Source organism: Bombina bombina, chromosome 10 (genome assembly GCF_027579735.1).
Source record: "Bombina bombina isolate aBomBom1 chromosome 10, aBomBom1.pri, whole genome shotgun sequence".
In the NCBI taxonomy this organism is placed as follows: domain Eukaryota; kingdom Metazoa; phylum Chordata; class Amphibia; order Anura; family Bombinatoridae; genus Bombina; species Bombina bombina.
In genome coordinates, this window is record NC_069508.1 from 147,798,020 (window position 1) to 148,086,377 (window position 288,358).

Consider the following 288,358-nt stretch of genomic DNA (forward strand, 5'->3'; position numbering starts at 1 on the left):
GCACACTATGCAGGGTTTCCAAGCCTCTCAATTAAATGTATTACAATGTGTGGAGCTCAGACTTAGAGCTCAATGATACATTCTTTGCCAGCTCAAACCTTCTTTTTCTCGCTGACACTCACAGGGCTGCCCCAGTGCAATGATCGTAAAAAAGGGGAGGTCCCTGCGAGTGGCGAGATGGCTCCTATTAAAAGTAATGAAGCTTGCTGGATCAGGAAACTTCACTCCTTAGTGCGAAGTGAGAAGGGAGAACAATTTAAAATTAAAATCCTGCAGCCAATATAACTCACATTATGCTGTTTTCTGCATAGAGCATCTTACATTCGCCTATATTTTAGTATGCATTTGTTTTTCTCTTGGGGTTATAAGTGTTCGTATTGTTTTGAGAAAAGCTCGCCACCTTTTAGTTGGCGAGAAAAACTGTGAGATCTGCAGTGCGAAAATCTTTTTTAGAATTACGCTGGGATTAGAGAGACATTGTCATATACGCCCATGTTTAGCCCATTTTATGAAAACATTATGCTTTGCATTTTGTATTTATAAGTTTAAATTTCTGTGTGATTTTTGCACATCCAGTGTACTACAATTACGATTTACGCTGTTCATATTTAATTTGATTTATTCCTGTGTAAGTTACATACTAATTTTACTTTAACATATGATTTTTGGTGAAGATTTTTTTTACGATTTTTGATGTACCTTAACAATACAATTTTTCCCAGCTTATTTTTGTGTGAATGGTTCAAATATTTGTTTTGTATAATGTTTAAAATACGAATTTTGTTGTGCACATTTCATATGAAAAAGCAGTATACGCCCCTTAGCGAGACACCCTGTTTTCAGGGTAAAAAATGGCTTTAGATCATTCCACCAGGGAAATAGAAGGACTGGTGAGCATTCATTAATAATCTCGCCAGCCCAGAGAGCTTTTAATCATCGAGCCCTTAGACTCAGAGTGCTACTGTTTCAGTTTAAGGGGCTAACTTGTAAAAAGCTTTTCGCCACTAGCATTCCAGTTATTGACCTCAGGCTAAACCAAATCTGCCCTTGCTAGATAAATTTAATGGGGATTGCAATGTATCAAATAGAAAAAAAGTTGCTGACTGATCCTTAGTTGCAAATAAATGTCTATTTTATTATATACAAAGTATAAACTCTACATAGTGCCAAAAAAGTAGGTCATAACAATAAGATCTGACATGTTTCCTGTGCCACCAGGCATACTTCCTCAGAGATGGGGATTGTAGGCAGTTCCATTCTTTCATCACCTCCTCATAAATTCTATTTTGCTTTAAACAGGGAACTTATTTTTCTGACTTTGGGCCCATAATTTAATTCAAAGGAACAGCAAGTTTCCTCATACCTGGGACTCTTGTTTATGTATGATGATCCGTAAGAGCTCCTCATCAGGACAAAAAAACAGTGGAGGACTATGAATATGACTTTTGCCCTCCTCCAGTGGTACGGAATGGAATGCACCTGCTCTTCTTGACCAATTCTGTTTACCCCTTTCAGAACAGCTAAAAGATTGACTAGCTCAGATTGGTCCTCCTAATGATCTAGAGAATAGATTGCTCTCATTATCCAGATTGATAGATGACTCAGCAAAAGACATCAGGAGAGGCTTGTTTCTCAGACCTCAGGGTTTCCTCATGTATTCCATGCCAAAACCCTTTTCAAGTACTACTGCTGTGGCTGCTGAATCTAGTCCTCTGGAAGAACCTATGCAGATTAGATCTATTAATAGGACCTACCTCAGCTATAGAATGTTCCAGATGAAGAGACCCTAATTATTGGTTCTACTATGGGAAGAGTGGTCATCTCCTTTGTCACTGCCCTGTGAGAACCAAGAAAGCTTTCAAAGAAGGTAACCCCATTTCTGCAGCTATCTTCTTGAATACTTATCAGACTCTCTTTTGTTGCTGTGGTCAATGAAAAGAATTAAAGCAGAATCTATAAATGATTCAGATGCAAGTGGTTGTTTTATCAATTGCACTCTAGCAAAGAACATTGCCGTTACAGTCTAGAGACACTCGTGTCCAGTTGTTTTTTGCTGATGGTAGTCTGTAAGTGGAGAGTCTGTTATATTGCTTATTTCTGTTTTTGTAAGAACTCTTGTTTTTGTAAACCTGTTGCAGTACTAAATATTTGCCCAAAAGAAAATCAGGCTGTTCCTGAACCCTGTGCCAACTTACTTCTGCCAATTCGACCATATGACTTTCCAGTTAATCTGATTCCTGGTGCTCCTAATCCTTATGGAAGAATCTTTCCTTTATCTGGTCATTTAAAGGACTATATTGAATATAATTTGGCTAACGGATCTATTAGACCTCAACTTCTCCTGCTGGTGCTGGCATTTTCTTTGTTAAAAAGAAGGATGGGGTCTAAGGCCATGAGGCCAATTTATCAAAGGTCTTGCGAACCTGATCCGACAGTGCGGATCAGGTCCGCAAGACCTCGCTGAATGCGGAGAGCAATACACTCTCCGTATTCATCATTGCACCAGCAGCTCACAAGAGCTGCTGGTGCAACGCCGCCCCCTGCAGACTCGCGGCCAATGGGCCACCAGCAGGGAGGTGTCAATCAACCCGATCGTACTCGATCGGGTTGAATTGTGGCGATTCCTGTCCGCCTCATCAGAGCAGGTGGACAGGGTTATGGAGCAGCAGTCTTTAGACCGCTGCTTCATAACTGGTGTTTCTGCCGAGTCTGAAGACTCGCCAGAAACACGGCCCTTCAAGCTTCATACGGAGCTTGATAAATAAGCCTCCATGTGTGGATTACAGAGCTGTAAATAGTATAACTATTCAACATCATTGTTGCTATCATTGTAACATCTTCAAAATTAAAGGAAAACAGAATTAAAGGAGCACAAGTGTTTACCAAGATTGATTTAAGAGGTGTCTACAATCTGGTATGAAGTGAAATACCACTTTTCCCACTCACTATCACTCTGAATATCTAATGATGCCTTTTGGACTTTGTAATGCACCTGCTACATTCCAGCACTTTCTAAATGACATTTTCAGGAACCTACTGGATATAGTTACATTGTGATAATTTTGATCTTCTCTCCTTCTTTGGAGATAGAGGACATTTTTTTATTTTTTTTGTCAAGTTGGAGAAGTGCCAATTTTCTGTCTCTACAGTAAAGTTTTTGAGACATGTACTCTCTCCCAATTATATTGAGATGGATTCCAAGAAAGTGTATGTGATCTTTGAGTTGCTGGTACCTAACAACAAGAAAACTGTTCAGAGGCTTTTTGGCTTAGCACATTTTTATAGACTTTTTATTGGAATTTTTTCTGGGGTCTGTGTCCCCATTACTTGTCTTACTTGAAGCCAGGATTATTATTTTTTTTGACATAACAAAATTATAAAATCCATTTATTTATACAAAGTCATACTAGTATTAAGTTAAGCATATATTACAGTAGACATTTGCAGTGCAAGACATATAATTCAATTGAGGTAAGATGTCAGGTGTCCTTGTCTTGAACTTGCTTTTTATACTGCTCATGTAGGTGCTTCTTATACATTGTCAGATTCTGCCAAAGTTCTGCACCATGTGGATTCAAAAGAATTTCAGTATTGGGCTCTCCTAGCAAAGTCTGTATAGACAAAAGAATTGTCCTGACATCATAAAGAACAGACCATTTGTCCTTCAAGATGTCTAAGCAAATGTTTCCATGACTGTCCACATTAGGATCATAGCAGGGAGTAATAAACTTTACAGTTGGAGCATTGTTGGGGTAAGCACTTGGGAACTCCAGAGATAACATACTGAAGGCTTTCATAAAGTGTCCCAGCAGCTCCATCAATAGTCCTGATCCACTTGGAAAGAGAAGCCAGGATCATTTTGTTTGGACTTCAGAAGCTCAACGGGATTTTAAAATACTCAAGACTTTGTTTACTTTTGCTTCTATCCTCATTCAGCCAGCTGTGCGGAGACCATCCTTCTTGGAAGTTGATGCATCTAATATTGCTATTGGTGTAGTGGTGTCTCAAAGAGAAGTTAAAAGTCAGATGCATCTGGTAGCTCCCCAGTCCCCAGTCCAATACTGATGTTGGAGAAAGGGAGCTACTGGTGATTAAATATGCTTTGGAGGAGTGGATACATTTGTTGGAAGGAGCTGTACAGCCTATCACTATTTTCAATGATCAGCTTAACTTGGAATATCTCAGGGTTGCAAGACATCTTCGTACCAGACAGCCAAGATGGGCTTTGTTTTTCTTCCGATTTCATTTTATCATCACTTATCATCCTGGATCAAAGAATAAAAAGGTTGATGCTTTAACCAGAATTCCTGAGGTGTCTCCAGAGTCTGCATCAGAGGAGGATACCATTCTTTTTTGTTACACCAATCTTTGCTGGACAAGATTCAAACTTATAGCTTTCCTCCTCCTTCCGCTGATGTTTCTCTCTCAGTTATTGATGGCCTCCTGTTTGCTTAGAAAAATATCTTTGTTCCTGATCCAGTTCACCTGGAAGTTCTTCAGACTTATTATGATTTGCCAGCTGTTGGGCATGGATGCATCAAAAAGACTATTGATTTAATATCAAGAAATTTTAGGTTGGCCTGGATAACTGGAAGATAATGTGAATTTGTCTTATCTTGTGACACTTGTGCCAGGTTAAAGCAATCTACCTTGGCTCCAGTAGGTCCACTCAATCTTTTGCCTATCCCCCGATGCTCTTCGGGCCTGTGTTTCCATGGACTTCATTTTTTATTTGCTTTTGTGTTATTATACTATTCTGGTGGTTGTTGATCGATTTATCAAGATGCCCCCCTTTTATTCCTACCTCTGGACTTCCTTCTGCTAGAATGACAGCTACTTTGTTTATTAAAGAAGTCATTAATTTATATGAATTACCTCAAAATCTGACAGAGGTTTTCAGATTTTGAAAACATTTTTATTTCAGTTTGCACATTTCAAGATCCATTTCCTTTGGATTATCATCCTCAGACTATAAAGGTCACCTCAGACTTCCATTCAGTGCTTGGTTATTTGCATGGGTACTGAAGTGCTCCTGTTTCTGGCCTGTCTCCTGAGCCTGTTTTTGGACTATGCTATTTGCTTGATGCTTGATTACTAAGATTTTCTTCCTAAGGACTGATTAATTGTTTTTTGAAATTTGGAACTGTGCCCTGACCTCCACTTCTGTCTTATCCCTTCACTTTGATGCCTGGTTTTGGATTGCTTCTTTGGTTTTGACCTCTGGCCTGGTTAAAGGGCTATTCTTCAAATGTCCAGTCCCCCACTGCTGTCCACTCTCTGCATTACTAGCTCCAGTTTACAAACCAGGTAACTTTTCTATTACCATTATAATTAGAAAAAATGTAATTAAAATTGTCTGTATAGAATTAGCTCTCCCTGTTACATATCCAAATCTGCTGTCTGCATATAAAATGTGTACATTATTTGTAATAATCCTATATTTGTCATTATATTGACTGCTTTTTTTTGGTGATATAAACAAGTACCTGTCTGTGTTATTAATGTTTCTTTTGTCCTTATTCACTTCTTCAGTCTTCCCTCCTCTTATGGGCCGTAGATAGAGTTGCCACCTAACCGGTATTTTACCTACATGGCCAATATTTTTAAGGGTTATGGTCATTGCTCATGATAAAGGATAAGTTTGCTGGAACCTAATTTTTTATTTTTTTTATTTTTATTTTTATTGAGGTCATACATCTTTGAACATAAACAAGCTTACAGGACAATAACAGACATAGGCATATGTCTCGACAATAATATGAGTATTAAACAAAGCTCATAATTCACAACTGACACACAAAGAACATTTTCACAGATAAACTCATGCGGTTTGAAATATATAAACAAGTCCTGTGTATTGGAATACTAACCTCTTTTATAACTATGACATTATTTCCCAAACCAATAGGTTGTAACTCGTGGACAAGTAGAGAGAAATATGGGGAATACAGAAAACATAAAAATAGCATTGTCTAGATCTGTTATGTCATAGAAAGTGGTGAAGGATGGGGGATATCCTTAGCCGCTATATTGCAACAGGTAGATAAAGAATGATAGGGAAAATTACTAGGGAATCTGCGTTCCTTGTTTTACTTGGTAACCTAACCCCGGGAGGGGGGGGGGGGAGGGCAGAGCCAGAGCTTCAATACCTCTGAACCTATGACTATCGGGTAGACAATATGCCTGGGGCAGTGTTTATAGTATGGAGTTAAGAAAGTTCTAGGGTGCAGAGAAGTGAAGTAAAAGCATAGAGCTTATTATGTCTCAGGAGGAGTACATGGCACAAAGAAAGTATAGTATCCCTAAAAATACCTGAGAACTATGTATTAATTCGTAACTCCACAATAAGCAACTATGAGCAAAGGATGTGATCTGTATCTCCCCTCAGGGATTGTTGTCCCCACTGGACACAGACGAAAAAGGGGTATTGGATATGACCCACTCCGATAGGCAGAGTGGGAAAGGGTGAGGGGAGATACGACATTGCATTCAAAATGTCTATATGTAATTATATATATATGGTCAGGTTGATAGGAACCAAATTTCAAACAATCTGAGACCTAACACGTCACATGTTTAAATATAATCTATTAACTAGCTATGTGTGGTATAGATACTAAAAACAAAGCTAAATGCTTCACTGTGATTGTGGCCGCTCACAGGTCGAATATTGCCACCAGTTATATTAACATGGGAGAAGAGAAATGCTTAGGTACTTAGTTGCTGAAGTGGATCATAGTATTAGATGGGGTGTAAGTATCTTCAATATAACAAAGATTATGACAGTGACTAGTTGCAGATATGGGATCTACGGGATTGTATTAATAGTGTGCCAAAGAGAGAAAATCTAGTTTACCATAGTTCTGTTATGTGGGTACGGGCCCTATACCCCCAAACAGAAAAATGAGAATACAGCACTTGGCTTGTTATAATGTGAGGGTGCAACAATAAGTAGTGTATTAACCTCAGCCCGTTTTATATAACCATCACCCACTAATTGCAATACGTATAGATTTCCCAGGGTAAGTAGAGGGAAATCAACAATAGATAGAATATGGAAATATGCTATTATATAAATTATATTGAGATCAAAAAACAATTAAGAGCATGATAAGAAACATGAATCAGCTCCCAATGATCAAGTACAATTGACATTATGCATAATAATAGCAGCAACATCTATTCCCTTCCATGGAATATACTGTAAAAGCAAGACCCTGGGTGAAAATGAAACATAGCCTAGTTTGTTTGTTTTTTTAGATCACAAACGGACACAGTATACGTACAATTAACTTTTTCTCAGAGCAAATTGCATAAACTAATAATATAGACCTGCATGATAGAAAAGCGAGCAGTTTAAACATGAGGAGGTAAATCACATAAACATAGAACTTGGTATCTCATGTTAACTAAATAACGGGCTCTTTAACTGATGTCTCTGATCAGAGCTAAGTAGCTCCCCACCAAGTTTGTATCTTTTAGCCCACTCCACACCTTAACAGATTATGACCCACATTGACAATATGCGTCTCTTCGGGGGCCTGTTAAAGTAGTCACTGGTTGACTCTGGATAATTGGAGAGCAGAACGAACACATAATGTCTACCTTAAAAGGAACAAAGAATGTCCGGTGAAAATCTCCCAAAGAAACTGGAAACCTAGTAGCTGGTTCTATCTGTGGAGGTATCGGGGCCAAATAGTCACCAGGAAAGAGCGATCTCTCAAAGCCGGCGGCAGTGGGTATGCGACCAACCCCAGGAGCCACTCCGATTCTCACCACAGACACAGTTCCCTCCGGTCCGCGTCTAGAAACAGACTGGATGGGCGGCACACAAGCGCCAGGGTCGAGCAGCATCTTCTTCTCTGTGCAGCTGTGTGGGGTAGTGATTGTCATCGCTGCTTCAGCCGTGCTAACGCCTGGGTCTCCATTTTGGATTCCAGTCTGGATGTGTAGATCAGGCTTACCATTCTCCCCACATATGAGGGCAGCTGGATTTAGGGTCTCGGTTATCAGATCGGCTAGTGAAAGCACCTCATCTGTATCCACGCGGCTGCCTTTATGCTTTTCAGGTTTAGATGGGCATCTAGAAGTTGTGTCACATGCGGAGCGGCCTACCAAGCCATCCATGGATTGTGTCAGTTTATGTGGGAATACTTCCCTCATCTGCTGTCTAAAATCGCCCATTTGAGTAGCGATCTGCTGCAGGAGATCACGTTCCCAGCTGTTGAGCAACCGGTCAGAGTGCATGGCTTGTAAACAGCTTGAACTGATCTGAGCCGCCATTATAAGCAATGCGAGTATTAAACATAGAATAGCAGCACACCTCCGGTTGAATTACTTAACTCTCTCCAGTATTCTTGGGTATAAGATAGGTCTCTTAATAAGGCATTACGGCCCATTTTCACAAAATATCAGCCATTATTGCATATTAAAGTCAGGAGCTCCTGTAAGACACGTCTAGTCACATCGGCAGTTAGCTCCGCCCCCCACTGGAACCTAATTTTAAACAAATTATCATCTAAAATTCCGATTATCCTAACTTAGTGAAGGTATAATCTAGATTTTATTAAAGAGACAGAGACGATTATTTTGCATAAGCCTTTTCCTTTACTACTCCACAGCCATTCAAAGTAACATAATACATTAAACATATAACATAGAAAGAATGGAAATAAAAACAATGACCAATGAAAAACCACATTGGAAGTTGATATTCAAAACAGACCAATCAGCACAGTTCCATATGTTATAAATAGTCCACACACAATCCCAACTGCCTCTTTGATCTTTGGTGCTCGAAAAAGGAAGTGCTGAATTTTCAGAAATAAATCCAAAAATAAAAATGAAGAAAATGAACAGGAACCAGAAAAAATTACAAAAAAACTGGAAACATAGTCCACTTGAAGCAACTTGACTCGAAGAAGGTAAACTTGTAGAGGTGGAATGTAGAACAGCTGATAAAATCTGGAGTGGAATAGCCTTTTTTGAAGAGTTCTGAAATTCAAAATCCGGATGAGGAAGGACCTGGAGCTGAAAAATACAATAACAGTAAGTAATAATAATACATAAATAGGGTACGGGTTTAGGGAGGGAAAATAATCGTCTCTGTCTCTTTAATAAAATCTAGATTATACCTTCACTAAGCTAGGATAATCAGAATTTTATTACAAGGACAGAGACTTATATTTTGCAAGTTTAAAGCTAACAAAGTAAATATTAATCTAATAAACATTGAGGTAAAGAATTTATTGGTTTAAAATAAAATTGTCTAAATACGGAATCTGAAGACCAATCTGCAGCATTAAGAATTTCTTGAAGAGATGCTGATTTACAAAAAGCTTTAGAAGCAGCTGCACCTCTTATAGAATGAGAAGTGAAAGATTTATCTATTCCAGCTTCATTCATGACCCATTTAATCCACCTACTAATAGAAGTAGAGGAAACAGGAAGATGAGGAGGAGAAAAAAAAAATCAAAAGTTGATTAGAAGAGGAGATTCGAAAGGAGGAAGTACGTTTCTCATATTCTTTGAGACAAAGTACAACACATAAGGAAGGATGATCAGAAAAATAAGGATAGAATATAGAAGAAGACATAAACTTAGTTCTTCTAGAAATATTAAAAATAACACCTTGAGGTGAAAACATTTCAGAAGAAAAATCTATAGCCTTGACATCGGAAACTCTTCTGCAGGATAAAAGACAAAGAAGAGAAGCAAGCTTACAAGTAAGTTGTTTAAGAGAGAGAGATTCATTTGAAGGCCAAGATTGAAAAAGAGAAAACATTAAATTAACATCCCAAAAAGATGAATATCTAGCTGAAGGAGGTCTCTTAATCTTTATAGATTTCATAAGTCTAGAAACAGAAATATGTTGGCCAATAGGAGAATTATTAATTAGTTCATGACCTGCTGAAATAGCAGATCTATAAACATTAATAGACCTATAAGCTAGACCTTCCTCATAAAGGGAAGAAAGAAAATTCAAAATTTCATTTAAAGTGGCTGAAAAGGGATCCAAATGTTTTTGACTGCACCAGCCAGACCATCTAGTCCAGGAAGACAAGTAAGATTTCTTAGTTCCTGGAGCCCATGAGTCTTATAATAAAGATCTAGCTGATGAAGAAAAACCTTCAGAGGCCCAAGATCCCCTGAAATTGTCCATGCAATAAGATGAAGAGAGCCTTGAAGAACTAGGTCGTGAAAATCTCCGTTTGGATCTGACAGAAGGTAAGGAACCATGGGAAGAAGAATTGGAAATTGGTATGACATCTCCAATAGGGACGGGTACCAGGACTGGGTTGGCCAGAAGGGGGAGAGATCAGGAGTAGCAAAATCTTGCTCCTCCTGACCACATTCAACACTCGAGGAATCATCGAGAAAGGTGGGAATGCATAAGCTCCTTGACGTGGCCAAGATTGGAGAAATGCACCTATCGCTAGAGCTTCCGGATCCGGACGCCAACTGTAAAAGGGGAGAATCTGATAATTGAGACGGGAGGCAAATAAATCTATTGAAAAAGGACCTCTGATAAGAAGTAATTTTTGAAAGAGATCTGGATGTAATTTCCAATTGCTTGAGATAACGAACAGCAGAAATATTGTCCATCCTTAAAAGAATTGAAATAGGAGAGTTCTGTTTGATAAAACTCTTGATTGCAAAGGATCCTGCTATAAGTTCGAGGCAATTGATGTGCAGTTTGCGTTCCAAAATGGACCATTTGCCTCCGGTTATCTGAGATCCACATCTTGCTCCCCAACCTGAATTGCTTGCATCCGACTCTATTATAATATCTGGAGCTTTCCCAAATATAGCTTTGTCGTTCCAAGCTTCTATATTGGAAAGCCACCAGATCAATTCTGTCCTGGCTTCTTCTTATAAAGAGATTCTGTGAGAATAAGAAAAACCCTTTCTCAAATAAAATATTTTTAATCTCTGTAAAGCTCTGTAGTGCAAGGGAGCTGGAAATATTGCCTGAATAGAATAAGACAGAAGACCCACTATTCTTGCAAGAGTCCTGATAGGAAAGAATTTCTTCTTTAGAAGGTGTGAAATTTCTAATTTTATTTTCTTTATTTTCTCTGAAGGTAAGTTTAGGGTAGAAACTGTAGTATCGATTAAGAAACCTAGAAAAAACAACTTCTGGGATGGTGTCAGAACAGATTTCTTGAAATTGACTAGAAAACCTAGGTTCTTTAAAATGTCTAAAGTCATCTCTAGCTGAGTGGAAAGGAGAGAAGGATCCTGATTCATAATGAGAATGTCGTCCAAGTAAATAATTAGACGAATTCCTCTTAATCTCAACCATGCTACAACAGGTTTTAAAATCTTGGTAAAAACCCATGGAGCGGACGATAAACCGAAAGGGAGACAAGTAAACTGCCAAATAGAATCTTTCCAAAGAAATCTGAGAAATGTCCAATGGGAAAAATGTATAGGGACTGTTAAATAAGCATCTGTTAGATCTATTCTTACTAACCAATCCTTGTCCATCAGACAATCTCTCAAAAGATGAATACCTTCAATCTTGAAGTGGTTGTACGATAGGAAAGCATTCAGATTTCTCAGATTTATCACTGGACGAAGAGAACCTTCTTTCTTTTTCACGAAGAACATGTTGCCGAGAAAAGAGTTTAACGTGTCTGGAGCTAATTCTATAGCTTGTTTTAAATGGAGATTGGAGATCTCTAGATCTAGTAAATCTGCATCTGTTTTTGCAAAAACGATGGGATTTGGAAATTGAACTTGAAAGGGAGGGGAAATAAAATCTAGAAGAAGACCTAAAACAGCTTTTATTACCCAAACATCTGAAGTAATTATTTTCAAATTTTCTATAAAAAAGGATAATCTGCCTCCAACTATGTGTGGAGAAAAATTTGTGAGATGTAAAGAAAAAGTTTTTACCTGAGAAGGGTCTGGGACGAGACCTTGACCTTTAGAATCTGGGATTCCATGGACGTTGAGGTGAGGGGAAGAAACTTGAGAGTGAAGGGTTGGGAGGAGGATATTGTTGAAATTGTTGAAATTGAGGTCGGTTATTAAAGTTTGAACGACCGGGAAAGCGACCTCTTCCTTTCCCGGCCCATTCAAGAACACGATTGTGTTGAGGATAAAAGATCTTCTTTGTGGAAGTCTTCACTTTGTTTAGTGAATTGAAGGTATTCACATATGCACTGAGTTCCTTCAAACCAAGATCTCCAAAGAGAAAGCCTTCTGTCTGAGGACCCATCTCTGTGGGAGCAAAGTCTGAAATCTTTCGGTCAATGCGTCTTAAGACCATTCTTCTGCGTTGCGAAGACATAGCCGTATTGGCGTCTCCAAATAAATATACAGATCTTTGAATCCACTAGACATGTGCGGTTCGTTTCGGATTAATTCGGAAATTCGGTAAATTCGGTAAATTCGGAGATTCGGATCGATTCGGATTTCCGAATTAAAATACTTCCGAATCTACCGAATGAATCCGAAATAGCTGCCGTATCTCCGAATAAATCCGAATTAGCTCGTTAAAATTCGGCATTTCCCCATAGGAAACAATGGGAGTTTCGGCTGAAAAAAAACTAACACCGCAGCCCCATTGTTTCCTATGGGGAAACACTAAGTCTGCACCTAACACCCTAACATGTACCCCGAGTCTCTAAACACCCCTAATCTAACACTTATTAACCCCTAATCTGCTGCCTCCGCTATCGCTGACACCTGCATTATTTTATTAACCCCTAATCTGCCGACCGAATATCGCCGCCACCTACATTATAGCTATTAACCCCTAATCTGCTGTCCCTAACACCGCCGACCCCTACATTATAGTTATTAACCCCTAATCTGCTGTCCCTAACACCGCCGACCCCTACATTATAGTTATTAACCCCTAATCTGTCTCCCCCCAACGTCGCCGCAATCTAACTACAACTATTAACCCCTAATCTGCCGACCCGATATCGCCGCCACCTACATTATAGCTATTAACCCCTAATCTGCTGTCCCTAACACCGCCGACCCCTACATTATATTTCTTAACCCCTAATCTGCCCCCCCCAACGTCGCCGCAATCTAACTATAAGTATTAACCCCTAATCTGCCGACCCGATATCGCCGCCGCCTACATTATAGCTATTAACCCCTAATCTGCTGTCCCTAACACCGCCGACCCCTACATTATAGTTATTAACCCCTAATCTGCCCCCCCCAACGTCGCCACAATCTAACTACAAGTATTAACCCCTAATCTGCCGACCGCAAATCGCCGCCACTATAATAAATGTATTAACCCCTAAACCGCCGCACTCCCGCCTAGCAAACACTATAATACATTTTATTAACCCCTAATCTGCCCTCCCTAACATCGCCGCCACCTACCTACAATTATTAACCCCTAATCTCCCGCCCCCATCGTCGCCGCTACTATAATAAGGTTATTAACCCCTAAACCTAAATCTAACCCTAACCCTAACACCCCCTAACTTAAATATAATTTAAATAAAACGAAATAAATTTACTATAGTTAAATAAATGAATCCTATTTAAAACTAAATACTTACCTGTAAAATAAACCCTAAGATAGCCGCAATATAACTAATAGTTACTTTGTAGCTATTTTAGGATTTATATTTATTTTACAGGCAACTTTGTATTTATTTTAACTAGGTACAATAGTTATTAAATAGTTAATAACTATTTAATAACTACCTAGCTAAAATAAATACAAATTTACCTGTAAAATAAATCCTAACCTAAGTTACACTAACACCTAACACTACACTATCATTAAATTAACTAAATAAATGAATCCTATATAAAACTAAATACTTACCTGTAAAATAAACCCTAATATAGCTGCAATATAACTAATAGTTACATTGTAGCTATTTTAGCATTTATATTTATTTTACAGACAACTTTGTATTTATTTTAACTAGGTACAAAAGCTATTAAATAGTTATTGACTAATTAATAGCTACCTAGTTAAAATAATTACAAAATTACCTGTAAAATAAATCCTAACCTAAGTTACAATTAAACCTAACACTACACTGTCATTAAATAAATTAACTACAAGTACCTACAATTATCTACAATTAAATAAACTAAAGTACAAAACCCCCCCACTAAATTACAAAAAACAAACAAACACTAAATTACAAAAAATAAAAAAATATTACAAGAATTTTAAACTAATTACACCTAATCTAAGCCCCCTAATAAAATAACAAAGCCCCCCAAAATAAAAAAAAATGCCCTACCCTATACTAAATTACAAAAGTTAACAGCTCTATTACCTTACCAGCCCTGAACAGGGCCCTTTGCGGGGCATGCCCCAAAGAAAACAGCTCTTTTGCCTGTAAAAAAAAAACACAATCCCCCCCCCACATTACAACCCACCACCCACATACCCCTACTCTAACCCAAACCCCCCTTAAATAAACCTAACACTACCCCCCTGAAGATCTCCCTACCTTGAGTCGTGTTCACCCAGCCGGGCCGAAGTCTTCATCCGATGGGGCAGAAGAGGACATCCAGACCGGCAGAAGTCTTCATCCAAGCGGGGCAAGAAGAGGTCTTCCATCCATCATACAAGTACCAAAATACAAACAAACACTAAATTACCAAAAATAATAAAATATTACAATAATTTTAAACTAATTACACCTAATCTAAGCCCCCTACTAGCTATTAATATAGCTTCAATATAACTAATAGTTACATTGTAGCTATTTTAGGATTTATATGTATTTTACAGGCAACTTTGTATTTATTTTAACTAGGTACAATAGTTATTAAATAGTTAATAACTATTTAATAACTACCTAGCTAAAATAAATACAAATTTACCTGTAAAATAAATCATAACCTAAGTTACAATTACACCTAACACTACACTATCATTAAATTAACTAAATAAATGAATCCTATATAAAACTAAAGACTTACCTGTAAAATAAACCCTAATATAGCTGCAATATAACTAATAGTTACATTGTAGCTATTTTAGCATTTATATTTATTGTACAGGCAACTTTGTATTCATTTTAACTAGGTTCAATAGCTATTAAATAGATATTGACTATTTAATAGCTACCTAGTTAAAATAATTACAAAATTACCTGTAAAATAAATCCTAACCTAAGTTACAATTAAACCTAACACTACACTATCATTAAATAAATTAACTACAAGTACCTACAATTAAATGCAATTAAAAAAACTAAACTAAAGTACAAACCCCCCCCCCCCACTAAATTACAAAAAATAAAAAAATATTACAATAATTTTAAACTAATTACACCTAATCTAAGCCCCCTAATAAAATAACAAAGCCCCCCAAAATAAAAAAAATGCCCTAACCTATACTAAATTACAAAAGTTAACAGCTCTATTACCTTACCAGCCCTGAACAGGGCCCTTTGCGGGGCATGCCCCAAAGAAAACAGCTCTTTTGCCTGTAAAAAAAAAACACAATCCCTCCCCCCACATTACAACCCACCACCCACATACCCCTACTCTAACCCAAACCCCCCTTAAATAAACTTAGCACTACCCCCCTGAAGATCTCCCTACCTTGAGTCGTGTTCACCCAGCCGGGCCGAAGTCTTCATCCGATGGGGCAGAAGAGGACATCCAGACCGGCAGAAGTCTTCATCCAAGCGGGGCAAGAAGAGGTCTTCCATCCATCAGAAAAGTACAAAAAAACAAACAAACACTAAATTAGCAAAAATAATAAAATATTACAATAATTTTAAACTAATTACACCTAATCTAAGCCCCCTACTAGCTATTAATATAGCTACAATATAACTAATAGTTACATTGTAGCTATTTTAGGATTTATATTTATTTTACAGGCAACTTTGTATTTATTTTAACTAGGTACAATAGCTATTAAATAGTTAATAACTACCTAGCTAAAATAAATACAAATTTACCTGTAAAATAAACCCTAACCTAAGTTACAATTACACCTAGCACTACACTGTCATTAAATTAACTAAATAAATTAATCCTATATAAAACTAAATACTTACCTGTAAAATAAACCCTAATATAGCTACAATATAACTAATAGTTACATTGTAGCTATTTTAGCATTTATATTTATTTTACAGGCAACTTTGTATTTATTTTAACTAGGTACAATAGCTATTAAATAGTTATTTACTATTTAATAGCTACCTAGTTAAAATAATTACAAAATTACCTGTAAAATAAATTCTAACCTAAGTTACTATTAAACCTAACACTACACTATCATTAAATAAATTAACTACAAGTACCTACAATTAAATACAATGAAATAAACTAAAGTACAAAAAAAACAAACACTAAATTGCAAAAAATAAAAAAAAATTACAAGAATTTTAAACTAATTACACCTAATCTAAGCCCCCTAATAAAATAACAAAGCCCCCCAAAATAAAAAAATGCCCTACCCTATACTAAATTACAAAAGTAATCAGCTCTATTACCTTACCAGCCCTTAAAAGGGCCTTTTGCGGGGCATGCCCCAAAGAAAACAGCTCTTTTGCCTGTAAAAAAAAACACAATACCCCCCCCCCACATTACAACCCACCACCCACATACCCCTACTCTAACCCAAACCCCCCTTAAATAAACCTAACACTACCCCCCTGAAGATCTCTCTACCGTATCTTCACCCAGCGGGCCGAAGTCTTCATCCGATCGGGCAGAAGAGGACATCCAGACCGGCAGAAGTCTTCATCCAAGCGGGGCAAGAAGAGGTCTTCCATCCATCAGAAGTCTTGATCCAGGCGGCATCTTCTCTGTTCATCCATCCGGAGCGGAGCGGCAGCATCCTGAAGACATCCCACGCAGAGCATCCTCTTCTTTCTTGATCCGACGACTAAGTGACTGTACCTTTAAGTGACGTCATCCAAGATGGCGTCCCTTGAATTCCGATTGGCTGATAGGATTCTATCAGCCAATCGGAATTAAGGTAGGAAAAATCTGATTGGCTGATTCAATCAGCCAATCAGATTCAAGTTCAATCCGATTGGCTGATGGAATCAGCCAATCAGATTGACCTCGCATTCTATTGGCTGTTCCGATCAGCCAATAGAATGCGAGGTCAATCTGATTGGCTGATTGGATCAGCCAATCGGATTGAACTTGAATCTGATTGGCTGATTGAATCAGCCAATCAGATTTTTCCTACCTTAATTCCGATTGGCTGATAGAATCCTATCAGCCAATCGGAATTCAAGGGACGCCATCTTGGATGACGTCACTTAAAGGTACAGTCACTTAGTCGTCGGATCAAGAAAGAAGAGGATGCTCTGCGTGGGATGTCTTCAGGATGCTGCCGCTCCGCTCCAGATGGATGAACAGAGAAGATGCCGCCTGGATCAAGACTTCTGATGGATGGAAGACCTCTTCTTGCCCCGCTTGGATGAAGACTTCTGCCGGTCTGGATGTCCTCTTCTGCCCGATCGGATGAAGACTTCGGCCCGCTGGGTGAAGACACGGTAGAGAGATCTTCAGGGGGGTAGTGTTAGGTTTATTTAAGGGGGGTTTGGGTTAGAGTAGGGGTATGTGGGTGGTGGGTTGTAATGTGGGGGGGGGGGTATTGTGTTTTTTTTTACAGGCAAAAGAGCTGTTTTCTTTGGGGCATGCCCCGCAAAAGGCCCTTTTAAGGGCTGGTAAGGTAATAGAGCTGATTACTTTTGTAATTTAGTATAGGGTAGGGCATTTTTTTATTTTGGGGGGCTTTGTTATTTTATTAGGGGGCTTAGATTAGGTGTAATTAGTTTAAAATTCTTGTAATTTTTTTTATTTTTTGTAATTTAGTGTTTGTTTTTTTTGTACTTTAGTTTAGTTTATTTCATTGTATTTAATTGTAGGTACTTGTAGTTAATTTATTTAATGATAGTGTAGTGTTAGGTTTAATAGTAACTTAGGTTAGGATTTATTTTACAGGTAATTTTGTAATTATTTTAACTAGGTAGCTATTAAATAGTAAATAAATATTTAATAGCTTTTGTACCTAGTTAAAATAAATACAAAGTTGCCTGTAAAATTAATATAAATCCTAAAATAGCTACAATGTAACTATTAGTTATATTGTAGCTATATTAATAGCTAGTAGGGGGCTTAGATTAGGTGTAATTAGTTTAAAATTATTGCAATATTTTATTATTTTTTGTAATTTAGTGTTTGTTTGTTTTTTTGTACTTTTCTGATGGATGGAAGACCTCTTCTTGCCCCGCTTGGATGAAGACTTCTGCCGGTCTGGATGTCCTCTTCTGCCCCATCGGATGAAGACTTCGGCCCGGCTGGGTGAACACGACTCAAGGTAGGGAGATCTTCAGGGGGGTAGTGTTAGGTTTATTTAAGGGGGGTTTGGGTTAGAGTAGGGGTATGTGGGTGGTGGGTTGTAATGTGGGGGGGGGATTGTGTTTTTTTTTTTACAGGCAAAAGAGCTGTTTTCTTTGGGGCATGCCCCGCAAAGGGCCCTGTTCAGGGCTGGTAAGGTAATAGAGCTGTTAACTTTTGTAATTTAGTATAGGGTAGGGCATTTTTTTTATTTTGGGGGGCTTTGTTATTTTATTAGGGGGCTTAGATTAGGTGTAATTAGTTTAAAATTCTTGTAATATTTTTTTATTTTTTGTAATTTAGTGTTTGTTTTTTTTTGTAATTTAGTGGGGGGGGTTTGTACTTTAGTTTATTTAATTGTAGATAATTGTAGGTACTTGTAGTTAATTTATTTAATGATAGTGTAGTGTTAGGTTTAATAGTAACTTAGGTTAGGATTTATTTTACAGGTAATTTTGTAATTATTTTAACTAGGTAGCTATTAATTAGTCAATAAATATTTAATAGCTTTTGTACCTAGTTAAAATAAATACAAAGTTGCCTGTAAAATAAATATAAATGCTAAAATAGCTACAATGTAACTATTAGTTATATTGCAGCTATATTAGAGTTTATTTTACAGGTAAGTATTTAGTTTTATATAGGATTCATTTATTTAGTTAATTTAATGACAGTGTAGTGTTAGGTGTTAGTGTAACTTAGGTTAGGATTTATTTTACAGGTAAATTTGTATTTATTTTAGCTAGGTAGTTATTAAATAGTTATTAACTATTTAATAACTATTGTACCTAGTTAAAATAAATACAAAGTTGCCTGTAAAATAAATATAAATCCTAAAATAGCTACAAAGTAACTATTAGTTATATTGCAGCTATCTTAGGGTTTATTTTACAGGTAAGTCTTTAGTTTTAAATAGGATTCATTTATTTAACTATAGTAAACTTATTTCGTTTTATTTAAATTATATTTAAGTTAGGGGGTGTTAGGGTTAGGGTTAGATTTAGGTTTAGGGGTTAATAACCTTATTATAGTAGCGGCGACGATGGGGGCGGGAGATTAGGGGTTAATAATTGTAGGTAGGTGGCGGCGATGTTAGGGAGGGCAGATTAGGGGTTAATAAAATGTATTATAGTGTTTGCGAGGCGGGAGTGCGGCGGTTTAGGGGTTAATACATTTATTATAGTGGCGGCGATTTGCGGTCGGCAGATTAGGGGTTAATACTTGTAGTTAGATTGCGGCGACGTTGGGGGGAGGCAGATTAGGGGTTAATAACTATAATGTAGGGGTCGGCGGTGTTAGGGACAGCAGATTAGGGGTTAATAGCTATAATGTAGGCGGCGGCGATATCGGGTCGGCAGATTAGGGGTTAATACTTGTAGTTAGATTGCGGCGACGTTGGGGGAGGCAGATTAGGGGTTAATAACTATAATGTAGGGGTCGGCGGTGTTAGGGACAGCAGATTAGGGGTTAATAGCTATAATGTAGGCGGCGGCGATATCGGGTCGGCAGATTAAGGGTTAATACTTATAGTTAGATTGCGGCGACGTTGGGGGAGGCAGATTAGGGGTTAATAACTATAATGTAGGGGTCGGCGGTGTTAGGGACAGCAGATTAGGGGTTAATAGCTATAATGTAGGCGGCGGCGATATCCGATCGGCAGATTAGGGGTTAAATAATGTTATTATAGGGTTTGCAATGTGGGGGGGCCTCGGTTTAGTGGTTCATAGGTAGTTTATGGGTGTTAGTGACTTAGTGTACTAAATGGGTGTTAGTGTAGTAAAAACATACCGAATTTCGGAACGGAATAGAACCGAATTCAGCCGAATCCGAATAAATCCGAAACGAATTTATTCGGATCCGAATAAATCCGAAACGAATTTATTCAAATTTTGCCGAATCAGATTCGATCCGAAACGAAATTCTAAAAGTCCGAATCGATCCGAACCGAAAACGAACCGAATTTTTTAGCGGTGCACATGTCTAGAATCCACTGTCTTACAGTGTAAGGGTCTAACATCACTTTGTTAACAATCGCCTCCTCTGTGAGCTCAAAATTTTTTGTAATTGGACCCAAAGAATCCAAATATCTGTCCTGGCAAGCCTTAAGGTATCTGTCAGGGCCTTTTTTAAGGTTAAAATTTTTATTATTGACAAATTTAATAATGTTTGCATCAATCTCCGGGGTAATTGCAGTTTTGTAAGGTAAATCTGGCAGAGGACATTCGGCTTTCAAGGTTGATCTGGCTTTATTAGAGAGAGATTTTCTAAAATAATGGTCTAAAAATTTAGCGACCCTTTTGGATGGTCTCCAATTAGAAGATCTAGGGTGCTGGAGATCTTCTGGGTCCAAGTATTCTAAGCCTTCATTATCAACCAGTTTTTTTATTTTTTAACTTTTTTGAGTTTTTTGGCTCTTTTGGCCTTTGGATAATAATCTGACGAAGAACTCTCAGTAAATTCTGGTGAATAAATGGACTGCCAAGAATTTATATTTGTGTCTGAATTAACGTCAGTTTTCATATTGGAGTCCGAAGACTCAGTTGTAGAGGCTAAGGCCTAGATTTAGAGTTGTGCGGCCAAAGGGGTGCGTTAGCTACTCGTGCTTTTTTTCCCCCGCACCTTTTAAAAACCGCTGGTATTTAGAGTTCACTGAATGGCAGGGTTTTCAGTGCGTTAGGCTCCAAAAAGGGAGCGTAGAGCATCATTTAACGCCATTGCAACTCTAGATACCAGCGGTGCTTACGGACGCGGCCAGCTTCAAAAACGTGCTCATGCACGATTCCCCCATAGGAAACAATGGGGCTGTTTGAGCTGAAAAAAAAACCTAACACCTGCAAAAAAGCCGCGTTCAGCTCCTAACGCAGCCCATTGTATCCTATGGGGAAACACTTCCTACGTCTGCACCTAACACTCTAACATGTACCCCGAGTCTAAACACCCCTAACCTTACATTTATTAACCCCTAATCTGCCGACCCCGCTATCGCTGACCCCTGCATATTATTATTAACCCCTAATCTGCCGCTCCGTAAACCGCCGCAACTAAATTATCCCTATGTACCCCTAATCTGCTGCCCCTAACACCGCCGACCCCTATATTATATTTATTAACCCCTAATCTGCCCCCCACAACGTCGCCTCCACCTAACTACACTTATTAACCCCTAATCTGCCGACCGGACCTGAGCGCTACTATAATAAAGCTATTAACCCCTAATCCGCCTCACTCCCGCCTCAATAACCCTATAATAAATAGTATTAACCCCTAATCTGCCCTCCCTAACATCGCCGACACCTAACTTCAAGTATTAACCCCTAATCTGCTGATCTGAGCTCACCGCTACTCTAATAAATGGATTAACCCCTAAAGCTAAGTCTAACCCTAACACTAACACCCCCCTAAGTTAAATATATTTTTATTCTAACAAAATAAATTAACTCTTATTATATAAATTATTCCTATTTAAAGCTAAATACTTACCTGTAAAATAAATCCTCATATAGCTACAATATAAATTATAATTACATTGTAGCTATTTTAGGATTAATATTTATTTTACAGGCAACTTTGTATTTATTTTAACCAAGTACAATAGCTATTAAATAGTTAAGAACTATTTAATAGCTAAAATAGTTAAAATAATTACAAAATTACCTGTAAAATAAATCCTAACCTAAGTTACAATTAAACCTAACACTACACTATCAATTAATTAATTAAATAAAATACCTCCAATTACCTACAATTAAACCTAACACTACACTATCAATACATTAATTAAATACAATACCTACAAATAACTACAATTAAATAAACTAACTAAAGTACAAAAAATAAAAAAGAACTAAGTTACAAAAAATAATAAAATATTTACAAACATTAGAAAAATATTACAACAATTTTAAACTAATTACACCTACTCTAAGCCCCCTAATAAAATAACAAAGCCCCCCAAAATAAAAAAAATGCCCTACCCTATTCTAAATTACAAAAGTTCAAAGCTCTTTTACCTTACCAGCCCTGAACAGGGCCCTTTGCGGGGCATGCCCCAAGAAATTCAGCTCTTTTGCCTGTAAAAAAACACATACAATACCCCCCCCAACATTACAACCCACCACCCACATACCCCTAATCTAACCCAAACCCCCCCTTAAATAAACCTAACACTAAGCCCCTGAAGATCTTCCTACCTTATCTTCACCTCACCGGGTATCACCGATCGGTCCTGGCTCCAAAATCTTCATCCAACCCAAGCGGGGGCTGGCGATCCATAATCCTGCGGCTGAAGAGGTCCAGAAGAGGCTCCAAAGTCTTCATCCTATCCAGGAAGAAGAGGCGATCCAGACCGGCAACCATCTTGATCCAAGCGGTATCTTCTATCTTCATTCGATGAGGAACGGCTCCATCGATGAAGATAGAAGATGCCGCTTGGATCAAGATGGTTCTTAACTATTTAATAGCTATTGTACCTGGTTAAAATAAATACAAAGTTGCCTGTAAAATAAATATTAATCCTAAAATAGCTACAATATAATTATAATTTATATTGTAGCTATATGAGGATTTATTTTACAGGTAAGTATTTAGCTTTAAATAGGAATAATTTATATAATAAGAGTTAATTTATTTCGTTAGATTTAAATTATATTTAATTTAGGGGGGTGTTAGGGTTAGACTTAGCTTTAGGGGTTAATCCATTTAATACAGTAGCGGCGAGATTCGGTCGGCAGATTAGGGGTTAATAATTGAAGTTAGGTGTCGGCGATGTTAGGGAGGGCAGATTAGGGGTTAATACTATTTATTATAGGGTTATTGAGGCGGGAGTGAGGCGGATTAGGGGTTAATAACTATTATAGTAGCGGTGCGGTCCGCTCGGCAGATTAGGGGTTAATAAGTGTAGGCAGGTGGAGGCGACGTTGAGGGGGCAGATTAGGGGTTAATAAATATAATATAGGGGTCGGCGGTGTTAGGGGCAGCAGATTAGGGGTACATAAGTATAACGTAGGTAGCGGCGCTTTGCGGTCGGCAGATTAGGGGTTAATAAGTGTAGGCAGGTGGAGGCGACGTTGTGGGGGGCAGGTTAGGGGTTAATAAATATAATATAGGGGTCGGCGGTGTTAGGGGCAGCAGATTAGGGGTACATAAGGATAACGTAGGTGGTGGTCGGCAGATTAGGGGTTAAAAAATTTTTATCGAGTGGCGGCGATGTGGGGGGACCTCGGTTTAGGGGTACATAGGTAGTTTATGGGTGTTAGTGTACTTTAGAGCACAGTAGTTAAGAGCTTTATGAACCGGCGTTAGCCCAGAAAGCTCTTAACTACTGACTTTTTTCTGCGGCTGGAGTTTTGTCGTTAGAGTTCTAAAAATCACTTCAGCCACGACTCTAAATACCAGTGTTAGAAAAATCCCATTGAAAAGATAGGATACGCAATTGACGTAAGGGGATCTGCGGTATGGAAAAGTCGCGGCTGAAAAGTGAGCGTTAGACCCTTTAATGACTGACTCTAAATACCAGCGGTAGCCCAAAACCAGCGTTAGGAGCCTCTAACGCTGGTTTTCACGGCTACCGCCCAACTCTAAATCTAGGCCTAAGTCTACCACTCTCTTGACAGCACGTTTCTTGGGAGCAATTATTTCAGAATCTGAATCTGAAGATACATTTTTTAATTTGCGATCTTTAAATCTAGCGTCTGATTTAGACAGACTGGATGCTCCATCAAAATCATTGTAAATATTTCTTTTTAATTTTTTAGATAAATGCTTACTCTTATGAGTAGCTTTTCTGGGGGTTCCAGAATTTTTATTGACAGTATTAATTGCTGTCTGAAATTGATTCCTTAAGTCTTTTATTGAAGAATCAATCATATTTCTGACAGACTCTGCATTAAGAGCAAAAGAGTCCTCTTGAGACATTTTTTAAAAATGTACAGAAAAATATATATATTTTCTATAATGAAATGAATAAATATTAATTTGCTATATATTAAAGTTAAGGGTTAAAAATATGTGAGGAGATTGAGCAAAACAATTACCAAGTTGGTAAAGAAAAACTAACAGAACAATTAAATGAATATTAAAACAATTATAATTAGTTTAGCTAATATACCTTTAAAATATCTAATTTAGTTCACAGAGAAAACGTGTCAACATTGCTTGCAAAACCTACACTTAAAGATCTGGGCGAGTAGCCAAAAGCTGTGCAGAGAGCAACGTTGTAACGATGTTGCTACTCTGACAGCTGAGGTAAACAGAGGGCGGGAAAGATCTGCGTCACTAGAAGCAGATCGTCACAAGATGGGCGGGGTCACGTGACTCATGTAAGATGTCGGCAAAGGGGAAGTAAGACCAACCAGAGCAGAGAGCAGAACCCAAACAGTAAGCAAATATAAATATATAACAAAGAAAAAACGCCACAAAAACGAAATATAATAGAAAGAAAGAAATAAAATGTAAAAAGAAACGATAATAAGAAAGAAGTAAAAAACAGGGTAAAAGACCTAACAAAACTTAGACAAAGACAGTAAAAAATATAACAAGACAAAACGTAATTGACATAAATTAAATAAATACAATTTTAATACACAATAATTTTCAAATGAGCTAGCAAAGAGAATACTTAACTTTGAGAGCAGCAAAATAAAAGAGGCAGTTGGGATTGTGTGTGGACTATTTATAACATATGGAACTGTGCTGATTGATCTGTTTTGAATAGCAACTTCCAATGTGGTTTTTCATTGGTCATTGTTTTTATTTCCATTCTTTCTATGTTATATGTTTAATGTATTACGTTACTTTGAATGGCTGTGGAGTAGTAAAGGAAAAGGCTTATGCAAAATATAAGTCTCTGTCCTTGTAATAAAATCTAACCTAGCAGCTTTATAGCGAAAGGTAGGCTGTACTCTGGATAGAGATAGAATACTTTCCTGGTACAATAAATCAAAGGTTCAAATCTCACTACATGTATATAAATGTGAAGTAATATAATAGAGCTCATACAGGAATGACCCAAAACCCTGCATAGGGATTTGCCACTCAGGTATCTTATTAGACTAAGAGTTTATAAATATATCAGAGGTTTTCCCAACAAAGAACATTCCAAAACTGTAGCTTAATAAATAGACAACGCATTTAGTAGTACATGTCAAAAAGTGTTTGATCTTAAAGGGACATTAAACACTTTGAGATGGTAATATAAAATGATACATTGTATATAATAAAACAACTCTGCAATATACTTCCATTATTTATTTTGTCCCCTTTTCCTGTAATTCCATTCTGAAATTGTGAGCTTTTCAGTTCCTGTTAGAAATGGAAGTGCAGAACACTGTTAAATCCAGCACAACCATTGGCTGCACACTCTAGTGATCTATGTATAACTGTCCCTAATTGGCCACAGCAGAGAAGGTAACACAAGTTACAACATGGCAGCTCCCAGTGTTTTATAGGCATTAAAACTTTACACTTATTTTTTCTCTTTTTAGACAACTAATGAAACTTTAAAAAATACATCTACATGTTAGTCATGGACTAATCTTTTCTTTGAATGCATCATTATATCTAGCATGTATTTAGTGTTTAATGTCCCTTTAAATTGTTGATTTGTATGTTGATGCCTAAAGGGTTACCATTGCAGCATACTATGGCTGGTGGTACAGCTAGGACAATGAAAACATACTTTAGTATTAGACAGCCATGTCTCAGTTATATAATACTGCATCAGATAAGATAGTTTTTTTTTTTTTTTTAAATACATTTTTTATTGAGGTTATTATATATTGACAAAAATAATGATAGTACACGGTATTAACAGGACAAAACAGAATAGTAATTATACCATAAGATGATGCTTCGTTTCGAGCACAACTGTGTGATAAGCAGAACTTTGAATTCAAGAATATAAGCTGTTACATATCAAATAATGACAAACAAGAAAAAGTCAATAATAAGACAGAATACAAACCATCTGTCTACCCTGTCTAGGAGTGGATATGTGGTATTACCAGAGCTAGAACAACAGTTAGCAAATATGGTTATCTCTAAAGCACATATGTATCATAGAACTGGTATATAGGAAAAGAACAAATGAGTCTATGCGAGAATCTTTGGTTCTGAAATAACATGGCAATAAATATCACGTGACCCAAATAAAATAAGTAGTCTATGGATTTGTTCTTCAGGAACCCTTATGCTGTGATTGTGAGTTAGGGTGTGATATAGTTATCCCCAATGTCTCGGCCGCTGACAGAGGGGACTGTTAAGAGTTATATAGGAATTGATAAGTGTTTAAATATCAAGGGAAATTACTTTAGTGCTACTCCTATGGATATAATGTGACATGGTAGGAGGGTCAGTATAAAATATGTTAATATATATTAATCTCAAGTGAGGTAAACATCAGAAAGGCTATATGTGTTAGGACAAATTGGTTGGGGTAAATGACTTAAGACAGCGAAACAAAACATAGATACAATCAGTATTAGAACGTGATGAGCAGTATACTCCGTTTAGACAATAGTAATAGTGAGTATGCTATCTTATTTCACCCTTCAGAGCATGGGGAGAGCTGAGGGAACAGTGTATATAAAGGCACACGTGACTCTGATGCTCTGGAGGATAACAACTAGGGTTAGGACTCATAGTATAATATGCTAAGCATGGGAGTATGGAATATGATAATAATAAAAAGTAACATATGGGATAGCAGGAAGTAAGACTTCATACCATAGAACAAAGTGATGAGAAAGAATTAAAAGAAAGAGAAAAAAAATAATAATTCAGAAACACATAGTTATGATTCCATAAGCTGTATGCTTCATTAAGCAAAAGTCCCCGTAAATATACTATCCTATTCCGATCCTTAGGGCATGGTAACCACTGTGAGATAAGTATTGAACAATGTTCCGATGACTCCATTGTGCGCAATGAGGGTCTTAGGTACCGGTCTGATTGTGTAGTGTCTTTGAGTGTCTTATAGTGGATCCAGTGAACACGGCAGCCCAGAGTTGTGGCCTCTCAGTGTGGCTTCCCTGAGGAGGTATGTTCTCAGTCATCAGCTGCTGGGTAGAGAGCGTTGCAAGTTGCAAGAGAGAGCCGAGGGATTTTGTAGTGTCTGTGATGGATCTGGGCCATTGGTTTAATTTGCCGTCACTCCTGGCTGCTTCTTGAGCTAAGGAGGCAGTTACCTTACTCTCAGTCAGCTGGGCATTGGTTTCGAGCAGGGCAACATCAACCTCTAACTCCCCTAGCCCGACCTGATCCAAGTGTATGTTTTCTACTAAAGTGCACAGCGGGGAGTCAGCCATAGCCGTCGGAGCATGGGTAAATTTAGCTGCAAGCTCTTGGTCAGGGCGTGGGGGGTAGGGCTCTGAGCGCTCTGTTGAAGTTGCTGGTTTTCTGTGTAGGGAGCCGCAAACCTCTCTCAGGGAACTCCACTCTTCTTTGAAAGTATCATGGAGTTTAGAAGAATATGCGTGGAACTTAGTCTCCAGGTCCTGTAGTAATGAGATAATTACAGCCTCCATTTTGAGCGCTTTGTTATGCCAGAGCGATGTTCCTCTGATCTGGTTCAGTGTCCTAGACAATTAGGTAGTATAAGCCCACACTTTTGATATGTTTAATAGTTATTCTCCCCCACAGCTCCAGCTTTAGTAGGGTAAGTTGAGTAATGAAACGGTGTTAACACCTGTTCACCCGGGAAACCGGGGGAGGAGGAGGGATAGAAGAAAAAAAAAATTATATGGCCACCAATAACTCTCAAACTATCTTATCTAGGGCTCCTTCCAGGGTAAGAGTGACATCTGTCGATTTGTCTTAGGCTTCTGCATTAAAGATTGCGATCTGGAAAGACAGATGAAGTAAGGATCTTCTAAACTTCGATGAACTGTCTTGATGGGAGAACGGAGCTCTACAATTTGCTGCCAGCCATTGCTGCTGCCTGGACACGCCCCCCAGATAAGATAGTATTTAAGCATTAGTATTTGCATTAAAGATCACAACCAACCAACAAACTAAATAACTTGAAAGCTGTCAAATCTACATTCTTAAGAGGTAAAACAGGCACATATAAAAAGGTAAGAACACACAAATGCATACATTCTTATTTATTATGTTATTTATTGATATTCTTATTTATTTACAGGTATTTAAAATATTCATTTAAAAAAAATTACATTCTCAACACAGGAGATGCTTGGGTAGTGGGTGTAATGTACTTTTGTTGACTGATTATTCTCAGGCACCTGCCAATAACCTAAAAAAAAGAAAAAGAAGATGTAAGTCATGTTAAATAGAGAGACCTTTAGCAATTATAGGTCTGTAGGAAACTGCAGTTATTTGTCTTCTTTACTAAAAAGGATCAGAGGGCAGGGAATCCAGATAGTCCTGAATTTAGCAGAACAGTTTCAATTACTGCATTAATGGTTGTTCATCTTTTTTTTAAAAAATAATGGCTCTCCCACCATATTAAATTCCAGATTTTTTTTGGAATATGGGCCACCCCTAAACATCTGCTATTTAGTCCTGTTCATCTGAAGTGGAGTGAGAGAGGTATGCTGATCTCCTGGGAGAAAACAACCCTTTGTTTTAATAATGCTCTTTTTCAGCATTACCTTTATTACGTCTCTTACTATATTTGAATATTTTTATCATATCACCTCTCTCCCTTCTCACCTTTAAGATATACATATTTAGGTCATTGAGTCTTTCTTTTAAATTTCACTTTTTAGACCATGTACCATTTTAGTTGCCTTCCTTTTAATCATTCGATGTGCATGATAAGGCATTCTCGTCATGCACATCACTACCTGTAGGCACATGACCAGCATTTATCGGCATGCAGGTGGATCAAGGATCAAACACTGTTTTTGGCAATGCCCCTCACTACAGGCCGGGATTGTTGGTGTACTAGCCTGAGAGTGCCAGTGACATCACCACGTGCATACAAAGGCGGCAGAACCAGGAAGCTCAGAGTAACTGCAAAGGAGATGGATGGGGTGGGGGGTCTTCAAACCCATCAATCGCAACGCCCATAGCAGCTACAAACTTCCAAGACCGCCCATTTGAAAGAAAAAAAAAATGGTATGTGTAGAGACTCCTAATAAAGTTTATTTTGTAGTAGACAAGTCCCTCTCTCAAAAAAAGATATGAATTTCATCTGTATAGTCAGGTGATCACTGTAGTAACAGTATAGTCAGGTGATCACTATGGTAACAGTATAGTCAGGTGATCACTATGGTAACAGTATAGTCAGGTGATCACTGTAGTAACAGTATAGTCAGGCAATCACTGTGGTAACATTGAACACCTTGCAAGACAAAAGTGTCTTTATTTTTGTTCTGAACAATGGGGCCTCTCTATTCTGATTCATAACCCCTCAAAAGCCTGTATGGGCCCCTATTTCATATGTGATTACCCATGATGACAATATAGTAAGGTGATCACAGTAACAGCAGTGGTCACTGGGCCATTTTCAGTATTATTTACTAAAATCTAAGAAAAAATTATAAATGTTTTACAGTTTTTTCCGCAACTATCTCATATGCCATGAATGTAATAATGATATATTGTGAATCTGCTGGGCTTACTGATTTTTTTTTTAACATAATTTGTGTGGGTCATTCACTGAAACGACCACGTGATTTCAAGGCCAAAATTGGGATTCTATTTTATAACCCAAAATACACATTTAGCTTCTAAAATAAGAAAGGAAATAATCTGAAATGTGCTTTGCTGCACCCGGATTGTTGATTGTTTGAGTCAGCAGAAGACACACAAACTGCATTGGCAATGATGCTATTTGTGACATCAGCTACATTGTATGCAGACTTGCTGGCTTTCTAAGCATACACAAGCTGTCTCATGACTTATGGACAGATGTTCAGTAAATACCACCCAACTGTCCTGCATGTTACGGGACTGCCATAGGTTATGAAGTCTGGCCCACTCACCAGTTTTAATGGGCTACCCGAGCCCCACCTGAAACACCCATGGTCAGCCCTCACATATCCACGTCCTGTCTATGACCCGCAGGAAACTCTGCCCTCCTTACATGGTCCCACCCACAAAATGTAGGCGGGCCAATGTTCACAAGTTCATTGACCTCACACATCTCGGAAAGCCTCTGAGAAATGTTGGAAGGTATGTCAGTATGCCGAGTGCACAGTAAAAGTCAGCAATGAAACTGTGATAGGTTTTAGTAGAAACATCTTTGCTTATACATGAGTATGGCTAAAATGCTTCTAACTAAAACTGAAATTCACTATAATGTCCCTTTAATACAGAACGCTAATCTATCAAAAAGGAATCAATATAAATCAGAAACACGTGCATATTTACTGGACTTATAAATGAAAAAAAAGCATATTAGTAATTAACTTTCTAGACTTTTATATGATTATTTACCTTTCGTGAATCTTGAGGTAATATTATTCCATCATCCCACATCCGGGCTGAGGAGTAGAATGCTGTGCTTTGCTCCTTCAACCTAAGACATAAAGTCATGCATCATGTTAGATAAACGTAGTGATACACCTAAGGAGGGTTATGACAATGTGTAGGCTAAAACATAAATGAAGTTACTGGCCTTATTTATATCCTGTCACAATAAAAACTATTTCATCAGAGTTATAAGTTTTAAAAGTTACATCAATGTTTCATGAAATAATGCTGTCTACATTGTAAACTGAATTTTGTAATATATAATGCAACTTTACTTTGCCAAAGTAGTATTATATTTTGTTTTTCTTTTCATTTTTTTCCCTGTCCCCCAGAACAAAAAGACCTTTGCTAACCAATCACAAACTAAGAATTTTATCATGAATTGTTTTTTGTGCATGTGATGTAAAAGAAAAAGAATGAGGTAGCCCTGCCCTCTTCCCTTCATTTAAGGTGGTTTATCACTGATTCAGCTTAGTTAATTATTAATAATAATAATTTATTAAACATGGATTTAAACAACCACACATATTTATATATAATCTCAATCTAATAACTATATATAAATATGTTTTTCTATTTACACAATATTATTTACACCTACAATGCTCACTGCTATTGAAAATAATGCTTTTCCTAACTGATAATCCACCTTAAAGAGAGCAAATGACTAGAGATAGTAGGTGAGGGAAGAGGACAAGTTCACATGAAACTAGATACTATTAAGGGGATAGTCGAGTCAAAACTAAACTTTCATGATTCAGATAGAGCATACAATTTTAAGCAACTTTCTAATTTAACCATATTATTAAATTTGTTCTCTTGGTATCTTTATTTGAAAAAACAAGAATGTAAGCATAGGAGCCAGCCCATTTTTGGTTCAGCACCTGGGTAGCACTTTCTGATTGGTGTCTAAATGTAGCCACCAATCAGCAAGTGCTACCAAGGTGCTGAACAAAAAATGGGCTGGCTCCTAAGCTTACATTTAAATAAAGATACCAAGGGAACAAAGAAAAATTTATAATAGGAGTAAATTAGCAAGTTGCTTGAAAACAAAATTTATGCTTACCTGATAAATTTCTTTCTCGGTATAGAGAGTCCACAACGTCATTCCAATTACTAGTGGGATATTCAACTTCTGTTCAGCAGGAGGAGGCAAAGAGCACCTCAGCAAATCTGTTAAGTGTAACTTCTCTTACCCATAATCCCCAGTCATTCAGCCAAAGTAAAATGGAAAAAGAAGAAAACACAAGGGTATAAAGGTGCCTCAGGTTTACTCAAAAAAACTGCCAAATTATAATTTAAAAAGATGGCGGGGTGTGGACTCTCCATGCCTGGCAAGAAAGAAATTTATCAGGTAAGCTTAAATTTTGTTTTTTTTCCTATGGCATGGAGAGTCCAGAACGTCATTCCAATTACTAGTGGGAACCAATACCTAAGCTAGAGGACATGGAATGAAAAGGGAGGGAGAACAAGGCAGGAGGACCTAAAAGGAAGGCACCACCGCTTGAAGAACCTTTCTCCCAAAAGAGGCCTCAGCCAAGGAAAAAGTATCAAATTTGTAGAATTTGAAAAAAACATGCAAAGAGGACCATGTTGCCGCCTTGCAAATCTGTTCCCCCGAAGCTTAATTTTTGAAAGCCCAAGATGAGGAGACAGCCCTAGTGAAATGAGCCATAATTCTCTCAGGAGGCTGCTGTCCAGCTGTCTCATAAGCTAAACAAATACCTCTTAACCAGAGGGAAAGGGTAGTAGAAGTGGCCTTCTGACCCTTACGCTTTCCAAAGAAAATCACAAACAAGGCAGAAGATTGCGGAAAATCTTTAGTTGCTTGAAGGTAAAATTTTAAAGCACGCACAACATCAAGGTTATGCAAAATATGTTCCTTATGGGAAGAAGGATTAGGACAAAAAGAAGGAACCAACAATTTCCTTATTAATGCTTCGATCCGACACCACCTTAGGGAGAAAACCCAATTTAGTACGAAAGACCGCCTTATCCGCATGAAAAACAAGGTACGGGGAATCACACTGCAGAGCCGAAAGCTCAGAAACTCTGCTAGTGGAAGAAATAGCAAGAAGAAACAAAACCTTCCAAGATAACAATTTTATATCAACAACATGCATCGGCTCAAACAGAGCCTGCTACAAAACTTTAAGAACAAGATTAAGGCTCCAAGGAGGAGCAACAGGTTTAAACACAGGCCTGATTCTGACCAGGGCCTGAACAAAAGCTTGAACATTGGGGCAAATCTGCCAGATGTTGGTGCAAAAGAATAGACAGTGAAGAAATCTGACCCTTCAAAGTACAGACTGACAAACCTTTCTCCAGGCCATCCTGAAGAAAAGATAAAATGCGGGGAATCTGCACCCGGCTCCAGGAGAAGCCCTTAGCTTTGCACTAAAAAAGGTATTAATGCCATATCTTATGGTAAATTCTGCGAGTAACAGGTTTATGAGCCTGAAGCAAAGTTTCAATGACCGCTTCAGAAAAACCACGTCTAGACAGGACTAGGCGTTTATTCTCCAAGCAGTCAGCTTCCATCTTTGGATGGAGGAATGGACCCTGAATTAGAAGGTCCTTCCTCAGAGGTAACCTCCAATGTGGAAGAGATGACATCTTCACTAGATCCGCGAACCAGATCCTGTGAGGCCAGGCAGGAGCTATTAGAATAACAACGCTCTCTCCTGTTTGATACTAGCAATGACTAGTGGAAGGAGAGCAAACGGAGGAAATAGGTATGCTAGATCGAAATTCCAAGGCACCATCAGAGCATCTATCAGAGCGGCCAGAGGATCTCTTGACCTTGATCCATACTTTGGAAGCTTGGCGTTTTGATGAGACGCCATCAGATCCAACTCTGGAATACCCCACTTGAGGGTTATCCTTGAGCACACTTCCGGATGGAGAGTCCACTGCCCAGGATGAAAATCCATCTGCTCAGAAAACCTGCCTCCCAATTGTCCACTCCTGGAATGTGGATGGCAGATAGGAGACAATCGTGAGCTTCTGCAACTGCAGAATGCAAGTCACCACCTTCATGGCCAAGGAACTCTGAGTTCCTCCCTGGTGGTTGATGTAAGCCACTGAGGTGATGTTGTCTGACTGGAATCTGATAAACCGGACTAAGGATAATTGAGGCCAAGCTGTCAAGGCATTGAAGATTGCTCTCAACTCCAAGATGTTTATGGGAAGAGAAGACTATTCCTAAGACCACAGGCACTGAGCTTTTAGAGAACCCCAAACAGCTCCCCAGCCTAACAGGCTGGAGTCCGTAGTCAAAATCACCCAGTAAGGTCTCAGGAAGCAAGTGCCCTGCGACAGATGTTCCTGTGAAATCCACCACGAGAGATCTAGATTTATCCTCTGGTCTCCATTCCATTGACTGAGCATGCAAAGCTGCAGTCGCAGATGGAACTGAGCAAAAGGAATGATGTCCATGGAAGCCACCATCAGACGAATCACCTCCATGCATTGAGCCACTGATGGACGAATAGCAGACTGGAGAGACAGGCAAGAAGAAGTTTGGATTTTCTGACGTCCATCAGGAAAATCTTCATGGACAGGGAATATATGATTGTACCTAGGAAACACACTCTTGTAGCTGGAACTGAAGAAATCTTTTCCAGATTCACTTTCCACACGTGGGAACGTAGAAAAAAGACAACAACATCTCTGTATGAGGTTTTGCTAGTTGAAAAGATGACGCCTGAACAAAGATGTTGTCTAGAAAAGGCGCCACAGCAATACCCTGGGATCTGATCACTGCCAATAGAGCCACCAGAACTTTTGTGAATATTCTGGGAGCCGTGGCAAGACCAAACGGAAGTGCAACAAACTGGAAATGCTTGTACAGAAAGGCAAACCTTAAAAATGGGTGATAATCCCTGTGAATGGGAACGTGTAAATACACGTCCTTCAGGTCTATAGTCGTCATGAACTGACCTTCCTGAACCAATGGAAGAATGGAACGAATAGTTTCCATCTTGAAGGACGGAATCCTGAGGACTACTTTAAGTCTAGGATTGGACCGAAAGTTCCCTCCTTTTTGGGAACCACAAATAGATTTGAATAGAATTCTTGGCCTTGCTCCTCTAGAAGGACTGGTGTACATTAACTTCAAGGGAGGATAGGTCCTCTATGCAATTTAAGAAGGCCTCCCTTTTTACCTGGTTTGAGGATAGTCTTGACAGGAAAAATCTGCCCCTTGGAGAGCAAGACTTGAATCCTATTTTTTGTTTGTTTTGTTTTTTAGAGGAAAAAGTCTAAGTGTAGCATATTTCTTCATGAAAACAAATTATATATGCACAATAAAACTATTACAATTCGATACAATATTTAATACATAGTTGTATAACTTTTTTTTTTTTTAATATTTTTATTGATCTTCCAGCATATTAACATTAATAACATCCAAAAGCCTTGTACAAAAATAAAGCAAGCATGTTGGTAGTACAAAAATATGGGCTAACAAGTTAATAATTCTGGACTTGTTTTTAAATTTTATTAACTAACATATAAACAAATCATAACCATAACCACAGGCTGGACATACCATTTTCAGAAGAGGATGGGAAGTTCAACACAAATTCTAAGTGTAACCTTAATCAGTAGCTAACACAGTCCTAATACTCCACCGTTTCACCAGATACCCCCCAGACACGTGCTATGTGATTATGTCCCACCTCCTCACCTACGTGTTACTATAGTTAAATTAGTGCTGTTTGGGAAATCTCTGTGCTATATATGTGTCCCATAAAGATTGTACCTGAGAGTACGGATTTAAACAAATTAATTTTAGGTAGTGATACTCTTGTAACCATAATATTTCATTGCAGTTATGAACCCATTGTGCTATATATGGGACATCTGGGGATTTCCATTTCTGAGCCAATAGCAATTTCATACTGTTACTTAAAATGTTAAACATTTCTTTTGCGCCATATTCAATTTTCTAGGTGTTCTGTGAAATAGCCATAGGCATGGGTCCAACGGTAATGGCCTTTGCAACCCTTTAGAAGCTTCTACTGCTACATCCTCCCATAAAGAAGTGATTCTAGTACAGGCCCACCATATATGGGTCATTGTCCCTATCTCAGTGCCACATCTCCAGCATTTGTTACGATGTGTGGAATAGCTTTTGGATTCTTACTGGAGTCATGTACCACCTGTGCAAGATTTTTAGATTGAGTTCTAGCAACTTTGCTGATATGGATGATTTAATAATGTTGTGAAAAATTCCCCTTGCCTCCACCTGAGTGATGTCTGTGTTTAACTCACTGTTCCATCTTTCCAGGTAATATTAAACATATCCCGGAGATGGTTGTTGTAATATTTTATATATGAGGGATAGGGAATGTTGTACTGGGATTTTAGCCAAACACAGGCTCTCGAATGAAGTTAAAGGCCTGGTTAGATTTCTCCTATCTTTGTGTTTAAAGATGAAAGATATACATTGGTGATAGAAAAAACAGTTCCGAAAAAGAGTCAAACCCCTATCAAGGAGTTCCCTAGCCGAGTGAATTTTTTCTTCATTACACAGTTGAGACACTAATAAAGTCCTAGCTATTGGTCCCATATGTTGCTGTAATATACGTGAACCGGGGATAAACTCCCCATTCTCAAATAGCCGTGTTAAAGGGGAATGCTTGGATGATATATGTGGAAATTTTGATATGACATCACACCATACTTTAAATGTTTCTAAGCTAAGTGAGTTTAAGTTGTTATTTTGAGGTGTTATTCCCAGAGAAGTCCAGCATTGGGATCCCAAATTACTAATATTGGACATTTCATGTTCTATTTGTACCCATATCTTATGTTGATAGTTATAGAACCAATCAAGTATACGTTGTAGAAATATGGCTTGTCTGTATTTTAACAAGTCAGGGACCCCCAGACCCCCACTCTGCATAGGGTCGGGATACACATGATATTTTTATTTATTCTAGCATTTTCTTTCTCCCATATAAACTCTAGGATTTTTGATTGTAATGATGGCAAAAAATTATAAGGGAGAGGGATAGGCAGAGCCCAAAGAATGTATAATATGCGTGGTAAGACATTCATTTTAAAGATGTTTATTCTTCCTATCCAAGTTGTGTGCAGAGATCTCGAAGACAACAGATCCGCTATTATTCGCTTTTGTAATGGAATATAATTAACCTGAAATAAGTCTTGTGTTCTGTTTGTTAGGTAGACCCCTAAATATTTTAAAGATTTTTTTTGCCATTTAAAGGGACATACCTTCTTGAATCCTATTTTGTAACCCTGGGATACTATGTCCACAGCCCACAGATCTGGGACATTGTGTTTCCAAGCATGTTGAAAAAAGGGAAGCCTGCCCCCCACCTGATCCAAAATTGGATGGAAAGTTCCCTCCTTTTGAGGAACCACAAATAGACTTGATTAGAATCCTTGACCTTGTTCCTCTAGAGGGACTGGTACATTAACTTCAAGGGAGGATAGGTCCTCTACGCAATTTAAGAAGGACTCCCTTTTTACCTGGCTTGAGGATAGTCTTGACTTCTATTTTGTAACCCTGGGATACTATGTCCACAGCCCATGGATCTGGGACATTGTGTATCCAAGCCTGTTTAAAAAAATGGAAAGCCTTCCCCCCACCTGATCCAAAATCGGATCGGGGCGGATCCTTCATGCTGATTTAGAGTCAGCGGAAGGCTTCTTGTTTTGTTTTCCCTTATTCCAAGGCTGGCTGGACTTCCAAGAGGACTTGGATTGGTCTGGTTTGTAAGAAGAGGAGGAAGACTTCTGTCCCTTAAAGTTGCGAAAGCAACGAAAATTAGAAGTCTGTCGACCCTTAGGTCTATTCTTCTTGTCCTGAGGTAGGAAAGATCCCTTTCCACCCATAATCTCTGAAATGATTTCCGCCAGACCAGGACCGAATAGGGTTTTACCTTTATAAAGTAAAGCCAAAAGCTTGGCCTTTGAAGATACATCAGCCGACCAAGATTTTAAACACAGAGCTCTATGAGCTAGAACAGTGAAGCTAGACATCTTAGCTCCCAGTCTAATTACCTGCATGTTGGTATCGCAGATAAAGGTATTGGCTAATTTAAGAGCCTTGATCCAATCTTGGATCTCCTCAATCATAGCACCTGCAACCGTAGCAATACTTGCCGCTGGTTGCCACTGTAAACCTTGATGGATGTACATCTTTTTTAAGTAAGCCTCTAGGCTTCTTATCCATGGGATCCTTAAAGGAACAACTATCCTCTATGTAAAACATACACAAAAGAGTAATACGTTAAGCTGCAGATAATATGTAAAGCGTATACATAAAAACAATGAGAACAAAGCATATGAATAAAGGCAATGATAACAAAGCAAATGTCGACAAATGAGGGGGAGAACAGTAATATAAACTACTAGAAAATCCCAGAATTAAAAGTCCAGCAAAAAATGGCCAGAAAGAACTTAAAATCCCGCAACCGTGGAGCGTCTTGCGCCAATTATAAAACAAATGAGATCTGTATCTAAAGTATGCTGAGCTATAATTTCAGACATCTTGTCTGGAACAGGAAAAACATTCAGGGATGAGGGAGAATCATAAACTCTATTAAATTTAGTAGACTTTTTAGGGTTGACAGCAACCAAAGGTTCAGAGTCGTCCAAAGTAGCTAGAACCTCCTTCAGTAGCAACCGTAGATGTTCAAGCTTAAATCAACTTCTTCAGATTCAGAAGATTTTTTCCCCCATAGTGTCAGAGTCTGAGATCTCTCCTTCAGAAGCTACTGAAGTATCCTCCTCATCAGACAAGTGGGAAAGGTTGACCAACGCAGATGTAGAGGGGTCAAAAACCTTACTAGCAGAAATATGTCTAGATTTCCTCTTACGCTTACCCGAAGTAGGGAAAGCAGATAAAGCTGCAGACAGCACAGAGGTTATCTGTGCAGCAAAATCTCCTGGCAAATAAACACCTCCAGGGAGTTGAGAGGAACCATAGGGCACTGCATGTGAAACAACCATAGCTTGGGACGTCTGAGGAGAAAGCTATGGCATATTCTGAACAGCATTATCCTGAGAGACATATGGCTCAGAAGGAAGTAATTTTCTTTAAATTTTAAGGTCTTAGATAAGCAAGTGGAGCAGAATTGCACAGGAGGTACAAGCTTTCAGACAAAGCAAATATTTTTCAAAGGAAATAGATGTAATATGGTTTGAATCCATAATAACAGAGCTGATTCCCAAATTAATAAAAATTATTAATATTACTAGAACTTTTAAAGAGAAATCATCCTTTGTCAGCAAAAAGGAAAAAAGTCTTTAAACAACGCTTCCCTAACACCTCTATACCTCAGCTAGCTGAGGAGTCTTACCGCACCTGGACCTTAGCACACTAGAACTTAAAATGACTCTCCATATGCAGGTTCGCTGTCAGGGAACCTCCAATAGTAGATAAAACCAGAAGGAAGAGAGATAAAAAGATTCTGGCTATCCGACAAGAAGCCGTTATGCTTACTAACTCACTCCGCTCTGCATACACTAAAGCGGAAGAGCAGATGAGTCACGTGATTGGAGAAGAAAGAAAACTGCATCACAGAAAAGAGAAGCTTTTTTGACCGATCAAAAGAAACATAAAAGTCTAAGCACACCGCTCTCACAGTAATAACCAATGATATATAAAAAGTCAGTAAGCGTCTTGTACTAACAAGAAGATTCCACCTGTATTGCCCCACAGCCTAATCTGTAGTGATTAATAAAAATGAACATCTAGAAGACCTATTTATCCCCTCAAACCAAGCCAGTCTCATAAATGTTAAGGGTAACGTTAAAAGTTTCACATTCCAGTGCCCTGCCAAAAAATGCTGCCCAAAAAATCTATAAAGGTTAAGGTATGTCCCATATGGTGACCCACAAGAGGAATTAACCTCCCAAGTGCTGTCCTTCAATACCTAGACGGCAAAGGCACTTACCTGTGGATCCAGCTGCAGGGCAGGAACAGCTTCTTAGGTGTGATAGACACTCCACTCTCTATAAGGGACCTAAAAAAAAAGAAAGAGCAGAGTAACCAACCATGGCTTTCTATAAAGGGGTGGCAATAATGTTAGAAATAAAGCAAAGACAACCTTGCCACCATTACTCTTACTAAAGATATTGATATGGACACAGCTTAGCCCCAAATCCTTGCTTGCAGGAAAAAGTACCAATAAAAGGATTAAATATCTTCAGACACCATCTTCGCACATCCTCCATTGACAGAGGCAAAGAGAATGACTGGGGATTATGGGTAAGGGAAGTTACACTTAACAGCTTTGCTGGGGTGCTCTTTGCCTCCTTCTGCTGGCCAGGAGTTGAATATCCCACTAGTAATTGGAATGACATACTGGACTCTCCATGCCATAGGAAAGAAATTCCCTGCTCTATCTGAATCATGAAGGTTTAATTTTGACTAGACTATTCCTTTAATCCAAGCGCCCCTGGGAGAACGAGGAAGAAGCACTATTTTAAAATGTATTTTAAAGCAAATGGCAGCAAAATAAATAATTTACATTGCAATAATGTTATGCTTTCAATAATCAAACATTTTATGAAAGTGATAGAAAGGTCAAAATTAAAATGTGTAGGAATGCATTTTATCTTAAAGGGACACTAAACCCACATTTTTACTTTCATTTACCAAAAATAGGCTGGCTCCTTATCTTATATTCCTGCTTTTTCAAATTAAGATAGCAAGAGAACAAAGAAAAAATGCTAATTGGAGTAAATTAGAAAGTTGCTTAAAATTGCCTGCTCTATCTGAATCATGAAAGTAAACATTTGGGTTTAGTATCCCTTTAAATAAAAGCATGTTTGCAATATACTTCATTAGCAAATATGCTCCTAGTAAAAGCAATTACTATTTCAGCGGCATATGTACATATGCTACGTGTGACTAAAGGATCAGGGTTCAAGCACCATGCCTGCTCCGAGATCTGGTGGTGCTGTGTATTTTAATAGTGAAGACTAAATTTGTGTCATACAAGTCACAGCTGACTCTGAAAAGGTGTGGTGTTTGAAAGCAGGTGCACAGGACACAGCATATGTGCATATGCTGCTTAGAAACAGTAATAACATTTACTAGAATTATTTTTGCTAATGGAAGTATATTGCAAAAATGCTTCTATTTAAAGAGACAGTCTAGTCCAAAATAAACTTGCATGATTCAGATAGAGCATGTAAATTTAAACAATTTTCCAATTTACTTTTATCACCAATTTTTCTTTGTTCACTTGGTATTCTTAGTTGAAAGCTTAACCTAGGAGGTTCATATGCTAATTTCTTAGACCTTGAAGGCCGCCTCTTAAGAATGCATTTTAACAGGTTTTTCACCACTAGAGGGTGTTAGTTCATGTTTTTCATATAGATAACACTGTGCTCGTGCACGGGAAGTTACCTGGGAGCCATCACTGATTGGCTAAACTGCAAGTCTGCCAAAAGAACTGAAATAAAAGGGGCAGTCTGCAGAGGCTTAGATACAAGATAATCACAGAGGTAAAAAATATATAAATATAACTGTATTGGTTATGCAAAACTAGGGAATGGGTAAACAAGGGATTATCTATCTTTTAAAACAATAACAATTCTGGTGTAGACTGTCCCTTTAAATTTTAAATGCACCCAATTTACATTTTAAATTTTGACCTTTCTATCCTTTTAAGTTTACTAGATGACACCTAGGAATGTTTTATGCTTATCTTGTAGTCAAAAACAGTAGCAAGAGTTTATTTGTGTAGGAAATACTAGCAAATAGAATGTCAAAAACTGTGAGTACAGTAATTAAAACACAAGAAGATAACAGAATTGTCATTGCTACTTTTTTTTTCCTATCTTCATGTCCCTGTTTCATCTATTTTTATTTTTACAACAAAACTGGCAATATTACAAATATATAACACCCCTCACATCTGATGAAGAATGTAACAATATTTCTTGTAATATAGAACATTCAGCGGTGTGTGGTCCAGCTACTGTATCCAAACTGAAATTGATTTACTAGTTTTCATCCATACAAAAAAGTCTTAGCTAAAAGGGTTTCCTCTATAAAATAGACAAACTGTAAAGTTGGCTGCGCATCTTCAATCTAAATCACAAATAAGCAGATCACATTGATTGAATTTTTGGATTTCAAATTTAGTTTTGAAAAGAAATACAGGAAATAAAGATCAGTAATATACATACTTCTCCAATCTTGTCTTTAGTTCCGACTCATCTGCGATACAATCCTCTCCTAATTGATTGTACATTGGCAAGTTGAAAGAATCCAGAAGGGCAACTCTTGCATTTGGCCAAAGAAACAAAAAGTTTGGATCAAATGATCTTCCGCACTAAGAGAGATATAAATCAACATTATCTACTTTGCAGCTGTGCTATGAAATCAGAGGCAGCTTTAGGTAATTTTGTATAATACTCTCTGATCATAAAGAGAAAATATGGATCAGGAATAAGCAATGCTTCTATTGGGTTAGGCTTACACCATTATACCATAGGCATCTAGATATCTCTCCAAATTAAAAATGTGCTTATTACTCTGCTTCCCATAATGAATACTTAAAGAGACATCGAATTTACAATTAAAGTTTCATTATTCAGTGAGTGCAAAAAAAAATAAAAAAATCCACCTGACTTCTTTTGTCAAATTTACTTTGTCTTGGTATCCTGTATTGAAATGTATTTCATGTTCATGACAGAATACTTAGGTAGGTTTAGGAGTATGTCCATGTCTTTAGGACATTCTTACAAATATTGCTGCACACACTGCTGTAGACACGTGCACGTCACGCTCCTGAATCTACCTCGGGATATACACTCATGGGGGTAGATTTATCATAGTGCGAGCGGACATAATACGATGTAGCATATTATGTCCGCTGCACATCAATAAATGCCGACAGCATACACTGTCGGCATTTATCATTGCACAAGCAGTTCTTGTGAACTGCTTGTGCAATGCCGCCCCCTACAGATTTGTGGCCAATCAGCCGCTAGCAGGAGGTGTCAATCAGCCCGATCGTATTCGATCGGGTTGATTTCTGTCCGCGGCCTCAGAGCAGGTGGAAAAGTTAAGGAGCAGCGGTCTTTAGACACAGAGCTTGATAAATCGGCCCCATGGAAAAACAAAGGATATCAAAAGAAAAAAGTAAATTTGGCAATAGAAGTAAACTGGAACTTCTTTTTTTACATTTTGTTTATTGCTCTATCTCAATTATGTCACTTTAACTTTGAGTTCCATGTTTATCAAATGAAATGAGTCACAATGTTGCTTCCTCTGCATTTTCTTGTAGCCTGTGAGGCAGAGATGTTGAATGAGACATTAAACATCCGGTTGCATCAGGAAGTGTGAGTGCTGTAAAACTGCAAATTCTTCCCATCGCCTATTTAGCCCAGTAATGCCGCTGTGAATCCCAACTACATCACACAAGCTACAGATAATGGCAAATAGCACAGCAAAACCTAAAAACAATATTAGAAGGGACAAGAAACCCAAAACTTTTGTTTGTGATTTAGACAGAACAAACCATTTAAAAAAAAAGTTTCCAATTTACTTCTATAGTCAAATTTGCTTCATTCCAATGCTATTCTGTTTTGAAGAGATACCTAGGTAGGCATCTGCAGTACTAAATGGGAAGAAATAGTGCTGCCATTTAGTGCTCTTGCAAATGGATAACATTCTTGTAAAACTGCTGCCATAAAGTGCTCCAAAAATGGTCCAGCTCCTAAACATAGGATCCTGCTTTTCAACAAAAGATACCAAAAGAACAAAGAAAATTGATAATAGGAGTAAATTAGAAAGTTGCTTTAAATCATGTGCTCTGTCTGAATCATGAAAGAAACCTTTTGGGTTTAATATCCCTTTAAGGTGTTGAATACTAAATACATCATTTTTAAAAATGATTTCCCAAACATACGGCTAGATCACGAGTTTTGTCGGTAGAGCCATGCGGTGCTAACGAGCCTTTTTGTTTCACCACTCACTTAAAACAACGCTGGTATTACGAGTTTTCAGAATGGCTGCGTTAGCCTCAGAAAAGTGAGCGTTGAGCAAAATTTAGCTCCACATCTCACCTCGATACCAGCGCTGCTTAAGTCAGCGGTAAGCTGGCTAAACGTGCTCGTGCACAATTTCCCCATAGGAAACAATGGGGCTGAGCCGGCTGGAAAAAAACCTAACACCTGCAAAAAAAAAAACCGTTCATCTCCTAATGCAGCCCCATTGTTTCCTATGGGAAAATAAAAAATATGTCTACACCTAACACCCTAACATGAACCCCAAGTCTAAACACCCCTAATATTACACTTATTAACCCCTAATCTGCCACCCCCGACATCGTCGCCACCTGCATTATACTATTAACCCCTAATCTGCCGCTCCAGACACCGCCGCCACCTACATTATACCTATGAACCCCTAATCTGCTGCCCCTAACTTTGCCGACACCTACATTATATTTATTAACCCCTAATCTGCCGCCCCCAATGTCGCCGCTACCTACCTACAATTATTAACCCCTAATCTGCTGCCCCCAACATCGCCGCCACTATACTAAATTTATTAACCCCTAAACCTAAGTCTAACCCAACCCCCCTAACTTAAATATAATTTAAATAAATCTAAAGAAAATTACTATTATTAACTAAATTATTCCTATTTAAAACTAAATACTTACCTATAAAATAAACCCTAATATAGCTACAATATAACTAATAGTTACATTATAGCTATTTTAGGATTTATTTTTATTTTACAGGCAACTTTGTATTTATTTTAACTAGGTAGAATAGTTAGTAAATAGTTATTAACTATTTAATAACTTCCTAGTTAAAATAAAGACAAATTTACCTGTAAAATAAATCCTAACCTAAATTACAATTATACCTAACACTACACTATAATTAAACTAATTACCTAAACTACCTACAATTAAATTAAATAAACTAAATTACGAAAAAAAAACCCACTAAATTACAGAAAATAAAAAAAGAATTACAAGAATTTTAAACAAATTACACCTAATCTAATCCCCCTAATAAAATAAAAAAGCCCCCCAAAATAATAAAATTCCCTACCCTATACTAAATTACAAATAGCCCTTAAAAGGGCCTTTTGTGGGGCATTGCCTCAAAGTAAACAGCTCTTTTACCTGCAAAAAAAAATACAATACCACCCCAACATCCCCCCTTAAAAAAACCTAAACACTAACCCCCTGAAGATCACCCTACCTTGAGCCATCTTTGCCCAGCCCGGCACAAGTGGTCCTCCATATGGCAGAAGTCTTCATCCAATCGGGGCAGAAGAGGTCCTCCAGACGGCAGAACGCTTCATCCAGACGGCATCTTCTATCTTCATCCTTCCGGAGCGGGTCCATCTTCAATCCAGCCGACGCGGAGCATCCTTTTCAAATGAAGTCCTAACGAAGAATGAAGGTTCCTTTAAATGACGTCATCCAAGATGGCGTCATTTGAATTCCGATTGGCTGATAGAATCCTATAAGCCAATCGGAATTAAGGTAGGAAAAATCCTATTGGCTGATGTAATCAGCCAATCGGATTGAAGTTCAATCCGATTGGCTGATCCAATCGGCCAATAGGATTGACCTCGCATTCTATTGGCTGTTCCAATCAGCCAATAGACTGCAAGGTCAATCCTATTGGCTGATTGGATCAGCCAATCGGATTGAACTTCAATCCGATTAGCTGATAGCATCAGCCGATAGGATTTTTCCTACCTTAATTCCGATCAGAATTCAAGGGACGCCATCTTGGATGACGTCATTTAAAGGAACCTTCATTCTTCGTTAGGACTTCGTTTGAAGAGGATGCTCCGCGTCGGCTGGATTGAAGATGGACCCGCTCCGCTCCGGAAGGATGAAGATAGAAGATGCCGTCTGGAGGACCTCTTCTGCCCCGATCGGATGAAGACTTCTGCCATATAGAGGACCACTTGTGCCCGGCTGGGTGAAGACGGCTCAAGGTAGGGTGATCTTCAGGGTGTTAGTGTTAGGTTTTTTTAAGGGGGGATTGGGTGGGTTTAAGAATAGGGGTGTGTGAGTGGTGGTTTGTAATGTTGGGGGGGGTATTGTATTTTTTTTTTTGCAGGTAAAAGAGCTGATTACTTTGGGGCAATGTCCCGCAAAAGGCCCTTTTAAGGGCTATTTGTAATTTAGTATAGGGTAGGGAATTTTATTATTTTGGGGGGCTTTTTTATTTTATTAGGGAGATTAGATTAGGTGCAATTAGTTTAAAATTCTTGTAATTCTTTTTTTATTTTCTGTAATTTAGTGTTTTTTTCTCGTAATTTAGTTTATTTAATTTAATTGTAGGTAGTTTAGGTAATTAGTTTAATTATAGTGTAGTGTTAGGTATAATTGTAATTTAGGTTAGGATTTATTTTACAGGTAAATTTGCCTTTGTTTTAACTAGGAAGTTATTAAATAGTTAATAACTATTTAATAACTATTCTACCTAGTTAAAATAAATACAAAGTTGCCTGTAAAATAAAAATAAATCCTAAAATAGCTATAATGTAACTATTAGTTATATTGTAGCTATATCAGGGTTTATTTTATTGGTAAGTATTTAGTTTTAAATAGGAATAATGTAGTTAATGATAGTAATTTTATTTATATTTATTTAAATTATATTTAAGTTAGGGGGGGTTAGGGTTAGACTTAGGTTTAGGGGTTAATACATTTAATATAGTAGCGGCGACGTTGGGGTCTGCAGATTAGGGGTTAATAAATGTAGATAGGTGTCGGCAATGTTAGGGATGGCAGATTAGGGGTTAATAAAATGTAACTAGTGTTTGCGAGGCGGGAGTGCCGCGGTTTAGAGGTTATTACATTTATTAAAGTGGCGGCGATGTCCGGTCGGCAGATTAGGAGTTAATAATTGTAGGTAGGTGGCGGCGGCGTTGGGGGCGGCAGATTAGGGGTTAATAAATATAAATGTAGGTGTCGGCGATGTTAGGGGCAGCAGATTAGGGGTTAAAAAAATTTAGTTTAGTGTTTGCGATGTGGGGGGGGGGGGCTTGGTTTAGGGGTTAATAGGTAGTTTATGGGTGTTAGTGTACTTTTTAGCACTTTAGTTAAGAGCTTTATGTTCCGGCGTTAGCCCATAAAACTCTTAACTACTGACAGGAGAGGGTCTACCGCTCACTTCTTCCAAGACTTGTAATACCAGCGTAAGGCAAATCCCATTAAAAAGAAAGGATACGCAATTGACGTAAGGGGATTTGCGGTAAGCTCGAGACGCGGAAGAAAAGTGAGCGGTACACCTGTACCTGTCAGACTCGTAATACCAGCGGGCGTTAAAAAGCAGCGTTGGGACCTCTCAACGCTGCTTTTTAAGGCTAACGCAGAACTCGTGATCTAGCCGATCAGTTTGTAGCAATCAGTAGATTTCAAAGTCAGAAGTGTTCTTTGGTTTGGTTATTAGAGGACTGCAAGGTGTTGTAAATGGTTCTAGCAAAAAAAACAGGCAAAATAGCAGTGGAATCCTCCCCTGACTGATTGTATGTTGAATGAATGCAAAAAAAAGCAAAATAACATTTGGAATAATTGATCTTCTACATTAAAAGGAATATACAGATAATATCATCTAGTTTATAAATGTGCTATAAAAATCACAACAGTGTATGAAAGAGCTGGGTTACTAAAACCTGGTGTGTTAGGATACTTCAGGACAGGAACTGAGACAACAAGGACATGAAATAGCAGAGAAGCAAGTTATATGCGAGTACTGTGTGTGTTACAACTGGGCGAGGTAAAGGATAATATGGTAGCACTGCAAAACACATCCTCACAAAAGTGTGCAACCATTTACTTTCAGTTGTCCAATTGTGCAGACTTTTTGTTGTAAAATAGTAAATAGTAATGTAACATGGCAGGGAGTCGCATTGTATACCATGGCAAAACTTTCTCCTCCGTGACAGCCACCAATAACTATTGTGATCTTGGGGACAGTGGCACAAGCAACAGAAGACATCATGGAGGCCTGAGCTTTTAGTCTGTTGGTTTGTTCTTCTGCCTGCAATGATCAAGAATGATAAAAAACATATTGTGAAAAATCAGCTAGTTTGAAAAGAAAGCATGCTAAGGGTTAGATTAGATGTCAGACCTCTGGTTAATTTTTAAAATTTCCCCAAATTGCCCCAAAAATTACAAGAGGTCCTTCTTTTTATCAGAAGCGATAATTTGTGCTCAATTTGTAATCTAGCCCCATATATCTTGTAATAATAATTTGCTGAATACATCAAGAGGGCTTTTTTATATATATATATATATATATATATATATATATATATATACACACACACATACATACATATACACACACATATTATATATATATATATATATATATATATATATTTACACACACACACACACACACACACACACACACACACACATAATATTATACATACATACAAACACAACACATAGAAACACCCAGCACTCACCAGCTAGCTCACAGCTAAGATAAAATCACAATTGGAAAGGTTAGTCACCGCATTTGGCCAAATGGGAAAGCTCAGGCACCACGTCAAGGTCCTTTCCTTAGCCTGAGTCCCTAACACAGGCACACCATCATGCGAGCTCACAAAGCTAAACAAACTGAGAACAAAGAAGGGGTGCACAGGTGGCTGTAATCACCCATAGAAAATACAAAACATGGAAGGGAACTGCACTCCAAGACTGGATCAGGTACACATCCTGTGACTCAGTAACATCCAGCCCTGGGTGCTAAATAGCACTCCAAAAAAGCTGTGATGTCACCAGAGCCACAGGCAGTTAACCCCAGTCCGGAATGGTTGCAAGAACCAAGGGAGATTACAAATAAAAAGTAATACAACACATAGAAACACCCAGCACTCACCAGCTAGCTCACAGCTAAGATAAAATCACAACTGAAAGGTTAGTCACCGCATTTGGCCAAATGGGAAAGCTCAGGCACCACGTCATACAAACACACACACACACAGAAAGAAGCGCTCTCTCAAGGATGAATACCAGCTTGTGCTATGGCGATTTACTACCTGGGAGTAGCTTCTTTTAGCCCAAGAACTTGCTTGAAGTATATCAGTCTGTTACACTTATACTTTGTGCATTGCATTTTATATTACTATACATTTCAGATTGGGTCCTTTCAGTACTATTGCATTTAAGCTTTACACTCTCATTTGTAATTTAATACATTTAAATTTTGATCTAGCAGTGATTTTAAACATTCTGATTATGCTTTGAAAGTTTCTGCGTTACTTTAATAACTTAGGATCATACTTTGTATAAAATGACATTGTATTTTCTCAATTGTGAACGGACAGTTTCAGAAAGTGGGAGGAACAGGGCAGTTTCCTGGGCTGAACAGGGGAGTTCCCAGGATATGTCTGAGGCTCTCTCACAAGTCTGTGAAATTTTCTAAGCATTTTAAACAAGGTGGTCTCATCGATTTGTCTCGCCAGCTGTAGGCAGCTGAAGTTTGCTCAAAATACACAATACACTTATTTTGTCTAACAGAGAAGTAATATATACTAAAATAGCAAGTTAAATTGTAGTGAAAACATTTCAGTTTAATTTGTAATATTGTGATTTTTTCTATCCCAGAGAGATTCATTGCTTCCTGTGGCAGGTATCTCTTCTTATCTGGGATTTCCAGGTTGATCCCCTTTTCTTAGAAAATTCAGTGAGTTCTGCCCCTGTAAAGTCGGCACTATATTCTCTCTCCAAACTAGAGAATAATTGAGTATCTGGCACAGGGAAAGTAATGACACTCTCTGGGAAACTGAAGCTGAGAGTTTTACAGTTTTCATTTAAAAAGACATGCAAAGTACAATCTAATTTATAAAAGATACACATACAGTATATACACAATGTATGAGCCTAATTTGTTAAAGTTACACAACCTGTGAAAGCATAATCAGAATTTGAAAAATCACAATCATAAATACACTGCTGTATACAAAATATAAAGTGCAAAGTTTAAATTGAATAAAATTTGAATCTGAAGTGTAAATTGATATAAAATACAAAGCACACATTGTAAATTCAGCAGAACTCTCATGTCACGCAGTGCTATATTGCACTGGGCTTGTTGTCTCTCCATCACATACTGAAATGCAGGGAACGCCCCTTGGAGAAGTACAGCAAAATCTGCCTTTTGAATATTTCACTAGTGATCCTGCAATGCCAAAGGATCATTTTAGAAAATCTCACCTGAGTGGAGAGATTTTGAAGATCAATGCCAAAAAGAGAAACACTCTCTCAGGAACAAATACCAGCTCAGTAGCTTATTCTATGATGATTTAACACCTGGGAGCAGCCTATTTTAGCCCAAAAATGCTTTTTACAGAAAAACTAAATATCTTGTAATAATAATTTGCTGAACACATCAAGAGGGCTTTTGGATCTATATAGTTAACCACCATCTATAAATGACTCTAGTACCCCACTCTGTTTCGAGGACTTGACAGGTTTAGTATTACACAGTCTGGCCAGAAAATAAATAATTTAATTCTCCAAAACTCACTTGTAAAAATAGAAGACCAGTAGCACTGTGGATTCAATACAAAGATTCACTTTTGTTCCAGCATAGAGGGAACAAGTAATGACCACGTTTCGGGTCTTCTGCCCTTAGTCATGTCATAACAGTTAATATAAATAATGCTCATCTTTATACACTGCACCTGGTGACTCATTAGCACTCATGTTAACCCCTTCATACACGTTTCAGCAAAATTGCCTATGCTACATCCCCACCTAGTGTTGTTTAATGAAATTACAATAAAAACTTTACACATTAGTGGACAGCAAAGAATATCTACACAAATAAATTCCACTCCATATCTCTATTCATTCCTATAGGATACATACTTAGAATCTAGTTTGTAAATCCAGTGCGCTTCACGCCTCTTAAGATTCAATTCTCTATTCCCTTCCCTTTTTAAGGGGGCAACATGTTTAATTATTTGAAACCTGAGTGGGGCGACAGAATGACCAGCTTCAACAAAATGATAAAACCAAAGGAGCTTCCTTATCTTTCCTTCTTATGGCCGATTTGTGCTGTATCATCCTGTCCCTCACCCTCTGGGTCGTCTCACCTAAGTAAATAATCCCACACGGACATTTAATTAAATAAACAACATAAGTAGTATTACACGTGTGGAACCCAGAAATTTTCAATTTCTGACCTGTCAGAGGATGTGCAAATGTGTCCCCTTTAATCATACTGTTGCAGTTCGAACAGGATAAACAAGGAAAACAACCATTTCTTTTAGATGTAATGTATCCTGTATTGTCCCTTTTGCAGGTAGCTACGTCTGCCCTCACTAGTCTATCCTTGATATTACAAGACCTCTTATATGCAGAAAGAGGAAAATTCTTAAAAGTCTCATGTTGTGGATGGCAGTACATAAGTATATGCCAGTGTTTTCTTACGATCCCTGATAGTCCTCTGCTAATGACTATTCTATTCTCCAGCAGGAGTTTATCATAGAATAGTTAGAAGTTATTCTCTACTACAACTACTTTCTATTTCAAGATGATTTTTTTTATGCAGAAACAGGGAACGGCCATGGGATATTTTGAAAACTTGGTGGCGCTATATAGACAATATTTTTGGTGTATGGTGGGGTGACATTGGATCCCTTGAGAAATGTGTATCTACTCTAAATGCAGCTACATCACATATTAAGTTCACTTTGACAAATTTTTGGATACGTCAGTGTATAAAGAAGGGAATTTTTAAAAAACAGATCTATACACTAGAGAGACGGACTGTAATAGTTTGCTCCATTTCACTAGTGCACACCCCGAGGCCCTGCTAAAATCCCTCCCATGCAGCCAATTGTTGAGGTTGAGACAAATTGTCCAAGATGACAGTTTAATAGATGCCAGATTATGTGAGATGGGACAGAAATTTATTGAAAGGAGTTACCTCAAGGCCAATATTCAAGAAACTATTAAAAAAAGTCCATGAAATCCCCAGAACAGAGGTATTAAGCCCCAGAATAAGAGAAGGGAAGGATAAAAAACAAGATAGAATGGCTTTTGTTTCCGTACATAATGTGTTGAGTAAACGGATCTCAGGGATCGTAAGAAAACACTGGCATTCTATGTATCCTAAAGGAATGAATAGAGATATGGAGTGGAATTTATTTACTTTGCTGCCCACTAATGTGTATTGTTTTTATTGTAATTTCATTAAACAACACTAGGTGGGGATGTAACAAGTAATTTTGCTGAAAAGTGTATTAAGGGTTTAACATAAATGTTAATGAGAATGCTAATGAGACACCGGGTGCAGTGTATAAAGGTGAGCATTATTGGTATTAACTGTTATGACATGACTAAGGGCAGAAGGCCCGAAACGTGGTCATTACTTGTTCCCTCTATGCTGGAATAAAATTGAATCTTTGAATTGAATCCAGTGCTGCTGGTCTTCTTTTTTTAATGATTTTTGGTGTTACAGGCCCCTGCAGCGTGCACGTGAGTAAAGAAGGAAAGTGCTGGACGGTGTGATTGTCTGTTTCCAAAACTCACTTGAGACGGGTGCTGGAAAATCAAGCGACACACGTCAATGCTATTTAGTAAATGCTTTTCTTTCACATAACTGTGGTGGTTAACATATATCAAACCTCTCACCAATACAAATTTGGCTTAGATTACAAGTGGAGCACAACATTTTAGCATTTTCTCTGTAGGTCTATACTGGAGTGGATAAGACAGAAAAGTATCGATAACTGGCCGCAGTGATGAAGCAAATCATATAAAACTGCCTTTGTAATGAATAACAGATCACTTTGGTTCTCACAACCATTACTGGCTGAACAGACAGACTGCTTGAATGGACAGCTGCCAAGGCGGCTGCTAGCACTGACTTACCTGAGCAGTCACAGTACTCATATGGCGTTGAGCAGCAGGAGTAAGCAAAGGGGAGTGCGATAGAGCAATTGATTGGTTTGCCTTGTTTATGCGTCAGGGGCGGGAAAAGGACCCAAAATACGGGACATTTAAATGTCCTTTTTGTTTATTTTTCTTTTTTTTACAGTTATCAGATACGTGGCAACCCTACTCTCCTCATGTGCTGCCCCTGCTCGGCTACCAGAATTCTACCAGGACCCACTGTAGATCCAGCCCTGCTTACAACACATTAAAAAGGGTTAGCAAGGCATAAATAACTATACATTATTAATAAGAATAGCAAACCTGATAGGGTTTTATTTTAAATAGAATATGTATCTTACATAAGTCTTACATTGGTCTTCTGGAAAGCACCAAAGGCAGCATTACCTCCGACTACCAGCAATGCCTGCGTTTGGTCTTATAGAATGTGCACAAGCAGACTATATGCTATAAATAAGACATTCCACCGGCATCTTAAACCAGTAATGTCACTTAAAAGGGTGTTCTACTGTAATAATATAATGCACTGCTTCATCAGTACATTATTAAAATTAATTCTCAATGCTTACAAAGTTTGTAACCCCCCAAAAATAGATTAAACACATAGTTAAAGCCTCCCTATCAAAATGTAATGCATTTGCACTCATGGCTGGTGATCTAATCAGGAACAGCATATGCATATAGCCGACAATCCCCTGTCCTGCTCAGGGTAGCTCATGAACACAGGGGTATAAAAAAATACAACAATTTACCACTACAACTGAATGTCACTCAGTGGGATGCAATACAACTTGTCACTTGCGAGGAATAATATTTTGTATGTTTGCTATTTATGCACTAACTGGGTGGTTAAGAAACTCACACTCCTTGTATCTCGACTTGCTAAATAACAGTTATGTTATATTAATTGGGAACGATATTTATTTTACTGATATCGGCTAGACCCTAACTCCCTACAGATCATACAGTTTATGCCAATAAGGGCCTTTACCTTATATACGTTTGTTGGTGCAGATTCCTGAGAAGCAGTATTCTGAAGAAACAGAAGAGGAATACCACGTTGGCTACATAACTGCACAAAATGGCTTCCTTTTAATGAGGCATCGTGGGTAAGGGATCCATTGCTAGCTACAATCCCAACCAAATGTCTGGCAAGAAAAATAAAAATACAAGGATTTATTTTTTAAAACAATAAACAGTAATTAGTCTTTACGGCCTGTAACCGGCCACACTACACACTGACATGTCAAGTTTATAAGGAGAGGTCCGAATTACTTTAATAGAAACAAAATAAATAAAATCCCTTTCATCTGCTTAATAAAACAAACCATAGTGTGGTATTTAAAGGGACATGGAACTCAAAATTAAACTTTCATGATTCAGATAGAGTAAGCAATTTGGGGGGGAAATCTAGATTGCTTCTGTTATTACGATTTACTTAAAGGGACAGTACACTCCAGAACTTTTCTTGTTTAAAAAGATAGATAATCCCTTTATTACTTATTCCCCAGTTTTGCATAACCAACACTGTTATATTAATACACTTTTTCCCTCTGTGATTACCTTGTATCTAAGCCTCTGCAGACTGCCCCCTTATCTCAGTTCTTTTAACAGACTTGCATCTTAGCCAATCAGTGACCTCTCATAATTAACTCCACCGCGTGAGCACAATGTTATCTATATGGCACACATGAACTAACGCCCTGAAGCTGTGAAAAACTGTCAAATGCATTCAGAGAGGTGGAGGCGGTCTTCAAGGGCTTAGAAATTAGAATATGAGCCTACCTAGGTTTAGCTTTCAACAAAGAAAACAAAAAGAACAAAGAACATTTGATGATAAAAGTAAATTTAATTTTGACTAGACTGTCCCTTTAATACTATTGATATCCTTTGTTGAAGGAGCATGCCTAGGTAGGCTTCCATATTAAGCACTAGATGGCAGCAGTGTTCCATCAGTTTGTAACAATATTATACACTTTTGAGCACTAGATGGCAGCAGTGTTGCATCAGTTTGTAACAATGTTATACACTTTTGAGCATTAGATGACAGCAGTGTTGCATCAGTTTGTAACAATGTTATACACTTTTGAGCACTAGATGGCAGCAGTGTTGCAACAGTTTGTAACAATGTTATACACTTTTGAGCACTATATGGCAGCAGTGTTGCATCAGTTTGTAACAATGTTATACACTTTTGAGCACTAGATGGCAGCAGTGTTGCAACAGTTTGTAACAATGTTATACACTTTTGAGCACTAGATGGCAGCAGTGTTGCATCAGTTTGTAACAATGTTATACACTTTTGCGCACTAGATGGCAGCAGTGTTGCATCAGTTTGTAACAATGTTATACACTTTTGAGCATTAGATGACAGCAGTGTTGCATCAGTTTGTAACAATGTTATACACTTTTGAGCACTAGATGGCAGCAGTGTTGCATCAGTTTGTAACAATGTTATACACTTTTGAGCACTAGATGGCAGCAGTGTTGCATCAGTTTGTAACAATGTTATACATTTTTGAGCACTAGATGGCAGCAGTGTTGCATCAGTTTGTAACAATGTTATACACTTTTGCGCACTAGATGGCAGCAGTGTTGCATCAGTTTGTAACAATGTTATACACTTGAGCATTATATGGCAGCAGTGTTGCATCAGTTTGTAACAATGTTATACACTTTTGAGCACTAGATGGCAGCAGCGTTGCATCAGTTTGTAACAATGTTATACACTTTTGAGCACTAGATGGCAGCAGTGTTGCATCAGTTTGTAACAATGTTATACATTTTTTAGCACTAGATGGCAGCAGTATTGCATCAGTTTGTAACAATGTTATACACCTTTGAGCACTAGATGGCAGCAGTGTTGCATCAGTTTGAAAAATTTTATACACTTGAGCACTAGATGGCAGCAGTGTTGCATCAGTTTGTAACAATGTTATACACTTTTGAGCACTATATGGCAGCAGTGTTGCATCAGTTTGTAACAATGTTATACACTTTTGAGCACTAGATGGCAGTAGTGTTGCATCAGTTTGTAACAATGATATACACTTTTAAACACTTGATGGCAGCAGTGTTGCATCAGTTTGTAACAATGTTATACACTTTTGAGCACTAGATGGCAGCAGTGTTGCATCAGTTTGTAACAATGTTATAAACTTTTGAGCACTAGATGGCAGCAGTGTTGCATCAGTTTGTAACAATGTTATACACTTTTGAGCACTAGATGGCAGCAGTGTTGCATCAGTTTGAAACAATGTTATACACTTTTGAGCACTAGATGGCAGCAGTGTTGCATCAGTTTGTAACAATGTTATAAACTTTTGAGCACTAGATGGCAGCAGTGTTGCATCAGTTTGAAACAATGTTATACACTTTTGAGCACTAGATGGCAGCAGTGTTGCATCAGTTTGTAACAATGTTATAAACTTTTGAGCACTAGATGGCAGCAGTGTTGCAACAGTTTGTAACAATGTTATACACTTTTGAGCACTATATGGCAGCAGTGTTGCATCAGTTTGTAACAATGTTATACACTTTTGAGCACTAGATGGCAGTAGTGTTGCATCAGTTTTTAACAATGATATACACTTTTAAACACTTGATGGCAGCAGTGTTGCATCAGTTTGTAACAGTTATACACTTTTGAGCACTAGATGGCAGTAGTGTTGCATCAGTTTGTAAAAATGTTATACACTTTTGAGCACTAGATGGCAGCAGTATTGCATCAGTTTGTAACAATGTTATAAACTTTTGAGCACTAGATGGCAGTAGTGTTCCATCAGTTTGTAACAATGTTATACACTTTTGAGCACTAGATGGCAGCAGTGTTGCATCAGTTTGTAACAATGTTATAAACTTTTAAACACTTGATGGCAGCAGTGTTGCATCAGTTTGTAAAAATTTTATACACTTTTGAGCACTAGATGGCAGCAGTGTTGCATCAGTTTGTAACAATGTTATAAACTTTTGAGCACTAGATGGCAGCAGTGTTGCATCAGTTTGAAACAATGTTATACACTTTTGAGCACTAGATGGCAGCAGTGTTGCATCAGTTTGTAACAATGTTATAAACTTTTGAGCATTAGATGGCAGCAGTGTTGCAACAGTTTGTAACAATGTTATACACTTTTGAGCACTATATGGCAGCAGCGTTGCATCAGTTTGTAACAATGTTATACACTTTTGAGCACTAGATGGCAGTAGTGTTGCATCAGTTTGTAACAATGATATACACTTTTAAACACTTGATGGCAGCAGTGTTGCATCAGTTTGTAACAATGTTATACACTTTTGAGCACTAGATGGCAGCAGTGTTGCATTAGTTTGTAACAATGTTATACACTTTTGAGCACTAGATGGCAGCAATGTTGCATCAGTTTGTAACAATGTTATAAACTTTTGAGCACTAGATGGCAGCAGTGTTGCATCAGTTTGTAACAATGTTATACACTTTTGAGCACTAGATGGCAGCAGTGTTGCATCAGTTTGAAACAATGTTATACACTTTTGAGCACTAGATGGCAGCAGTGTTGCATCAGTTTGTAACAATGTTATAAACTTTTGAGCACTAGATGGCAGCAGTGTTGCATCAGTTTGAAACAATGTTATACACTTTTGAGCACTAGATGGCAGCAGTGTTGCATCAGTTTGTAACAATGTTATAAACTTTTGAGCACTAGATGGCAGCAGTGTTGCAACAGTTTGTAACAATGTTATACACTTTTGAGCACTATATGGCAGCAGTGTTGCATCAGTTTGTAACAATGTTATACACTTTTGAGCACTAGATGGCAGTAGTGTTGCATCAGTTTGTAACAATGATATACACTTTTAAACACTTGATGGCAGCAGTGTTGCATCAGTTTGTAACAATGTTATACACTTTTGAGCACTAGATGGCAGCAGTGTTGCATTAGTTTGTAACAATGTTATACACTTTTGAGCACTAGATGGCAGTAGTGTTGCATCAGTTTGTAAAAATGTTATACACTTTTGAGCACTAGATGGCAGCAGTGTTGCATCAGTTTGTAACAATGTTATAAACTTTTGAGCACTAGATGGCAGCAGTGTTGCATCAGTTTGTAACAATGTTATAAACTTTTAAACACTTGATGGCAGCAGTGTTGCATCAGTTTGTAAAAATTTTATACACTTTTGAGCACTAGATGGCAGCAGTGTTGCATCAGTTTGTAACAATGTTATAAACTTTTGAGCACTAGATGGCAGCAGTGTTGCATCAGTTTGAAACAATGTTATACACTTTTGAGCACTAGATGGCAGCAGTGTTGCATCAGTTTGTAACAATGTTATAAACTTTTGAGCACTAGATGGCAGCAGTGTTGCAACAGTTTGTAACAATATTATACACTTTTGAGCACTATATGGCAGCAGTGTTGCATCAGTTTGTAACAATGTTATACACTTTTGAGCACTAGATGGCAGTAGTGTTGCATCAGTTTGTAACAATGATATACACTTTTAAACACTTGATGGCAGCAGTGTTGCATCAGTTTGTAACAATGTTATACACTTTTGAGCACTAGATGGCAGCAGTGTTGCATTAGTTTGTAACAATGTTATACACTTTTGAGCACTAGATGGCAGCAGTGTTGCATCAGTTTGTAACAATGTTATAAACTTTTGAGCACTAGATGGCAGTAGTGTTGCATCAGTTTGTAAAAATGTTATACACTTTTGAGCACTAGATGGCAGCAGTGTTGCATCAGTTTGTAACAATGTTATAAACTTTTGAGCACTAGATGGCAGTAGTGTTGCATCAGTTTGTAACAATGTTATACACTTTTGAGCACTAGATGGCAGCAGTGTTGCATCAGTTTGTAACAATGTTATAAACTTTTAAACACTTGATGGCAGCAGTGTTGCATCAGTTTGTAAAAATTTTATACACTTTTGAGCACTAGATGGCAGCAGTGTTGCATCAGTTTGTAACAATGTTATAAACTTTTGAGCACTAGATGGCAGTAGTGTTGCATCAGTTTGTAACAATGTTATACACTTTTGAGCACTAGATGGCAGCAGTGTTGCATCAGTTTGTAACAATGTTAAACACTTTTAAACACTTGATGGCAGTAGTGTTGCATCAGTTTGTAACAATGTTATACACTTTTGAGCACTAGATGGCAGCAGTGTTGCATCAGTTTGTAACAATGTTAAACACTTTTAAACACTTGATGGCAGCAGTGTTGCATCAGTTTGTAACAATGTTAAACACTTTTAAACACTTGATGGCAGTAGTGTTGCATCAGTTTGTAACAATGTTAAACACTTTTAAACACTTGATGGCAGCAGTGTTGTGAAACTGTAAGCAATAGACAGCAGCAGACATCAACCTTCCAAGTGGGTGGGGGACAGAGCCAGCCAATTTGAAAGTTTTTTTTTTGCTGAGTTTGTGATAGGTTGGTATGATATAGACAATAAAAAAAACACCCAAGAAGAATATATAACGTCTTTGAATGGCAAATTCAAAAAGATTAGAAAGTGAGCTCATGCTAGAAAATAAATATTTTAAACTAAAAGTTTGAGCAAACATCTGTGCATTTTAACTTCACATCAGCTCAAGAAAGTGCCAGAGGAGCGGATACTGACAACCCCTTACAGATTTTGTACTCACCCTTCAACTGAAGCAAAACCTGTAACTAACGTTGTTCCATATTCAGCTTTGAATTCAAGGAACCTACTGCCATCTATGAGCCGGCTGAGAATCTGCAAATATAATGACAATAAAAAGTGAAAAGATCTATTTCTACAACCAGTATCATGGAATGCTGAGTTTTGTTTGCGTGCATTAGTAAAGTCATACTTAAATTATTATTATTATTATTATTATTATTACTAAGGGACAGTAAACGTTCATACATAATAGCCCCTAGATTAAAGTTTAATATTTTAAATATAGATAAGTTTAAGTTTGCAGAGCAAAAGCGCAGTGGAAGCGTTTAAAATGTTATTTTAGACTTACCCAAAAACGCATATTCTGGCCGCCTACGAATCCAAAGCTTTTTTTCAGCAATTGCCATCATTGCCCCAGCAGCCAATAGTGGAGTGAATGTCCGTCTTCTCTAATTTTGAAAGCGCGCATTCCCTCTCGCCCTGCATATGCGCACTCAAACGATCCAACAGCCATATACACAGAGTCTCAGTGCTTTGTGCATTGAGATTCTGTGTTTGAGATTGAGCCGATTCTGAGTATTGCACATGCGCAGAGGATGTGGGAATGCGCGCTCTGGTTTAGAAAATGGGCAGAAATGTTTTTTTTTGATTGACATGACCTCCCTGGAGCACTCGTGAAAAAAAAAATAATCCCGGGCTGCATGGGCGGATAATGGAGCGAATATTATGTACGTTTTTTGCTTTATTTTAAAACGCTTCCGTAGCACTTGCTCTGCAATTTAAGATAAAAATGTATTTAAGAACATGAAGTGCTTATTATTAATGAATTTAGATAAATGTGTATGGTCCCTTTAAGCAAAGGCAGCAACACTTGGAGCCAAAACCCCATACTAATACTAAACACACTATAAAAAATATAGGTCAAGTTCTAGGGTTACCTAAGATACAGCAAGTACCACACTAGGCACATCATCATTTAACAACCTGTCATCCCTACAAGCCATAGAGTACCATTGGAGGTAATATTGTCTTTATTTGGAAGCCATTCTGGCATACTGCAGATAGCACAGGTGGCATATTAACATCATTACAAATGACACTGCACAAGCAGCATGTAACACTACAGACACCTTAATGGCCCTAATCAATAACCTATATGTGTAGGACCACCCAACTTCAAAGACTGAGTTATCCCACCTACCGTTTAAGTAGGCATATTTTATGTATATATTGATACTGCCGGGTGTCACTCAGGTTTTTGAAAAGCAGTAATGTATTCTGCACGTACATCCCTTTAAAGGGCAGGTTAGCCCATCCTATGCACAGCGCATTGACAAAGCCTTCTTATTAGTGACCAGGAGGCAACACAGCTTTTAATGTTCTTTCAAAGAAAGGCTAATATTGTAACCCACCTGCCAGCGTTTGCCCACCATCACCCACCTGCCAAAACCTGCATTGCCCATATACCACACACAAACTTACTCAGTCGGGTATACAGGGTGACAATCCAGCAAGAAGTGGAGAGTGCCCCCCTCCTCTCCCCAAAGCAGATCACGGACGGATCCCTTGATCCCCCAGGAGTAGTGCAGAGGAGGAGGGAGGGGATCTCTTTGACAGGCCAAGTTTCCCAGTGCTGATCCAGCGGCCCATCTAACCCCTCACGGAGAGCTTGAGATCTTAACCCGACTCGTTTGCATAGCTGTGTCGCAACAGCTGATTGGTTAGTTAGCATAACCGCTTCCCTGCTGATTGGTTGCGACTCACAGCTTCCGGCTGGCGGGTAGCAGTCAATGCACAGCTCAGTGAGTGCGTGGAGTAGGCGGAGAGGGGCTGAGTGAATGTGTTGGGGCTTCGGGTACCTCAGTAGTAAGCTGCTTAGTTCATCATTTTGCCGGGACAGTCGGGGACATTTAAAATGGTCAGGACTGGGTCCCAATTTCCGGGACTGTCCTGACAAAAATGGGATAGTTGGCAACTATGCAAAGCTACCTACCTATCTCGACTAATTTAAAGGGACATAAAACCCAATTTTTTTCTTTCATGATTCAGATAGAAAATACAATTTTAAACAACTTTCCAATTGACTTATTTTATCAAATGTTCTTTGTTTTCTTGTTATCCTTTGTTGAAAAGTAGGGACATAAGCTCTGGAGTGTGCACATATCTGTGGCACTATATTGCAGCAGTTTTGCAACAATGTTATACATTAGCAGGAGCACTAGATGGCAGCACCAATTCCTATCATGTAGTGCTCCAGACATGTGCTCGCTACCTATCTGGATATCTCTTTAACAAAGAATAACAAGAGAACAAAGAACATTTTATAATAGGAGTACATTTGAAACTTCTTTAAAATTGCATTATCTACCTGAATCATGAAAGAAAAATTCTGGGTTTCATGTCCCTTTAAATTTAAAATAAAATATTAACATACAATTTGTGTTATTTGATGGGCACCTCTGAAACCTCTGCCTATGGGCACAATGTCTATAAATTGTTTTTCACCTTTGCAATTAACCAGTTCTGTAAATGGCTTCTAAGAGCATTGAGAGTTCCTAAAGGAAGGGGAATCATGCAAGTGTTACCAATTGGCTGCCATCTTTCCTAGTAGTCAATGTGTACATTAGATAATCACAACACAAACCCTCACCAGTTTAACGTTCAGAGTGCACCTATAGTCGCGCGGTGCAAGTCCCACAAGTTCCTCAGTGTCATATAAAGGGGCCTCATAGTCTGTTATTTCTTCAGGCAGAAATTCAAAATTAAAAGTTGAAATAATTTGCCGAACACAATTATAGGCTTCTTCTTCTGCTGCTGCAAAGTAGTCAACACACCCACTGACTCTAGAGAAGATATAAGTAACCAACAGACAATATAAAGATTAGAGAAATACAACAGTTTAAGTTCTCTATAAGACACCTATTATTTCTATCAGACTATAATGTCAACATAGTATTAAAGGCACCTTAAAGTGAAAGTAAATCCTAGTGTTGTACAAACACTAGGATTGACTATTGAAACAAATAAAGGGCACTTTCATTCATGAAGTATAAGATACTTAATGTAGAAAGCTCATTTATTTGTTTCAACCGATCGCCGTTCTCAGCTTCTACAGCAACTCACGGCTAAAAAATCCCATGGACACCAAGCCGCATTTACTGTACGGCTGTTGGCTAAGAGGTGAAAACGCCACCTCTTAGCAAAAAAATTTTAGCCGTGGGCTGCTGTAGCAGCTAAAAACGGCAATCAATTGAAACAAACTTTAAACTCAAAATGTATTTTCACATAAAATAATTACAAGTAATAAAAATAAGTAGTATGATAAATGGTGGTTTTAATCTGCCTTCTATAAGGCTTGAGTGCATACTAAAGGATTTAGAGCTCTAACCGTGCTTCATGCAACACAGTGATAGTGTAATAATCAGTACAGGAGTTCATTGATATATGCCAGTCAGTTATTGGCCACAAGCTTTTTTTAGGGGTATATCCCTGGACAAAAAACTAATGTAAATGTAAATAAATAACTTTAAAGGGAGAGTAAACTCAAATTTTAAGTTAGCATAATTCAAACAAACTATTGCAATACAATTATTCATTCATATTCTTTCTGATTTATAAATAAAAAATGAATTGAATGTGCCTTTATTGTTCTTGATATGACCTTTATTTCCTGCACAGAAGAAGAGATATACAAGTAATACTCAGCTATATGTGCTAGTTTACATAATCTTACTATAAACACTGCTGTTTTCTTGTGATCTAATTCTTCACAAGTTCCTATTAAATAAATAATAAAACACAAGCCAGTGAATTGCTGCTATTCATACAACCCCTGCAGAATTCTTCCGCTTGTTCACAGGTCAATAGAGAGAATCAAAGCAGCACAGGTACGGACTCTTGTAATAAAGTCTTACCTAAACCACAGGTATGTACTGATACTTATACCTAGAATGTAGCTTGGCTCCTCCCAGGTCTTCAGATGAGACATCCTCTCCTGTGGCAGCTTTAACCAACGGAGGACCTCCCAGATATATAGTACCGATCCTGTCTACTATAATGGTCTCTTCTGCAACAGTTGCAATATAGGCACCTCCAGCTGTGCAAGAGCCACAAACTACAGACACCTGGTTCACAAATAAATAAATATTAAACATTAATTTATATGAGCCGTAAAGCCCAAATATATATGAACAATTAAGATAATGTAAAGCCATGATTGTCCACAAGGGGCAGGAGAGAGCAAATACCCCCACTAGCTTGGGCACATTATTATTATAATATAATATTATAATTATATAATATGATAACAGTGGTCCCAAAGACCTGGAGATTAAAATTATAGAATGGATCCCTCCTAATATATGGGATACTAATAGACTGCTAAAGTTGCGCCAACGAGAGACATTCTGGATTAAAAGATTGGATTGTCTCTACCCTCAAGGATTAAATATTGATTTGGATATTCAGGCTTTTTTAATATAAATGTATTCATGTAGTTTAAATATATTGTCTAAATGTTTTCATTTTTAATCTTTTACTCTATAGATTAATTTTTATAATAAGGATCTGCTGCATATAGTAGTTGTTGTGATGCATCTAGATAAGAGGTAAGCCATTTTCCCTATATTTTTTAATTGTATGTTTTTTTCATTGCACACATAAAGTTTTTTGATATATTTATACATGGTATTATAATATGAAATTTTAGCATAGTATTTATTGTTACTGAGTATGTATATTTTATTGCCAATCAATTTGTGTATAATGTGAAGTTTAAACATTTTGTATTATATGAATATTTTGTATGGAACCTTAAGAGTTAATACGAGATGAGGTCTTTTACCCTGCCTTTAAAAGGCAGGTAGGAGGTGTCAATTATCCCTCTTGAAAAAGTTCCTGTGCGGAATGAAACGTCGAGTGGACATACATAGTGTGCAGTATCAGGCTCCTGTGAGGCCACTATTAGTGTCTGTAATTGAACACGAAAACACTAAGTGGGCTGAGGACCTTCGAACATTTTTACACATTGAACTACTGGTATATAATAGACTCTAAGGGGGACCCGGTATACTACGGTTAAGTAGTGGTCCTAATGTGGAGGTGGAGTTAACATAGACTTGGATGGCTTTACACACAATCTCGCTACACAACCTATAGCGAGTAGGCCTAAAGTCAAAGACGCATCGGATTGGTCCAGCTGTGAACACACCCCTCTCCATCCGGGTCACAGACACTCCATCTTGGAAATAGTGGTATCGGAGCTGCAAACGCCGGAACTGGGGATAGTATCAAGTTTCAACTATATACGGCTTGTATATGCTTTTTGTATTGTGAGTGCGATTTTTTGTTATATGCAAACATTAAAGTTACACATTTAATCTGCTCTTAGATGCGGTGGGTGCTTCTGTCTTTTCTTGTTTTTTCAGCTTTATACATGGAGTTCGTGATGGGACTTTTTTAAGGAGCAGCCATTCAATAATCGTTATACAAAGAACTGTTATTCAGCACTTTTGGAACATTTTTGATTGTTATAGTTCAGCTATGGAACTGTAAGATTTCTTTATATATTTATATTTTTATGGTTGATGTTATATTTTTAGTTGTGTGTTATCCTTGAACGGCGATCAAATATATAGTCACTGGTCTAGTATTCAGGAGGTACATTATGCACGCTTTTATATACTTACTCAGAGATATATGAAATCTTTTTTATTAGTTTTATACAATATTTATTGAACTTTTATTGTGGGCAGCGCCTGTATTAACTTCCTTTTTTTTATACATTATTATTATACTTTATTTATGAAGCCCCAACATATTCCGCAGCGCTGTCCATGGATACAATTCATTTAAATAAAACAATACAAGACTTGTAAGAGACAGGACAAAATTTTACAAACACATACAAGAGGAATTGAGGGCCCTATTCCTGTGGGAACTTACAATCTAGAAGGGTAGAGGGTTGAGAAGGAGAAGGTGAGGATTGCAAGATTGAGAAAGATGTTAATGCAGAGTTAGATGAGGGAAATGTTAGGTAAGTGAAATTAATTTATTATTGAGTTGGGTGGTAGGCTTCTTTGAACAAAAAAGTCTTCAGGGATCATTTAAAGGATGAAATATTAGGGAAAACACTGCTGTTCCCGAGGGTAGGTGCTCCATGACAGAAGTCCTGCAGTCTAGCATGGGAAGAGGTGATAGTCAAAGATGCAAGGAGCAGGTCATTATTGGATCTTAGTGGGCGGGCTGGAGTATACTTGTTTATTAGAGAGGATAGGTAGTGGGGAGCTGCATTAGTGAGAGCTTTGTATGTAAGGGTGAGAATTTAGAATTTAATTCTCCTGTGAATGGGGAGCCAATGAAAGGAGCAGAGAGGTGCAGCAGATACAGAGCAACGGGAAAGGTGGATTAGCCTGGCAGAGGCATTTAGGATGGATTAAAGGGGGGAGAAGGCAGGAAAGAGGAAGGCCAGTAAGTAGGTGATTGCAGTAGTCAAGTCGGGAAATAACCAAGGGAGTGGATTATTTGCTTTGTGGTGCTAGCGCTCAGAAAACTGTGAATCTTGGAAATATTGCGTAGGTGGTTGCAGCAGGATGAAGAAAGTGATTGGATGTGGAGGACGAAGGATAGATTTGTCAAGTATAACTCTGAGGTAGTGGACTTGGGGCGATGGGGAAATGGTGATGAACTTGAAAGGTCAGAAGTCGGTGTAGAACTTGATGGTGGATTAGAAGGAGCTCAGTCTTGGACATGTTAATCTTTAAGTGGTGATAGGCCATCCAGGAAGAAATACCAGATAAGCAGTCGCCGACCTGAGAAAGGACAGAGGGAGAAAGAGCAGGGGTGGAGAGGTAGAGCTGGGTGTCATCAGCATAGAGTTGATATTTGAAGCCATGACTGTTGAAAAGTTTACCCAGTGAAGAAGTATAAATGGACAAGCGTAGAGGACCCAGAACAGATCCTTGAGGTACTCCAACAGACAGAGGCATTGGAGAGGAGGAGTCACAAGCAAATGACACAGAAAAAGACCTGTGAGAAAGATAGGAGTGAACCCAAGAAAGAGCAGTGTCACAGAGGCCAAAAGAGCTAAGGGAGTGGTCAACTGTGTCGAAGGCAGCTGAGAGGTCAAGTAAGATGAGTAGTGGCCATAACTTTTAGCAGAGAGAAGATCGTTAGTAACCTTGGTAAAGGCAGTCTCAGTTGAGTGTTTGGGACGTAATCCAGATTAGAGTCTAATTATGAGGACAGACAGTAAAAGATCTTTATTTATCCACTGTAATTCAAAGGAGCAAGTGATCCATGATTGGAAAAAAGAGAATAACATCTATCAGCTGTAAATCTATTTCTGACAATAACAAACCAATACACCCAAAACACATACAATTAACTCTTTTAAAAGAGGGGGGTCACATGACCTTCTAGATAACACAGTCAATGTAAAAAATGGTTTACTGTAATAAAAGGGGCAAGGTGTACTTCTGTCCCATAAAATTAAAGGACCCATAAAAATCTAAAATTAAAAGGTACCTTATTGGTCAACTCACTAGTCCCTGCCTCCATTTGTGCTCCATTAAAGGAGGACCACTAAATTCAGTAGAGTTGCATAATTAACAAGTGCATAATAAAAACACAATAATCTAACACTGAATAAGCAGTAAAAAAAAATTAACAAATTTATTTTTTCTCCCATTTTCCAGCCCCTTGTATCATGTGACAGACATCAGCCAATCCCAGACTATTATATGTATACCCTGTGAGTTTGTGCACATGCTCAGTAGGATCCAGAAATTATGTATAAAAATGATAATGGAAGTGCTCTATCTGAATCATAAAAGCTTATTTTGACTTGAATGTCCCTTTAAGTGAGCAATGAATATCTCTCCCCTTCCTCAAGAAGTACAGTAAACATTTGTTTGTCTATATATTGCACGTGGTATCTCATTTAAGCAGAAGCACGTTAATGTATTGCAACATTTTTGCTGGCACCAATATAGTTTATTGATTAGGGATCACTAGAGGCAATATGTCAGTACTGTAAATAAAGACTATCCAGTGATAGAATCGGACTTACAAAACAATGCAAGTAGAAGACATTAATGTGAGGTTAACAATTACTAAACCAGGAGAGTGACACTGAGCAATATTTTTTATTCAGCTGTTATTTAAAAAAAAAAAAAAATGAAATTATTACATTTGTTTAAAGTGATAGTAAATCCTAACGCTTGTGAAACTCAGGATTTCCCAGTGGAATAAATAAAGGGGACTTTCAGTCATAAAGTATAAAATACATCATGCTGAAAGTTAGTTTATTTATCTGCCTTGCTGAGCACCTCAGCCCACCCACTGCAGAATGCTATTTTGCAGTAAGGTGATCTTAGCCAATAGCGTGCTAGCTATCCGGCATAATGCCAGCTGACCTGCATGGCTATTGGCTAAGAGGTGGAAATGTCACCTCACTCAAAAATAGTGTTCTGTTGCGGGCGGCCTGAGGATTGAGCTCAGCTTGGAGAACGCTTCACACAAATAAAGGAACTCCTAGCAAGAAGTATTTTATACTTCATGACTGAAAGTACCCTTTATTTGTTCCACTTGTGAACCCTAGCGTTTCACAAACGCTAGGGTTTACTATCACTTTAAAAGGGACATAAAAGTGAAAAAATATTTTTTTTAATGTGGTTCTGCAAAGGGTTGAAACACACATGTAAAGGGACAATGTACTGTAACATTGTTTTTACCTTAAAGGGACAGTCTATACCAGAATTGTTATTGTTTGAAAAGATAGATAATCCCTTTATTACCCATTCCCTAGTTTTGCATAACCAACGTGGTTATATTAATAGACTTTTTACCCCTGTGATTACCTTGTATCTACGCCTCTGCAAACTGCCCTCTTATTTCAGTTCTTTTGACAGACTCCATTTTAGCCAATCAGAGCTGGCTCACTGGAACTCCACGTGAGTTAGCACAGTGTTATCTATATGACAAACGTGAACTAACACCCTCTAGTGGTAAAAAAAACTGTCAAAATGCCCTGAAGAGAAGAGGCGGCCTTCAAGGGCTTAGAAATTAGCATATGAACCTCCTAAGTTTAGCTTTCAACTAAGAATACCAAAAGAACAAAGCAAAATTGGTGATAAAAGTAAATTGGAAAATTGTTTAAAATTACATTCTCTATCTAAATCATGAAAGTTTATTTTGGACTAGACTGTCCCTTTAATATGTATCCATTGACTTGTTATACTAGCTGCAGGGTGTAAAATGTATGAGAAATTGCTCCTTTAGGTTTATTATTGTATTTAAAATAGCTGATTTTGTTCTTTGAAACCACAATCAATCAAATGGGTTGAGCTTGCAGGGAAATCAGATATCCTTATTTTATCCCTTTCTGTACACACACATGCTTTTTTATATTATCTATGTCTGTATACCAAAGACCAATAGAGTCTGATGATCTAAAGCTCTCGGCTGAAGTGAGATGATCTAAAGTGATCCTCCAGCACTGAGATCCCTAGTGAAAATCTTAAAAGGCAGATTGTGCTTTACTTCTCTAAGGGGTGTTCCCTGTATTTCTGTATGTGAAGGAAAGACAAGCCCAGTGCATCTCATGACATGAGAGTTCAGATGCACATTCACTTTGTGCTTTGTATTTTATATTAATTTACACTTCAGATTATGTTTTATTACATTTAAACTTTGCATTTTTTACTTTGCATTTTACTTTGCATGCAGCAGTGTATTTAGGATTGTGATTTTACTAATTCTGATTATGGTTTCAGAGTTTCTGTGTAACTGTAACAAAGTAGGATCATATTTTGTATATTTATGTGTATCTTTTACAAATTACAATGCACATTTTTTATATGTAAAATAAAACTGTAAAACTGACAGATTAAATTTCCCAGAGAGCTTCATTACTTTCTATGGGCCAGATAAATAGATATTCTCTAGTTTGGAGTGAAATTATAGTGAAGTCTTCACAGGGGGTTAACTTACTGAATTTTCTAAGAATAATGTGGAACCTGGAAGTCCCAGACAGATGAGAGATGCCTTCCACAGAAAGTAATGAAGCTCTCTAGGATACAACATTTCACAGGGGAAAGAGAAGGTAACTGGAGAATACCTGGGGCTGATATAAAGGCTCAGTTTGCATCAATTACAAATAAAACTGAAATTGCTTTTGCCTATAGTTTAGCATATATCACTTTTATGTCAGTAAAATAGGTGTATTGTCAATTTTGAGCAAACTTCACCTGCATACAGATCAGTGAGACCAGCTTGTGTAAACTGCTTACAAAATTTCAGAAGACTTGTGAGAGAGCTTCAGACATACCCAGGGAACTCCCCTGTACCTCCCACTTTCTGAAGCTGTGTTTTCTTTTACAATAGAAAAAATATAAAATGCAATGTAAGTTGTAAAAGATACACATACATATACAAAGTATGATCCTAATTAGTTAAAGTAACACAGAAACTTTCAAAACATAATCATAATTTGTAAAATCACTGCTGGATCTAAATCTAAATGTACTAAAATATAAAGTGGAAAGTGCAAAGCTTAAATGTAATAATACTGAAAGGACCCAATGTGGTGTAAAATACAAAGCACACATCTTTTCTTTAGCCTATACTTAAAGGGACCTATAGGGTTACATTCTCGGAGCAGCAAGGGTATGAATATCAGCTGCCAGTGTCTCTGAAGCTCCTGATTTATTATTTTCTCTGCAGCAATTTGAAAGGCTGCAGTGCTAAGGGGGCAGGGGGACAGGCACGTATTCCTACACTTCAATATAATGTGAAGAATGCTATTTCTTCCCTAATGGACTTACTTTCACAAGAATTCAGTGATTTTGGCTGCACTTATATCTAGCTGGGGACTGTAGAAAAGCAGTTAACTGTGTGGAGAGTGTAAATTATGTATGTACTGGAAACCTGCTATGAGGAGTGCAAAAGCAGGGAACTTTCTTTTTATTGTTAAGTACTTTAAATGCAAAATATTTAATACATGTAAAGGGCACCTTTTATGTATATATTATTCTTTAAAAATATTGTATTTTGATTTTGACTACACCTGTCCCTTTAAGTAAATACATTTTCAGTATAGGGAGATATACGATAGGCAAAATCAGCTATTTCAAATGCACAAATAAAGTAAAATTAACTATTTGTAAACAATTTAATACACTCCAGCAGGTAAATTGGATCACTGGAAATAAATAAAGGGGGGGGGGGGAATTAGGGTATACTCTCCCTTTAAAGTCAGCTCCAGAGTAGCAATGCACTACTGGGACTTAGCAGAACACATCTGGTGAGTCAATGACAAGAGGCATATGTGTGTAGCCACCAATCACCAACTTACTCCCAATAGTGTATTGCTGTTCCTGAGCCTTCCTAGGTATGCTTTTCAACAAAGAATGTCAAGAAAATGAAGCAAATTTACAGATTTAAAGTCTTTTAAAATTGCAAGCTCTATCTGAAATATGAGTGTAATGTTGACTTTTACGTCCCTAAAACCAAGATAGAGTATTGTAATATATTGCCAATGACATAACAGAATGTACCGATATATTTATACTTGATCAAGTGGGTGTGTTCCAGTAAGAATACCTTTAACCCCTTAACGACCAACGACGTATGGGGTACGTCCTGCAAAAAAATGCAGTTAATGACCAAGGACGTACCCCGTACGTCGTTGGTCTTTGAAAGCAGTGGAAGCGATCCTGATCACTTCCAACTGCTTTCATGTTATAGCAGTGATGCCTCGATATTGAGGCATCCTGCTATAACATTTTTTAGCCCACCGATGAAGAGAGAGCCACCCTGTGGCCCTCTCTGCATCGGCCATCAATGGCCATGTTCGTTGGTGGGTGGGAGCTGATCCAGGGAGGCGGGTGGGCGGCCATCGGTGGGGAAGGGGGCGAGATCGAGTGCGCGCGCGTGTGCGCGGGTGCGCGCATGCACGTGAGTGGGTGCGCGCGCGTGCACGGGAGCGGGTGCGCGCGCGCGCGGGTGGGAACCCTACACTATGGAACAAAAGTTAAGTGTTACACGGTGGGAGAGAGGGTGGGAACAGAAATTAAGTTGTTATTTAACGATCTGGGAGGGTGGGAGGTTGGGGGTTGAGGGGGGGCAGCTACACTACAGAAAATATATTTTTTAAAATAATAAAATATAATAAAAAATATATTTGATTTCAAACTGGGTACTGGCAGACAGCTGCCAGTACCCAATATGGTGCATAATAAGGCAGAGAGGGGGGTTAGAGAGCTGTTTGGGGGGGATCAGGGAGGTTGGGGGCTAAGGGGGGATCCTACAGAGCAGAATTATCTTTTTTTTTTTTTAAATCCCCCAAAAAATCTTATTTTAGTACTGGCAGACTTACTGCCAGTACTTAAGATGGCGGGGACAATTGTGGGGTGGGGGAGGGAAGAGAGCTGTTTGGGAGGGATCAGGGGGTGTGATGTGTCATGTGGGAGGTTGATACCTACACTAAAGCTAAAATTAACCCTGCAAGCTCCCTACAAGCTCCCTAATTAACCCCTTCAATGCTGGGCATAATACATGTGTGGTGCGCAGTGGCATTTTGCGGCCTTCTAAATACCAAAAAGCTGTTTGTAAATAATTTCAGTGAGAAACCTAAAATATACCAAAATGGGCCTAGATCAATACTTTGGGTTGTCTACTACATTATACTAAAGCTAAAATTAACCCTAAAAGCTCCCTACAAGCTTCCTAATTAACCCCTTCAATGCTGGGCATAATACATGTGTGGTGCGCAGTGGCATTTTGCGGCCTTCTAAATACCAAAAAGCAATGCCAAAGCCATATATGTCTGGAATTTCTGAACAAAGGGGATCCCAGAGAAGCATTTACAACCATTTGTGCCATAATTGCACAAGTTGTTTGTAAATAATTTCAGTGAGAAACCTAAAGTTTGTGAAACAATTTGTGAAAAAGTGAACAATTTTTTTTATTTGATCGCATTTGGTAGTGAAATGGTGGCATGAAATATACCAAAATTGGCCTAGATCAATACTTTGAGATGTCTTCTAAAAAAAAATATATACATGTCAAGGGATATTCAGGGATTCCTGAAAGATATCAGTGTCCCAATGTAACTAGCGCTAATTTTGAAAAAAAGTGGTTTGGAAATAGCAAAGTGCTACTTGTATTTATGGCCCTATAACTTGCAAAAAAAGCAAAGCACATGTAAATATTGGGTATTTCTAAACTCAGGACAAAATTTAGAAACAATTTAGCATAGGTGTTTTTTGGTGGTTGTAGATATGTAACAGATTTTGGGGGTCAAAGTTAGAAAAAGTGTGTTTTTTTCCATTTTTTCCTCATATTTTATAATTTTTTTTATAGTAAATTATAAGATATGATGAAAATAATGGTATCTTTAGAAAGTCCATTTAGTGGCGAGAAAAACGGTATATAATATGTGTGGTTACAGTAAATGAGTAAGAGGAAAATTACAGCTAAACACAAACACTGCAGAAATGCAAAAATAGCCTTGGTCCCAAACGGACAGAAAATGGAAAAGTGCTGTGGTCCTTAAGGGGTTAAACCCTAGCCTGGGTGCAGCTGAGTGCTAATGCCATACCCTGAGGTCTAAAATAAACTATACCTGTGGGATCTGCATTGAGGACATGACGGCTTCATTGTAGAAGGTTCGTCCACCATGCTCCTTATCAGGGAAGATTTCTGCCTGTGCACAAAATAACATCATTATAGCAAAGGGACGTAACACACAAATGTAAAGATAATAGAGTATGTGAATACATTTACCTGCAGTGGTAGGAAAGCTCCTGCACTATCTACTAGGTAAATAGTAGGAAGTCTGTTCTTCATTGCGATCTCTTGCACTCTCAGCTGTTTCTTAACTGAGATTGGATATGAGGTGCCGCCTTTGACAGTAGCATCAGTAGCTGTAAACGCACACCAAACCCCAGAGACTTTTCCAACACCTACAAGAAATGTACAGAAATAAATTCAGTTCAGTTTTCATTCCTCCCCCCAATTATAAAATGCAAAACAAAAAAAACCCAAAAAAAAACATAATCCATTCCTTAAAGGAATATTAAAACCATTTTTTTTTTTCATGATTCAGATAGAGCATGCAATTTTAGGCAACTTTCTAATTTACTTCTGTTATCAATTTTTATTCGTTCTCTTGCTATCTTTATTTGAAAAGCAGCAATTTAAGGTTAGGGGCCAGTCTATTTTTGGTTCAGCACCTAGGTAGCACTTGCTGATTGGTGGAAACATTTAGCCATCAATAAGCAAGCACTACCCAGGTGATGAACCAAAAATGGGCCAGCTCTTAAAGGGATACTAAACCATTCAATTTTAAGCAGCTTTATAATTTACTTCTATTATCAATTTTTCTTCGTTCTCTTGCTATCTTTATTTGAAAAAGGAGGAATAAAAGCTTTGGAGCCAGCCCAATGCGCTTGCGGATTGGATGGCTAAATGCAGGCACCAATCAGCAAGCCCTATCCAGGGTAGTGAACAAAAAAAAAATCGGCCGGCTCCAAAGCTTTCATTCTTGCCTTTTCAAATAAAAATAGCAAGAGAACGAAGATAAATTGATAATAGGAGCAAATTAGAAAGTTGCTTATAATTGCATACTCTAACCTAATCATGAAAGAACAAATTTAGGTTTACTATCCCTTTAAGCTTACATTCCTGCTTTTTCAAATAAAGATAGCAAGAGAATGAATAAACATTTATAATAGGAGTAAATTAGAAAGTTGCTTAAAATTGCATGTTCTATCTGAATCATGAAAGAAAAAAATTGGGTTTAGTGTCCCTTTAAATTCAAAATGTAGTCCACCATAAAATGTTTAATGTATAATTAAAAACATTTGCAATGCACTTTCATTACCTATTTTGCCCCCTTTTACTGTAATTAAACTCATAATATTGTAGTGTTCCCATTCCCCCCCCCCCCCCCACAGAAAATCTGGAGTGCTCTCTGGGAAATGCAGAATTATGACATTCCTAAGTGCTGTAGAGTGATTGGCTGATATGTTTAAGAGCTCATTTATATATGTCCCTTATTGGCTACAGCAAAGGAAGTAAGATAAATAACATTCAAGAGGATTTTCAAGGGGTGTGTCCCAGGTCTACAAAACATGCCTATTTTTCTAACAAAATATGCATTCTAAATGCTTTAAAAAGATTGTTTTTGTGTGCAGATCTTTAGCAATACAGTGAATAATTTCTGATGCATAAATAAAAAATGACTTTAATCCCCTTTAGCTAAATGTTATTAACCCCCTTGAAGTTATATGCAAGCAACAGTGCTGTAATAAAACAAATTATAGCAGTTTCTTTTTAAAATGCTGTTATGTCCCTTTAAAGTCTAGATTACAATGATCCTAAAGACATACTTTTATGCCTTTATGTTTAGATCCTTTAATCGGATACTAAAATCAAAATGTTTCTTTAAAGGGACAGTATAGCCTTTTTTTTCTCCCCTTTAATTTGTTCCCAATTATCCATTTTAACTGCTGGAGTGCATTGAAAATATTTACAAATAGTTATTTTTTACTTTATTTTGACATTTGAAATAGTTGATTTTGCCTGTGGTTTCAGTACCTATACTTAAAGGGACATTGTACAATAGATTTATCTTTCTCATCTGGGAGTGTTTTTGTAACAAAATATATATATATATCTCAAAATAACAAGAGTATTGCATTGAGCAATGATACTTTTTTATATATATGTATAGTTAGTCCAATAAAAAAGTATCATTGCTCAATGCAATACTCTTGTTATTTTGATATCTAAATCTCTGGACTAACACGCCTAATCCAATCAACGTGTATATATATATATATATATATATATATATATATATATATATATATATATATATATATATATATATATATATATATATATATATATATATATATATATATATATATAGTTTTGCTTATTTTTAAATAACATTGTTCTGATTTTTAGACTCCTAACCATGCCCCAAAGTATTAGATGTATACTGATGTCTACAGATTCCAGCATTTTCCTATTTATATAATGGGTCTTTTCCTATGCAGGGGAGGGTGTCTGCTATTCCTGCTTACTCAGCCAATTTCAGTGGGTGCCCCAGCCTAACCACATCAACAGTGATACATTGGGAGCTTCTAAGTAAGTTTTTAAAAGGTTTTATACTGGAGTTTTAGATCATTACCTGTGCATATTCTTCTTTATAGTAGTGTCAATTACATGCAGTTATATGAAAATTGATGTATACTGTTCCTTTAAAGTTTCTATACTTAAAGGGATAGAAAGGTCAAAATTAAAATGTAAATGGGTGCGTTTTAATGTGAAATAGAAGCATTTTCGCAATATACTTCTATTAGCAAAAATGCATCTAGAAAAAGTTACTACGTTTTTTCTGCGGCATACATACATATCCTATGAGAGCTTGTGCACCAGTATTGAAACACCATGCATGCTCAGAGAGTCAGTGGCTTGTATGACACAAATCACTTTTCACAGAAGGAATAGAGGCCATCTTCAGCTCTCTGAGTTTGTATACTGGTGCACAGGCCTTCACAGGATATGTGAGTATGCAAGAAAAAATATAATAACTTTAACTAGAAGCATTTTTGCTTATGGGACTATATAGCAAACATGTTTCTATTTCAAATTGAAGTGCATAGCAAGTGGGTAGCGCTTGCTGATTGGTAGCTTCATTTAGCCACCAATCAGCAAGGGCTACCCAGGCGTTGAACCAAAAATTGGCTGGCTCCTAAGCTTACATTCCTGCTTTTCAAATAAAGATATCAAGAGAACAAAGAAAATGATAATAGGAGTTAATTAGAAAGTTGCTTAAAATGGCATGCTCTATCTGAATCATGAAAGAAAAATTTGGGGGTTTATATACCTTTAAGTATAGGTTAAAGAAAAGCTGTGCAAGCATAGCCAGAAGGAAGTAGAAGAGAGGAGCAATAAAATTGTAATTTTCTATTGTTCTCTCTAAGTATTGGGCTTTGATTTACAGGCAAAGATAATATACAGCAGCATGTGTGTTTGTCTGATTTCCCTGCAAGCCCAACCCATTTTAATGGGCTGTGGTTGAAAAGAATAAAAACAGTAGTTTCAAATACAAAAATAAACCTATGTTACAGGGCCGGATTGGCCTACCAGGATACCAGGAGATTTCCTGGTGGGCTGCAGCAGCTGGGGCTGGAAAGCTACAATTTTAAAAGGTTATTAATAGATTCAGTTTGGTTGTAGGGTTGCTATATAACATCAATCTGACATCTGTATTTAATACAAAGTAATATAATTTAATTTTGTCAAAAATATTGGGGAAGGAGTGTCCCAATAATCCCCTTTGAGAAAAATGGGGCATGTGCATTCTACCGACTCAACAGCAAATAGGGCTGGTCTTCATATTTTTCCAGGGCTGCTTTTTATTCCCAGTCCGGCCCTGCTATGTTACCAATTTTATATATATATATATATATATATATATATATATATATATATATATATATATATATATATATATATATATATATATATATATATATTATATACTCTGCAGCTGTTGTAACAAGTCATTCGAAACACATTAAAGTAAAAACAATTTTACAGCACACAATCCCTTTAAATGATTCAGATGGAGCCCACAATAAAAAAAAACCATTTGATTATATTACTAAATTGTGCTCCTTTTTCTTTGCACACATTTTGAGGCACCAGCCCCTACTGAACATAAAGTGTATACAAACGAGATATGAGTATGTGGTTCACTGAATGCTGTCACAGGTAGGTCCCTCAAATAATTTTATAAATGTACATTTTAGCTTGAGTAATGTTTAGCTCACTATACAGGGGTCTGGATGTGACCCCTACATTGCAATATAAGGTTTAATAAAATCCTCAGAATTTTGTGTGATTTTTCTCCCTGATTATCAGTCCTTTTTGTTATTGCATTGTCTTTGCCATAGAGCTCCTATAACTATTATATTTAATATCTAAAACTATACATTGATCTGCCATTTTTCCTTTAAGGACCATTAAATACAGTACAAAGCATAATTGACAAATAAACAATGCAACAGCATTTACTTTGAATTTCAAACGAGTAGAAGACTTTTTTTCTATCAAATTTCAAAGCTAATTCCATCTTCCCACCCCCAGTATCATGTGACAGCTATCAGACAATAACAAAACATATATACTGTGAGCTCTTGCACACGCTCAGTAGGATGCCTCAGACAGTTTATGGCATATAAAAAGATTGTGCACATTTTGATAATCTAAGTAAATTAGAAAGTTTTTTTCTTAATTGCATGCTCTAACAATCATAAACGTTTCATTTTGCGTTTAGTCTCCCTTTAGGCTGCATTTGTACAATCTCTTTTATTAGGGAAATGACCATGGTTATAAAAAAACTACAATTTGTATAAAATGTATTAAACTCTCACCACTCACACATCCTGCAGTGGGAACATCACCATATGGTAAGCCGAGACCCGCAAAAGGGGACAGCTCCAGAAAGGGTTCCTCATCCAAAAGCATTCGGAGTCTCTCACGGACTAACACTTTCTTATTTCTTTGTGTATGTCGTAGAACAGCATTCTCTCCTCCTCCCAATTTAATCTTTTCTAATAATTCTATATACCTGTAAAAAAAAAAAGGTAGTTTTAAAAATTAGAAAAAAAAAGTTAAATATCACTGCTTTTGTGAGATATTTTTAAAATTAAAAACAAAAATGCATATAATGTGTGTGTGTGTGTGTGTATATATATATATATTATAAGTAATTTTATTATAAAAATTGTGGGTTTTCTAAGTTTCAGAACTGGAAATGCGCCCAGAAGACTTCTCAAGGCTGACCCTGCTACATACCTGTCACTAACTGGCCTCAGTAGGGGGATTACCTAACCAGCTGCAAAACAATGCACAATGACTGTGGCTAGGCTTGACTACTCCAGTAATAAGTCTTGATTGGCTCCTTCAAATAAAGCAAGCTGTGGGTGGAGTTTGGCTATTGAGAAACATTATGAGTAATTAAGGGTTATTTTGTTTTTTTTAAATGTGCAGACTTGGCTGATTTTTTATATATATATATTAGTGTCCCTTTAATGTCAAAATGGATAGGACATTTTGTAGCCTGGGCAAAAGATACCCAAGCTTGGGGGTGCCCCTGTTCTCATGCAAGCAAAGGCGTTAGAGTAGGGCTTGTCGATCACACCTAGTAGATCTGATCTAATACATTGAGCCCTTTATCATTAAACTGCTGCTAATCTTCTCAAATTTGCAGAGCCACCAAATGATTTTCTACCATAAAGTCACTGCTCACATATCCAAAACATTACCTATAAAGCAGTTGCTAATCTGGATATATTGCAATAGGCCGTTGGTTTTACTGAATCTATTATATATGAGTCATTTCCTGCCATTTTCTAGCGTCAAACATGAAATGGGAAAAAAAGAATGTGGAAAAACAACTGATTTTTATTGAAACTTGAAAAAAGATGTGAGTCAGAGCTTGCCTCTGCTTTAGTTTAAACCAGGAGATAATACATTGTTTGCTCTTGACAAATGAAGTCATATTCTACTACAAAGCAATGTCCTTTACCACAAATATGCTTCAGCCTTTAAGTGCTTTACATCTAGTGAAGATTGTTGCAGCGTTATGAGATGTGCCCTGCAGACACAACAGACATTACTAGGCCTCAGCATGTGCAATTTAAAGTGAAATAATAAGTGACTAGTTGCTGAAAGGAATTCATTATTAAAGATGTTGTTACTATAACCTTTTAACACCGTTATGACGTTCTATTCCATCCTAACCGCGCAGGGCTTTAGAGCCATAAGGACGAAATAGAACGTCCTAACCGTTTGGCTGTTCTAAAGCCAACAACGCTTCCAGGATCCCATCATTGAAATCTCGCGATTGCGAGCATGATCGCGGGATTTTAATTTGTTTACTTCAAGGAACGTTGTTCCGATGTAGACAAATTAACCCTGTCATCAAAGGGTTAAAGAGACTTTCTAATGCAAACCATGTGTTTACAAATAGGTTAAACACATAGCAGCTTGACATGGCTGGTGAACCAAATAGACCAGGGGTCAACAACCTTGGGCCCCCAGATGTTTTGGAACTACATTTCCCATGATGCTCAGACAGCCTAAAGAGTGTCTCAGCATCATGGGAAATGTAGTTACAAAACATCTGGGGGCCCATGCAGTGGGACAGTGGCACATGCATGCACCTGCCAATCACCAGCTACGTCCGAGCAGGATGTTAGCTATATTTTTGCAAGGGTTAAACTTCTATCATAAAATTTATCTAACAAGGAACAGAGCCAGGAAACTGTGAAAATCCATTTGGTTTCTACATCGAATTAAAAAAAGACTCCTGTATAAAATAAATGACCATTCACACGCTGAGAATGACAAGCAACCCTCATTAGTCAACATTGTACCAACAGGATCGCTTGTTTTCTGATTTATCTGGTCACACACTCCATAGGAAAATACAGCAGACATTTATGGCTAGAAAACAAGTGGAGCGCTAATTTAATGTGCACCAGTAAACGGGCAAACACATTAGGATATGTAGGACAGTAAACCCAAATTTTATCTTTCATGATGCAGATAGAGCAGGCAATTTTAAGCAACTCTCTAATTTACTCCTATTATCAAATTTTTCTTTGTTCTCTTGGTATCTTTATTTGAAAAAGTAGGAATATAAGCTAAGGAGCCGGCCCATTTTTGGTTTCAGCACCCTGACTAGCGCTTGTGATTGGTGGCTACATTTAGCAAACCAATAAGCAAGTGCAACCCAATTTCTCAACCAAAAATGGGCCGGCTCTTAAGCTTACATTTCTGCTTTTCAAATAAAGATACCAAGAGAACAAAGAAAAATTGATAATAGGAGTAAATTAGAAAGTTGCTAAAAATTTCTGCTCTATCTGAATCATGAAAGAAAAATATTGCATTTACTATCCCTTAAAATAACAAACCATTACAAGTGGCTGGTTAATGAAATCATAAAGTTTGTGGTAGCAATATGCAGTCAGACCTCTGGTTAATTTAAAAAATGTCCCCCAATTGCCCCCAAAATAAAGAGTTTTGTTCCTTTTTATTACTAAAAATAATTTAAAAAAAAATATATATATATATATATATATATATATATGCACAAAGCAGTTTTAAGGGGTTAAAGTGTGCAGATGTGGGGTGTTAGAAAAAGACGATACTGAAAAGTACCTTTACATAGCGGTCTATGGGGACTGTGTTATTACTATAAATATATATGTATATGCTTATATACATATATATATTTGTAATATGTGTATATACACACATAAATATATATGTATATATTATATACATATATATTTAATATTTGCGCCAGACTTACCCCCTTCACTGCGCTAGGTTCTCTGCCGTGACTATTGGCATGAGAATGAGGCTTCCATTGGAGCCTATGGAAGCGTACTCTCTTGATGAGAACATGAGGTTGAGTTTGCATTGCGCTTAACTTGAAATATCAGTGCACATTTGCGTGCACTGGCATCACGAGTGGAGCACAAATAACGTGCTTGCAAAAGCGCAATTTTTTGCTCCACTTGTAATCTGTTTTAATTGGAATTCCACCACCAATTATAAAGAAGAGTATAACACTATAAAAAAAATGAGAGTCACTGTTTGGGGTTCACCATTACTTGTGAGTAATACAATATTTTGTCTTCAAAGGGACATTAAACCCAAACATTTTCTTTCATGATTCAGACAGAGAATACAATTTTAAACAACATTCCAATTTACTTCTATTATCTAATTTGCTTCATTCTTTAGATTTCCTTTGTTAAAGAAATAGCAATACACATGGGTGAGCCAATCACATGAGGAAAATATGTGCAGCCACCAATCAGAAGCTACTGAGCCTATCTAGATATGCTTTTCAGGGAGGAATATCAAGAGAATGAAGCAAATTAGATAACAGAAGTAATTTAGAAAGTTGTTTAAAATGGTATTCTCTATCTGAATCATGAAAGAAAAATATTAGGATTAATGTCCCTTTAAGGGGACAGACATTAAACCCAACATTTTCCATCCACAATTCAGATAGTGAAATACAGTGTAATTTAAATTAAAAATTTTTTTAATCAAAATATTATTTCATTTCATATCCTTTGTTGAAAAGTAGTTAGGCTGAAGAGCGCGCACGTCTTTGGAGCACTATATGACAGCAGTTTTGAAAGCATACTTTTAACAATGTTATATATTGTGACAACATTGCTGTCATCTAGTGTTCAAAAGGGCAGAAAGAAAACTAAAGTATGGAGTGCACGAACATAAAAAGAATATCATTGACTTTTTGGGAAACAAAGCATTTGTGAACATTTTAGAGCAGTTTATGGATGTAACCCAATGGGTATGAAGGTGAAATGATCAATGAATGCAGTAGAATTGCATAATAAAAAGACATGTGACAGCCATCAGCCAATCAATTACATATATACACTGTAAACTCTTGCACATGCTCAGTAGGGGCTGGTGCCTTACAAAGTGTACATATAAAAAAGACTGTATACAATTTGATATTAGAAGTAAATTGGAAAGTCTCTTAAAACTGTATGCTCTTTCTGAATCATAAAAGTCTAATTTTGACTTTAGTGTCCCTTTAATGTTCTAGAGTGGAATAATCCGGACATATTATTAAATGAGAAACATTTGGAATTTGAAGTCTAAACTTCAAGGGTTAGACATTAAGGCATTTTTGTAGAAAGTTTATCTAAAAAAGTTGAATTTTTTATATAACTTGGTTTTTATTGAGATTATTTATAGTTTTCCACATTTTATTTAAGAGAATGAAAGTCAGAATTAAAGGGACACTGAACCCAATTTTTATCTTTCATGATTCAGATAGAGCATGCAATTTTAAGCAACTTTCTAATTTACTCCTATTATAATTTTTTATTTGTTCTCTTGCTATCTTTATTTGAAAAAGAAGGCATTTAAGCTTTTTTTGGTTTAGCACTCTGGACACCACTTTTTTTATTGGTGGATGAACCCATCCACCAATCATCAAGGACAACCCAGATTGTTCACAAAAAATGAACAGGCATATAAACTTACATTCTTGCATTTCAAATAAAGATACCAAGAGAATGAAGAAAATTTGATAATAGGAGTAAATTAGAAAGTTGCTTAAAATTTCATGCTCTGAATCACGAAAGAAAAAATTTGGGTTCAGTGTCCCTTTAAAGGACCACTGTAAGTTCAATATATTGCATCTTTTTTTTTTTTTTTTTTTTTTTAAACCTTTATAAAACATATTTGTCATAGGATGTCTTTATGAATTTCCTACCTGATCGCTGCAATCCTATTTCTAAAAAATTAATGTTTCCGAACCCACTCCGTGGGTAGCCGACGCTCCTAGCCAATCCGGTGTGCAAACCGCAGTTTGAAGATGGCTGCCGAATTTCGAATAGCGCATGTGCGAGATTGCACAACGTCATCCACAACGTCACTCCCTTCCAGACCTGCTCCGACACAGAGCGTTATTCCCTATGATGTGCTGGAAATTGCGGTGTCATTAAGACACAATGCGCAAACGCTATTTGGCCCGTTTTTTACGCATGCGATTGTGTACAAATTAGTATTATAATAAGCGGCGAAAACGATTGGTTGATTGTTATATACACGTGGGGGCTAAAATAGTGGGCTGGATTAGATGACGTTATAGACGAAAAATTAAAAACGGATTTACAAGTTAATGAGGTTTCGTTTTGAAAGAGTTTGAGGTTGGTAATTTTAATTTCATAAATGTAATTTAAAATGTGTTTTAATCAAACAAAAACCGGTAAAGTTTGTAATCCTTTAAACTTTCAACAGATAACATAGAGCAAGCAATTTTTATTGAGACCTTTCAATTTATTTCTGTTATAAAATTTAATTAATTTGAAAATCAGGTAGGTAGGCTCAGGAGCATGTGTGTCTCTAGAGCACTATATGGCAGCAGTTTTAAAAGAGTGCTTTTAGCAATTTTATATATTTTTAACACCCTGCTGCCATCTAGTGCTCAAAAGCATTGTGGCAAAACATCTGCTATATAGGTCTACACACACGTGCACACTACCTACCTAGGTATTCTCTTCAACAAAGAATACAAGAGAACTAAGTAAATTTGATAACAGAAGTAAATTGGAAACTATTTTTAAAATATATGCTCTTTCTGAATCATGAAATTGTCAGTTGAATAGCTGCTTTTGGATGTTGAAACTATCGCTTATATAGTGACAATTTTAATACTAACATTGGCTGTAGAAAAACTAGGTAAACAAGAGGCCACAGCAGGAATCAACCTTTTAGTGGGTATTGGAGAGAGACCAGCCTATCTGATAGTGTGTTCTTGCAGATACTTTGAATACAACAAAAATTTCACAGCTAAATTACATTGTCGCCTTAGCTAAGGTTTTATATGGAATTTCCATGATTTCAAAGATTTTCCGGTGATGGACATTTGCATTCCCATAAGCTGCATACAAGAACAAATATCTGGCCATAACACCTCTTCGGGAAGATATTTCTGTTACCTTAAAGGGACAGTCTAGTCAAAATTAAACTTTCATGATTCATATAGGGCATGCAATTTCAAACAACTTTCCAATTCCCTTGTATCATCAAGTTTGCTTTGTTCTCTTATTCTTAGTATAAAGCTAAACCTAGGTAGACTCGTATGCTAATTTTTAAGCCCTTGAAGGTCACCTCTTATCTGAATGCATTTCACAGTTTTTCACAGCTAGAGAGTGTTAGTTCAAGTGTGCCATATAGATAACATTGTGTTCACGTCTGTGGAGTTACTTATGAGAGGGCACTGATTGGCTAAAATGCAAGTCTGTCAAAAAAACTGAAATAAGGGGGCAGTCTGCAGAGGCGTAGATACAAGGTAATCACAGAGGTAAAAATTATATTAATATAACTGTGTTGGTTATGCAAAACTGGTGAATGGGCAATAAAGGGATTATCTATCTTTTTAAACAAGAACAATTCTGGAGTAGACTGCCCCTTTAAGTAAATGGTAATAATAGAAGCAATCTGGATTTCCCCCCCCAAATTGCTTGCTTTATCTGAATCATCAAAGTTTAATTTTGAGTTTCATGTCCCTTTAAATACCACAATAGGGTTTGTTTTATTAAGCAGATGAGATATTTATAATTACCAGATCATTTCTATACAGTGCTACAGTATGAAGAAACTGCACAGACAGCTTGTAGACGAGAAACTAAACTGCTGTTAGGGCTCTGCCAATTATTAACATACATATTTGATCCCTTTTGCTATTAACCGCTACTGTGCAATATTAGTCTACCTGTAACTATATTAACCTCTCTCCCTCACCCATGGAACAATACTAGTTGATAAAACCGATGGCAGGAAGGGGTTAACTTTACAGGTATTCATGCAGCCTGATTACTTCCAATATTGTATAAACATTGTTTTAAAGGGACACTGAACCCAATTTTTTTTCTTTTGTGATTCAGATACAGCATGCAATTTTAAGCAACTTTCCAATTTACTCCTATTATCATTTTTTCTTTGTTTTCTTGCTATCTTTATTTGAATAAGAAAGTCCAGAACCTTGGACAGCATTTGTTTATTGGTGGATGAATTTATCCACCAATCAGCAAGAACAACCCAGGTTGTTCACCAAAATGGGCCGGCATTTAAACTTACATTCTTGATTTTCAAATAAAGATACCAAGAGAATGAAGATCATTTGCTAATAGGAGTAAATTAGAAAGTTGCTTAAAATTGCATGCTCTATCTGAATCACAAATGAAAAAAAAAATGGGTTCAGTGTCCCTTTAAGTGTCAGCACTGAGAATAAAAACGGCTAAAATACTAAATTGGGCAGATGCTCCCAATAACGTGTTAAATATAATTATTAGGCAATGTATGTGTTTTTCAGTACTTTGCTCTTATATGCAACATTGTGTTTATTTCTGTATACATTCAGACAACATGATTATGTGCTAAGCAAGACCATTTTGTTACATTAATTCATGGTAATGTTTGCTACTGTTTGCTTTTTATTAAGAGAACAATGTATAGCAACAGAAAGAGCCAATGTATTGTCACTAAGTATCCACTTACCTCTGTTTGCAAACCTCACTGTTTCTTGCATTTGCCTCATATACAGGTCTATAAATAGGCAAGATATCCCCATTGATCAGAGGGTAAGGATGTCCTCCCTTTCTGCGCCCAGCTGCCTTGGTACTAAAGCTGGTGTAGTAGATACTGCTGCTGCTGTTGGGTAGTGTTGGCACAGACCTCCCCAGGAGTTGCAGGAAGTGTCTGTGCAGGGCCCATGTTGCCATGAATTAAGTTTCCCTGGAATAGCACCAGCATAAGCACAGCCTCAGGCTGGGGAGACAGGAAATGTCATAAGCTGCAGATCAAAGTCTCAACTCCTGCTTCTAGTTCACTTACACTGTGAACTCAAGGGAACAGCACATTCGCCGACTTCCTGACATCTACAGCTAGGACCTAGTTTTTCTGTAGCAGATTCGACACAAACCAATGTCATGATGTTATTGTACTACACATTACTAACACTAGGTGGCCAAAACACATATTGTATCTCAAATGTCTGAGATAGTTCCTGAAAGGTTACTCAAGCAATGACCACTGTTTGTTTTTTTCCCTTCTTGTTAACCTATGACTTATAGCAGCACAGGCATTAGTTTATATCACTTGCAAATCATTTTATTTTTATAAGGTCGCAAACTTAGTTGCAATATTTTATTAACTGAGGTCTGGTTTTGTGAGCAATGCATTATGTTTAGAAAAGCAACATGAAACTCACAAATTTTCTTTAATTATTTAGAAAGAACAACCATTTTTAAACAGCTTTCCTTTACGTCTATTATCAATTTTGCTTCATTCTTTTGGTATCCTTTGTTGAAGGAGGAGCAATGCATTACTGGGAGCTAGATGAACACATTGGTAAGCCCATGACAAGAGGAATAAATATGCAGCCACCAATAAGCAGCAAGCTCCTGAGCCTAATTGGGTATGTTTTTCAACAAAGGTTACCAAGAAAACTAAGTAAATTAAAAATTAGATGTAAATTGGAAAGTTGTTTAAAAATGTATGCTCTGTCTGAATCATGACATAAAAAAATGGGTTTTCTATCCTGACTTCACAAGCTTGATCCTGCTGCACTCTGCACAGTGAGTGCCTGATTACAAATGGCGCACTATTTTTTTCCCCACTAGAGTACTAACCACGCTAAAAGTACAAACTGAGCGCAGCCGGGTTAGCGAAAGTATTACAAGTTGAAAGTAAAAATTTAGCGTGTTAGAGAAAGACTCACACTAACTTCAGGACTTTAGATATCGCAACAGCTCCACATAGATTTCTTCTATTTAAAAATAAAAAGATTTTTTTTTTCTAAGTCAAGAAAATAGGAATTTCAATTATTTCTATTCTAAACACATTAAAAAGTAAAAAAATGAATAAAAATTATATTGCTTGTTTAAAGGTATTTGACTGGGAAGTGCTTTGCCATATACCATATCCCTTTTTATCCCGTTTGAAACCGTTTCAATCAACGTTAAAATAATTTTTCTTTAAAAGTGTATATATGAGTAGTGTAATAGTTTATTTTAATATGTTTTTGATGTGTTTTGTGTGTTTTTTTTTTAACTCTTACACTTCAGGTCTCAAGACGCGCTAAATATTCTAGTGCAGTTTTGGCTTCTGCTTGAGAGAAACCTATAACTTTCAACTTGTAATATGACCACGATTTAGAGCAGGCGCAATCATTAAAAGTATAAGTTCGCTAGAGCGATGTTGGTTGTGGTAACTCTTCTCTGGTCAATGAGATTTACCATGGACTTGTAATATTAAATTGCGCGCTAATGTTAGCCTGGTCCGGCAATACTGCTTATCGGGACCCACGCTATCATAAGCGCGACACTTGTAATCTGGCCCAGAGAGTTTAATCACAGTAGTAAACACATTTATATTTGTCCTTAAACTTCAGAAGAAGAGCTAAGGTTAGAGTTTTTTTTAAAGACTATAGCAAAAAAATCATAGTTAAATTAATTTAAAACATTTATTAAAGTGATATTAAAGTAAATTTTTTCTTTGTTAATATTTTTATATAAAAATTGCTGTTCATGTACCGCAAAAATACTTTTTTTATATACTGTATACCAATAGCGCAATAGACATCTGTGCACAAATATGAATTTCCATGCATTTTCAATAAACACCTTTAACTTTAACCTTTTCTCATTAAAATATTTTGGCATTTAAATTGTGTTGTTTCATATGCATGACATTTTTTTTAATATCCCTTCAATGGGATAGAGAAGTCAAAATTGTGCATGGGCGCATTTTAGTATTAAAGCGATAGGAAAATCATAAAAAAATATTTTTGTATCATGCTCCACATTTCATTTAAAGATACATTGCCATAGACATAAATGTTATAAACGCTTTTGTTGTTATTTACCTTTTTCTATAAAAATATAGCCTGATGAAACAGCTAGTCAGCTGAGAAACGCGTTGTATGTTTTAAAATAAAACTGTGATTTTATGTAGTCTGCCTTTTAACTACTTTTTCACTTGAAAGAACAATCCAGGGAGACCTGATTCAGACAGCTGGCGTCTATAACATCCAGCCTGCCTTGTTTGCATGATTTCATTCTGCAAACTGGAATGTAATGTCTTTCTATATGTGACCAAAACAGCAGAGGAAAAGAAACATGGAGGCTGAGCGGCTGTGAAAAGTTTGTATCATCCCTGTTCACTTCTAGTCTGGAAGCTAGGTACTGTGCAAGTATGCGCTCTAGGATACCTATCCTGATCTCGAACTATACACTGCTGTGGAAATCCTGCGGTTGTATTTGAGACACATTTGAGACACTGTTGCCAAATTTCTCTTAATGGTAGTTGGCTTATTTTCCATCTGCAGGTGGATAACGTGTCTTTTTTGAGACTTAAGTGGTGGCAATATTCCCTATTTTTAGTTCTCTTTTATGCGGTTTGTTTTAAGGATATAATCCAGATAGAAGATGACAGTGTGGTTGAGGAGGTCACAGAAGACATAGTTGACGAATGCCTGGAAGACTGCAGGGGCGTTACACTGCCCATAGGGGATTACAAGGTATTTGTAATGCTCAGATCTTGTGTTGAAGGCGGTCTTCCATTCGTGGCCTGGAAAGATGCGAATCAGATTGTATGCCCCACATAAGTCCAATTCGGTGAAAAAGCAAGCATCCTGGAGTGAGTCATACAGTTCGGTGATCAATGGTATGGGATAGCGATTCTTGATGGTTATGTTGTTCAAGGCCCTGTAGTCGATGCAGGTTCTTAGCCCACCATCTTTTTTACTAACAAAAAAGAAGCCTTCCCCAGCAGGATAGGAGGAAGGCTGAATGAAACCTTTAGCTAGGTTCTCTTGGATGTACTCCTCCATGGATTTGGTTTCAGCCTTGGAGAGTGGATAAGTCCTCCCTTTAGGAAGTGGGGCTCTGGGACAGAGGTCGATCTTGCAGTCATAAGGATGGCGGGGTGGCAGCACGTCGGCTGCTTTTTTCTCAAAGACATCCGCAAAGTCTGCATATACTTAAGGAAGGTTTGAAGGAGTGGCTATGGGAATGTGGAGCAGAGGAGTAACTTTAGCAAGGCATGAGTGGAAACAGGAGGTACCCCAGGAGGCCAGTTGTCCCTCAGCCCAGTCGAACTGTGGATTGTGTACCCGAAGCCAAGGAAGACCAAGGATGACAGGCTGTGCTGGGGAATGAATGACCTTGAACTGCAGCTGTTCAGTATAAAGGACTCCCACAGTCAGGGTCAGGGGTGCTGACTCAAAATGGATCAAGCCTGAGCCAAGGGAGGTGCCATCCAGAGTAGTTATTTTGAGACAATGTCTTTTCTGCAAAAGAGGCTAACCAGCTTGAATCATGAAACAGGCGATCCAGGAAGTTTCCAGCTGCCCCTGAATCAATGAAGGCTTGTGTGTGGACAGTATTCTGAAGGAAGGTAAGGGTAACAGGTACCTGGATCTGAGAGGAGTGAGGGGATTTAGTAGAGATCATGCTTAGAGGTATCCCTGTGTTATCCCCTAAGCATTGGCTTTTCCTGGCCGAATGTCACAGTCTTTTAGTTGGTGGGACTTAGATCCACAATAAAAGCATAGTCTCAGCCTCCTTCTTCTCTGTCTTTCAGACTCTGAAGGTTTGAAGGAGGATAGATCCATGGGTTCCCCCACTGAGGTAACTGGAGCTGCTGAAGGGGTAGAGGATACTGCCAAAACCGAACGAACAGGAGGACCGGAGGGAAGGACCCCCCTTGTACTGTCTCTCTCGGCTTGTCTCTCCTGAAAGCGAGAGTCCAGACTGATACAAAGCGTTATAAAGTCATCCAAAGAAGAAGGAATGTCACGATAAGTGAGTTAAACTTTGATGCATTCATGCAGACCCCTCCAAAAGCCTGCCTTGAGAGCACTGCCATCCCAAGAGGTTTCAAGTGCCAAGGTGCGGAACTCGATGGCGAATTGTGCCACAGTTCTATTGCCCTGTCGGAGATCCAGGAGAGAATATTCTGCAGCAGAAGTACGGCCAGAAGTCCCAAACACAGAAGATAAAGCAGAAATGAAATCATCAGCATCATGCAGGAGTGGAGCATTCTGTTCCAAAAAGGGAGAGACCCAGGCTAGGGCCTTGTCTTTCAGTAAGGATATGATAAAGGTAACCCTTGACTGGTGAGACTGAAAGGTGTGAGGATCATTGCTGAAGTGCAGCCTGCATTGGTTAAGAAAGCCCTTGCAATCATCAGTAGTACCTTCATACTTTTCAGGCAAAGGTTTTCCGGGGTACATTTCCAGAAGCAGAGGAAGAAGTCACAGTACTAGAAGTAGGGACTGGTGGTGAAACAACAGGAGCGGTATTCCTCGCTGTAACTAGTAAGGAGAGTTGAGTGGTAATAGCCTCTAGCTTGGAATCCATATTCTGCAACTGTGTGGTATGGGTTCCCCACATCTGTCCCTGAAGATAAACAGCTTGTGCCACCTCTTCTGGCTCCATGGCCCAAGTATAATGTAATGCTCGTGGGATACTCCTCTATCAGACCGAACTCGGCCAGTAGTCTTGTTATCCCGGCTTCGAGCCGGAATGATAGGGAATATTCCAGAGCAGAGAAAGTTAGTAAGATGAGGAAGGCGGCACTCACCACAGGCAGGACAGTCCCCAGCAGCAATGGCAGAGCAGTCCAAGGATAAACCACTATAATGGTCAGGCAGGCAGGGTTTGGCAACAGCAAAGCAGTCCAAGGGCACACCACTAGAATGGTCAGGCAGGCAGGATTTAGCAACAGTAAAGCAGTCCAAGGGCACACCACTAGAATGGTCAGGCAGGCAGGGTTCGGCAACAAAGAGGCAATCCAGAACAACAGGGGTTAATAAATAGAGTAGTCAGACAGGTAGGGTTCAGCAGCAGTATATCAATCCAGTAATTAAGGGGTATAGCAGACAGAGTAGTCAGACAGGCAGGGATCATACACAAAATAGGCAAATAAATACACCGATCTGTCACACCCAGGAACACACAAAGTAACACCTATACTTGGGCAGTGACAGAGCGTTGTAGTCAAACTTACATAGGCGCAGGATTCGCGACGCAGAAGTCCGACTGGCATCAGGAGCGTGCGGCGATGACGTCAGCACCGCATGCATCCGGACCCGACACAACCCCTGGCAACGAGCAGGGAAGGAGACGCATCAGGAGCGTGCGGCGATGACGTCAGCACCGCATGCATCCGGACCCGACACAACCCCTGGCAACGAGCAGGGAAGGAGACGCCGCGCCCCTAGCAACGGCTATAGCAGCGCGGCGTGACACAGATTTACCTGTATGCCGGTAACGTCACAGTAATGCCCAAGTAGTTCTAGGCTGAGCGTTACTGTGTATGATCAAGATGCAAGAGGGCGGCGATATTGTGTCAATCAATTAGCAAGCTAATAATAACTATATAGTTATAATAAGTTACGCCCAATAGTTTAAGACTTTGCAGTAATATTTTCAACTATTAACTGTATTTTTTTCATGTACTTAGAATTAGCGAATTTCACTTTTGACCACACCGGGATGTTGTTCAATTAGTAAGGTATAATTAGTTATGGAATATGGGTACATTATTGTCTATACCTTTAAATAGAAGCATTTTTGCAGTATACTTCCATAAGCAAAAATCCTTCAATTAAATAGTTCTACATTTTTTTCCAGTGGCATATGTACATATGCTGTGAGAGCTTGTGCACCAGTATTCAAACACTGCATCTTTTCAGAGAGTCAGCAGTGGCTTGTATGACACAAATTATGTCTTCACAGACACAATACACATCACCGCCCTCTCTCTGAGCTTCAATTAAAGTTATTTCAATGCAGATTATTTTTTATTACTATTATTTTTCATTATGCATTTGTAAACATGAACTGGTGTTGCCCCTCACATGAAAATAAAAATGTATATCATTTGTTTTACGCAATAAAAATATATTTTTTATTAATAAAACATAAAAACATGCTTTGGGCCCAATGATCCAAATCTCTCTGGCCTAGGGTTGCCACCTCAGCCATGTTTTCCTGGGATACCTGAGTTACACATGCTGCAGGGTGTGCAGGGAGGAACATGTATTGTGTTTCTGGACAGCACTATTTATATTCCTCCCTGCACACCCTGCAGCATGTGTAACTTATAAGTGTTCTGTATTTTAAGGGATGGGTGGCAACCCTACTCTGGACTGGCGTGATTATCAAAGGGGTGAAGGGCAAAACCCAGTGAGTATCTCCTGCAAGAATAGCTGAGTTAGTCCTGCACATTGCATAGTTAATGTTGTATACAATTCATCTAAAATAGGAGAATTGCAGGTGAATTGTATGCAGCATTAACTATGCATTGTGCAGGGCTAACTCCGCTCTCCTTACAGGAGAAACCCACTGGGTTTGTCCACTGATACTGCATAGCTAATCAAAGATTTCAAATCGCCTACAATTCACCTGCATTTCATCTCTTTGTGAATAGAGCCCTCTCATCAGCACTGGGAGGTCACTCAAATCATTTTAGAAAAGTCAAATTTTTGTTTCAGAGCTGTTTAGCTAGTTATGCAGCATTGCTACTGAGATGCAGAGACACCTACATTATAATATAATTCTAAAAAAAATGCCTCTCAAAATGCTGTGGGATTTCTCTCTCTGGGGCAAGTTTTTGATTATCTGCCCGTAGTGTTTCATGTTATGGCTTAAGTTTTCTGTGAAATCTCCTAACATTTTGTTGCATGTTCCCTAGTTAGGTAACATCAAGAATGCACAATCTATTTATTCTGTATCTGGGCAATAAATTAATTTGAAATATTTATAGGCTTTAAGCCAGAGTCGTTTTCCTTTCACAAAATAGCAGGTTGGTTAATTAATGTCAACATACAACACATAACTTTCAATAGGCTTTTCAAGGGGTGTATCGCAGGCCTGCAAAACAATGCTTAGTTTACTAACCAAAATGACATTTTTAAATTACTTTTAAATATTTTATTTTATGAGCAGATAATCATTTCTGAAGAAAACTGATGTAAAACTTTGACTTTAATGTTTTTTTTCATTCATGATTCAGGTACAGCATGCCATTTCTAATTTACTCCTGTTATCACATTTTCTTTGTTCTCTTGGTATCTTTATTTGAAAAGCAGAAATGTAAGTTTAGGAGACAGTCTATTATTGGTTCAGCACCTGGGTAGCGCTTGCTGATTGGTGGAAGAATTATGAAAGAAAAAATTTGGCTTTTATACACACACAGTTTTCTGCCACTTCCTGACAAGAAAATAAAGATCTTTCTTCTCTTCATAACTACAGCTATGCATCTTACAGTTCTTGCATCATGTCTCATACAACTTATTTGCAGCGGCAATCCCATGCCCAGCTATGGAGAGCGAAGACCTCTTACATGTCCAGCTATGGAGAGCGAAGACCTCTTACATGTCCAGCTATGGAGAGCGAAGACCTCTTACATGTCCAGCTATGGAGAGCGAAGACCTCTTACATGTCCAGCTATGGAGAACGAAGACCTCTTACTCGCGCCTTGATGCACACTTTCAAAGACTAGAAAAACTTTGGCTATTAATAGTTAAAGCTCCTTCCAGTTATGCACTAGAGCAGGGATATTTACAATTTACATAGCCTACAGAAGAAGAAGCGTCACCTACCGCTATAACTATGGAATTACCTTTAAGTAAAGGAGACCCAAACCGTTTTAATCAACTTGTAAAAGATGCCATGCTGGATTTGGGTGCTGACATTGCATATACCGGAGACCCTTACAGCCTTAGCGTCAGGCAGATGGGGAAAGGTACCCACATCTCTGGCTTAATGAAACCCCTACATACCCTGAAGCCGCCACACTACAAGCTTGGCCCTTGAATCACAACGATACTTGGTTAAATGATAAACCCCCTACCTCCGGGATATCACTCTTTCTTCTGATCTATACACTGTATTATGTGGGACACAGGACTATCATTGGCACAGCATATACAGCCCAGGAAAACCAATCTCCTTCACAGAGACTGTTCCCACATTGCTTAATTAATTGATCTGCGGGCATTTGATGGGGACACCAGAGGGTAATTTATCTTCTGCAGCAGGTCATTTATTTAAAGGGATACTAAACCCAATTTTTTTCTTTTGTGATTCAAATAGAGCATGCAATTTTAAGCAACTTTCTACTGTACTCCTATTATTAATTTTTCTTAGTTCTCATGCTATCTTTATTTGAAAAAGCAGGACTCTAAGTTTTGGAGCTAGTCCATTTTTGGTTCAGCACCCTGGGTAGTGCTTGCTGATTGGTGGGTACATTTAGACACAGCAAGCTCTACCCAGGTGCTGAACTAAAAATGGTCCGGCTCCTAAACGTAGAGTCCTGCTTTTTCAAATAAAGATAGCAAGAGAATAAAGAAAATTTTATAAAAGTAATCAATTAGAAAGTTGCTTAAAATTGCATGCTCTATCCCAATCATGACAGTATCACTCAAAATTCTCATAATAAAGTTTATTTAAAAAAATTCTCATAATAAAGTTAATTTAAAAAAAAATGGGTTATGGGGGTCTCTAGATCTTTTGATGACATGTTATATGTGCCTAGAGACCACCAGCCTGCAAACAGTGTTGGAAAGTATGGGGATTCTAAATTTTATTTATTTATTTTAAATCCAAGATTTATTTTAAGTTCAAGGTCATACAAGATGAATACAACAAATTGATAAAAGCCAAACATCATGAGCCAGTAACTATAGGCAGATTTTTATGGTCTGTTAAACTAGCTTTTAGCTCCCAATACTTTAAGAAAATGTACTTTATCAACTGCTGAGGGGGTCCAATAACCCACCGCCACAGATTAACAATTACAACCTGAGCTTGAGTTCTTCAATTTCTCTATCCACAAAAAATGGTTTCTTTCAAGTTGTATTAACTCAGAAACTGTTGCAACCCATTAATTCGTGGAAGGGGTTGTCTGGGTCTTACAGTGTCGGGGATTATATCTTTTTGCCCCATTCAGCATAATCAGTAATAGGGAGTGGGCAGCCAGGTTGTATCATTTTGGTAACATATGAGATAATTATAGACCCGGGGGAATATCATGTATGGCCTTATCCACCACCTCTCCCATGGTACGTAACACTTCAGTCCAGAAAACTCTCAACTTTGGGCCAGACCACCATATGTACAGCATGGTTCCCTCATTCTGAACCCCCTCTAGCATCTATCACAAGAATTTGGATACATACTTTTTAGCCTAGTTAGTGTCAAATACCACCTTTTGTTTATAATGCATAGCTTGATGTTTTTCTGATGTTGAGGCCTTATGAGGAGCACTAAAGGCTTTTAGCCACAGTTTAGGGCCAATCTCCTCTCCTAATTCTATTTTCCAGGAGTAAATATATGAAGGTAACATCATTTCACCCGAAAGCAGTAAAAGTTAAGGGTCCATTCCACAAGCCTTTAAAATAAAATTGCTCGCCGATATTCAGGTGTGCACGGAAACCCCAGGCCACCCCTATCCCTAGGAAGGTAGGTTGTGTGTTTACCTACTCTAGGTAATTCCATTTCAAATATAATCTTCTAATATTTTCTGCAACTGATCTATGTAGCCTCTGGAAAGTGGCATTAGCTTAGTTTGAATAAGATATTAAAGGACCAGTCAACACAGTAGATTTGCATAATCAACAAATGCAAGATAACAAGACAATGCAATAGCACTTAGTCTGAACTTCAAATGAGTACTAGATTTTTTTTCTGACAATTTTAAAAGTTATGTCTTTTTCCACTCCCCCTGTACCATGTGACAGCCATCAGCCAACCACAAATGCATACACGTACCATGTGACAGCCATCAGCCATTCACAAATGCATACACACTTATTCTTGCACATGCTCAGTAGGAGCTGGTTACTCAAAATTTTAAAATATATCAAGACTGTGCACATTTAGTTAATGGAAGTAAATTGGAAAGTTGTTTAAAATGGCATGCTCTATCTGAATAATTAAAGTTTAATTTTGATTGAGTGTTCCTTTAAATTCTTGGTAAAATATTAATTTTCAAAACCCCTATGCAGCCTAATTACAAGATTGTTTTATATCTCCAAGATGATAGATCACACAATGTCTTATTCTTTATTCAAGTATAATTATAGAGGATGAAATCATGTAGGCTTGGTTTAAGGTAAACCCCAAATATTTCAGTTTCTTCTTGACTATCATTATAGGACTAGTAATCTTAAAGTATTTTTTATTTATTTTTTATGTATATGTGCTTTGACACTCACCCCTCATCTAGTTCTTTAAGTCCTATGGAGCTACCGTTAACATCCTGATTTCAAGGGCCTGGTGACATCCCAACTTATGACCGTGGTGATGTCACTGGCATCTCCAGAAGTGATGATGGTCCTCTGGACCACCAGGGATTTGGGGGGTAAGTGCAGGAGGGCTGGTATGAGCTTTGATGAGCCTTCTCCTGGATGATGACACAGAGTAACATAGTAACATAGTAGATGAGGTTGAAAAAAGACTGCAGTCCATCGAGTTCAACCTATACAAATCTAATATACTTACAAAAAAGCTCCAGTAGAGTTTAAATTAATCCCATGAAAAGGTGACCCATTTAACACAAGCAATCATATACCTAAATTCTGTTTCTAGCCAGAAATGTATCCAAACCATTTTTAAATATATCTAAGGTATTGGCATTCACTACCTCCTTTGGTAATGAGTTCTACAATTTTATTGCTTTTACAGTGAAGAAACATTTCCGTTAAAGGAGATTAAATCTCCTTTCCTTTAGCCTTAAATTTTGACCTCTTGTCACAAACAATTTCAAGGAATAAATAAAGCTTCTGCCATCTCTGTATATGGGCCTTGAATACATTTATATAAAGTAATTATATAAAGTAATTATTTCACCTCTCATGCACCTTTTTTTCTAGAGAAAACAGACCCAGTTTGGCTAACCTCTCCTCATAGTTTAAATTCTGCATTCCCCTTATTAGCTTTGTGGGCCTTCTCTGAATTTTTTCTAGATTTGCAATGTCTTTTTTTGAGATCGGTCCTCAGAACTGCACTCAGGGGGGAAACTGGGGCCCAGCTTCAAAAAAGTTGACCTGCCACTGCCTGCACTGATATCATGTGAGTGTGACATGATGCTTCACTAGTGTCTCTGACTACAGGGGTTAGTGTTTCTGTTTTACCCATTAGTGTTTATGTGTGTGTGTTTATGTGTGTATGTGTGTGTGTGTGTATGTATGTGACTGTGTGTGTATTTATACATGTATGTGTGTGTATGTTTGTGGAACCAGCAAATTACAGACCTTGTTACTACAGCAGGGGGGGTGGGGGGTAAACAGTGTCAGTCTATACAGTACAACTATATACAGTATGGGGAGGGCTGGACCATGTCACAGACTACTGTGGTCACTTTATAAAGTACTGGGGCGGGTAGGGTCAGGCCAGCTATCTCACTGGCAGATTACAGACTGTGTCACTGACTCACTATATAAAGTACTGGTGGGTTAAACAGTGTCACTATATACAATAATAAGGGGTCAGACCATCTCACAGACTGTGGGCACAGGGTACCTTGTTTTGCAGACATGTAATCTGATTCACATTTTTTTTTCTTTGTTAAATGTAAAAAGAAAAAGAAAAAAAAAGATATGTATCAAATTCACTTTTTGTTGTTGTTGGGGGGGCCCTTCTTAGACTCTTGCACCTGGGCCCTGTGGTTTCTAGTTCTCTGACTGCACTCCATACTCAAGGTGAGAGCTTACCAGGGATTTATCTAGTGACAGAATTATACTTTTCTCCCTTGAATCAATGCCACTATTAATATATGCTAGTATCTTATTAGCCTTAAAAGCTGCTGCCCTGCATTGTGCATCCATCTTTAGCTTATTATCTATTACTACTCCCAAATCCCTTTCCTCCTCTGTTTGGCTAAGTCTAGTCCCATTTAAATAATACATTGCCTGCTTATTTTTACTTCTAATATGTAGAACCTTGCATTTTCCCGTATTAAATCTCATTTTCTATTTACCTGCCCATACTTCTAATTTTTGCAGATCCCCTTGTAATGCAAGTTCATCCTGCTCTGACCTAATGACCTTACACAACTTTTTATAATCTGCAAAAATAGAGATGTTGCTATTTAATCCTTGCTGAAAGTCATTAATAAAAATATTAAAAAGAACAGGGCCCAGTACTGGTCCCTAGGGGACTCCACTGATTACCTTTGTCCAATCTGAGTATGATCCATTTGCTACTACTCGTTGCTCCATCTTTTATCCAGTTATTTATCCATGAGCTAACATTTTCAGTTATTCCCAGTTTTTGTTTATTTTTTTCATTTTTTTTCTGCAGTGTAGTGGTCCCCCTCCTGCGATCGTTAGTGTCACTGTCTATAAAGATGAGGTATCTGCCTTCATATGGAATCAAAATTAATTTTGCTTAGTTCTTTTGGTATCCTTTGTTATTATTATTATTATTATTATTATCAGTTATTTGTAGAGCACCAACAGATTCCACAGCGCTATAAACAAAGTGTAGTACAACAAAAGATTTATAGGAATCAGACGGGTAGAGGACCCTGCCAAGAGTCACACTGTTATAGTCAGCTCTTAAGAAGGTGATCTACAAACAGCTGGACTCTTAGGCTTACATGCTGAGGGGGTTCAGGGGATAGCAATGGAGGAGTGGAACTGGTATAAAGTAAGGTTAGCATAGTTTGTATGCATCCCTGATCAGTACAGTCTTTAGAGAGTGCTTGAAGCTTTCAAAACTAGGGGAGAGCCTTGTGGAGCGAGGCAGAGAGTTCCACAAGATGGGAGCCAGTGTTTAGAAGTCCTGTAAACGGGAGTGTGAAGAGGGAACAAAAGAGGAGGAGAGTAGGAGGTCATGAGCAGAGCGAAGGGGACAGGAGGGAGAGTATCTGGAGACAAGGTCTGAGATAAAGGGGGGAGCAGTGCAGTTGAGGGCTTTGTATGTCAGAGTGAGAATTGTGTGTTTAATCCTAGAGGCAAGAGGAAGCCAGTGAAGGTATTGGCAGAGAGGTGCAGCAGATGAAGAGCGACGTGTAAGGAAGATGAGCCTGGCAGAGGCATTCGTTATGGATTGTAAAGGAGCAAGGCAGCAGCTGGGGAGACCAGAGAGGACAGAGTTGCAGTAATCAAGGTGGGAAAGGATGAGAGAGTGGATTCAAATCTTAGTTGTGTCTTGTGTAAGGAAATGTCTAATTTTAGAGATGTTTTTAAGGTGGAAGCGGCACACGAGGGGAGTAGCTGTGAGGGGATAGGGTCAAAGGGACAGGTAGTGAGGTGAGAGCACAGTATAAGTACAGAAACTTAACAGGGAAGAAAGAGATAAGTTTATGGCTATGTGGGTTGTGGTTGATTGCGAGCGTTTGAGGGGGTGAGAGAATGGAAGTATGTAGAAAAGTGATTTCGTTTCTGATGGAGTCAATTTTGTTATTGAAGTGGCTGGCAAAGTCTTGAGCTGACAGAGAAGTTGTATTAGGAGGTGGGGGTGGGTGGAGAAGAGTATTGAAAGTGGAGAACAGACGTTTTGGGTTTGAAGAAAGAGAAGAGATAAGAGTAGAGAAGTAATGTTGCTTATAGAGATTAAGGGCAGAATAGTAGGAGTTCAAGATTAATTTGTAATGAAGAAAATCAGCTGAACTCCAAGATTTTCTCCAGTGCCGCTCAGCAGTATGGGAACATCTGCGTAGGTACCGTGTCAGAGGAATATGCCAGGGTTCAGGATGAGTGTGTGATTTCCGAGCTATGGTAAAAGAGGCCAGATTGTCGAGGATGGATGTAAGGGTGGAATTGTAGTAGCAGATAATGTTAAAGAGTGAGGTGAGCTCAGGAGTGTGCACGTGTCTTAAGTCAGTGTTTATCAGCTTCAGTCCTCAAGTACTCCCAACAGTCCTGGTTTTCATTATAGCTGAACCAGTGCACATGTGAAGTAATCAGCTGATCAGTAACCAACCTGCTCTCATCCATCAGCTGATTATTTAACCTGTGCTCTAGTTCAGCTATAATGAAAACCAGGACTGTTGGGGGTACTTGAGGACCGCAGTTGAGAAACACTCTCTTAAGCCATCTGGCAGCAGTGTTTGCAACATTGTTTATAGTAATCAAGCATGCAAGGTAAAGGGAAATAGCAGATTAAATCAAAAGATATTATGCTCCGTATAAAAAATTTGTACATAAAGAAAACTATTTCTGTAAGTTACATGTAACTTGCCAAAAATATAATAACAATATATTCTTGCTCATCACTGTGTTAAAGTCAGTCTGGGGTGGAAACTCATTAAAGATAGTCACATCACTATTACAGTTGACAGTCACGACCGCAGTTTGACAAGTTCCATATCCCTCTCCAACCTCAATTTACCGGTCTCACTGGCTAAATCCAAGATATTGTAAAAGAATAAACTATCCAACTCCTGATCTGTAAGAATTTTATTTTCTGTAATGGGAGCTTTTGGAAGCACAGTTGAAGGGACAGTATACAATAGAATTTTTGTTGTTTTAAAAGATAGATAATACCTTTATTACCCATTACCCAGTTTTGCATAACTAACACAGTTATATTAAAGGGACACTCAAGTCAAATTAAACTTTCATGATTCAGATAGAGCAAGCAATTTTAAACAACTTTCCAATTTACTTCCATTAACCAAATGTGCACAGCCCTTTTATATTTACACTTTTTGAGTTACCAGCTCCTACTGAGCATGTGCAAGAATTCACAGACTATACGTATATGCATTTGTGATTGGCTGATGGCTGTCACATGATACAGGAGGAGTAGAAAAAGACATAACTTTGAAATTTGTCACAAAAAAATCTACTACTCACTTAAGTTCAGACTAAGTGCTATTGTATTGTATTTTTATTGTGCATTTGTTGATTATGCAAATCTACAGTATTTACTGGTCCTTTAATATACTTTTTACCTTTTTGATTACCTTGTATCTGAGCATCTTCTGACAGCCCCTTGATCACATGACTGTGACTATTTATTATCTATTGACTTGCATTTAGTGCTGTGTTGTGATAAATCTTAAATTACTCCCCGGGCGTGAACACAATGATATGGCCCACATGAACTATCAGTGAGTCTCCTGTTGTGAAAAGCAAATACAAAAGCATGTGATTAAGAGGCTGTCAATAGAGCCTTTAAAACAGGCAGAAATGTAGAGGTTTAAATGTTATAAAGTATATTAATATTTCTATGTTGGTTGTGCAAATCTGGGGAATGAGTAGTAAAGACATTATCTATCTTTTTAAACAATAACAATTTTTATGTAGACTGTCCCTTTAATGAATAAAGCCACCACTTCACTCCATTCACCAGTCCCTTCTGCTGTCTCACTGACTGTGAGCAAAGCTATGGCGGGCTTGAATCGTAGGACCATTCTGTCTGGTTCTGATACAATAAACTGCATAGAAGCAGACGCATCAGCAGCCGTAATATAGAAATTCTCTGCCTCCACATAAACCGCAAAGCTGGCACCATGACGGCTCTAGGAGGCTAGCGGTAAGACATATAGGCTATTGTCTGACAGGGAAACCGTGGGAGATGCCAGATTGATTTCCAGACAGCCATCTTTGTTGAAATCAAAAGCGTCAGTCCACACTTGGTTATTTTGTCAAACTGTCCAAACCTCCTCTTAAAGGGCTAAACAAGAGTTTGGAAACCATCTAGGAGAGGCATAAACAATGTTTCCAGCTCTTTAAAGGGACAGTCTAGTCCAAATTAAACTTTCATGATTCAGATAGGGCATGCTATTTTAAACAACTTTACTTTTATCATCAAATTTGCTTTGCTCTCTTGGGCCTAGATTTGGAGTTTGGTGGTAGCCGTGAAAACCAGCGTTAGAGGCTCCTAACGCTGGTTTTAGGCTACCTCCGGTATTTGGAGTCACTCAAAAAAGGGTCTAACGCTCACTTTTCAGCCGCGACTTTTCCATACCGCAGATCCCCTTACGTAAATTGCGTATCCTATCTTTTCAATGGGATTTTTCTAACTCCGGTATTTAGAGTCGTGTCTGAAGTGAGCGTTAGAATTCTAACGACAAAAGCCGCAGAAAAAGTCAGTAGTTAAGAGCTTTCTGGGCTAACGCCGGTTTATAAAGCTCTTAACTACTGTACTCTAAAGTACACTAACACCCATAAACTACCTATGTACCCCTAAACCGAGGTCCCCCACATCGCTGCAACTCGATTAATTTTTTTTAACCCCTAATCTGCCGACCGCCACCTACGTTATCCTTATGTACACCTAATCTGCTGCCCCTAACACCGCCGACCCCTATATTATATTTATTAACCCCTAATCTGCCCCCCACAACGTCGCCGCCAGCTACCTACACTTATTAACCCCTAATCTGCCGTCCGCACGCCGCCGCCAGCTACATTATCCCTATGTACCCCTAATCTGCTGCCCTAACATCGCCGACCCCTATATTATATTTATTAACCCCTAACCTGCCCCCCACAACGTCGCCGCCACCTACCTACAATAATTAACCCCTAATCTGCCGACCGCAAAGAGCTGCCAGCTACATTATAGCTATGTACCCCTAATCTGCTGCCCCTAACACCGCCGACCCCTATATTATATTTATTAACCCCTAACCTGCCGCCCCCAAAGTCACCGCCACCTACCTACAATTATTAACCTCTAATCTGCCGACCGGACCTCACCGCTACTATAATAAATTTATTAACCCCTAATCCGCCTCGCCGACACCTAACTTCAATTATTAACCCCTAATCTGCCGACCGAATCTCGCCGCTATTCTAATAAATGTATTAACCCCTAAAGCTAAGTCTAACACTAACACCCCCCTAAATTAAATATAATTTTAATCTAACGAAATTAATTAACTCTTATTAAATAAATTATTCCTATTTAAAGCTAAATACTTACCTGTAAAATAAATCCTAATATAGCTACAACATAAATTATAATTATATTATAGCTATTTTAGGATTATTATTTATTTTACAGGTAACTTTGTATTTATTTTAACCAGGTACAATAGCTATTAAATAGTTAAGAACTATTTAATAGCTAAAATAGTTAAAATAATTACAAATTTACCTGTAAAATAAATCCTAACCTAAGTTACAATTAAACCTAACACTACACTATCAATAAATTAATTAAATAAAATACCTACAAATAACTACAATGAAATAAACTAACTAAAGTACAAAAAATAAAAAAGAACTAAGTTATAAAAAATAAAAAAATATTTACAAACATAAGGAAAATCTTACAACAATTTTAAACTAATTACACCTACTCTAAGCCCCCTAATAAAATAACAAAGCCCTCCGAAATAAAAAATGCCCTACCCTATTCTAAATTACTAAAGTTCAAAGCTCTTTTACCTTACCAGCCCTGATCCGTCCTGGCTCCAAAATCTTCATCCAACCCAAGCGGGGGCTGGCGATCCATCTTCCGGCAGCTGAAGAGGTCCAGAAGAGGCTCCAAAGTCTTCATCCTATCCGGGAAGAAGAGTAGATCCGGACCGGCAACCATCATCTTCCAAAAAAAATATTTTTATTTTTTTTATTTTTTGTAACTTAGTTCTTTTTTATTTTTTGTACTTTAGTTAGTTTATTTCATTGTAGTTATTTGTAGATATTGTATTTAATTAATGTATTGATAGTGTAGTGTTAGGTTTAATTGTAGGTAATTGTAGATATTTTATTTAATTAATTTAATGATAGTGTAGTGTTAGGTTTAATTGTAACTTAGGTTAGGATTTATTTTACAGGTAATTTTGTTATTATTTTAACTAGGTAACTATTAAATATTAACTATTTAATAGCTATTGTACCTGGTTAAAATAATTACAAAGTTACCTGTAAAATAAATATTAATCCTAAAATAGCTATAATATAATTAGGGGTTAATACATTTATTAGAATAGCGGTGAGCTCCAGTCGGCAGATTAGGGGTTAATAATTGAAGTTAGGTGTCGGCGATGTTAGGGAGGGCAGATTAGGGGTTAATACTATTTATTATAGGGTTAGTGAGGCGGATTAGGGGTTAATAACTTTATTATAGTAGCGCTCAGGTCCGGTCGGCAGATTAGGGGTTAATAAGTGTAGGCAGGTGGAGGCGACGTTGTGGGGGGCAGATTAGGGGTTAATAAATATAATATAGGGGTCGGCGATGTTAGGGCAGCAGATTAGGGGTACATAGGGATAATGTAAGTAGCGGCGGTTTACGGAGCGGCAGATTAGGGGTTAATAATAATATGCAGGGGTCAGCGATAGCGGGGGCGGCAGATTAGGGGTTAATAAGTGTAAGGTTAGGGGTGTTTAGACTCGGGGTACATGTTAGAGTGTTAGGTGCAGACGTAGGAAGTGTTTCCGCATAGCAAACAATGGGGCTGCGTTAGGAGCTGAACGCGGCTTTTTTGCAGGTGTTAGGTTTTTTTTCAGCTCAAACAGCCCCATTGTTTCCTATGGGGGAATCGTGCACGAGCACGTTTTTGAGGCTGGAGCTGCGTTAAATATGCTCTACGCTCCTTTTTTGGAGCCTAACGCAGCCTTTATGTGGACTCTCAATACCAGAGTTATTTTTATGGTGCGGCCAGAAAAAAGCCGGCGTTAGCTACGCGGGTCCTTACCGACAAAACTCTAAATCTAGCCGTTGGTATTCTTTGTGGTAAGCTAAACCTAGGTTGGATCATATGCTAATATGTAAGCCATTGAACTTCCTCTTATCTCAGTGCATTTTGACAGTTAGACACTGGTAGTTCATGTGTGTCATATAGATAAACATTGTGCTCACTCCTGTGGAGTGATTTAAGAGTCAGCACTGATTGGCTAAACTGCAAGTCTGTCAAAAGAACTGAGATAAGGGGGAAGTCTGCAGAGGCTTAGATACAAGGTGATCACAGAGGTAAAACGTATATTAATATAACCGTGTTGGTTATGCAAAACTGGGGAATGGGAAGTAAAGGGATTATCTATCTTTTTAAACATAAATTCTGGAGTAGACTGTCCCTTTAATGATGTTATCTGTGCCTTCTCCCATATCGCAGTACTAGTTGAGCTATGAACTATACACTCACTTTGCGTCTGTACCTTCCAGGACTCGAATCAGGATAGATGAATACCTAAATCCAACAAAATATCCGGGCGTCCAGGTTGCCAAGGAGAGATGGGATGGCTAAGTTCAATGGGCAAATATTCCACGAGGTGGAAAACATTTTTCAGAGCTTCAAGCAGTTGCTGCCACTCAGTAGTGAACCTAATCAACAAAGGGCCCTGGTGCAAAGTTTTTTCGCCCCCCCCCCCATAGGAAACTCAGTAGTAAGCAATAGTAATAATATACATTCTGTTCTGTATAATGATTTTAAGGATAGATAGATAGTTAGATAGATAGTTAGATAGATAGATATAGATAGATAGATAGGTAGATATAGATAGATAGATATATAGATAGATAGATAGATAGTTATATAGATAGATAGATAGATAGATAGATAGATAGATAGATAGATAGATAGATAGATAGATAGATGTACCTGCAACCTGTGCTAATAAAAGGCTCTCCTGCATCTGGATTGTACACATGCTGCATATTTCTATTGTATAGACAGGCTGTTATGGGCTCCTCCAGCACTTGGGCCCTGGTGCCACTGCACTGGCACCAATGGCAGTTCCGCCCCTGCTGCCACAGAATCTGAAATGTTTTTCATATACAACTTGCATTAAAATAGCTCTTATAAAAACATATAAAATGCTCTATTTACGACACGCTTATCTGCCTATTTGAGCAAAAATACGCCTTACATCAGGTAAAATGAAATAACTAATCTGTATGCCCAATCCCTTTATAATAAGGATATGCACATATTCTAATAACACAAATACAACATGTACACCATAAACTGGTGGTTGTAAACTTCCATAATATTGTGCACTACTCCTATTCATTTTTAAATGCATCTGATCATATAATTCATTTAACAAGGTGTGAATTCATTTCTAAAGTCAGCAATAGTGAGCTTGCAATGCCCAATTAAAATCTCTCTTTTTTCATGTCCCCTATGTTTGCCAGAGCTGAAGGAGTGCTGTTATATGAGAGGTTATCTAATAATAAAAAAGCTATAAATGGTTTTATAGAAATATTCTAGGGAGGTAAAGTTCTGTGAAGGCCTTGTGCCCTGCTTTAGCACATCACTTCAAAACTGTTTGCTGAAATTTGTTATCTCTCTCACTTTCCTTTAGGGAATTCAAAGAAACCAGAAAATATCTCACATTAAAGCTATGAATACCTAGATCAATGTATTCTCTCTCAGCGGGAAGTCTAGGGATTAATCAGGGCGAACGTTGTGAATTCCAGAGAAGGCTCATTCTTTCTGCCTCACAGCTGGTGGCAATGAGGATATTGCTACATGAAAGCAGCCCTGTCGGATACCATCATCTTTACTTGAGCTTCAACATTCCAGAGGAAGAATTGAACTCATTTGCTAACTCCCACCCCTCCCCTCCAAATCAACCTACTCTTGCCTGGCACTAAAGGAAAACACATCTGTAAGTGACTTAGTTTGTATTGGTTCTTGTACACAGAAAACAATGACAAACAAATCTTCCTGTTGCTTTTTGTATTAAGGTACAAACTTCTATAACAGGCGCAGAGGAAAGTCTGTTGGTTATATCTGATGCTTTTTAAAACATGACGCTTGGCCTTAGGCTTGTGGGCTAAAATTCAGCACTCCAGCTCTTTATATCTGTTCTTTTACTGCTATAATGGTGTCTGTATTATTATTATTATTATTGTTATCAGGTGTTTGTAGAGCACAAACATAATTATCAGACAGGACATATATGCAGAAAAAACACCTGAAACATTATTATATATTATTGCTCTGTGGAATTCCGTATAGCTGGGTACATGAGAGACACAGGATAACAGAGTCATGCCACACTATCTATTCACCTACCGTGTTCTCCTCAAAGACTATTTAGGGCCATATTACAAGTGGTGTGCTATTTTGCTCTTTCACTTGAGCGATAAAACCACTAGTAGCAAAGATTTTGCGTGTGTGTGGGCTATCATGCATATTACAAGTTGAAAGTAAAACTAATGCGTGAGAGCACAACCCGAAGTGCGCTAACTTTAGGACTTTGGATACTACGACTTATGCCCCCCATAGACTTCAATGGAAAGAGAGCAGAAAAAAAAGCCTAACACATATCGCTCACGTGCTTACCCAACAGGAGTTATTAATATTTCTCATTCCATTATTTTATTTATCATTATTTTAAATAGATATTTATATATAAATATATATATATATATATATATATACATATACCTATATTTATATAGATATATAGGTATAGACATATATTTGACATTAACCTTATCGTATATATATATATATATAGAAATATATATCTAAAAATAATTTAAAAAAAATTCTATATAAACATTGGAATGTAAAACATACATAACGGGCTTTGGCTTTTGCAATGTAGGTCCAATGCAGTGTTGGGTTAGCGCACATGAAAAATTAGTTATGTTAAGGCGTGTTATGTAACTATTAAATAAAAATATTAAAAAATATTAATAATAATACTGATTACTAATTATAGTTACTGTGATATATATTTTTCAATATTTTATATTTAATAAATACTTAACACACCTTAATATAACTCATGTTGGGTTAACGCATAGGAAGAATGTGTACTTCTATCTGGCTTATGTGCGCAAAACCTGACAGGAATACACTAATTCTTCATGTGTGCTGCGTTATGTATTTGTTAAATATAAAATATTGAAAAATATTAAGGATTAATGTAAATAATTATTAAAACCCTAATAGAATATATATCTACACTATAAACGCATTTGTAACGCAGCGGTCGCCAGTTGCGCACGCAGCAGGGGGCGTGGTTGGTCAGAAGTAGGCATGACGGGGGTGTGGCGGGTCTGTGGTGTGGGCGTGGGCATGACCGGGCGGTCATATGAAGTGGTGGGGCATGGACGGGGGTGTGGACGGTTGGGAGTGCGGGTAGGACCACTGCAATAAAGAAAATGACCCATGTACATGGTTTTCACCACTAGTATATATATATATATATATATATATATATATATATAAATTACAAGAACTATAATAATAATTATTAACATTTTTTCAATATTTTATATTTAATATTTACATAACGCACCTTAAGATAACTAATTTTTCACGTGCACTAACCCAACAATGCGTTAGACCTACATTGCACAACCTGAAACGCGTTAAGCATATTTTACATTTCAATGTTCATCACATTTACTTTTTCTTTTTAAATATATATATATATATATATATATATATATATATATATATATATATATGGATATCTGGTAATGTCAATGTCAATGTAAATTATAAATCTATATCTATATAGCTATATGAATATATACAGGTATGTGTATATATATATATATATATATATATATACAGTCCATGAAGAACTCTGCACACACTCAACAGATCAGCAGCCGCCCGGGGTGCATCCAAAGGTAAACATAAGTCCAGAGTAAAAAAGCACTCACCGGGTCTTTAAAATTGAGAATCAATATTCTTTTATTAAGTCATAAGGTGACGTTTCGGGGGCTTAAACCCCATCTTCAGACCATACAAAATACACATACATACCTCCCATCTTAAGTACCCGACACCAACTATCCTCGCCCCGAAACCGGAAGTCGACCAGCGTCCTGACCACACAAGTGCGCATGCTCAGTCCGTCATCATAGCAACCAGACGCAGCGAGACTAAAACAACCCATAAGTGAATTATAAGTGCAATTACAATATGGACAATAATAGCTAATACACAGAGGATATGACTAGTCTATATACACATTATTACTGGCATTATTGATTCTATCATCGCTAGTACATGGCTAAGTGATTTTCATATACATAATATCCCAAAGCAACACAAATCAACAGTATAACTTTATACAACACCAGGACAATTGATCTAGCTAGCAAATGTAATCACTGAAACGGATGACACAATCATAAATATATGCTATTAAAGAAAACAGTGCCAGTGCAGGTAGGTGTTCAGCCCACCAGGCACAATAATGCCCAGGTTAAAAATCCACCTGGACTCACACTGTAGCAACAATTTGCCCTTGTCACCTCCTCTCACCTTAGGAGGAATGTGATTGATGATCACATAACATAAATCAGCTACAGTATGGCCATAAAGTGCAAAATGCTGAGCCACGGGTTGTTCTGAACCCATTTTATTTATGGCAGCTTTAATGGCAGCCCGATTCTTGGCCATACATGTTCAAAGGTCATCTATAGTCTTGCCGACATAGAATAACCCACGCAGACAATGTAACAAGTACACAATATATGTCGTCATGCAGGTTACCCTATGCCGGATGGTACTTGGATGAGTGAAGAATTTAGCATTCAGTAGACAACTACATGTGGACGTGGTGCACCCAACACATCTATAGCAACTTGGTTTAGCAGACTGTAACCAAGTGTTGGTAGTGTAACTCTGTACTGGATCCACCTTTATCAAAATATCACGTAGAGATTTAGATCTCCTAAATCCTACTTGTGGATGTTGGGTTCCTTGAAATGGTAAAGTCTTATCAGTATTCAGAATGTTCCAATTCTTCTTTATTACTTGTTGGAATTCTCGTTTATCAGAAGTATAAGTAGTGGTGAAGATCATTCTGTTGGAATTTTCTTGTGTGGACCTAGATTGCAGTGCTGTGTTCTGGTCCATCATCTTGAACCTCTGAAGATGTTGTTCTAACTGTTTGGCTCGGTAACCCCTCTGGAGAAATCTTGTTCTCATCTCTGTCAATTGTACTTGGGCTTGACCTTGCTTACTGTTATTACGCACAACCCTTTTGAATTGTGATATGGGAGAGCATTCTTTAATGATGGTGGGTGGCAGCTGGTAGCATGCAGCAAAGAGTTGCGATCCTTTTCTTTCCTAAACAAGGTCGTATGGATCCTTCCATCTTCTAAAGATTTTCTTATGTCCAAAAAATCAATCGTTTGTGAATTATAGGTGATCTTGAATTGTAGATTAGGCAGAATAGTGTTGAGTTCTGAGAACCAATTCTGAAGTTCTATTTTCGTGCCTGTCCACAAGAGAAACATCATCTATATAGCGTTTGAAATACATAATATGATGATGTTTTAAGAGATCAGTATCCCTTTCCTCAAACTCCGCCATATAAAGATTGGCATACGATAGGGCCATATTAGACCCCATCGCCGTCCCCATGAGCTGTAAAAGAATGATATTTCAAATTTGAAATAATTCCTAGTTAGACACAATTCCAAAAGTTCAAGAACAAACCAACAGGAGGACCTACATAGGGATAACGGTTAAGCTGTTTTTGGATTGCCAAAAGCCCTTGTTGGTGATGAATTATGGTGTATAGGCTCACTACGTCTAGTGTCACCAAAAAGATTGGTTCTTGAATAGGGGCCAACCCCTGCATATCCTTTATCAAACTAATAGAGTCCAAGAGAAATGAGGGCATGTTGTATACCAATGGCTGTAGGATGGAATACAGATAAATCGCAATTGGCTGCAAAAGGGACCCAATAGAGGAAACTATAGGTCTACCTGGAGGTCTGGTGGGGTGCTTGTGGACTTTCGGCAAAGTATAAAGTACTGGGATACGAGGGTATTCTACCCGTAAAAACCCTAGTTCTTGTTTATCCAACCACCCACTCTCAAATGCCCGTTCTAGGACTTGATCAATCTGTGTTTTAAAGAGATTAGTGGGGTTACAGGACATTCGTCTATAGGTTGATGTATCCTCAAGTTGTAATATAATTTCTTGTTGATAATAGGTGTAGTCCAATATCACCAAAGCACTCCCCTTGTCAGCCTCTCTGAAGATTAAATCTTTATTTTTGCTAAGGCCATCCAAAATGAGATGTCCTCAATGAAGCCCGGCAGAAGTGGTCCTCCAGACAGGCAGAAGTGGTCCTCCAGACGGGCAGAAGTGGTCCTCCAGACGGGCAGAAGACTTCATCCAGACGGCATCATCTAGCTTCATCCTTCCGATGCAGAGCAGCTCCATCTTCAAGACAGCCAATTGCATCAGCCAATAGGATTTTTTCTACCTTTATTCCGATTGGCTGATAGAATTATATCAGCCAATCGGAATCTAAGGGACGCCATCTTGGATGACATCACTTAAAGTGATATTCATTCCGAAGAAGACATCTTTTGAAGAGGATGCTCCGCGCTGGATGTCTTTAAGATGGAGCCGCTCCGCGTTGGAAGGATGAAGATAGAAGATGCCGTCTGGATTAAGACTTCTGCCCATCTGGAGGACCACTTCTGCCCGCTTGGAGGACCACTTCTGCCGGCTTCATTGAGGACATCTTGCTGCTTGGATGAAGTCTTCTCCCGGTAAGTGAATCTTCGGGGATTAGTGTTAGGATTTTTTAAGGGTGTATTGGGTGGGTTTATTTTTTAGGTTAGGGCTTTGGGAAGCAATAGAGCTAAATCTTGAATGCAAAACTGGTAACAATTAATCGTCACCACTCAAGGGGGCGCAATAGAGACCCAATATTAAAAACCATATATCAAAAACCAGCAATCTGATATATACCACATATATGATATGCTACAATTAAAACAAATAAAAAAATAAACAAAAAAGTACTTATACTATACTTAAAAATAGAAATACTCAGATTAGCAAGTCCTAGAGGATAGTCCGTAGTTAAGGGTGTATTCCCAATTGTTTGGTTTTAGCCTCCAATGGTGTCTCAATCCTCTACTGGTGTCACTGTTGTTGAATGGCAGCTGCTCCTTCCCAAACAGAAGTCCAGACAGATCTAAGAAAATGCAGAAAAACAGAAGGGCGCCTCCTAGTGTTATATAGTACAGACTATATACATATGCTCAAATGTGATCGACAGGTACTCACAAGTATGGCAGCACCCACTCGTGCTTAGTAACACCTACTGGGATCTCTCAGTGTCCAAGCTCACTGTTCCAGGGATCTCACCCACTCCTTCATCCAAGGTGTTTGCTCCAAACAGAAAACTCAGGCTCTCAGTCAAGTGAAATATAGAGCTAAATGCCCTTTTAAGGGCAATGCCCATCCAAATGCCTTTTTCAAGGCAATGGGGAGCTTAGGTTTTTCTTAGTTAGGGTTTTATTTGGGGGGTTGGTTGTGTGGGTTTTACTGTTGGGGGGTTGTATGTATTTTTTTTACAGGAAAAAAGAGCTGATTTCTTTGGGGCAATGCCCCGCAAAAGGACCTTTTAAGGGTTATTGGTAGTTTAGTTTAGGCTAGGGTTTTTCTTATTTTGGGGGGGCTTTTTTATTTTCATAGGGCTCTTAGATTAGGTGTAATTAGTTTAAAGATCTGTAATTTGTTTTTTATTTTCTGTAATTTAGTGTTTTTTTTTGTGTATAGCTAATTTAATTTATTTAATTGTATTTAATGTAGGTAATTTTTTTAATTGTAGTGTAGTGTTAGGTGTTATTGTAACATAGGTTAGGTTTTTGTCAGGGTTTTTTCCCTGTTTGTTTGCCATGTTCTGCTGGCAGCCATTTTACTCACCTCTTTTCCTGACTATGGTGCATTGTGGGGATGCTGCTCATTTCCTGCACTTCCTTTTATGGCCAGACTGGTGTGCATCATCCATGTGAGACAGGATGCAGTCTCAGAATAGTGATGTCATCACTTATTATTTAAAGGGCCTCTGTTCAGTATGCTTTGCCTTTGCGTTGTCTCAGACCTGTTTGTGAGAGTTCCTGTGTATTACCTGGCTGCCTGACGTCCTTCCTGGTTCCTGATCCCTGGCTTGTTCCTGACTCTGCTGTTTTCCTCGGTTCGTTCCGCTTGCTATTGAGGCCATTGATGGCAGGCCCCTTCAGCCCTCACTCGTTACTCACGAGACTGCTCCGTTGTCCATGGCTGTTGGGGCTCTCCATTTTGAAACCCTCCAGTTCCAGGTGATAAACTGTCCGCATTTTCCAGTTGTTCTGGGTTATCCCTGGCTCCAAAAGCACAATCCCAGTCTCAACTGGCGCAGGTCAGAAATTTTGTCGTGGTCCCCGCAATGTATTTCCACTTGTCTTCGGAAACCAGTTAAAGTCTTGTGCACTTCTTCGGTATCTCAATTGCCAGAGGAGTACCAAGAATTCCTAGACTTTTTGACAAGGTGCGTGCCGGTACGTTGCCTCCTCACCGGTCTTACGATTGTGCCATAGACCTGCAACCCGGAGCCATTCCTCCTCGGGGCCGGGTTTACCCTCTGTCTGTTGCAGAGAATTGTGCTATTTTGTCAATGCTCTGTCGCGGGGGATCATCCGCAAATCCTGCTCTCCTACAGGGGCTGGCTTCTTCTTTGTGAAGTAAAAGGGTGGCGAGTTAAGACAATGCATCGATTATAGGAGTCTTAATCGTCTTACCATTAAGAATGCTTACCCTATTCTGCTCATTACGGAACTCTTTGACCACCTCAAGGGAGCTACGGTCTTTACTAAACTTGATTTGAGAGGAGTATACAATCTCGTTAGGATTAAGTAGGGCCACAAATGGAAAACAGCATTTAACACCAGGAGTGGGCATTATGAGTATCTTGTAATGCCCTTTGGCCTATGTAATGCTCCTGCTGTTTTTCAGGAATTTATTAATGATGTCCTACAAGATATGTTGCAACAGTGTGTTGTGGTGTACTTAGACGACATCCTCATACACTCACCCACACTTGAGGCTCATCGTTCTGATGTTACACAGGTTCTTCAGAGACAACGTGAGAACGGCCTGTTTTGTAAACTCGAGAAATGTGAGTTCCATCGGACTCAAGTAACCTTCCTAGGTTATGGTATATCCGTTGCAGGGTTCTCCATGGATCCTGACAAGTTATCTGCAGTTCTGCAGTGGCCTCGCCCAGTTGGTCTTCGGTCTATTCAACGTTTTTTGGGGTTCGCCAATTACTATAGAAAGTTTATTAAAAACTTTTCTTCCTTGGTCAAACCTATCACAGACATGACCCGTAAAGAGAATGATCCACTCCATTGGTCACCTACTGCCATTAAGGCCTTTGATAGTCTTAAGACTGTCTTTGCTGCTGCTACAGTTCTGGCTCATCCTAACCCTGTCCTGCCTTTCGTTCTTGAGGTTGATGCATCCGAGACTGGAGTAGGTGCCCTCTTGTCTCAACGTCCTATGCCTGACAGTTCCTTGCATCCGTGTGGTTTCTTCTCTAAGAATTGTCTCCAGCGGAGTGCAATTATGAAATTGGTGACAGGGAATTACTGGCCATAATTTTGGCACTCAAGGAATGGAGGCATCGTCTCGAGGGTACTAGCGTGCCAGTGCTCATTCTTACTGACCACAAGAATTTAACTTATCTATCTGAAGCAAAACGTTTGTCGCCCCGACAGGCCAGATGGGCGCTATTTTTGTCTTGGTTTAATTATGTAGTCTCCTACCTGCCTGGTAGTAAGAATGTTAGGGCTGATGTCCTCTCTCAACAATTTTCACCTTTGTCCAAGGAGGAGTCTGTATCTACTCCTGTTATACCTCCTGACCATATTTTGGCTACCATACGTACTAATTTGACTTCTCCCTTGGGGGAGGAGATCGTGGCTGCACAAACCAATGCACCTCCTGAGAAACCTAGTGGTAAGTGTTTTGTTCCTGAGAATCTTCTAACTAAACTTTTGCACACTTACCACTATTCTAAAGCCGCAGGTCACCCAGGCAAGAACCAAATGATTTGGTCTGTCACTCGACAATTCTGGTGGCCAGGTCTTCGTTCTGATGTTGCTGCGTATGTTGCCTCCTGCTCAGTTTGTGCAAAGAATAAGACTCCTCGACGTCTTCCTGTGGGTATTCTTCAACTTATTGCTAATGGTGAGTGTCCTTGGACACATCTTTCCATGGACTTCATTGTCGAGCTCCCTGTTTCCAATGGCAATACTGTTATCCTTATGGTGGTTGACCATTTTTCTAAAATGTCACATTGCATTCCCTTGATGAAGCTGCCTACCGCTCAGGAGCTTGCTTCAATTTTTGCCCGGGAGGTCTTCCATTTACATGGGTTACCCAAGGAGATAGTGTCAGATCGAGGTAGCCAGTTTGTCTCCAGATGTTGGCGTTCCTTTTGTGCTCAAATGGGGATCCAGCTTTCTTTCTCCTCTGCATATCACCCTCAATCTAATGGGGCTGCGGAATGGTCTAATCAAGCTCTGGAACAGTTCCTCCATTGCTATGTCTCAGATCACCACAATAATTGGTCTGAACTGTTACCTTGGGCAGAGTTTGCTCGTAATAGTTCTATTTATGCTTCCTCCATGTTATCCCCGTTCATGGTGAATTATGGGTTTCAACCATCCTTGTTGCCTGATTCATTCATGTCTCAGGGTATTCCGGCTTTGGAGGAGCATCTCCGGCAACTCCGTTCCACGTGGGTGCAGATTCAGGATTGCCTTCATCGTTCTATGCAGCGCCAAAAGTTCCAGGCTGATCGTAGGCGTCTGCCCGCACCTTCCTACCAGGTTGGTGAGAGAGTTTGGCTGTCCTCCCGCAATTTGAACCTTTGTGTGCCTTCCAATAAATTGGCTCCCCGTTATGTTGGTCCTTTTCAAATACTCCGACGGGTTAATCCTGTGGCCTACCCTCTTGACCTTCCTCCTGCTATGCGCATCTCCAATGTTTTTCATGTCTCCCTCTTGAAACCATTGGTTTGTAATTGGTTTACCACTGTGTTGCCTCGTCCTCTTCTTATCTTTTTTGACAACCATGAGGAGTATGAAGTCAGCAGCATTATAGACTCTCGTATGTCCAGGGGCCGTGTACAGTATTTGGTTCACTGGAGGGGCTACGGTCCGGAGGAGCGTTCTTGGGTTCCCTCCTCTGATGTTCATGCTCCCACACTCCTCCATGCCTTCCATGCCCGTTTCCCTAATAAGCCTTTTTTTCCTCCCGTGGGGGAGGGGTCGTTGAGGGGAGGGTACTGTCAGGGTTTTTTCCCCGTTTGTTTGCCATGTGCTGCTGGCAGCCATTTTACTCACCTCTCTTCCTGACTATGGTGCATTGTGGGGGATGCTGCTCATTTCCTGCACTTCCTTTTATGGCCAGACTGGTGTGCATCATCCATGTGAGACAGGATGCAGTCTCAGAATTGTGATGTCATCACTTATTATTTAAAGGACCTCTGTTTAGTATGCTTTGCCTTTGCGTTGTCTCAGACCTGTTTGTGAGAGTTCCTGTGTATTACCTGGCTGCCTGACGTCCTTCCTGGTTCCTGATCCCTGCCTTGTTCCTGACGCTGCTGTTTTCCTTGTTCCTAATTCCGGCTCGTCTGACTATTCGCTTTGGCTCCTGACACGGCTCGTCTGACTACCAGCTCTGGTTTTGACTCCTGGCTTGCTATTTGACTTGTGGACTTTTTATTATTTTTTGCTATTAATAAAGGTGTGATTACTTTTGCACTTCTTGTTTCAGTCTGATTCCTGGCACCCTGACAGTTTTATTTTACAGGTAAATTTGTATTTATTTTAGCCAGGTAGTTAGTAAATTGTTAATAACTATTTAGTAACTATTCTACCTAGTTAAAATAAATACTAACTTGCCTGTGAAATAAAAAAAAAAACCTAAGCTAGATACAATATAACTATTAGTTATATTGTAGCTAGCTTAGGGTTTATTTTATAGGTAAGTATTTAGTTTTAAATAGGAATAATTTAGTTAATGATAGTAATTTTATTTAGATTTATTTAAATTATATTTAAGTTAGGGGGTGTTAGGGTTAGACTTAAGTTTAAAGGGTTAATACATTTAGAATAGAGGCGGCGACATTGGGGACGGCAGATTAGGGGTTAATAAATGTAGGTAGGTGGCGGCGATGTTGGGGGCAGCAGATTAGGGGTTAATAAATATAATGTGGGTTGCGGCGATGTCCGAAGCGGAAGATTAGGGGTTAATAAGTATAATGTAGGTGGCGGCGATGTTAGGGGCAGCAGATTAGGGGTTTAATAATATTTAACTAGTGTTTGCGAGGCGGGAGTGTGGCGGTTTAGGGGTTAATATGTTTATTCTAGTGTCGGTGATGTCCGGAGCGGCAGATTAGGGGTTAACAATTTTATTTTAGTTTTTGCGATGCGGGAGGGCCTTGGTTTAGGGGTTAATAGGTAGTTTATGGGTGTTAGTGTACTTTTTAGCACTTTAGTTATGAGTTTTATGCTACGGCGTTGTAGTGTAAAACTCATAACTACTGACTTTAAAATGCGTTAGGAATCTTGACGGTAGAGGCTGTACCGCTCACTTTTTGGCCTCCCAGGACAGACTCGTAATACCGGCGCTATGGAAGTCCCATAGAAAAAAGGTTTTACGAAATTTACGTAAGTCGGTTTGTGGTAAGGCCAAACAAGTGTGCGGTGCACCTATACCTGCAAGACTCGTAATATCAGCGGGCGTAAAAAAGCAGCGTTAGGACCTGTTAACACTGCTTTTTTTACCTTAACGCACAACTCGTAATCTAGCCAGAAGTTTGCTCAAAATTCACAATACACTTTTTTAACTGACAGAAAAGTGATATATACTAAACTAGTGGGAAAAACAAGTTAAATTTGTATTTGCTGCAAACTGAGACTTTATATCAGCTCCAGGTGTACTCCTGTTAACTTCTCTCTCCCCTGAGAAATTCTGTATCCCAGAGAGCCTAATTTCATGGAAGGTGTCACGGATACCAGGATGCCAGGGCAACCCCTTCCTCTATTTGGATTATTGTGTTTTCCACCAGTCCCCTTTGATTGTGCAGTAATGGAACTTTGCCCTGAAAGAGCTGATCGCTACCCCGCTTTACCCCCTTCCTGCCTTGCCGAGTCCCAGCCGGGATCCTATGGAACTATTCACCAGCTGGGATTGCTAGAGATTCCCGCTGGACTTTAACCTAGGTTGCTCCTGATGCACTTTGCTCCAGAGCTCCACTCCTCCGAGGACTTTTCATACCTTTGATGGGCATGGGTTGGGGTGATTACTAAGACAGAGCTCACTTGGGAACCTGGGGTCATCATGAGCTTGAGAAAGAAAATATTTTGAAACGCGTTGCTCTATTTGCTTCCTTAGTGAAGCACAGTTGTTTTTTCAGGTGCTGGCAATTGAACCCGTCTAGCGGTGCACTAGTACTGCTGAAGCAGACTCGAGGGCTCTTCTGATTTGTTGGGTGCGATCAGGCCCTTATTGAGACACTTTGTGCAGCCGCTGGGTTTCTCGCCTTTACCTTTAACTAATCAAACTGCACCTGTTAAGGTGGAATGGTCTGTTTGAGCAGACTTCTTTGCATTGGATCCTCATCGGATTTCAACCAACCCTGACGCCGACAATAACTAACTTAAGTGTGAGTACGGATATTGTTTTTTATCTCCGTTACTTTATGCTACGCTAAAAAAGGAACTCCCCCTTCTCTATAGGAGGAACTTGTCCATCTGCACGCAACCAAAAGGAAGCAGCTGGGATTCGATACAAGCCGTAACACATTGTCTCATATTAGGATTTACAATTTTTTTGTATGATATATATTTTTTATTATTAAATGATTTTATGATACATTTATAACCAGCACCTTCAATTAAGTTTGTTATTTATATTTATATTTAATTACTGACCAATAAATATTAATTTTTTAATTTATTTATGGATTTCTCTAAACGTATTGAATTATAGCTGTTCAGAGTACACTTGTGGTTAATCTTCTGCACTTGATACACTGTTCAGTTAGAGTTTTTATTATTTTACATTTAATATTAAGTAATCTTATCCCTGTCCTATAGAGGTTACACTTTAGCTTTTCTTTAGCGCTCCTAAGTTTCTATTCTTTTTTCTATAACATGGCTATAAACAATGTTGCAAACACTGCTGCCAGATGGCTAAAGGTAGATGCACTTTTCTGAGCTCACCAAAGAATATTCTTTAACAAAGGATACCAAGAGAACTAAGGAAAATTTATAATATAAGTAAATTGGGAAGTTGTTAAAATGTTATGGTCTATCCAGTCAATGTATTGTCTCTTCTGTTTGTACTGTATTGTCCCTTTAACCTTCACCCGCCTCCACTGGATTATAGAAGGTTTAGTTTAAATACATTAGGATCGACTCCCTCTCCCAGTCATGTGTGGTGTTCCCCAAGGTTCCATTCGCGGCCCCCTACTATTCACATTATTTATAAATGATCTGCCAAATGTCTGCAAATCCTCAACTGTACACATGTACGCAGACGACAAAGTAAACTATGCAAACAAATCCAATCTGCCGCAGCTTCAGGCAGTGCTCCAAGACCAGTTCACAGAGGTAGAAAAGTGGATCTCAAAAAAAAACTCTTCCTAAACACTGACAAAACTGTCAGAATGATATTTGGAACAGGACCTAAACTACACAAACTACAAAATTACCATCAAAATCAAATTGCACACTGACCACAGTCCACTCTTTCAAATACTTTGGTATGTTGTTAGACCCCAATATATCTTTTGGCCTCCACATAGAAAAACTTGCATCTAAACTCTATCAAAATCTAGGTGCCCTGTGCAGAAACAAATCCTGCCTCAGCCCTACAGTAAAGGAAAAGATTGTACAGCAAATGCTGATGCCGATCATGGATTACGGGGATGTAGTATATGCACCTGCACTGCAAACTCACCTTAATAAATGCAATACATTGTATAACTCGTTCTGCCGCTTTGTGCTACAATGTAACTACAGGACCCACCATTGTGACATGCTAAAGGAACTAAACTGGCTGTCGCTGGAATCCAGACGCACCCTCCATCTTTCCAGCCTTGTGTTTAAGAGCTTTTCTGGGAAGCTCCCACCCTACCTGAGCAGAATGCTCTCCCCGGTTGTTCACACCTCCCATAACCTCTGATCCAGTACTAGCACATTATTTAGTTTGCCTCAATACAAAAAGAAAGCAGCTCAATCCTCATTTTCCTACAGAGCACCACAATTATGGAACGACCTCCTGCACACTTTAAAACCTTCTCCAAGTCTAAAATCCTTTAAGAGATCCCTTTCTGCATATCTCAAAACAGAATGCACCTGTCATGGTTGATTATATATTTCCTACCTGTTCTATGTTAAACTTTGCATATATATTGTTTTTGTATTGTATTGTATTTTATTGTATCAATGCAATGTTTTGTGGACCCAGGACATACTTAAAAACAAGAGAAATCTCAATGTATCCTTCCTGGTAAAATATTTTATAAATAAATAATAAGGACCTAGCTGATACCCAGACATTCTATCCAGAAAACATCACAGAGCAACACAATCAAAATTCTAATATTCATACACAAGCACTGGGCTCAAACTTAACATCTGATTTCCTTTAATAAATACCATCCTGTCTCATAGGCGTCAGTAAAGCAAGAGTTCTGTCAATAAAAGCTGACATCTAACCCTCCAAACAATAACCTCAGGTGACTCCTTACAGGATGTGACCTGTCATTATCATTTAGGTGAAAAGAAATTGCAGGAAGGGGACTTACTAATTAGCATAACTACTACTAGATCTGTTAAAGGGACACTCAAGTAGAAATTTAACTGTCATGATTCAAAGGGAACAGCAATTTTAAACAACTTTCCAATTTACTTCCATTAACAAAATGTGCACAGTCTTTTTATATTTATACTTTTTGAGTCACCAGCTACTACTACTGAGCATGTGCAAGAATTCATAGAATATACTTACTTGCATTTGTGATTGGCTGATGGCTGTCACATGATACAGGGAGAGTGGAAATAGACATAACTTTTAAATTTGTCTGAAAAAATTTACTACTCATTAGAAATTCAGACTAAGTGCTGTTGCATTGTCTTTTTATCATGCTTTTGTTGATTGTTATTTATTTTACCTGCTGGAGTGTTTCAAATTGTTTACAAGTAGCTCCTTTACCCCTATTTTGGCATTTGAAATAGCTGATTTAGCCTGTGGTATCCAAACCTATACTGAAAGTTTCTATACTGGTGTATATTTTATTGAATAGCCTAAGTAAACACAGCCAGCAGAAGAGATTACACTCTCAGTGGGGTGCAGGATAGTTAAGTAATAAAATGATAATTTTCCATTGTTCTCTCTGAGTATTGAGCTTTGGTTTTCTAGACAAATATAAGATAAGGAAGCAAGTCTGTGTACATAAAAGTGATAACGTAATGAGATCTGATATTACCTGAAGCTCAACCCATTGTAATAGGCTGTGGTTTAAAAGCACAAAACCAGCTACTTCATATAAGTAACAAAACTGTTTACTGCGTGACATTTCGAGGTATTCACCCCCTTCCTCAGGGGTCCACTAATCCGGACGACTTAAAACGACTAGAAAATTTTAACCCCCGGTTGCTAAACTATAGTGATATTTTTTCCACCCCAGCAGTATATATATAAAGAGAGAGAAAGGATTATAGTTGTGTACTCACTGCGTGCACACATATTTATATGTAAACAAAAAACAGTGTGTACACAGTTGGCAACGTTGAATGTCTTGAGAAAATCTTGTCCTTCAAGCCAAACCATTGACATTTTATTTGTGATGGAGTAGCTTCCTAATACATGTTGTGAAATGTTTTTGCATATAGAAGACGTGTAAGAGCCAATTAACTTTTGTATATACCTGTATATATCTATAATTAGGCTTGAGCAGGGCCCAGGCTTTTGAGGGGACCCATAATGTCAGGGGTGAGGGTATGAGAAGGTGCAATGTACATTTTGTATTTAGTTTATGAAGAAGTATATATGGTATCAGTTGTCTATATTGTCTATATATATTGTATCAGCTGTCTTTATATACAGTAGGTAACTGAATGTTAGGACACGAGTGAGGCCATATAGGGGTGGGGGAAAAGTGCATTGGGCTGAGAAACCCCATAAATTTGTCTTAACCAGGGCCTTGCAAATTCTAACAGTGGCCCTAATATATATAAGTGTGTGTTCTGTCTATAATGCAATACACTTTAGTCAAAAATAATCTGTTCTTTCAATAAAGGTAGTTTTTTTATTTGTTTTGTGGGGTTTTTTTGTTTACTATAATGCCGCTTTACACAAGTTTACGGACACAAATATACATGTTTGTCACTATTTACTGTATTCATTCTTTCCAAACAATATTGTAAGTAAATTAGAAAGTTTTTTTTAAAATTGCAGGTTCTATCTGAATCATGAAAGACAGATTTTGGGTGTCATATTTCTTTAACACACAAAATAAAAAAATCCAAAACTTAGGCCAATATACATTTGTATAAACTGAAGATTTTTAATGCAATTGTAAATATATCTATACATAAACACCATCTGGGTCTTTAATGGACATTCCAGCAAAAATTGGAATCTACATGGATGCATTTCAGTTTTGAATAGAAGGATTTTTGTAATATACATGAATTAGCAAAAATGCTTCTAATAAAAGCTATAGTTGTTTTAGAAGTGTATTTAAGTATACACCGTGCACCAGCATTCAAACAAAGCACTTGATCAGAGAGCCTAAGGTGCTTGTACCATCTGGTAATGACTCAATTTATTAATTGCTGACATGATAAAATACCCACTGGTTATCTGAGCAGCTGCAGTATTTACATTTCTGGTGCGCTGAGAATATATAGCTATACCTCACATGCACGTGTAAATATGTTATGATTAAAAGAGTGATAACTTTTACTAGAAGCATTTTTGGTACTACATGTATATTGCAAATATGTTTCTATTCAAAGATCTAATTCATCTCTGTGCATTTAATTTTTGACATGAATGTCCATTTAAGAAAGTATCGCCTAGATTTAGAGTTCTGCGGCCAAAGGGGTGCGTTAGCTACGTGTGCTTTATTTCCCCCGCACCTTTTAAACAACGCTGGTATTGAGAGTTCTCTGAAGGGCTGCGTTAGGCTCCAAAAAGGGAGCGTACAGGCATATTTACCGCCACTGCAACTCTCAATACCAGCGTTGCTTACAGACGCGGCCAGCTTCAAAAACGTGCTCGTGCACGATTCCCCCATAGGAAACAATGGGGCAGTTTGAGCTGGAAAAAACCTAACACCTGCAAAAAAGCAGCGTTCAGCTCCTAACGCAGCCCCATTGTTTCCTATGGGGAAACACTTCCTAAGTCTGCACCTAACACCCTAACATGTACCCCGAGTCTAAACACCCCTAGCCTTACACTTATTAACCCCTAATCTTCCGTCCCTGCTATCACTGACCCCTGCATATTATTTTTAACCCCTAATCTGCCGCTCCGTACACCGCCGCAACCTACGTTATCCCTATGTACCCCTAATCTGCTGCCCCTAACACCGCCGACCCCTAAATTATATTTATTAACCCCTAATCTGCCGCTCCCAACGTCGCCGCCACCTACCTACAATTATTAACCCCTAATCTGCCGACCGGACCTCACCTCTACTCTAATAAATATATTAACCCCTAAAGCTAAGTCTAACTCTAACCCTAACACCCCCCTAAGTTAAATATAATTTTATTCTAACTAAATAAAATAATTCTTATTAAATAAATTAATCCTATTTAAAGCTAAATACTTACCTGTAAAATAAACCCTAATATAGCTACAATATAAATAATAATTATATTGTAGCTATTTTAGGATTAATATTTATTTTACAGGCAACTTTATATTTATTTTAACTAGGTACAATAGCTATTAAATAGTTAATAACTATTTAATAGTTACCTAGTTAAAATAATTACAAAATTACCTGTAAAATAAATCCTAACCTAAGTTACAATTAAACCTAACACTACACTATCAATAAATTAATTAAATAAACTATCTACAATTATCTACAATTAAATCAACTAAACTAAATTACAAAAACAAACACTAAATTACAAAAAATAAAAAAAATTACAAGAATTTTAAACTAATTACACCTACTCTAAGCCCCCTAAAAAAATAACAAAGCCCCCCAAAATAAAAAAAATGCCCTACCCTATTCTAAAATAAAAATTTAACAGCTCTTTTACCTTACCAGCCCTTAAAAGGGCCTTTTGCGGGGCATGCCCCAAAGAACACAGCTCTTTTGCATTTAAATAAACATACAATACCCCCCCCCCAACATTACAACCCACCACCCACATACCCCTAATCTAACCCAAACCCCCCTTAAAAAACCTAACACTAAGCCCCTGAAGATCTTCCTACCTTGTCTTCACCATGCCGGGTATCACCGATCCGTCCAGAAGAGGGTCCAAAGTCTTCCTCCTATCCGGCAAGAAGAGGTCCAGAAGAGGCTCCGAAGTCTTCATCCTATCCGGCAAGAAGAGGAGATCCGGACCAGCAAACATCTTCATCCAAGCGGCATCTTCTATCTTCTTCCATCCGGCGCGGAGCGGGACCATCTTAAAGCAGCCGACGCGGATCCATCCTCTTCTAACAACGTCCTAAGTCCGAATGAAGGTTCCTTTAAATGACGTCATCCAAGATGGCGTCCCTCGAATTCCGATTGGCTGATAGGATTCTATCAGCCAATCGGAATTAAGGTAGGAAAAATCTGATTGGCTGATTGAATCAGCCAATCAGATTCAAGTTCAATCGAATTGGCTGATCCAATCAGCCAATCAGATTGAGCTTGCATTCTATTGGCTGATTGGAACAGCCAATAGAATGCAAGCTCAATCTGATTGGCTGATTGGATCAGCCAATCGGATTGAACTTGAATCTGATTGGCTGATTCAATCAGCCAATCAGATTTTTCCTACCTTAATTCCGATTGTCTGATAGAATCCTATCAGCCAATTGGAATTCGAGGTACGCCATCTTGGATGATGTCCCTTAAAGGAACCTTCATTCGTCGGGAGTCGCCGGAAGAAGAGGATGGATCCACATCGGCTGCTTCAAGATGGTTCCGCTCCGCGCCGGATGGAAGAAGATAGAAGATGCCGCTTGGATGAAGATGTTTGCTGGTCCGGATCTCCTCTTCTTGCCGGATAGGATGAAGACTTTGGAGCCTCTTCTGGACCTCTTCTTGCCGGATAGGAGAAAGACTTCGGACCCTCTTCTGGACGGATCGGTGATACCCGGCGTGGTGAAGACAAGGTAGGAAGATCTTCAGGGGCTTAGTGTTAGGTTTTTTAAGGGGGGTTTGGGTTAGATTAGGGGTATGTGGGTGGTGGGTTGTAATGTTGGGGGGGTATTGTATGTTTATTTAAATGCAAAAGAGCTGTTTTCTTTCGGGCATGCCCCGCAAAAGGCCCTTTTAAGGGCTGGTAAGGTAAAAGAGCTGTTAAATTTTTATTTTAGAATAGGGTAGGGCATTTTTTTTATTTTGGGGGGCTTTGTTATTTTTTTAGGGGGCTTAGAGTAGGTGTAATTAGTTTAAAATTCTTGTAATCTTTTTTTATTTTTTGTAATTTAGTGTTTTTTTTTTGTAATTTAGTGTTTTTTTTATTGTAATTTAGTTTAGTTGATTTAATTGTAGATAATTGTAGATAGTTTAATTAATTAATTTATTGATAGTGTAGTGTTAGGTTTAATTGTAACTTAGGTTAGGATTTATTTTACAGGTAATTTTGTAATTATTTTAACTAGGTAACTATTAAATAGTTATTAACTATTTAATAGCTATTGTACCTGGTTAAAATAAATACAAAGTTGCCTGTAAAATAAATATTAATCCTAAAATAGCTAGAATATAATTATTATTTATATTGTAGCTATGTTAGGGTTTATTTTACAGGTAAGTATTTAGATTTAAATAGGAATAATTTATTTAATAAGATTTATTTTATTTCGTTAGATTTAAATTAAATTTAACTTAGGGGGGTATTAGGGTTAGACTTAGCTTTAGGGGTTAATACATTTATTAGAGTAGCGGCGAGGTCCGGTCGGCAGATTAGGGGTTTATACTTGAAGTTAGGTGTCGGCGATGTTAGGGAGGGCAGATTAGGGGTTAATACTATTTATTATAGGGTTTGCAAGGTGGGAGTGAGGCGGTTTAGGGGTTAATACATTTATTATACTAGCGGTGAGGTCCGGTCGGCAGATTAGGGGTTAATAATTGTAGTTAGGCAGCGGCGACGTTGGGGGGGGCAGATTAGGGGGTAATAAATATTATGTAGGGGTCGGCGATGTTAGGGGCAGCAGATTAGGGGTACATAGGGATAATGTAGGTTGCAGCGGTGTGCGGTCGGCAGATTAGGGGTTAAAAAAATTTAATAGAGTGGAGGCGATGTGGGGGGGGGGGCTCGGTTTAGGGGTACATAGGTAGTTTATGGGTGTTAGTGTACTTTAGAGCACAGTAGTTAAGAGCTTTATGAACCGGCGTTAGCCCAGAAAGCTCTTAACTCCTGGCTTTTTTCTGCGGCTAGAGTCTTGTCTTTAGATTTCTAACGCTCACTTCAGCCAAGATTCTAAATACCGGCGTTAGAAAGATTCCATTGAAAAGATAGGATACGCAATTGACGTAAGGGGATCTGCGGTATGGAAAAGTCGCAGCTGGAAAGTGAGCGTTAGACCCTTTCCTGACTGACTCTAAATACCAGCGGGCGGTAAAAACCAGCATTAGGACCCCCTAATGCTGGTTTGGACGGCTAACGTAGAACTCTAAATCTAGGCGTATGTGACTGGCTCAATATTCTTTCTGGCTCATAAATGTGAAATAAATCTGTCGCCTTTAAAAATGGATATAATAATAAAGCAATGTTGTTTAACCCCTTAATGACCACAGCACTTTTCCATTTTCTGTCCGTTTGGGACCAAGGCTATTTTTACCTTTTTGCAGTGTTTGTGTTTAGCTGTAATTTTCCTCTTACTCATTTACTGTAACCACACATATTATATACCGTTTTTCTCGCCATTAAATGGCCTTTCTAAAGATACCATTATTTTCATCATATCTTATAATTTACTATAAAAAAAATTATAAAATATGAGGAAAAAATGGAAAAAAACACACTTTTTCTAACTTAGACCCCCAAAATCTGTTACAGATTTACAGCCACCAAAAAACACCCATGCTAAATAGTTTCTAAATTTTGTCCTGAGTTTAGAAATACCCAATGTTTACATGTTCTTTGCTTTTTTGGCAAGTTATAGGGCCATAAATACAAGTAGCACTTTGCTATTTCCAAACCATTTTTTTTTTTTTTCAAAATTAGCGCTAGTTACATTAGAACACTAATATCTTTCAGGAATCCCTGAATATCCCTTGACATGTATATATTTTTTTTTAGTAGACATCCCAAAGTATTGATCTAGGCCAATTTTGGTATATTTCATGCCACCATTTCACCGCCAAATGCCATCAAATACAAAAAATTGTTCACTTTTTTTTTTACAGATCTCACAATTCGGTGTATTTTCTCCTTTAATTTTAATGTAGCAGAGCTATACCAGGTTAAAAGAGAGAATGATAAAACTGATTCGATGGTGGCTGAATAAAAACAAGTTTTTGAGACAGGTCACATTTTTTAAGTTGCTTTAAAGTGATAGTTAACTATCCCCTTTATAAAAACTGACCCAGCATGTTAGTGATATTTTAGATGGAATTTAATTAATCAGTTGTAATGAAAATGAGCTTTAACTTTGTAATGTAGCGCTGAGAAAGTCAATTTTTCTGTGAGCTAACGGTTTGAATTGTTGTCCAATCAGCGCTCTAGCTACAACAAAAGTGCCTTAAGGGGGAGCACTGATTGGAGAACAATTCAAACATTTACACCTAGATTTAGAGTTCTGCGTTAGCCGTCAAAACCAGCGTTAGGGGGTCCTAACGCTGGTTTTGGCCTACCGCTGGTATTTAGAGTCTTGTAGGTAAGGGTCTAACGCTCACTTTCCAGCCGCGACTTTTCCATACCGCGGATCACCTTACGTCAATTGCGTATCCTATCTTTTCAATGGGATCTTTCTAACGCCGGTATTTAGAGTCTTGGCTGAAGTGAGCGTTAGAACTCTAACGACAAAACTCCAGCCGCAGAAAAAAGCCAGGAGTTAAGAGCTTTCTGGGCTAACGCCGGTTCATAAAGCTCTAAACTACTGTGCTCTAAAGTACACTAACACCCATAAACTACCTATGTACCCCTAAACCGAGGCCCCCCCACATCGCCGCCACTCTATTAAATTTTTTTAACCCCTAATCTGCCGACCGCACACCGCCGCAACCTACATTATCCCTATGTACCCCTAATCTGCTGCCCCTAACATCGCCGACCCCTACATAATATTTTTTACCTCCTAATCTGCCCCCCCCAACGTCGCCGCTACCTACCTACACTTATTAACCCCTAATCTGCTGACCGGACCTCACCGCTACTCTAATAAATGTATTAACCCCTAAAGCTAAGTCTAACCCTAACACTAACACCACCCTAAGTTAAATATAATTTTATTCTAACGAAATAAAATAATTCTTATTAAATAAATTATTCCTATTTAAAGCTAAATACTTACCTGTAAAATAAACCCTAATATACCTACAATATAACTAATAATTATATTGTAGCTATTTTAGGATTAATATTTATTTTACATGCAACTTTGTATTTATTTTAACCAGGTACAATAGCTATTAAATAGTTAATAACTATTTAATAGTTACCTAGTTAAAATAATTACAAAATTACCTGTAAAATAAATCCTAACCTAAGTTAGAATTAAACCTAACACTACACTATCAATAAATTAATTAAATAAACTACCTACAATTAAATCAACTAAACTAAATTACAAAAACAAACAAACACTAAATTACAAAAATAAAAAAAGATTACAAGTTTTTTAAACTAATTACACATACTCTAAGCCCCCTAAAAAAATAACAAAGCCCCCAAAATAAAAAAAATGCCCTACCCTATTCTAAAATAAAAATTTTACAGCTCTTTTACCTTACCAGCCCTTAAAAGGGCCTTTTGCGGGGCATGCCCCAAAGAAAACAGCTCTTTTGCCTGTTAAAAAACATACAATACCCCTCCCCCAACATTACAACCCACCACCCACATACCCCTAATCTAACCCAAACCCCCTTAAAAAACCTAACACTAAGCCCCTGAAGATCTTCCTACCTTATCTTCACCACGCCGGGTATCACCGATCCGTCCAGAAGAGGGTCCGAAGTCTTCATCTTATCCGGCAAGAAGAAGTCCAGAAGAGCGTCCGAAGTCTTCATCCTATCTGGCAAGAAGAGGGCATCCGGACCGGTAGACATCTTCATCCAGGCGGCATCTTCTATCTTCTTCCATCCGGCGTGGAGCGGGACCATCTTGAAGCAGCCGACGCGGATCCATCCTCTTCTAACGACGTCCTAAGCCCGAATGAAGGTTCCTTTAAATGACGTCATCCAAGATGGCGTCCCTCTAATTCCAATTGGCTGATAGGATTCTATCAGCCAATCGGAATTAAGGTAGGAAAAATCTGATTGGCTGATTGAATCAGCCAATCAGATCCAAGTTCAATCCGATTGGCTGATCCAATCAGCCAATCAAATTGAGCTCGCATTCTATTGGCTGTTCCGATCAGCCAATAGAATGCAAGCTCAATCTGATTGGCTGATTGGATCAGCCTCCTATGGGCCTCGTCAGTGAGGTGCAGCCACATTCCTCTAAGCACACTGGGCAAGGAGTCCACGTCTGGTTTCCCCCATCACCCATAGGGAGACTTCCCCAGGGTCATAATAATTTGCATGCAAAGAGAGAAGCGCTCTACCAGGAACGAACAACAGCTCAGTGGCTTGTTCTATGGCGATTTACCACCCGGAAGCAGCCTCTTTTAGACCAGTGTGCTTTTCACAGAAGAAAACTTTCCTGAAGTATATCAGTCTGATCCCGCCAAGTAAGGTCAGTCCAGCCCCGAAATACCAGGCAATTCTCCTCTGAACAAGGAACATGACAACCCCAGACGATCGTTTCGGCCTCCTATGGGCCTCGTCAGTGAGGTGCAGCCACATTCCTCTAAGCACACTGGGCAAGGAGTCCACGTCTGGTTTCCCCCATCACCCATAGGGAGACTTCCCCAGGGTCATAATAATTTGCATGCAAAGAGAGAAGCGCTCTACCAGGAACGAACAACAGCTCAGTGGCTTGTTCTATGGCGATTTACCACCCGGAAGCAGCCTCTTTTAGACCAGTGTGCTTTTCACAGAAGAAAACTTTCCTGAAGTATATCAGTCTGATCCCGCCAAGTAAGGTCAGTCCAGCCCCGAAATACCAGGCAATTCTCCTCTGAACAAGGAACATGACAACCCCAGACGATCGTTTCGGCCTCCTATGGGCCTCGTCAGTGAGGTGCAGCCACATTCCTCTAAGCACACTGGGCAAGGAGTCCACGTCTGGTTTCCCCCATCACCCATAGGGAGACTTCCCCAGGGTCATAATAATTTGCATGCAAAGAGAGAAATTATATTTAATTTAGGGGGGTGTTAGTGTTAGGGTTAGACTTAGCTTTAGGGGTTAATACATTTATTAGAGTAGCGACGAGGTCCGGTCGGCAGATTAGGGGTTAATACTTGAAGTTAGGTGTTGGCGATGTTAGGGAGGGCAGATTAGGGGTTAATACTATTTATTATAGGGTTTTTGAGGCGGAAGTGAGGCGGATTAGGGGTTAATAAATATAATATAGGGGTCGGCGGTGTTAGGGGCAGCAGATTTGGGGTACATAGGGATAACGTAGGTTGCGGCGGAGTACGAAGCGGCAGATTAGGGGTTAATAATTGTAGGTAGGTGGCGGTGACTTTGGGGGCGGCAGATTAGGGGGTAATAAATATAATATAGGGGTCGGCGGTGTTAGGGGCAGCAGATTAGGGGTACATAGGGATAACGTAGGTTGCGGCGGAGTACGAAGCGGCAGATTAGGGGTTAAAAATAATATGCAGGGGTCAGCGATAGCGGGGGCAGAAGATTAGGGGTTAATAAGTGTAAGGTTAGGCGTGTTTAGACTCTGGGTTCATGTTAGGGTGTTAGGTGCAGACTTAGAAACTGTTTCCCCATAGAAAACAATGGGGCTGCGTTGGGAGCTGAACGCTGCTTTTTTGCAGGTGTTAGGTTTTTTCCAGCTCAAACTGCCCCATTGTTTCCTATGGGGGAATCGTGCATGAGCACGTTTTTTAAGCTGGCCGCGTCCGTGAGCAACGCTGGTATTGAGAGTTGCAGTGGCGGTAAATATGCCTGTACGCTCCCTTTTTGGAGCCTAACGCAGCCGTTCTGAGAACTCTAAATACCAGCATTGTTTAAAAGGTGCGGGGGAAAAAAACATGCGTAGCTAACGCACCCCTTCTAACGCAAAACTCTAAATCTAGGCGATAGATTTGGCTTTTGAAGTGGTTGGCGCAGTGCGGGGCATTTGAATTTCATATCTATATTAAAAAGTAAGTTGTAGCGCATCGTCATTACTACTTATTAATAAAACTACATCTAAAATATTACTAACATTCTGGATCTGTTTTTATAAAGGTGAGAGTTTACCATCACTTTACGAAGTACAAACATTGTTGAGACTTTTTAATTATAGTAAAAATATTAACGTCTCATTTAAAATCATGTTGAATCGTTGTGCCAAGGAATTAGTACTATGTAACTCTGTATAATATTTATCTCTACAAAAGAGATAAGATAAACAAACTCAACAGGCTTTTCAAGGGGCATGTCCCTGGATTGCAAAACATTGCATATTTATCAAGGAAAATTACAGTTTTACATGCTTATAAAAAAATTATTTTGTGATTCAGACAGAGCGTACAATTTTTAAAAGGTTTTCAATTTAGTTCTGTTATCAAATTTGCTTTCTTCCCATGGTATTCTTTGTTGATGAGATGAGGTAGGTGTCTGGAGAACTACATGGCAGGAAATAGTGCTCTTGCAAATGAATAACATTCTTGAAATAGTGCTGCCATATAGTGTTCCAGACATGTGCACGCTCCTTAATCTACCTCCCTGCTTTTCAACAAAAGGTATGAAGAGAAGGTAGAAAATTAGAAAGTTGTTTAAAAATTGCCTGCTCTATCTAAATCCTGAGAGAAAAATAATTTGGGTTTCGTGTCGCTTTCATTTTAACCCCTTGACCCAATAGGACGTATATATACGTCATGCGGTACGAAGCTCATTGTACCGCAACATCTACATATATATATACGTCACAGCTGCAGGAAGTTCCAGCAGTCTCTAGGCTGTTAAGCGACAACCGAGATCTGGTCTTCCTGAGCTGCAGACATCTGTCTGCATATGGTGACAGAGCACAATATGGAGCGGAAGGGGCCCTACACTGCATAAAAATAAAGGGAGAAGGAGGAATGGGGAGCTAAACTAAAGAAAAAAGATGGAATGAGGGGGGAGGGCAGCCCTAACTAATAATCGCTGGAAGGAGGAGGTATGGGGACCACTACACTACTGGAAAAAACACACACCTATATATGTATATATTAGGTACTGGGACAGTTTAGGGGATGGGAGGTGCCAGGTGGGAGGGTAATTTCTTCACTAGAGCTAAAATTAACCTTACAAGCTACCCGATTAAACCCTTCACTGCCGGAAAAAATAGAAGTGTGGTGCGCAGCTGCAATTAGTAGCATTCTAATTACCTAAAAGCAATGGCACGGCCATGTATGTCTGCTATATGATCACATTTGGCAGTGAAATGATGGCCTACTTAAAAATATATATAAGGTTATATTTCTGTTTAACCCTTTCGTGACAGGGTTAAAGTGTCTACATCGGAACACCTGTTCCGATGTAGACAAATTGAAACTACGCGATCGTGCATACGATCGCGAGATTTCAATTATTGGATCGCATCTGGGGGGCGTCCCTACAACCCTAGGAACGCCCTCCAGACCGCGATCAAGTCCTTGAAGCGCAGAAGGCTTCAGGACAGCCGTTTGATATGACGTTCTATTCCGTCATAACGGCTTTAAAGCCCAGTGTAAATATGACGGAATAGAACGGCATAACGGCGTTAAAAGGTTAAATTAACTGATAGCAAAAGTGCTTAAAAATATCCAGTATTTTGGATGAGTTCTTCTCTGAAATCCCTGTTAGTTAAGGGGTTAATTCATTCCTTCAAATTCCTTAGCTTATCTGATTTCATGAAAATATTTAAAATGTGCATGTTTAATTAATTAATAGTTTACATTATGTATACTTCTATGTTTTCAAGTCTCTTACAACAGTTGTGCAAAAGTAATTTTAATACATTAATAAATTTAGCCATGGGGCCTAACATACCATATTCATAGATATCCTAATAGAAAATAGAATAAAGATTGTGCAACCGATAAGGTTTTCATGTGTACCAAATTAAAAGCACATAGTAGTGCAAAAATGGCATTGTGTATTTCCTAACAGCATATAAATTTAGCACTACCGACCCTGCAAGTCATTTTATTAGACCACTGCAAAGAGGTTACATTGGTTTATGTTGTACTCCCCTGGAACAGTTAGTGAGAAAGTGTGCATGCGTGTGTGTTGTACTCCCCTGGAACAGTTAGTGAGAAAGTATGCATGCGTGTGTGTTGTACTCCCCTGGAACAGGTATTGAGAAAGTGTGCATGCGTGTGTGTTGTACTCTCCTGGAACAGGTATTGAGAAAGTGTGCATGCATGTGTGTTGTACTCTCCTGGAACAGGTATTGAGAAAGTGTGCATGCGTGTGTGTTGTACTCCCCTGGAACAGGTATTGAGAAAGTGTGCATGTGTGTGTGTTGTACTCCCCTGGAACAGGTAGTGAGAAAGTGTGCATGCATGTGTGTTGTACTCTCCTGTAACAGGTAGTAAGAAAGTGTGCATGCATGTGTGTTGTACTCTCCTGGAACAGGTAGTGAGAAAGTGTGCATGCATGTGTGTTGTACTCCCCTGGAACAGGAAGTGAGAAAGTGTGCATGTGTGTGTATTCTGCTCCCCTGGAACAGGTAGCAAGAAAGTGTGCATACATGTGTGTTGTACTCTCCTGGAACAGGTAGTGAGAAAGTGTTCATGAGTGTGTGTTGTACTCCCCTGGAACAGGTAGTGAGAAAGTGTGCATGTGTGTGTGTTGTACTCCCCTAGAACAGGTATTGAGAAAGTGTGCATGTGTGTGTGTTCTACTCCCCTGGAACAGGTAGTGAGAAAGTGTGCATGCATGTGTGTTGTACTCCCCTAGAATAGGTATTGAGAAAGTGTGCATGTGTGTGTGTTGTACTCCCCTGGAACAGGTAGTAAGAAAATGTGAATGCATGTGTGTTGTACTCCGTTGGAACAGGTAGTGAGAAAGTGTGCATGTGTGCTGTACTCCCTTTGAACAGGTAGTGAAAAAGCGTGCATGAGTGTGTTGTACTCCCCTGAAACAGGTAGTATGAAAGTGTGCATGCGTGTGTGTTGTACTCCCCTGGAACAGGTAGTGAGAAAGTGTGCATGTGTGTGTATTCTGCTCCCCTGGAACAGGTAGCAAGAAAGTGTGCATACATGTGTGTTGTACTCTCCTGGAACAGGTAGTGAGAAAGTGTGCATGCATGTGTGTTGTACTCTCCTGGAACAGGTAGTGACAAAGTGTGCATGCATGTGTGTTGTACTCCTCTGGAACAGGTAGTGGGAAAGTGTGCATGCATGTGTGTTGTTCTCCACTGGAACAGATAGTGAGAAAGTGTGCATGTGTGCTGTACTCCCCTGGAACAGGTAATGAGAAAGCGTACATGTGTGTGTTGTACTCCCCTGGAACAGATAGTGAGAAAGTGTTCATGTGTGTGTGTTGTACTCCCCTGGAACAGGTATTGAGAAAGTGTGCATTCGTGTGCGTTGTACTCCCCTTGAACAGGTAGTGAGAAAGTGTGCATGCATGTGTGTTGTACTCCCCTGGAACAGGTATTGAAAAAGTGTGCATGCATGTGTGTTGTACTCCCCTGGAACAGGTAGTGAGAAAGTGTGCATGCATGTGTGTTGTTCTCCGCTGGAACAGGTACTGAAAAAGTGTGCATGTGTGCTGTACTCCCCTGGAACAGGTAGTGAGAAAGCATACATTAGTGTGTTGTACTCCCCTGGAACAGGTAGTATGAAAGTGTGAATGCATGTGTGTTGTACTCCCCTGGAACAGATAGTGAAAAAGTGTGCATGCATGTTTGCTGTACTCCCATGGAACAAGTAGTGAGAAAGTGTGCATGCATGTGTATTCTGCTCCCCTGGAACAGGTAGTGAGAAAGTGTGTGTTGTACTCCCCTTGAACAAGTAGCGGGAAAGTGTGCATGCATGTGTGTTGTACTCCCCTGGAACAAGTAGCAAAAAAGTGTGCATGTGTGTGTATTGTAATCCCCTGGAACAGGTAGTGAGAAAGTGTGCATGTGTGTGTTGTACTCCCCTTTAACAGGTAGTGAAAAAGTGTGCATGTGTGTGTGTTGTACTCCCCTGGAACAGGTAGTGAGAAAGGGTGCATGTGTGCTGTACTCCCCTGAAACAGGTAGAGAGAAAGTGTGCATGTGTGTGTGTTGTACTTCCCTGGAACAGGTAGTGAGAAAGTGTGAATATGTGTGTGTTGTACTCCCCTGGAACAGGTAGTGAGAAAGTGTGCATGCGAGTGTCCTGTACTTCCCTGGAAAAGGTAGTGAAAAAGTGTGCATGTGTGTGTGTTGTACTCCCCTGGAACAGGTATTGAGAAAGTGTGCATGTGTGTGTGTTGTACTCCCCTGGAACAGGTATTGAGAAAGTGTGCATGCGTGTGTTTTGTACTCCCCTGGAACAGGTATTGAGAAAGTGTGCATGTGTGTGTGTTGTACTCCCCTGGAACAGGTATTGAGAAAGTGTGCATGTGTGTGTGTTGTACTCCCCTGGAACAGGTATTGAGAAAGTGTGCATGTGTGTGTGTTGTACTCCCCTGGAACAGGTATTGAGAAAGTGTGCATGCGTGTGTTTTGTACTCCCCTGGAACAGGTACTAAGAAAGGGTGCATGTGTTTGTGTTAAATATTTTAACATATTAATGAATTAAGAATGTATTTTCTCAGAACCAGAATTATGATTCTATTGTATATTATAAAAAAAGAATGGTTTTCAGGTGGGGGGAATTGAATTGTTTATAATATTGATTAGAAACTGACTATTTTAACATTCTAAAAATTCTGATTAGCTCTTCTTTATGGGTGACACCGGATATAAAATCCAATTAATAAAGCAATAGAGAAGAAATAGAGGTAAAAGAAAGAAAATATATAAAATATTTTTAACTTTGAATATGATTTTAATAATACTACTCTTTATGAAATGAGTCTTTATAAAAAATAACTAATAAATGAAACTATTATTTTCTTTAATGATACTGTATATAAATCTGTATTGTTAGATATTGTTTTGTTTTATTGTTATTTCAAATCATGTATATTACTGGCATGCACAAAATATATTAGAAAATTTTAAAAAAATTAAATGGACAAAATAAAATTTAACTGAAGCTTTTAAGCGAATATGATTCCCCCCCCCCCATCTTTGCTGTCATCATTTTCTCTTTTATTTTAATGCCACTGCTTTGCCTAAGATTCAGCTGACTTTTTTTTACTTAATAAATTGCTGGTCTTCTCTTACATCAACTGATTTAATGACCTCAAATCAATTTTCTGTGTTCTAGAATCTAGATGACATTGCAGTGGTTTTCATCCTGTGCTCTGCTTTGGGTTTCCGTGAGCAAATTTAATATTTTGTACTTTGGGAAACTGCCATGACTTAAAGAGCACTCATTATTTCTATAATAGATTTTCATAGACAAAAATATAAATAGATAATTATCAAAATTAAACAAACTAAAAAGCTTACTCAACCTTTATTTAATGCAAACATATTTTTAAAAGATATAATTGTTATTCTCTCATATCCCTAACCATTTTTTTAATATAATGACACTTAATAAGTAATTTATAAATAATAAAAAAAAAGTGAGTATTTTTTCGTTGCAGTTACAGTTTGTAATTTATTATGTTTTACTGTTTTTCAACCTGATTAAAAAATAATAGCCTGCTAAATTTTAGTGGTTGCCTGACATTTTATTAATACAAAAAATTTGGCAATTAAGTTGTGTAATAATTTTATTTAAAAATGTTAATTATGTATGCATTAATTCTAAATAATTAAGTGTATGATATATATATAAAACAAATTATGAATATTGCACAGATCAATTAAAGGGAGATCTACATATTTTTTATGGTTCTTCAATCTTAAACCCCCATTTAAAATTTAAGACAGTCTTTTCTAATATGTCACATAGTAACATAGTAGATGAGGTTGAAAAAAAGACAGAAGTCCATCGAGTTCAACCTATACAAATCTTAATATACTTACAAAAAAGCTACAGTTGAGCTTAAAATAATCCCATTAAAAAGTGACCACTTTAACACAAGCAATCATATTTCTGAATTCTGTTTCTTGCCAGAAATGTATCCAAACAATTTTTAAATGTATCATTTACTACCTCCTTAGGTAATGAGTTCCATAATTTTATTGCTCTTACAGTGAAAAAACATTTACATTGAAGGAGATTAAAACTCATTTTCTCCAGCCTTAAAGAGACAGTATACAGCAATTTTCGTTTAACTGCATGTGATAGACACTACTTTAAAGAAAAATATGTACAGATACTGATCTGATAATCCAGAATAAAACCGTTTAAAAACTTACTTTGAAGCTCCCATTTTAGCACTGTTGAAAAGGTTAGCTTTAACACCCATGGCAAGTGGTTCTATAGCAAAAAAGCAGACTCCCCCCTCCCCTGCATATGAATAGACTCTACACAAACAGGAGCAAGTTGACATATGTATACACCAGTATTCTCCTAAAACTTTGGGGCTTGGTTAGGAGTTTTAAAATCAGCACAATGTTATTTAAAAATAAGCAAAACTATACATTTAAAAAAAAAAAAAAGCTTTATAGGCTATATAAATAGATAAACTACAAAACATTTATGCAAAGAAAAATCTAGTGTATAAAGTCCATTTAAATTGTGACATCTTGTCACAAACAATTTTCTTGAAATAAACAGAGCTTCTGCCATCTCTGTAAATGGGCCTTGAATTTATTTATATAAAGTAATCATGTCACCTCTCAATCATCTTTTTTTTTTCAAGAAAACAGACCTAGTTTGGCTAACCTTTTCTCATAGCTAAAATTCTCTATTCAAAAATAAAAATGGTTAGTAGTCAGTGCCAGGAGAGCAAAGCACACAAACTCACTATAAAAAACGGCCACCTAACAGGGTCGTACAGAAGAATAAATAAATTATGGGGACATAAGAGATTATCAATATGGGTGTATAATGGAACACACTAAAAGTATTAGTAGCGCAACTAGGAAAGAGGTGGATATGCAGTGTAAAATTAAAAACAAGAGGATTATGTAAGAAATAAATTAAAACAATTATAGAAAAATAAAATTAATGATGTGACCAATAAAGATCAATGTGTAGTAAAAAGTATAAATACGCATACAAATTTACATACATACAAACATATAAATATAAGTAAATTCAAATGTTATAAAACACAGATAGTCTGGCTAAATAGATATTACCCAATACTAGGGAGAGTCCTTAAGAACTTTCAATTAGAATAAGGCTTGCTGTGGTGAATTCAAATGCCAGCTCTTAGAAACCGTCCTTAAAAAATGAGGTGCAGCTCCTTCCAGAGGCGTGTTTCCAAACGCTCTCTTTACTTGTAAATCCTGTGACGAGAAAAAGAGACAGCGCAACCCCACATCAAGGTAGCAGTTTCAACACATTTATTTAGGTTAACAACAATATTGCACTTACAAACAAGTTAAAAGTTTGCGCATAGATCCCTCTCCAGGGAAAGAAGAGAAGAAAGTCCCAGTTCACTTTGAATCCCTCCAGAGAGTAACTGTTTTGCCACCACTTCAATACTTCTTGTGAACAGTCTTAGTACATAGGAGCCGTAGTAGCTCCGCCCCCAACGCGTCTTGTCTGCGCTCTGCAGACTTTTTCAAGAGGATGTGATGATGTCATCAGACGAAACATTTATGCAAACACTTATCAAACCTATATTTTTAAGATTGTAGGAAAAGGCTCAAATAAGAGTTAGCACATAAATTAAAAAGAACAAACTGTTGTGATTATCACATGAGGGGATTAAACATATGTGCGGATATTATAAAAACATATGTATAAAAGGGATACATACAAAAAATACATACATGACATATACAGTATATGGGGATTAATAATTAATACTTTATATATTTTATATATTTTATTTTTCATGTATGTATTTTTTGTATGTATGCCTTTTATACATATGTTTTTATAATATCCGCACATATGTTTAATCCCCTCATGTGATAATCGCAACAAAAATTGTTCTTTTTAATTTATGTGCTAACATTTTTTTAAGAATAACTTTTTAATTGAGGTTATTCAGAAAAAGTACTGCAGTAATGTACAACCATAAAACAGAGAAAAAATAGTAGTATCAATTTGGCAATCATAAATAATAGGCATAAAAGTAGGATAAGACGCAATGTTAGGTAGTCATATGAAATCTCTTTTATTTTATTTATTACTATTACCTTGAATTGTGTCCTAATGTGATACAGGAGGTCCCTCCAAGACCTATGAAAGCTTATGTGATCTAGAGGAAACTAGTGATGTAAAACTGGGGTAGGGATAAATTAGCAGACAAAAGCTGCTCTGATTAAGGGACGGTGTATTTGGCGTATGAATTATTGACTGCTGCAAAGGGAAATGGTGCTGATATGCTGAGGGACAGTTGTTAGATCAGGAAATATTATAAGCTCGCTGAAGCTGTAAAGAGTATCAAGGATCCAGGGGTGCTACGCTCCTTCTGAATTTCATCTTTAGGTCTCAATTATTCTTGGTTAATATGGGCAAATCCTCACTGGGCAGGTTTTGGGACACTCTATGGGAGGCGTGTGATTCTTCTGGTGTCCTAATTAGTTTAATGATGGTCTCAAGTAACATAAATTTAAGGGATTGAATTGTGGTTTGAGTAAAGTCACTAATGAGACATCTATCTACTTAAACTAGCAATCTATGAGTGGCAGAGATATATTCAGTGTGTCTGATTATGGGTGGGGACGTCATTAGAATACATACACAGTAGAGTAAGTGCATATACGGAGAGCACAGGGAACTGTAGATGAAAACCTTCTGATCTGAGGTATGTGTAAACTAAATATCCAGTGACCAAATATAAAGGAGCAAACCATGAGGTGGACCTCAGCTATAATCCCCTGAGTCATAAGCTAATACAGAGAGTAAATATATTTAGACCAAATAAAATTAGCTGAGCACAAATACTATAGCAGAGGGAAAAGGTAGTGAGATTCAGTCTCTGATGTGACAAATAAACAGGTGGGAGTGCTGAGCTTAATACACATTCAAACTTTATGAATCTCAAAAGATGCAGTCTAGTCATAAAAGTAGCTGTAGTAGAGGATTAAGGAAGTGTGATGTAGTCTAGCATAAAGACAGAAATTCTTATCCTGAAATCTAAACATAGACTATAGAATTGAACAGTGTGGGTGTAGACTACTGAGATAAGCTCTTCATCATGGTAAAGACCTATATACCCTATACCTTAAACGTACTTGAGTGCCTTATTAGAGTCTTGGTATCGGTAAGTATTATTAAGAAGTGCTGTTCCTTTAAGATTATTTGTGTAGTGCGTGTAACTTGAGCATATGCTTTACTGTTGCTGGATTGTATATATAAGGGGATAAGTTCATAAATCTTGCATGACCAAAAAACCTTAGAGAAAATGTTCATAAGACACTGCGCTACCTTAGGATACCATGACTCTACAACATATGTATGACAAATACTAAGACCTATATGACTAGTGGGTCTACGCGTGGCCATATAGATGTTTCTAACCCTTTCACAATGAAGCACACAATCTTCTAAGTCACAGAAAATTCTGAGAATAATGTTGTCCATAATAAATAAAATCAGCTGAACAGGGTAGCTGCAGGGAAAAAGATAGGGTAGTGAGATTTGAGTATATATTTCAACAAGAACTATAAAAATGGCTCTATAGGGTGCGCTTAATGATAGAATACATAAAACATACAAGGTGAAACAAAGTATATACAGATAATGATACACAACAATAGCCCTAGTCACAGGATATACTGAACTCCCATATATTGACAGTTCATCAGGGGTTAAAGCTCCTGGACTCCCATATATTGTCAGTTCATCAGGCGTTAAATTTCCTGTAGCAATTTCAGGATCACAGTGGCTGCACTCCTCTTCACACGAATGTAGTGTAATAAAACAACAGCATCTAGCAAATATAAGAGACACACCTCATGTGTGTATCAGTCACCAAATAGACAAATCAGATAGAAAATGTCAAACTCAGGGTACTCACATTTCCATAGAGCACCCTTATGTGCTAGCAGTGGCGGATCCAGGGGGGGGGGGCAATGGGGCAATTGCCCCCCCCCCCCGAGAATATACTGAGAGAGGGCTTCCCTACAGTGGCGTCGCTACAGGGGGGCACTTGGCTCCAATGCTAGCCTCCAATTTCAGTCACAGCCGGTCACATTCCTACACAACACAAGGCAGTGGAACATGACCGGAGACAGAACAGGAGACTGGACTGGAAAGGAAGAGGGAGGAGCCAGCCAGGCGCTGTGGTGCAGGAAGACTAGCTAAAGAGCGCGGGAAGGAGCCGAGCAGGACCGGGTCAGCAGGCAGCAAAAAAATGAAGATTTGGGGGTAAGTGAAGTCACTCTCACTCACAACAGGGACAGGGTTACTTAGGACATGGCATGATGGCAGACGGCTCACTCTCTGTAACAGACACCGATAAAAAACACTTTAGCTTGGTCTCTAGAGAATCTGTAAAATACTGGCTGCTGCAAATTCCCGTGTCAACTGTCATAATGTTTTTTCCGGTATGGCTGACTTGTCAAAATCTGCAATATACATTTCACACTTCTGCCACCTTGTCAGCCATACCGGAAAAAAACATTGACAGTTGACAGGGGACTGTATGTGCAGCAGCATTTAGTAGCCTGGTAGGTTTCTCTGGAACCCCACTGGAAATACATTTAAAATACCGTACATTGTGAAATTGTAAAATTTTAAAATACACTGTGCTGTGCTAGACAAGAGAGCTGTCTGTGTCAGATGTATAGAAAAGAGTTTTATGTGTGAGGGGTAGATGTGGCAATACTGAGATACTAACTACTGAATATACCTGAGGTTTAGGTATACATATACACACAGTTACACACACATGAATACACACACACACATATACACACACATACATACACACATACTTACATACACATACATAAATAGTTACACACACACATTATACATACATACACACAGTTACATACATGCATAAATTCACACATATATACTTACATACACATACACACACACATACATACAAACATACAGTACATACACACACATGAATACACACACACACACATATACACACACATACATACACACATACTTACATACACATACATAAATAGTTACACACACACATTATACATACATACACACAGTTACATACATGCATAAATACACACATATATACTTACATACACATACATACACACATACATACAAACATACAGTACATACACACACAAATACATACACACACACACACACATAAATATACACACACATAGTTAAACACACATACATACACACATACAAACATACAGTACATACACACACAAATACATACACACACACACACATAAATATACACACACATAGTTAAACACACATACATACACACACACATACATTCACAAATACACACACAGGGACTTCTAATTGTGTTTTTGTAAGAAATATTGATTATACTTATTGGGGCATATCAGTCAGGATAATTGTTGCTCAGCTTAGCTAAAATAAGTCTACAAAACTGTTAAATAATAAAGTTATATGTGGTTAAATGTCACCTGTTTCTAATTTTTTAAATCCATAATTTGGAAAGACAAATGTGACTGTTTTGAAATAAGGTTAGAGCTGTACGATAGGTTAAATAAAATAGTCTCTTCTATAAGCACTCATTATTTTCTGTCTGCCGCCACAAAAATCTGGAAGTGCCCCTCCCGAGACCAGGCTCTGGATCCGCCACTGTGTGCTAGTTGACTCAGGCTGGCAAACACAGTCACAGTGATGAACTAAACAGTAGGCCCAACACATATGTTCACCTGGCAATTGTAGTTTAAAAACTGATTTATTAAAACCATATAAAATTCAAACAATACAGTGTTAAAAACTTGTGGGTATACACAGTCTGTACCCCCAGATATATTCCTTTAAGATTATTTGTGTAGTGCATGTAACTTGAGCATATGCTTTACTGTTGCTGGATTGTATACGTAAGGGGATAAGTCCATAAATCTTGTGTGACCAAAAAACCTCTAATTAGCGTGAAGATAAGGTGCCCCTGAATAGTAACTCCCATGAATGTGCTGTGAGAGCCTATAATATATGCGCTAGACTAACATTCCTTCTTAGAGAAAATGTTCATAAGACCCTGCGCTACCTTAGGATACCATGACTCTACAACATATGTATGACAAATAATAAGACCTATATGACTAGTGGGTCTACGCGTGGCCATATAAATGTCTCTAAACTTTTCACAATGAAGCACACAATCTTCAAAGTCACAGACAAATTTTGAGAATAATGTCTAACCATAATCAATAAAATCAGCTGAACAGGGTAGCTGCAGGGAAAAAGATAGGGTAGTGAGATTTGAGTACATACGTATTTGGTGCATGTATATAGGTAAGAAAACTTAGCTCAAAGAACATATATAGTTGGTGAGTCTAGATGTTAACAATGAGAGCTAAATCAATATTCACTTCTCTGCGACAGCAACCGAAACATTAATTATCAATGTGTGCTCAGCCTCAGTAGGTGTAAATAAATAGACTGTGTAACATGTGAATTAAATTTAGGACTGACAAAAAGAGAATCTAACTAGGTCAGCCTGAGGTATACGTATATACATAAATACCAAACAGAGCATGCAACATAAAGTACACGTGTGTAAAAACAGAACAAAATGGAGAGGCAAGATAAAACAGTATGACACAATACATAAACCCTGAATATTAAAATGGGTTCAGTGATATATTCAGCTTGAAGAGAGTAACTAGATGTTTTCTATCCTATACCAGCTTTCAAATCATGGAGAGAGCTGTGAGGGGAGGATAGAGTACTGCATAGGTCATTCTTATGTGGATAGAAAAGGAAATCTGTACTGGCCTGACTTTGTGGGAACATGAAGCGCCTTATTGTGGTTCCAATTACTGCAGCAGTCCAATAGTATGGCCTCTTGGTGTAGTGTTTTTGCCAGGATGGAGAGTCAATGGATATCAGCCTTAAAGCAGATTGTGCATTAGGTATGAGAAGGGATCCAAAGAATCTAGTGAAAGGCACTGGTCGCTGATCTGAGCCTTCTTTCCATGCGACTTCCATAAGTTCAGTTATGGTGGTTTTCGTCCTTGACTGAGTCCTCTGCCCCGCTGCTGCACCCTGGGGATTGGCATATTCCACCCAATCTAGCTTGATCCATGTCGGGTGGTGAAGCCCTTCTGGGATGGCCATCAGGGAGTCTTCCTCAGCTAGTGAGATGCAGGTGAGTGATGCTGCTTTGTCTCGGTCATTGCATGAAGAGTAAGGTGCAGAGCGGTCCGGAGCTTGTATGGATTGAGTTTGCAGTGAGTTACAAGCTTCTCAAACCGGGCTCCATTCTTTATTGAGAGTATCTAGCAGATTGGAGAAGTATGTGTCTAGTTTTGTTTCAAGTTCTTGTAGCATGGAGAAAATTACCGCCTTCATTTTGGCTGCTTCGTAATAGAAAAGTGTAGGCCCTTTGTGTTGGGAGAATGCCCTAGGTATCGGAGCACTACGGATCCACACTAAGATATGGGTAAAGCTGTAATTTTGCCTCACAGCTTCAGGGTTAGTACAAGATAACTGGTCACCTGGAGGAGCCGGGGGGGGGTCAGAAAGAAGTTGATGCGGCTCGTAGCTAGCGTTCAAAAATAGTATTTTAATGCTCCTTGTAGTGTAAAAGTGACTTCAGGTAATCTGTCTTGAGCTTCTGAGTCCAAAGGTATATTCCGATAAAACAGATGCAGAGTGTATCTTCTGATATATTGCGGATTACGGTGAGAGAATCATGGAGCTCTCAAATTAGCTGCCAGCTATGCCTGATGCTTGTACATGCCCCCATTTATGTGCTAACTCTTATTTGAGCCTTTTCCCGCAATCTTAAAAATATAGGTTTGATAAGTGTTTGCATAAATGTTTCTAATCATCTTACACAACCGCTATAGACTGCATGTGTAAGATAACGTTACAAACTGTTACTGTTATTTTTACTTTTAACTATTGTGAATTACTTTGTTGGTGCATACATTGTATCTTTATTTATTGTAACTTCATGTGATTAATGTACTGACATTACAGATGATTTTTGTTCTCTATATCTGAATGCTAAATTTTCATTGTCATTCCCCTTATGTAAAGAATGGATCCTTATATAACGGTCTGTTCCTGTTTTATCTTTTTCTGTTTTATTCTATATTTCACAATAAATAGTCCCTCACCACTATTATAACTATTATTTTAATTCCCTTGTCCTTATCCAAAATGGTGCTTCACCGCACAGTCTTTTACTATCACGATTATTATTTTAACTTTCATGCCTTTATCCAAAATGGCGCTCCTCTGCACTGTCTTTTACTTTTTAATAAGCATTACAACTCGACATTGTATCACCACATAAAGGCATTTTGACATAGAACACATACTATAGCGATATCACTGCGCATGATTTACTTATTTATATGCATCCAGTAAAACTGGTTAGAAGATATCGACCATCTTTGCCCTTAAATAAAATGGCAATCTAGTCACCTCTACCCAGAAGTCTTCTTCTGGTAAAACACTCTCTATATCTAAAAGCATATTGCATATACTTTTTCATATTTTTGGACCATGTATATATCTAGATAAGTACCATTCACTATTTTAAACAATTTGTCAGGTTAGGAAATGTCCAGAAGAAGACCCAAATGCTAGGGCGAACTTAAACAACACCCTTGCACTCTGAGTTTAATCCAGGACGTGACCCCACGACAACCTCCAAAAAACAAAGTACTCACGATATGGAGCAGTGTTAGCCTGTACCAAAGTAATTCATGATATCAGCCAGATAGACTTCTGAATAAGGAACTGGTTTCAGGAAATGTCTTCCACAGTATCAGGAGAGCAGGGATAGTCCACTTATACGCAGACAGAAGAAGGGTAAAACAGGAAACAGTTAATAATGCAGGAGTAGGTCATTTGTTATCAGGCAGTCTGAAGGTTAACACTGTGTAGACAGTCTTTGCAGAGTATGCAACAGGTAATCAGGCAGTTTGAGGGTTAACACTGAGTAGACAGTCTTTGCAGAGTATGCAACAGGTAATCAGGCAGTTTGAGAGTTAACACTGTGTAGACAGTCTTTGCAGAGTATGCAACAGGTAATCAGGCAGTTTGAGGGTAAACACTGTGTAGTCAGAACTTGCAGAATTAACAACATGTAATCAGGTAGTTTGAAGGTTAACACTGTGTTGTCAGAACTTGCAGAGATAGCAACAGGTAAGCTGGTAGTTTGAAGGTTAACACAGATTAATCAGTACTTGTTGAGATTGGCAACAGGATATGAAGCAGTTTGAAGGTTTACACTGAATAATTGTATTTGCAGAGTTTGGAAACAGGTAAACATGCAGATTGAAGGTTTCACAGAAATAACAGTATTTGAATAGTTTGGCAGTACACAGAGTAGTCTGAATATGCAGGGTTTGCAGCAGGTAAACAGGAAGTTTGAAAGTTTCACAAAACAAACAGTACTTGCATTGTTTGGAGATAGGTAATCAGGAGGTTGAAGGTTAATCCAGCATAGTAAATCCTAGAAGAGATTGGCAACAGAAAAGCAGCAGTTAGAGAGATTCCTCAGCGAAATCCTATCAGAAGCCAAAAAGTTAACAAACAAACTGGCACTGGAGAAACAGGAAGCCAAGAATAAAAAGCCTGGTTGTGACATCATCAGGAAGGGGTGGCTCAGACACCTGTCAATCAAGCACACAGAGAGGACTGCAGAGCTTCCCAGCAGCTGAGCGTGACAGTGCCCCCTCCTCAAGGACCCCTCCGGGGGACCCGACCGGGCCTGGCAGGGTATTTCTTGTGAAAAGACTTGACAAGAGCTGGAGCATGAACATGAGAGGCCGGTTCCCAAGATCGTTCAGAGATAGGATAACCCTTCCAATGGACCAGGTAGTAAAGTAAAGGAGTAAAGGAGCCTTGCACCTTCTGCGATCAGCATATTTCTTATGTCTTAAGGAAGAAGAGAGTAGATTTTGACGAATGAGTTGCCAGTGATTACTGAGATTTTTCACTGTACGATCTGCTCCAGGGACTTCAGTAGAACTGGTAATCATAGGAAAGGTTCTAGGTTCAAATCCATAAGCTGTCTTAAAGGGAGAGGTCTGTAATGAGGCGTTATAATGTGAGTTGTGAGCTAATTCCGCCAAAGGCAATAACTGAGACCAGTTGGAGTGGTGATGGTCTACATAATGTCTTAGAAAAGATTCCAAGGCTTGATTTACACGCTCAGTCTGTCCGTTGAATTGAGTATGGTGTGCAGTAGAAAGTGATATGTTGATTCCGAAGTGTTTACAAAAAGACCTCCAAAATTTGGAAACAAATTGGACTCCACGATCTGAGACTATGTCAGTGGGAAAACCATGTAAACGAGATATATGTAGAACAAAGAGTTCAGAAAGTCTTTGAGCTGAAGGCAAGCCTGGAAGAGTTATGAAGTGAGCAGACTTGGAGAACCGATCCACCACTACCCAAATGGTCGTATTTCCAGCAGAAACAGGAAGATCTGTAACAAAGTCCATGGATAAGTGAGACCAAGGGTAATGAGGAATAGGAAGAGGGTGTAATAGACCAAACGGTCGATGAGAAGATTGTTTGTTCGAAGCAGAAGAACTACAAGCAGCAATATAATCCTTAACATCCCTCCTCATAGTGGACCACCAAACATGCTGCTTCAGTTTACACAATGTATTGGTTATTCCCGGATGACCTGCTGAAATGTTGTCATGAGCCCAATGTAGAAGCTTAAGACGTAATCCTTTGGGTACATACAGGATACCAGAAGGTAGTTTGCAAGAAGATGGTACCCGGACTTGAGCAGCATGTAAAGCCTGTACTGGAAAAGAGGATACTTGAGCCAAAACTTTGACTGGACGTAGTATAGGTTCTGAATCCAATGGAGAAGGTTCAGAAGATTGGAACTGCCTAGATGAAGCATCTGCCTTGGAATTTTTTGAACCAGGAACATAGGAAAGTACAAAATTAAACCTGGAGAAGAACAAGGCCCACCGAGCCTGACAAGGATTGAGACGTGTAGTTGTTTGGAGGTATAAAAGATTCTTGTGATCTGTCAGAATGAAAAAAGGTTGACTGGTACCCTCTAACAAATGCCTCCATTCATCCAAAGCTAATTTTATAGCCAAAAGCTCCTTATTGCCCACATCATAATTTAACTCGGCAGGATTGAATTTTTTCGAAAAGAACACCACAGGATGTATCTTGCTGGTAGTCGGATCACGTTGGGAGAGAACAGCTCCAGCTGCTATAGAGGAAGCGTCAACCTCCAAAATAAACTGGAAATCAGGAATTGGATGACTGAGAAGAGGTGCAGAAGAAAATGCTGATTTTAGCGTTTCAAAAGCCTGTACTGCCGAAGAGGACCAGTTCTTACAATTTTGCCCTTTCTTAGTAAGAGAAGTGAGTGGAGACGTGATGTCAGCAAAGTTCTTTATAAACTTTCTATAGTAATTGGCAAAGCCAAGAAACCTCTGCAGGGATTTGAGAGTAGCTGGTCTGGGCCAGTCCTTGATAGCCGACAGTTTAGCAGGATCCATCTCAAAACCTGATTCAGAAATGATATACCCCAAAAAGGGGATGGAACTCTGATGAAAAGAGCATTTCTCCAATTTAGCGAACAGGGAATTGTCTCGTAACCTCTGAAGAACCAGTCTTACATGATGTACATGTTCCTGTAATGTTTTCGAATAGATTAGAATGTCATCGAGGTAAATGATAACAAATTGATTTAGATAATCTCTGAAGATTTCGTTGACAAAGTGCTGAAATACTGCTGGTGCATTGCACAATCCAAATGGCATTACTAGATACTCGTAGTGACCAAATCTAGTGTTAAATGCCGTCTTCCATTCCTCTCCTTTACGGATTCTGACCAGATTGTAGGCCCCACGGAGATCTAACTTGGAAAAAATAGAAGCACCTTGAAGACGATCGAATAACTCAGAAATGAGCGGCAGAAGATAGCTGTTTTTGACAGTAATCTGATTCAAGGCTCGATAATCAATACAGGGACGAAGACCTCCATCTTTTTTCCCAATGAAGAAAAAACCTGCACCCACAGGTGAAGAGGAAGGACGATTGAGTCCTCTGGCTAAGTTGTCCTTTATGTATTCCTCAAGAGAGACATTTTCTTGACGAGAGAGGGGATAGGTCCTCCCCTTAGGTAGAGGAGCCCCTGAATACAATTTGATAGGACAGTCAAATATCCGGTGTGGAGGTAACGTCTCAGCCTCTTTTTTAGAAAACACATCACAAAAGGCATGATAGTAATTGGGCAATGATTCAGGAACTTCCACCATAGCTACAACAGGACAGGATGGTTTAGAGGGATTTTGCAGGCAATGTTTGAAACAGGTAGTTCCCCAGGAAATAAGTTCTCCTTTAGACCATGAGAAAACTGGATCATGAAGCTGCAACCAAGGTAACCCCAGAATCAATGGTATGTGGGGAGAAGAAATGACATCAAAACGAATAATTTCAGAATGAAGTATGCCCACAGTCAAAAGAAGAGGAATGGTAGAATGTTGTATGATACCAGTACCTAGAGGCTGTCCACTGACAGTAGTTACCTTAATTAACTGTTTCTTGGCTTGAAGAGGAATCCTGAGAGAGTCAGCAAAGTTTGAATCAATGAATACTCTAGCAGCTCCAGAATCGATGAGAGCTTGAGCTCAAAACTTGGTGTTTCCAAAAGAGATAGTTACAGGAACAAAAAGTTTAGAATTGAGGGAAGACATGGGATTCTGGCTTAACTCTGTCCCTCTATCAAAAGTTAAGCCTTGGCTTTTACTGGCCGGATAGGACAGTCCTTCAGTAAATGTCCTTTGGTACCACAATACAGACATAACCCAAGAGTACGCCTTCTATGGCGTTCAGCTTCTGACAATTTAATAGCTCCTACTTCCATGGGTTCCACAGACTCAGGAGATTGGGAATTATTATTAGAAAGACTTGAGGTTCGAATAGGAGGACGAAAAGAAGATTTAACAAAGGATCTCCGATTCCTATCTCTCTCCTGAAGACGTTCAGAATGCCGGGCGTCAAGAGTAATACATAAATTGATAAGACCCTCCAATGAATCAGGGAGTTCCCGAAATACAAGTTCATCCTTAAGGCGTTCGCAAAGTCCTTTGCGAAAGGCTGCCCGTAAGGCTCCATGGTTCCAATCAGTTTCTGCGGCTAAAGTCCTGAATTCAATAGCATATTGAGCTACCGAAAGGGATCCCTATCTCAGATCCAACAATCCTGCCTCAGCAGCTGCAGACCGCCCAGGCTTGTCAAAAACAGAAGAAAAAATGGACACAAATAATTCCACATCCTGTAGTAACGGATCATTCTTCTCTAAAAGAGGGGACACCCAGGCTAGAGCCTTACCCTTCAAGAGAGAAATAATAAAGGTGATTTTGGAAGTAGAATTGGAAAAAAACTTGAGGATTGTTTCTGAAGTGTAAACGACACTGATTAAGGAATCCACGGCATTCTTCAGGATTACCGTCATATTTATCTGGAAGTGGGATTTGTGGTATATTCTGTCCAACAGTTTGAGGTGGATTAAAGACAGCATTGGTGCTAGTAGCAGTGGCAGCAGGAGTCACCGTCACTTGAGAAGGAGCGGAGAGGTTATGTAGCAGAGCAGTAATCTGGTCAAGCTTGGAATCCAAAGATTGCAAATGAGCAGAATGATTTCCTAGAAGTTGCCCTTGTAGAGCCACAGCCCTGGATAACTCGTCAGGGTCCATATTATGGCCAGTTTGTACTGTCAGGTTAGGAAATGTCCATAAGAAGACCCAAATGCTAGGGCGAACTTAAACAACACCCTTGCACTCTGAGTTTAATCCAGGACGTGACCCCACGACAACCTGCAAAAAACAAAGTACTCACGATATGGAGCAGGGTTAGCCTGTACCAAAGTAATTCATGATATCAGCCAGATAGACTTCTGAATAAGGAACTGGTTTCAGGAAATGTCTTCTACAGTATCAGGAGAGCAGGGATAGTCCACTTATACTCAGACAGAAGAAGGGTAAAACAGGAAACAGTTAATAATGCAGGAGTAGGTCATTTGTTATCAGGCAGTCTGAAGGTTAACACTGTGTAGACAGTCTTTGCAGAGTATGCAACAGGTAATCAGGCAGTTTGAGGGTTAACACTGAGTAGACAGTCTTTGCAGAGTATGCAACAGGTAATCAGGCAGTTTAAGAGTTAACACTGTGTAGACGGTCTTTGCAGAGTATGCAACAGGTAATCAGGCAGTTTGAGGGTAAACACTGCGTAGTCAGAACTTGCAGAATTAACAACATGTAATCAGGTAGTTTGAAGGTTAACCTTTGAAAAAGCCACGTTACGTGGCGAAACATGTCAGGGACGTTAGGGCAATGGTGAGGAGTCCTAGGAGCTCCTGTGTTTTTAGTAAGCCTTAAGCTACCGATTCAATTACTGTAGTCTTTTCACTGTATCTATCCAAAGTCTACTGATGGCTATTAATGCTTAAATATTAACATTTATCTGGCTAGCTAAGTGTCACTGGCAATCATGTTCTATTAACTAACCTAGTGCTTGAGAACGCTTGAGAGCATATTACTCTTTCAGGCAGGTAACGGTTACAGCTGTTAGTATAGTCAGTATACCGAATCTCACGGGTTTCGTTTAGGTTCAAAACTGAGGTATACATAAGCATATCATTAAAAAAGTAGCAAATGTCGGCACACGCTAATGCATAAACAGTCTTGTGAACTACGGTCACACATGTGCAGTTGGGTCATTACAACATTGTCAAACATTTAAACTTTGAGATACGAGTGTGTGTAAATACAGACACAGCCAACCTCTTATATAATTGAGCAGGTAAATAAGTATTATACTCAGTATCGGCCGTTTTAGTTCTGTAGATGGTCACAGCTGTTAGTATACCGAACTGAATGGAGATCGGCTCTGTCTAAATGGAGATATATACAAATTTATTACATTTATAAAGCAGCTGACATCAGCACACGCTAATACACAAACAGTCTAGTGAATTACTACTACATAACAGTGCATTCGAGTCACTGTAATTATTATTAAATATTCCGACTGAAATATGTGTGGAAATTGAGACATAGTTAACCTCTCAGACAACTGAGCAAATAATACTATACTTATAAACTGCCCTTGTATAATCTATAGATGGTCAAAGCTGGTAATATACCTAACTTAACGACAAACGGTTTTGCTTAATTTGAGATACATATAAGTATATTATACATTGAAAGCAGCAAATACCGGCACACTCTAATACACAAACACTCTGCTGAATTATTGATACATAACATAGCAGATGAAAAATATTTAGATTGTGATATGCATATGGGTGTGACATCAGCACACGTTAATACACAAACAATCTTGTGAATTACGAGTATTTAACAGTGTATTTGAGACACTGTATTATTACTTAATAATTTGACTGAAATATGTATACGTGTGGGAACAGAGACATAGTTAATCTCTGATATGCTTGTGGGTGTGACATCAGCACACGCTAATACACAGTCTTGTGAATTACTATTACATAACAGTGTATTTGAGACACTGTATCATTACCAAATACTCAGACTGAAACACACATATATATGTGAGAATAGAGATATAGTCAACCTCTCAGACAACCAAGCGAATAAAGATTATACTTAAAAACTGCTCTTTTATATTCTGTAGATGGTTAAAACTGGTAATATATCTAACTTAACTGAAAACGGTCATACTTAATCTAAGGAGTATATTATACACAGATAGCAGCGAATGTCGGCACACTCTAAAGGTACAAATACTTTGATGAATTACTGACAGAGTATATGAGAAAAACTTAGACTGTGACACGCATGTGTGTGGGTCTAGAGATACAGCCAACCTCTTACACAACTGAGCAAGCAATAAATAGCATATTCAGAATCTGCTATTTGAACATATGAAAGATAAAGTTCTTTATTAAATTTATTTAGTCTGTACGTATTTGCAGCATAATTGCTCAAGCGAGATAGGTTGATAATCTAGCCATTACTCCTTGAATATAACCTTTAGTGATTGTTGAAGACAAATGTAAATGTTATTACAATATTATTTGAACTCCAGTTTTTAACGAACATACTAACTACCTTCTCACCACTAGAAATTTTCAATCAAAGATACTCTATAAATTATACCTGCATAGAACTTACACTTATTATTAGTGTAAACATACACTTTTAGTCAACTCAATACAAGCAGGTTAACTAACGGCAACCGAAATTGCACATAGGAGTGTCTGCAGAAGAATTCTAAGTATATTGTACAGTGACACGAAAAGCCAAACAGACTACAATCGGTACATAAGTGTGTTTTTAAATTTTTTCCTATTTTATTTTCAAACCCCAATAAAAGTTCAATTTTAATTATAGTTAAGTTTGTGTCTCCTCTAATCTTGGATTTCATTCTTTGATTTCTTCATATTAATATCACTCAATAAGTGACCTGTGAGTGCTTTCAAGTGTATTATTTTCCTTTCTTGCTTCAGAAATCAATGTTATACACATAGCACCAAACTTAGCCATTCAGTTGGCTGATAATACAAAAGGCCTCACAAGTTGGTCAGATATTAAATAAATCAGGTCCTATATATACCTGTAGTGCCATTGGTAACCTTTTTTTCACAAATTCTAGTTTGAAGGTTAACACTGTGTTGTCAGAACTTGCAGAGATAGCAACAGGTAAGCTGGTAGTTTGAAGGTTAAAACAGATTAATCAGTACTTGTTGAGATTGGCAACAGGATATCAAGCAGTTTGAAGGTTTACACTGAATAATTGTATTTGCAGAGTTTGGAAACAGGTAAACATGCAGATTGAAGGTTTCACAGAAATAACAGTATTTGAATAGTTTGGCAGTACACAGAGTAGTCTGAATATGCAGGGTTTGCAGCAGGTAAACAGGAAGTTTGAAAGTTTCACAAAACAAACAGTACTTGCATTGTTTGGAGACAGGTAATGAGGAGGTTGAAGGTTAATCCAGCATAGTAAATCCTAGAAGAGATTGGCAACAGAAAAGCAGCAGTTAGAGAGATTCCTCAGCGAAATCCTATCAGAAGCCAAAAAGTTAACAAACAAACTGGCACTGGAGAAACAGGAAGCCAAGAATAAAAAGCCTGGTTGTGACATCATCAGGAAGGGGTGGCTCAGACACCTGTCAATCAAGCACACAGAGAGGACTGCAGAGCTTCCCAGCAGCTGAGCGTGACACAATTGGCCACTAATTTTAAACAACTAACCACTCATTTTTTGCCCCTAACCAAAATGGTGGCTCTGGAGCTTAGCTACCCAGAAGTGTCTAACCAGACTTTGGTCCATATGTACATTTGGTGCCTAAAACTCGCCACACCCCCTTTCTTTGATTGGCTAAGTTAGCCTTTAAATAGTACAACTCTAAATTAAGCTGGTATAGTCTTGATAAAGGCCTCTCAGTCGTCCAAAACGCATTGACCTCCTGTGACATACCAGCCCGAGTTCCTATTTGTATATGGTGAGCACTTTTCCTTTAAGTTTAGCTTTTTTGTTTTGTGCATCTCTTTGTTTTTTCTTCCACAGGTACCTTAAGATGTTCTTACCCTGAACCAGAAGTTTTGGATAAAAGATTTTCCTCCCCTGGATAAAAGTATTTTCCCCTCTCTTCTCTAGATCCTTCCACATTGGACCTCCACTGGATTTTCTTTACTCTTTGTGACTATATTGTTGCTTTATATATGGGACGTCCCTTTATCTGAACTCAGATTCATTAATATCATTCATTTCTTTATTGTTCTTATTTTTTGTTTTTTGTTTGTTATACCCTTATTTTGTCATATGTTTGACATATGTTTTTCACCGTTGCTTTTAAAACATTTTACTCTAGATTGTGAATAACTCTGCTAGATTGCCACATAGTTCTAGCTATCTTGTTCCATATATTCCTTGGATTTAAACCGTTTTTATATACAACATATGTTTTTATATATTCTTTATTGTCTGTATTTTTCACTCTATTTCTATGCTCCTTATTAATACAGTATTATGTGTTATATGTGTTATTTCTATGCTTTTTAGTATCACAGTACTATGTGTTATTTTTTAGCAATTATACACCCATATTGATAATCTCTTTGGCCCCAGCTTTTCCACCAGCACACTTAAGCCCCCTTTGGGTGGCGCTCCTATGTCCCCATAATTTATTAAATACTCCATCCCCCTTATTAGCTTGGTGACCCTTCTCTAAACTTTTTCTAGGTCTGCAATGTCTTTTTTTGAGAGTGGTCCACAGAATGGCACTCCATACTCAAGGTGAGGTCTTACCATTGATTTATATAGTGACAGAATTATGCTTTCTACCCTTGCATCATTGCCTCTTTTAATACATGCTAGTATCTTATTAGCCTTAGAAGCTTGTGCCCTGTATTGTGCACCCATCTTTAGCTTGTTATCTATTACTGCTCCTAACTCCCTTCCCTCCACTGTTTGGTTAAGTCTAGTCCTCTCTAAATAATAGATTGCCTGCTTATATTTACTTCCAGAATGTAGAACCTTGCATTTTCCAGTATTAAATCTCATATTCCATTTACCTGCCCATTTTTCTATTTTTTGTTGATCCCATTGTAAAGAAAGTTCATCCTGCACTGACCTATTGACCTTACAGAAATGTGTATTATCTGCAAGCATAGATGTTGCTATTTAATCCTTGCTCAATGTCATTAATACAAATATTTTTTTTAAAAACAGGGCCCAATACTGATCCATGGGGGACTCCACTGATTAACTTTGTCCAATCTGAGATCTGAGTATGATCCGTTTACTACTACATGTTGCTTCCTCTCCTTTATTCAGTCATTAAAAAAAAAATTGCAATATACTTTCAATAATTATTTTGTCCCCTTTTGTTGTTATTTAACTAAATATTGCTGGTTTACTCTATAAAGCCATTTAGTTTCTATAAAGTAATGACATCACCATGTTGGAACCTAGGTTTTCCCTTAAACTATCTCTTCTGTTGAGGACACTTAAGGACAGATATAAAACTTACAATAAAAACAAAAAAAATTGTTAGTTAATACCAGCTTTGATCCATTTAGTAAAGAAAGACTTTACCAGCTGTTTTGACTTTACTAATTAAAATGCCTCTACGAGTCCTAGTTGTCCTAATAACAATTGAATGTCTAATTTGCAAAAATCCAAAATGTTTCTTTCATGGTTCAGATAGAAAATACAATTTTAAAAATGTTTCCAATTTACTTCTATTATCAAATTGACTTTGTTCTCTTGATAAACCTTGCTGGTGAGTCTGCAGAACCATATGGTAGAAGTTTTGCAAGAATGCACTTACAAGAGCACTAGATGGCAGCAATGGTTCCTACCATGTTGTGCTCTAGGCAAATGCATGCTACCCAGCGAGATATGCTCTTCAACAAAAAATACAATGGGTATGGTTGCCACCTCAGCCATGTTTTCCTGGACACTTATGAGTTACACATGCTGCAGGGTGTGCAGGGAGGAACATGTATTGTGTTTCTGGACAGCACTATTCATATTCCTCCCTGCACACCCTGCAGCATGTGTAACTTATAAGTGTTCTGTATTTTAAGGGACGGGTGGCAACCCTAACAATGGACTAAATTTATCAAGCTGCATATGCAGTTTTGGAGCACCTTCCAAACGGACAAGTTCACGTGAGCAGGGGGCAGCATTGCACAAGCAGACACTTGTGCAATGTTAAATGCGGGCAGAGTATTGCTGCCCGCTTGCTGCAATCCCAGGGCGGACAGGTTTGCAGAAGGGAACCTTGTCCTTCCAGGCAATAATAAAAAAAAAATTAAAATAAAACAAAGAATTTGAATACACTTTAAAGTGCTCTCTTTTATTCATTTACCTGCAAAAAAAATAAATAAATTATAATTTTTGCTCCAATCTGTATGTCTGCTACTTATACGTCTGGAGAACTATGGCGTTCATTACTGAATGTCAGTTTGTTTTTCTAGTGATCACAATCATACATTCTTATGCATTAATAGTCCTCAAGCTTTGAAGGATAAAATGACATGTGTATAAATAATGACACATAAAATGACCATTTCAGGGTTTTAGCAATTACATCACAGGTTGAAGTGCCTCTTTAACAGTGTTTAAAGATAATAATAGTGGTCATGAGCGCATTTAACCTGTTGTGCTCCAAAACTATATTGACACGTGTGTATGTCTTTTTAATAAGATTAGAGTAAAAGTGCTTGTTAGTTTTTTTAGAAAGCTGTTGGAGCAGGCAGCGTTTATTTGTTTGTTGACTGCTACCTTATACATGCAAACAAAATATATATTTAATTTTCAAGCTTTTGGGATACTTGGTAATAATTTGAAAAAGCTTTGTTGGGGGTTTATCAAGTCATTTTTGCTGCGGAATATGAAGTGAAAGTGGCCTAAAAATGTGTCATTAAAAGAAGAGAACAGTCAAAATTAAACGTTCATGATTCATAAAGAGTACGCAACTTTAAACAACTTTCCAATTTACTTCTATTATATAATTTGTTCCGTTCTCTTAGTATCATTTGTTGAAAAGCATATCTAGGCAGGCTCATGAGCAGCAATGTACTAACTACTGGGAGGTAGCTGCTGATTTGATTGGTGGCTGCCTCTTGTCATTGGCTCACCTGATGTGTTCATTTAGCTCCCAGTATTGCATTTGTATTTAACAAAGGATATCAAGAGAAGAAAACAAATTTGATAACAGATTTAAATTGGAAAGTTGTATATAATTGTATGCTCTAAATCATAAAAAAAAAATTGGGGTTACACATCCTCCAAGTATCAAAAATGTGGATTGTGATTAGCTAAACAAGATTGGCTCATGTTAAAGGGACACTCAAGTCAAAATAAAGTTTTATGATTCAGATAGAGCAGCAGTTTTAAGACATTTTCCAATTTACTTCCATAATCAATTCTTGAACAATACAGACTTTCTGGGGAACAAGATCCTACTGACCATGTGCACAAGCTCACAGGGTATACATATACTTGTCTGTGATTGGTTGATGTAGGTCACATGATACAGGGGGCTGGACAATAGGAGAAAAAATACATTTGTCAGAAAAAAATCTACTGCTTTTTTTAAATTAAAGAACCAGTCAACACAGTAGATTTGCATAAGCAACAAATGCAAGATAACAAGACAATGCAATAGCACTTAGTCTGAACTTCAAATGAGTAGATTTTTTTTCTGACAATTTTAAAAGTTATGTCTTTTTCCACTCCCCCTGTACCATGTGACAGCCATCAGCCAAATGCATACACGTACCATGTGACAGCCATCAGCCAATCACAAATGCATACACGTACCATGTGACAGCCATCAGCCAATCATAAATGCATACACACTTATTCTTGCACATGCTCAGTAGGAGCTGGTGACTCAAAAAGTTTAAATATAAAAAGACTGTGCACATTTAGTTAATGGAAGTAAATTGTAAAGTTGTTTAAAATGGCATGCTCTATCTGAATAATGAACGTTTAATTTTGATTGAGTGTCCCTTTAAGTGTAGGTGTTAAAGCATTGTCTTTCTATTATGCACTTGTTAATTATACAATTCTACTAAATTGAGTGGGGTCATTTTTCAGCAAACCCATAATTTAAAAAATGCTGCAGCAAAACAATGTCGATTGCTATTTGTAACTGCGTCAATATCGAAAAACGCTCATCTGCAGCTGTTAGTGTGCAGATAATTTTCAAACGGTAGAATCTGATCAAACCCTAACTTTTTGCCCTGTGAAAAGTAATATCACACCTCCAGGGACTGGTGTATAGATCTATTTGAAGGAATATTAATGAGTTAATTAAAATCTGTAGGAACAAGACCAAAGCATAACAAAGATATCACACGCAATTGGTCCAGTTTTCAGCAGCTGTTGCCCTCTATAAGCTGCCAATTCTCAATCATTAGCCAAAGAAATTATACTTTTCTGTTTTATTTGATCCAAAATGTTTGTCTACTCCTTTACATTCCAGCGGGAGGTTAAAACGAGTGTTCTTGTTGTAACAAAAGAGTCTATTTTGCTGGTTGGTAAATGTTGGCATGCTCAAGCACTGTCTCCTCTTTATATATTGGATGCCGTCCAGCTAGCAGGAATTCTCTCATCATCTGCAAAGTGAGGTCAGGAATGCAAAAGTAGACATTGAGCTTTTCATTCTTTAATTAGAAAATATTCACTTGGAGAGTTGAAACTTGTCTAACCAAAATACTATAGCAAAAAAAAGGCTAAGCTTTGTAGAATACACAAGCATGTAAATATTGTGTGTGTGTGTGTATGTGTTTGTGTGTATATGTGTGTGTATATGTGTGTGCGTTTGTGTATATATGTGTGTTTGTTTGTGTATATATGTGTGTATGTGTGTATATATGTGTGTGTATATGTGTGTGCATGCGTTTGTGTATATATGTGTGTGTATGTGTGTTTGTGTGTGTATATATGTGTGTATGTGTGTGTGTATATGTGTGTGCGTTTTTGTATATATGTGTGTTTGTGTATATATGTGTGTATGTGTGTATATATGTGTGTGTGTATATATGTGTTTGTGTGTTTGTGTGTGCGTGCGTTTGTGTATATATGTGTGTTTGTTTGTGTATATATGTGTGTATGTGTGTATATATGTGTGTGTATATGTGTGTGCATGCGTTTGTGTATATATGTGTGTTTGTGTGTGTATATATGTGTGTATGTGTGTATATATGTGTGTGTATATGTGTGTGCATGCGTTTGTGTATATATATGTGTGTTTGTGTGTGTATATATGTGTGTATGTTTGTATATATGTGTGTGTATATGTGTGTTTGTGTGTATTGTGTGTGTTTGTGTGTGTATATGTGTGTGTATGTGTGTTTGTGTGTGTATATATGTGTGTATGTGTGTGTGTATATGTGTGTGCGTTTTTGTATATATGTGTGTTTGTGTATATATGTGTGTGTATGTGTGTTTGTGTGTGTATATATGTGTGTATGTGTGTGTGTATATGTGTGTGCATTTTTGTATATATGTGTGTTTGTGTATATATGTGTGTATGTGTGTATATATGTGTGTGTGTATATATGTGTTTGTGTGTTTGTGTGTGCGTGCGTTTGTGTATATATGTGTGTTTGTTTGTGTATATATGTATGTATGTGTGTATATATGTGTGTGTATATGTGTGTGCATGCGTTTGTGTATATATGTGTGTTTGTGTGTGTATATATGTGTGTATGTGTGTATATATGTGTGTGTATATGTGTGTGCATGCGTTTGTGTATATATATGTGTGTTTGTGTGTGTATATATGTGTGTATGTTTGTATATATGTGTGTTTATATGTGTGTTTGTGTGTATTGTGTGTGTTTGTGTGTGTATATGTGTGTGTATGTGTGTTTGTGTGTATTGTGTGTGTTTGTGTGTATGTGATTGTGTGTGTATATGTATGTGTGTATATGTGTTTTTTTTGTATGTGTGTGTGTTTATATATGTTTGTGTGTATATGTGTGTGTGTATTTATGTGTGTGTATATGTGTGTATGTGTGTATATGTGTGTGCGTTTTTGTATATATGTGTGTTTGTGTATATATGTGTGTATGTGTGTATATATGTGTGTGTGTATATATGTGTTTGTGTGTTTGTGTGTGCGTGCGTTTGTGTATATATGTGTGTTTGTTTGTGTATATATGTGTGTATGTGTGTATATATGTGTGTGTATATGTGTGTGCATGCGTTTGTGTATATATGTGTGCATGCGTTTGTGTATATATGTGTGTTTGTGTGTGTATATATGTGTGTATGTGTGTGTGTATGCGTTTGTGTATATATATGTGTGTTTGTGTGTGTATATATGTGTGTATGTTTGTATATATGTGTGTGTATATGTGTGTTTGTGTGTATTGTGTGTGTTTGTGTGTGTATATGTGTGTTTGTGTGTATTGTGTGTGTTTGTGTGTATGTGATTGTGTGTGTATATGTATGTGTGTATATGTGTGTTTTTTGTATGTGTGTGTTTATATATGTTTGTGTGTATATGTGTGTGTGTATTTATGTGTGTGTGTGTGTATATGTGTGTATATGTGTACATGTGTGTTTGTATATGTGTGTGTATGTATGTGTGTGTGTTTATGTGTGTTTGTTTGTATGTGTGCATAAGTGTGTTTGTGTGTGTGTATGTATGTATATGTGTGTGTGATTGTGTGTATATGTATGAGTTTGTGTTTATGTGTGTGGGTATATGTGTGTGTATATGTGTGTTTGTGTTTGTGGGTATATGTGTGTGTTTGTGTGTGCATATGTGTGTGTGTGTGTGTGTGTGTTTGTGTATATAAATGTGTGTGATTGTGTGTATATGTATGAGTTTGTGTTTATGTGTGTGTTTGTTTGTGGTTATATATGTGTGTGTATATGTGTGTTTGTGTTTCTGGGTATATGTGTGTGTTTGTGTGTGCATATGTGTGTGTGTGTGTGTGTGTGTGTTTGTGTATATAAATGTGTGTGATTGTGTGTATATGTATGAGTTTGTGTTTATGTGTGTGTTTGTTTGTGGTTATATATGTGTGTGTATATGTGTGTTTGTGTTTCTGGGTATATGTGTGTGTTTGTGTGTGCATATGTGTGTTTGTGTATATATAAATGTGTATGTGTTTTTGTTTATGTGTGTGAATATATGTGTGTATGTGTGCTTGTGTGTTTGTATGTGTGTGTATTTATGTTAGTTTAGGTGTGTGTATATATGTGCAGGGCCGCCATCAGGGGGTGACAGGGGTGACTCCTGTCAGGGGCCCAATGAGCCAGGGGGGCCCCATGAGGCAAGAACTAAAAAAAAATTTTTTTTTTTTTTTTTTAATTTTGGCAGCCACCAGTGGGTACTATAGCAGAGTGCTAATTGAGCATGTGAGATGTTATTACAAGGAGTAAAGTATTAGCATTTGAGAGGATTTCTTAGTGTGCACTAAACCACTATGCTCAGTGTGAGACAGACTTGGCACTTTGTACAGTGTGTGCCTGAGTCAGACGGCAGATCACTTTCATTTGAAGAGGAGGTAGGACTTACTTAGCAAATGTTTTTTATTTCTTTGTGCAATTTTGGATTGTAACTTCAGTGTGGTAGTAGTTGTATGGTGGGGCTTGGGGTCCATAAAAACACATTTTTTTAGCAGAAGTGTATTTATGATTATTTGACAATGCTGTAGAAATTCTATATTTAAAACCATGCAGAAATTTTTCCTCCTCAGTACACAAATGGTAGATGCCCTTTTGGCAGATATGCATTTTATATATATTACATTCCAGTTTACTGCCCCTTTATGCAAGGACTTTCCAGATGCAAGGAGGCATTTTATCTAAGATTTTTACATCTGCATAAAATTTTATACTCTCAGACACAGGCCTAGATTTAGAGTTCGGCGGTAAAAGGGCTGTTAACGCTCCGCGGGTTTTTTTCTGGCCGCACCATAAATTTAACTCTGGTATCGAGAGTTCAAACAAATGCTGCGTTAGGCTCCAAAAAAGGAGCGTAGAGCATTTTTACCGCAAATGCAACTCTCGATACCAGAGTTGCTTACGGACGCGGCCGGCCTCAAAAACGTGCTCGTGCACGATTCTCCCATAGGAAACAATGGGGCTGTTTGAGCTGAAAAAAAACCTAACACCTGGAAAAAAGCAGCGTTCAGCTCCTAACGCAGCCCCATTGTTTGCTATGCGGTAACCCTTCCTACGTCTGCACTTAACACTCTAACATGTACCCCGAGTCTAAACACCCCTAACCTTACACTTATTAACCCCTATTCTGCCGCCCCCGCTATCGCTGACCCCTGCATTACACTTTTAACCCCTAATCTGCCGCTCCGTAAACCGCCGCCACCTACGTTATCCTTATGTACCCCTAATCTGCTGCCCTAACATCGCCAACCCCTATGTTATATTTATTAACCCCTAATCTGCCCCCCACAACGTCGCCGACACCTACCTACACTTATTAACCCCTAATCTGCCGACCGGACCTGAGCGCTACTATAATAAAGTTATTAACCCCTAATCCGCCTCACTAACCCTATCATAAATAGTATTAACCCCTAATCTGCCCTCCCTAACATCGCCGACACCTACCTTCAATTATTAACCCCTAATCTGCCGACCGGAGCTCACCGCTATTCTAATAAATGTATTAACCCCTAAAGCTAAGTCTAACCCTAACACTAACACCCCCCTAAGTTAAATATAATTTTTATCTAACGAAATAAATTAACTCTTATTAAATAAATGATTCCTATTTAAAGCTAAATACTTACCTGTAAAATAAATCATAATATAGCTACAATATAAATTACATTTATATTATAGCTATTTTAGGATTAATATTTATTTTACAGGTAACTTTGTATTTATTTTAACCAGGTACAATAGCTATTAAATAGTTAAGAACTATTTAATAGTTACCTAGTTAAAATAATTACAAATTTACCTGTAAAATAAATCCTAACCTAAGATATAATTAAACCTAACACTACCCTATCAATAAAATAATTAAATAAACTACCTACAATTACCTACAATTAACCTAACACTACACTATCAATAAATTAATTAAACACAATTGCTACAAATAAATACAATTAAATAAACTATCTAAAGTACAAAAAATAAAAAAGAACTAAGTTACAGAAAATAAAAAAATATTTACAAACATAAGAAAAATATTACAACAATTTTAAACTAATTACACCTACTCTAAGCCCCCTAATAAAATAACAAAGACCCCCAAAATAAAAAATTCCTTACCCTATTCTAAATTTAAAAAGTTACAAGCTCTTTTACCTTACCAGCCCTGAACAGGGCCCTTTGCGGGGCATGCCCCAAGAATTTCAGCTCTTTTGCCTGTAAAAAAAAACATACAATACCCCCCCCCAACATTACAACCCACCACCCACATACCCCTAATCTAACCCAAACCCGCCTTAAATAAACCTAACACTAAGCCCCTGATGATCTTCCTACCTTGTCTTCACCATGCCAGGTTCACCGATCCGTCCTGGCTCCAAGATCTTCATCCAACCCAAGCAGGGGCTAGACATCCACTGAAGAAGTCCAGAAGAGGGTCCAAAGTCTTCCTCCTATCCGGCAAGAAGAGGACATCCGGACCGGCAAACATCTTCTCCAAGCGGCATCTTCTATGTTCTTCCATCCGATGACGACCGGCTCCATCTTGAAGACCTCCAGCGCGGATCCATCCTCTTCTTCCGACGACTAGACGACGAATGACGGTTCCTTTAAGGGACGTCATCCAAGATGGCGTCCCTCGAATTCCGATTGGCTGATAGGATTCTATCAGCCAATCGGAATTAAGGTAGGAATTTTCTGATTGGCTGATGGAATCAGCCAATCAGAATCAAGATCAATCCGATTGGCTGATCCAATCAGCCAATCAGATTGAGCTCGCATTCTATTGGCTGTTCCGATCAGCCAATAGAATGCGAGCTCAATCTGATTGGCTGATTGGATCAGCCAATCGGATTGATCTTGATTCTGATTGGCTGATTCCATCAGCCAATCAGAAAATTCCTACCTTAATTCCGATTGGCTGATAGAATCCTATCAGCCAATCGGAATTCGAGGGACGCCATCTTGGATGACGTCCCTTAAAGGAACCGTCATTCGTCGTCTAGTCGTCGGAAGAAGAGGATGGATCCGCGCTGGAGGTCTTCAAGATGGAGCCGGTCGTCATCGGATGGAAGAACATAGAAGATGCCGCTTGGAGAAGATGTTTGCCGGTCCGGATGTCCTCTTCTTGCCGGATAGGAGGAAGACTTTGGACCCTCTTCTGGACTTCTTCAGTGGATGTCTAGCCCCTGCTTGGGTTGGATGAAGATCTTGGAGCCAGGACGGATCGGTGAACCTGGCATGGTGAAGACAAGGTAGGAAGATCATCAGGGGCTTAGTGTTAGGTTTATTTAAGGGGGGTTTGGGTTAGATTAGGGGTATGTGGGTGGTGGGTTGTAATGTTGGGGGGGGGGTATTGTATGTTTTTTTTTACAGGCAAAAGAGCTGAAATTCTTGGGGCATGCCCCGCAAAGGGCCCTGTTCAGGGCTGGTAAGGTAAAAGAGCTTGTAACTTTTTAAATTTAGAATAGGGTAAGGAATTTTTTATTTTGGGGGTCTTTGTTATTTTATTAGGGGGCTTAGAGTAGGTGTAATTAGTTTAAAATTGTTGTAATATTTTTCTTATGTTTGTAAATATTTTTTTATTTTCTGTAACTTAGTTCTTTTTTATTTTTTGTACTTTAGATAGTTTATTTAATTGTATTTATTTGTAGCAATTGTGTTTAATTAATTTATTGATAGTGTAGTGTTAGGTTAATTGTAGGTAATTGTAGGTAGTTTATTTAATTATTTTATTGATAGGGTAGTGTTAGGTTTAATTATATCTTAGGTTAGGATTTATTTTACAGGTAAATTTGTAATTATTTTAACTAGGTAACTATTAAATAGTTCTTAACTATTTAATAGCTATTGTACCTGGTTAAAATAAATACAAAGTTACCTGTAAAATAAATATTAATCCTAAAATAGCTATAATATAAATGTAATTTATATTGTAGCTATATTATGATTTATTTTACAGGTAAGTATTTAGCTTTAAATAGGAATCATTTATTTAATAAGAGTTAATTTATTTCGTTAGATAAAAATTATATTTAACTTAGGGGGGTGTTAGTGTTAGGGTTAGACTTAGCTTTAGGGGTTAATACATTTATTAGAATAGCGGTGAGCTCCGGTCGGCAGATTAGGGGTTAATAATTGAAGGTAGGTGTCGGCGATGTTAGGGAGGGCAGATTAGGGGTTAATACTATTTATGATAGGGTTAGTGAGGCGGATTAGGGGTTAATAACTTTATTATAGTAGCGCTCAGGTCCGCTCGGCAGATTAGGGGTTAATAAGTGTAGGCAGGTGTCGGCGACGTTGTGGGGGGCAGATTAGGGGTTAATAAATATAACATAGGGGTCGGCGATGTTAGGGGCAGAAGATTAGGGGTACATAGGGATAACGTAGGTGGCGGCGATTTGCGGTCGGAAGATTAGGGGTTAATTATTTTAAGTAGCTTGCGGCGACGTTGTGGGGGGCAAGTTAGGGGTTAATAGATATAATACAGGGGTCGGCGGTGTTAGGGGCAGCAGATTAGGGGTACATAAGTATAACGTAGGTGGCGGTCGGCAGATTAGGGGTTAAAATTTTTAATCGAGTGGCGGCGATGTGGGGGGACCTCGGTTTAGGGGTACATAGGTAGTTTATGGGTGTTAGTGTACTTTAGGGTACAGTAGTTAAGAGCTTTATAAACCGGCGTTAGCCAGAAAGCTCTTAACTCCTGCTATTTTCAGGCGGCTGGAATCTTGTCGTTAGAGCTCTAACGCTCACTGCAGAAACGACTCTAAATACCGGCGTTAGGAAGATCCCATTGAAAAGATAGGCTACGCAAATGGCGTAGGGGGATCTGCGGTATGGAAAAGTCGCGGCTGTAAAGTGAGCGTTAGACCCTTTAATCACTGACTCTAAATACCAGCGGTAGCCCAAAACCAGCGTTAGGAGCCTCTAACGCTGGTTTTGACGGCTACCGCCGAACTCTAAATCTAGCCGTAAGATTGCTCAGTGTTTGAAATTAGACAGGTTAACTTAAAACTGTTCAGTTTACACTACAGCTGACTTAGTTTTGAAATACATACCAACAAGCCTAAATCCTGCATTTAACCAGATCTAATGGTATGAGTACCGCAGCTTATGGTCCCACCAAGACCATATAGAGTACAGCATTTTCAAAATCCATAAGTATAGCTGACAGATGGGAAAATTTGTACACTATATTTGAAGTGGTGCTCTTGGTTGGGGAAAATGGGAAAAAAACAAACAAACATATGTCAACCTTTTAAAGGTACTTTTCTTCATCTAGCCATCTACCCAGCTCATTAATGTACAATTTTGAATTCACAGAATTATTTTTGTTTGCACATTTACAAATATGATTCTTTAAAAAGTGATCTCTTAATTTCTGCATTTTTTTTTATCATGCATGTCACACACTGTTGATTTAGGGGATGCAAGGTGCATAAATGTTTCCTCCTGTGAGTGTTTCTGTGGGTGTATGTGTTTATGTCTTTGTGCTTTGGTTTGTGTCTCTATGTGTATGTATTTTTTATCTGTGGGTCTCTCTGTGAGGGTGGGTGTTACTGTGTGTATGTCTTTGTGCATTTTCTGTGGATGTCTGTGAGGGTGTGTGCATATGTCTTTGAGCTTTTTCTATGGGTGTTTCTGTGAGGGTGTTTGTGTGTATGTATGTATGTATGTATGTCTGTGTTTTCTGTGGGTGTCTCTGTGAGGGTGTGTGTATGTCTTTGTGTGTTTTCTGGGGATGTCTCAGTGAGGGTGTGTGTATGTATGTCTTTCTGTGTTTTTCATGTGGTTGTCTCTGTGTGTGTGTGTGTGTATGTCTTTGTGTGTTTTCTGTGGGTGTCTCTGTGTGTGTATGTGTGTATATGTCTTTGTGTGTTTTCTGAGGCTGTCTCTGTCGGTGTTTCCTTGGGTGTATGTGCAAGTTTGAGTTTGTGTGTGTGTGTCCATTGTCTGTTCCTTTTTAGGACATTTTGACCTTACTACTAATTATTCACATCTTTCTACAGACTTTGAGACTAACAAGACCTTTCCGGAAGTAACCACTCCACCATTTAACCTTTAAATTATTGTTTAGGCAGTTCAGTGCCCTTCCTTTCAGCCACTGCATGCTGTTGTCATAATTTAGTTGTCATCTTCCTTTACAAAAAGATAATCAGAACTCCATATTTTGTTTTCTAAATCTCCTTTTTTTACAAAACTGTAGTTTACCTCATTACTTGTCAGGTCAATGTAAACAAGTGCTAAGTGTCTGTTTGGGTTTCTGTGTCTGAGTGTGTTTCTTTGCGTGTCTGCTAGAGTGTCTATATGTGAATCCTTATGTGTGAGTGTGTTTGTGTGTTTCAGTGTATGAGTGTGTCTGTGTGTGTGTATGTTACTACCTTTACAACATTTCCAAGTTTAAATAGACAATTAAGAATAAAGTGCATATACATTTTAGTCACTTGGTCAAAAATTGCACATGCCAAAGGAGGGGGGCCCTGATCAATGGTTGAGCCAGGGGCCCCAAAATTTCTAGTGGCGGCCCTGTATATGTGTGTGTGTATTTATATGTTTATATTACATTTGTGTATGTGTTAATGTTCAGAAGAGAACATATGTGGGTTCCCAGAAACAGAAGGTACAGACACAAATATATTCAAAACTTTTACAAAATAAATAAGGCATAAAATAAATCTTAAAAGGACAAAAAAAAGAAAATTACTGAGATAAATATTTCACTAATACAATCTCAATTATATTAATTATAGCAAAATAACCACACTTTTTTTTTTTTTGACGAAAGATGTTCTGAAAAATAGACAAAAAAACATTAGAAAACTGGATTTTATTTTAGATCAGAATGGAAATCAATTTGAAAAGAGTTTATCGGACTGTGCAAACCCATTCCAAGATACCATATTGATACAGTAATAAAAAATAAAACCATCTTAAAAGTACATAAAACTTTGAGAACATGCTAAAATGCATTCAAGAATCTTCACATTGCACTATTGGTTTCCTTTAATTAGGGCTAAACACATAGTTAAAGGGACACTGCATCCACATTTTTTCTTTTGTGATTCAGATAGAGCATGGAATTTTAATCAACTTTCTAATTTACTCCTATTATCAATTTTGTCTTTGTTCTCTTGCTATCTTTATTTGAAAAAGAAGGCATCTAAGCTTTCTTTTGGTTCAGCTCTGGACAGCACTTTTTTTAAATTTATCCACCAATCACCAAGGACAACCCAGGTTGTTCACCAAAAATGGGCCGGCATCTAAACTTACATTCTTGCATTTCAAATAAAGATACCAAGAGAATGAAGAACATTTGATAATAGGAGTAAATTAGAAAGTTGCTTAAAATCGCATGCTCTATCTGAATCACAAAAGAAAAAATTTGGGTACAGCGTCCCTTTAAAGTTAGCTATTGAGCTGCAATACACTGTTAATCCTGAGCTGAACACAGGTGGGTGTTCCAATTACGAGTGGCATATGTGCATAGCCACCAATCATCTGCCGTGTTGGAGCAGAAGTGCATTGACCATTTAACTGACTACTACTATGTGTTTAACTCAGAATCCCAATAAGACCTGAGGTGGGTTGAGGGGACTCTTTGTTAATTTAATTAGCTCACCTGTTGTTTAACCCAATAAAAAAAATCTCAAAAAACAATTTAACTTTAAACAGCTATTGTATCAGCTATTGGGGTTACTACTTAAGGGGAGGAGGTTTTTTTTCAGTCTGTACAAATTAATCGCAAATATTAACAGCAAAACAAAACTCTACCTATGTTATAAATAAGCTCACTATATCCTACTCAGGAGTTCTATTTAATTTATAAAAATAAAAATATTTTATGGCACAAGTAGAATTAAAGGGATATTAAACCCAAATGTATTATTTCATGATTCAGATTGAGCATGAAATTTTAAGCAACTTTCTAATTTACTCCTATTATCAATTTTTCTTCATTCTCTTGGTATTTTTTTTTTTTTAAAAGCAGGAATGTACAGCTTAGAAGCCAGGCCATTTTTGGTTCAGCACCCTGGATGGCGCTTGCTGATTGGTGGCTTAAAGTTGCTTATAATTGCATTTTTTTATCTCAATCATGAAAGAAAAAAAATGGGTTTAGTATCCCTTTAAGCACTCATGATGAATTTGAGCAAAGAGGATTTTCATGGATATAGAGACAGAAAAGGAACTCTAGTGAGACAATGAAAAGTTAAAGGAACACTGAACCCAATTTTTTTCTTTTGTGATTCAGACAGAGCAAACAATTTTAAGCAACTTTCTAATTTACTACTATTATCAAATTTTCTTCGTTCTCTTCCTATGTTTATTTGAAAAAGAAAGCATCTAAGCTTTTTTATTAGTTCAGGACTCTGGACAGCACTTTTTTATTGGTGGATGAATATATCCACCAATTAGCAAGAACAACCCGGGTTGTTCACCAAAAATGGGCTGGCATCTAAACTTACATTCTTGCATTTCAAATAAAGAAACCAAGAGAATGAAGAAAATTTGATAATAGGAGTAAATTAGAAAGTTGCTTAAAATGTCATGCTCTATCTGAATCGTGAAAGAAAAAATGTGGGTACAGTGTCCCTTTAATAACAACTTTAACAAGACTGTTTGGGGAAGTGAACTTCTGAATGTTTAATAGGTGTTAGTTTGTGGTGCTAATTAAAGTAAAAAAGAAGAAATATAAACCATATATATGTATATAACACTGACATATTATTGAGATATACAATGAGATTATTGTTGGATAAATATGGGAATCATACCATAAAGTGAAAGAGGAAAAACCAAACAAAACATTGTTACGTCTAAATGAAAACAACGGTCTGGATGGTCGGTCCTCACCACAAAGACAGTGCAGAAATCTAGATCTCTGGATTGTTTTTTTTTTCAAGCCAAGTCCCCCTAGTAGCAAAGTATAGATTCAATTTGCTCTGTACTCAAGATACAAAATGTTCCATGGGCCTAATATATTCCATTATTTCAACAACCTGGATAATAGTATAGGTCTCTTTCAATTGTTAGTTTTGTGGCTGTAAAAACAAGTTAACAAGATTGTATTTGACTCATAGTTTGGGAAGTCCTAAGTGCAGGAGACCCAACTCCGGTCTTGAACAGATAAGGTACACCTACAAGTGTGTAGGTTTATTTAAAAAAAAATATGCTTTTTTTGCACAAATTAGAAATATTGTGATCGCTATATATGATTGGATATAAAAAGTAACTTTCATTTTGTTATATTAAAAGACAGCAAAGAAAATAAGGCTTCTTGCTACACTGTCACATAGTTAAAAACACAACACCTTTGTAATAGGATTAAATAATGATACTTTGAATAGTTTGTGCTGCTGTAAAAGTAACAATGTATCACCCTCGGGAGCGTGTTTTTCTTATGTTAAAGGAACACTGAACCCAAATTTTTTCTTTCGCGATTCAGATAGAGCATGACATTTTAAGCAACTTTCTAATTTACTCCTATTATCAAATTTTATTTATTCTCTTGGTATCTTTATTTGAAATGCAAGAATGTAAGTTTAGATGCCTGCCCATTTTTGGTGAACAACCTGGGTTATTCTTGCTGATTGGTGGATACATTTATCCACCAATAAAACAGTGCTGTCCAGAGTGCTGAATCAAAAAAGAAGCTCAGATGCCTTCTTTTTCAAATAAAGATATCTAGTGAACGAAGAACAATTGATAATAGGAGTAAATTAGAAAGTTGTTTAAAATGGCATGCTCTATCTGAATCACAAAATATTTTGTTTTGGGTTCAGTGTCCCTTTAAGTAGTGGTGCATGGTGGGAGCTGTAGTCTACAATAGACAAACACAGTGTACATTTATCTTGTGAGTGCCAAGTGAAGTGATCATTCTGGAACTGAATAAAACGTGACATTTATCATAGCAGTGCATAATGGGAGTCTACACTGGACAATGTAAGCTTGTCTTTATATTTATTTTGTGAGTGCCTATATAGAATATCATCTTGTTACACCTATTAGAACCATACAAATCTTATGGGGCAAATTTATAATTTACCTAATAAACAAGGGAGAGCCAGATTAAACTATCCTGAGGGCCGCATATGGCCCTAGGGCCAGTACTTTGAGACCACTATCTGAATAAGTAAAAAAAAAAAAGGGGTTTGATTTCCCTTTAAGTGTCCTATTCCTTGTTTTATTTATAGTGCTATCTGCGACAATCTACTGGAATATACTGTATGTACCTTACCTATGCACTATTTGATCTGTATTTGACTTGATTTCCACAATTTAAACATATTCGATAACAAAAAAAAGAAAATGCTCCAACATTCTTAAAATGCACCATTCTGAATTCTCAAGGCTAACCCTGATTTCCCTTATTGGCTTTAACTGATAAAAACTGCAAAACAATGCCCTTTATACTAACAATATGACCATGGCTAGCCCTGCTGTCTGCAGACAAAATCACAAATTGGCTCCTTCAAATAAGGCAAATGGTTTGGCCTTTTCCAAAAAAAATCATTAAAAGGTGTGTTGATATTTTTGAAAATAATTGGCTGATATGTTATTCTATAGGTAAACAACAAACATGTCTTGTAATTAAATTGTGTTTACTGTCGATTTATGAAACAAGAAAAAGCAGTGGCGGAAAATTAAAGGGACACTGAACCCAAATTTTTTTCTTTCATGATTCAGATAGAGCATGACATTTTAAGCAACTTTCTAATTTACTTCTATTATCAATTTTTCTTCGTTCTCTTGCTATCTTTATTTTAAAAGCAGGAATGTAAATCTTAGAAGCCAGCCCATTTTAGGTTCAGCACCATGGATAGCGCTTGCTTATTGGAGGTTTACATTTACCCACCAATAAGCAAGCATAACCCAGGTTCTCAACCAAAAATGGGCCGGCTCCTATGCATCATATTCAAGCTTTTTAAATAAAGATAGCAAGAGAACAAAGAAAAATTGATAATAGGAGTAAATTAGAAAGTTGCTTAAAATGGCATGCTCTATCTGAATCATGAAAGAAAAAAAAAATTGGGTTTAGTGTCCCTTTAATGGTCACAAAGTTTGAAGCTGCTACCGATCACCGGAGGTCACCCAGCAGGTGTAATATGGGTCCTGCCGCTCCTGCAATTTTATTGTGTGCACTGTGCAGGCAGCCATTAAGCTGCATAGAGGGTCGGTATTCTGCTCTCTCTCTTTGAAATTTGCTACCTTCATGAGCGCATCTTCAGAATTACATAATCCCACTCCACATATGTTTAAATTGAATGTGTGGAATGTGGTTACGCAATTAAAGCAGGTGTACATCGTTAGGTAGCAAATTTTTGATGGACAGCCAAATGATCCTCGCTTTCACTGTTAAAGTGGCGTCCACAGACAAAAGCGCATGCACAGTTAAAGGTAGCAAATATTGATGGTCTAACCAAAACATTTTTGACTGCTCATGCACACAGTTATCACATAATATGCACATTGTACTGTTTTTCTATTTTATTTACAGCAAGGTCCCAATGCTTGTTACAAACGCCTACTACCTATACTAGCGGTCGCATGGACATTAACAAAATATTCACATAAAAAGTTATATTATATTGTAACAGTACAATGCAAATATAACTTTTCATGTGAATATTTTTGAATGTCTATGTGACGTCTAGTACAGGTAGAAGGCGTTTGGGGCAAGCATTGGGACCCTGCTGTAAATAAAATAAATTACATAACACAGCATGCACTCATGAAGGTAGCATATTTTGACGTAGGAGCCAAATCCAACAGAACACTGGTGATGATTGATATTAGACACTGCAGACTGCTCAGCCTCTGTTCACGTTTTGTGAGACAGCCAGGCACACAGTGGTGGTGCGCTGTCCACGGGCCACGACATGTGATGTGTCAGATCAGGAAGCAGCCATTTTTTTGAGAAGCTGACAGCTGTAGGCCAGGAGGACATCACATGTCATGGACTGGAGAGAGAAGGTACATTTTTTAGCCCTCCTACTTCTGCACATTTATTGGGATAATTAGCTGACAGCCCCGGTAATTCTATTTGTTTACCATGGAGATAATAAAAAAACAGAATTTAAAAAGATTTTCTTCTGTGAGATAATACTGTACATGTATGAATTAAAACCACATCAAAGAACAGATCAAACCTTGACTACTGTAGACCTGTTTATTTATAGTGACATACTCAGTGTTTAATTCAGATGACTTGTTAATGGGATTATACATTTAAATAAAATGTATCTTCAGTAGTCGGAATTCTGTATGGACATGAAAAAATAGCAGCACCACATATAAAAATATTTACTTTTATTTAGCCAAAATCTTCATAAAAATAACAACGTCTTGGGTTCACACCCTTATTCATGACATGCTTCTATGAGAAAGAGACTCCTCCTCCCCCCTGAACTAGCCATTTCATGTGCCTGAGGAGCAGAGAGTGACTAGTCTGCAGTGCAAAAGAGCATTTGAAACCAGGAATATCCTGGCCTACATATGTTTGAGTCTGTTTTTTTAATTATATGAATTTCTTAATTTGTAAAAACATTGTGTTATTAAGACCTCATGATTTTAGGATGTCTGTGGTTAATTAATTTCCTTCTTTGCTATTGCCATTTGCAACTCTGTACCAGAACTATCTAAATAGTGAAACTTATGGAACCATTGGTTTTTATTACATACATCTGGGGAAATAGATACAAGGTGCAATCTGCTCTTCTCAGGAGAGCAATCAATTTTTATGAGGCAGAGATGTCAACAGAGTAACAGAAAACAGTGTACCTATGAAGACACCAACCCAAGGTTGATTAGAGCTGACACTCTAAGACAGAAGTGATCAACCTTGGTCCTCCAGAGGCTTTGGAACTACATTTCCCCTGATGCTCAGACACTTTAAGATGGCTGAGCATCATGGAAAAAGGTAGTACCAAAACCTCTGGAGGGCCAAAGTTGATCTCCCCTGCTCTAAGATATATTAAAACATGTTTTAATCACAATTATGGTACTGGATGACCAAATATGACAGACATCTCATGTTTGGTATCAAAATAGTCCTCACAATGAGATTGCCTATAAGTGTATGTGCACTGTATTTACATACTTTAAATTAGGGTTGCACCAATACCATTTTTTTAAGACTGAGTACAAGTACCGATACTTGTTTTCAAATACTTGCCAATTTTTTATTCCTTCTTTATAATTATGAAGAACTGTAACTCAAAAGACATTATGAAATAAAAAAACAGTTTTATTTGTCACAAAGTTCACAGAACATGTTTATACATAAAAATATTACAAATAAAATATATTAATAATAACAATAAATAACAAATATAAAATCACAACCAACCAAAAGTGCAATACAGTAAAAAATATAACAGTGCAGTTTTAATCATGGGCAACAACACTATGGGCTAGATTAAGTAATATAATTTAATTTTAAAAAAATACTGGGGAAGGAGTGTCCCAATAAACCCCTTTGAGATAAATGGGACATGTGCGTTCTACCAAATATTTTTCCAGGGCTGCTTATTATTCCCACTCCAGCCCTGGCTATGGATGTTCCTCAGAGTACAGTATGTTTTGAACATAATTGTGCAAGGTGAGAACTAGCAGTATAACAGGCAATCTAGCAGTTAGAATAATTTTTTAAAAGTTAGTGGCAAGTTCTTTTTAATGATCAGAAGCATCTCTGCATGTTCAGCTATAAGTCTGTTTTTGCTATCAGTAAGGTGGTTAAACAGTCTTTCACTTTCCACACTACTGTATGGGGCAGAAAGATATTTTTGGGCCATTTTAGCCAGAGCAGGAAATCTCAGTTTATTAACTGCCCAGTTCTTCAGGGTTTTGTCTGAATGAGGTAAAGTAATCTCTCCTACAATAATACAAATAACAGCAATTTGTATTGGCAGAACAGTAGTAAACAATTTTTAGTTTAGTCTCCACTCCAGCTTAAAATGAAATGGGAACATGCAGTTTAAAAAAATGCCACAAGATAGCATATGGGTAGTAAGTAGAGGTATTGGTGCATTTGCACAAGTACAAGTACTTATGCAAATACTTGATATTGGATTTCAGCCAAATAATATTGTCATTCTCCAGGGGTCAAGTCCTACAAAAAAAGTGTGGAAACTCACCAAGACTTCCACCCCCTCACAATTAATATTATTTTATACACATGAACACACTTAAATACACACACACACACACACACACACACACACACTGTATTTATATGCATATAATCTGTACACTTAATGAAAGCAAATTAAAACCAGTGAAGGGTTGAATGGTTGCTTTTGGGCTTGAAACTCCTCCTCTGTCACAGAGTCTCACCCACTTAAGTTGTAATAGTTCTATTTCTACTGAGAGGAGCTAAATAACCCCAGAGTAAGCCACACAGAAATGTAAGCACCATGTGTTACACACAGTGTGGGGTGATCACACAGCAGGACCACTGACAGGCTTGCATTCAGTTTATTGTAGGAAGTGTTACTGCCCATTACTAGAGGATCTCACTATCCTTCTAACCAGACTGTGCTCACGCTCCTCCCACCACCAGCAGCAGTGTTTACTGAAGCATTTCTGTTCTCTGTCCAGGGGGAACTTAGTTCCACCTGCAAAAATAGTGCAGGAACTTTGTTCCCATGCATTACCCCTGGACTTGACCCCTGTCATTCTACATGGGAGGCTGTGTTTGAGTATTCTTAAAGGGATAGGAAACCCCCAAAAAATGTTTTCAGATTTAAAAACATCTAAAATTATATTTATAGTTCACAATTATCATTGTTAAGCAATTTATTTTTGGTTTACCTATAATTTTATGTAGACATTATGTTTTCTGCCAAACCCCTCCGGATCCTCATTATGCAAATCAAATTGATGTGTTCTACCTATACCTAGGTGGAACAATAATGGTGGCCTGCATGCGCAGTATGCCTTGTCCTAAACCCACGCATGCACAAAACGAATTGTCTAGCTTAGGAGTATGCAGGCACGTCATGACCCATGCCTCAGATGCAGACCAAGAGGCATTTTTGGCATGCGTGGGAGCAGACATTTGAAAATGGAGACTGTGCCATTTACTGTCTATTGCACATGCAATTGCCCACAGTTACTAATGCGCATGCGAAAATATGTGACATTGTAAATCGTTACTATGCAAATTGGGCTAATTTTTTGCTGCCACCCTATTGGCCATGTGACTGCATGAATAATGAGTGAATCCATCCTTTATTTTGGGGCGGTCGTTGGTGACGTTTTTAGCCAAAATAAAAAATAAAAATATTTAATTACATGCAAGCTTCATTTTGAAAAATTAGTAAGTGCATTTAATTCTTTAATACTTAAATTAAGGGTGTACTTTTTAAAGCTCTACAAAAGAAAATATTTATATAACCCTTTAATTCCATTTTCCTGGAGCATAGGCTATTCTGGTCATCAGTTCTGTATTTCTTATTTTTATTTTAACCTGTTGCTGTTTGTAACGTTGTTTGTTAATTGCTGTTTATATATATATATATATATATATATATATATATATATATATATATATATATATATATATATATATATATATATATATATATATATATATATAATACTAGTTGGGAAGGAGGGCACTCACAGGACTTCATACATTAAGTAATCATTTATTATAGTTCCAACATGAGTGTATTGTCGACGTTTCGGCCTTTCATTAGGCCTTCTTCAAGACAAATTTCATAATCCGAAAAAGTGCGGAGCACAGCGTCCGCGTGATAACCCTAGAACGACAGAGTCATTAAACATCCTACATGAGGCAGACTCTGTCGTTCTAGGGTTATCACGCGGACGCTGTGCTCCGCACTTTTTCGGATTATGAAATTTGTCTTGAAGAAGGCCTAATGAAAGGCCGAAACGTCGACAATACACTCATGTTGGAACTATAATAAATGATTACTTAATGTATGAAGTCCTGTGAGTGCCCTCCTTCCCAACTAGTATTCTATAACACTTGAGGATCGCACCCGGGCACTGGAAACATTGATGTGGATGGAGTGCTAGGCCACCGGCTACCACATATATATATATATATATATATATATATATATATATATATATATATATATATATATATATATATATATATATATATAATCCAGTGAAAAAGAAGCAGGCACCCATCGGATTTCAACATCAAATTCTTTTAATCCAAAATTGTGACTGTGACAAAACCAATCTTGCCACTGTACATTGGAGGGCCTGTTATGGAACATTCTTTGGGCTGGAGGTACATGGGCTTAAGGATACCCAGAGACTGCATGGAAATATGGAATTTTATATGCTGGACACCCCATGTACTTTCATAACTCTGTCTTATGTCTATGTCACCCTGTATCCATAAATACAGGATGGGTACAGGGTGTGAGTGCCCCTTGTGGGAGCAATTGTGACTCTATAAGCCAAGTGGGCATAAAAGACTTTATAGCTAATAAGAACTGTTCCTATATTCTGTAATAAGATGTATTCTATGTATGTTTAAGATCTGATTGTGTCTCAGGAGTCTGTCTAGGTAAACTGATTGGGTTTTGTGTGATTATGTTAACTAGACTGCCCAACATCAGATTGTCTGAGTACTTAATATGTTAATCTGTTTTACCTGTGAATAGACAATTCTTAGAGGTTTGATGCATTGTTCATATGTTTGCTTTACTGTTTAACCAATGCCCTCTGTAACCTGAAGCCACCCCCCCCCCCCCATCTGGGGTCAAACCTGTATAAATACTAGGCATTCAGCCTTTAATAAAGATATTCTTTTTTAAACCTGAAATGTGGAGCTTGGTCTCATGTTTGCAGGGAAACTGATCGAGGTTGTGAAGTGCTGATTCTGTATGCAGGACATTGTTCCCTGGTATTAACCCTTGGTATCCTGTTGGTACCGTAACAATTGGTGGCAAGTGACGGAATGAACCTTATCGCCCAGAAGAGCAACTACACAAGCCAGTAACCTCAGGAAGAGGGGGATTATTACAATACTGACTAAGATGGAAAAGAGAAAAGTAAATTTTGCAGCTTTTAAAAACTTCCTGGAAACAGAAGGAGAGATTGATGGGTACCTTGCGGATTTTGAGAGGCAATGTGCACTACACAAGGTACCCGCAGAGGACTGGGTCACGATATTATCTGGAAAATTATCCGGCCGAGCCAGAGAGGCTTTTCGGGCCATTCCAGATGAGGAAGTCAGGGATTATAATACTGTAAAAGAGGCTCTGCTCTCCAGGTATGCGGTTACACCGGAGGCATACCGGAGGCGGTTCAGAGACACTGTTAAATTAGCTGGAGATTCCTACCTTGAGTGGGCATGTAAGGTGCACCGCACAGCAGCTCACTGGATAGCGGGGTGCCAAGCCGTATCTGGGGAAGAGGCGCTGCAGCTATTCCTGTTGGAACATTGCTTCGACAAGTTACCCGCAGGAGTTCGAGAGTGGGTTCGGGACCGTAAACCCTCCACCCTGCAGGAAGCGGCTCGCTTGGCAGATGAGTATACGGATGCCCGCAAACTGGACACTGCTACCACTAAGCCCCCTGCTAGAGTGGAGTACAGACCCCCAGTCACCCCAGAAGCTGCCAGTTACCAAACCCCGGCGCACCGCTATACCACACGGCCTCCGGCCACGAACTACCCTCAGAGAGCCCTGTTCAATTTGCGGTGCTACTCACAACCTATTCGGTGCTTTAGATGTAAGCAACTAGGGCACAAAAGACCAGAGTGTCCCCTAAACGCAGCGAACCAAGCGCAGTCCTGGAGAAGACCCGCCGGTGGAATCCCATGTAATCCTCAGCCTGCGGCCCGCTACGTAGAGGCGCAAGAATGCTGGAGCATCCTACATGAGGCAGACCTTGTGCAAGCTGCCCACCGGAATAACCGGCAACTGGTTAAAGTGAATGGGAAGAAGGTCAGTGGTCTACGGGATACTGGTGCTACCATGACCTTGCTTCAAAAGAACTTGGTGTCTGAGAAACAGTACACTGGAGACACTGTGGCTGTGAGGGTAGCAGGGGGCGATGTGTTCAGCCTACCTGTTGCCAGGGTACATTTGGATTGGGGAGTGGGTGCTAGACCTGTGAATGTGGGGATCAAGAAGGACTTACCTGCTGATGTTCTTCTTGGAAATGACTTGGCCCCCCTTGTTTCTGCCTACGCTCCTATGGGTCCCGCTGATGTTAACTCTGTGACTACCCGTGCCCAGATCCGTGCAGCAGAGACTGACCCACCTGCTGCTAAGCCCCAGGACGCTGAGCTCAGTAAATCTCTATCCGCTATTGATATGTGGAGGTCCCGTTACAATGCGCTGATGAAGGAGAAGAGGAGCGCAGAGGAAAAAGCATGTTTAGAACGTGAATCTCTGCTAGACAAGCTGCACCGACAGACTGCAGAAAACACCAGCTTGAGAGTGGGACATGAAACCTTAAAGACAAACTTAGCGACACTTGAGGAGAAGCTGACGCTGGCTCATAGTGAGGTGCAGCAACTCAAGGGCACCCTATGTCAGTATGAAGGGATTGTGGATACCTATAAAGAGCAGGTACAGAAAACTCGTAAAGAAGCTGATGGGATTTTGAAGGACTGTTTGGCCCTGGTCTGGGCACTGAGGAATTTGAACCCTTGTTTGTATGGACAGGAATTCTCTCTCATAACGGGAATACAGATGGATTGTCCCAGCAAACTGACATGCCTACCAGGCGCTCTGGTGGTATATGGCACAGTATATACCCTGGACAGCTGAGCATGACAAACCAGAGGGAGAGGAGTTTGATGGTCCTGGCTTGTTATGGGAGTCCTTTGCAGAGCCTGACTTTGGGAGCACTGCGCAGACCAGACTTCAGGACATTTTCTATGAGAGGGAGGCTAGGCATGACTGGGCTGACCCCCATGAAGTAGAGCCAGACCTGGCTCACTTAGCAGCCATGGAGAGGGAACTGGAGCAGGACTACCGAGATCTCTTCCACTCCATTGGGAAGGCTCAGCAGGAAGACTCAGATCCAGACCCATCCAGCTGGGAAGATATTGTGAAGATTTACTGGGAAGGACCCCAGGTGGCCGGTGGAGATGGGACCGAGGTCTCTCCACCGGTCCTGCAGGGAATTGGGAGCCCAGACTCCATTCCCCAGCGGCAGGCTGAGTTACAGGGGGCAGAGACAGTTGGTCCTGTCCCCCAGCAGCAGAGTGATATGCAGAGAATTGGGAGCCCAGACTCCATTCCCCAGCGGCAGGCTGAGTTACAGGGGGCAGAGACAGTTGGTCCTGTCCCCCAGCAGCAGAGTGATATGCAGGGAATTGGGAGCCCAGACTCCATTCCCCAGCGGCAGGCTGAGTTACAGGGGGCAGAGACAGTTGGTCCTGTCCCCCAGCAGCAGAGGAATATACAGGGAATTGGGAGCCCATACTCCATTCCCCAGCGGCAGGCTGCGTTACAAGGGGTAGGGACAATTGGTCCTGTCCCCCTGCAACACGGCTGTTTAGCCAAAGGGGAGATGATTGGTCTCCCCCTCCAGCAGCACAGCTATGTATCCAAAGGGGAGACAGTCGGTCTCCCCCTCCAGCAACCAGGCTCCCACCAGGCTACTTCCATGGTAGTGCTGGCACCCGGGCAGAGTACAGCTGGTCTCTGCCCACCTCGCAACCCACCAATTCAGCGTACCAGTCCCCCACACAGCTGTGGTGAGGCACCTGGACATGGACAAGTTTTCCCCGTACTCAGGTGTAGTAACCATTTATTGTGGGTGGGCTGTACTACTAATTGTGTTTTATGGGTGGGTTGCTGGACTAACCAGGGCACTGACCGGCAGGAGGTCAGATACCCTGTTAGTCTGTTTGGAAAAGGGGAGAGATGTGACAAAACCAATCTCGCCACTGTACATTGGAGGGCCTGTTATGGAACATTCTTTGGGCTGGAGGTACATGGGCTTAAGGATACCCAGAGACTGCATGGAAATATGGAATTTTATATGCTGGACACCCCATGTACTTTCATAACTCTGTCTTATGTCTATGTCACCCTGTATCCATAAATACAGGATGGGTACAGGGTGTGAGTGCCCCTTGTGGGAGCAAATGTGACTCTATAAGCCAAGTGGGCATAAAAGACTTTATAGCTAATAAGAACTGTTCCTATATTCTGTAATAAGATGTATTCTATGTATGTTTAAGATCTGATTGTGTCTCAGGAGTCTGTCTAGGTAAACTGATTGGGTTTTGTGTGATTATGTTAACTAGACTGCCCAACATCAGATTGTCTGAGTACTTAATATGTTAATCTGTTTTACCTGTGAATAGACAATTCTTAGAGGTTTGATGCATTGTTCATATGTTTGCTTTACTGTTTAACCAATGCCCTCTGTAACCTGAAGCCACCCCCCCCCCCAATCTGGGGTCAAAACCTGTATAAATACTAGGCATTCAGCCTTTAATAAAGATATTCTTTTTTAAACCTGAAATGTGGAGCTTGGTCTCATGTTTGCAGGGAAACTGATCGAGGTTGTGAAGTGCTGATTCTGTATGCAGGACATTGTCATCTGGTATTAACCCTTGGTATCCTGTTGGTACCGTAACAGTGACGTTTCGGGGTTTCACCCCCGTCTTCAGACTTATATACATATGTAAGTCTGAAGACAGGGGGTGAAACCCCGAAACATCACGATTTTGGATTAAAAGAATTTGATGATTAAATCCGGCGGTTGCCTGCTTCTTTTTCACTGGATTATTAACATTGCTGCTGAGTACCCTGTCATCAGAGAATTTGTGAGTGCCAAACCTACTTGTACTTTAAAGTCAGCTAAGAGCAGCAATGTGCTATCGGGAGGAAGCTGAACACAACTGGTGAGAAAAAAAAAAAAAAAAAGCATATGTGAGTAAAAAACTAGCTAGTTTCCAGCAATGCAGTTCTGTTTCTGAGCATATCTAGGTACCAAGAGAAATGAGTAAACTTAAAAGTCTTACGGCTAGATTTAGAGTTTTGTCGGTAAAGACCCGCGTAGCTAACGCAGCTTTTTTTCCTACCGCTGCTTCCAAACAACGCTGGTATTGAGAGTTGTCTGACGGGTTGCGTCAGGCTCAAAAAATGGTGCGTTGAGCCGAATTTACCACCACTTCAACTCTCAATACCATTGTTGCTTACGGTAGCAGTAAGCTGGCAAAACGTGCTCGTGCACGATTCCCCCATAGGAAACAATGGGGCAGTTTGGGATGAAAAAAAAACCTAACACCTGCAAAAAAGCAGCGTTAAGCTCCCAACACAGCCCCATTGTTTCCTATGGGGAAACAGTTTCTAAGTCTGCACCTAACACCCTAACATGTACCCCGAGTCTAAACACCCCTAACCTTACACTTATTAACCACTAATCTTCCGCCCCCGATATCGCTGACACCTGCATTATACTATTAACCCCTAATCTGCCGCTCCGGACACCGCTGCCACCTACATTATACCTATGAACCCCTAATCTGCTGCCCCTAACATCGCCGACACCTACATTATATTTATTAACCCTAATCTGCCCCCCCCAACGTCGCCGCTACCTTACCTACACTTATTAACCCCTAATCTGCCAACCAGACCTCGCCGCTACTCTAATAAAGTTATTAACCCCTAAACCGCCACACTCCCGCCTCGCAAACCCTATAATAAATAGTATTAACCCCTAATCTGCCCCCCCCCAACGTCGCCGCCACCTAACTTCAAGTATTAACCCCTAATCTGCCGACCGGACCTTGCCGCTACTCTAATAAATGTATTAACCCCTAAAGCTAAGTCTAACCCTAACCCTAACACCCCCCTAAATTAAATATAATTTTAATCTAACGAAATAAATTAAATCTTATTAACTAAAGTATTCTACAATATAACGAATAATTATATTGTAGCTATTTAAGGATTTATATTTATTTTACAGGCAACTTTGTATTTATTTTAACTAGGTACAATAGCTATTAAATAGTTATTAACTATTTAATAGCTACCTAGTTAAAATAATTACAAAATTACCTGTAAAATAAATCCTAGCCTAAGTTACAATTAAACCTAACACTACCCTATCAATAAATTAATTAAATAAATTACCTACAATTACATACAATTAAATAAACTAAACTAAATTACAAAAAAAAACCCACTAAATTACAAAAAATAAAAAAAGATTACGAGAATATTAGGCTAATTACACCTACTCTAAGCCCCCTAATAAAATAAAAAAGCCCCCCAAAATAATAAAGGTCCCTACCGTATTCTAAATTAAAAAGTAACCAGCTCTTTTACCAGCCCTTAAAAGGGCTTTTTGCGGGGCATGCCCCTAAGTAATCAGCTCTTTTGCCTGTAAAAAAAAATACAACCCCCCCAACATTAAAACCCACCACCCACATACCCCTACTCTAACCCAAACCCCCTTAAATAAACCTAACACTACCCCCCTGAAGATCTCCCTACCTTGAGTCATCTTCACCCAGCCTGGCCGAAGTCTTCATCCGATGTTGCAGAAGAGGACATCCAGATCGGCAGAAGTCTTCATCCTATCCGGGCATTAAGGAGGAGATACCCGGGCATTTGAATAAATGATGGTAGTGAGTGCATGAAGTTGGAACATTATATATATATATATATATATATATATATATATATATATATATATATATATCTTACACAACATTAGCACTCCCTGTAAGGTTACAATGGCCAGTGCAGAGTCTTCAAACACACTCCAAAGAAATAACTTGCACCCGGTTTCTATAGGGATGTTACCACTTTGTTCACATAATGTGGTACACTTCACATCCAAATAAATCCATGTATTTGGATGTGAAGTGTACCACATTATGTGAACAAAGTGGTACCATCCCTATTGAAGAAACCGGGTGCAAGTTATTTCTTTGGAGTATATATAAATACATGATGATTTTTTGGGATAAGATATATATATAGGAATATCTATGTAAAAATACTTAAAACATATTCCTCTATGTGAAGAACATTGGAATGTGAAATATTTACAGTAAATACATAGCTAAAACTATTATTAAATATTAAATAAAAAATATTTTTCAGGTATTTTACTGCAGAGGGCTCCAATACATGGTAAATCCAGAGAGTGCATCTGTACTTTATAAATATATATGAATGTAATGTCGTAACATACCCGCTATTTCCGTTGCACACAAAAAAACAGAAACCCCCCATATCGATTGTGCGCTAAAGTTAGTGCGCCACTCGTAATCTAGCCCATAATAATCTTAAAGCGGTGATAAAGTGATAGGGTGGGTGGCATTAAAGGGAAGTTTGGGAATTTTTCTAGGTCTAGTACAGATTAGAGAGTGTTTGTTAACTCTTGCACCCAATGAACTAAATTATAAGCTTATAGACTATGACCAATTGGTTAAAGTGGAAATAGTCAGTTAACCCTTTCTGTGTCAAACAAGTGACTGGTACAGGGTTGGTTAACCCTGTGCATCACATATTCGGCTAGATTACAAGTTTTGTCGGTAAGGCTGTGCGGTGCTAACAAGCAGTTTATGCTCACCGCTCACCTACAGACAGCGCTGGTATTACGGGTTTTTACAAACCCGGCGTTAGCCGCAGAAAGTGAGTAGAGAGCAAAATTTTGCTCCACATCTCACCTCAATACCAGCGCTGTTTACAGTAGCGGTGAGCTGGCTAAACGTGCTTGTGCATAATTTCCCCATAGGAATCAATGGGGGAGAGCCGGCTGAAAAAAAAACCTAACACCTGCAAAAAAGCAGTGTTCAGCTCCTAACGCAGCCCAATTGATTCCTATGGGAAATAAAAGTTATGTCTACACCTAACACCCTAACATGAACCCCCAGTCTAAACACCCCTAATCTTACACTTATTAACCCCTAATCTGCCACCCCTGACATCGCCGACACCTACATTATAATATTAACCCCTAATCTGCCGCTCCGGACACCGCCACCACCTACATTATATGTATTAACCCCTAATCTGCCGCCCCCAACATCGCTGAACCCTACATTATATTTATTAACCCCTAATCTGCCTTCCCCAATGTCGCCGCCACCTACGTACACTTATTAACCCCTAATCTGCCGACCCCAATGTCGCCGCCACTATATTAAAGTTCTTAACCCCTAAACCTAATTCTAACCCTAACCCCCCCAATTTAAATATAATTTAAAATAATCTAAATAAAATAACTACAATTAACTAAATAATTCCTATTTAAAACTAAATACTTACCTATAAAATAAACCCTAGGCTAGTTAAAATATAACTAATAGTTACATTGTATCTAGCATAGGGTTTATTTTTATTTTACAGGCAACTTTGTATTTATTTTAACTATGTAGAATAGTTATTAAATAGTTATTAACTATTTAATAGCTACCTAGCTAAAATAAATACAAATATACCTGTAAAATAAAACCTAACCTAAGTTACAATTACACCTAACACTACACTAAAATTAAATTCATTCCCTACATTAACTACAATTAAATACAATTAAATACAATTATCTAAAGTACGAAAAAAAAACACTAAATTACAGAAAGCAATAAAATAATTACAAGTTTTTTAAACTAACTACACCTAATCTAATCCGCCTAATAAAATAAAAAAAGCCCCCCAAAATAATAAAAAGCCCTACTCTATACTAAATTACAAATAGCCCTTAAAAGGGCCTTTTGCGGGGCATTGCCCCAAAGTAATCAGCTTTTTTACCTGTAAAAAAAAGTACAATAACCCCCCAACATTAAAACCCACCACCCACACACCCAACCCTACTCTAAAACCGACCCAATCCCCCCTTAATAAAACCTAACACTGACCCCTTGAAGATCACCCTACCCAACTGGGCCGAAGTCCTCAACGAAGCCGGGCGAAGTGGTCCTCCAGACAGGCAAAAGTCTTCATCCAAGCTGGGAAAAAGAGGTCCTCCAGACGGACAGAAGTCTTCATTCAGACGGCATCTTCTATCTTCATCCATCCAGCGCGGAGCGGCTCCATCTTCAAGACATCCGACATGAAGCATCCTCTTCAAACGACGTCCAACTGAAGAATGAAGGTTCCTTTAAATGACGTCATCCAAGATGGCGTCCCTTCAATTCCGATTGGCTGATAGAATTCTATCAGCCAATCGGAATTAAGGTTGAAAAAATCCATTTGGCTGATGCAATCAGCCAATAGGATTGAGCTTGCATTCTATTGGCTAATCCAATCAGCCAATAGAATGCCAGCTCAATCCTATTGGCTGATTGGATCAGCCAATAGAATTGAACTTCAATCCTATTGGCTGATTGCATCAGCCAATAGGATTTTTTCTACCTTAATTCCGATTGGCTGATAGAATTCTATCAGCCAATTGGAATTGAAGGGACGCCATCTTGGATGACGTCATTTAAAGGAACCTTCATTCTTCAGTTGGACATCGTTTGAAAAGGATGCTCCGCGTCGGATGTCTTGAAGATGGAGCCCCTCCGCGCCGGATGGCTAAAGATAGAAGATGCCTTCTGGATGAAGACTTCTGCCCGTCTGGAGGACCTCTTCTTCCCGGCTTGGATGAAGACTTCTGCCCGTCTGGAGGACCCCTTCGCCCGGCTTTGTTGAGGACTTCACCGGTTGGGTGAAGACTTCTCAAGGTAGGGTGACCTTCAAGGGGTTAGTGTAAGGTTTTATTAAGGGGGGATTGGGTGGGTTTTAGAGCAGGGTTGGGTGTGTGGGTGGTGGGTTTTAATGTTGGGGGGGTTATTGTACTTTTTTTACAGGTAATAGAGCTGATTATTTTGGGGCAATGCCCTGCAAAAGGCCCTTTTAAGGGCTATTTATAATTTAGTATAGGGTAGGGCTTTATATTATTTTGGGGGGCATTTTGATTTTATTAGGGGGATTAGATTAGGTGTAATTATTTTATTATTTTCTGCAATTTAGTGTTTTTTGTTTTCGTACTTTAGATAATTGTATTTAATTGTATTGAATTGTATTTAGTTTATGGAATTTATTTAATTATAGTGTAGTGTTAGGTGTAATTGTTACTTAGGTTAGGTTTTATTTTACAGGTAAGTATTTAGTTTTAAATAGGAATAATTTAGTTAATTGTAGACAAGTTATTTTATTTAGATTTATTTAAATTATATTTTAGTTAGGGGGGTTAGGGTTAGACTTAGATTTAGGGGTTAGTACATTTAATATAGTTGCGGCGACATTGGGGGGCGGCAGATTAGGGGTTAATAAATGTAGGTAGGTGTCGGTGATGTTAGGGACGGCAGATTAGGGGTTAATAATATTTAACTAGATGCGGGAGTGTGGCAGTTTAGGGGTTAATATATTTTTTATAGTGGCGGCGATGTCCGGTTCGGCAGATTAGGGGTTAAAAATTTTATTTTAGTGTTTGCGAAGTGGGGGGGGGGGGGGCTCGGTTTAGGGGTTATTAGGTAGTTTTAACTCTTAACTACTGACTTTTAAATGTGGTACCGGTCTTGACAGGAGAGGCTGCACCGCTCACTTTTTGGAAGACTCGTAATACCGGCATTATGCAAGTCCCATTGAAAATATAGGATACGCAATTGACGTAAGTGGATTTGCGATATTTTTGAGTCTGGCCAAAAAAATGGGCAGTGAGCCTGTCATTTCAAGACTCGTAATACCAGCGGGCATTAAAAAGCAGCGTTGGGACCTCTCAACGCTGCTTTTTAAGGCTAACGCAAGACTCATAATCTAGCCGATTGTTTTAACATTTTCAATGGATTTATTATAACTGATATTTAAAACGCATAATACCAATACTATACAATAAAGAATACATATTTATTTCAGGCCACTATCGTTCTTTTTATTTAAAGAGATACTAAACCCACATTTTTTTCTTTAACCCCTTAACGACCGAGGACGTGCAGGGTACAGCCTCAAAAAAAAGTCAGTTAACGACCAAGGACGTACCCTGCACGTCCTCGGTCTGGAAAGCAGCTGGAAGCGATCCTGATCACTTCCAGCTGCTTTCCGGTTATTGCAGGATGCCTCGATATCGAGACATCCTGCAATAAAAAATTTTAGCCATCCGGTGCAGAGAGAGCCACTCTGTGGCCCTCTCTGCACTGGAGATCCGTGGCTATTTTCGTTGGTGGGTGGGAGCTGGTATGGGAGGCGGGTGGCGGCCATCGATGGCCATGCTGATCTGGAGGGGGGCGGGATCGTGGCCGGGGGTGGCCAGGGGCGCGCACGGACGCACGCACGTGCACGGGGGGTGGGGACGGGCGCGTGCACGGGGAGGGAGCAGGTGGGAACCGCTACACTACAGAAAAAAATTGTACAAAACTGAAACAATGGGGGAAAATTATATTAAAATATAAACATCAGTTAGGTGGTGGGGGTTGGTTTGTGTGGGGGGGAAGCTACACTACAGAAAAAAAAGAAGAAAAAAAAGAAAAATGTTTTAAAAAAACCCATTTTTTTCTTCAAACTTTTTTTTAAAAAAACCCAAAAACCTTTTATTTGAGTACTGTCAGACTTTCTGCCAGTACTTGAGATGGCGGGGGTGGGGGAGGGAAGGGAGCTGTTTGGGAGGGATCAGGGGGTGGGATGTGTCAGGTGGGAGGCTGATCTCTACACTAAAGTTAAAATTAACCCTGCAAGCTCCCTACAAACTACCTAATTAACCCCTTCACTGCTAGCCATAATACACGTGTGATGCGCAGCAGTATTTAGCGGCCTTCTAATTACCAAAAAGCAATGCCAAAGTCATATATGTCTGCTATTTATGAACAAAGGGGATCCCAGAGAAGCATTTACAACCATTTGTGCCATAATTGAACAAACTGTTTGTAAATAATTTCAGTGAGAAACCTAAAATTGTGAAAAATTTTGCATTTTTTTTAAATTTGATCGCATTTGGCGGTGAAATGGTGGCATGAAATATACCAAAATGGGCCTAGATCAATACTTTGGGTTGTCTACTACACTACACTAAATCTAAAATTAACCCTAGAAGCTCCCTACATGCTCCCTAATTAACCCCTTCACTGCTGGGCATAATACACGTGTGGTGCACAGTGGCATTTAGCAGCCTTCTAATTACCAAAAAGCAAAGCTAAAGCCATATAAGTCTGCTATTTCTGATCCCAGAGAAGCATTTACAACCATTTATGCTATAATTGCATAAGTTGTTTGTAAATAATTTCAGTGACAAACCTAAAGTTTGTGAAAAAATTGTGAAAAAGTGAACAATTTTTTTTATTTAATCGCATTTGGCGGTGAAATGGTGGCATGAAATATAGCAAAATGGGCCTAGATCAATACTTTGGGATGTCTACTAAAAAAAAATATATACATGTCAATGCATATTCAGGGATTCCTGAAAGATATCAGTGTTCCAATGTAACTAGCGCTAATTTTAAAAAAAAAAGTGGTTTGGAAATAGCAAAGTGCTACTTGTATTTATGGGCCTATAAATTGCAAAAAAAGCAAAGAACAAGTAAACATTGGGTATTTCTAAACTCGGGACAAAATTTAGAAACTATTTAGCATGGGTGTTTTTTGGTGGTAGTAGATATGTAACAGATTTAGGGGGTCAAAGTTAGAAAAAGTGTTTTTTTTTTCATTTTTTCCTAATATTTTATAATTTTTTATAGCAAATTATAAGATATGATGAAAATAATGGTGCTTTTGAAAGTCCATTTAATGGCGAGAAAAACGGTATATAATATGTGAGGGTACAGTAAATGAGTACAAGGGAAATTACAGCTAAACACAAACACAGCAGAAATGTAAAAATAGCCTTGGTCCCAAACGGACAGAAAATGGAAAAGTGCTGGAGTCATTAAGGGGTTAATGATTCAGATAGAGCATGCAATTTTAAGCAACTTTCTAATTTACTCGTATTATCAATTTTCTTTGTTCTCTTGCTATCTTTATTTAAAAAGCAGGAATATGAAGCTTAGGAGCCGGTCTATTCTTGGTTTAGAACCTGGGTTATGCTTGCTTATTGGTTTGCTAAATGTAGCTACCAATAAGCAAGCACTACCCAGGGTGCTGAACCTAAAATGGGCCAGATCCTAAGCTTTACATTCCTGCTTTTTAAATAAAGATAGTAAGAGAACGAAGAAAAAATGATAATTTTTGTATATCAGAAAGTTGCTTAAAATTGCATGCTATATTTGAATCATGAAAGTATAAAATTGGGTTTAGTATCCCTTTAAGGCAAATATCTGTTAATAATTACCACAAACTATGCTGTCAACCATATAAAGCTAAAATTAAAATTTCACAAACCTCAATACTGAAAGGTCCAGCAAGTTTTCAGGAACCTATAAAGGGGTAGATTACGAGTGGTGAGCTAACAGTTGCGCACGAGCGATAAGGGGTTTATCGTGTGTGTTTACGTTTGTTAGAAGTAGCGCTATTATTACAAGTTGAAAGTAAACAAGATTGCTCGAGCGCAATTTAATTTAACGGACGTAGGGTTAGTGCGACTACAGAACTCAGGTTAACTGTTACACTCAAATAAAAAGTTGCACAAAATACAATAAAAATACATGAAGTACTGTTACACTCATAATAACACTATCTAATAAAAATTGTATAAGAAAGTTAGAAGGGCTCAAAAATACGAGATCTCAGGCATGCAAAGGGCTTTAACATATTTATATATACAGATATATATTTAAACATGTATCTCTGTGTATATATGTGTGTACATATATATTTACTGTATATGTGTATATATGTATTTACAGACACATATACACATATAAACACATAAATACATATATATATACATATATAGACACATATATAAGTGCATTGGAGCCCTTTGCAGTCAAGAAACTGAAACTGTGTATTTACCATATATATTTCACATTCCAAAGTTCTTCACATAGGGGATTATGTTCTATGTATTTATAAATAGATATTCCTATAATATACCTATACCACTATATATAATTTATATATATATAGTATATATATATATATATATGAATAAAAAGAACATATCTTCTATGTGCAAAACATTGGAATATGAAATATTAATATTTCATGTCGGGTCAGCGCACTTGAGAAAAAGTGATTGTGTTTGTGCATAAGCAAGGATGTTAGTTTTTTCTTCACTTTTGCGCTCCATTCAAGTCTATGGAGGATTACGTTAATGCGGTCGCAATATTCTAACTTTTTACACGTCGGGTTAATGTGCAAGCAAAAACTTTTGACTTTCAACTTGTAATACTGGCGCTACCTGAGACATGCAAAAAGCTTACTTCTAAGGTAGTTATCGCATGAGCGGGAGAGATAAATAGCACTATACGTTTAATCTAGCCAATAGTATATATGAGCTGAACATACGATTCACATGACCTATTTATCAAGCAGCAACCATCTGTTTTTCGCATGTTGCAACCTGTTCTCCAAATCTTCTCACTTCAATTGCAAAGGGACATAAACCCCCCAAAAAACAACTTTCCAATTTACTTCTGTTCTGAAATTTGCTTCATTCCATTAGAATTCTTTGTTGAAGGATCAGTAATGCACTACTGGGAGTCGGATATCTGAACACATCGGATGAGGCAATGACAAGAGGCATCTGTGTGTATCCACCCATATATGTGTACTCATTGTGGCTCTTGAGCTTACCTAGGTATGCTTCTCAAACAAAGGATACCAAGAGAACAAAGCAAATAGGATAATAGAAGTAGATTGGAAAGCAGTTTAAAGGGACACTAAGCCCAACATTTTTTCTTTCATGATTCAGATAGAGAATACAATTTTAAACAACGTCCCAATTTACTTCTATTATCTAATTTGCTTCATTTTTAGATATCCTTTGTTGAAGAAAGAGCAATGCACATGGGATAGCCAATCACATGAAGCATCTATGTGCAGCAACCAATCAGCAGCTACTGAGCCTATCTAGATATGCTTTTCAGCTAAGAATATCAAGAGAAGGAAGCAAATTAGATAATAGATGTAAATTAAAAAGTTGTTTAAAGGGACAGTCTACACCAGAACTTTTATTGTTTTAAAAGATAGATGATCCCTCTATTACCCATTCCCCAGTTTTGCATAACCAACACAGTTATATTAATATACTTTTAACCTCTGTCATTGTCATTATATAAGCCTCTGCAAACTGCCCTTTTATTTCAGTTCTTTTGACAGACTTGCAGTTTAGCCAATCGGTGCCTGCTCCCAGATAACTTCACGTGTACGAGCACAGTGTTATCTATATGAAATACGTGAAATAACACCCTCTAGTGGTGAAAAACTGTTAAAATGCATTCTGAAAAGAGGTGGCCTTCAAGGTCTAAGAAATTAGCATATGAACCTCCTAGGTTAAGCTTTCAACTAAGAATACCAAGAAAACAAAGCAAAATTGGTAATAAAAGTAAATTGGAAAATTGTTTAAAATTACATGCTCTATCTGAATCATGAAATTTTATTTTGGCCTAGACTGTCCCTTTAAAACTGCATGCTCTTTCTAAATCATGAAAGAAAAAAATTAGGTTTCATGTCCCTTTAAAGTTATGAAAGTTTGTTCTGATTTTACTGTCCCTTTAAATCATGTACCTCTTAGAGGAAAGCAAACACAATATCATTGGTTTGTCTGTAAATTTATTGCATATCTAAATCATCAAATACAATATTTAAACTGAGTATAAATGTGAAAGCTTTTTCTTAAATCAATTCTATGTTGCTTTTCCTACAAAGTCATCTGTCAGTGTCCATTTAACTTCTGCTAAGTTTTATTTGGTAACAATGTTCTATAAATTTGAGACATGATCTCATTGCAGTATTTTTGATGTTCCAGAAAACATTCATCAGTTGAGTCCTTTTGTATCTTGAATCAACCTTGCAACAATAACAAGCACTCAATTCATTCTGAAAACGAGTGCTCTTGAAATTCACAGCAATTTGCAAAGAGCTTGTAGTCTTATGTCACCAATAATAAGGACCTGCAGGGCTAGGACAATGTAGACCAGGAAAAAAAAACTAATTATTATGAACCAAACTGTGATATACTATTTCTTTTTAAATCTATGTTACAACATTTCATTATCAAATGTGGGGTGATATTTGTCAGATTCAATTTTCCCACTGCAAAATGTAAATGACTGAAATAAATGAGAACAGAAAAAAAACAATAACTGATAACTTTTTGTTGTGCCGCTGGAAATTATAAATCATAGATGGACTTGAGAGAGAATTAAAGGGACATGAAACCTAAAAACAAATATTTTGTGGATCAGACATAATACAGTTTTAAAAAAAAGTTTACAATTTGCTTCTATGATCAAATTTACTTTGTTCCCATGATATTCTTTGTTGAAGAGATACACATGGAGGCATCTAGCGCACTACATGGCAGGAAATAGTGCTGCCCTCTAGTGCTATTGGAAATGAATAACATTCTTGCAATGCTGCTATATACTGCTCCAGAAATGGGCAGGATCCTAAGCTTATGTCTCTGCTTTCAACAAAAGATACCAAGAGAACAAAGGAACATTGATACTAGAAGTAAATTAGAAAGTTGTTTAAAAAAGCATGCCTTATCTGAATCATCACAGGAACGTTTTGGGTTTTATATCCTTAAAGGGACACTGAACCCAATTTTTTTATTTCATGATTCAGATAGAGCATGCAATTTTAAGCCACTTTCTAATGTATTCCTATTATCAATTTTTCTTCGTTCTCTTGCTATCTTTATTTTAAAAAGACGACATCTAAGCTTTTTTTTTTATTCAGAACTCTGGACAGCACTTTTTTATTGGTGGATGAGTTTATCCACCAATCAGCAAGAACAACCCAGGTTGATCACCATAAAATGGGCCGGCATCTAAACTTACTTTCTTGCATTTCAAATAAAGATACCAAGAGAATGAAGAAAATTTGATAACAGGAGTAAATTAGAAAGTTGCTTAAAATGTAATGCTCTATCTGAATCATGAAAGAAAAAAATTGGGTACAGTGTCCCTTTAAGTTGTCTCATTTATTATAAACACTTCCTTGCTTGCGGTGGTAGTACAGTGAGTTTAGGTTACAATGACATAGGTGCATGCTACAGCTGAATCATGAAAGAAAAATGTTGGGTTTCATATCCCTTTAAAGGGATAGAAATTCAAAATTGAAATCTGCATGGGTGCATCTCATTTTTAAATATGCGTAGTTTTGCAATATACTTCCATTGGCAAAAATGTTTCTAGTAAAAGTTATTGCTGTTTATCAGTGGCATATGCATATATGCTATGAGGGCCGGTGCACCAGTATTCCAACACTAGACCTTCTCAGAGAGTCAGCAGTGGCTGATATGACACAAATTAAAGGGACACTGAACCCAATTTCTTTCTTTCGTGATTCAGATAGAGCAGGCAGTTTTAAGCAACTTTCTAATTTACTCCTATTATCAATTTTTCTTTGTTCTCATGCTATCTTTATTTGAAAAAGAAGGCATCTAAGCTAAGGAGCCAGACAATTTTTGGTACAGACCCTGGACAGCACTTGTTTATTGGTGGGTGAATTTATCCACCAATCAGCAAGAACAACCCAGGTTGTTCACCAAAAATGGCATCTAAACTTTCATTCTTGCTTTTCAAATAAAGATACCAAGAGAATGAAGAAAATTTGATAATAAGAGTAAATTAGAAAGTTGCTTAAAATTGCATGCTCTATCTGAATCATGAAAGAAAAAAATTTGGGTTCAGTGTTCCTTTAACTCTTCACAGACACAACACACAACCCCACCAGCTCTGTGAGCTTCAATAGCAGGTTTAGCAGTTGGATATTCCTGACATGTATGTAGTTTATATAGTCCAGAGTTAGGGTAATATTAATATATATTTATTGTATATATGCATTAATATTAGCTCAGCCAATTTTCACATTTTCTTTTCTTTTTTTTTATTACAGTGAGCATTGGAGCACCCAAGTAGCACACGCATTCGGTCAATAGGTTGCAATAACTAAATAATTAATCTAAAACTCCATACAATGCATGAAGAGCAGGAATAAAACTGAAATAGTGTTGATATTGTTCAGCAAAGTGTTAATTTACATGGCAAATATTTGAGATATATTGTTTTTAAACATAACCATAGGTCTAGCAAGCTGTTGTGCTTTCAGTACTTCAGTTAAAGATACAGAAGGGATAGTATGGGCTCAAGTTAAAATAAATATAAAAAAGTATTTTGTACAAGTATATTCCAAACCTCTACAATGGCCTTAAAAGGATAAAAAAGTGTAAAAAGAAAATGCTCTCATAAGTTAAAGTGGGTATTTTATTATTGCACTATTGCTTGCATTTAACTATGTGTTTATTGTAGAGCCATATGTGTATATCCATCAATCAGCAGCTAGCTCACAGTAGTGCATTGCTGCTCAGCCTACCTATAATACCAAGAGAACAGTCAATTTGACAACAGAAGTAAATTGAAAAGTCTCTTAAAGGGACATTCCAGTCAAAATTTAAATGCTCATAGATGAATTACATCTTTGAATAGAAACATGTTTGTTTTGTATACTGTACATGCATTGGCAACAATGCTTCTAGTAAACGTTATCACTACTTTTAGTGTTAGCATTTTTCTCTGCACGTGCATGTGAAGCATATCTAGATATTCCCAGTACACCAGCATTTTAAATACTGCAGCTGCTCAGAGCATCAGTGGGGCTTGTATTATGTCAGCAATTAACAAATTGAGTCATTACCAGATGCTACAAACACCTTAGGCTCTCTGCGCAAGTGCTGGGTATAAAATGCTGGTGCACGGTGCATACTTAAATACACGTTTGAAACAGCTATAACTTTTATTAGAAGCACTTTTGCTAATACATGTATATTACAAAAATGTTTCTTTTCAAAACTTAAATGCGTCCATGGGGATTCCAATTTTGGCTCAACTGTCCCTTTAAAAATACCAGCTCTTTCTGAGCCATTAAAGTACCATACAGTAGAATTGCATAAATAAGAGACAACTCAATAGAACGTTGTCTGATTTTTAACCTTTTGCCGCCGTTATGCCGTTGTATTCTGTCACAACAGTGCTGGGCTTTAAAGCCGTTATGACAGAATACAACGTCCTAGCCAACAGCTGTCCTGAAGCCTACTGCGCTTGCATGATTTGATTGCGGTCTGGAGGGCGTTCCTAGCGTCATAGGGACGCCCCCCAGACCCGATCCCATAATTGAAATCTCGCGATCGTTTCCACAATCGCGTGATTTCAATTTGTCTACATCGGAACAGTTGTTCCGATGTAGACACTTTAACCCAGTCACGAAAGGGTTAAAATAGCAGTAGATTTTTTAGGACAAATTTCAACATTTGCTTCCATTTGCTGGCCCCCTGTATCATGTGACAGCCATCAGCCAATCACAGGCTTATTTACGTATACACTTTCAAATTCTCAGTGGTAGCTGTCGCCTTCTAAATTGTGCATATAAAAAGATTGCGCACAATTTAATAATGGGAGTCTCACTGCATGACCTATCTGAATCATGAAAGTTTATTTATTTTTTTACTTTAGTGTTTCTTTAGAGTTTAATTTTGACTTGAATGCCCCTTTAATTAAAAATGGGAGAGTCAACATATAGATCAGTTTCATGTGCAAGCCATTGCCAAATACAGATCAACAGTAGGAAGGTTTACACCAGGTCACCATAAACTCACATTCCAGCAGTTCTCATTGGTGCTAGGGGCAGGTCTAATCTTGTATTTTAAAACACATGGACCTACCCAGACTAAATCAGGATGGCTGATTCATTTAATTTTGTGATCTTTGTAGAGAAGGGACCAACATTGTGATCCTCTTGTAACATTTAACATTACAGAGAGCAACAGAATTACTAGGTGAATTGATCATAAATAAAACGCAGCCATTTATAATGCTGGTGCTGCTATTTTATTTAAATGGAGTTCAGTGAGACTGCAGCTCTAGTCCTGAGAGGGGAGGTGCATTGTGTGTTAACTTTGCTGAGCACGTCACGTGACCTTAGAGGCTGCTTCTGCTACAGCTTCTCCTTTAAATCTGAAGGCAGCAGTGTTCTCTGTAATTTCAGTGCAAGACAGGAGGAGAGAGAGCTCCACACACGGGGAAAAGAGACAGAAAAAAAGGATTTATTTAACCAAGTCTTGTTCTGACCAGAGGAATTTGATCTTTTTTTATATATACAATTACACTGAGCTTGCAACAAACTCCAGAATAAATCATGGCTGGGGCAATTATTGAAAACATGAGCACCAAAAAGCTGTGCATAGTTGGGATTATTTTGCTTATTTTCCAAGTGCTGTCTTTTCTTGTTGGAGGTTTGATCGGTAAGTGAAAACTTTTTGTTTGTCTTCCCCTACTTGTTACACTATCACTGGCTCCTGTGATCTAATGAGCCAGCAGCTATTGTCCTGCTTCTAGCCGATCACCATGGGGTTGGGATGGATAACTCCTTAATCTGTTTGTCTAACATGGGAAAAGTTTGATCATATTCGATGTATTGACCTAGGTCACAATATACTTAGCTCCTTGGCAGCTAGATGGTTAAAATCGTATATTAGGAGCAGTTTTACTACTAGATTTAGCTTGTTGCTACAAGTTCTGTCTGTGGGATCCCAGGGGAAGTGATCATACAAGGAAACTTTATGTGCAGCTATTGTGCTTCTGCTCTGATCAGCCTTTGTTATACAGAAGTTACAGCCAGTGTTGCTATTTACCCACTTTAGTAAAAGTATTCAGCCTTTTTCTAGATGTGAAGTAGTTTATATATTCACCTTTTTGTTAAATCTAAATCTGTGAGTCATTTCCTTTAGTTTATATTAAGGATCACACGTGATTTACTAGAATATTTATAGATATAAATAAAACTTTTTTTTTTTTAAATTGGAGTGGGGGATGGGTTCTAGTCCAACTTGCAAAATGTTTATTTTTTTTTATAGTAGGTTTATAGAACCCAAATAAGTGTGCTCTTTATTTAATGCAAATAATTAGCTGTATAAATCAACTTTTGCAGTCTCTCTGCCATATTTAGATCACCAGATCATTTCTGCTACACAGAGCTCCTCCATATTGAATGCAGTGATTTTAGAGTGATGTGCACAGTTTACCTTTTACATGGAAGTTTTTTTTCTGGGCTGTTTCCTTTTCATCTCTTTGTCACTTTAGAAGGAGGTACAGAAGAACAGGAAAAGCTCAATCCAGACAGATTTTAGAGCATTGGAACTTTATTTCCAAACACCCTGTTCTGTTGTAGGTTGAAACGTTCCCTGATCATCTTAAAAATATTGATCCCACACATTATATAGGATGGTGTCATCAGTGTGTTAAGGTTTTCCTTGTAATAAAAAAAATGTATACAGGAAGCACATTTTTCCATTGCCGTCAGATTTAATAATAATAAATACTTTATACTCTATTGCAGGTTTTTAGTTTTTGTTTCTTATGTTTTTCACAATAGTCACAGAATTCTATATTGTTGTTTACATGTGCATAGTGAATTCTATAAATAATTTACCCCAATATATTTGTTACTTTGTTTAGATCCTTTTAAAGGAAACTAATATATTGCTTTTTCAGATGCATGGATATTTTATTTTAGTGAATATTTTAAGAATGCTGTTGCTCACTTAAACAGAACATCTTAGTGCACTGGGTACTGCATTTTTAAGAACATGAATATGTATGTGTGTGTGTGATATATATACAGTATGTATGTGTGTATGTGTATATATATATATATATATATATATATATATATATATATATATATAGTTTGAGATATATATTTAAATATACAATAATGTGTGTGTGTGTATACATATACAAGTAAGCTATTTTTTTTTTCAATTTAATAGGAGCAAGTTATGTATAGTAAATTGCATAACTTTTATATTTGCAATTAGTGTTTAATATTTTTATTTGATATCTTTTTGATAGTTACTATTTGCCAGCAAATAGAACAGCTGTGTCCAATTTAAGTTTTAGGGGGATACAATGTGGTTTTTATTTTTATCTGACCCCAATTCTTTAGTTTAATGTTATTTGATTTTGACTCTATACCATCCTACACTGTTTATGTATCAGCACTTTGTAGATTGTATCTTATCATTTGCAACATATTATTTATGTGCTTACCTATGAGAATTATCTATGCAACTGTCAAGTGATGTTGTGGAAGTGCTTGCTCATCTTTGTCTGTTCATTCCTGTCCAGGTTATTATTTATATTTCATAGTCTCTGTATATACAGTTTCTGCTATTTGTCATAGCCTGATAAAAATTCAAATTGAAAGTATTATGTAAATATGTGTGTATGTAATTGTTGTATGCATTGCATAATTTGGATGCTAGCTGTTGATTGGTGGAGGCACATATGCCTATTGTGATTGGCTCACCAGATGTGTTCTGCAAGCTTCCAGTAAGCAATAGTCTAACAATAAAATGTTCTAACACATAAATTAGTTTTCTTCTTGCATTTTCATGTCCCTTTAAGGAAAATAAAACAAAAAATGAAGGGACTTGTAAGATCGTATTACAAAATGTCTCTCTAATTTTATTTCTTACCTTCCTTCCCCTGGGGTTTGTATTATTATTTATTTATTTTTTATATATATATATATATATATATATATATATATATATTCATGACAGTGCTAGCACACATGAACAGGATCTTCGCATCATTCTCTGTACCTTTCAGAAATTCTTGTATTTTCACTGCAGAATAGAATGGCCTCTATAAATCAAGCACTATAGTACTGGCCATATGAATATTGTGTTCCTCCCATTAATATTTATCTGGAATGAACACTCAGATATATTTGTTTTAGATTTTAGGGTGTAGCATGTTTTGATATTGTGGAAATCAAAATGACTGAAGCTATTATTTTAGTACTTATGTGTACCTAACATTTTTTTGATACCTTCAGTCCTATTTATTTAAATTGACAATTATGTAGTAAAGAAATTAATAACTGATACTACTGTATTTAATTCCCATGCATAACCGATACTGCTGTGTTCATGTTCCCTGGCTGAAAGGAATAGGTTGCATTTCTACCTTGATGAGCAGAGTCAGACCTGGCAAGAACAAGATAATTCAGTTTAAGAGCTTTTTTTTTTTTTTTTTTACTAAACACTTTTGAAATTCACTTTTATAGATTGAATGAATAAAATATGTGAGTGTAATTCTTCTTCACTTGAGCAGGGGTGGACTGAGACAAACCAGGGCCTCTGGCAAAAATCAAGGAAGGGACCTCCCAACCTGTCTCTGATGCCCCTCCCTAAACTCAGTGCCTGACTGCTTTGCCCCCACTAGGGTCCCCAACCTCCAGAGACTGGGCCCCCAATTTTAAGGGCCAGGGCCCTCGCAGCCACAGACCCTTCCCCCAGGTCCAGACCTCACACTACAGGGCCCCCACTCCAGGGACAGGGCATCCGTTCTGCCCACCTTTAACTGCTTAGTTACTGCTAGCGTAGCTATCAGCACTGTACTAGCTCCTGATTATCTACCACCCGCCCCAGCTCACAACCGCTAGCGCAGCTGCCCCATGCCGCCTGCTCCCTTCCAGTCACATCCGCTAAAGTAGCTCAACAGTCACTGCTGTGCTAGCTCATTTAACAAACTGTAACTGTGATCATAAGCAGCACACCAGGAATGCCCCTTTTGGTGCTGGGCCCTTGGTCCAGGTCCTATTGCCCGACTGCTCAGCTCACCCCCTCCTAGGGAGATTGTAATAACAGATTATATCTAATGTATTGCTACTGTAAGGGCGCTAATAGAAACATTGCTGGTTCATTTCTGGTTGAATTTGTTTCCATCTGATCCCAAGGAATATTATTTATGTGAAACGGCTCCATGTAACTTGAATAATTCCTTTAAATAGCTGCATTAAAAGAAATGATCTAATTCGTTAGTATGCCAGGGACACTAGTGTTAAAAGTCGAATGCTCCATTTGTTTAACCCCAACAAATGGGCTGATCACATAGCTAAAGCTTCATTTGAACCAACACATTTCAGCTTCTGAGCAGGACACAGCTGATGAACCAATTAGTGAGCAGCATACGCATGTAGCTACCAATCACAGGTGCCCCCTGCACAGGAGCATTAGCTTTATTATCGTAGTCATCCATTAGATAAACTATTTTTTTTCTTTCTCCCTAGGATATTAATTTTGTAAAATGGAAATGTACAGTTGTTCTGTAACTTCCTCCACCCTAGGGTTGCCACCTGGACAGTCTGGGTTTCTATTTGTGTCCAGGTTTGTAGCTGAGTCAGGCCCAAACATGCAAATGTCCGGGTTTGGTGGGGAAACCACAGCCAAAAAGGTGACATTGTGCATTTGCAACATAATGCACATGCCTACAGTTATTTCTCTTTTGCATATTTGTGTCTTTGTGTGGGAGTGTGCCTGAGTGCCTCTGTATCTCCGCTTAGGTGAGATATTCTAAAATGATCCTTTAGCACTGCTATAATCCCTAGTGACATTTTTAAAAGGCAGATTTTGCTTTACTTCTTCAAGGGGAGTTCCCTGCATTTCTGTATGTGAAGGTGAGTTAAGCCCTGTGCAATATAGCATTGCTTTCATGAGAGTTCTGCTGCATTTACACTTTGTGCTTTGTATTTTATTTCACTTTGCACTTCAGATGAACTTTTATTACATTTAAACTTTGCACTTTGTTTTGTATTTTATTTTGTATACAGGATTGTAAAGAAAGGACCCAATCTGAAATGTACAGTAATATTATAATATACAAAGCACAAAGTGTAACAATATCATGCAGTGCTATATTGTACTGGGCTTGTCACATACAAAATGAAAGAGATCTCGCAGTGCTGGAGAGTTCCGACTTTTTTCCTTTTGAATATTCAGTGAGGTCAGCCCCTGGGAAGTTTGAACTTCAATTCCTCTCCAAGCTGCAGAATCCTTTTGATAATAGGGCCTATGATCCCTGGGCTGGTGAGATTCTATAAGAATGCCAGTCCTTCTATTTCCATAGTGGAATTTTATAAAGCCACTTTTTACCCTGAAAAGGGTGTCTCACTAAGGGGCGTATACTGCATTTTCGTATGGGAAGGAGATGAATACATTACCAAAGTGCACAATAAAGTTTGTAATTTTAAAGATCTTACCAAACTAATAATTCACAAAAAAATATGCAGGGAAAAATTGTATTAAAGGACCAGTCAACACAGTAGATTTGCATAATCAACAAATGCAAGATAACAAGACAATGCAGTAGCACTTTGTCTGAACTTCAAATGAGTAGTCAAATTTTTTTTTCTGATAATTTTAAAAGTTATGTCTTTTTCCACTCCCCCTGTACCATGTGACAGCCATCAGGCAATTACAAATGCATACACGTACCATGTGACAGCCATCAGCCATTCACAAATGCATACACACTTATTCTTGCACATGCTCAGTAGGAGCTGGTGACTCAAAAAGTTTAAATATAAAAAGACTGTGCACATTTAGTTAATGGAAGTAAATTGGAAAGTTGTTTAAAATTGCATGCTCTATCTGAATAATGAAAGTTTAATTTTGATTGAGTGTCCCTTTAAGGTGCATCAAAATCCGTAATGAAATATTTCACCAAAAATCGTATTTTTTTAAAAACTGAAAATTTGTAGGCAAATTACACAGGAATAAATCGTATTAACTATAAAAGGCAAAACATTTCTAGTTAAAAGTAAAAAATACAAAGCGTAATTCTTGTTTTTTCGTAGAAGGGGCTGAACATGGGCCTATATGAAATTTTCTCTCAAATCCCAGTATATTTCTATAAACAATTCTCAGTTTTTTCTCGCCAGTTAAAAAGTGGCGAGTTTTCACCAAAATACTCAAAACACAAATTACTCTGGAAAAAACCCACACACGTATGCATACGAAAATTTAAGGTACAGTGCACTGAAAATAGCGTAATCTGATTTGTATAATGCATCATATTAATGTTTTAAAAAACCCTGGTTTCCCCCTCTGTACTTTGCCCTCCAATACGAACTTTTACCTATTATAGAGCTCTATTTGGATGGGACCGTCCCTTTTATTATAGAACTCCATTACGGCTGCCCCTGCAAGTGTTTGAGTGGAAAACCGCGTTGCATATTTTTTAGGATCGAGGCCTATGTGTGAAATAGTGAGTCTATTTGTGTGTGAGAGCGTTAGTATCTTTGGGGCCTATGTATCAAAGATCTTGCGGACCTGATCCGATAGTGCGGATCAGGTCCGCAAGACCTTGCTGAATGCGGAGAGCAATACGCTCTCTGTATTCAGCATTGCACCAGCAGCTAACAAGAGCTGCTGGTGCAACACCGCCCCCTGCAGATTCGCGGCCAATGGGCCGCTAGCAGGGAGGTGTCAATCAACCCGATCATACTCGATCGGGTTGAATTGTGGCGATTCCTGTCCGCCTGCTCAGAGCAGGCGGACAGGGTTATGGAGCAGCGTTCTTTAGACCGCTGCTTTATAATTGCTGTTTCTGGCGATTCTGAAGACTCGCCAGAAACACGAGCCCACAAGCTCCATACGGAGCCTGATAGATGGGCCTCGTTGTGTGTGTGTGTGAGAGAGAGCGTTAGTGTCTTTGTGTGTGAGAGACAACGTGAGAGAGAATGAGTGTGTGAGAAAGTGTTTGTGAGAGTGTGAATATCTATGTGCGAGTTTGTGTTTATGTGCTATTATACATAGTGTGTACTGCAAAAAGATAAAAGATTTGCTGCGCTATAAACGCCACAAGAGTGTTCGGGTTTGTCCTGAACTAAAGGTGGCAACCCTACTCCACGCCTACCCCCCCAAAAAAGGCATTGAACACATTGTTTGCCAGGGACACACATTTAGAGTATTTTTTTTCTTGTATAAAAATGTTCCTTTAATAAGTGTTAGGGGATTTTTGTAAGGAAATGGCATAAGATTACGGTTCTGTGGCACATTATTTGGCTGAATTCCTCATTTTTAAATGTCACTAGGCTTAGGTATTTTAGTCTCTTATCTTAGGGAGTGGAACCCTGTACAACTGGAATGCACTTTTTGAATTCAAGTCACACAGCAAGAACTCAGAAGAGAAAACGCCAGTTCAACAAGCGATTTTTTTTATTTATTATCATAAGAAACACCGTCTATTTGTATGAACAAGTCTACAGATCTCAGGGTTGTGGATCCAGTAGTAAATTATTGTGTTTTTGTTTGCCGTCTTCTGTGTGAAGAAATGTAATAAAGCAAATATTTTATTCCACAAATGGAGGTTGGGATTGAAAATGATCAATATACACTATGTAATAAAAATAGTCAGTTTTTCATATCATTTCTGTGAAAGAATATCAGTGAGATGTGTGGGCTCTGGGCCATACTTTGGAACTTTCGGATCGAATTCAGTTATGGCATTGGCATCACTCAAAGGGCCCTGAGTCCTGAAACAGGTGCATGGTAATTTTAACTCATTGGACCAAAAGGCAAAAAATGTTTAAAAGAGGCATGAAATTATACTTTTGTGGTTCAGATAGAGCATGCAATTTTAAGAGAATTTTCAATTTACTTTGTTCTTTTAGTATTGTTTAGTTAAAAAGCATACCTAGATAGGCCCAGGGGCTGTAATGCACTGCTGGGTTCTAGCAGGTGATTGGTGGCTACGCACATCACATGTGCCTCTTGTTACTGGATCACCAGATGTGTTTAGCTAGCTCCCAGTAATGGAGCTGACTTTAATTATGTGTGTTTGCAGGGGTTAAACACATGGTTAGATTCAAGCAATAATAAAATGCTCTAACATATTAGAGCAGGGCTCAACAAACCCAGGAGCCTGGGAGCCACTGGCTCCTATCATTTTACTCCTGGTTCCTAACTTTTTGGGTTATTCTCCATATACAAATCCAACTGTCTGGCTCCCAAATATTCTTACTGGCTCCTAATTTGTAAACCGATTTGTCAAGCACTGCATTGGAGACATTTATTTTTGCACTTTTTTTGTCTCTTTAGTTCACACTATACTTTCTTCCCATGGGGCGAAGGCTACTGACCCTATAGGAAGACTCTGAAGAGAATCTAGATGCCTACAACTGATCTAATCTATCCGTTCTAATTTATTCAGGGTATTTCAACATTATATGAAATGTTATTATACGTAGATATGTGTAGAATAATTCACAATGTTTGGAGACAATAAAATTATAGGAGCCATGGCTATAAAAAAAAAATGAAAATCACTATAATTTACTAGTCAGACAAAATGAGTTACTAATCCTGATAGAGAATATTCTAGATCTATCCAGTCACGTTGAAAATAAATAAAAATGCACGATTTCTTACTATATAATGGAAAATCAACATTGTCCGTTATTCTGATCCAGCACAGCAATGTTAATTTAATTCTGTCACATTTTGTTTTATGTGGCCCCTAAAAGTGGATTTATTTACACTAGTTAGAGCCCAGAGCATTTTCATGGTATCCACCTCATGTTAAAATATGAATTGCTGAAGTTTGAGAATTTAAAGTGCTAAATTAGAGGTTAAAGAGATGGTAAATCCTAGCGTTTCAGAAATGCTAGGATTTACCATCACTAAAAAATGTCACTTTCTTTCATCAGTTAAAAAACAAACAGACAGATGTAAAGGTACCTTTATTTCTCTGCAGCTTCACTACTTGGCTAAGCAGCTCTGATGACCCACGGCACTGCTCATTTTTTCAGTGAGGGGACGTTTCCAACTCTTAGCCAATAGCCATGCGTGCCTTTTGGCATTATGATGTAGCAGTGCTGTGGGCTGCCAGATTTTTTTTGCTGCAAAAGCTCTCTACAGAAGGCAGCAATTGTATGGTGGTGTTTCCTAGCAACACTTCAAAGGAAAATCTGAGCCTTTGGCTTCCTGTAGAGACCATAGCCCCCCCCCCCTCCCTTGTTGGGTTGTGACAGGAAGTAATGGACCCTTCACTAATGAAATTATACAAAAATAAAAAAAGGTAAAATCCCTTTTAAAATGGTGAGCAATACATATTGCTATGATTTCTATTAAAGGGACAGTCTACACCAGAATTGTTATTGTTTTAAAAGATAGATAATCCCTTTATTACCCATTCCCTAGTTTTGCATAACCAACAGTTATATTAAAGTGAATGTAAAGTCATCCTCTGTTCTAAACACCTGTGTAACATATGTCAATAAAAAACTATAGTTTCATTCATGAAATTCTACCTTTTTCAATCGTTAGCTTTATTTTCATAATTTTAGCCTTGTTTTCGCTGAAATCAACCTCCTCCCGGCATTCGCGCTCCGTTCCTCAATTTTTTGATTGACGCCTTGATAGCCAATAACGTCTCTAACCACAGGGGGACCCACCCCATTACAATGACGTAATACGTCTTCATTGCGCATGCGTTCGTTTGCGGTGTAGAGCTAATTTAATATAAGCTCGTGCACATTTCGCGCATGCGCATTATACCGAAACACGGCATCGCAATAATTAAAAAATTAAGAAATTACTAGATAATAGGTTAGACTTCGCTCCTGTCCTTCACCACTCGCAACAATAGTTTTCATTGAATGGAGTTAGACTCATTCAATGAATACTATGTTGATGAAAACCGGAAACAGGAGTAACGCATGCGCAATTGAAAGAATACACGGGAGCGCGCAGTTCCGATACGTAAACAGCGGGTGGGGCCGCTGTTTACGTAAGATGGGGGAGAATAAGCAAACTGAGAGTGGGAGGAGCGGGTAAGTGAATGACCGATAATACTAATATAAAATAACATTGCAATAATACATTTTATTAAAAAAGGATTGTGGCGGTATGCTTTAGCGTATGATTCTCTACAACTATATATAATACAATATTGAAAAATTTACATTCACTTTAATATAATTTTTACCTCTGTGATTGCCTTGTATCTAAGCCTCTGCATACTGCCCCCTTATTTCAGTTCTCTTGACAGACTAGCATTTTAGCCAATCAATGCTCACTCCTAGGTAACTCCACGGGTGTTAGCACAATGTTATCTGGCACACATGAACTGATGCATTCTAGTTGTGAAAAAATGTCAAAATGCATTCAGATAAGTGGAGGCCTTCATGTGCTAAGAAATTTGCATATGAGCCTCCTAGGTTGAGCTTTCAACTAAGAATGCCAAGAGAACAAAGCAACATTTATGATAAAAGTACATTGGAAAGTTGTTTAAAATTACATGCCCTATATGAGTCATGAAAATGTATTTTTGACTAGACTGTCCCTTTAAGTATAATCAACAGTTTAGTGCTTGTTTATTACAACAATGAAGCAGCCATACACTTTTGACCATCCCATAGATTAAGATTATATATATATACCAATCACATCCAACATTTCAGCCCACATCTGAGAAAGGCCCAGGTGTGGGCTGAAACGTCGGATGTAACTCACTACAATAAAAATTGTGTTGGATTATGATAAAGCTGAGTCTTCATGATTGCAATGATATATATTTATACTCTTTGTGTGTGCATACATTATATAATAACACAAAAGTTTGTAGGTGCAGCTGGTGCTGGCCAGTAGGGGGGCACTCACAAGGGTCTTTGGACTCTAATCCAGGGCGCCTGTGGCTCCCTGGTGCCTGGATTTGTCAAGCCCTGTCCTAATAAGTCTCTCATCCAATTCCAATTCTTTTTTTTGGATTCTTTAAAGTGATGTTAAACTTGTAAAGACGTGTTTGTCCCAACCTGAAGAGTAAATCAATATTAGTATAAAAGTGTTTTGTTTTTTTTGTTATGTTTTCTAACTTGCCTCTAATTGTTATTTTTAAAGATATATATTTTGCTAGTAGTGGATTTTATTTGATGGCAGATAACCATAGGCCCAATCACGCTCTTCTGCCGGCCCCACCTCACGCTATCTTTTTTGTTTAGTTTTTTGGGACCGTTTTAAAATAACCAATCAGAAGCGTAGCCAAATGACTCAGAATCTCCAATGTGTATTAGCGTCGATTTTGGTAGTTGTGTATAGCGCATCTAATAATACGTGAAGAAAAGGTGGGACTGTGCTCTACACGTTGAGAGTGACATGTGGGACTGCTCTAAACATCACTATAATGCTGAATACAGCCGTTGTGGGGGCTGAAGGAGGGTCATGGTACTTTTATTAAAATAATAATAATGCAGTTTAGGCTATTATGATATTTAACGTTGGCCATTTTGAATTACCATAGAGTTGACCATCACTTTAAAGGGACAGTGTAGTCCAAAACAAACTTTCATTATTCAGATAGGGCATGTCATTTTAAGCAATTTTCAAATTTACATCTATCACCAATTTTGATTTGTTCCCTTGGTATTCTTAGTTGAAAGCTAAACCTAGGAGGTTCATATGCTAATTTCGAATCCATTGAAGGCCGCCTCTCATCTCAGGGCATTTTGACAGTTTTTCACCACTAGATGGTGTTAGTTCATGAGTTTCATATAGATAACACTATGCTCACACGCGTGGAGTTCCTAGGAACCAGCACTGATTGGCTAAAATGCAAGTCTCTAAAAAGCACGGAGTTAAGGGGGCAGTCTGCAGAGTCTTAGATACAAGGTAATCACAGAGGTAAAAAGTGTATTAATATAACAGTGTTGGTTATGCAAAATAAAGGTATTGGGTAATAAAGGGATTATCTATCTTTTGAAACAATAAATATTCTGGTGTATAGTGTCCCTTTTAAAGGACCATTTAAATTGGAATTTCAACACAGCATAAAATGTTTCTCTTAATAAAACACCCCCTATATTAACACACTCTGTCTAACAAGATTCTGTAATTGGTTGTGTTATCTAGTTAATATATTCGTCCTCATATTTGAGCTAATTGATTAATAAAATAGGATATATTAATAATGGCACTTTGTATATAGTTCTGAAGTTTAGATAGTTAGATACAAATCTCTCAGCACAGATTCAGCAGATGTGCTCAGTTATCAGGCAAGTGCGTCTATGTAGCAATAAAAAGTTAAAGCGCTTCTAAAATCAACACTGTGTGTTCTCCCATGTGGAATTCAGAGTAGTAAAAAATATATATATTTTTTTAAATAAACAAACTGATGGAATAGTACAATTGCTAATGAGCAAATTATTCTAGGGTTGTAATGATCGAAAATAGTTAGTGATGACTACTTTTAATAGCCATTATTTATTATCTGTCAGTAAGTCAGGGAAGCTCACATACAAATTGCAGTTAAAAAAAAAACTATGGACTGCTTGTTCGTTATCTTGACATACCACGTATATCTACTCATTTTGTTTGATTCATCAAGTTTTCCATGACATGACTACTCCAAAATTGTTATTGTTTAAAGGGACTGTACAGTATGTACCAATTTTCATATAACTGCATGTAATAGACACTACTATAAAGACGAATATGCACAGATACTGATCTAAAAATCCAGTATAAAACCTTTTACAAACTTACTTAGAAGCTCCCAGTTTTAGCATTGTTGATGAGTTAGTCTGGGACACCCACTGAAAGAGGCTGGGTAAACAAAAAGAACAGACCCCCCCCCCCCCTTCCCTGCATATGAAAAGACAGAGAACATAAACAGGAGCCTGTAATCGTGTGTATACATCTGGCACTGTGGGGCTTGGTTAGAAGTCTGAAAATCAGCACAATGTTATTAAAAAAATAAGCAAAACTAAACATTATTACGAAAACGCTCCCAGATGGGCTATATAAATGCATCATCTACAAAACATTTATGCACATAAAAATCTAGTGTACAATGTCCCTTTAAGATAGATAACACCTTTACTACCCATTCCCCAGCTTTGTACAACCATCATTGTTATATTAATATACTTTAAAACTCTAAACCTCTGTCTGTGTCTAAGCCCCTGTAGGCCTCCTTTATATTAGGGCATTTTTATACCTTTTCACAGCAAGACCGTGCTAGTTCATTTATGTCATATAGATAACACTGTGCTTACTCCAGTGGATTTATGCATGAATCGGCACTAACTGACTAAAATGCATGTTTGTAAATAGCACTGAGGTAAGGGGCAGTGTGCAGAGGCTTATATACAAAGTAATAACAGAGGTACAAAGTGTATTATTATAACAGTGTTTGTTATGCAAAACTGGGGAATCTGTAATATAGGTATTATCTATCTATTAAACAATAACAGATTCTGGAGTAGACTGTCCCTTTAAATACCGGTTCTTCCCCCAGCTATAAATACGTTTTAAAACCAAAATGCCAACCTGTTGTGATTCCAGGTTGTCATTTATTTTGTTAATGGGACATTAAACCCTTTGAGATTGTAATATAAAATGTTTAATTGTATATGGCAAAAATACCGTTTGCATTATATTTTCATTATTTCATTTGTCCCCATTTCCTGTAATTTAATTCTGAAAATAGACTGATTTTCAATTACTGTTAGAATAGGAAGTGTGAACACTGCTATATTACGCAGTATTTGGCTGTACACTCTAGTGACCCCTTTATAGCTGTCCCTAACTGGCCTCAGCAGAAACATAAACAAGGTTACAATATAGTGGTGCATGTTGTTTTATGGACAGTAAAACTTTATAGTTATTTATTTAGTATTTAAAGGGACAGTCTAGTCAAAATTAAACTTTCATTATTCAGATAGGAGTTGTAATTTTAATCAACTTTTCCAATTTACTTTTATCATCAAATTTGCTTTTTTCTCTTGGTATTCTTAGTTTAAACTAAACATAGGTAGGCTCATATGCTAATTTCTAAGCCTTTGAGGGCTGCCTCTTATCACAGGCTTTTTAAATCTCTTTTCAACACAAAGAGGCAGAAAGTACACATGGGCCATATAGATAACACTGTGTTCAGGCACAGGGGGTTATTTAAGAATTGGCAAAAAACAATGCTAAATTTAAGACCATAGATAATAAACAGTCACAGTCATGTGATCAGGGGGCTGGAAGAAGGTTCCTAGATACAAGGTAATCACAGAGGTAAAAAGTATATTAATATAACTGTTGGTTATGCAAAACTGGGAAATGGGTAATACATTTTAAAAGAACAATTCTATTGTAGACTGTACCTTTAACAGATGAAATGGGACACCACATATTTTTTTTAAGGAGCCCGGATAAAAAAAATGTACATATAGATAAATGTAAAATAATTTTAAAAAAAGATAGTGGCAGAAGTAAAATTTTAGGAGCCATTTCTCCCTGGCTCCTAGGATTTGTTAAACACTAAACCCATTTTTTTTTTTTCTTTCATGATTCGGATAGAGCATCCAGATTTAAAATAAAAATTAAAAACATGAACAAGGGAAATTTGATAACTTTCTTTGTTGCAGAGAATACCTAGGTAGATACTGTGCACGTGTCTGGAGAACTATATGGTAGCAGTTTTGAAAGAATATTTTTGTACACTAGTTGGCAGCAGTGTTTGCACCATATATATCATTGCTAATAGTATTCTTGTAAAACTGCTGCCATATAGAGCCATATGCACCCCTGTTCACCGCAGCTCCCCTCTGGTGGACTGAATTCCCCGGCAGAATTTAACATTGCACGCAATTGGTATTTTGTGCAATACTGCCCGCGCACAGCCAAGCGCGGGCAGGAGCTGTCAATTTCCCCGGTAGGATGAGACCCGGGGAGATTTAAATTCTCCACCTAAGAGATGGAGAGGAGTTAGGGAAGCAGTGGTCAGATTGATAAATACTGACTGCAGGTCTTGTGAGAACCTGCAGTCGTAATGCATTGAAGCCTTTTATAAATCGAGGCCATAGTGCTCACCTGCATGCTTCTGAGCTACCTGTTTTTTTGTTTGTTTTTTAACAAAGGATACCAAGAGAACACCGAAAATTTGATAACAGAAGTTAATTTGAAAGTTGTTTTTTGTGTGTTTTTTTTTTAAATTTTATTAATCATCATTTTGGGTTTTATGTTCCTTTAAACCCTGAATAACTATAATAAAAAAAAAATAATCTGTGGATACACAAAATATCTTTTCACTGAAATAAAGTTTGTATCAATATCCAGTTTTTCTTTTGAAGTTATTACATATCCTCCTGGAATGCTTTTAACTTGAGAATTAGTCTGGCATCCTGAGGCTTCCGGGGCCTATAGTCAACTTCACGTTTCAACATGCATTGGACATATAAACACATTGCTATTGAAGTTTTCTTACTTCACAACATAACCTTGCCCCAGATATAAATAGTGTTGTGTGAGTTTTGATAGGGAAATCAAACGCTAATAACACAGAGAGTGTTTGAGCGAATGGTTTGAATGGAACTAAAAAATAGAAGTATATGTGTAAATTGGTTTGCTCAAAATTGAAATTTTCATAAGTTTTTAAAGGGACAGTCAAGTCCAAAAAAAACTTTCATGTTTTAAATAGGGCATGCAATTCTAAACAACTTCCCAATTTACTTTTATCACCAATTTTGCTTTGTTCTCTTGGTATTCTTAGTAGAAAGATAAAACTAGGAGGTTCATATGCTAATTTCTTAGACCCTGTTCAGCAACGGATACCAAGAGAAATGAGTAAACCTAAAAGTCTTAGAATTGCGAGCTTTACATGAACCATGGAAGTTTAATTTTGACTTTAATTGCCCTTTAAATTTTTCCTTTAATAACTGTTTCTGTAGATTAAACTGCCCCTGTAAGCACATTAATCTGGATAGTAAAACAACTTGCAGTAATTCTAATATTTTTTTAATTGAGCTTTTTTAATAGGATACTTCAATATTGGATACAGTGTTGCAAAGCAATATATATATACATTCTCTCTACGGACACTTTGCAGCAGAGCCACGCCCATGTATGGTTCACATAGCTCAGCCCACTCCAATCCACCCCATAACAAAAGCACATAGAAATTCTAGAAGTATAATTTAGCTATACTGATTGTTTAAAGGGATTAGACAGTTTAAATTAAATCTTCATGATTCAAACAGACCATGTCATTTTATAAATTCACTTCTACTTTGTTCTTTTGGGTACCTTTGTTAGAAAAAAAAAATTATATATATATATATATAATCTTCAGCTCAGCAGAAGCAATTCACTACTGGGATCTAGCTGTTGATTGGTGGCTACTACATACATTTTGATTTTGTCATTGGCTCACCAGATGTGTTTAGCTAGCTTCCAGCAGTGCATTGCTGCTCTGGAACTGACTTTAATTATGTGTTTATTCACTTTGCAGAGGTTAAACACATGGCTATATGCAAGCAATAGTGCAATAATAAAATTGCTCTAACATATTAGACTATATTTTCTGCACTGATATAACCTTTTAATCCAGGTTAAAGCATCAAGCTCCTCATCGCCTCCTTTCTCTCAAGCACATGACTGACATAGGAAGAATAACTTTACAGCAAGTACTACAATAGGCAAGCAAGGGTTAAATGATTAACCCTTTAGCATATGTATAGCAAAGCACCCTAGCTTATATAGATGTTACACTTCCTGTAATTAGACAGTGATATTTAACCCGCTTCTTGCTGTATTTGGGCTGCTAAGAACAATATATGTAGAGATCTTGAGGACTTGCTAAGACGCTATTGAAAGTTGCACAAGTAGGTGGCATTTTATGAGGTAGTCATGTTTTTTTCTGTGCAGCTGTAGTGATTGATAGCAAATGGTTAATAGACCCAGAAATGCCCCTGTAAATCTGATTTTTTTTTTTTTTTTTTTTTTTTTTTTTTTGTATGTTCTGTGAATTCCAGTCCCAGCATATGAAGAACCTGATATCTTAAGCCCCTGCTAAGCAAAGCCTCAGTGTATACATGGGGCGATAATTACACATGTTACAAATTGTACAACACTATGGAGCTGCCTGGCTTCATCACCCTTTGCCTCCTACCCTCCCCTGGTTTTACATATCACATATATCCCCTTACTTGACACCAGACCTTGCAATGTTAAATTTCAGTGAAAGTCACAGATTAAGAAAGCTGCAGAAAAAAACATTGTGAGCAATGAGACTAATGCCACAGCAACCACTGTAATAGGAGTATTGCACTGCACATAATATCATAAACTACAGACTGAATTGAACAAGAGACAAGTTTAAAAGGCAGGGACTGGGAGCAAAAAAAACCCGAACTGTCCCCGGAAAAACGGGATAGTTGGAAACTATGTAATAGTTTATTTTTATCAATTAAAAAAATGCACAGTGAGTGAACGCTTTGAGAACAAAATCTAAATCAAATCAATATTTGGTGTACACTAAAAAGACACAAGAAAAGAGTTGCACACTAATAAGTTAATTCACTAGAGAACAGGTGCTTCCTAGAAAAATACATATGAAACAACATAGAAAAGGAAGTGGGGATTTCACAATAAGAAATTCCCAAAAGTCTAGGTAAATCCAGCACAACTGTAAAATTAAATAAATACACAACAAAAGCTTGTATGTCAAAAACGATATAAATATTTATTAACTAAATGCACAATACACACATTCACATTCATACAGTGGATCCCACACAAAACAGTGTTATAAAGTACTGGCCAAAAAGTTATTATCTGGTGCACCAGGGGAAATAGACCAAAAACAGTCCGTTTAAGACTTGCAGATATTTGTAATCCAATAGGTGCAGCGTTAATGCAAAAAACGCGTTAATGCAAAAAATGGATGCAGTTATACAGTCCCCGGTGTATAGAGACCAGTTACTTCAGACTTGAACCCCAATTGTATCCCTTATGGGCAATTTCTGCGGTTACGCAGAATTTGCTCTAGAGACCAAACTTTTAAACAACAGGCAAAAGATATGGCGACTCGTTTTTTGGAGAGAGGCTATTCAAAAAGATGCGTAAAAAGAGCACTCTATAGAGCATCTCAGCATCAAAGAAAAGATCTGCTGTATCAAAAGAAAACCAAAAGTGAGAATGTGGAAGACACTAAAATCAGATTTATTACTAAATATAATGCCCATTGGAGTAAAGTTAAAAGTATTTTAAACAACAACTGGCATTTGCTGACTAATGATTCTACATTACACCAACATGTGGGGGATTATCCCCTAATGACAGCAAGGAGACCTAACAATTTGAAAGATCTCCTTGTCAAGAGCGAATTTAACAAAGTGCCTACATGTAACTGGTTAGAACGTAATGCCCAAAAGATAGTCGGCAGTTCCCCCTGTAATCACTGTGTCTGCTGTCAATTCGTGCAAAAAACTAAGACCTTTAGCACGAATACAGGAGTCACATATAAAATCAATTCATTCATTAATTGTTCCACAAAAGGAGTCAAATATCTTCTCTATTGCTCGTGTAAATGTTTTTATGTTGGTAAAACTTTTAGAGAATTACGCTCCCGCATTACAGAACATAGAGACGATATAAAGGACTTCAATATTGATAGCCCAGTGGCGAGACATTTTGCTCAATTTCACAAATCAAAAATTGATGAACTTAGTTTTATTGGAATAGAATCAGTTAAACTGAGCATGCGTGGGGGGGGACATTGATAGAATTCTTTTACAAAAAGAAACAAGATGGATGTACAAACTGAACACCCTATCTCCCAATGGCTTAAATGAAAAATTGGAATTTGCTTCCTTTTTAGGCTAATTCCTTATACCTTACTTTGTCTGCACATCTCCATTTATTTCTATATATGTATAGAATATGGGATCTCAAAAGTAATAAGATTAAAATAAATCAAAATTGTAAATACATACTATTATGATGAGCTAAATCGCACATATTTGTTGTTAGAGTAATTTGACACACATAACATTATAATCAAGTATTGTCTTTTTAAATATTGCACAATGGTGTATTAAAATAAAATTGTTTTTTAGTATATTTTGTATATATGAACTGTTGCGGATGTGTGTGTGAGTGAGTATCTGAAACATTGAAGTGTATCCAATCAATTTCTGCTATGGAATACTTCACCTTGGTCACTTGAGAAGCCCTGAATTTAGCTGTATTTAAAAGTAACAATTGCAAAGACATTGTAACAGCGGCTAATTGTGATTGACATGAATTTCATCAAATGAAAAAGATTCTGGAAACCGGCATCCAATAAAAAGGCTGGTAATCAAGGTGTCGTTAGCACCTGGAAGAAGCTCCATGCTGCACTAACTGAAGGAGCGAAACGAGCGTTTGGACTCGTCGTGCTTGGCAGCCCTTACAGCAGATCCCCTGCTCATCCTGACTTACCCCTGATGTTTGGACGCTCTAAGAACGAGGCAGCTAGGAGGGGTGACCGCGTGAACAAATACAGGTAGAATATGTTATACGCATCTGTACACCGAATATTACTGTCTTAAAAGAAAACAGCACCTGTGAATAAAGACGCGTGTTTCTATTGCTCCTCCTATGCTATGCCTTTAAAGCACTATTTGAGTCAGTAACAATTGGGGTTCAAGTCTGAAGTAACTGGTCTCTATACACCGGGGACTGTATAACTGCATCCATTTCTTGCATTAACGCTGCACTTATTGGATTACAAATATCTGCAAGTCTTAAACGGACTGTTTTTGGTCTATTTCCCCTGGTGCACCAGATAATAACTTTTTGGCCAGTACTTTATAACACTGTTTTGTGTGGGATCCACTGTATGAATGTGAATGTGTGTATTGTGCATTTAGTTAATAAATATTTATATCGTTTTTGACATACAAGCTTTTGTTGTGTATTTATTTAATTTTACAGTTGTGCTGGATTTACCTAGACTTTTGGGAATTTCTTATTGTGAAATCCCCACTTCCTTTTCTATGTTGTTTCATAAATATTTGGTGTAACCACCCTTTGCCTTCAAAACAGCATCAATTATTCTAGGAACACTTGAACACAGTTTTTATGGAACTTGGCAGGTAGGTTGTGCCAAACATCTTGGAGGACGAACCACAGTTCTGCAGTTGATTTGGGCAGCATAGTTACTTCTGTTTCTTCATGCAATTCCAGGCAGACTTAATGATGTTGAGATCAGTGTTCTGTGCAGGCCGTACCATCACATCCAGGACTCCTTGTTCTTTATGTGAGGATCGTTCTTAATGACTTTGACCATATGTTTAGGGTTGTTGTCATGCTGCAGAATACATTTAGGATGCCTCCCTGATGTTTGTTATTTCATGATAAATAATCTGAATGTATTTCTTAGCTTTAATACCTTTAATTCTGACCTAATTCCCAACTCCATATGCAGAAATACAGCCCTAAACTTGCAAGGAACCTACACCATGCTTCACTGTTGCCTGCAACACTCATTCTTGTACCAGCCCTTTAACAAACAAACTGCCTTCTGCTACAGCCAAATATTGTAAATTTTGACTCATCAGTCCAGAGCGCCTGCTGCTTGCATAGTTGAGTCATTTGGCCTTGTATCCATGTATCCATGTCAGGGGTAGGGTTTTTGGCCCCAAGCCTTTGCAAGTCAGACCACTTCTGATCAGATCTATCCGGACAGTAGATGGGGGGTACCAGGGTCTCACTGGTATCTGCCAATTTTGGGACAAATTACAAGTGCAGCAGTATTTAATGCTCCTGCTCGGGCCCTAACTCCCCTAGAAGTAAGGTTTTGTATGCGTCGGGTATTGTTCATATTACAACCCAATGCGTGCAAAAAGCCGAACGTTGAGTATCACAATTGCGTTAATGTATTTCCACAAAGACGTCAATGGAGCTATAAAGGGGAAAAAAACTAACCTACTCGCGTGCAAACCCGATCGCATATTCTTAAGTGCACTAACCCGACATGAAAATATGAATATTTCACATTCCACATAGCAGAATGTTTTATTTATATATATATATATATATAGCTATATACAGAACATTGGAATGTGAAATATTCACTGTAAATACACAGTATAAAAATGTATTAAATGTGAATATTGCATAAATATGCTTTTATAGGTTTTCATCTACTTAACTGCAAAGGGCTCCAATGCAATGTCTTTGTGTGTGTACTTATGTGTTTATGTATGTTTATATGTCTGTAAATACATATATACACATATAAATACTTAAATACATTTGTACATATGTATAAATAATATACATACATATATACATTATTAGACATGTATATGTATGTATCTCTATGTTAAAGCCCTCTGCCTGCCATTTTGTTTCTAACACGTCCTAAAACCTCATATGTTTGAGACCTGTATTTCTTTTTAAAGACACGATGAGTCCACGGATTTCATCCTTACTTGTGGGATTATGCCTCCTGGTCAGCAGGAGGAGGCAAAGAGCACCACAGCAGAGCTGTATATATAACTCCTCCCCTCCCTCCCACTCCAGTCATTCTCTTTGCCTGCGTTAGTGATAGGAGATGGCAAAGTGAGGTGTTAGAAACGATTCTTCAATCAAGAGTTTATTATTTTTAAAGTAGTGCCAGAGAGTGCTACTTTGTTCCAGGGTGTAGCCTAGACCAGATCAGTCTCTACATTAGAGCTTTTTGGTGGCTTTAAAGCAATAGGAACTGGTGGGACATAATTTCTGTGGCATATTTACTTATGCTGGGACACTATTCCTTCTGGTATAGAGGGTGTATTTAGACAGCCATAAGTACAGGCACAGGGCTGGGAGAAGGCTGAAAGTTTATGTGTATGTGTTTTTTTTGCACAATTTTTCAGGATGGTGGTTGCGGTTCATATTTTTCATTATGCTCCGTTGTTGGGTTCTATGTTACGCCCACGATAGGCGGGGTTATGTTCAGCACGCTGTTTTTTCTCATGGCCCAGTCTTCAGCTCACAGAGAGGACGTTCATACACGTGGCTCTGCTACCGCATGGCTTTCTGTTAGTTTAGACCCGTGATTCTCAACAGCCAGGCCGCGGCCCACTGCCGGGCCGCGACGGCCCTACTGCCGGGCCGCGACCCGACGCTCACTCTGACAGGCCCACCACTCAACATAGCTCTGAAATTCTGGACGGGCCTGTCAGAGCACCAGTGCGCATGTCTGCTTGTGCGTTGTTATCGTGTAGCGGCAGGGAGCGTGACACAGCGTGAGAAGAACCAGATCGTCTCACAGGTTACTAAGCCCACTAACACCAATGATGTAACATAATTAGGGTGGCCACTGACACCAATGAACGTCTTTTATTATAATTAACCCACTGACACCAATGCGCATATATATATATATATATATATATATATATATATATATATATATATATATATATATGGATTCCACTGACACCAATGAATTGTTATGTAAAAACCCACTGTACACCAATGTATTTATATCCCACTGACACAATGAATTATTATATAATTACCCACTGTACACCAATGTATTTATATATATTTATATCCCACTGACACCAATGAATTATTATATAATTAACCCACTGTACTCCAATGTGTGTGTATGTATATGTGTGTATATATATATATATATATATATATATATATTACATTTCTGTACAGTGGGTTAATTATATAATAATTAATTGGTGTCAGTGGTAGTTGTATATTTTAAACAGTACACACTATCGTACTCCTATGCCCTAGTCCCCTTCTAGATATAGGCTGCAGAGATCCAGGAACACTCTGCAGACTCCAAGGAGGAACTGGAGACCTGAGGACCTATAGGAGGGCGACACGAGACCTGAGTATATAAACAGAAGCGCTTATTACATACCTCATAAGCTGAGGTTGAATCAGGTGAGAGCGGATTTTTTCCAACTGTTAAAGTATAAGTTATTTATCTAAACGTACTACACGAAGTGTGCCTCTGGGCGCTTGTTTTGTCTCACACTCTTCTAGATCACTAAGAGGAACCTTGCCCTGCGGGGGATCTTTCTTCTTCTCTCAGACGAGCAGCCTACTCCTCCACAGCACACAGGAACTAGCATTGTGGATATTAATGAACAATATACATCCATAGACTTGCCATACTTGACTGAATGAGACTGTTTGATGCTTAACTAGCAAGGGTCCTGCATATACATATATTTTCCAGTAGTGGATGGGAAGATATATTAAGACCAACAGCACACTCATAAACTTCTAGCGCTGATCTTTTTTATTTCTATCATTTTCTTTGGGTATTCTCTATAGTCACTTGTGACTTATACTGTATATCATGTCATCAGCAGCAGAAGAAACATCCACCTTTATATGTAACTTTGGGGTTTATTTTGACCCTGACAGCAAAAAGAGAACTCTATCTGTAGATTTACAAGGTGATAATAATACTAGTAATGTACCTAAGCCAGTTAATCCTAGAGAACTGTTTAAACAGGTGGAGAAATTAAGCAGAATACAGATAAAAAACTGGTGTGATATAATAGGATTAGAAACCTATTTGAAAGCAGGTGTCATACCTAAAGGCTTAATGCTAAATAAAACTGCTATATTTAACAGCACAGATATAGAATTGATCACCGAATGGGAAACTGTTTTAGAAGAATGTTCAACTAAACTAATAAGAATCATAATTAGATTCAGAGAAGCAAACTTAGACAAAGTAACCGCTGAATTACAAAAAATAAGAACCTTACTGTTACCTTTCAAAGGAGACACACACTATGACAAACTAGATAGTGACATAAGAGAAAGAATGAGTAAATTAGAGAGGGATCTAAAACTTAAGAAAAAGAAAAAACTAGAAAGAGACATTCAAAGGAAAGCTAGTGAACAAGCAGGAAACATCGAGATTGAAACTGATGTACCATTTACACCCATTACACCAGGAGGAAACGATACACCCAATTCACCACTTACAGTATCTAATACTACTGGGAATACTCTGTACAGTGATATTATTCGAAACAATCACATAAAAGAAAAAGAAACCAAGAGAGCTGATCCAAGAACTCCTAAACCATCCAACATCAGATTCGAATTCCCCCCTAGAAAACCAACCCCTAGACATAATAGATATGATTATGCTAATAGAGGGTATCCGCCCCAACACACTAACTATAAACAAGAATACTATAGGGATGAAGGATATAGCAGAAATGAATCATACCATTCATATAGAGGAAATAACTACCACACGAGAGGCAGAAGATTTCACAATTTCAATTCAAATAGGAATAATCAATATCCACATAAGATAGGGAACCACAATCAGGAATGGAGAGATACATGGGAACAAATAAGGACACCCAGAGAGCAATACAACCAAAATAGCCACAGAAATAGAAACAATTATCAAGATAAGGATTTTCACGAGAGACATCTGACAGACAGACCCAGGAACATAGAGATACAAAGAGAAGGAAGGGAGACACAATACACACCCTTAGAGTGGAGACAACCACAAATACCCCCAGAAGGGAGAAGGGGAAAAAGACAAATGGAAGAAGAAGAGGGTGCAGGGCTGGAAGAAAATCTCAGCTTAAAAAGACGAAGGGAAATGAGATAATAGTTAAAAAAGAAGATTCTATCAAAATCTTTAACCTTTCTAAACATATACTAAGCTTGGAGGAGACAAGTCTACTTAAAAGAGGCCTGTCCTTTGCACCAACTCAAAAACCTAACCCGTTTGAGCTTTTCATTGACATAAACAAATTCATAAGAAAACTCACACTAGTCAGACATTTTGAAAAGGAAAAAAGACTACAAAATTCTGATAGCCTGACACAGACAGACATGGAAACACTAGAAGCCCTAATGGATCTAGAGAATGAGAGTAGAAATAACTTTCAGACCCAACCAGAACTCAGTAATGATTCAGAAATAATAGATGAATTCAAAATAATTAATAGTGGTCTCAGACCAAAGTCCATATTTTTCCCGGTTCAATCACAGGGTAAATATATCAGCCAGTTTAAAGACAAAGTTACAAAAGAGTGCATGGACTTGTGCGATAACTATAAAATATATAACCACAACTTAAGTATCAAAGAAAAAAATGTCCTAAAAACACTTATGGACAATGAACAAATTATAATTCGTGAGGCTGACAAGGGAGGAGGGATTGTAATCCTAGATAGGATAGACTATCTGGAGGAAGCAACACGTCAGCTGTCAGATACAACCACATATGTGACACTGAGAAATGACCCTACCTCCATATTTATAAGATCATATACTGAACTTATTAATAGTGGCTATCAAAATAGAGTACTGTCCGAAAGAGAGAGGAAATATCTAGCCAATGACGAACCTAAGACGGCAATATTTTATTATTTGCCAAAAATCCACAAGAGTCTAGAGAAACCTCCCGGGAGACCCATTATCTCGGGAATAGATTCTCTGACATCTAGACTCTCAGAATATGTGGATTTATTTCTTAGACCTATGGCTGTGAACTTAAAATCATACTTGAGAGACACTCCTCATCTCTTACAAATACTAGAGGGCCTAGAATGGAAACCCACGTACAAATGGGCAACCCTAGACGTAACGGCACTATATACATCAATCCCACATGAATGTGGGATTGATGCTATTAAAAGATCTTTAAACTTAACTAATCATATTGCACCGATACAGAGAAACTTCATACTAGAATCCATTAGGTACATCCTAAAAAACAACTACTTCAGATTTGAAGGAAACTTTTACCTACAATGTACAGGGACCGCAATGGGCACCAAATTTGCGCCCAATTTTGCGAACCTGTACATGGGAGTCTTCGAGGAAGATATGATCTATGAAGATTCTAATTTTAAATATAAAAATATAATCCGATGGCATCGGTTCATAGATGACATTCTGATTATTTGGGATGGCGAAGTTGAACTTTGGAATACCTTTGTACATGAGCTTAATACAAACTGTATGAACCTAAAGTTCACCCAAAGACTAGAAGAGTCCGCAATTGACTTTTTGGACATTACACTATATATTTCTGAGGGAAAAATATGCAGCAAACTTTATAGGAAATCTACGGATACTAATGGTTATCTAGACGCAAGAAGCAGCCACCACCCTAAGTGGATAGAAAACATCCCTTACGGTCAGTTTCAAAGACTGAGGCGTAATTGCACTGATATCAATAATTTTAAAATAGAAGCACATACCCTGAAAGATAAGTTTGTAGAGAAACACTATCCTATAGAGACAGTCCAGGGTGCATATGAGAAAGTAATTAAACTGGATAGGCAGACACTCATACGAGGAAAGGATATTAGTCAAGAACAACCAGCTGCTAATATGAACAACATAAGTAGAAGTACTGCCAGACATAAAAGGGATAATAGAATTAACTTTGTCACTACATTCAATGAAGGACACTGGAAAATCAAAAATATATTACAAAAGAATTGGTCAATACTAAAGAATGACCCTATACTTAAGGATACTATAGGAAATAGACCAAATGTTACCTATAAGAAAAATAAAAATTTGAAAAACTTCTTGGCACCTAGCGATACACAATTAACAAAGAAAAAAGGTAGTGGTAAGATCACGAATCTACAAGGCTTCTATAAGTGCTATAGAAAGAACTGCGTCTGTTGTGCACATACACACAAAGAGAAAAAGTATAACAAATATATTGATAGCGGGACAAAGGGAGACAATTACCCCATTAAAGGCTTACTAAACTGCAAATCAGACTTTGTTGTTTACATGTTAGAATGCACATGCAGCAACCCTAAAAGGTATATAGGGCGCACGACACGGGGTCTTAAAATTCGCTGCCTTGAGCATATGAAAAATATTGAGGCAGGTATACTAAAAAACCCACTAATAACCCACTTTTCTCAGGTTCATGGAAAAAATAACAAGGAATTTTTTATTAAAGCAATAGACCACATACTACCAGGTAAAAGAGGGGGTAGTAGACTCCTAGAATTACGCAAACGGGAGACGATGTGGATTCATAAACTAGAAACTCTAGAACCCAAAGGGCTAAACAGAGATATTGACCTTGCAGCCTTTCTGTAATAATCCAAGATAGTATTTTACTGTGTCCATTCTTAATACGTATTAATAGAAACAGAAACACATACTAATATAATAAACAATGATCAGCTTTTATACACAAAGGCTGTGATAGTTATAGAAAAATTGTTTTAAATACAAAAACAATTTACCCATCATCTACTTACAAACTAACAGCGGTTTTAAGTGGTCCTGTAATAATAATAAAAACAGGGAACCCTATGAAACATTATTTTATAACATGCTTCTTTACAATGTACTATTTTAAAGTTTTAAATAATTTTATAAAGTTTTAAAATGTTATATATATAGATTCTATTTATCTAATCACTTTTTATTTTATCTGTGTAAAACTTAAAACGTGTAACTATGCCTCTAAGATTATGTTGTCTTATGTAAATTCACCAGCTGGTATGCTTTGCAGCTGAAGGAATTTGACATAGGATTTAAACATGTGAGGAGACTAATATGTTTTAGCACTCTCTGAAAGAACATGTAGTCCATGTACACAATGGATTATAGGTTTGGGATACTACTGCGTGTCTAAGTAATATTGCACACTTTATGTAAATACGAAATAAGCACAAATTTGTCTGCCCTTATTCAAAATGGCGATAGAGGGGCACACAGGAGGCAGACTGGCCTCACTAATGCGCATAAATAGATCAAGGTAGGGGGGCGGCCCACACCTCTGATGAAGTAACCCATTGGTTATGAAACGCGTTAGGCTCCGCCCCCCGCCACACGCTGACATTGCACGCTGTGCCTATACACCTACACGGAGCTGCATAAAGGATTGGACTGCTTTAATATCTACTTATATAAGCAGATCTGCGAATATCCTTTGGTGCTCCATACTTGTTTATATATTTATCAGAGCAATTTAGTCACTTGTGTTTCTAGCCCTGCATGCTGGATGTAACACCTGTATGACTACAGCTCCATAGTGTTTTTTCTGCTAAACGTGGAATATTTCTCTCTCTTCTCCTACAAAGAAATACCTGTAGGGGCTTTTATCTTGCACTGTTAAAAACGATATCTTTTTGTGTGTACATATATAAATAAACACCTGTTTTTATCACTATAACCTGGTAGTTGTATATTTTAAACAGTACACACTATCGTACTCCTATGCCCTAGTCCCCTTCTAGATATAGGCTGCAGAGATCCAGGAACACTCTGCAGACTCCAAGGAGGAACTGGAGACCTGAGGACCTATAGGAGGGCGACACGAGACCTGAGTATATAAACAGAAGCGCTTATTACATACCTCATAAGCTGAGGTTGAATCAGGTGAGAGCGGATTTTTTCCAACTGTTAAAGTATAAGTTATTTATCTAAACGTACTACACGAAGTGTGCCTCTGGGCGCTTGTTTTGTCTCACACTCTTCTAGATCACTAAGAGGAACCTTGCCCTGCGGGGGATCTTTCTTCTTCTCTCAGACGAGCAGCCTACTCCTCCACAGCACACAGGAACTAGCATTGTGGATATTAATGAACAATATACATCCATAGACTTGCCATACTTGACTGAATGAGACTGTTTGATGCTTAACTAGCAAGGGTCCTGCATATACATATATTTTCCAGTAGTGGATGGGAAGATATATTAAGACCAACAGCACACTCATAAACTTCTAGCGCTGATCTTTTTTATTTCTATCATATATATATATATATATATATATATATATATATATATTTAAAAAATACATTGGTGTACAGTGGGTTAATTAAATAATAGTTAATTGGTGTCAGTGGGATATTGGGATATATATGTGTGTGTGTATAAAATTAACCCACTGTCACACACATATATATATATATATATATATATATATATATATATATATATATATATATATATATATATATATATATATATATATATATATATATATATATATATTCTCCACACTTTACAACCCACTACCAATGATTACCGGGCCCTGGACAGCTCCGGCTAAAATTTTACCGGGCCTTGAGTTCACTTGGCTTGAGAACCCCTGGTTTAGACAGGCGGTTACAGAGTTTGTTGTGTACTTGTGTTCCGGATCGTTCTGCAATATCATCCGGTCTGACTGCGATCTGTGGGGCAGGTAGACACCTCAGCAGAGTTGCTGAGGTGTATGGGTGTCTTAGTGCATCAGTTTTTAGTATTTTTCTACTGCTGAATTTTGTTTTTTAACTGCAGTAAAAAAGAGGAAAAAAGATGACTGTTTGAAATTTAAAGCTACAGTATCGTTTTTTTGTTACAACTTACAAGTCTTTTATCAGAATTTTGAATATCTTTGAGCATATTCTTGCTCTTCAGTATTACCTAAATTGTTTTTATTGTTCATTACTGTAGCAGTAACTCTATTATAATATTATATTATATATAAAAAAAAAAAATATATATATATATATATATATATATATATATATATATATATATATATATATATATATATATATATTTATTTTCACTTTTCTTTTTCATGTGATTTGAGATGGACATAGGAGCTGTGCAATCTGGTACTTGCTCTATGTGTTTGAATACTAGTGTTGAACCACCAATTCCTTTTTGTCCCTCGTGTTGAGAAGGCTTTGAGTTATAGGGAAAAGATGTTTCATGATCAAACCTTTTCTAAGGCGGGTGCTTCCCAGGAGTCTCAGGATGAGACTCAGAGTATGCCGCAGCTTTCTCCCCAAATGTCCCAAGAATTAACGCCCGCTCAAGCAGTGCCCTGTACTTTAACCCCTGCTCCAATTTTATCTGGGGTTTCCTTCAAGGACATAGCAGCAATTATGTCTTCTATGATTTCTGATGCATTATCTGCCTTTCCCATGTTACAAGGCAAGAGTAAAAGAAGGGATACCAATGCCGGACAGATAGCTCAGCATGCTAAGGCAGTGATTTTTAACCTTTTTTTGCCGTGGCACACTTTTTTACATTAAAAAATCCTGTGGCACACCACCATCCCAAAATTTAAAAAAAATCACACATTGTAGCCTAATACAGCATATATATACACACAAACACACACATACTGTATGTATTGTGCTGTTATGCCATGCCTCCTACAAACTACCCCTGCACTGGGAGTAAAAAACAAGCAAAGTTTAAAAAATATGTCACACTGTTGTCAGTCTGCCGTGGCACACCTGAGGATCTCTCACGGCACACTAGTGTGCCACGGCACACTGGTTGAAAAACACTGTGCTAAGGCACTGTGTCTGAGCTCTGTAGCAACCCAAGGGTTGCAGGTTCGATCCCCGACGAGGTCCAATTGGCCTTTCATCCTTCTGAGGTTGATAAAATAAACAGCGCCTTGAGACCCTTACGAATGATTAGCCGCACTTTATGCAATGGTAGCATTTTCAGAGGTACCCTCCCAGGGAACTGAGTTGGAGGGTATGGAGATGTCAGAAGGTGAGATTTCTGACTCTGAGAGCTCTATACCTTTAACTGATTCCAAGGTGATATCTTTCAGATTTCAATTAGAACCCATCCGTCTGTTACTCAGGGAGGTTCTGGCAACTATAGATGCTTGCGTCTCTTCAGTAGTTGTTGCTCCTGAGAAGTTGTGTAAATTGGACAGATATTTTGAAGTCCCTTCCTTCTCAGATGTCTTTCCAGTTCCTAAAAGAACTTCGGAGATTATTTCTAAGGAATGGGAAAAAACAGGCATTCCTTTTTCTCCGTCTCCTGTTTTTAAGAAGATGTTTCCGGTAGATGAGGCTATTAAGGAAACCTGGCAGACGGTTCCTAAGGTGGAAGGTGCTATTTCCACTCTGGCCAAATGTACAACTATTCCTATTGAGGATAATTGTGCTTTCAAAGATTCTATGATTAAGAAAATTTTTGTTCATCAGGGTCTGCTTTTGCAGCCAGCTGCATGCATTGCTACTGTTACTAGTGCTGCAGCTTATTGGTTTGATGCTGTATCTGCTTCTTTAAGATCAAAACTCTTTTGGAGGAGATCCAAGATAGGATCAAGGCTCTAAAATTAGCTAATGTCATTATCACGGATGCTTCTCTGCAAATTGCTATATAAGCTGCGATGAGTTCGGGGTTTTCTATTCTAGCCCGCAGAGCTTTATGGTTAAAACCCTGGTCTGCAGACTTTTCCTCTAAGTCCAAGCTTTTCGCAATTCCTTATAAAGGAAAGACCTTGTTTGGACCGGGTTTGAAAGAGATTATATCTGACATTTCTGAAGGTAAGGGACATCTCCTTCCTCAAGACAAGAGAAATAAACTAAAGGGACGACAAGATTATTTTCGTTCTTTTCGAAATTTCAAAGGAAATTCTTTATCTTCCTCCTCCAGACAGGAGGGAAGCTATTCCCAATCTAAGTCCACTTGGAGACCCAATCAATGGACCTAGGGTAAACAGTCTAAGAAGCCAGCTGCTGAATCCAAGTCAGCATGAAGGGCATGCCCCAACCCAGGTCCAGATATGGTAGGGGGCAGATTTTCTTTCTTCACTCAAGGCTTAGATGAGGGATGTCCAAGATCATTGGGCTATAGAGATAGTGTCTCAGGGATACAAGCTGGAATTCAAAAATTTTCCTCCTCGGGGGAGATTCCTTCTTTCCAGATTATCTGCAAACCAGACAAAGAAAGAGGCATTCTTGCACTGTGTAAGAGACCTTGCTTCCTTGAGAGTAATTATTCCAGTTGCTGCCCAGGAACACGGGCAGGGTTTTTATTCAAATCTGTTTATGGTTCCCAAGAAAGGGAGAACTTTCAAACCGATATTAGATCTCAAGAGTATAAATAAGTCTCTCAGGGTCCCATCGTTCAAGATGGAGACTATTCATACTATTCTGCCATTGATCCAGGAGGGTCAATTCATGACGACAGTGGATTTAAAGGATGCGTATCTTCCTGTTTCTATCCACAGAGATCATCTCAACTTTCTGAGATTTACCTTTCTGGACAAGCATTTTCAGTTTGTGGCTATTCCATTCGGTTTAGACACGGCTCCCAGAATTTTCTCAAAGGTCCTGGGGTCTCTGCTAGCGGTTTTTAGACTGAGGGGCATTGCAGTGGTGCCCTATCTGGACGGCATTCTAATACAGGCACCATCTTGCCTTCTAGCAAGAGCTCATACAGACATAGTGCTAGCTTTCCTGAGGTCCCACAGGTGAAAGTTAAAACTGGAAAAGAGTTCCCTAGTTCCAAGGACAAGGGTAACTTTCTTAGGAGCTCTAATAGTTTCTGTATTAATGAAGATTTTTTCTGACAGAAGTCAGGATATCAAAGATTATAGAGATCTGTCAAGTTCTTCGGTCTACGCCTCGACCATCAGTAACTCAGTGTTTGGAGGTAATTGGACTAATGGTGGCAGCAATGGACATCATTCCGTTTGCTCGGGTCCATCTCAGACCTTTGCAATTAAACATGTTCAGGCAGTGGAAAGGCTGGACAGATAGCTCAGCATGCTAAGGCACTGTGACTGAGCTCTATAGCAACCAAAGGGTTACAGGTTCGATCCCCGACGAGGTCCACTCAGCATTAATGAAGAGCTCTATAGCAACCAAAGGGTTACAGGTTCGATCCCCGACGAGGTCCACTCAGCCTTTCATCCTTCCGAGTGCCTTGAGACCCTAATGGGTGATTAGCCATGCTTTACAAGTACCCAATACATATGTCATCTGAGTATTTTAAGGAGATTATGCAGACTTGTCTCCTCCAATAATCCTGGATCAGTAGACAAGGGACTCTCTTCAGTGGTGGATGTCTCGAGATCCGCTCTCGCAGGGAACTTGCTTTCGCAGACCGTCCTGGGTGATTGTGACAAGAGACACCAGCCTTCGGGGCTGGGGTGCGGTCTGGGGTCCCAGGAAGGTTCAGGGAGTATGGACTCAAGTGGAGTCTGTTCTCTCCATCAACATCCTGGAACTGAGGGTGATCTTCAATTCTTTTCTGGCCTGGCCACAGTTGACCTCGGCTCAGTTCATCAGCTTTCAGTCGAACAACATAACAACAGTGGCTTACATCAATCATCAGGGAGGAACAAGGAGTTCCTTAGCGATGACAGAGGTAGACAAGATAATTTGGTGGGCGGAAGCCCACTCTTGTTCTCTGTCGGCTATCCACATCCCAGGAGTGGATAATTGGGAGGCAGATTTCCTGAGCAGACAGACTTTTCATCCGGGTGCGTGGGAACTTCATCCGGAAGTAATCTCCAGTCTGGTTCTCAGATGGGGGCAGCCGGAATTGGATCTCATGGCTTCTCGCCAGAATGCCAAACTTCCTTCACCCACATCAAGTTTCTCTGAAGCTTACTGCTTGAAGATCGAACACTTCATTTTGTCTAAACAAGGTTTTTCTGATGCGGTTATTGAGACTTTAATTCAGGCTCGCAAACCGGTTACTTGAAAGTTTTACCATAAGATTTGGCATAAATATTTTCATTGGTGTGAATCCAAGGGCTACTCATGGAGTAAGGTTAGGATTTCCAGAATTTTGTCTTTTCTCCAAGAGGGTTTGGAGAAGGGTTTATAGGCCAGCTCTTTAAAGGGTGAGATTTCGGCCTTGTCTGTTCTGTTACATAAACGTTTGGCAGATGTTCATCCATGTTCAATCCTTTTGTCAGGCTCTGGTTAGGATCAGGCCTATATTTAAGCCTATTGCTCCTCCATGGAGTCTTAATTTTAGTTCTTAATGTTTTTACCAAGGGCTCCATTTGAGCCTATGCATTCCTTAGATATTAAATTACTATCTTGGAAAGTTTTATTTCTTGTTGATATTTCTTCTGCGTAGAGTGTCTGAACTCTCGGCTTTGCAATGCTCTTCTCCTTATCTTATATTCCATGCAGATAAGGTAGTTTTGCGTACCAACTTAGGTTTTCTTCCTAAGGTTACTTCTGATCGTAACATTAATCAGGTAATTGTTGTACCTTCTTTATGTCCTAATAGTTCTACTCAGAAGGAACGTCTCTTGCACAATCTAAATATGGTTTGTGCTTTCAAGTTCTATTTACAGGCGACCAAGGACTTCCTCAGTCTTCTTTGTTGTTTTCTCAAGAAAACGTAACGGTCAGAAAGCTACGGATACTTCGCTTTCTTTTGGCTGAGGAGTATCATCCACTTTGCATTTGAAACTGCTGGAAAGCAGCCTCCTGAGAGGGTTGCGGCTCGTTCCACTAGGACTGTTGCTTCCTCATGGGCTTTTAAAAACGAAGCTTCTGTGGAACAGATTTGCAAGGCTGCAACTTGGTCCTCTCTTCGAACTTTTTTTTTTTTTTAAAGTTCTACAAATTTGACACTTTTGCCTCGGCTGAGGCAGCTTTTGGGAGAAAGGTTCTTCAAGCAGTGGTGCCTTCCATTTATGTTCCCTGTCTTGTCCCTCCCTTATCATCCGTGTACTCTAGCTTTGGTATTGTATCCCACAAGTAAGGATGAAATCCGTGGACTCATCGTGTCTTTAAAAAGAAAAGAAAATGTATGCTTACCTGATAAATTTGTTTCTTTTTAGACACGATGAGTCCACGGCCCGCCCTGTTCTATGAGACAGGTTATTAATTTTTGTAAACTTCAGACACCTCTGCACCTTGGCTTTTCCTTTCTCTTCCTAACTTTGGTCGAATGACTGGAGTGGGAGGGAAGGGAGGAGCTATATATAGCAGCTCTGCTGGGGTGCTCTTTGCCTCCTCCTGCTGACCAGGAGACGTAATCCCACAAGTAAGGATGAAATCCGTGGACTCATCGTGTCTAAAACGAAACAAATTTATCAGGTAAGCATAAATTTTCTTTTTTAAATTGTTTTGTGACACTTTTTAGTTTTGCAAAATAGTTAACCAGAGTTCCCAGGATGCGTTTACTTTCTTCTTCTAATACGAACGCTACATACAACGCGCGCAAACGCCCTCAATAAAGCATGTTTCGCTCATGTGTAACTGTTAGCACGCCAATTGTAATCCGGCCCTTTGTTTTTCAATGTATCAGGTAGTAAGAATGAGATTGTGTGCCCTAATCATAAAAAAATCTGCCTAGAAATAATTTGTATCAAATCCTAGAAAAGGAAAGCTTTTTGATCGGCCCTATAAAGATTTGACCAACTTATTTCAGGGTGAATTAATAAATGCTATAGACTACTTTTTGAGATTTCAGTGACAATATGAAATATTTATATATTTTTCATACTTGCAATGTACATGTTTTGACAAAAATACTTCCTATAAAAGTTACCACTGATATTTTCAGTGCACCAGCATGTTAATTACTGCAGCTGCTCAGAGCACCAGTGGGGCTAGTATCATGTCAGCAATTATGCAAATGAAGTCTTAACAAAATGGTACAAGCACCTTAGGTTCTCTGAGCAAGCGCTGTATATAAAATGCTGGTGCGCGGTGCATACTTAAAGGGACACTGAACCCAAATTGTTTCTTTCATGAATCAGAGCATGCAATTTTAAGCAACTATCTAATTTACTCCTATTATCAAATTTTCTTCATTCTCTTGGTATGTTTATTTTAAAAGCAAGAATGTAAGTTTAGATGCCAGCCCATTTTTGGTGAACAACCTGGGTTGTCCTTGCTGATTGGACAGCACCAATAAACAAGTGCTGCCCATGGTTCTGAACCAAACATTTGCTGGCTCCTTTGCTTAGCTGTCTTCATTTTCAAATAAAGATAGCAGGAGAATGAAGAACAATTGATAATAGGAATAAATTAGAAAGTTGCTTAAAATTGCATGCTCTATCTGAATCATGAAAGAAAAAATGTGGGTTCAGTGTCCCTTTAAATTCACTTTTAAACCGTTATATCTTTTATTAGAAGCATTTTTGCTAATACATCTATATAACAAAAATGCTTCAATACAAAACTGAAATGTACATTCCAATTTTGGCTGGCATGTCCATTTGAAATTAAATACTCTATCTGAATCGTAAACGCTTAATTTTGACTGTACTGTCCCTTTAAATCCTCCAAATAGGTATTGATTACTTATTTAAATTAATGTGTTATTTGCCAAATTAATAAAACTAATATGCCAGTAAATTTAACAGCCAATGACATTGCACCTCATTTTGTTTAAAGAACGTTTCTCCAGCAAAATCTCAAATCAGAAAAAAACGGACACGTTTAATTACAAACTGACCCTGGTCATGCACACAAACACAGCCCTTGCAAATTGTAAATTGCTGGCACTGATTATAGCTGGATAGTTTGGTGTTGGCTTTTTCTCCAGATAACAGACTGCTTTCCAGCTCATTTACCCCCTACTGCAAGCTAACAGCTCTTCCCGACCAACATGTACAATAGACATACACTATGCTTCATTACACTAACAAGAAGCAGCAGCTAAAACAAGCCAATTTAAAAGGATATAGCAAGCCTACATTTTATTTTAACACTTATGGTAAACATTACAAGCATGTTTTTTTTTTTTTTTCTTCCAAGAAAAGAAAATAGTGGTTTAATGCACCCTTGGATTCTAGGTCTGCAATCTGCAGTATCTAAAAAGGGACATTAAAACCATTAGTTTGCTGCTTCTAATGGACGGCCCTGCCGGAGGCACTTAGGAGGAGGGGCCCTTGACCTAATGGGAGGAGATAGGCGTAAGTGAGTAGGCGGGTCCAAGTCTAGGAAGTAGGGCGAGGTTACAGCGTTTGGCGCCATTAGAAAAAAGTTTCAGCACCGGAACAGTGGGAGCATAGATAGGGCTTTCTTTTTCCTCCCTCCCTAAAAAAAAATTTCTTGAATTTTGTCACAGCGTTGGGCGGGTGTGCTAGTCACCAATAATTTGCAGACACATGGCAAAAGGAGGGGTTTTTGTGGTTGCCTCCCCAAGGGGTGGGAGAGCTGGATAATTAACTACTTGGGCACGGGGGTCCCTTGGAGCTGAGTAGAATAAAAGAACTAACGGAATTAGCGCCTTGCTATGTCCTGCTGGAATTTAAGTACGGCCTGGTCAAAATTAAAGTTGTTAATCTTGACAGTTTAAAGATTAAAGGATATTGGGGCTAGCACAGAAGAGTGATGTTTTGTTGAATTTTGCACTATGTTAAGGCTGTTTTTTAACAGTGGTTATTTATTATGTGTTATTTAATAAACAGGCTGTGGCCAGATTTTTATACCACAATTTCAAGTCTCTGTCGTTATTTATTTATGTGAAAGGTTTTAGCCGGTGATTGGAAGACTCAATGGGTCAAAGAATGTATTTCAGAATAAACACACATAACAATGTTTAACCTTTTAAAGCCGTTATGCCGTTCTATTTTGTCATAATTAGACTGGGCTTTAAAGCCGTTATGACGGAATAGAACGTCATAGCTAACGGCTGTCCTGAAGCCTTCTGTGCTGTCAGGACTTGATCGCGGTCTTGGGGGCGTTCCTAGGGTTGTAGGGACGCCCCCCAGACGCAATCCAATAATTGAAATCTCGCGATCGTGTGCACGATCGCGTGGTTTCAATTTGTCTACATCAGAACAGTTGTTCCGATGTAGGCACTTTAGCCCTGACACGAAAGGGTTAACACTCTCCTAGGCTCCTACTGAGCATGTGTATATGCAGATGAGTCTGTAATTGGCTGATGGCTGTCACATGATACACTGGGCAGTCAAATTAATCAATCTTTGAACTGTTGGAAAAAATCTGCTGATAATTTGAAGTTCAGAGTAAGTGCAATTGAATTTGTCTTTTTATTGTGCATTTATAGGATTGTACAATTCTACAGTATTTAATGGTCCGTAATAGGACTAGAAATTCTATTACAAATATATCTATTCCATTTTTTCTAATTTGAATATTTAATTTAAAAGCATTGGAAATACTATTACATTTAAACCAATGTTGTACAAGCATTCGAAATGAAGGAACGAATGTGTTTGAAATTCGTTTTAATATTGCAAAACATTCGTCCATCCCTAGTCTTAAAGGGACAGTCAAGTCAAAATTGAAATTTCATGATTCAGATAGAGCATGCAATTTTAAACAACTTTCCAATTGACTTTTGTTTTAAATTGTCTTCATTCTCTTGGTATCTTTTAATGAAGAGTAAAACTAGGTAGGCTCATAAGAGCTCAGGAGTGTGCACGTGTCTTTAGTTTTCTATGGCAGCAGTGTTTTGCAACATTGTATAACAAAGCTACAAATGTCGCAAAACTCTGCCATAGAGAACTAAAGACATGTGCACACTCCTGAGCTTTTATGAGCCTACCTAGTTTTACTCTTCAATAAAAGATACCAAGAGAATGAAGTCAATTGGAAAGTTGTTTAAAATTGCATGCTCTATCGGAATCATGAAAGTTTAATTTTGACTTTACTATCCCTTAAACTGTAAAACATAGCATTGCATCTTTGTGCATCCCGGACTGCTTGCATTAGCGCTGCGGAATCTGTTGGCGCTCTACAAATAACCAATAATAATAATTGTGGCTATTTTCAGCAAGCTAAGCCTGAACTCCCAGTTATGTTCATAATTACTCTTCTGAATAAAGAGTAATGCAGAAATATGTAATGTTTTAAGGGCCTGGAGACAAAGTCCAACAAAACTCGCAAATAACTGGTGAAGTAAAAAGGAAAAAAAAAAAGCTCCCAATAGCTAGACCTATTTATTAATGCAACAGAGGAGATATCAAACAGAAAGATTGCTTTCCTATGAGACGTTATCATCCAGCAGGCAAACACCTTTTAGCACTTATTAGTGTAAAAACCATGAAAACTGAGGCTTTGCATTTGTCTGATTTAACTCTTTAGTACTCAGTACAAAATGAAACCTACACCAATAGTTTTCTCTTTCCTATTTTGTTAATTAAAACATGGTTAATTGGATTAGCTTTGAGTTTCAGTTTAGCAGATATTTTGCAGACTTTGGGCTAGATTACGAGTGGACACAATATTACACTTACACAAGCGTGTTATTTGGGCTCCACTCAGTAATATCAGCTCACGTAAATGTGCGCTGGTATTACAAGTGAGGCGCAATGTCATGTACAGTATATACACATATACAGGAAATAACCTCAATAGTATCCTTATAAAATATATTTAGAGTTTCATATCCCTTTAGCCTCGGAAAAGAGGTATGAAACCAATACAATAGTGAGTATGCTTCAGTTCAAATAACAGGTATTAAACAGATTTTACATAATTATTTTTTTGCGTGACAAAATATTTCAATAAATTTCTTTCATGCCTATAAAAATCATAGGCACTTTACCTAACCCTGTAATTCTTCAGTGATCAGTTATCTCAGAGCACAAACTCATTTACTTCTCTCCTTAAAGGGACACTCAGGTTAAATTACATTTTCATGATTCAGATACAGCATGTAATTGTAAACAACTTTCCAATTTACTTCCATTAAAAAAAATGTGCAGTCTTTTATAGTTACAATTTTTGAGTCACCAGATCCTACTGAGCATGTGCAAGAATTCACAGACTATACATATATGCATTTGTGATTGGCTGATTGCTATCACATGGTACAAGGGGAGTTGAAATATACATAACTTCGAAATTTGTTATAAAAAAATCTACTACTCATTTAAAGTTCAGACTAAGTGCTATTGCATTGTCTTGTTATCTTGCATTTGTTGATTATGCAAATCTAATGTGTTGACTGGTCCTTTAATTATCCACACCAAATGAACATTAATTAAACCAAACTTTTCAAACAATCCCTGGACTGTTTTTGATTTGCAAAACCTTGTAAAAACCTTTTCTTGGTTTGCAGTGTTATTGATCTGTCTCAGTTCAGGACCTCAACACTCGTTATTTTTAAACTCTGTTCCTACAAACGTCTCACTTTTCACCCTCTGCCCAGATACTTTTAGCTATTTCATTTTCTATGACAAAAGGAGTGTTTACTTGTATATGTTGTGTAAATACTTCAGTCCAAGATTAACTCTAAATCAGCTCTTTATTTTGGTCCAAGCTACTATATAAACGGGTGCATAACAGCCCCAATGTCCCCAAACCCAACAGTATGGAAATTAGAAGTCGTATTGCCTGCTCTAATGTAGAATTGCAGTCACATGTCTCGCTTACGCAGTGTGTATACCTCCGACAAATTCCGCTTCTCTTGCTCTGAATGTGATAGGTCTGCTGTTTTACATTGTAGTGAGCGCTTGCTTCTGATCAGTTGTACTGCCCACGTTAGAACAAAAATAGTGGCTAAACTATTAAAATGCATAAGATAAGAGGCGGCCTTCAGGAGCTTAGAAATTAGCATATGAGCCTACCTAGGTTTAGCTTTCAACAAAGAATACCAAGCGAACAAATCAAATTTGATAAGTAAATTGAAAAGTTGTTTAAAATTGCATGCCCTATCTGAATCATTAAAGTTTAATTTTGACTAGACTGTCCCTTTAATAGATGGACTTGGACAGATCATTTATGTGTTATGGAAGACTTTAAAAAGTGGGACTTTATTGTCCCTTTTAATGCTATGGACATATATATAGTGGGGTTTATGCACTGCACTTATTACATTATCATCAAAGACCTATACACTTTTTATATAGATGAATAATTTATTGATTTTTTTTTATTTTACAGCTCCAAAGCCAACTTCGACTGTCCATTCCATAGCAATAAAATGCATTGATCGAGCGAAAGGTCAGACATCCAAGTGGTTTTTGCCATGGGGGAGAAGCCAGTGTGAAAATGTACAGTCGTTTGATGAAGCAACACAAAGGCACATAGAAGCCAACAATATTGTGTTTGCTGTGCACATTCCATTTGACAGACAGGAGATGAGTCCCTGGTTCCAGTTCATACTGATTGTAATGCAGCTGGACATTGCTTACAATATAAAAAATGACAAACGTAAGTCCAATTCTTCAGTGAATAAATATAATATTCCCAAGATGTTTTATACTTGTAATGTTACAATGTAATGGAACATGCAGAAAGCTAATAAACTTACATTTTCAAATGATCATATGTAATAGTAGTTTCAAAAATAAGATAAAAAGATTTTGTTTAAAAGAACATTTAAAAACTGGTTCTTAGTGTTACCTGCATCCTAATATTTTATTAGTTTATTTTTTTTATTTTTTTTTTAAAGCTAGGAGGATACTCAGGGGTGGAGTCTGGGTAGTCAAGGGGTAGGACCTGAGCAATCCTGGGCATAAAAATCCAGTAGGTGAGAATTGAGTGTTTCTTGAAGGTGTTTGTTCAGTTCCAAGTATTACAAGAGGATCATGGGCATAAATAACATTTTAATTGAGTTAGGAATAACAGCGTCCCCTCCATATGCAGGGGTCAAGTCCTACAAAAAAAGTGTGGGAACTTGCCAAGACTTCCACCTTCCTCACAATTATTATTGTTTTATATACACACACTCGATTTATATGTATATAATCTATGCCTTTGGGCCTGAATCTCCTCCTCTGTAAAAGAGTCTCGCCCACTTAAGGTAAAATAGTACTACTTCTGCTAAGGGGAGCTAAATAACCCCAGAGCAAGCCACACAGAAATGTAAGCACCATGTGTTCCACTCAGTGCGGGGTGATCACACAGCAGGACCACTGCCAGGCTTGCATTTAGTGTATTGTACAAAATGTTACTGCCCATTACTAGAGAATCTCACTATCCCTCTAACCAGGCTGTGCTCCAGCTCCTACCAACAGCACCAGCAGTGTTTACTGAAGCGTTTCTGTTCTCTGTCCAGAGGGAACTTAGTTTCACCTGCAAAAATAGTGCAGAAACTCCGTTCCCATGAGTTCCCCCTCGGCCTGACCCCTGTCTATGACAATCCCACAAGCCTTAGTATAAAGATCTGACTTTACTATCTTTTTCTATAAGACATAATATGGTGTTTTTTTTACTTAGATCAGAGCTCAAGCAATACGTTACCTGTTGCCATGATATCTAAAACCTTTTACATTTCACTCTCTTTAAAGGGATATGAACCCCCCAAAAAGTATTTTCTGATTCACACAGTGCGTACAATTTGAAAAAAAAAGTTTCCAATTTACTTCTATTATCAAATTTGCTTTATTCCCATGATTTTCTGTGTTGAAGAGATACCCAGATAGTTGTCTGGAGCACTACATGGCAGGAAATAGCGCAGCCATCAAGCGCACTGGCAAATGGATAACATTATTGCCAAACTGCTGCCATATAGTGCTCCAAACATGGGTCGGCTCCTAAGCATTACATCCCTGCTTTTCAACAAAAGATACCAAGAGTACGAAGAAAATTTGATAATAGAAGTAAATTAGAAAGTTGTATAAAAAAGCGTGCCTATTTGAACCATCAGAAGAAAGTTTTTTTTTTTTTTTTTTTTGTTTTACATCCCTTTAAAGGGACATTATACACTCATTTTTTTCTTTGCATAAATGTTTTGTATATGATCTATTTATATATCTCATAAAGTTTGTTTGTTTTTTAAATGTATAGTTTTGCTTATTTTTAAATAACATTGATCTGATTTTCAGACTCCTAACCAAGACCCAATGTTTTATGAGAATACCGTCAGCTACCTACTCTAGCTTGCTCCTGTTTGTGTAAAGGGTCTTTCTTTCATGTAATTAGCAAGAGTCCATGAGCTAGTGACGTATGGGATATACATTCCTACCAGGAGGGGCAAAGTTTCACAAACCTCAAAATGCCTACAAATACACCCCTCACCACACCCACAAATCAGTTTTACAAACTTTGCCTCCCATGGAGGTGGTGAAGTAAGTTTGTGCTAGATTCTATGTTGATATGCGCTTCGCAGCAGGCTGGAGCCCGGTTTTCCTCTCAGAGTGCAGTGAATGTCAGAGGGATGTGAAGAGAGTATTGCCTATTTGAATACAATGGTCTTCCTCTAGGGGATCTATTTCATAGGTTCTCTGTTATCGGTCGTAGAGATTTCTTCTCCTACCTCCCTTTTCAGATCAACGATATACTCTTATATACCATTACCTCTACTGATTCTCGTTTCAGTACTGGTTTGGCTATCTACTATATGTAGATGAGTGTCTTAGGGTAAGTAAGTCTTATTTTATTATGACACTCTAAGCTATGGTTGGGCACTTTATATGTAACGTTCTAAATATATGTGTTTAAACTTATATTTGCCATGATTCAGGACAATCAGTATTCCTTCTTCAGACAGTCAGTTTCATTATTTGGGATAATGCATATGAATAAATATTTTTTTCTTACCTTAAAAATTTTTTCAATTGACTTTTTTCCCTGTGGGCTGTTAGGCTCGCTGGGGCTGAAAATGCTTCAATTTATTGCGTCATTCTTGGCGCAGACTTTTTTGGCGCAAAGTTTTGTCCTTTCCGGCGCCCTAATTGACGCCGGAAGTTTGTTCGTGGTTGCGTCATTTTTGACGTATATGTGTTACAGACGTTTTTTTGCGCCAAAAATGTGGGCGTCGTTTTTTTCCGGCGTCACAGGATGTGGCGTCATACTTGGCGCCAAAAAATATGGGCGTTGTACTTGGCGCCAATAATGTGGGCGTCATACTTGGCGCCAAAAAATGTGGGCATCATTCTTTTTTTCACATTATTTCAGTCTCACTTTTTCATTGCTTCTGGTTGCTAGAGGCTTGTTTATTTGGCATTTTTTCCCATTCCTGAAACTGTCATTTAAGGAATTTGATCATTTTGCTTTATATGTTGTTTTTTTCTATTACATATTGCAAGATGTCTCAACCTGACCCTGGATCAGAATCTACTTCTGGAAAGACGCTGCCTGATGCTGGTTCTACCAAACTTAAGTGCATTTGTTGTAAACTTTTGGTATCTGTTCCTCCGGCTGTAGTTTGTGATAACCGTCATGATAAACTTTTTAATGCAGATAGTGTTTCCATTAGTAATAATCCATAACCTGTTGTTGTTCCTTTAACATCTAATGTTCAGGATGTCCCTGTTAATGTAAAATAATTTGTTTCTAATTCTATTAGGAAGGCTCTGTCTGTTATTCCTCCTTCCAGTAAACGTAAAAGGTCTTTTAAAACTTCTCATATTTCAGATTAATTTTTAAGTGACCGCCATCATTCTGACTTATCTGTTTCTGATGAGGATCTATCTGGTTCAGAAGATTCTGCCTCAGATATTGACACTGATAAATCTTCATATTTATTTAAGATGGAGTTTATTCGTTCTTTACTTAAAGAAGTGTTAATTGCATTAGATATGGAGGAGTCTAGTCCTCTTGATACTAAATCTACTAAGCGTTTAAATTCGGTTTTCAAACCTCATGTAGTTATTCCAGAAGTTTTTCCAGTTCCTGATGCTATTTCAGAAGTAATTTCTAGGGAATGGAATAGTCTGGGTACTTCATTTACTCCTTCTCCAAGGTTTAATAAATTGTACCCTGTGCCATCTGATAGATTAGAGTTTTGGGACAAAATCCCTAAAGTTGATGGGGCTATCTCTACTCTTGCTAAACGTACTACTATTCCTACGGCGGATAGTACTTCCTTTAAGGATCCTTTAGATAGGAAGCTTGAATCCTTTCTAAGGAGAGCTTATTTATGTTCAGGTAATCTTCTTAGACCTGCTATTTCTTTGGCTGATGTTGCTGCAGCTTCCACTTTCTGGTTGGAGGCTTTAGCGCAACAAGTGTCAGACCATAATGCTTATAGCATTGTTAAACTTCTTCAACATGCTAATAACTTTATTTGTGATGCAATTTTTGATATCATTAGAATTGATGTCAGGTATATGTATTTAGCTATTTTAGCTAGAAGAGCTTTATGGCTTAAATCTTAGAATGCAGATATGACTTCTAAGTCAACTTTGCTTTCTCTTTCTTTCCAAGGTAATAAATTATTTGGTTCACAGTTGGATTCTATTATTTCAACTGTTACTGGGGGGAAAGGAACCTTTTTGCCTCAGGACAAAAAATCTAAAGGTAAATACAGGGCTGCTAATCGTTTTCGTTCCTTTCGTCAGAATAAGGAACAGAAGCCTGACCCTTCCCCTAAAGGAACGGTTTCCGTTTGGAAACCTTCTCCAGTCTGGAATAAATCCAAGCCTTTTAGAAAGTCAAAACCAGCTCCCAAATCCGCATGAAGGTGCGGCCCTCATTCCAGCACAGCTGGTAGGGGGCAGGTTACGATTTTTCAAGGATATTTGGATCAATTCAATTCACAGTCTTTGGATTCAGAACATTGTTTCACAAGGGTACAGAATAGGTTTCAAGGTAAGGTCACCTGTGAGAAGATTTTTTCTCTCTCGCATTCCAGTAAACCCAGTGAAGGCTCAGGCATTTCTGAAATGTGTTTCAGACCTAGAGTTGGCTGGGGTAATTGTGCCAGTTCCAGTTCTGGAACGGGGTCTGGGGTTTTACTCAAATCTATTCATTGTACCAAAGAAGGAGAATTCCTTCAGACCAGTTCTGGATCTAAAAATATTGAATCGTTATGTAAGGATACCAACATTCAAAATGGTGACTATAAGGACTATTCTGCCTTTTGTTCAGCAAGGGCATTATATGTCTACAATAGACTTACAGGATGCATATCTTCATATTCCAATTCATCCAGATCACTATCAGTTCCTGAGATTCTCTTTCCTAGACGAGCATTACCAGTTTGTTGCCCTTCCGTTTGGCCTAGCAACAGCTCCAAGGATCTTTTCAAAGGTTCTCGGTGCCCTTCTCTCTGTAATCAGAGAACAGGGTATTGCAGTATTTACTTATTTGGACGATATCTTGGTACTTGCTCAGTCTTTACGTTCTGCAGAATCTCATACGAATCAACTTGTGTCGTTTCTTCAAAGACATGGTTGGAGGATCAATTTACCAAAGAGTTCTTTGATTCCTCAGACAAAGGTAACCTTTTTAGGCTTTCAAATAGATTCAGTGTCCATGACTTTGTCTCTAACAGAAAAGAGACGTCTGAAGTTGGTTTCAGCTTGTCGAAACCTTCAGTCTCAATCGTTCCCTTCGGTAGCTTTGTGCATGGAAATTCTAGGTCTCATGACTGCTGCATCAGACGCGACCCCCTTTGCTCGTTTTCACATGAGACCTCTTCAGCTTTGTATGCTGAACCAGTGGTGCAGGGATTATACAAAGATATCACAATTAATATCCTTAAATCCCAATGTTCGATCTTCTCTGACTTGATGGTTGAATCACCATCGTCTAATTCAAGGGGCCTCTTTTGTTCGTCCAACCTGGACTGTAATCTCAACAGATGCGAGTCTTTCAGGTTGGGGAGCTGTATGGGGATCTCTGACAGCGCAGGGGGTTTGGGAATTTCAGGAGGCGAAATTACCAATCAACATTTTGGAACTCCGTGCGATTTTCAGAGCTCTTCAGTTCTGGCCTCTTCTGAAGAGAGAATCGTTTATTTGTTTTCAGACAGACAATGTCACAACAGTGGCGTATGTCAGTCATCAAGGTGGGACTCACAGTCCTCAGGCTATGAAAGAAGTATCTTGGATACTTATATGGGCGGAATCCAGCTCCTGTCTAATCTCTGCGGTTCACATCCCAGGTGTAGACAATTGGGAAGCGGATTATCTCAGTTGCCAGACGTTACATCCGGGCGAATGGTCTCTTCACCCAGAGGTATTTCTTCAGATTGTTCAAATCTGGGGACTTCCAGAAATAGATCTGATGGCCTCTCATCTAAACAAGAAACTTCCCAGGTATCTGTCAAGATCCAGGGATCCTCAGACGGAAGCAGTGGACGCGCTGTCGCTTCCTTGGAATTATCAACCTGCTTTATATCTTTCCGCCTCTAGTTCTTCTTCCAAAGGTGATTTCCAAAATTCTAATGGAACGTTCGTTTGTATTGCTGGTGGCTCCAGCATGGCCTCACAGGTTTTGGTATGCGGATCTTGTTCGGATGGCAAGTTGCCAACCTTGGACACTTCCGTTAAGGCCAGGCCTTCTATCTCAAGGCCCATTTTTCCATCAGGATCTCAAATCATTAAATTTGAAGGTATGGAGATTGAACGCTTGATTCTTAGTCATAGAGGTTTCTCTGACTCAGTGATTAATACTATGATACAGGCTCGTAAATCTGTGTCTAGAAAGATTTATTATCGAGTCTGGAAGACTTACATTTCTTGGTGTTCTTCTCATAAATTCTCTTGGCATTCTTTTAGAATTCCTAGAATTTTACAGTTTCTTCAGGATGGTTTGGATAAGGGTTTGTCTGCAAGCTCTTTGAAAGGTCAAATCTCTGCTCTTTCTGTTCTTTTTCACAGAAAGATTGCTAATCATCCTGATATTCATTGTTTTGTACAGGCTTTGGTTCGTATCAAGCCTGTCATTAAGTCAATCTCTCCTCCATGGAGTCTTAATTTGGTTCTGAGGGCTTTACAGGCTCCTCCGTTTGAACCTATGCATTCTCTGGATATTAAATTACTTTCTTGGAAAGTGTTGTTCCTTTTAGCCATCTCTTCTGCTAGAAGAGTTTCTGAGTTATCTGCTCTTTCTTGTGAATCTCCTTTCCTGATATTTTATCAGGATAAGGCAGTGTTGCAGACTTCATTTAAATTTTTACCTAAGGTTGTGAATTCTAAAAACATTAGTAGAGAGATTGTTGTCCCTTCATTGTGTCCTAATCCTAAGAATTCTCTGGAAAAATCTTTACATTCTTTGGATGTAGTTAGAGCTTTGAAATATTATGTTGAAGCTACTAAAGGTTTTAGAAAGACTTCTAGTCTATTTGTTATCTTTTCTGGTTCCAGGAAAGGTCAGAAGGCTTCTGCCATTTCTTTGGCATCTTGGTTAAAATCTTTGATTCATCATGCCTATGTAGAGTCGGGTAAGTCCCCGCCTCAAAGGATTACAGCTCATTCTACTAGGTCAGTTTCTACTTCCTGGGCTTTTAGGAATGAAGCTTCTGTTGATCAAATTTGCAAAGCAGCAACTTGGTCTTCTTTGCATACTTTTACTAAATTCTACCATTTTGATGTTTTCTCTTCTTCAGAAGCAGTTTTTGGTAGAAAAATACTTCAGGCAGCTGTTTCAGTTTGATTCTGCTGCTTATTATTTCATTTTTTTGATTTGGGTTGTGGATTATTTTTCAGCGGAATTGGCTGTCTTTATTTTATCCCTCCCTCTCTAGTGACTCTTGCGTGGAAGTTCCACATCTTGGGTATCTGCTATCGCATACGTCACTAGCTCATGGACTCTTGCTAATTACATGAAAGAAAACATAATTTATGTAAGAACTTACCTGATAAATTAATTTCTTTCATATTAGCAAGAGTCCATGAGACCCACCCTTTTTTGTGGTGGTTATGATTTTTTTGTATAAAGCACAATTATTCCAATTCCTTATTTTTTGATGCTTTCGCTCCTTTCTTTTCACTCCACTTCTTGGCTATTCGTTAAACTGAATTGTGGGTGTGGTGAGGGGTGTATTTGTAGGCATTTTGAGGTTTGGGAAACTTTGCCCCTCCTGGTAGGAATGTATATCCCATACGTCACTAGCTCATGGACTCTTGCTAATATGAAAGAAATGAATTTATCAGGTAAGTTCTTACATAAATTATGTTTTTCATATGCAAAAGAAGGGGGAGTATCTTATTTACTACTTGCAGTGGGTGTTTCAGTAACCTTTTCAACGGAGCTAAACTGAGAGCTTCAGAATAATAGACATGTGGGGCGCAGCTGCAATTAGAGGCCATCTAATTATCAAAAAGCAATGGCAAAGCCATATTTGTCTGCTATTTCTGAACAAAGGGATCCCAGAGAATCTTCATAATTTCAGTGTGAAACCCAAAGGTTGTGAAAAAATTAACAATTTATATTTGATCACATTTTGCAGTGAAATGGTGGCATGACAAATACCAAAATGGGCCTAGAGCAATACCTTGGGTTGTCTATTTAAAAAATATATATATATAGTTTTGACAGGTAAATAAAAAAACAAAAACCCTAGGCTTTATTTCTGTTTAAAGGGCCATAATACCCAAATGTTTAAACAATTGAAAGTGATGCAGTATAGCTGTAAAAAGCGGACTAGAAGATATCACCTGAACATCTCTATGTAAAAATGAAAGATATTTCTTTTACAAAGATATGACGAGTCCACGGATTTCATCCTTACTTGTGGGATATTAAAGGGACAGTAAACCTAAAAAATAATGTTATATAATTCTGCACATAGTGCAGAATTATATAACATTATATAAGTGCTATCGTTATAAAAGCTTAAATTCCCTTTTAATTTTTTTAAAATATGTCCGTTTTTTTCAGACCCGCTCTTCTGAGCGGGTCTGTTTTTATTACACAGCGCATCGGGCCAGCTGTATAGTCACAGCCCGGCCCGACCGCGCCATAACACTAAGTGCAGCTCGCTCCTGCTGTCAGACAGAGCAGGAGCGAGCTGCACTTGGTGTTATGGCGCGGTCGGGCTGTGACTATACAGCTGGCCCGATGCGCTGTGTAATAAAAGCGGGTCTTAAAAACTGACATATTTTAAAAAAATTAAAAGGGAGTATAAGCTTTTATAACGATAGCACTAATATAATGTGCAGAATTATATAACATCATTTTTTAGGTTTACTGACACTTTAACCTCCTGCTAACAGGAAGTTAATATCCCACAAGTAAGGATGAGATCCGTGGACTTGTCATATCGTAAAAGAAAGTAATTTATCAGGTAAGCATAAATTTAGTTTTTACCTCAAAAGTTTCTCAGCAGCCACATCTCATTGTAAAGGACTTCTAAGCAGCAAATTAGTATGTCTGTCCCGGGACAGCTGAAAGGATGAGCCCCCTATTCAGTGTAAGGAAGTTTACAATGAAATCTCATGAGAGTTAAGTCAAATCTCATGAGATCACAGTAAAAGAGTTCATGACCTCAGCACTGCTGATGCTGATTGGCTGCTGTTCATTTATTTTTTATTTTTACCTGCAGCTGGGAGCAGGTGAAGTATAACTTTTTACACAGAACTTATTCTGCTGAGCTGAGGAGATTGTGAGGTAAAATATCTTCCTTTTTTACATAGAGATGCTCAGGTGATATTTTCCTGTCAGCTTTTTACAGTTATACTGCATCAGTTTCAAGTGATTTAGCATATGAGTATTATGTCCCTTTAAATGCAGTGATAGCAAAAATGATAAAAATTCTCAGTATTTTGGGCGTTTTTCTCTGAGAGTCTTGGTAGTTAAGGGGTTAATATAACTGTGTTGGTTATGAAAAACAGGGGAATGGCTAATAAAGGGATTATCTATATATATAAAAAAAATTAAAGTAGACTGTCCATTTAACCCATATTAAACACATAGGTAAAGTCAGCTTCTGAGCAGTAATACCCAAGTCGAAACTAGCTGAACACGTCTGGTGAGGCAATGACAAGAGGGCACCATTCGCCAGCTAGCTCCTAGTAGTACACTGTTGCTACTTAGCCTACTTGGGTTGGTTTTTTAACAAAGGATACAAAAGAAAACAAATTTAATTTGATAATACAAGTGAGTATAAAAGCATCTTAAAATGACATGTTCTATCTGAATCAGTTTAATTTTGACTTTCTTTTAAAGGGATACAAAAGCCAAAATTAATGTTTCATGATTCAGATAGAGCAGGCAATTTTAAGATGCTTTTATACTCACTTGTATTATCAAATTTACTTTGTACTCTTGGAATCCTTTGTTGAAAAGCATACCTAGATAGGTTTAGGAATGTGTCCATCTGTCTTAAAGGTATAGTAAACCCAAAAAATTAATTTTATTATTAAGATAGAACACACAATTTTAAAGAACTTTCCAATTTACTTCTATTACCAAATTTGCATCATTCTCTTGTTATCCATTGCTGAAGGAATAGTATTGCATTACTAGCAGCTAGCTGAACACATCTAGTTAGCCAATCACAAGAGACAAATGTGTGCAGGCACCAATTAGCAGCAGCTCCCACTATGATATGTGCATATTCATTTTCAACAAGGGATACTAAGAGAACGAAGCACATTTTAAAATAGAAGTGAATTAAGTGTCTTAAAATGACATGCTCTGTGTGAATCACGTAAGTTTAATTTGGACTTTCCTATCCATTTTAAGCACTAAATTGCACCATTTTTTTGCAAAATACATTTCATCTCCTTTCTGCATTATTCCTCATCATTTCTTATTTTGTGACCGCTCTGTGCTGTTATGGAATTGGAAAAATTGGAAAGTTGCTCTGTGGCCTGAGGTTGAAATAAACTGCTTTGTAATCCAAATGTGCCCCATATGTTGCCAATTGCACAGCCCCTTTCTGTTATTTATTTTGTCATTCAGTTTCTTCCGGTCTTTTGGCCACAAAACCCATCACAGTGTAAATATATAGCACAGATGTTTTTATCACAATCCCACTCGCACCCCACTTACAGAACATCAGACCATCTTTGTTTTTGTTTTGTTTTTAGTCCGTTCCATGCTTTTTGTGTCCTGTATTGTTTATTTTGTCATGATTAAAGCTGTAACATCTTTAAATAGAAGCTATTTCATCCCCGTGTAATGAGGTTTGCTCACCAGCCCTGTATAAAAAGTCATACTGTCTACAAAATGACATTGGATTTCCTCCAGCAATAATAAAACTGCCCTGTGAAACATTGTTTGTTCATTGCAACCTGGTATTTAGCTCTCCTGGAACCAAAAATGACTAATACTTTAGGCAGGTGTTGAAAAATTGTTACAAATATACCCAAATACTTAGCAGCCAATCATGATTATTTTTTTAGATTTATTTAGAGATGATTTTAGAAGAATCTAAAAAGAAAAGTTTAGGAGCTATTGTTCTTTAGCTTATTTTGCGTTAAAGAGATATATTATATAATTGGTTTCCCATTAATGAGAGACTTATTTATAAACCACTTTTGTTTACATAACTTTTCTATAGCAAGTACCAAAAGTATTTTACATTTTCAGTATAGGCAAAAGCAACTATATAAAATGACAAAATCAAGTTAAAGCTATTTGTAAACAATTTAGTAAACTCCAGCAGGCACAATGGATCATTGGGAACACATTAAAGAGAACACAGTCACAGTACACTGTCCCTTTTAAACAAGGATAAATGGCAAGTTCTTAAAAATGTGGATTCTACATAACGGGGAAATTATGTATTCATATCAACCTTATAAACAGAGCTTCCAACTGTCTTCCATATTAAGTGATTGTCACGGTTTGGGAGCTCTGCCTTGCTGTTTTTCCTGCAGCTTTGTAGTATTCAGGGATTTTCCCAACCACGCCCACAGCCTACTCTGACTCCACCCACAGTCTAACAGTGACTGTCCATAATTCTCCTTCACTAAGCCTAGGCCTCCCAGTCCCAGCTCCCCCCCCCCCCCCCCCCCCCCCGACATTGAAAAGAAATAAGGTTTTTGTTTATAGGATATATTATTCCTAGTAAGTAGCTTGCTAATTAAAATAAAGCAGGTTGGGCCAAATATGATATACCTGCAATATCCATGATGATCCCAGCTACCAGATATCCACCTTGTTTAGAGTCCTTTTACTCATATTAGCTACTATGTACACTGTGTAGAGTCTGACAAAGGTGGCTTTTAAGTGGTCCTCTTTGTCATATACAGGGTTAACTAATCCCACTGCTGCTACCAGTTTTTCACAATAAAGCCACTCCATGCAAGTCTGTAAAGTGGTTCAGTTGGGTGGAAATTTTTTTTAAAACAAACTCTTTAGGATAAAATGTATCATCACTGCAAACAAACAGGTTTGCAAGTAGTAAACCTGTCCGCCTGCAATTTCCACTTGAGATGCTACATTGCACGGAAAAAGAGGTTTCTTAAATGCGGCCCCCTTCTCCTACACAAGGAATTGCGCTAGAGCAGGACATGGCAATCACTCCAAACAAGCGTGTGCGTAGTGCTTGCTGATTGGTGGCTAAATGTAGCCACCAATCAGAAAGCACTACCCAGGATACTGAACCAAAAATGAGCTGGCTCCTAAGCTTACATTCCTGTGTTTCAAATATAGATACCAAGAGAACAAAGAAAAATTGATAATAGGAGTACATTAGAAATTGGAAAGTTGCTTAAAATTGCATGCCTTATACGAATCGGGAACATTTAATTTTGACTTTACTGTCCCTTTAATACTTCTATATTTATACCTTTAATGCAATGTACCAGCTATTAGAAAATCCTTTCTTGGGAATATTGTCAATTTTGGCATTGTGACGTACAATGTTTCCTTTTTGATATTACCATATGGAAATCAGTTATTGCTTTTCTTGTGCGTCTAATCAAAACATCAGGAAACTATTTATCTTTTTAGGATTATGAGTGAGCCATCAGTTTGTTTTGTCAGAGCAAACAAATGAAAGCAATTCTGCAGATGCTAAGAATACTCTGTCTATTCACCATTATTGTATGCATGATAATTGTTGGCTCTATGTTCATATGTAGGGGAAAGAGCGTTTCCTCATGCCAAGTTTACAATAACGTTTCTTTTTTTTCTTCTAAGCTAAAACTAAAATTATCAGGAAAAAAAAATATAATCAGGGATGGTGTGGGGGTTAGTTTCAGGCTAGTAAGAAATTGCAGAAGATGATGAAGAAATACATTTTCCACTATTATTTAACATTAACAAACTAGTAACTTGATCCCCTTTCTGATAAAATTGTATTTTTCCACACCAGATTATGGTAATTCATGCCATCAGACTTCTGGGACATAGAGGAGAGGGGGACTTGTGAACAATGGCTCATCCGTGTTATACGGATGCTTAGTTTAAAGGGACAGTAATCACCAAAATGTAATTTTTTAAAAAACATAGAGAATCCCTTTATTACTTATTCCTCAGTTTTGCATAACCAACACAGTTATATTAATACCCTTATTACCCCTGTGATTACAGTGTATCTAAGACTCTCCAGACTGCTCCCTTATCTCAGATCTTTTGACAGACTTGCATTTCAGGCAATCAGTGCTGACTCTTAAATAACTCCACAAGCGTGAGCACAATGTTATTTACATGGTACACATGAACTAATGCCCTCTAGCTGTGAAACACTGTCAAATGCATTTAGATAAGAGGTGGCCTTCAAGGGCTTAGAAATAAGCATATGAACCTACCTAGGTTCAGCTTTCAACTAAGAATATCAAGAGAACAAAGCAAATTTAATGATAAAAGTAAATTGGAAAGTTGTTTAAAATTACATTGTTTTTACTGCAATTATTTTTCAATAGCCAAACTTCACTTAACATTTTCCTTATTTGGTGGAGCCAATGTGGGCATGGAGGTGTGTTACTTTGCTAGGGTGTTTGTTATTGTTTTGTTGATTTATTAAAAAAAAAAACTCTACATTTTAAATAACCTTGCAAGAGACTCGCAATACACAGAGACATTTATTGATCATATTCAACAGAACAAACAGTATGTTAGCTATATATTATTTGGAATCCTCTTGTCACCTGAGATCTGGCTAGGTTGTCATGGTTACATATAATTGATTAACTACATGATAGGATCCAGTGCCCGTGTTTCATTCATTTCACACTTTGAATCCATTGTCTTCAATATGGTGTATGTAATTGTTGTCTTGGTCTCCTTGTAATCCTGAACTATTCTTTAAAGGACAACTAAATACATTAGAATTGCATAATAAAAAGACAACGCAATCACACTTTCTCTGAATTTCAAATAAGCAGTAGATAATTTTTTTTCTGACAAATTTTGTTTTCTCCATTTGCCTACCCCTGTATCATGTGAAAGCCATCATCCAATCACAGGCTAGTATACATACACCCTATGGACTTGTGCACATGCTCAGTAGGAGCTAGTGTCTCAAAGTGTGTATATGAAAAGAATGTGCAAAATTGTAAAGTTTTTTTTTAAAACTGCATGATCTATCTGCATCATAGAAGTTTAATTTTGAGTTTAGTGTCCCTGGAAAAAATAAATAAAACTGTTACGAGATTTTGAAAACTTTGACTGATGGTTTATTTTTTAAGCTTAGCCTCACAAGTTCCTGATTTCAAAGTTAAAAAGTAGAATGTCCCTTGCTGACCTGTGACCACTATTTATAAACAGTGGTTATTAGCTACTCTTAGGGGGCAATTTATCAAGCTGAGGCAGACAGGGGTGCATATACGCGCCCCTGTCAGCCGCAGCTCGCCTCTGTCGGTCTGAATTCTCCTGGAGGAATTCAGCATTGCACACGAGCGCTATTTTTTGCTCGCGTGCAATCCCGCCCCCTGCCCACGCACAGCTATTCACGCGTGGGCAGGAGCTGTCAATCTCCCTGGTCGGAAAAGACCAGGGAGATTGGATTTCGCCAAACAAGAGGTGGCGAAGGGGTTAGCAAAGCAGGGGTCTGATGACCGCTGCTTGTTAAATATGGTGTGCAGGTAATCGTGTGGGAACCTACAGCCAGAGGGGCTCAAAGGCTGTCGACAGCCTTTGATAAATTGACCCCATAGACAAAATACAGTGAAGCATCTAAGAATGTTTTTCAAATAGAAAAAAAAGAACAAATTACTTCTTGATACAAAAACAGAAAATGTTCCCGAAAGGTTTAGATGTACACTGATGTATACAGACTTCAGACTGCTTCTGTTTGTATAATGGGTCTATTTATATGCAGGAGAGGGGTGAGGGTCTGCTCTCAGCCCCTTTCAGTGGGTGTTCCAGGTTTATCTAATTAACAGTGTTAAATTGGGAGTTTCTGAGTAAGTTACAGTATCTGTGCATATTATTCTTTATAGTTGTGTCTGTTACATGCAGTTAAATGAAAATTGGTGTATACTGTCCCTTTAAGGTTACAGTACTGAAGTGGTACATCTCACCTAACAAAAAAGTTTAGACCAGCACATACATTTGTAAAACAAGATATAAAAATAGCAAAAATACTGCAAAACCTCTACCTTGGGGCAAATCCACATGATCTTAAAGGGACATGAAACCCACATTTTTTTCTTTCATGACTGAGAAAGAGCAGGCCGTTTTAAATAATATTCCAATTTACTTCTATTATTTATTTTCCTTCCTTCTCTTTGTTATCCTTTGCTGAAAGTTTTATCTAGGCAAGCTCAGAAGCAGCAAAGAACCAAGGTTCTAGTTGGTGATTGGTGGCTGCATATATATAACAATTGTCATTGGCTCACCCATGTGTTTAGTTGGAAACCAGTAGTGCATTGCTGCTCCTTCAAGAAATGATACCAAGAGAATGAAGCAAATTTGATAATAGAAGTAAACTGTATAGTTGTTTAAAATTGTATGTTCTACCTAAATCATGAAAGAAAATGTTTGTGTTTCATGTCCCTTTAAGTGAGTAATGAAGATCTGTGTACTTGGTTTGAAACTATGAATATAATATAAATTAGGCAGTTCCCATGTTTCATTTTCTTTAGAAACTACACAAAACCACAACAAATCTACCTCTCCCATAGTGATCGGCCCCATTAGTGAACGCCCATCAGAATATTCAGACACTAATGAAACAAATTTGTAGCTGTGTAATGGGACCAGTAACTTTGCTGAAAGAATGACTTGACTATAATGGAAAAGTAATTTCATGGTATATTTTTGTCTTTATTTTTATTTGAAGAGCTGTATTCTCTCCAGAGATGTCATTCCTGTTGGCAGAATTGCTCACCTCGCTCTCCATCCTGGGTATAGGTTGTGGCAGCTGTGCACTACTGCGACTATGGCATATTGTACTGTGTATTATATCAATAAGTAAAAATGTTCAATGTTTTGTTTAAAGGGATACAAAACCCACTTTTCTTCTTTCATGATTTAGATAGAGCAGGCAATTTTAAGCAGCTTTCTAATTTACTCCTACAATTCATTTTTCTTCGTTCTCTTGCTATCTTTATTTGAAAAAGCAGAAATGTAAGGTTAGGAGCCGTCTCATTTTTGTTTCAGCACCTGGGTAGTGCTTGCTGATTCGTGGCTACATTTAGACACCAATCAGCAAGCGCTATCCTGGGTGCTGAACCTAAAATGGGACGGCTCTTAAGCTTACATTCCTGCTTTTTTAAATAAAGATAGCAAGAAAACAAAGAAAAATTGATAATAGGAGTAAAATAGAAAGTTGCTTAAAATTGCATACTCTATCTGAATCATGAAATAAATCATTTGGGTTTTGTATCCCTCTAAGCTGTAAAATGATGTGACATATTTTTTTTTATTTCAGAGGAAAATGCAATGGTTACTTTTGATGTTGCTATGGGATACCGTGATGACCCACACGAGGAGTGGAAAGATTTAGCGAGATCTATGGAACAAAGAAAACTTAAATGCACATTTCCAGTCACAAAGGTTAGTACATCATCTTCTAAAATGTGTGGCTGTAATTTGTTCATCATGTGTAAGCAGGGGTTGGCAGATCATAGTTCTTTCCTTGACTGCTCTTAATTTACTATGTGCCAAACTGCAATAGTTTAGAAAATCTGTTTTTTTTTTTTGTGAACTATTGCTAGTATGTGCATGGTTACATTAAAGGGACAGTAAAGTCAAAATTAAACACATGATTCAGGCATATATGCCTCTTGTCATTGGTTCACTTAATGTGTTCATCAAGCTCCAAGTAGGGCATTACTGCTCAAAGTATACCAACAAAATGAAGCAAATTTGATCTAAATTGGAAAGTAGTTTAAAATTGTGTGGTCTATCTAAATTGTGAAAGAAAAAAAAATGTGTTTCATGTCCCTTTAAGCATCTGCCCCTCCTCAGTGCATGTTTGTAGCTAGTAGGGTCAAATTATTATTGTAAGATCAAATCCTTCCTAGTTGAACACAAAATGTAGGACATAATATAGAAAGCCCTGGTAGGATGAATTTTGACCCACCATACCCTATATTGGAAAGCCTGATTTAAAGGGACATGAAACCGAAACCTTTTTTTTTTTTTTTTTTTTCTTCTTTCTTCATGATTCAGACAGTGTGTAGAATTTAAAAAAGACAATAAAAACTATGATTTTCTTATTCTCAAATGTTATTTAATTCTCTTGGCATCTTTGGTTGAAGAGCATACCTGGGTAGGTAGCGTGCATTTGTCTAGAGCGCTATATGGCATCAGTTTTGCAAGAATGGACCATTAAATACAGTGGAATTATATAATTAACTCGTGCACAATAAAAAGACAATGCAATAACACTTACTATGAATATCAAATAAGTAGTAGTTTGTTTGTTTTTTGACAGATTTCCCCCCCCCCCCCCCCATTTGCCGGCCCCCTGTATCATGTAATAGCCATCAGCCAATCACAGACTAGTATATGACTGAATTGTTGCACATGCTCAGTAGGAGCTGGTTCCTCAGGAAGTGTGTGTATATAAAAAGGCTGTGCACAATTTAATAATGGAAGTAAATTGGAAATTATTGTAAAACTGTATGACCCATCTGAATCATGGAAGTTTAATTTTGCCTTTAGTCTCCCTTTAAAGTGACAGTAAACGCATTGTTATTAAAGACCTTTCCGTAGTATTGCTGTCCAATAACCCATCAGCCAAGTCTAAACGTTTTAAACTGTTTTTAAAACAAAGTAACATCCTTTTTACCGCAATTTTTTTCAATAGCCAAACTCAAGCCACCATTTTCCTTATTGGGAAGAGCCAATCTGAGGTTTAGTCTGCAGACAACAAGGCTAACTATGGTCATACTGCTAGTATAGAGCACACTGTTTTTGTAGTTATGTAGATATATAGCAGGAATAGTCAGCCGAGAATAAGAAAAGCTTTAATTTTCAGTGCTAAATTACATGGAAAGAGGGCACAATAATGAATTTGATAACAATGGATTGGATTTTTTTTTTAAATTGTATCTTAATCATAAAATAAATATTTGGCTTCATGCCCTTTAAATAGATTGGTTGTATACTTTTATAACTAGTCTATTATGTCAGACTAGTCCTAAAGCCCGTACACCCGGGCCATTTTTTGCAGTACAGTGGTCCCACCCCTTGCTCTCTCTCTCTCTCCCCCTCTCTTTTGTGCTCTCTCCCCCTCTCTTTTGTGCTCTCTCCCCCTCTCTTTTGTGCTCTCTCCCCCTCTCTTTTGTGCTCTCTCCCCCTCTCTTTTGTGCTCTCTCCCCCTCTCTTTTGTGCTCTCTCCCCCTCTCTTTTGTGCTCTCTCCCCCTCTCTTTTGTGCTCTCTCCCCCTCTCTTTTGTGCTCTCTCCCCCTCTCTTTTGTGCTCTCTCCCCCTCTCTTTTGTGCTCTCTCCCCCTCTTTTGTGCTCTCTCCCCCTCTTTTGTGCTCTCTCCCCCTCTCTTTTGTGCTCTCTCCCCCTCTCTTTTGTGCTCTCTCCCCCTCTCTTTTGTGCTCTCTCCCCCTCTTTTGTGCTCTCTCCCCCTCTTTTGTTCTCTCCCCCTCTCTTTTGCTCTCTCCCCCTCTCTTTTGCTCTCTCCCCCTCTCTTTTGCTCTCTCCCCCTCTCTTTTGTGCTCTCTCCCCCTCTCTTTTGTGCTCTCTCTCCCTCTCTTTTGCTCCCTCTCTCCCCCTCTTTTGCTCCCTCTCTCCCCCTCTCTTTTTTTGCTCCCTCTCTCCCCCTCTCTTTTTTTGCTCCCTCTCTCCCCCTCTCTTTTTTGCTCCCCCTCTCTTTTGCTCTCTCTCTCCCTCTCTCTTTTGCTCTCTCTCTCCCCCTCTCTTTTGCTCTCTCTCTCCCTCTCTCTTTTGCTCTCTCTCTCCCCCTCTCTTTTGCTCTCTCTCCCTCTCTCTTTTGCTCTCTCTCTCCCCCTCTCTTTTGCTCTCTCTCTCCCCCTCTCTTTTGCTCTCTCTCTCCCCCTCTCTTTTGCTCTCTCTCTCCCCCTCTCTTTTGCTCTCTCTCTCCCCCTCTCTTTTGCTCTCTCTCTCCCCCTCTCTTTTGTGCTCTCCCCCCCTCTTTTGTGCTCTCTCCCCCTCTTTTGTGCTCTCTCCCCCTCTCTTTTGTGCTCTCTCCCCCTCTTTTGTTCTCTCTCCCCCTCTTTTGTTCTCTCTCCCCCTCTCTTTTGCTCTCTCCCCCTCTCTTTTGCTCTCTCCCCCTCTCTTTTGCTCTCTCCCCCTCTCTTTTGCTCTCTCCCCCTCTCTTTTGTGCTCTCTCCCCCTCTCTTTTGTGCTCTCTCCCCCTCTCTTTTGTGCTCTCTCTCCCTCTCTTTTGCTCCCTCTCTCCCCCTCTCTTTTTTGCTCCCTCTCTCCCCCTCTCTTTTTTGCTCCCTCTCTCCCCCTCTCTTTTTTGCTCCCTCTCTCCCCCTCTCTTTTTTGCTCCCCCTCTCTTTTGCTCTCTCTCTCCCCCCTCTCTTTTGCTCTCTCTCTCCCTCTCTCTTTTGCTCTCTCTCTCCCCCTCTCTTTTGCTCTCTATCTCCCCCTCTCTTTTGCTCTCTCTCTCCCCCTCTCTTTTGCTCTCTCTCTCCCCCTCTCTTTTGCTCTCTCTCTCCCCCTCTCTTTTGCTCTCTCTCTCCCCCTCTCTTTTGCTCTCTCTCTCCCCCTCTCTTTTGCTCTCTCTCTCCCCCCTCTCTTTTGCTCTCTCTCTCCCCCTCTCTTTTGCTCTCTCTCTCCCCCTCTCTTTTGCTCTCTCTCTCCCCCTCTCTTTTGCTCTCTCTCTCCCCCTCTCTTTTGCTCTCTCTCTCCCCCTCTCTTTTGCTCTCTCTCCCCCCTCTCTTCTGCACGGTCCCCTCTCTTCTGCTCTTTCCCCTCTCTTCTGCTCTTTCCTTCCTATCTCTTTTTGTCTCTCCCCCTCTCTATTTCTCTCCCCCTCTCTGTCGTGCTGACTGCACACGGCCACGCCTCTGCCATGTCCGCCCACGCTCCCGTCCGGCCACGCCCACTTGCCCCGCAAACAGCATGGATTGTCGGGTAAGGCCAGGTGTGTTGGTCCTTGCGCTGTCTCTACTGCGCATGACGGCTTCGGACAAACTTACTTGGCCTTTTATATAATAGGATGTGTGTAGATTCAAATGGAAACTTATTTTAACATTTTGTGATGGATTTCCAGAGTAAAGTCATTTTGAAAACATTAATTAATGCATATGAAAACCAACTAGCTTACATTTATAAAATTGAGGCCCGTGTTCCATACATTTCTTTTACAGAGGGAATGGAAGTCTGTTACAGAAGAAATATTTATATCTTACAAAACCCTGTGGAACTAATTTAATAATTTAAACAGCAGCAGTGAAAAATAGCAAATGTTCAAGTTTGGCTTCAGGCCTATATGTGGTTTAAAGGGACATTGCACATTAAAATTATTTATGAAAGAAAGAAATGTGGGTTTCATGTCTCTTTAATTGAAATAGTTTTTTTATTGTCATACACATAGAAAATTACAAGCCACATTACTTTGACTTATATATCGCAGTTCTCCCCTTGTCCCCAGATGAATAACAAATAGTCCAACAGTAATCTGTCAAGAGTGGAGATATCAATCGAATGACCATTGAATCAGCAAGTCCAACAGAGAGTGTTGTATCGATCTAGACTGTGAAGCTTGCAATGTTACATATCTATATAATACTATCGGGGTTTGGAGAGTAGGAGCATGGGAAAAGGACATAAAATAAACCAAGATATACAAGGTAGTTTCTTTCCCCTCTCCCCTCCCCACCCCCGACATTCATTTTGTGTATGTTTGTAGTATCTCCCCTTTAACAACTTTTCAACAAACAATAACTTTTTCTTAAAAAACAAAAACCATATCCAACTTGCCTGCCGCGCCTCTCCTCCATCGCCGAACCTGGGAGAGGAGTCCCCCCCAGTATTAGGTCCAGTCCGAGTCTCTAAGTCATTTTACCTTCTCTAGTATCTTATGAATTTTCTCCCACACCCATTCTACCTGTTGCTTGGTTGGTCGTCTTTGGGAGTCTAGATCGTTAGTGGCCAGCTAAAATCCAGTAATTCCACACCTTGAAAAATTGGTCTTGACTACTCTGAATAAAGGCTATCGTCTCCGACATTTTATAGGTGATTTGGATCTTGTCTATGACTTCCCCCCAAGAGGGTACCCCTATCTTCCAGTGTCTTGCAACACATATTCTAGTTGCTGTACATAGAATGCGAATAAACGTGTTAATAGCTGCATTAAACGGTCTTACCCTATAATTTAATAGTGCTTGTGAAGCAGAGAGGGAGATAGTTTCAGAGAGGACTTCACTAAGAAGTTCAGATAGCTTAGACCATATTTGATTAACCTGAGGGCAATCCCACCACATATGCATGTATGTACCTGTTTCAGCACAGCCTCTGTAACACATCTTATTACCTCTTTGGGTGTAATGCGAGGTGATGATAGGGGTGAGATACCATCGAAATGACGTTTTAATACTATTCTCTCTAAAGTCTGCACCAATTAGCCCTTTACTAGATGTGTGTAAAATGATTTCCCAGTCTTCTAGTTTGTGATTTATATTTAGTTCCTCTTCCCATTTCGTCATAATAGCTGTCTTAGAGGTAAGTTTAGCTTTCTGAAGTGTTAAATATATTGCAGAGATTGCTTTTTTGGGTCTCTGTGTTGTGTTACATAAATGTTCAAGGGTGGTTAATCTTGTATCAGATCCAAGCACTCTAAACTTGGTAATAGCTGAAGCTACTTGTAAGTATAAAAACCACTGTAATTTTTCTGGTGCAATTTTATCCTGAATTTGTTGGTAAGTAGCTATTTTATTATTATGTAAGAAGTCTGCGACCCTGTATAGTCCTTTGTTTTCCCATTTTCCGATCTGTAAGTGAAAGTCTACATTTAGAAGGGTTCTCAGTGGTCTAATCACCGAGTCTTTGGGAATGAGGTGTAGTGAACCGGTTAGCCCAGTCCAGGTCTGCATCATCTCTACTGTAGGTATGGAGGCAGATGTATCTTTAAGGGGTTGTTTCCATTGTCCCCACAGTAAGTCTTCTGGTCGTCTATATCCCGCCATTAAAGTCTCCACCCTTACCCACATTATGTCATCTGAATTCTTATTCATCAGGGTAGTTTGTGCTAGTCTAGCTGCCTGGTAATAGTGTGTCAAGTTTGGAACCCCCACTCCCCCTAATTGTCTGTGTTGTTGTAGTACGTGTGAGGGGATTCTAGCTTTTTTACTTCCTCTCAAAAAGCCTATCAGATCCAATTGCAATTTTTTTAAGTCGGTTGAGGGAACCCTAATTGGGAGGGCTCTAAAGAGATACAGTATTTTGGGGAGAATATTCATTTTTATTGCCGATAATCGGCCATACCAGGAGAATCCACCTTTTTTCCATTTGTTAATATCTTTTCTTATCGTTTTATATAAGGGGATATAGTTTAATTTATACAGATCTGCTATATTATTTGGTAATTTAATCCCTAAATATTTTATCGCTGCATTGGCCCACGAGAATTCAAAATTTGTCTCTATTAATTTTCGGGTGTGGTTAGGTAGAGCAATGGGAATCGCTTCACATTTCTCCAAGTTGACTTTGTACCCCGATACATCGGAGTATTCCTGTAGAACCCAATATAAGTTGGGAAGTGACATAAGTGGTTTGGTTAATGTGAGAAGCACATCATCTGCAAATAATGACACCTTGAATTCTTGACTCCCGATTGAAACTCCATGGATATTTGGGGATAGGCGAATAGTCGCTGCTAATGGCTCTATACAAATTGCGAACAACAATGGTGAGAGTGGGCAGCCCTGTCGTGTTCCGTTTAGAACCTCTATAAGTTTTGATTGGTACCCCGCGATTCTAACATTAGCTGTTGGATGTGAATATATACTCTTAATAGCTTGTAAGAACTCTCCGTGGAAACCCAATCTATTTAATACCTCTAACATATAGTTCCAGTCGATCCTGTCAAACGCCTTCTCCGCGTCCAATGAGAGGACCAGAGAAGGCGTTTTTGTTTTGCAGAGGAAATCAACTAGGGAGATTGTGCGCCTTGTATTATCTGGGGCTTCCCTATCTTGAATGAAACCTACTTGGTCTGGGTGGATCAGGGATGGTAAGTGTATTTTTAATCTGTTAGCTAAAATTTTGGTAAAAATCTTGATATCCTGATTAATTAAAGAGATGGGTCGATAACTCTGGCATAGTTTTGGATTTCTTCCGGGTTTGGGTATAACTACTATTTTGGCTTGTAAAATTTCTAAGGGAATTTCTCTACCTTGCAGAATGTCGTTACAAAATGAAACTATATGCGGAATTAAGATAGATCTAAATAGTTGATAATATTCCCCTGGGAATCCATCTGGGCCTGCTGCTTTCCCTGGTTTAAGATCTTTTATGGCATTAATGACCTCCATAGCAGTAACCCTAGCGTTTAGTTTATTACTAACCTCTTTATCCATAGGGGTAAGTTTGGCTTCATCTAAAAGCCTCGTCAATAATTGCATGGTGTTGCTGTTTGGTTTTGTTTTTTTACCATCATATAGACTAGCATAGTACTGTGCAAATGTATCGGCAATCTCTTGGGGGTTTGAGGTGTTTGCTCCATCACTTTTTTGGATGAGTGGGATTGTAAAGGTTTTGGTCCTCTCCCTCAATTTGTAGGCTAAATATCTGTCTGGCTTGTTAGAATATAGAAAATAGTGTGATTTTAGTCTATGGGCCGACCTTATTGAGGAGTCATTCATAATTTTAGCCAATTCTTGCCTTTTAGTTTGTAATTGTTTAAGTATGTCTGGTGCTAGAGTTTGCTGGTGAGACCTGGAGAGAATGTCTATCTGCTTTTGTAAGGTGTCTGTTTGGAGTCTATTGGCTCTGGTGAGAGCCGATTTTTCCTTAATGAGTAAGCCTCTAAGATAGGGTTTATGTGCTGCCCAAATGGTAATTGGGTTGGAGGCCGTCCCTACATTAAAATCCCAGTATTCTGTTAATGCCTTGGAAAAGGACTCCCGTGTTTTAGTGACTTTTAGTACATATGGATCATAGGTCCAAGAGCGAGTTGTACTAGTTTGAAAAGTTTTTTTAAAATCTATTTGGACAATTGAGTGGTCTGACCACGCGCATGCGTGAATCGTGGAGGAGATTAGGTCTGGTATTAGGGTTTGGCTCAAATAAATGTAATCCAATTTGGAGTAGGATTTGTGGGCACTGGAGTAATATGTGTAGTCGTTGGTCCTACCATATAGCGTGTCCCAGGAATCTAAAACATTATGTTCTAGAAAGATTTCTTTTAGCTTTTTGACTGTGGAGTTATGCCGTAATTGCGTTTGAGATAATGTGATTTTACTGCTACAGTGGTGCGTATGCATAGAGACATTAAAGTCCCCCCCTAAGATAATTCTGGATTGTGACCATTGGGTTAATAATTGAGAGATACGAGTAAAAAAGGCTGCCTGTGATTCGTTCGGAGCATAAACATTACATAGGACTATCTGTTTATCGTGTATCCTCCCCTGTAGTATCAGAAATCTGCCTTCTGGGTCCCTAATTGTGTCTTCTATTACAAATCCTACCGATTGATGAATTAATATGGAAACCCCTCTCTTTTTTTTGTCAAATGTGGAATGGAAGTGTTGGGTATATCCCTTAGCCCAATATTTAGGAATTACCTCTCTGGTGAAGTGTGTCTCTTGAAGCAGTACAATGTTTGCTTTTAATCTGGTGTATTGGGTCAATGCTGTCCTACGTTTAGTATCTGTATTTAGGCCCCTGACGTTGTGTGAAATTAGTTGTAGATTGTTAGTCATTACTCACAGTGTCTTTGGTGGGGAACCCCTCTCCCCGGTACGATGCTACAATGTTCAACCAGATAGTCTTCAGGCAAAGGTGGAGCTGACTTCCCATGGTAGATGGGATATGTCGGCGAAGGAGGCGGCACGGCAAATCAAAAACATAAACATAGAAATTAGTAAACAATTCAGTTAATCTTCCAGCAAAGGTATATCTCATGAAGCTACTGAATCTATATGTCCTGCATAGAAAGAGCAACATGAAAAAAAAGAAGAGAACATCACCTTTAACCCCCTCCCCCCCCTGAAAGAAAAAGATTTTAATCAAAAAAACTTAGTTGCTTAGTGCAATAACTGTAAGTATTTATACTATGTGAAATTTGGCATCTTACAAACCTGTAGTTATCATGTTCTGAACATGACATGCTCAATTGTCCTTTTGTGTGACTACAGTCCTGAGATAGATCATCTAATATAGATTGTTCATAGAAAGAGAATGTCAAGGTTTATTTTTCCTTTTGGGAACTTTGGTCCACCTTTGTCTCTGGCTGTGGGATGTGTCCTCTTGTGTGTGGGATAGATCTTCTCTTCCCTTTAGCTGTGGTATTTCTGGCGGTTCTAATTGTAGACTTCGGCATATATCAGGAATTTCTGTAACTTCTTTGAGGTTCAAGGATCTACCATTATGTATTATATAGAGGCAGAAAGGGAAACCCCACCGATATCTGATCTGATGTTTTCTTAGGAGTGCTGTTAATGGCCTTAATTGGCTTCTCCTTAGGAGAGTTCGTATGCAGAGGTCTTGATAGAATTGTATTACCATTCCTTGAAACTTAAAAGTGGGGTGTTTCCGTGCTGCTGCAAGTATTTCCTCTTTATCTGGGAATCTGAGAAGTTTGACGATAACATCTCTGGGAGGTGTATCTTCTTTGGGTTTCGGTCTTAAGGCTCTGTGTGCCCTTTCCATTAGAAATTTCTCTTCACTCACTTCTCCAGTAATAGCTTGAAATAGTTGGCGAAGATATATTGATAGCTCTTCTGTCAAGACTGTTTCTGGAATTCCCTTCAGCCTCAAGTTGCACCTGCGACTCCTGTTTTCTAGATCTTCAAGCTTGTCTTGCATCTCATTTACTTCTTGCTGTTGTGTGGAAACCTTTTGCGTGAGATTAGTTAACTCATCATTTGTAGAAGCCTCATTTTCTTCCAGGCTGGTTACTCTGGAGCCTAACTCAGAAATTTCTTGCTTTATATCTGCTAAACTAGTTGTAACTGTGTTTTGAAAAGCATCTATTTTTTCCCAGAGCTTGTCAAAGTTCTTATTGATATCCTGCTTAGATACCAAGGCCTTAAGGTCTGCTCTTGTAGCTGGGATAGTGTCTTCATCATTTATCTGTGAGTCTGTCTCAGAGTCATTATCTTCCTCTGCCGCTGCATTTACCGATTCCAGCATTTTCTCACTTCTAGACGGCTTGAAGAAAAGAGAAGCAGTTGCTGGTTTAGATCCCTGGGTGGTTTTATTCTGCTTTCTGACTGACATGATGTATGGAGGCAGCTAATATGTGTTCAGAATACAAGAGACAGGTCAAGAGGTTTTAACTGAGGTCTTGATATTAAGGATAGATGTAGTTTAAGGTACCTAGATCTTGCAAATGGATGAGTACTAGTGTAGAGGTTTATTGCAAATAAGCCGTTAACAATTCATTTCCCTTTTTGGGCGGATATGCTCTGCTGCTGTAACCTGCTACTGCAGGGTCTGGATAGTTGGTCACTTTTAGGGACTTTCATGCAAAACCTTTCAATTCTCTGCTGTAGATCATCAATCATTTAAAGTGAGAGTCATTTCAAAGCCCAAAATAATATATATCAAATGTTTCCCTCTGGTAATATGATGCTGGTGGATAGTCAAAATTATAGCAAGAACACAGTCAACCACATAGCAATTATGGTAGATAATAAACAATGGGAGTGCGTGTGAGCTGCGTCTTAGTATCTGTAGGTTTTGGCTTAATTCATTTCTTTGGGAAGCCTAATGTAGTTTCCTGCTTGAAAACTTTGAGTCATCTTGTTAACGTTATGCTGATAGTATATCTTTTGGGCCTTTATATGTGAGCAAGGATTCCCAGATGTTTGTGTTCATTTATAATGAAGCATGGCTTGGTCCATTTGTGCTCTCATTAAATATTGGTAGTGTCTCTATCGTGGTCTTGAATGAGTGCCATGACTGGTGATGTGTATTGACCCACACTGATAAGTTATACAACTCCCAGACCCTCTTACCGCGTTTTCAATTGTGGCCTATTAGCCCTCCTCCGTTTCCGTTACCGGAGCGTCTTCACGGTGGTATATAGGGTGAGACCGTTGTGTCCGATTGCTTATGAGCCCTCTTCTGTGTCTCAGGGCATAAGGGACTGTTTGAGCGCTCAAGTTGGTTGAGTTATGTGGCGCGCTGTCCCCCGATAACAGCTACGCCATGTGGGTAAGATGGCGATCGGCATCTGTTTGCTCCATAAAGCTCCGTGATGAAATATTGCCGGTATCGCCTCAAATTTCTCCAGCTAGCTCTTTGCGATACCCACTGTAGTCTCCTGAGTGTTCAGCAGTTTAAATTAGGCGTTAATGCCTTTAGATGCTCACATTTATTACAGTTCAGCACGGAGCTCAATTATTAAGCTGCCATCTCCTTTGAGCTCCAGGCTCCGCCTCCTTCATGTCTCTTTAAAGGGACAGTATACACTCATTTTCATATAACTGCATGTAATAGACACTGCTATAAAGAATAAGATGCACAGATAATGATAAAAATCCAGTATAAAACAGTTTAAAAACTTACTTAGACGCTCTCAGTTTAGCTCTGTTGAAAAGGTAGCTGGAAAGCCCACTGCAAGTGGGAAATAAGACACTCCCCCTCCCCCTTCTTTTGCATATGAAAAGACCCTTTACACAAACAGGAGCAAGCTGGAGTAGGTAGCTGACGGTATTCTCATAAAACTCTGGGGCCTGGTTAGGAGTCTGAAAATCAGAGTAATGTTATTTAAAAATAAGCAAAACTATACATTAAAAAAAACAAAAAACTTTAAGGGCTATATAAATAGATCATCTACAAAACATTTATGCAAAGAAAAAATGAGTGTATAATGTCCCTTTAAGCATATGTCCATATAAATGGGTTGAGCCCCAAGGAATAGCAGACCTCCTAATCTTATCTATCTCTCTCTATACACTAAGGTCTCTTTATTTTATCTCTATGTCTACACACAACAGACAATACTGAAAAGAAAAAGCAAATAAATGTAAAAGAAGTATTAACAATCTAATACACCCCAGAGGGTAAAACAAATCATTGTGAACATAACAAATTGGAGAAAAATGTACAGTATGATGTCCCTTTAATTGGTTGGAAAGAGCAGACTGTCTGTACCTAAATGTCACCTCTTCTATTAATTGCATCTGATGTAAACATTCTTTTTGCTTTCTTTTTGTTACAGACGCAAGACAATGAAGGGCGCTTTTATGACTGCGATGTTGTTCCGCTTTTAGAGCTAGGAAGTGTGGCGCATAAATACTACCTCCTTAATATCAGACTCCCTGTGCATGATCAGAAGAATATCAATAGAGGTATCGGAGATATAAGGGACCTGCATGTTGTGGTAAGATGGAGAATTCATTAAAAAAACATAATACAATTCTCAAACCGGAATCATTTTTTTTTTTATAAATGTAATTTTAAGTGTTGTTATAAACAAAGCTTTGTTTTTCAAATGGTTCTTTAAAGGGACATTAAAGGGATAGAATGGACAACATTTAAATGTGCATAGGTGCATTACAAGTTGAAATAAAAGCATTTGTGCAATATACTTCTAGTAAAAGCTATTACTGTTTTTCAGTGGCATATGAACATATCCTGTGAGGGTCTGTGCACCAATATTGGAACGGCATGCCTGCTGAGATTGCTGGGGCTTTGTGTATTGCTTCTGTAAAGACTTCATTTGTGTCATACAAGCCACAGCTGACTCTGATAAGGTGTGGTGTTTTAATACTGGTGCATGGGCCCTCACAGCATATTTGTGTATGCTAGAAGCATTTTTGCTAATAGCATATTTTTGCATTATGCTTCTACTTCAAATTGAAATGTCCCCATGCACATTTCAGTTTTAAGGTGAATAGATCTCCCAGACTCCAATTTGTGAGTGTATGTGTGTTTGTGTGTATATATGTGTATGTATGTGTGTGTGTGTGTATATATGTTTATATGTGTGTATGTATGTATATATCTGTATATATTTGTGTATATATATATATATATGTATGTATGTGTATATATGTTTATATGTGTGTATGTATGTATATATCTGTATATATTTGTGTGTATATATATATATATATATATGTATGTATGTGTATATATGTTTATATGTGTGTATGTATGTATATATCTGTATATATTTGTGTATATATATATGTATGTATGTGTATATATGTTTATATGTGTGTATGTATATATCTGTATATATTTGTGTATATATATATGTATGTATGTGTATATATGTTTATATGTGTGTATGTATGTATATATCTGTATATATTTGTGTATATATATGTATGTATGTGTATATATGTTTATATGTGTGTATGTATGTATATATTTGTGTATATATATATGTATGTATGTGTATATATGTTTATATGTGTGTGTATATACAGTATCTCACAAAAGTGACTACACCCCTCACATTTTTGTAAATATTTTATTATATCTTTTCATGTGACAACACTGAAGAAATGACACTTTGCTACAATGTAAAGTAGTGAGTGTACAGTCTGTATAACAGTGTAAATTTGCTGTCCCCTCAAAATAACTCAACACTGCGGCCCAGTCTCCGAAGGGAGGGGATTATGCTCTACTTCAGTATGTCACAGTACATGTTGGCATTCATGGTTCCCTCAATGAACTGTAGCACCCCAGTGCCGTCAGCACTCATGCAGGCCCAGACCACGACACTCCCACCACAAAGCTTGACTGTAGGCAAGACACACTTGTCTTTGTACTCCTCACCTGGTTGCCGCCACCCACGCTTGACACCAACTGAACCAAAAAAGTTTATCTTGGTCTCATCGGCCCACAGGACATGGTTCCAGTAATCCATGTCCTTAGTCTGCTTGTCTTCAGCAAACTGTTTGCGGGCTTTCTTGTGCATCATCTTTATTCTGGGACGATAGCCATGCAGACCAATTTGATGCAGTGTGCGGCGTATGGTCTGAGCACTGACAGGCTGACCCCCCACCCCTTCAACCTCTGCAGCAATTCTGGCAGCACTCATACGTATATTTCCCCAAAAAAAACATTTGGAAATGAAGCTGAGCATTTGCACTCAACTTCTTTGGTCGACCATGGCGAGGCCTGTTCTGAGTGGAACCTGTCTTGTGAAACTGCTGTATGGTCTTGCCCACCGTGCTGCAGCTCAGTTTCAGGGTCTTGGCAATCTTCCTATAGCCTAGGCCATGTTTATGTAGAGCAACAATTCTTTATTTCAGATCCTCAGAGAGTTCTTTGCTATGAGTTGCCATGTTGAACTTCCAGTGACCAGTATGAGAGAGTGTAAGAGCGATTACACCAAATTTAACACACCTGCTCCCCATTCACACCTGAGACCTTGTAACACTAACGAGTCACATGACACTGGGGAGGGAAAATGGCTAATTGGGCCCAATTTGGTTATTTCCACTTAGGGGTGTACTCACTTTTGTTGCCAACGGTTTAGACATTAATGGCTGTGTGTTGAGTTATTTTGAGGGGACAGCAAATTTACACTGTTATACAGGCTGTACACTTTACATTGTAGCAAAGTATAAGTAATAAAATATTTACAAAAATGTGAGGGGTGTACTCACTTTTGTGAGATTATATATATATATATATATATATATATATATATATATATATATATATATTTATTTATTTATTTATTTTTCAACAGTTACTGCCTCTCTGTTCCTACAATATGTACAGGGAGAGTGGCGGATTTAAAAAAAATTAGCATTAAAAATTGTATGCACAATATACAGGTGAAACTCGAAAAATTAGAATATCGTGCAAAAGTTAATTTATTTCACTAATGCAACTTAAAATGTGAAACTAATATATGAGATAGACTCATTACATGTAAAGCAAGATCGTTCAAGCCATGATTTGTCATAATTGTAATGATTATGGCTTTCAGCTCATGGAAACCTCAAATCCACAATCTCAGAAAATTAGAATATTGTGAAAAGGTGCAATATTCTAGGCTCAAAGTGTCCCACTTTAATCAGTTAATTAAGCCATAACACCTGCAAAGGGTTCCTGAGCCTTTAAATGGTCTCTCAGTCTGGTTCAGTAGGAATCAGAATCATGGGAAAGACTGCTGACCTGACAGTTGTGCAGAAAACCATCATTGACACCCTCCATAAGGAGGGAAAGCCTCAAAAGGTAATCGCAAAAGAAGTTGGATGTTCCCAAAGTGCTGTATCAAAGCACATTAATAGAAAACTATGTGGAAGGGAAAAGTGTGGAAGAAAAAAAGTGCACAAGCAGCAGGGATGACCACAGCCTGGAGAGGATTGTCAGGAAAAGGCCATTCAAAAGTGTTGGGGACTTTCACAAGGAGTGGACTGAGGCTGGAGTCAGTGCATCAAGAGCTACCACACACAGACGGATCCTGGGCATGGGCTTCAAATATCGTATTCCTTATGTCAAGCTACTCCTGAACAACAAACAACGTCAGAAGGGTCTTCCCTGGGCTAAAGAAAAACAGACCTGGTCTGTTGCTCAGTGGTCCAAAGTCCTCTCTTCTGATGAGAGCAAAGTTTACATCTCATTTGGAAACCAAGGACCCAGAGTATGGAGGAAGAATGGAGAGGCACACACTGCAAGATGCTTGAAGTCCGGTGTGAAGTTTCCACAGTCTGTGTTGATTTGGGGAGCCATGTCATCTGCTGGTGTTAGTCCACTGTGCTTCATTAAGTCCAGGGTCAATGCAGCCGTCTACCAGGAGATTTTGGAGCACTTTATTCTTTCTTCCTCTATGGGGATGCTGACTTCATTTTCCAGCAGGACTTGGCACCTGTCCACACTGCCAAAAGCACCAAACCCTGGTTCAATGACCGTGGGATTACTGTCCTTGATTGGCCAGCAAACTCGCCTGACCTGAACCCCATAGAGAATCTATGGGGCATTGCCAAGAGAAAGATGAGTAAGTACTGAATACATACAGTATGCATGCTTATACTTTTCAGAGGTCCGATATTGTTCTATGTACAATCCTTGTTTTATTGATTGCAGGTAATATTCTAATTTTCTGAGATTGTGGATTTGGGGTTTTCATGAGGAGCTGTAAGCCATAATCATCACAATTATGACAAATCACGGCTTGAACTACCTTGCTTTGCATGTATTCTCTCATATATTAGTTTCACCTTTTAAGTTGCATTAGTGAAATAAATGAACTTTTGCACATATTCTAATTTTTCGAGTTTCACCTGTATATTATTAAAGGGACAGTTTACCCTATTTTGTTCCTTTTTAATTTGTTCCCAGTGATACATTTTTCCAGTTGGAGTGTATTAAAGTACCACTAAACACGGTAGAATAGCATACTCAGTAAACACATAATTAAAAAGACAATGCAAAAGCACTTAGTTTGAATTTAAAATGAGTAGATTTCTTCATGACACATTTTTAAAGTTAGTTCTATTTTACCTCCCACTTCACCATGTGATAGCCATTAGCCAATCACAAAATGCATATACGTATAGTCTGAATCTTGCAAATGCCCAGTAGGAGCTGGTGCCTCAGAAACTGTGCATATAAAAAGATTGTGCATATTTAGATTAGGGTTGCACCGATACTGGTATCGGTACTTATACCATGTACTTGCACCAGTACTTGTACTCGTGAAAATGCACCGATACTTAAACCAATACTTCCAGATCTTAGATATCACCCATACGCCATCTTGTGATGTTTTTTCAAACTTCATGTTCCAATTTCATTTTAAGCTGGAATGGAGACTTAACTAAAAATTGTTCACTTGTTCTGCCAATAAAAATTGCTGTTATTTGTATTATTGTATGTCTGAGAGCAGTGCTCGAAAAGCTGCTACTATACAACTGGAAGCCTACCTGGGAGAGCTCACTGTACCTTATTCAGACAAACCCCTGAAGTACTGGGCAGTTAATAAACTAAGATTTAATGGCCCAAAAATATTTTTCTGCCCCATGCAGTTGTGTGGAAAGTGAAAGACTGGTCAGCTTAGCGTCAAACGTCCTTACTGATAAAAGAAACAGACTTATAGCTGAACATGCAGAGATGCTTCTGTTCCTTAAAAAGAACTTGCCACTAACTTTTTAAAAATGTTTTCTAATTTCTAGATTGCTTGTTATAGTGCTAGTTCTCATCTTGCACAATTATGCTCAAAACATACTGTACTCTGAGGAACATCATTAGCGCATATAATTTCAGGAAGTGTGTTCATAGGACATATTAAGTTAATTCCTATGAACACTCATCCTACAATTATAGCACTAGATTTAGATTACATTTGATTGATAAGCTTTACCAATGCTCTGTTCTCATTTCCAACTCCATAGACTTTAATGGAGTTGGACATGTAATGAGAGCATTGGTAAAGCTTACCAGTCAATGTAATCTGTCCCATAGTGTTGTTCCCCATGATTAAACAGTGCACTGTTATATTTTTAACTGTATTGCATTTTTGGTTGGTTGTGATTTTACATTTGTTATGTATTGTTGTTGTTATTAATATATTTGATGGTAATATTTTTATTTATAAACTTGTTCTGTGAAATTTCAGAGTTTTTACAACTTTGTGTCAACAAGCAAATAAAACAGTTTTTATTTCATAATGTCTTTTGTGTTACAGTTCTTCATAATTATAAAGAAGCTATCTTAAATCATTAGTCTGTATTGTGCTTGAGAAACTGTCACATGACATTAAAAAAAGTATTGGTAATTGGTATCTGCGAATATTTGAAAAAAAAAAAGTATCGGTACTTGTACTCGGTCTTAAAAAAATGGTGTCGGTGCAACCCTAATTTAGATAAAGGAAGTGTACTTTTTAATCTAGTTGTGCCATTCTAATACCACACACTCCAGCTTTACCCACTTCAAAAGTAATAAAAAAATTTTGAGCTAACAGTTTGAACTGTTCTCCAATCAGTGCTCTATTCCTATGACACTTTTATTGTAGGTAGAGCACTGATTGGAAGTGTGCGGCGGGATCGTGCAGTACTAGAATGGCACGACTAGATTAAAAAGTAAGTTATAGCGCATCTTCATTACAAGTGATCAAATAAAGTTCATCTAAAATATCAGTAACATTCAGGATCTGATTATAAAAAGGAGAATGTTTGCAATCATTTTAAATTGCCCAAATGTTTTCCTTTCAGACTATTTTCCAGAATGGCGGTTTTACGAAGGTTTGGTTTGCTATGAAAACATTCCTGACTCCAAGTATCCTGATCATTATGATTTGGTACTGGAGGAGAATAACAATAATGACCCGCTCCCCTGTTCTTCTGGAAAAGTAAGTCTTGCTCCATAAGATGTGTAGTAATCTAGAAGCCTCTCAGCTTCACTATATTTACACTGAATACTGCATGTACAAAACAAAAGTATATTGGAAAGTTTTTTTTAAATTGCATGCTGTATTTGAATCATGAAAGAACAAAATGTAGGTTTCATGTCCCTTAATCATACTTTTTTTCTATGTGATTAGTTTTTTTACTATGAATGTTTTCTTCTATGCTATTTATGCATTATAAAGTAGAGGGAAGCATGTGGATACTTATTCATGTAGTCCATATGACAGTTGCCTAAGCTTATCACTAAAATATCAGGGCTTGACAAATCACAAAAGACAGGGAACTACAAATCATTACATTTTAATTCTGGATCTTAAAGGGATAGTCATCATTACATAGGTCTTCTTTGCTCTAATGCAGTCTCAGAGGCAAACATCTAAAATACGTTTGTTAAAATATTTAAATTCAGTATTCTTTTTTTAGCTTCAATTTACCTTTTGAAGTTAGTCTTCAGAATATGTGGTGTGCTCAGGGCATGTATGTTAGCTTCACTCAACCAGTTACAGAGCATACTACAAGGGAAATATAGGGGTGAGTGGTCATCTTTATTGGCAGAACTGCTCACTCATAATTTAAAATAACAGCGTCCAGAAGATCACCATCTGAATATCAATTTAAAGGTACATTTTTAGCTAAATAATTACAAAATATTACAATTTCAAGTGTCTTCTTATAGTTTATTGCCCTTGAGGATTGCATTATTACAAATAATAGTTAATGGGACAGTTAACATTGCATAAACCTCTGTATTATTCTACACCAGTGGTTCTCAAGTACCCTTTACAGGCCAGGTTTTACATGATATCTGTACCGGAGCACAGGTGAAATAATCAACAGATCAGTAACCATGGTTACTAACCTGCTCTCACTCATCAACAAATTATTTCACCTGTTCGTTAGTTCAGATATCATAAAAATTTGGTCTGTTAGGGGTAATTAAAAACCGTGGTTTAGAATCACTGTTCTACACTACACTATATACTGTATGATCATTCACTGGCTCCTAAAAAATCGTCCTGTGATTAATTGGATTATCTTTACATTCTTCTAGATTTCAATATAACCCACACATTCTAAGCTTGGCAGTATAAACAAAAACTAATCATTCACCTTCTTGATTTTTAGAGTCATTTTTGCTTTGGGCATCTCAATGACTTTTATTAATATTCCTGTTGAGTGGTTTTCCATTGGGTTTAACTGGACCTGGATGTTATTGTTCGGAGATATCCGGCAAGGTATCTTCTATGCAATGCTGCTATCGTTTTGGATCATCTTCTGTGGAGAACACATGATGGTAGGCCTATGTGACAAAATTATTGTGTATATATTTTGTTAAATAAAGTTTTGTTCAGAATAAGTAGCACCAAACTATTTAGTGCATTTTAACTGCAAATGTAGAAATTGTTCCTTTTGTATAATTTACTTTGCACAAAAATATTACTTTTCTGCTGATGCTCAGGTCTCCCAAGAGTGTTTGAACTAAGCATAAACATATACATGTGCACCAATAAGCCTCTCATGCACAGGTACCTACTGTATTGTGGGCCTGTAAATCCCCTTTATATAATACTGCATGCAGTATACTACTGTTCCAAAGTGTTAGCCAGGTGTGAAAAAATGCTGTAAAAATAAGAATGCTTTTAAAAATATAAATGTCAGGTTTTTTTTAAATCAATTAACCCCTTCACTACCGAGACTTTCAGAGAAAAACTTGCCCAAAATACCGGATTATATTAGTAGACAACCCAAGGTATTGATCTAGGCCCATTTTGGTATATTTCATGCCACCATTTCACCGCAAAATGCAATCAAATAAACAAAAGTTAATTTTTTCACAAACTTTGGGGTTTTCACTGAAATTATTTACATACTGCTTGTGCAATCATGGCACAAATGGTTGAAAAATCATCTCTGGGATCCCCTTTGCTTTAAATAGCAGACATATATGGCTTTGCCATTGCTTTTCGGTAATTAGAAGGCCACTATTTGCAGCTGCGCAGCACACTTCTATTATTCTCCACAGTAAAAGGGTTAATTAGGAGGTCTGTAAGGTTAATTTTAGCTTTAATGTAGAGATTACCCTCTCACCTGACACTTCCCTCCACCTGATCCCTCCCTGATCCCTCTCAAACAGCTCTCTTCCTTCCCCACCCCACCCACTAAAACTTTTTTTGTTTTTATTCTGCAGTGTAGGATCGCCCTAACCCTCCAACCTCCCTTATACCCCCCTCAAACAGCTCTCTAAACCTCCCCTGCCCTAGCTATTGTCGCCATTTTAGGTACTGGCAGCTGTCTGTCAGTACCTGTAAACCCCTTTATTTTCTTTTTTCTTTTTTTTCTTCTGTAGTCTAGTGGTCCCACCCCCCTCCCCCGATCGCCATTTAGTACCACACCCCGCACCCCAAACCCCTTTTCTGCAGTGTAGTTGCCCTATTCCTCCCTGTCCCACACCTCCCGCCCGCACCAGCAGAAGATCGTTACAGACGGTGACACACCTAGTATCACTGTCAGTTATGATCAGGGATACTCCGAGAGTGCTGGAGCTTCCTGAAGCGAAGACGAATATATACGTCTTGCAGTACAACAGGCCATATTAGGTTAGGGGGTTAACTAAATACAACGGGAGTAAACTGAAGAAAAATATCAATATTTGGTGTGACCACCCTTTGCCTTCAAAACAGCATCAATTCTTCTAGGTACACTTGCACTCAGTTTTTAAGGCACTCTGCAAGTAGGTTGTTCCAAACATCTTGGAGAACTAACCAGAATTCTTCCATGGATTTAGGCAGCCTCAATTGCTTCTGTCTCTTCATGTAATCCCAGACAGACTTGATGTTGAGATCTGAGTTCTGTTACTTCTAGGAATCCTTGTTCGTCTTTATGCTGAAGGTAATTCTTAATGACTGGCTGCATGTTTGGGGTCGTTGTCATGCTACAGAATAAATTTGGGCCCAATCAGATGCCTCCCGGATGGCATAGCATTATAGACAATATCTGCCTGTACTTCCCAGAATTGAGGAGACCATTAATTCTGCCCATTTGCATCAATGTAGCCCCAATTTTGCAAGGAACCCTCCACCATGCTTCACTGTTGCCTGCAGACACTCATTCTTGTACAGCTTTCCAGCCCTTCTGTGAAAAAAAACTGCCTTCTGCTACAGCTATATATTTAACATTTTGACAAATCGGACTTCCGGTGGACGAAGCTACAGAGCGGCAGCAAATGTCTGCAGCGCTCCACGTTGAGCTGTACTAGAAAACGGGTCAATGCGCAACAACCTCTGTGTATAGTTGGAATACCTGAATCAATTTGTAACAAATATTTGCTGGAGTTTGTTGCTCTAACCCTGCCTAAACTGCTGGACATGAATAAGGACAATGTACCTCTGGATGTCGAATGTGCATACAAGCTGGGCCCAGAAAATACCCTTAAGCCCTAAGCCGCATCAAGTCATCTTTAAACTTCTCAACTACCAAGAAAAACTAACGCTACTATGTGCTTACAGATTGAAAAAAAGATTTATCATATGAATGCAACAAGCTGCTTAACTTCTAGGACTTTTCGGCAGAAGTGGGTAGAAGAGAGAGGACTTTGCTCCTCTATGCAGTCAATTATACACTCAAAGCTGACAGGTGTCACTACTTTACCCAGCGAAGCTCACACTCCATACAGCCTATGGACCCAAATTATTTATGTCCTCTCCAGGCCCTGCAAGCCTACCTGGACACTGAGCATAAGAAAGATGATGGCTGACCATATTACACACTCTTACGGTGTTTTCTAGCTTGTCCCTGGTATTGATCCTTTATGGCGGCGTTGGCTGTCTTGCCATTTTGGCGTCCTATTGTTATAACTATTGTTGTATTGTTATATATTTGTTTACATACTTTATTTACTGATTTTGTTTATTTTTATTTTTCTCCTCTTTTTTTTTTTGTCAGAAAGCAATCATTTTGCCTGTGGCCACACTCCAAGTCCCTTTATATTACCACTAACTGTGAGTTTATCTATATCCCAACATACACATTTGCTTAAAACCTTAGACCCCACACAGACAACCAGATGACCAATTTAACCTGAACATTGATAACTGAACCTGCCCTCCCTGGTACTACGTACTCCAACCTCCTATGAGCTCCCTTGACCCCCCAACACATTTGGAAACATGAGTAATAGTCTCCTGGAACATAGGAGGGATTACTTCCTCTGCCAAACGCAACAGGATTCTTCATCATTTACAATCTATACATACAGACATAGCCCTTCTATAGAAAAAAAAAAAAAAAAAAAAAAAAATATATATATATAGACTAACTGCCCAAGAACATGAGAAATTAAATACACATTCAGTGGGACAGATCTTATACTCCCCTTCGGAGGGCAGGAAAAAGGTGTAGCGATTTTTATATGCAAAGGCCTCCCCATCACTTTAACGGAACCTTTAATAGATACACTAGGCAGATGCATCTTTCTTAATTTAACATTAACTACTTCTGTGTAGACCCTAGGCAACATCTATGGGCCCAACACTCTATAACGCATTTCTGTCAGGACACCCAAGCTAAACTATTAGGATATTCTGAAGCCCCCTTGTTAATAGGTGGAGATTTCATCCTGACCCAGGCCCTTCCTTTAGACAGCTACAGAAACCCAACAACCCACACACACTCTAGACTTCCTCCACGTACCTATGGTTTGCTTGCTTCCCCCTGGTTCCAGACTATACTTGCTTGTCCAAAACGCACCACACTCTATCTAGTATAGACTATTTTCTAGTCTCTCCCACTATGACTGTTCATATCCCGAAAACTGAGATTTCACCAGTAACCATATTGGATCACGCCCCTATCTGGTTGATACTTCAACTTACCCCACAGAAACTCTCCACAAAGAACCTGGAGGTATCCTACATACGTATCTCCTAATACTGCTTTCCAGAAACAACTTAAGACCCAATGGAATGACTATACCATTACTAATGAATAGCAGAGGGCAAACACAGACCTATTCTGGCATTCCTCTAAGGCGGTCATGCGGGGCCAAGTCACCTCATATACAGCCCGACTCTGCAACTCATCCCAATTTTTAACTAAGCTGATGAACGATTATAACACTTAGTTTCAATCTCCGACTAAGGCCAACAGACAGGTTTTCTAGGAATTAAAACAGGAGCGAGATTCCTTCCTGCAATAGCAGAATGCCTTCTTCCATGTGCACAGACAAGGCCGTTTCTATAGGCATGGTAACAAAACCGGGAAATTGATAGCCAGAACAGTTAAAACCATTACACCAAAATCCATAATTACCGCAATTCAATCTACTACCGGTCTAAAGTCTGACACCACGGATATTCTATCTGAGTTGGCAGCCTGTTACCAATCCCTTTATAAAAGTCAACCTGTAGCTAGAGATAAACAGAGCTTCTGGGGTAGCATTCGTGTTCCTAAACTAACTGACAACCACCGCAGCTTCTTAAATGTCCCAATACAACCATCAGAAGTTTCTAAGGCTATCCAATCTTGTAAGTTAGGCAAGGCAGTGGGACCAGACAAGATACCTATAGAATATTACAAGATTCTAAAACCTGAGGTCTCCCCAGTGCTAGAAAACTTATTTACTGACTACTTGATAGGAGCACCTATCTCCAGCAGAACTTGTACTGAAACCCACATATGTGTTATTCCTAAATCTGATCGAGACCCCACTCTGCCCTCCTCCTACAGGCCCATCTCGCTACTAAATAATGATTACAAGATATACACCAAGATATTGGCAGATTGCTTAGCAACTTTAATGGGACAAATAATGATGATCAAACACGCTTTATATAGTCTTGTACTTCTGCTAGAAACATTCGGAGAACGCTAGCTTTGATAAACCACTATTGGCAGGGCAGGCAGGGAACTCCACCACAACCCTTTCCAGATGCCTGCCTCCTAGCGGTAGACACTGAGAAGGTGTTTGACAGAATTGAATGGGAGCACTTATATACTTCTCTAGAAAACTTCGGATTCATGGGAAATTTTCTCCAATCCATTTGCAATTTTTACAACCACCCCACAACATCCCTGATTATCAATAGGAGGGTCTCCCCCTTGTTAACTCTAGAGAGAGGAACTAGGCAGGGCTGCCCCTTTTCCCCCTATTGTTCGATGTGGTCTTAGAACCCCTGGCCTGCTCCATCAGGCAGAATTGTCCTGGCTTCAAGATAGGAGAACACATACTACACTTGTCTTTATATGCTAAAAATCTCCTACTTTATTTTTCCGACCCAGAAATAGAAATTTCCCATCTTTTAAACATCTTCCTCTTTGCGTCTTTTTCAGGATACAAAATAAATGTTGATAAATCGGAGGTGACCTGGCTCCTTGTCACCTATGGTCTTTCTTTAGCTCAGTTTGGTCTTAAAGTTAAGGATGGCTCTTTTAAATACGTAGGCATCACCTTACATGCGAACCCAAACCTCATAAATTATTCAAATTTTGCACATAGCATAAAAGAAATCACAAATTTATTTAAAAACTGGAACAGTCTCCCAATTTCTCTCGCAGGAAGGATAAGTCTAGTTAAAATGGGAGCCCTACCTAAAATATTATATCCTCTACAAATGTTACCCCTCCTGCTCTCCCATCCTGATACACAAACCCTCATATCTAGCATAACACAATTCATCTGGAAGGGAAAAAAAAGAGAAGCAGTGCTCTTAAATTGGCATTGCCCAACATACTGTGGTACAACTGGGCTACACTGGTGAAACTGGTCGTGGATTGGTTCACGGATACCAATTTTTTCAGTTACCCCCATCTAGAAAACAAGCTCCTGTCACACCACCATCCTGCATTTCTCCCACACAGCACACTCTTGTCCCTACCACCTTCCATAATTCAAAATATCTTGTTTCGGTATCCTTTGAGAGCCTGGCCCAGGTTGTGCAGACTGTGGGGCATTCCACAACACTTTAGTATATACTTGCCCCTTACGGGTAACCCGGATTTCCTTTCCGGCACTTTCAACTCTTGTATTTCCGCAGTGGAAAGCAAAAGACATTACTAACGTCTTGCACCCACTGAACCGTACCACCCACCAATTGCTCTCTTTTCAAGAAATAAGAGATAGATACAATTTACCAGCTAGGGATACCTTTGCTTACTTCGAAAGCAGACACTATGTCCAGGCACTCATAACACAGGGATTAGACTGTTGGTCCATTACTAATACTACCTCCATATGTACGCTAGCCCACCAAGGAATACACGCCATCACCCCTATTTACTCCCTTATTACTGTACACCATGAACCTGCCTCCATGAAATGTATTGAGGACAAATGAAAAAACATTCTAGAGAATGAAAACGTTACTGACAACTTACACAAGAGTTTTTCAAGGGTCTGTAAAGTGACACTGTCAGCAAGCCTGAGGGAGTCTCAGACTACATTAATGCACTTAACATACATTACGCCACACTTAGGCAGCAAGTGGGTTAATGCTCAAGACATTTGCAATAAATGCCAATTTGCCTCTCCTGACATTACCCACCTACTGTGGCGTTGCCCCAAATTACAGAGATACTGGGGGAAAATCTCTTATCTTTCCAAGATCTGTAAATATCACATAATATTAACGGTGAACCAAATCTTTTTTCTAGAACAAGATCGCATTAAAAGGGGATCTAGTTTTTTTTATACACATGGTGATTCTACTGGCCAGAGAACTTATATTCAGGTTTTGAATACATAACAGACCCCTCCCATTTTTTCTTGTCCAGACTGCCGTACACTCACAACTGCTGACAGAACAGGCTGACGTGAAAGCAGATGTTGACAAGAGAATATCTAGATCCATAACTTAATGGGAACCATATCTACTAAGCTGGTCTATAAATGTGAGGAACACAATTTTAGCTACCTTTCACAATAGCACATGATCAATTGATGATCATTAGCATGTGTTTAGTATAATTGTTTAGTCATGAACCTGACTATATGCCTATAAAATCCCCGACTCTGCACAAGTGTACCTAGAAGAATTGATGCTGTTTTGAAGGCAAAGGGTGGTCACACCAAATATTGATTTGATTTAGATTTTTCTTTTGTTCACTCAGTTTGCATTTAGTTAAGGTCTACTGTACTCAAATTTACTAATAGAAAATGCAAGCTTTAACTGCCTTACCTTATGTTCTTTTTCTGTATAGGATCAAACTGATAGAAATCGCATCTCTGTCTACTGGAAGCAAGTTGGTCCCATTGCCTTTGGGTCTTGTTGCCTCTTTATATTTGATATGTGTGAAAGGTAAGAACTGGATTTTTTATTTAATTACCATTTTTACTCTGTTATGATTTGTAGGTTTGGAATTAGACCACACCATAGCAGGAGCTTGATATGAATCAGCAGGGGCAGTATCTAATTAAGCTTCCATGTGGCTAGACTGACCAGCACACATTGCATATTCAAACCCTTTCAATCAACATTCACATAGTGGATGATTGGGAAGCAGATGTGCTCAATTTTCACAGAGCCCATCCTAAAGACAATTTACATAAATGTTCTTAAATTGGAACTTTAAAGCTCTGGTCCGTGCCTCCAATTTTCATGTGGCCTTTACAAACCAGCCGTTCCCATGATTATTTTGAATTTTTTTTTACTAGTTCACTTCCAGTCTTTTAATCAGAAGGTAGCATTCATATAAATAAGTGTTCAGTGTCTCCTGTCTTGTCGTTCTAACATACAGAGCTTTCCTTAATTTTTCATGTTCTGCTGCAATTCAACATCTACCTATGTTGGAGATCTTGCACTTCCTATTCTAGTTTTGACAGTAGGAATAAGTATAATGGTTATTTATTTGTAAGGTGTATTCCATTCTTGCTGATTTTTATCTCAGGTGTTAGTAAGGTCCAATAAGACCCTTTTCCAGTTTTAATCTATTAGGCACAATTTTCAGGATAACCTCAGACTGTGATAATACATCAGGTATTGGGTTTCTAAACTACTCCTGTTCTGTTCAAGTTATCCTAAAGCTCTTAAAAGGTAGTTTTGCACCCTAAAAATCTCCCTTTTTTTTTTAAACCAACATTTGCAAAAAAAAATTTTATAAGAGCAAATAATTGTAAATAGATTAATGGATATCGAAGGCTTTCCAAAACTTTCTGGGCATTTAGGGGGTTAAGTCTGATATTGAGTGCTGGTAGATACAGTGTTATTACAGGGAGGGGTTCCATGGTGGGCTATTTTGTATGATGGTGCCTTAATAAATCAGAGTCTATGATGTAAGAAAGCAAAAAAAATTAAATGGACATAGTCAAAATTAAACCTCCATGATTCAAACAGGGCATACAATTTAAAAAAAATAAAAATAAGTTCCATCTTATTTTAGTCTCATATTTCTCTTAGTATCTTTTGTTGAAATGTATCTACTTTCCATGTGAAGATATTGAGGTAAGCTCAGAAGTGTGCCACATGTCTTTCGCACTATGTAGCAGCTGTGAAACCATGTTTTCTAAAAATGCACAACTAGTACTTGAGACGTTCCTGAGCCTACCTCAGTATGCTGTCATGGAATAGAAAGTTTCAACAAATTGTACTGAGAAGAAAAGGGGAATGTATAGTAGAAGTAAACTGTATATTTTATTTAATGATGCTCTATCAAAATCACGACGGTTATTAAATGTTCTTTCACGTACCATTAATGTTTAAACGGAAAGTGGCAAGAGGATGAAGCAATTATTTTTTTCTAAAGATAAGTACCTTATTCCCTGCATTTACTTATTATTAAATGGGTGTAGTAAACCAGTGTTTCTCAACTGTGGTCCTCAAGTACCCCCAACAGTCCTGGTTTCATTATCGCTGAACTAGAGCACAGGTGAAATATTTAGCTGATGGATGAGAGCAGATTGGTTACTGATCAGGTGATTACTTCACATGTGCACTGGTTCAGCTATAATGAAAACAAGGCCTGTTGGGGGTATTTGAGGACTGTGGTTGAGAAACACTGCAGTAAACCACAGAAGTTCATGGCAACATGGGCAAAAATGAGGTTTATGGTGAATTGTATTTGGAGCTTCACACTTTTCTTTAAGGTTTGATTTGATGTTTCTATATCAGTTAATTTGTTTAAAAAAATACTGCAGACAGTAACATAGAAACATAGAATTTGATGGTAGATACAAACCAAAAAGGCTCATAAAGTCTACCCATAGTACGTTGCTTATTTCCTAGGGTAACCTTATGCATGTTACAGGCATTTTTTAATTCCTTTACAGTCTGTGTGTTTACCACCTCTATTGGAAGTTTATTCCTGAATCTGCTACCCTCTAACTTAAGATTGTGACCCCTTGTTTTGGTATTCAAGGAGGAGAATGCGAGCATCGAACCTGCTACCACTCGCATGCACTCTACTGTTTGAGCTGATTTTTTTTTTCTGTGGAAATTGCTTTCACTTTGTTGCCACTTCATATAGTTGAAGGTTAAGGTGGAGAAATGCGGGCATCGATCCCGCTACCACTCACATGCTACGCGAGCACTCTACTGGTTTTTCTGATTTTCCCGGCGCTTCTCACAATGCTCTTCCATCTTTTGACACAATTTGGGTTTAGATTTGTTATGATCATGTAAGATTTTTTTTTCCCCCTTCTAAATCTTTATAGTAAGACACAATATAACACAGATATTTCCTTGTTTGTGCCAGCACCCATTGTCACATCTCTGCTGGATTTTTATTGCTGTGTTCCTATGTTTTATTTCATTAAAGGGTTATGATAAAGAATGCTATTTTATTAGACTTTTCAATGTACAATTCTGTTATCAATTTTACTTTGTTCTCTTTGTATCCTTTGTTTTATGCTCAGGAGTGGCGATGCACTACTGGGAGCTAGCTGTTAATTGATGATTATGCACATATGCCTTTTGTCATTGGCTTACCCAGATGCTTTCAGACAAGTCCCAGTAGTGCATTGCTGCTCTGGAGATAACTTTTTAACTCTGGAGATAACTTTAACTATATGTTTAATCCATTTGCACACAGTTATTTGAAAGTAATAGTGCAATAATAAGATGCTAAATCACAATAGAGCATTTTCTTTTTGCACTTTTGTGTCCCTTACAGCTATAATGTGACATGAAAGAAGATGTTGAAATCTGTATAGTTCAATGATATTTTTTTATTTTTGGCTTCAGTCTTTTCACACATTTCAAACTATGTCTCTTTTTGGGAGGTTTCTCTTTTTTTATTGTGTTGTATTGCATGATCCTGAACTTCAGTATTTGCAGACAATTGCCTAAGACCTTTAGAGATCTTTTGTGCCGTGGTTTAATTTCATTTAAATGTATCTTGTTTCCCCTAGGGGCGTACAACTAAAGAATCCATTCTTTAGCATCTGGACGACAGATGTTGGAGCTGATCTTGCCGTATCCTTTTGAGATGGGATAAATTCTTCAACCTGTTTTGGTAATGGTCTGATATAGGTTTAATTACAACTATAAGAGACCTACTACGCAGGTCTAGTTATGGACTTACTGCGACCCTGCAACAGATTGTGTATGTACTGGTGCAGATTTTTTTTAAATTCCGAAATCTACAAACTTCTTCTTAATTTTCAGACTAACCAGCACATTGCATTACTATTAGAGACATATACAGTATTTATATTGTTTTCATTAATTAAAGGGACACTCCAAGTCAAATTTAAACTTTCATGATTCAGATAGGGCATGACATTTTAAACAACTTTCCAATTTACTTTTATCATCAAATTTGGTTTGCTCTCTTTGTATTCTTAGTTGAAGCTATACCTAGGTAGGCTCATATGCTAATTTCTAAGCCGTTGAACCACCTCTTATCTCAGTGTATTTTGACAGTTTTTCACAGTTAAACACTGCTAGTTTGTGTGTCATATAGATAACATTGTGCTCAATCCCCTGGAATTATTTAAGAGTTAGAACTGATTGGCTAAAATGCAAGTCTGTCAAAAGCACTGAGATAAGGGCCAGTCTGCAGACGTTTAGATACAAGGTAATCACAGAGGTAAAAAGTGTATTAATATAACTGTGTTGGTTATGCAATCTGGGGAATGGATAATAAAGGGATTATCTATCTTTTTAAACAATAAACATTCTGGGATAGACTGTCCCTTTAAATATATTACTGAGAAGTAGGTTGATGCATCCAGCATTCCTTTTTACATTTTCATACCGTCCTTTTAGTAGCTGAAAGCGCTTGATCTGGTCTCAGCTGAGCTCTTTCTATTCCCATCAGCAGAGCAAAGGTTACATTTAATGCTAGATTCGTGTAAGCGTATTTGACGTGTTTAATATTTTATTCTCTGTATTCTACCAATGCTGGTTAACAGTTAAAAGGACTTACACTGTCACTGTTTCCTCTTCTGTTCACATTTGGTGACATTCCTTCCCCGCTGCCACCTCCACGACTAGGATGTGTCACTCATATGAATGCCAAGTTATGCTACATTTTCAGAGCTAACCATATACAATAATGTAGTTTTCCACCCAAACACTAAAAAGCAAGAACTTCTCCTGTTAAAGAGATGTATATTATATATTACTAAACTCTGTGGGTGGGGGACTTTAATATCAGAAGTTGCATTCTTTTCAATGTTTATTGGGATCTCTGATGTTAACGTTTCTAGTTTACTTTTATTATCAAATGTGCTTGATTCCTTTGTTAAAGTTTCAGCAATGCACAACTGGGAGCTAGCTGTACACATCTGGTAAGCCAAAAACAAGAGGCACATACTTTATCAGCTAGCTCCCAGTTGTGTACTGCTGCTCCTGAGCCTACCTAGGTATGCTTTTCAGCAAAGGATACCAAGAGAAGGGAGCACAATTATATTATTTAAATTGCATGATCTGTCCTAATTATGAAAGTTTATTTTTTACTTTACTGTCCCTTTTTAAAAAAAAAATCCTAGGTTTTTATTGTTGTGCATTGAATTTTCCTGTGTTTCTTTTATTTTGTATACTGTATATACTGTATTAGGCTACAATGTGTGATTTTGGGATGGTGGTGTGCCGCAGAATTTTTTAATGTAAACAAATGTGCCACGGCAAAAAAAAGGTTGAAAATCACTGCAGTAGATCACTGAATAGACCATTTGCGCAATTTTTTTCCACAGAAAATGTAAACTACCAGTGTCTCCTACTTGAGCAGAGGATTCTGGGTAATGTGCAAATAGGCTCCACAGTGCCCCTTCAGATATCTGTTTTAAACACGGATTCCTTCAAGCCAATGCAATGTTGCGCCTAAGCAGCTAAAACTTAGCATTGATTTGAGGGTACAGCAAGAAAAATTACATATTAATATGAATGGAAAAATATTTGTAGTTTACCAGTCAGGGGAAAATGACTAAGAAAAAATTACAAAATATTAATGTAATGTATCTGGGGTTCGGTTATTTAAAAGCCAGGAAATTCTAAACTTCTACTCTAACCCATGGGAGATTTGTTTTGTGTGGGGCATCTAAATTCACCTGTATTAGTAAATGTTTTCACATCTGACCGCACTTTAAGACAGCGTATCATTGACATCACACTTTGCATGACATATTACACCATTAATTATTGCTTTAATAAAATATAAATACTGAGGTAGTAATTTAGCATTTATAAAGTTAGCTGGGTGATTTTGGAAGATGTTGGTTTCCATCTACATTATACATTTGTTTATTATTCATATTTTGACTTCAATAAATTGTGAATAATTTTAAAGAACATGAAACCCAATTTTTTTTCTTTCATGATTCCTATAGAGCATGCAATTGTAAGCATCTTTCTAATTTACTTCTGTTATATAATTTGCTTTGTTCTTTAAGTATCGTATGTTGAAAAGCACACCTAGGAAGGCTCAGGAGCTGTGAGCTAGCTGCTGATTGGTTGCTGCACATATATGCCTGTTGTCATTGGTTTACCAACTTGTTCAGATAGCTTTAAATAGTGCATTGCTGCTCCTTCAATAAAAGGATACTGAGAGAATGAAGCAAAATTGATTACAGAAGTAAATTGTAAAGTTGTTTAAAAATGCATGCTCTATTTGTATCCTGAAATAAGTTTTTTGAGGTTTCATATCCCTTTAATGTATAATTAGCAATTTCTGTTGAACATTTGTTATTAATAAAAGCTTCTGCTGAAAGAGTACATAGTCTATCTAGATACAAAATAAGTACCTCTCAACATTTACTGGAGGCCAGGCAATTTGTAGTTATAGCCCACAGGTGGCTTTTTTTTGGGGGGGGGGGGGTACAGCAGATATTTTATGGGTGGTTTAGACATGCAGTTGGCAGACCCAGAGTTGGGGGCGTGTCCTGTGTTCTATTGCTTGGACAGTCCTGAAAAACTAGGCTATTTTCCCTGTCCAGAAATGCTGTGAGTGCAATATGTAAACAGTTTTTAAATTTTTATGATCTTTTCTTATTTGACATTTCTCTCAGTGAGCAAGTAAATGGTGTACAATCATATGGTTTAGGTGATGTTCTTGCCAGAAAATGATTAAATAGCTTCTTAACCTGCAATCCTCAGATGGCTTTTATTATTGTGGCTGGAATTTGTGCCTGTCTGTATTTCCTGTTTCTGTGTTTTATGGTATTTCAAGTCTTCAGAAACATAAGTGGCAAACAGTCGTCAATACCAGCAATGACCAAGGCGCGCAGACTTCATTATCAGGTAAGTGCGTGTTTCCGCTTTTGTAGTTGGAGAACAAACAGTTATCATTCTGTCATAAGACACAAATAATAGCTCTAGATTTAATCATTGATGCACTTTCTAAAATATGTTGATATTTATGTTTTAATGTATATTACTAAAATGCTTATATAGACAACCACTTAAATATTTGAACCTCCCTCTCTTGAGAAAACATGAAGTAAAATGTTTAAAGGGACACTAAACCCAAATTTTTTCTTTTATGATTCCGATAGAGCATGCAATTTTAAGCAACTTTCTAATTTACTCCTATTATCATTTTTTCTTTGTTCTCTTGCTATCTTTATTTGAAATGCAGAGATGTAAGATTTTTGGTTCAGCACCTGGGTAACAATTGCTGATTGGTAGCTAAAAATGTGGGGTTTATATCCCTTTAATGTGAATGTGCCATATTGTTACCATATATAACACCCAGTATTGGAAGAAACATTTTTTAGATTTTTTTTTAATTACTGAAACACAAAATATTGTAACAAATTTCTTACTAAAAATAGTTTTTCCCTAATATCAAAAGATTGTCAAGAGATTTCTTGAAGACCTTATGTACTCAAATGAATTTCTAAAATGGCAAAAGTATTAACGTAAAGCAACCTTTGAAGAGAAACTGCTCAGCATTTTAAACACAAAAATGACCGTTCCACTCTCTCTTTAAAGATTGAGGGGAATAACTAAAACACTGCAACAACTCAAAGCACTTAAAAAAGAACACACCTACAAAATACATATATACAAATTGTAACACTGACATCTAGTGGAGAAAAAGTGTACATTTCCAAAATTATTCCTAGAACACAATCGTAAAATAAAATTACATTGTGCCTCTATAATTACAGTTTCACTGACACCATTGCCCCTGCATGTTCTTTGGTTTCTATCCCACCAGTATAGATAT

At 38.1% G+C, this 288,358-nt stretch overlaps 2 protein-coding genes and 1 long non-coding RNA gene across 4 annotated transcripts in view; 2 read left to right on the top strand and 1 right to left on the bottom strand.

Moving 5' to 3' along the window:
• The first annotated feature begins 24,663 nt into the window (after positions 1-24,663).
• LOC128640920 (uncharacterized) lies at positions 24,664-156,167 on the top strand. The gene is made up of 5 exons (XR_008399417.1): positions 24,664-24,699; positions 28,096-28,394; positions 106,153-106,458; positions 155,579-155,632; positions 156,068-156,167. It is a non-coding gene; the product is annotated as an uncharacterized LOC128640920 (long non-coding RNA).
• LOC128640919 (biotin-dependent 3-methylcrotonyl-coenzyme A carboxylase beta1 subunit) lies at positions 27,868-85,802 on the bottom strand. Of its 2 annotated transcripts, none has more exons than XM_053693371.1 (13): positions 85,434-85,801; positions 77,744-77,940; positions 73,077-73,255; positions 72,916-72,996; positions 63,237-63,415; positions 61,942-62,134; positions 59,293-59,384; positions 53,650-53,806; positions 47,659-47,781; positions 41,938-42,083; positions 30,724-30,805; positions 28,494-28,573; positions 27,868-28,006 (listed from the first exon to the last, which is right to left on the bottom strand). In XM_053693371.1, the coding sequence occupies exons 1-13, from the start codon at positions 85,655-85,657 to the stop codon at positions 28,000-28,002; spliced, it is 1,740 nt and encodes a 579-aa protein (XP_053549346.1). In that variant the 5' UTR covers positions 85,658-85,801; the 3' UTR covers positions 27,868-27,999. The 2 variants fall into 2 exon arrangements, with proteins under 2 accessions (XP_053549346.1, XP_053549345.1); XM_053693370.1 differs by lacking the exon at positions 27,868-28,006 and adding an exon at positions 28,055-28,258 and having other exon boundaries at positions 85,434-85,802.
• A 41,586-nt stretch (positions 156,168-197,753) lies between the features above and the next one.
• The window catches only part of WLS (Wnt ligand secretion mediator), a 102,298-nt gene continuing 11,693 nt past the window's right edge, over positions 197,754-288,358 (top strand). Inside the window, exons 1-9 of the mRNA XM_053693372.1 lie at positions 197,754-198,289; positions 238,218-238,487; positions 254,716-254,840; positions 266,605-266,766; positions 272,564-272,700; positions 273,884-274,052; positions 280,952-281,049; positions 284,097-284,160; positions 287,284-287,427. Coding sequence (XP_053549347.1) covers positions 198,184-198,289; positions 238,218-238,487; positions 254,716-254,840; positions 266,605-266,766; positions 272,564-272,700; positions 273,884-274,052; positions 280,952-281,049; positions 284,097-284,160; positions 287,284-287,427 — 1,275 coding nt within the window. The 5' untranslated portion in view covers positions 197,754-198,183. The remainder of the gene's footprint in view (positions 198,290-238,217; positions 238,488-254,715; positions 254,841-266,604; positions 266,767-272,563; positions 272,701-273,883; positions 274,053-280,951; positions 281,050-284,096; positions 284,161-287,283; positions 287,428-288,358) is intronic.

What these genes read in the sequence shown, in the direction of transcription:
- LOC128640919 (XM_053693370.1), bottom strand. Translation starts at nt 85,657, where the DNA reads ATGGCAACATGGGCCCTGCACAGACACTTCCTGCAACTCCTGGGGAGG. An exon ending in CCTCAATGCAGATCCCACAG is followed by an intron (nt 63,416 to 72,915) that starts GTATAGTTTATT and finishes TTTGTGAACCAG; the next exon opens with GTGTCTGTAGTTTGTGGCTC. An exon ending in GGAGCCAAGCTACATTCTAG is followed by an intron (nt 62,135 to 63,236) that starts GTATAAGTATCA and finishes TATCTTCTCTAG; the next exon opens with AGTCAGTGGGTGTGTTGACT.